Here is a 288,358-nt window from a genome sequence, read left to right as displayed (position 1 = left end):
ATACCCACTGCACTATCTACACCAAGACCCCGATAAGGCTTCTTTACTGCACATAATTATGAGACTCAGCCTCGTTATTGTGTGTATTAGTTTATTTTGTTTATTGCTGAATAGTGTTTCATGGGTGAATATACCAGAGTTTTTCTTTTGTTTTATTGATGATACCTGGATTGTCTCCAGTTTAGGCTATTATAAGGAAATATGTACTATTTTAGCATTCTTGTCGTGTTGTGAAACATAACATTCAAAGCACAGCTGTCCAAGTCCATTTGAATCCAAAACTCACAAGCTTTCTCCCATACCCCATTGCTTCTCAGCAGTGCTCCTATTGCTCTCTGTTTACATGGAATGTGCTTCTGGAGTTTTCATCCCAAAATGGCTCATTGCAGTATAAACACAAATGGGGAACTTTGATTTTCAGATCAAAAAAAAAAAAACAAATCCAGAGACAAATTCAGCTCTTTTATTAGCTACATTCTAAGAAAATACTAATCATAGAATGATTTTTAAGAACATTTTTTATTATTTTCACCTATGTATACCATCTGTAAAAACACTTAATCACACTTAATCACTTAACTTCCCGTTAGTCGTCGATTTGCTCGAGCGGGCGCCAGTAACGTCTCCATTTGTCCCTGTCGCGTGCTAGTGTAGCCCAATGGCATCTCTTCGCTCCGGGAACATGGAGGGCCTCAAACCGATCGTTCATGACCTTGACAAAGAAGTCTGACCATCTGGTAGGTGGGCGGCCACGCGGTCTCTTGACATCCCGTGGAATCCAATCAGTAACAGCTCTAGTCCAACGGTCGTCTTTAAATCTCATTACGTGACCAGCCCATCTGATTTTCGACACCTTGGCAAATGAGACAGCGTCCCTGATCCTTGATCGTCGACGGATGTCAGAACTCCGGATTCGTTCTCTCATTTGAGTGAAACGTGATATTCCAAGCATAGCTCTTTCTATTCTTCTTTGGGAGACCTGAATGGCGTTCTCATCTTGTTTGCGTAGGGCCCAGGTCTCTGAGGCATATGTTAATGCAGGAAGAACAGTGGAATCAAAGAGATGTGCCCGGAGCCGGAGGTTCTTCGTCCTCTTAGCTATTTCTTCGACGTTCTTGAAGGCGTTCCAAGCCGCTCTCTTCCTCCTGCGCAGCTCGGGTGCCAGGTCATTTGTCATGTTGACCTCTCGACCTAGGTACACATAGCTGTTGCATTCGGAGATGGTCGTTCCATTGAGAGCGAATGGGGCGTCAGGAACAAGGCTGTTTCTCATAAACATTGTCTTCGTAAGATTCAGCTGTAGTCCTACCTTTCCACACTCACGGTCAAAGTCGGCCAGCATTTGTGCCGCTTGGCTGATGTTTGGTGTTATTAAAACAATGTCATCAGCAAAGCGGAGGTGGTGTAGTTGCCGACCATCTATCTTCACTCCCATTCCTTCCCATTCCAGTCGTCGCATGATGTTCTCGAGGGTGGCACTGAAGAGTTTCGGTGAAATGGTATCACCCTGCCGCACCCCTCTCTTGACATCAACGATCACTTCTTTGTAGAATGGTGAGATCCTGGTAGTGAATCCGCAATACAGCTCACGGAGGATCCTGATGTATTGGGCTTGAATGCCCTGATTGGCTAGGGCTTCAATGACCGCTTCCGTCTCAACAGAATCAAAGGCCTTCTTTAAATCAATGAACGTTAAGCAGAGCGGCATCTTGAACTCCCGAGAAACCTCAATGAGTTTGATTATCGTGTGGATATGGTCGATGGTGCTGAATCCTTTGCGGAACCCTGCTTGCTCACATGGTTGTCCTTCATCTAGTGTTCTGCCAATCCTATTCAGGATGACTCGAGTGAACAACTTGTAGATGACAGACAATAGGCAGATCGGGCGATAGTTGCCAATGTCATGGATGTCTCCCTTCTTGAACAGTAGTACGGTCCTGCTGGTTTTCCATTGAGATGGAACCTTGCATTCAGACAGGTAGCGAGTGAAGAGCCAAGCCAGTGTATTGATGAGTACTGACGGCAGGTTCTTCAGGTGTTCAGGTCTGACCTTGTCTAGGCCGGGTGCTGTTTGCTTCTTTACTGACGAAATGGAGTGTCGGATTTCGGAAGGGAGAACGTTGGGAACGACATACCCATCCTGTGGAATTTGGTATGTCGGCAAGTGGACATGGCTATCGAAGAGATTTGAGTAGAAGTCATGGATAATCTTCTCCATTGCCGTTCTGGAGGATGTAATGGATCCATCAGGACGTCGGAGGGCAGTCATCTTGGTCTTATAGTTGGCGAAGGACAGGCGGGCGTTACGAATACTTTTCCCGGCTTCTGCCGCATCTACCAGTACTTCTGCTCTTCTCTCTTTGAGGTCTTCCTTGATCGCATCTCTGCACTGCTTTGCGAGCTCGGACGTTAGCTTGCAGTTGCCTGAGGCATGCGCCAAACCACGCTGGCGAATTAGCTCAAGAGTTTTCGAAGATAGGCGACTTTTTGTGGCTATCTCTCTCTTGGCGTTCCTCGCACATTCATGGAGGTGCTGAACCAGTCGATCGTATTCCTCGTCAATGTTGTCCACAATGGCATCTTCCCATGTTGCCGCAATAGTACCAAAGAGTTCCCAGTTGGTGGTCGTTCTGGGAGTTCTCTTTTTGAACTTTGCAGCCCTTTCTCCCCGCTCTGTGAAGTAGAATTTTGCAGTAACTACAACTGCAACTGCAATTTTGCAGTAACTACAACTACAACTGTTCTCATTCACCTGACCCAAATTCTGTAAAAACACTTTCTCTAAAATTTTATATAGTTTTCTTGAATATTAGTTGTCACGCAATTGATTAACATTACTCTAATTATAGAACATCATTAAATTCATTGTATGTTTTTCTGATATAAGTTACATAATTAAGGGGATCTGAGTACATTGGTGCTGTAAGCCACAGAGTTAATAACACTGAAAACGAAAGATCCAAACTTCCACAACCAAACTTAAAAACATGTTCGTCAAGGTGAAGGGTAGGGATAGGAGGATGGGCGGGAGGGGACCTAGGAACCCTGGTAGAGGGAAGATTTAGGTGGTGGGATTAGTGCTAGAACATAGTATGTCTAAAACTTAACTATGAAAAACTCTGTAAATCATGATTTTATTAAAATCACTGTCACTGTTCCTGTTATTCATCAATTTGTTCGAGTGGGCACCAGTTACGTCTCACAACAAATTGTGAGACTTATTGTTACTGTTATTGGCATATCGAATATGTCACGGGTAGCTTGCCAGGCTCTGCTGTGTGGGCAAGATACTCGGTAGCTTTCCAGGATCTCCGAGAAAGGCAGAGGAATCGAACCCAGGTCGGCTATGTGCAAGGCAAATGCCCTACCCGCTGTGCTATTGCTCCAGCCCTTTATTAAAATCATTAATTAAAAAATTTCAATTACATAATTGATTGGTAAAATAGTATAAAATACATAACAATGCAAGAGAATGTTTTTAAGTGGAAAAATCAAAGTAGACAATTACATGGCAATTACTATTATAATCACTTAATCACTTAACTTCCCATTAGTCGTCGATTTGCTTGAGAGGGCTCCAGTAATGTCTCCATTTGTCCCTGTCGCGTGCTAGTGTAGCCCAATGGCATCTGTTCGCTCTGGGAACATGAAGAGCCTCAAACCGATCCTTCATGATCTTGACGAAGAAGTCTGACCATGTGGTAGGTGGGCGGCCACGTGGTCTTTTGACATCCCGTGGAATCCAGTCGGTAACAGCTCTAGTCCAGCGGTCATCTTTAAATCTCATTACGTGACCAGCCCATCTGATTTTTGGCAAATGAGACAGCGTCCCTGATTCTTGATCGTCGACAGATGTCGGAACTCCGGATTCTTTCTCTCATTTGAGTGAAACGTGATATTCCAAGCATAGCTCTTTCTATTCTTCTTTGGGAGACCTGAATAGCGTTCTCATCCTGTTTGTGTAGGGCCCAGGTCTCTGAGGCATATGTTAATGCAGGAAGAACAGTGGAATCAAAGAGATGTGCCTGGAGCCGGAGGTTCTTCATCCTCTTGGCTATTTCTTCGACATTCTTTAAGGCGTTCCAAGCCGCTCTCTTCCTCCTGCGCAGCTCGGGTGCCAGGTCATTTGTCATGTTGACTTCTCGACCTAGGTACACATAGCTGTTGCATTCGGAGATGGTCGTTCCGTTGAGAGCGAATGGGGCGTCAGGAACAAGGCTGTTTCTCATAAACATTGTCTTCGTAAGATTCAGCTGTAGTCCTACCTTTCCACACTCACGGTCAAAGTCGGCCAGCATTTGTGCCGCTTGGCTGATGTTTGGTGTTATTAAAACAATGTCATCAGCAAAGCGGAGGTGGTGTAGTTGCCGACCATCTATCTTCACTCCCATTCCTTCCCATTCCAGTCTTCGCATGATGTTCTCGAGGGTGGCACTGAAGAGTTTCGGTGAAATGGTATCACCCTGCCGAACCCCTCTCCTGACATCGATGATCACTTCTTTGTAGAATGGTGAGATCCTGGTAGTGAATCCGCAATACAGCTCACGGAGGATCTTGATGTATTGGGCTTGAATGCCCTGATTGGCTAGGGCTTCAATGACCGCTTTCGTCTCAACAGAATCAAAGGCCTTCTTTAAATCAATGAACGTTAAACAGCGGCATCTTGAACTCCCGAGATACCTCAATGAGCTTGGTTATCGTGTGGATATGGTCGATGGTGCTGAATCCTTTGCAGAACCTGGCTTGCTTGCATGGTTGTCCTTCATCTAGGGTTCTGCCAATCCTATTTAGGATGACTCGAGTGAACAACTTGTAGATGACAGACAATAGGCAGATTGGGCGATAGTTGCCAATGTCATGGATGTCTCCCTTCTTGAACAGTAGTACAGTCCTGCTGGTTTTCCATTGGGACGGAACCTTGCATTCAGACAGGTAGCGAGTGAAGAGCCGAGCCAGTGTATTGATGAGTACTGACGGCAGGTTCTTCAGGTTTTCAGGTCTGACCTTGTCTGGTCCGGGTGCTGTTTGTTTCTTTACCGACGAAATGGCGTGTCGGATTTCGGAAGGGAGAACATTGGAAACGACATATCCATCCTGTGGAATTTGGTATGTCGGCAAGTGGACATGGCTATCGAAGAGATTTGAGTAGAAGTCATGGATAATCTTCTCCATTGCCGTTCTGGAGGATGTGATGGATCCATCAGGATGTCGGAGGGCAGTCATCTTGGTCTTGTAGTTGGCGAAGGACAGGCGGGTGTTACGAATACTTTTCCCAGCTTCCGCCGCATCCACCAGTATTTCTGCTCTTCTCTCTTTGAGGTCTTAAATCAAAGTAGAAAATTACATGGCAATTACTATTATAATAAGATTATATAAACTAAAGGTATTAAATAGAAAACATACTAAATATAAAGTAACTAATATTTTGGACTAGCAAATCCAAAGGGGTTTTAAATGGTTTTAAAATGATGGTATACTATTTATTAACTAATAAGTATCAATCTGGAAAATTTTTCTTCACAGTCAAGGCTGCTATATGCTGTTACGCAATTCCCATTGCACATAGACAGGCCATTTCCACTCGTAGACAGCAGAGAAGCATTTGCTTATTTATAAAACAAAGTTTTCAAATGCGATACTCAGAAGGTTAAAAAGGGGCAGCTGTTTTCTAACTTGCACAATAGTGTATGAAGAAAATAGTTGTGCATTTCAAATGCTAATCTTTCTTTAAGTTCTGTCACCTTCTGGTTTGACCTTTGCTTACTTTTGTAAAGCTTAGCACCTTTTTCTATTCTATGAATTGGCTTTCAAAATAAATTATTTCTGGGGGCAGGAGAAGAGTGGAAGACGACCCTAGATGATGGTAGAGAGAAGCAGATGGAAGGTATAGCCATGGAACATTATATGCAAGAAACCTTATCATTAATAGCATTGTAAATCATGATAAAGGTAAAGATAAAGGTCCTCCCATTGATCGTCGACTTGCTCGAGCGGGCCCAGTAACGTCTCCATTGGAGACTTTGTTGTTACTGTGTTTGGCATATCGAATACTCTCGGTAGCTTGCTGGGCTCTCCGAGAGGGGCGGAGGAATCGAACTCGGGTCGGCCATGTTGGCCGCTTGTAAGGCGAACGCCCTACTGCTGTGCTATCACTCCAAACTAAATACTTCTAATTTTTTATCTTCTCAGTACAACTAACATTCTCTTGAGTGGAGGACTCCACAAAAATTATTCAATAATTCAGGGTTTCCTTTAGTTGGCCCTTTCATATATATCTATGATGTCACAAAAGTGGGGCTGGAGCAATAGCACAGCGGTAGGGCATTTGCCTTGCATGCAGCCAACATGGCTGGCCTGAGTTCGATTCCTCCGCCCCTCTCAGAGAGCCCGGCAAGCTACCAAAAGTATCTCGCCCGCACGGCAAAACCTGGCAAGCTACCCGTGATGTATTAGATATGCTAAACACAATAACAACAAAGTCTCCAGCCTGCTCAAGCAAATCGATGAACAATAGGAGGACAGTGACTTGACAGTCACAAAAGTTGCTTGGTTTTATGTGACAACAATCTCTTTTGTTGCCTGGGAGTTCTGGTCTACGTTCATTACAGTGCTCAGATTCTTGAAGTCAACATATAGAATTTCAATACTGGTGGTCATCTCCAGGTTTGCTCTAGACAAGGTCATTCTGCACACACTGTGAAGAGTATGAGTTTAGCTCAGAACTAGACTCGGGAGACGTTCTTAGCTACAGAGCCTCCAAGCTGGAGCTGATTTTTGCACTCCTCTAGCTGAGTTTTTTGCTCTGTGTGCAGAAACAGAATCATCACAAAGCTAAAGAAGCTTAAACTGCATGTTGACCCACTCACCATGGCCCTTCTCAGACCTGGGAGGGGTTTAACAAAGCATTTATAAATTCATACATTTTTTAATATTTTTTTTCTTTTTGGGTCACACCCGGCAGTGCACAGGTGTTACTCCTGGCTCTGCATTCAGGAATTACTCCTGGCCGGTGCTCAGGGGACCATATGGGATGCTGAAAATTGAACCCGGGTCAGCTGTGTGCAAGGCAAACACCCTACCCACTGTATTATCATTCCAGTCCCTTTATAAAATTTTTTTAAAAAGTAACACTTAATAATAAATGCTAAAACATTTAAAATATTTATTTAAGATTCTCTTTTGGGGCTGGAGCAATAGCACAGCAGGTAGGGTATTTATTTGCCTTGCACATGGCCGACCCAGATTTGATTCCTAGCATCCCATATGGTCCCCTGAGCACTGCCATGGGTAATTCCTGAGTGCAGAGCCAGGTGTAAACCCTGTATTGCCGGTGTGACCCAAACCCCCCCCCAAATTCTCTTTTATCCTGACAAACATGTACTTTGTTATATTTCCCTTTTATCAGGTAACACTAGAGAAACTTGGGACATTTAGTATCTGGTTTAAGGACAGTTAAGTTGGAAAAAAAATATTGAGGGGCTGGAGCAATAGCACAGCGGGTAGGGCGTTTGCCTTGCACGCAGCTGACCTGAGTTCAATTTCCAGCATCCCATATGGTCCCCTGAGCACCGCCAGGAGTAATTTCTTAGTGCAGAGCCAGAAATAACCCCTGTGCATTGCCGGGTGTGACCTAAAAAGCCAAAAAAAAAAATTGAGTTCCTTTTCATTAAGAGGATTTACAGGAATGTCAGCATGTAATTTAGCTCTTGATAGTTCATTGCTAAAGAAGGAGTTTCAGAATCCTAAATGCTGCCCACTAGACCAATTCATATTCACATTATCTCTCCTGCAGCACAATGATGAAAAGGACTAGTCTTGAGTTTATCTTGGAGTGGAACCTGTCATCTGGTTCCTATTGGCAACAGAAGGTACCATGGACAAGAGTACCTGCTCTGGGAAGGACAAACTGGCTTCTTTGTAGTCTTTCTATTGAGATCAATCTCACAGAAAAACAGGTATTGTGAAGAGAAGGAAAAAATAGTAGAAAGCTACAGCAGGCCATTCCTGGATCGTGAATATGTTTTTATAATAATTTAATTTTTAGCATTTTAAATGTATCTAAATGCATTAAATTCACATTTATAATGAATCTTTTATTCTTAGTTTTAAAAATAGAATCCTCACAAATTCACTTTGGGCCTCACAAAACTTGGATCTTGTCACTGACTATGTTTGGGAAATAGAACTGTTTCCAGATAATAGTGGTCACATCCCCCAAGTTCTCTCAGTTCCAGCACTATATTATAATTTCAGGCCACCCCACCACCACCACATGGACAGCTGCAATAACCTCTCCTAGACTTCTCTGCCTGCATTCTAGCTCCCTGAAGTTCATTCTGTATATGGCAGCCAAGAAGGTTTTGTCTAAAACCAGACATGTCTTCCAGTTGATTTAAACCTTTCCCCAACTTCATTTTTTTTGTGAAGTAAAATTATTTTACTGAAGGAAATTCACTTAGAGAAATGTGAAAGGAGAGTAGAGGAGCTAGCTTAACGTTCAGAGAGAAAGAGGACTGCTCCAGCAGCCTGCGATGGCGTCGGTTTCTCACTTTCTAAAGATGTCGTACACGCTGTCATCTCCTACTGTTTCCTAACGTGAACCGCAAATCTAGCTTGATCTCCTCAGACTCTGCGGTGGTCTGGTCAATCTGCGCCTCCTGATCTGACCTGCTTAAACATGCTCATCTCACTCCTCACTGTGGCTGTCCCAACAGCACTCCTAGTACAACGAACTGAACCAGAGTAGGCTTCTCATGCTCAGGTCCAATGTCTGTGAGAGACTGAGTTACAAGAAAGGGAGCAGAGGAGATATGCAAAAGAAGAAAGAGCCAAGCACAAAGGGAACGGGGAAGGGCAACCTGGTGAAGCAGAGGAGGGAGGTGAAACTACCACCCTATGGAAGTCTTGGCTTTGGCCTTCTCTAAGGTTTGGCTGTGTGTTAGACTTGCTATTTAATACTTGAGGTATGGGTGGTATGTTCTTTGGTGTCTTCCCCTTTGCCCATCTCTCTTTGCCAGCTACTTCTATCTTCTCTGGCTCCTGTTACCCCTGCCTGGGCCAAGTGCCTCTCATCCCAGCTCCCAGGCCTGCACTGACTTAAGGTTAAGTACAGAGTGTAACTTATTCCCCAAACAGTTATCACGGCTGTGATTTATTAATCTGTTCTCCCTGCTTGTCTGTGGGCACTGTCACTGTGAGTGAATGACTACCACATTTAGGGCCATCCCTCCAGAGGCCTCAGTATTGAAAATCTGGGGTGGGGCATGTGGACAGAGGGAACCTGGAGACAATGGTGGAAGGAAGTTGACAACTCGTGGAAGGACTAGTGCTGGAACACTGTATGTTTGAAACTTAAGTATGAAAAACTTCAGGATGAGTAAGTTTAATCAAGCACAGTAACTTATTAAAAAATAAAAGAAATTCTCGAGTCAGTCACTGAATAGTTGATGAAAGAAATACAAAAGAAGAAGGATGGCTAAGAGTAAACCACAAAATTTTATATTTGAGCTTGTGTTTTTTTCACTGCAGAATAATTTTTGAAACTACCTTCTAGGCCTATATTTGGTTTTTGTGCTGGCTGTGCATCACTGACTAGTTCTGTAGCCCTTTCTAAGTCTTTTCCTTATCTTTAGCGTGGAATAATGACAGCACCCATTTCAAACTCCCAATCCTATGAAGATTCAGTGAATTAATTGTTTGAGAGCTTGTAGAGTGTGATTATCACTGATAGTGATAATAAATGAATGCTGCTATTTTAATGCATCTGAGGCACTTTGTAAAAGTATAGGTAATAATAATAAAATAGTAATAATAATAATAATAATAGAAGAAGAAGAAGGAGAAGAAGAAGAAGAAGAAGAAGAAGAAGAAGAAGAAGAAGAAGAAGAAGAAGAAGGAGGAGGAGGAGGAGGAGGAGGAGGAGGAGGAGGAGGAGGAGGAGGAGGAGGAGAAGGAGAAGTTTTGAGAGTAAGGAATTATAAATTCCAATGTTGAATTTTTTTGCTTATTATCCACATGACTTTGGGAAACTCAAATAATCCCTTCAGGTTCTGTTTTCTCATCTCTAAGGGAAACATACACTTGCTTTGTCTAAAGCTATTAAAGTTTTGCTGAGTAACCAAACTCTTTTCACTTGATAATATTCTTGTCATTTTCTTTTGGGAAAAATCACATGCTTTTTGTGCTGGGCCTGGCAACAAAAGTACATCACCCCATACCCCTTAGTTACAAGCCAGGGAATAGGTTGTAACTCTCTGCTCGGACAATTAGATGTTCTTTCCCTGGATTTTGAGTCTTGTAGGGTGACACAAGAACTAAAGTTGGGTACAACAATTATTCTCAAGGGAAGAATTCAGAAAAGATTATTATTGCTAGCTCTATTGTTTATGTCTTTAGAACTTTCCTTTTTTTCTTCCAAAACTTAATTCTTTCTATTTTTCCCTTTATTCCTGTAATTAACATCAAAATTAAATAGAAAGTTCATTGTTAGCTACTGTTGACTAGAGCCTAAAAGGTTTCTTACAAAAAAGACTCTCAGAAGATTTTAATCAAGATAAAATCAGATAAAGTATTCGAAAGTACCTCAAACACTGCTACAGTTCTGTATAAACATACCCTATTCTCCATACCACAGAAACAGAACATGTAGAAGAGAATCAATTTACTCCTCCACTTGTTTATCCATGCAAACCATACACTTTTTCTAAATGAGAGCAGGAAGCAGCATATTGACAGTGGAGTGGAAACCAATATAGTGGTGATACAGCAGAAAAATCTACAAATCTCCAGTCTTTAACAATAGTGTGCCCTGACTTTACATTTCACAGTCAAACACTCAAGTGAAGGGTTCTGATAAGAATGGGGAGGGGGGCATGGTTTGGGGCCACACCCAGAGGCACTCAGGACTTACTCCTGACTCTGCAGTCAGAGGTCACTTCCGGTAGAGTTGGACAAATGTGTGTGTGTGAGAGAGAGAGAGAGAGAGAGAGAGAGAGAGAGAGAGAGAGAGAGAGAGAAGAGAGGGAAGGGGATGGGGAGAGAAGAGGGAGGGGAAGGGGGGAGAGAGGTCACAATTTGTGAAATCTGCATTATTCGTGGGAGTGGGAGTGGGATAACCTCGAACCTGAATTTGTTCTTCTCTGGTGCCCCCTTTTGATAGATGGAGGGAAGAGCAGGCTTTTGTTTGCAGGGGTCTGTTAGTGCCTACTGGGAAGAGAGTACCTCATCAGTCCTGGGAGTTGTTTTTATCTGTTCTGTGCCATTTCAGGTGTCCTTTTGTCCAGGAGGCAAGGATACATAGGCATGTGTTCAAAAATACATTCATTTATCTATAGAGACATTTATGCACCCAGTTCAGGGTAAGGTGACAGGGACAGAAGGATGGATGAGGCATTCTCATGCAAGAACTGAAGGCTTTGCTGGTTATCTGACACCATTCACTGCCTGAATCCTGGTGCTTTTTGGCGTTTATATCTTTCCTTTCTCATTGTGAATCTGACTATTGACGTCTTAGATCTCAGTGTCATTTTTCTTGTTACAGCTGATAGCCATGTTGGCATTGATTTCCAGACTATAGGAGTCATCTGGGCTGGAGCGATAGCACTGCGGATAGGGAGTTTGCCTTGCACGCGGCCATCCCTCTCTGGGAGCCCAGCAAGCTACAGAGAGTATCCTGCCCACACGGCAGAGCCTGGCAAGATCCCCATGGTGTGTTTGATTATGCCAAAAACAATAACAAGTCTCACAATGGAGACTTTACTGGTGCTCGCTCGAGCAAATTGATGAACAATGGGAGGACAGTGCTACAGGAATCATTTGGTAAGAAGAGTTTCATTTTAGTCATACATTCTCTCATAATTTTAACTGGAGTGCTTATTTTATTGTTTTGCTTTAAGATTTGAAGCTGGATCTGCATCACAGAATTTACCACTTATCATAACCCTGGATGCAGAAAATCTTTGCTCTGGGAGGAATTCTGATAGAATTATAGAAACGTGAAGGCAACATGATCTGAGAGCATGGCACGAGAAATGTAACAATTTAGAATTTCTCCAGGATAAAAGGAACATTTCTTGAGGCATCCCTTGCTTTTCCATTCCTTTCATGCTTTAATCTTCACAGGAACTTCTAAGAGGTCACGAAGAACCTTCCAGAATCTGTCCCACTGCAGAGCAGTGGGGAGTAACTCTCAGGCTGAGCCACTTTGTCACTTCACTCAATTTAATTATATGGTATTTACTGATGAATAGAATCAAAGTGGTAGGGAAAAAATAACTCTTCTATAATCCCTGGCAAACAGAATTGAATGTACTTTCAATAATGTGCTCTCCAAACACCCTGCTGATTCTGAGGCGTTGGGAACTCAGTAGATGAACTTTCAAAATCCTACACTATGTGAGCTCTTATGCCATTTACTAGCTGGAATAAGCATTTTATGTTTTATTGCTTTACAAAATTTTGTGCATAAGCAAGAACAAGAAGTGCCTGCTTGCTGAGGAAGGAGGAAGTCGGTCGTAGGATTCATCAATTAATATGGCTAGGATAGCCATGCTGCTGACTTTTCCTGGACTTTGTGCCCAAAATTCTATCATTCAGTTTCCCAGCAACTGATTCTCTCCCCCAGTCTTCATCACAACAATTCTTAATTATATCTCAATTTAGAATTTTATAATAATGAAATTCTATGTAATTTAGTCTAGAGTCTTAAGGGGCTAATAATTTGGTTTTATGCAAACTGTTTTTTTATTACATTTTCTCAAGATGATCATTATGCTCCTAAACACTTTAAAATTAAAGAAAGGAAAACCAAGATTTGATGATCCTTATATGCGAAACCAAATTAAATAATTAACATGTATTAATTCAAGGAGTGAGTACCTTTCAAAAGAAGAGTAACGTCAGATGTCTTTATCAATTGGTTTCTAGAACACTAGAAGAGTTTTATTTTTCTAAAGCTTCCTGCCCACGCACTGCCCTTTCTAGGGCTCAGGAGAGATTTTCTTTGGTGCAGTTATTATTGAGCAAGTAAACAGATTCCTGATGAGATCATTCTTTTCTGTTCAATTTTGTAATAACATTCACCAAGACTCATGACTTGTATAGACTAAAAGTGGCCCTTAGAGACTATTGAGTTCAGTGCCTGTTTGTCAGGTAGAAAAATTTTGACATGAAGTAACTTAATAGTTGGTCAGATTATGACTGATTCAGTAATTTTTATAAGAAATACCTTTAGCTTTGTGTAGTGAAATTATCAACTTAATTTTGATCTTTAAAATTATCCAAAAAATAATAGTTCCAAATTACTCATGCTTCCAAGCGCTGGTATGAATTACTGTAACCAGAAGCAAGTACCACTTCCTCAACCCTGAAAAAGGCCTAAGGATGGAAGAGACTTGTTCAAGGTCAAGGAGTAGGTGAAAAGGAGGCTAAAGATCAACAACAAGTTCTAGCAAATGTGATTTTCTCCTCCCTTAGTTCTCAGGTACTTCTTTCCTATTTCCTTCTCTATAAAAATGTGCCTGGAAGAGCCTGGCAAGCTACCTGTGGTGTACTTGATATGCCAAAAATAGTAACAATGATTTTTTTCCTCATTTCCCTGACCCTGAAAGAGCCCGCAATATGCCACCAGGCTACACTAGCATGTGACAGGGATGAATGGAGACATTACTGGCACCTGCTCGAGCAAATCGATGAACAATGGGATGATAGTGATAGTGATAAAAATGTGACAGCAAATTAAGAAATATAGGGAAGTCTAGAGAGATAGTATAGCTACTAAGTCACTTGCCTTGCATGTGACCTACCCAGGATTGAACCTTGGTACTATCAGGAGTTATTCCTGAGCACAGATCCTGAGCATAGAGCCAGAAATAAGTCCTGAGTAAGAGAACAGTCAGAAGTGAACCTTGATCCCCAAACCACTATATGTGTGTACATATATTATATGTATATATATATATATATATATATATATATATATATATATCACACCAGTCAGATTTGTTATGGTCTGGAAATTAGAAGAATTGATTTTTTTGAGGAACATATGAAACAATGAGTTAATCCTCACCATAGTATGCATTATATTTTCCTTATCTTCTTTGACATAAACTAAAAGGTGGACTATTTGGGAGATTATTCTGGGTAATGACTATAATGCATTGTGATACAATGATCCCCTGAAGAGTAACTAATGTATTAACAACAAAGTTAACTTTGCCAGTCCACTCAATTGCTTCTAGCAGGTTCCCTTTAACTATTTATACTCAACCATATCACAAAACAAAGTGAAAAACTTGAAATACTCAATGCTTCACAATTCTTTTTTTTTTTTACAATTTCTTTTTTGTTTTCAATTACATATTTCTTTTTTTTTAATGCTTCACAATTCTTAAACTGGCATCTTGGTACTTTTGCTATAGGTAGATTATTTGCTTGTTTTGGGATTTAGTATTCAGGAGCTACTCTGGGCTCTGTGCTTGGGGGTCAGTCCTAGCAGTGCTCAGGGCACCAAATGCTCAGGAATCAAATGCAGGCTTCCTGCATGCAAAGCATGCACTCTGGTTTTTTGAGCGATCTCTCCAGCCCTTGCTCACAGTTAAGTTTAAATAGTATCGAATTTTGTATTTTTCAGGATACATTATAATGTCTATATTTTTAAGTATATTTATCACAAGCAAGCAACTAGAAAGTCAATCTGTGGATATGTCTGTTATATATCACAATAAGTCTCAGTATCAAACCTCACAGTCACTAATCTTTATTTTCCATTAAGAAATAGTTAAGCTCATTTTAAGTTCAAAGAACTACATGAATGAGCATGTTGAGAGTGGGAGTTTGTGGGAGTTTTTCAGCTCTGAATTCTTGCTGTAAATTAGGAGGACTATAGATGCAAGAAAGGCAGGGAACTGCTGTGAGCTAGAACTTGAGACCTGCAGTCTGCAGAAGCAGTAGACAGGCCCAACTCCTGTCTTATACAGGAAAAACTGTAAAAGAACAACAGTTCTCAAGTCATTTTGAAAAGGTTATCTGTGCTGTGTGATTACAGCTATATGGCGTCTGGATGAGGCAAAACTAAAGACAGTGGAAGGACAAGTGGTTGCCAGAGGTTATAGGGAGAGAGGAGCACATGGGTGGACAAATGGAGAGAATTTTTTTTTAATTTTTTTTTTTTATTAGTGAAACACCATGAGGTACAGTTGTAGATTTACAATTTTTTGTGCTTGGGTTTGATTATACAATGATCAGATACCCATCCCTCCACCAGTGCCCATTTTCCACCACCATGGATAATATCCCCCCCACCCCCATCCCTCCATCCCCCTCTGCCTCTGTGGCAGGGCAATCCCCTGTGTTCGGAGAGAATTTTTAGTGCAGGGGAAATACTCAGTTTGACACAGTAATAGAAAATACAGTTTTTATACATTTGTACAAATCCATAGCGTGTACAACAGCAAGATTTAATTAGGCAAACTTTGAACTCTGTGTGACAATGATGGGTCAGTGTAGGCCTAATAATTGTGACAAATGCATCACTCTAGTTGTATATTGATAATAGATAAGATACAGTTATGTATATGTGCATATATATATTCAGAGCTCTCTTTATAGCAATTGATAGGAAATCACTTTTAACTCCTGCTCACTTCTGCTATGAATGCAAATTTAAACTAAAACATAAATTTTGTTACAAAAATAAAGGCTAGGCTGTAGAAATAGCACCGTAGGTAAGGCATTTGCTCTGCACATAGTCAACCTCAGTTTGATTGCCAGCACCCTATAGGCTGCCCTGAGCATTGCTAGGAATGATCCCTGAGTACAGAGCCAAGAGGAAACCCCGAGCACCTCCAATTATGGCATGAAAATAAAAAACTAGAAAGTAGTAAAAAAGATGACTGAACTAAATTTGACCTAACACAGTATGAACAGGTCTGTGAATGTCTCAATGTCTCACAGGAGATGAGAAACTTAAGCCTTCATCTAACCTAAGTAGACACCCTGGCTTTCCAGGGGTTAAAGGTCAGCTTTTCTGGGCTGGGGACACAACTCTGGCAAATAAGTGAGAATTTCTACATTCATCCTGAAAAAGAGCAGATATAGAAACAAAAAAAAAACCCAAAAAATTCAAAAACTTCAAAGATGAGATTTGGTGGGGAAGGAAATATTCTCTCTCTCTCTCTCTCTCTCTCTCACACACACACACACACACACACACACACACACACACACACACTGGGAAAAAGGGTTGAGAAGTAGGGGACCAGCGTGTGCTCCGGGACCACCTGCTGAAGCCCATCTGTGAGGAGAGTCAGTTCCTGGAATCAAAAGCAGAGATGAGTGACAGTCAAAGTCACTTGAAGCCAGAGCTGAGTCCCTGAACTGAGAACTGTTAGAGGTAGTTCTTGGTGTTTACACTCTCTACAGATTTGTCAGAATGCTGTCTTGACAACACCTTGGGGTGTGGAAATTGTGGTCACGCATGCTCTTAGAACAAAGGCAAAGAAAGCTGCAGCTGCTGGAAGGGAGACAAGTTCATCTCTTCTCTCACTGCCTACCTTCTGACTGCTGGCCAGCCACTGAAGTCCATGAGAACTGGCAAGTTTTCTTCACTGTCTCTTCACAGCTTCATATGCTCCAATGTTCACCTCCCCATTTGGAACCTGCAAAGGAATTTCAAAGGAAAGGAAAATGGTGCCCCTTACCCTCTTTAACCAGTATCTTCATATGAAGCAGTCTGTGTCTGAGAAGTAGGTAGCTCTGCCTTCTCCTGCAGGAAACTCTTATAAGTGATGAAGACCATTTTTGGGAGCACTTATTCCTGAGTTTGGACCCTCATGGGGGTGGAAGGGAATAAAGATACCACATAAGCAGGGTCAAAATGTATTTGGAGATGGAACCATTGAAACCTAGAAATTCACTTAAGAACATTCCTTCCTCCATGAACTTTACAAATAATGTGTGCATTCCCCATAGATGTTTTGTAGCGATTCTAAGTGTACTCCACACCCTTGGTCCATTTCACCCTGAACTCATGGAGGAAAGCAGGGTGGGGAGTGCCCAGACTCGGGGCTGCCTAACCACAGACGGAAGCAGCAGTGATCTGGCTCTACTCCTTCTAGCCCTGGGTTTGCCAAAGTTCAGACTGATAGAGTGGAATTGGGTTGGACTGAACAGCAGATGGCAAAGTCGGTCAGACTTTGAGTCTTAGGGATAGTTTCCAAGAGCTGCCATACTAAGGTATAATAAACTAGGTGAGTGGATGCAACATGAATTTACTCTCTCACAGTTCTGGAGGTTCAAAGTCATAAATCAAGTTGTAGCGCCCTACCTACTGTACAATTGCTCTGGACCCTATTTTTTTTCTTGCTTTTTAGGTCACACCCAGCAGTGCTCAGGGGTTACTCCTGGTTCTGCACTTAGGAATTACTCCTGGCAGTGCTTGAGGGACCATATGGGATGCCAGGGATTGAACCCGGGCCAGCCGCATGCAAGGCAAACACCCTACCCCCTATACTATCGCTCCAGCCCCATTTCATCCACTTGTCTATCTTTGAACACTTGGGCTGTTTCCAAATCTTGAATATTGTAAGTAGTGCTACAGCAGGAATAGGAGCACATAGAATTTTTTTTAAAATTAGTGTTTTTGTGTTTTTTGAATTAATATTTTGGGACAAATGTCAAAAAGTGGAATTGCTGGATCATGTGAAAGTTCTATTTCTAATTTTTGAAAAGTCTCTATACCTTTTTTCCAAGGAGGCTGAACTTATTTCTGTTCCCACCAGCAGTAAAAGAGGGTTCCTTTTTCACCACCTTTCCACCAACAGTGGGTGTTAGATATAGGCCATTCTCACAAGTGTGAGGTGATAGATTACTGTTGTTTTGACTTCAAGGGAAGGGTGACATTTCTCAGCTCACATGATGCAGAATGAAATTCATCACAACTCTATTTGAGGAATAGTTCCAAGATTTGTTCAACTTCTTATACAATCCTTAGTTGATATTACAAGCCATAAAATTGGTTGTCACTAAAATTTTTTATAAGAATTGCTCCTTCTGGAAAGTCATTCAACAGGACTAAGTAAAAACTTTCATAAATCACCCCTGGTTTGGAAAATATCAGTGTACAGTAAAATAATATTCTAAAAAAATAACCCCTTATTTATTTTTTCTATACATAATACATTTCTCTTTATTTTTAAAAATGTTTTATTTTTTAATGAATCACCTTGAGATACAGTTACAGACTTACAAACTTTGGTGCTTATGTTTCAGTCATACAATGATCGAGTACCCATCCCTCCACCAGTGCCCATTCTCAACCACCAATGTTCCCAGTATCCACCCCCCAGAGCCCCCCTTACTCCGTTGCCTCTGTGACAGGCGAATTCCTTTTTACTCTCTCTCCTTTAGGGTGTTGTGGTCTGCAATACAGGTATTAAGTGGCCATCAAAACATGATCCTTTAAAGAGCTTTAAAAATCCTGGGGAGCTACAATTTAAGATGTTTAACAAAAATATCAGCACATAAACGTAAAGATAGCCTTGCTTGGGTGTATTGAAGAGATTTATTTTTTATATCCCAAGAGAACATGAATAGGAAGGACACAGATGGAGAGATTTAAGGCATATACATATATAATACACACATATATATTTATATATTTCTAAATTTATTTAAAGTAAAAAAAAAAACTTTCCAAGAATAAAAGAACAGTTACAGTTTCTTCTGACCTGGTTGGGTGACTTGAGTTTCAAGCTAAGCTATTGGAACTGGTGAGTGTGGGGAGGAGCATAGGAAAGGGACAGAGCCTAAGGTAGAATGAAACAGGAAGGTGTCAGACACAGGCAAGTTGACTGAGTAGATGGTGTCACAGTGATAGATACCAAAAATTAGAAACGGATGTCTACTGAAAATCTTAGGTGTGTTGGTTCACCCCAGTGGCCATAACAAAATATCTCTAAGTGGCTTAAACAACTCTAGTAAATGATTGTCTCAGGGTTCTGGAAGCTAGAAGTTTTAGATGAAGTTATCAGAAGGTATCTGGATTTCTGTATTGCTAGGGAAGAGTCTGTTCCACATATTTCTGCCAGCTTCTGGTAGTTTCTTGGCATATCAGAGCACAATTCCATTCTTCACATAGTGTTCTTCCTGTGACTGTCTCTTTTCTTAAAGGAACCGACTGGGGTCACCCTAATTCAATATGATTTTGCTCCTTCTCTTTCTGAAAGTTTGCCTGTGCTCCCCCCACCCCACCCCAACCCTGCTGTTGTCCTTCTTGCAGTGACCAGGGCTTGTGCATGCTTGCTTGTGATACCGCACTCTTGATTGTGCTGTTCAGAGAGCCAGTGACAGTGCTTGTGCAGAGTCTTATTCACAGTTGCTGTACTTGTGCCCACCTGGCCATGCTCCAGAGATCACACTTTGCTTCTGAGTTGAGGAAACTATGCTCGATACATGTGAGCTGAATTAGGGATCCAACTCAGGGTCTCACCCTTGCAAAAACGGTGCTTTAGCTGCCGAGAAGCCCTCAACATGACTTCTACTTAGCTAATTAGCTAATTACATGTCTCAGAGCTATTTCCAATAATTGTGCTGAGGTCCTGTGTGCTAGGACTTTAAATTAGAATTTTCAGGTGTGTGTGTGTGTGTGTGCGTGTGCGTGTGTGTGCACGTGCGCACACACACACTTGCAGGTTTCTGCTCAAAGTAGCATTTCTTCACACACTGTGTCTGAATATCTGTGAACTCTACAAAAAGATTTTAGTTCAAGTGTAAACTGGGCACTCATACACGCTCTCCAAAAGGATATTGAGAAGACAGGAGACTGGGTTTGTCTTGAGAATAGAGTTCCTGGTGTAAACAGAGCTGGCCCAGGAGATTTAGATTTATGTAGATTGCAACTTGCCCATTTATAAGAGGATGAGTGATGCACCAAACAGATTTGATCAGCCCAGACCCCAACCATTCCTGACCCACCCCACTCTTAGCCCTCAGGCTATGGAAGCAGATGATGGATGACAGGGGTGTGGAAGCCTCTGTTCTCTTCTGTTATCCTGGGCCCCTTCCCAGGATTTGTTCTGGTACCCCATCCAAGAGACAGTTTGTCTCTGACTTGGTCCCTGAGGGTCCCACCTGGAGCCCAAGTGAAAAGAGAATGGATCAAAGAGAAGGCTGTGTGTGTGTGTGTGTGTGTGTGTGTGTGTGTGTGTGTGTGCGTGTGATAATGGGGGCGGGGGGGTGTTGCAAGGGGAGGTCAGAGCACTGCTCAGCCCCATAGTGGACCTTCAGAGCAAGCCACTTCGGACTTTGGGGCACTCGGCAGCCTGTTTGCCTTTCTAACGGGAGCAGGTCCCCACAGTATAGCAGAGGCCATCTGGGTGTGTGATGGTGATCTCAGAAAACCTGGAGGGGAGCAGGAAAGACGCTGGGGACGGGGAGAGGTCCCGCTGAGCACCTGCCTGCAAAGGAGACAGCAGGTCCTGCTAGGGGATCCCATCTGCTTTGGTCAAGAATCAAAACAAGCTTCTATAAAGCTTCCTCCTGGGTGGTCTTGCAGCCACACACTTGCTCCACCAACTCGAAGGTTTACCAAAAGGTTAAGACAACTCGAAACGCAGCAGTTGGGAATTGAGTTGGGAATGGCCTCCCTGTTTCCCCTAGTCACAGACCCTGCCTTGTCCTGAGGACAGCGAGGAAACGATCCCTCTTAGACTGCTGAGCGCCTTGTCTGGGGGGTCTCCTAGCCGGGAAACCTGGTGTGTCCCTGGATTGGGAGCCCAGGGACGATTTGCTGAGGCCAGGCTGGGATTGGAAAGTGGCCCGGGGGAGAGGGATGGTGTCAAATCCTCCTCCGCAAACAGTCGCTTGTGTCTGGCCGGGACCTCCCCCACCCTCCCCCAGAAGGGCCGGGTCTTTGTGCCCAGCCCGCCAGCCAGCTGCTTTTGTGTGGCACCGCAGGAAGTGGCCGTTGCCAGGCACCCAGAAGACACCCCTCCTCCTGGCTTTTGTTTCTCCCAGGCCTGAGTGGGAGGAAGGAGGGAAATTAAGCTACTAAAGAGGGGCGGCCGCGGGAGTGAAAAGAACCCCAGCTTCGGAGCCCAGGGGAGGGACGGATGGTGCGGGGAGTCCTCCCCCACTGGGAAAATGAAGAAGGAGCTGTGACTGTGATTGCCACCTCCAGAGAAACCACACGCTCCTACCCCCGCCCCCGACACAAAAGCATTTAGGGTGGGATTGGCCGACTCCAGGGAGTCACCCAGAGAAGGTCCTACTCCTCTCCCCAGCAGCCCAGTGGAAACTTGGAAGAGAAGCTCTGCTTCCTCTCTTCTGGAAGGCTCTCCCAGCTCCAAGTGGTCCTTTTTTTTTATTATTTTATTTTTATTTTTTTAAATTTTTATTAGTGAGACTCCATGAGGTACAGTTGTGGACTTAAAAATTTTGTGCTTGGGTTTTAATTATACAATGATCAAATACCCATCCCTCCACCAGTGCCCATTTCCCATCACCACGATGGATCCCTCCCACCCCCCATCTCCCCCCATCCCACCCTGCCTCTGTGCATACCCTTTTGTTCTCTCTCTCCTCTTGGGTGTTGTGGTTTGCAAAAGAGGCATTGAGTGGCAATCATGTTTGGTCTATGGTCTACTTTCAGCATGCTTCTCCCATCCTGGGAGGATCCTCCCAACACCCTTTATTTGGTGCTCCCTTCTCTATCTGAGTTCCCTTTTCCCCTAGCATGTGTGGCTGGCCTTCAAGCCATGAAGCAAAATTCCTGGTACTAATCTTGGCCATTTTGGGGTGTTAGTCTCCTATTTCTTAACTTTATGTTCTCCAGATGATCTTACTTTTGTACATGGCGTTAGGCAGAGATCTGAGCCAAGTGGTCCTTCTTGACTCTTGGATTTTCCCACAAGCCTTCCTCTACACCTTCTCCCCATTTTATCCCCCACCCACAGCTTCTGCAAGTTGGCTTCAATTTTCCATTCTCAGGTGTATTAGCATTTAGGTGTTTAGCAACTTGAGTGCTAATCAGTTTATTCATCCTTTTTTTTTAAGGTGTTCCCCTCGCAGCATTACTAACAAGATGGTTAGGAATGTATTATTTTCAGTAGAACCAAATGAAGTCATAGGATGGGATCCATGGTGAAAGCTGTACTCACCAGTCACTAAAAGCTGTGAGACTACACAGGAAAATATGTCCAAGGGTTAAAATCAAATCCTCTTGCACTCTGTCAATGGCCCCAAATTATGCCACATTTTAGAATGCCCCAGGTTTCTTCTTTGCTTGTTTTTGTTCCACACCTTGAGGTGCCCAGAGCTTATTTCTGGATCTTGGCTCAGAAGTCTGGAGGTCCTCAGGGAACTATATATGTTGCCAAGCATTGCACCTGGGTTGACTATATGCAAGGCAAACACTTTAATTTCTCTAATATCTCTTCACCCTAATTACCACCGTGTATTTGAAGCTTACTTACAGATGTGTTTATTTTTCCCTTTGTTTCTAATTGCCTTTGTATTTTCCCATAAGAGGGCATATGACTTTACCTTTTTACTTTTTACTAAGGAGATCAAGTTTCTTAATACTTTTCAAAGTGGAAAGTCCTCTACTGACCTTCTTTGACTTCTTGTGTTAATTAGAAGAGCTTTCTTTCCAGGTCTGTTGCATAATCTTCATTCTGGTTTAGTCTCCTCTTTCTTGTCCAGAGCCTTTTTATTACTTTGGAGTTCATTTTAAATTTCTTTTATTGTTGTTTTGGGGGACAGAGCGATAGCACAGTGGGAAGGGCATTTGCCTTGCACATGACTGACCTGGGTTCGATTCCTCCATCCCTCTCGGAGAGCCTGGCAAGCTACCGAGAGTATCCTGCTTACAAGCTAACCGTGACATATTCGATATGCCAAAAACAGTAACAACAAGTCTCACAATGGAGGGGCTGGAGCCGTATCACAGCGGGTAGGGCATACCTTGCACGTGGCCGACCCAGGTTCGATTCCTAGCATCCCAGATGGTTCCCTGGGGACCTCCAGGAGTAATTCCTGAATGCAGAGCCAGGAGAAACCCCTGTATGATGCTGGGTGTGACCCAAAAAGAAAAAAAAAGTTTCAAAATGGAGACATTACTGGTGCCCACTCGAGCAAATCGATGAAGGAGGACAGTGCTACAGTGCTATTGTTTTGGGGCTAATTTAATTTTTTTAATCCTGATATTTTGAAATGTCGTACCTTAGGATGACTCTTAGTTCCTCTCAGCCTGTGTTGATAACATAAGCCTATTTATATCCTATTTCTTCCTCTTGATTTTTTTGTTTTCTATATCTGGAACTTCTATTGACCAGGTTTTGAAATAATACCCTCATGTGTTAGTTATATATTGCTAAGTGACAAATTACCATAAAAGCAGCTAGCTAAGTCAAAACACATTTATTATCTCATAGCTTCCTTGAGATAGAATTCTATGCCAGCACCAAAGAGTTTTCTGATTGGGGTCTTTCTCCCAAGACTATAATGAAAGTAGTAAGTGGGCTGCAAAATCCACTGAGAGTTTGCTTACAAATCCATTTTAAATCCATTTTCCCAAAGTTGTAGAACTCAGGGTCTCTGCTATTGGAGGGGGTTGCCCTTACATTCTGGAGGACACTCAGATACCTGTTACATGCCCACCCAACATGGTTATTTGTTCCTTCAAAACCAACTAGGGAGAAAGAGTCACTGGTACTAGTCTCTTTGTAAAAAGGGATCTTGTCAAGAGGGGAAAAAAGAGAAAAAGAAACAAGAAAGGGACTTGTATAATTTCATGTAATCACAGATGGTGGATCCATCATCTTTTTGTAGTCAATGCTATTAGAAATCTTTGACTGGTACATCGCATATTCAGAAACATTGGATGGAATGTGAATCAGGAGGTAGGGAATATGGAGGGGACATCCTAGAGCATGTCATTGAATCTTTTAATCATTGACTCCCTAACCCCATCTTAATCCCATTTTCATGGAAAAAAAATTGTTGACCTCTAATCTAGGCTCTGGAATTTTTCTTCTTCATTTGCTTGCTTTTTCTGAGAATAAAATTTCTCCGAGGGCACAGAGAGATAATATACAGATATGAGGTGCTTGCCTTGCATGTGGCTGACCCCTGTTCAATTCCCAGAATTAAATATGACTCCTCAGTGCCACCTGGTGTAATTCCTGAGCACAGAGCCAGGAGTAAACCCTGGGCAACCTCCACCCTCACTAGATCTTCTCATTTCCATGAAACAAGACAAAAATCCTATGATGTACTGGATGTAAAGTGTGTATTTATAAGAAGAAGGAATGGTTAGTGCCTGGAGTAGCCCCTGAACCCCTAATAGAAAAATGATGAAAAAAAAGAACTTTCCTTATTTGCTAGTGAGTCAAAGAAGAGGAAGCCTAATGATTCACCATTGACTTAGCAACACGAGATCATTGTGACCCTGCTAAGAAGACTGGAATGTTGGGGGTGGAAATCTATTTGGAGTGAGTGCATAAGTGACTGGGCAAAAAGAAACAGGAAGCAGAAAATAGACAATAGTAGTATTTTTTTATTTTCCACTGTATGTGTGTGTGTGTGTGTGTGTGTGTGTGTGTGCGCGCACTAGGGGTCGGTAGGACCTGGCAGTGCTCTGGGAGGTCAAGCTGTGCTGGGATTAAACCCAGGTACTGTGCATGCTCAGCAAGTGCTCGAGCTCTTTGTCCTAAATCCCTAGCCTGGAATAGTTTTTCGATTAAAAAAAATAGAGGAAATAGTGCAGGAGTTGTAAAGGATAAAGGAGAGAGAGAAAGAGAGAGAGAGAGAGAGAGACAGACAGACAGACAGACAGAGACAGAAAGAGAGAAAGACAGAAAGAGACAGAAGTTATTGTATGTTTGTGTGTCAACAGCAGTGATTAAGAAAGAAGAGCAAGAAATTAAAGTGTTAAAGTGATATAGAAAGAAAGGAGACAACAGCTAGAATAATGAGCTTCACTGTGAAATGTATAATAGAATCAATCTGAAGTAATAGTGGAAAGGTTGGCTTTAGAAAGAAGCACAGAGTTTATAATAAAAGGAAGATTCATATTTGGGAAGGGACAAAGTAATTGCAGGAATTTGGCTGACTGTCTACTGAGGGCACAATCCGGGGGTAGAGCAAACTTAACCAGACTATTCTTGTATTTATGTGAGTTGTAGTTTCTCTCTCTCTCTCTCTCTCTCTCTCTCTCTCTCTCTCTCTCTCTCTCTCTCTCTCTCTCTCTCTTTCTCTGTGTGTGTGTGTATGTGTGTGTAAGAGAGACAGACACAGAGAGAGACAAAGTCAGAGAGGTAGGAGTCAGAGATAGAGATGGTGAAACAGAGAGACAGAGGTATCAGGAGTCAAGGTGATCATTTAAGCCAAGTTGGTCATTTAAACATTGTATAGTTATACAGCAGGGCCAGAGATAGAATACAGGAGGTAGAGTGTTGCCTTGCATGGGGCTGACCCCACTTTAGTTCTGGCACTGCATGTAGTCCCCTAAGCACTGCCAGATCACTCTTGAGCACAGAACTAGGGAGACCCCCTTAATACTTCTTGGTGTGGCCCCCAAACAAAAGTCAAACAAAGAGTTATATAACAACTTGATCATTGCTCTAACATGAAGGCAAAATAAAGGCTGTTTCAAACTTGCATATCTCAGGCCTTCTGCCAGTTGCTCTTTTGAAAAAAAATTAGATATACTGCAGCGACATTCAACATGAATCACAGGAAGAAAAAGTTGTCAGGTCAAGATTGCTTACAAATTATTTCAACATTGTGGCATTATGCAGCATGACTGGTTGGGAGCAGTTGGCACATGACAGATTAAGTATATTGTTCAGAATTCAGTTGGTATCTGAAAAAAAATTCAGGTGATAAGGGACAAATAGACAATTTTTAAAAACCGAGTTTGATACATCTAGTTTCCTTCCCAAAGAAATTATATATCTTTACCTTTTTCTTACCTGCAATCTTTGAATTATTGGTGTGTGCTGGGTCACATCTATGACCCAAATGAGTCTTTTTTTGACAATTCAAATCTGAGGATAGGTAGGTGGGTGGGCAGGTGTTATTGTTGGTGAGGAGGGGGGCACAGATCTTATCTCTTTCTTTTCATGTTTTCTTTTAATTTTTAGGTTGTTTTGGTAAAAAGAAATTTGTGATTTCTTCAGAATTAACCGTTCTATGGATTTCTCTTGGTCCTTCTCTTTCAATGACTAATTTTGGGAAATTGCTTTTGGTTACCTGGCAACAAGCTAACTGAGAAGAATAGTTTATGCCTTTCAGGAGCAGAGTCTGAAATTTTCCATCTAGTTAAGAGGTCTGTCTGACTCTTTTGGGTGTGGAGGACTGGTGCTGAAATTTAACCCACCCCAGTAGCAGGCATCCTCAACTTCTTCAGATGTGAACATTTTCCAGGAGATTCCCAAGTAAATAGAAGTTTTACTCAGATTTTTTAGCACCCCAGTCCAGAACATTTATTTTTATCATCTAAGCCCACTGTCATATACACCTTAAATAAACAAAGCAAGAGCAGGAGGGATCAGGGTGTCCTGCTGGACCCCAGCTTCGTGTTGTTTTCAGCTCTTCCCAGGTCAAGCTTGCCTCACTAAAGGATTGGCTCATCCCAACTTCCACCCTGAGTAGCCTCTGTTGTTTACCCTCATCCTTTGGCAATCTGGTGACTCTTGGCTACACTGATTAATTGAAGGTGACTGGCATGGTTTCCAAAATCACTGTTTAGGTCAATTCTTTCAGGATGGCATTTTCCGAAATAAACATACTGACGGTGTGTGTGTGTCTGTGTGCGCGCGCACACAGACACACACACACACACACACACACACACACACACACACGGCACTTCAATGTGCCAGTGTTTGCTACTAGGAACCCCAGACCACCTTCCTTGACCTGTTCTCCACAGGGCTATTTACATTATGATGAGTTTGTTAATTAAGAGAGGTGAGGGACAGCAGCCTGGGGAAACAGTATGATTAAGGCACTTGCTTTGCATATAGCCAACATGCAGGCCTACTACTGTTGAACCTGTCAGTGTGATTTTTAGTATTTCCCTAAAACTTGCTGAACTGTTGCTTCTGCTTCTACTGTATCCTTCTTTGAATGGCCCTCAAATGGCTTGTTATTCAAACTCCCCAATTTTATTTCTTTATCTAAGCACCAATCAAAATCTCTAGTCCACTCATTAACTGTTATGCAGTTTTCCTCTCTGAATTTATTTCTTACTCTGTGTGTGTGGATGTGTGTGTAAATGGAAACCAAGGCCTCTTATGATTGGCGAAGCACATGCCACACCACAGAATCATATCTCTGGCTCTTGTCTCTGGATTTATTTACTTGTGACACTCATCCAGCATTTTTTTATTATTAGTGAAACACCATGAGGTACAGTTGTAGACTTACAAACTTTCGTGCTTGGGTTTCAGCTATACAATGATTGAGTACCCATCCCTCCACCAGTGCCCTCCAGCATTTTGAAGCAGAAACCTAACCACTTTGTTTTAAAATATATATATTATTGAAACAACAGACTATTCTAGATAAACATGGCCTTTTATATTTGACTGAAATTTGAAAATAGTACATCTTTGTTCTCAATTTTTATGATAGCCTCAAAAGGTTAACACTAATTGGTGTCAGAAGTTCCCACATTCTGCTGGAGGAGCTGCTCACTTCACATTCACAGCTAACAAAGATGTGACTCCAAACCATTTTCTAGTCTCTCCTATCCTAACATCCACTAGGAAATATTGAGTTGAGGTTGAAGAGGGATTTTTGGAAAAAAAAAGTAGTTTCTCTCCTTTGTCCCCATTCACTAGAAAAGGTAAAGGACTACTTTCTTATTACTTAAGTCTTATTACAAAGTTTTTTTTTCTCATAAAAAGTGGCTTCAGAGACAACTCAAAAAGTTTGATCAAGCCTTTTTAAGACTGGGGTATGTGTTTGAACTATATCCACAAAGCTAAAGTTAAAGGTCATGAACTATACCCATGAAGCCAAGCTGAAATCTCTTATGAATGTAGAAAAGGGAAGAGGACATGGCAAGAATAGGAAATAGAATCAAGAATGTTTGTGCAGATTATGGACCAAGTGGGCATGAAGGTGGAACTGGATCTCTGTATACAAGAGTAGCTAGCTGAGATAACCTCATCAAGATCAGAGTAAGAGAGCTCTAGTGAATTTGGTTCTGGGGCTGAGTTATCACCATAGCCACCTTGCTGGTATATCCTACTTGTCAGGTACCTAGGCAGTGGGAGGTCTAATAAGAAGTCTCTAAGGAACCCACAAAAGTACCCCTAAGGAACTCACCAGATAGTACAGCACATAGGATGCTTGCCTTGCCACCAGAAAACCCAGCAGCCCCTACCCACATCTGACATCTTTTGGCATAGAAATGGACCAGGGCCACAACTAATCTTGAAAAGAATGGGATGCAGCAGAGTTTTCCCAGGTAGACTAGTCTAGGCTAAAAACCTTCTCAGAATGATGGCAAGCAGGTTCCTCTTTCCACCTAAAGGCACAGCAATCCCTGACCACACCTAAAGCTCTCCTGCATAGTAGCGGTTCAGTTCCACAATTGAGCATCGTCAAGCCACCAAACCACCAAGCCACCAAATCGTTTCAAGTGCCATAACTCCCAGACTTTCAAAGGACCTCCAAATTTCATAGTACTTACAGCCCAGTAGTGAATCTACCAGGGACACTGGTGATGGAAAATGTATACTGGTGGATGGATGGGTGTTGAAACACTATCTAACTAAAACTCAATCATGAACAGCTTTGTAAGGGTCTATATCACAGTGATTCAATAAAAAAATTAAAGACAAAACTATAGCAAACCTGATGGGAAAGCTTGTAGAAATCCATCAAGGTAAATGAGTGAAAACAATAACACAGAAGGTTCAACTAGCATCCATCAGCCCAGAAAATCCTCATGACTTCAGTAGCACTGTTGTGAGAAATAATAATAATCACAAACTGATTTATTGACCTATGTAAAAAATAATTCCATTTACCTTTGCATTGTAACAAGCAGTATGAAATAAATTTGTGCCTTATAAGAGGACAGGATTGGAGGGGGTGGGGATGGGAAATGGGACATTGGGGAGGGAAGGTCATACTGGTGATAGGATTGGTGTTGGGACATTGAATGCCTGAAACAACTGTATTATGAACAACTTGGTAAATCACTGTTATAATTTAAAAAAATAAAAAGGAAAAAGAAAAACTTGGAGCTTCTATATCTCAGCCTCTGCTATCATTCTAGATTAGCTGGAATAGGAGGGAAACTTAAGGAAATAGAAAGGACCGTCCATTGCCCTTTTTCTAATAGCCTCTATGTGCTGAGCTGAGTGTAGAGGAAGCATCACTTCAAAATGTTTGGAGTATTTCCTACATGAAGAAATATAAATATTATTGTAATGAAGCTATCGCTGACTACAAATAACTGGAGGATTTAAATAGTTTTCTTTTCTGGGACTTAATGTAAGATTCTGGGAGGGCCTGACTTGAATTTTGTCCAACAAGCAGTGGAGTAATACTTCTACAGGGTAGGCTTGAAAAGGCAATAAAAGAAAAAATCACATTATTTTCTGCTTCCATCTAATGGAACTTACATTTCAATTCAGCTCACTGAGACCCAGTTTTCAAATGTACCTTCAGGGGAGAAATGAAATTAGAATTAAAGGTAGAAACTCAGATGAATGAATATAGTACATATGCTATCAAAGTAGCTAAATGTAAGAGCATTTATAATTTCATCAAAAAGCGATTCAATGGAATTCAAATAAATTCAGTAACTATCTGAGTTAGGCATAAGGGGTGTAAATAAAAATGGGATTGTAGGGGCTAGAGAGATGGCTTAGAGGGTAGTATGTTTGCCTTGCATGCAGTCGACCCAGGTTTGATTCCCAGCATCCCAGATGATCCCCAGAGCACTGCCAGGAGTAATTACTGAGTGCAGAGCCAGGAGTAACCCCTGTGCATTGCCAGGTGTGACCCAAAAAGCAAAATTTAAAAAAATGGGATTGTAGGGCCCAGAGATATAAATAGGTATTAAGGAATATGCATAGTTCCTGTTTGATCTCTGAAACTGCATAGTCCCTAAACTTTGTTGGGTGCAGCCCTATAGGGCTCCTGAAGTATATTAAGGTGTGGTTCTAGAGGCCCCTGAGCTCCACTGAAATGGCCCCAGTAATTCCTGGCACCTCAGAGCCTGCATGTGCAGAATTATATCTCTGGGCCCTAACATTAACTGCCTGTCAGATTTCCCAAGAATTTCTGAGGTATGTTAATGAAGGGAGCACCGGGACAGTGGGGGAGGGGAAAATTGCCTGCTACAGAGGCAGGCTGGGGGTGGGAGGGAAACTGGGGATATTGGTGGAGGGTAGTATACACTGGTGAAGGGATTAGTGTTGGCAAAATACACGCCTGAAACTCATAATCATAAATATATTTGTTATTTTTTAATTCATGGTGATTCAAGACTGGTTAAAGAAACTTTGGTACATCTACACAGTGGAATACTATGCAGCTGTTAGAAAAGATGAAGTCATGAAATTTGCTTATAAGTGGATGGTCATGGAGAGTATCATGCCAAGTGAAATGAGTCAGAAAGAGAGAGACAAATATAGAATGACTGCACTCATTTGTGGAAAATAAAATAACGTTATATGAGACCGAAACCCAAGTACAGTAGAGACAAGGGCCAGGAATGGCTGGAAGCCTGCCTCATAAGCTGGGGGAGAGGGTAACTGGAATAGAGAAGGGATCACTAAGTTAATGATGGTTGGAAGGATCAGGATGGGAGATATGTGCTGAAAGTAGATAAAGGACCAAATGTGGTAGCCTCTCAATATCTGTATTGCAAACCATAATTCCCAAAAGTAGAGAGAGAGAGTACAGGGGAAATTCTCTTCATAGAGGCAGAGGGAGGGGTGGGATAGGGGGGATACTGGGGAAATTGGTGGTGGAAAATGTGCACTGGTGGAGGGATGGGTGTTCGATCATTGTATGACTGAAATTCAAACATGAAAGCTTTTTAAGTGTTGCTCATGGTGGTTCAATTTTAAAAAAATTTCTGGGGTCCTAAGCATTCTTGAGTGGCTAAACTTCCCCCAAAAGGATAAGATTGTGCAGCAAAATTCTTAGTTTTTTGGGAGAGTCATGTATCTTTTAAAAAATAAGGCATACCGTGGCATGTCTATACAGACATTGATAGAATTATAAAGAAACCCTTTCAGAACAGATGACTGGTTAAAGAAACTTTGGTACATCTACACAATGGAGTACTATGTGGCTCTTAGAAAAGATGAAGTCATGAACTTTACATACAAGTGGTACAATATGGAAAGTATCATGCTAAGCGAAATGAGTCAGAAAGAGAGGGATAGACATAGAAAGATAGCATTCATCTGGGGGATATAAAATAATAAAATATGAGATTAATACCCAAGAATAGCTGAGAGCAACACCAGGAGAATTACTCCATAACTTAGAGGCCAGCTGGGTATTCTAGGGGAAAGGACAATTCAGATAGAAAGGGGAACACCAAGTGGAGGGTGTTTGGAGGATCCTCCCAGGAGGGGAGATGCAGGTTGAAAGTAGACTGGACTGAACATGTTCGCCACTCAATGCCTCTTTGGCTGATCACAGCGCCCAGGAGGAGAGAGAGAACAGGGGGGAATGCCCTGCCACAGTGGCAGGGGGGATGGGGGGAGGGGAGGATGGGGGGGAGGGATATTATCCTGGTGGTGGAAAATGGGCACTGGTGGAGGGATGGGTATTTGATCGTGGTATGACCGAGATCCAATCACAAAAATTTGTAAATCTACAACTGTACCTCATGTCGTTTCACTAATAAAAAAGAAAAAAAAAAGAAACTCTTTCATATTTAATTCTGCTCATTTTCATTTTTATCTGCAAGGTCTTAAAATTGAATTTTTACTTGGAAAGAACAACTCACCCCAAATTTGAAATTGCCTAGTGGAGAAATAGAAACTACAATGAAAGGAGGTGGAAAATGTCTGGGTCATAAGAAAGTTGAATTGAATGGGCCCAAAAGTGCTCACTTCAAAGAGTTGAGTCAGAGCACTTTGCCAAGGAAGAAGTTTTGTGACAAATATTACACAAAGTCCATGGTGGTAACTGGCATCAGGATATGTCTTTTCTTTCCCCACATAATTAAGGAAAAGTGTACCTAAACCTATTTCTTGAAGTCCGCTTTTGCCCTTGGCAAACAAATGGAGAATGAGGAGAAAATGGGACATTTTAAAATACTTTTGGCATTTGGCCATAGTCAAAGACCAGAACTGAAAGTGAAAATACTAATTTCTAATGTATTAAGGCCATCACTTTTTTCTTTGGAGATCCTAAAATGAACAAGGAACTGCTGATGTGTGTGTTAAAGTTCTCAAAGTAGGTAGCGCTTCTGATTGTTGCATGTCATATTCTTCAGTTATATGGTATTTTGATCGTAAGCTGTTTAGAATTAAATATGATAACCATGAGAAAGATGCCTCTAGACCAGAACACCAGAGATGCTGCCAGACCCCGCGCCAGACTGAGTCTCATTCAGGGCACCACGGGGGTAGGAGCAGGGGCAGTGGGTGGTGGATGAGCCTACCACTCACCCAAATAGAGGTTCGGTAGCCAAAAACCTTCATAACCCGATTGCCCCATGCTCACGCCCTGATCCTACAGGAATGAATCTGTTGATAAACTCAGGTATCGTGATCTAAATCTCCAGGCTCTCATAGAATCAGGGATGGGCAACCTCCCGCATCGCCCTGGTCTTCTGGGAGCCTGGCAGTCATGCCCATGAACTGCCTCTGGTCCCATATAAGCTCATTAACTGGCTATGGTCCAGAAACTCATAAATAAATCTTGAAAGAGATCAATAAGCTGCAGAGATGCCTGTGGAGTTCAAAGCCATCATCTGTTTAAAAATTTAACTCCAACTATATCACTCCATTCAAAAATTTAGAGTTCCTGGAGATATCTCATAGTCTACACCACTGATATATTAGGAGTAGCACACCACATTGGATGAGATGTAAATTAGAAGGCAACCAATCTTAATTAAGAAAATATTAACACACTGGGCTGGAGCAATAGTACAGCAGGTATGGCGTTTGCCTTGCATGAGGCCAACCAGAGTTTGACTCCCAGCATCCCATATGGACCCCTGAGCACCACCAGGAGTGATTCCTGAGTGCAAAGCCAGGAGTAACCCCTGAGCATCACTGGGTATGACCCAAAAAGGGGAAAAAGAAAAAAGAAAATATTAACACACAAGGCTTACTCTGCAACAACATGGTAGTAATCTCTTATACAAGGGCTTAATTGCTCCAGAATGAGATACAACAATCTTCACACATTTTCTTCTAAGGAAATCTATTTTTGATCATTTTTAGTAAATTATTCATAACAAGCAATACCAAATAAATTATTAAGATAAATAAATAAATATACTGACTATGAGATAAACATGTTTGGATTTATTTATTTTCAATAGCCATAACTTTTATATAGAGAAAAAAGACTATACTGAGTCTCTTATTTATTTTTATTGATCTTTCTTTTCTTGAACGCAATTTAACTTATATTCTATGAACCTATGTTGAGATTAGAATACTAGAATTTTTTCATCTAAGTAATAGAGTACCTTTACTCAAAGGGTAATCAATTGTCACACTATCCATATAACTGATATATTATTTAAGGGAAAGACTTATTTGTTTACCCAACAGCCTCCTCCACCAAATTTCTCAAAAGCAGCTAGACTTTAAAAATAATGTAAGAGCTGGGACAAAGTAGAATTGTTAGGAGGCATGTCTAGCATGTACCCAACCTGGATTAGATTCCAATACCACATGGTTCCCCCCCAATCATTTCCATATGTAGCCCCAGCTGGGTCCCAGCACTGCTGGGGTGCCCTGAGTATTTTCAGCTGCACATGGCAGAAAAGCATCACATCTTCTAGCCCTTGCACTAAAACCTCTGGCATGGTTAGCTGAAAATCACTGGTGTGCCCCCTTGACTTCCTGAACACTTCTTGGGAGGTCCTGCTGAAATAAACAGAGGCTCCTTCTCTATTAAGACACCCCATTCTGGAGTCACTGATATCCCAAGCAGGATATATCAGTTCTTTTTATATATGGAACTCTTCTCTCTCTGTCCAAATGAAACAAGTTAGAAAAGTTACTTCTCTAAAAATATTAAATGATTAGTAGGAGTATGAACTTGACCCACAGTATTTACATATGGAAAAGATTATATTATTTATTCTAAACTAGGGGGGATGTGAGTGAGGATCTGAAAACACATTTGGTGCCTCAAACATAGACAAGACTTCTAGTTTGCACTCTATCACTGCTTCCCATCTACCATATTCCTAACTGCTGAGGACTGTCCCTAGCATTATGTGGAAGTTAATTTATGTTGATTGAATGAATGATTGAAGGGTATTTGACTTGCATGCAGCCAACATGGCCGACCCCAGTTTGATTCCTTCACCCCTCTCGAAGAGCCTGGCAAGCTACTGAGAGTATCTCGCCCGCACGGCAGAGCCTGGCAAGCTACCCGTGATGTATTCGATATGCCAGACACAGTAACAACAAAAGGCTCCAATGGAGACGTTACTGGGCCTGCTTGAGCAAATCGATGAACAACGGGAGGACAGTGACAGTGATATATTTGTGTGTGTATAAAGGTGTGTGTGTGTGTATAAAGGTACACAAGTCTCAACTTTTAACAACATATTAGTGATCTCTTATATAAGGGCTTAACAGCCTCTGGGTGAAATACAACAATATTCACATTTTTTCCTCTAAGGATATATTTTGTTATCATTTTTAGTAGTTTTTCATAACAAACAATACAAAATATATTATTTTAGTTCTGCTTTGGGACAGGGATTGATGTTCAGGATAGAAACATCCAAAATATGGTGGTGAGAAGGTGTAATGGTGGTGGGATTGGTGTTTGAATATTAAATGTAATCAAATACTGTGAACTACTTTATAAAATTTTAAAAATTTTAAAAAAGAATATCTGTGGGACTGGAAGGCAAAATACAACATTAAATACTGATAAAACGATGATGGGAAGACTTGCAAAAGGTTTGCTAAAACTAGTCTCCAGCGAGACTGCCTCACCCACGTAGTTAGAGGGTTCCCTCCCCCACCTAAGAGAACTCTGAGAAACCATAGTCCTCCTCTACTGGGCAGAGCTTGGAACAACCAGAGCAGGACAGAGAAAAGGAAAATGGAAATGATGAAATGCAGTCCTGGATCTTTCTTCCAACTCATTCCTGGTTGTTCCTTCTCTTTTGTGGGGCAGATAGTTAAAGTTGGAGAGAGGTCATTTGTTGAACTTCTCCACATGGCTGGGAGCATAAAGGAAAAGAGTAAGTACTTCTCCTTGAAACCATACCTTAATTTCTTTATCAGTTATGAACTTCACCATAAGACGAGCCTTGTTGTTCTTTTGGGACACAAACTCCCCTTCATCATGAGCCCCAACTGCCCTTTTCTCCTCAGGCTCTGGGATGTATACTGCTGCATCCTTGTGGCATCACTCTTGGCCCCTCTATCCACAGCATGAGCTTCTCCATGAGCTCCACACCAGAACACTAGCTGAGCAGAAGGTTGGTAGAGCAGGGAAAGGTTTATTTTGTGTGTCTTTCACCTTCTGTTCTGTCATAAAAATATCCCTGATGTCACACAACATGCAGTCAGAATCCAGGGGGGTTTATTTTGGAAACGGAAGGGAGAAAAGACAACTCTCATCTTCTGCCTTCCTACAAAATACAGAATAAAATGCAAGTAAATATTACCCAAATTTATTCTGCTTCCCTTGCTCAAAGAGCATTTGCAATTTAAATGACAGGCATTTTTGGTGGATTGGTTTTAAAATTCACCACTGATTAAAAAAGAAGCAAAGAAAAAAAAAACCCTGAAGTTAGTTGAACTCTTCCTTCTCATTGTCATCGAAGACTACACAGTTCAGTTACTGTGCATCGATAAGACAGTTTTTATCTTTTTATTTGAAAGATGGACTCTGGCCAGTTATGGAATAGTCAGCTCTTCAGATTTCCCTTCAAAACATCTTTCTGATAACACAGCAGTTGCCTGTGGAAGACATACTTGGCCTAATAGTCTCAGAGCAGCTCTGCTGCCAAGAAAGTATCCTGAAAATATGCTACAAACCTGGCCAGGATTTCCCTCAGAAGGGGATGAGAAAACATGTTTCCCAGATTATCTTTTGCCACCATCATGAAATAGTTTCTTATTCGAGCCAATTAGTCAATAGAAGGAACATCTTTGAAAGAAACGGTAATCTTTCCATACTTCCTGCCATAAATTTGAATTTGTTAACTAATTCTGGACACTGTAAAGGCCTCCAAGAACATGATATAATGCAGTTATGCTTTGATAAAAGGAGAAGAAAAGAAAACAGAAGGAGGAAGATACAAAGAAGGAAGAAAATAAAAAAGGGAAGGAATAAAATGATATTAAAAAGTTTCTGGGGACTGGAGTACCAGTACAGACAGTCGGGCCCTTTCCTTGCATGTGGCCAACCCAGACAGGAGCCCCGCACTCCATCTGGTCTGGGAGCACATGAGAAGTGATCATTGAGTCCAGAGCCAGGAATAAATTCTGAACATCAATAGATGTGGTCCCAAACCAAAATTTTCATGAAGGCTAAAGTACTTGATTTAAAGCACTTTTCTTTATTTTGAGATTGTGTACTTCTATTTTTTTTGGTAATAAAATGTCTTTTTGAAAGCACAAGTGATGGTAACCATAGCTACTTGCTGTCTTTTCAAAAATCCCACTTGACTAATAGTTGTTTCACATTTTTTATTTGAATATATATATTTTTTGGTGTGGGGAGGGTGTCCCTCGGGGGGTGCTCAGGAGGCCTAGGCGTCCCCTGGGCATACATTGGCCAATAAGGCAGTAGGTTAGGGTGAGGGCTTGAGCATGACGTGTTTGGGGGTCTTTGGGGACACACCCAGCAGTGTGGGGGATTTTCCAGGGAAGAAGACTGGGACTACACACTGCTGGATCAGAACTGGATTAGGGAGTGCTAGACACGGGGATTAACCACCCATTATCTCCTGGACCATAATTGTTGCTTGGAAAAAGTCTTTCCCAGGAGGTCTGGAAAGATAGTACGGGACAGGAACTTACATAAGGGTGACCCAATTTCAACCCTTGGCACCACATATAGTCCCTGAGCATCCTCAGGAGTGATCCTTGAGCTCAGAGCTTAGAGTAAGCCTAAACTCCTCAAAAAAAAAAAATTCCATTTGAGGGACCGAAGAAATTGTACAGCTAATAGGGCACTTGCCTTGTACATGCAGACCAAGGTTCATTGCCCAACATCCAATATGATACCTAGAGAACTGCCAGCAGTAATTCCTGAGTCAGGAGAAACCTTTGAGCACTTCTGGTATGGTCCCAAAACAAAATTTTCCATTTGAGATAAAAACTGGATAGCTCTATTATGATCTATTATACATTAAAAATAAAAATGTCCATGTGTGCAAGATCTCAGATTTGACAACAGCTTCACTGAAGGATGAATGGAAGCCCAGAATGTGGATTGGACAGACCATTGCAGCTGGGACCAAGAAAGGCTTACGCTGAAAGGAGAGGACTGGAAAACCCAGGAATCTGAGGCAGGAAGTGGTGAGGCAAAAGATGAACTAATAAAAGCAAGAATTAAGGACCTTTCTATCCCCCTTTAAATATGCTTTTTAATATCTTTGCTATACAATTTCAATCTCCAGTGCAATGAGCACAATAAACACGTGTGTGTGTGTGTTTTCTGTTAGAGAATGAGTATAACTAATGTGTACATACGTAAACAAAGATGAAAATGATTATGTTCTTTTTGGTGGACACTGGTGGCAGGATTGGTAATGGAACATTGGATGTCAAAAACCTAACTATGAATAACCTTGTAAACTTTCTGCTTTATTAAAATAAAATTTGGAGAAATGATATTTGCTCTTTGGCTCCCATGCCCTCGGACCCTGACAACTAGCTTTTTACCCTCCCTTTGCTTGAACGCCTTTTGCAGCTGAAAAATTTATCTTATTTTGTAAATGGAATCCACAGAGGATGAAAATCTCATTTGATTAAGGATATGCTTTGTCAGAAATCTCCAGCTCCCTCAATACAGAGAGGATCCCACACATCGCAAGTACAAAACTGCTTTGTGAAGGTTTAGAATCTCTATGAATTGAAAATTTTACTTCAGAATATTAGTCATCCCTATTGATTCACACCAGTGGCAAAATGAGTCTATTCTGGGTCATATGCCACTTGCTTCTGATAAATGTATGCCCAGAAGAGACAAAGGAATTAAGGCTAAGACTTTCAGAAGATTGCTCTGTGCATGTGTGTATGTGTTTAATTTAAATTCATTAATCATAAAAGCACAGAGTTCCGTGGGATAGTTGGACCTTTGGTACCACCCACATGCACCAAGCAAAGTTCCCAGATTCTGTGGTCTGGAATTCCTGGTGCCACAACTGAAATGTGGAGCACCACAGCGACCCCTGGTGAGCTACAATCAGAATGTGCATGAGTCCCACAGCCTAGTGAAGGCATTGCTGTGAGCACCATAACCAAGCTTGTGCCCAAGATGGTCACGAATCAGCAACAACAAGAGAAAGGGAAGTGGGAAAATGGGGAAAGCAATTTGGTTTCTTTAAAATCCTTCAAAGGGACTGGAGCAATAGTACAGTGGGTAGGTGTTTCCCTTGCATGCGGCCAACCTCGGTTCGATCCCCAGCATCCCACACGGTCCCCTGAACACCACCAGAGGTAATTCCTGAGTGCAGAGCCAAGAGTAATCACTGAGCATCTCCAGGTGGATCAAGAAAAAAAGAAAAGCAAGCAAGCAAACAAACAAACAAAACAAAACAAAAAACTCACAACCAACCAACCGAACAAAAAACCTTGTTCAAAGATCTTAGAGGCATGGAGAAAAGAGAACAGAGGATGGAGGTGGAATTAGACAGACAAGCCTTCATTTCATGTCTTGCTATAGGGATACCTGGTTAGTTAGCACTAATGTAGAAGAAATACAACATGAGTGAAGAAGTTAGGGAACTGATTTTAATTTAATGCCGCTTACCTTATTTACATATTTAAGAAAATCCACTGTACCACTGTACCATTGTCCTCCCATTGTTCGTCAATTTGCTCAAGTGGGCCCAGTAACGTCTCCATTGTGAGACTTGTTACTGTGTTTGGCATATCGAATACGTCACAGGGAGCTTGCCAGGCTTTGCCGTGTAGGCAAGAAGATACTCTCGGTAGCTTCCAGGCTCTCCAAGCAGGGTCGGCTGCATGCAAGGCAAATGCTCTACCTGCTGTGCTGTTTAAGGAAATATTGAGTAAAATTCAACAAAAGAAATTTGTTCTAGAAAAAAAGTCTTCGTCATGTACATTTTTAAATACTAAAAGCATGCCATTGTTCAGAAATAAATGACTATGATAAAATCAGAGCATTCCTGTCCAGAATTATACTTTTTTGTCTCATCAATAGGTACAATATGTTGAAAAAGGTGATTTAGTACTTAATAATAACATAAAACTACCTAACATAAAAATACCCCATTCCCAATGTAGGATAGAGTTCTATTTCTTTTAGTTACAGATGAATCTGGAGATCTGCGCAGTTTTGATTTCAAAGTTTCTTCATTGTAAGGGAACTACAATTGGCCAAAGGCATCAGACCTGGACATTTTGTCATAAAACTGAGTTTACCTAGAGTAAGAGATGGGCAGGGTGCCTGAGACTTCGGTGGAGTGAGTCAGACACTCTGGTGGTGGGTGTGGGGTGTGGTGTTGGATCAATGTATGCATGAAAGTATCATTAACAGTACTGTGAATCACAGTATCTCATTACAAATAGAAAGAAAAAGAATAGAAGAGGTTGGTAAGAACTGAAAAAAATTTTTTTTTCCTCAACTATGACCAAAGCCAGTATCTATCTCTTTATGCTACTGGAAACACTAGAAACAATTTTCACTGTCACAAATTGTGTAATGAAACAAAATAAGTGGAGCCTCCACAAGCTCCATCATGGGAGTGCTGAGCACAGTCTCTGCCCCAGGCTCTCTGTGGAACAGGGCCAGCCTTTCTCTCTTCAGAAAGCACAGAAATGGACTACTTCGTATATCTTGAAATTACAGATTCTAGTTTGTCTTTCTACTTGCAATTCTTAAAGTAGGGTTAAGCTGACATTTAAAAAAATGTTGAGGTACAGAAAGAACTTCACACAGCTCAAAGGAGAGTTATGTAAGAACTCAATCTCAAGTCTTGAATAGTTCAAACAGAGAAATAAATTGGATAAGTGTTCAGGGGGGAAAAACACTTAATAAGCAAAATTTTGGCCATTTTAAGAATGTGGAAATCATAGGTTAATGTCCTGTGACCTACTTTTATTTATCCTTTGCCAAAATGAAAGACAGAATGAGAAAAGCAGTCCCGTGAAGCAGTGAGCTGGCCTGTTATTATCAATTAGGTCTTGGTTTTATTGGCACTTACTGCTGGCTCTCACTGCTAAGGTCTGTCCTTTCCTATTGGAAAAAACAATTTTAGAGGAATCCACAACTACATCAGGCCACCTGTGATGGGTCAGGAGGACAAAACCAAATTGCCTCAGTAATTATGCCTGGGCACAGACAGAGAGATAAACTTTCCAAACCGCAATGACCACATACCTCCTCCAGCCTGGCTCTTGTAAACGACTGCCGAGCTTCCTTCTTTCATTTTCTCTTTCCAGACAAGTCACTGAGACACACCTATGTAAGTACTCTCCTGTGAGAAGGCGCCCAGACCGGCTTCATTCATATGTAAACATCCTAGCTCTCAGTATCTCGGAATGCAGCATTCCTTAGAAGTGGATTTATGCACCATTTCTAAGACAGAAAGAGAGGGGGTAGCATGGGGGTAGACTCCTAATCCATTGTGACTGGTAACCTTTGAGGGAGGCGAAATTTGGGCACAGGCAATGAAAGAGAACACTATCTGTTGCATGATATTTCAGTACCACAGGCCAAGGAAAGACTCAGAATCCAGGAAAGAGTTTTGAGTTTTCCTGATGGCTTCAGACCCAGCCTGGCTCTGCTCCCTTCTTCTTGAACATTTAGTCTTCAGAAACATAGACAATAAAATAACCCCGTCATCTAAGTCACTGAGGGTGTGCTGCTATGATAGCCCTGGGGAACTGATAAATATCCAATCACTGAACACAAATTTTTTATGGCAATCTTAAGTTCCAAATCCTTTCTTCTTCAGACTCCCTGCAGTGACTTAACTGAAGCTCAAATCCTCAGTCTTTTGTCTTTTTTTTTTTTACCAGTTACCACCTCATGCATTCTCTCTTGTGGCTAACAAGTCATTAAAAAACCAATCCCTATTTTAGGGATGCTCTTGGGGGCTGTTGGCGAAGGGATATTGACACAACTCAGAAAACTTTGTTTTTCAATAGCATGTGTAACTATTGCTGGTTTCAATAGACTTATTTAGATTTTAGATATTTAAGAGATATCATGAATGTTTATAATATTCATCACATCCCTTAAATACATATCATGAATGTTTATTCTCTACTATCTTTTCTACATTAAAAAAATTTTTTAGACTCTCTCGTTAGTTGGATTTAATCTATATCAGTGTTCCTCAGCAAGGAATCACATGGGCTCCCAAGGGGGCTCCAGATGAAAATAATGTAAAAAGAGGGCCACAACATAATGCAAGGACACCGACTATTAGGACTGGGATGTCAGGGGACAGAGAAAGGAAATAAAGCCCCAAAGGGACATGGTCAGTAAAAGGTTGAGAAACACTGATAAATATCTCTTCATTAGTCAAATGCACATTTTATTTCTGCATTTTTAATCTCATTGAAAGTACTTTAACATTTTTCTCTTTTCTATGCCTTACCATATTTTTGAAAAATTGGTTTTGGAGCTAGAGAGATAGCACAAGGTTAAAACACTTGTTTGCCATGTGGTGATGGCTGTGTTTGAGGCCCTGGTTCAAGTCCCAAAGCCAAAAAAAAAAAAAAAGAAAAAAAGAAAATATTCACCTCTTTGGAGGATTACCCCTTACGGGGTTTACCTATCCAGTTTCTAGCTGATTTTCAGATCCCTTTGCAGAAATATTGTTTTTGTATACCAGGAAGATTTTGATTGTTACATATTCGTTGCTGATGGAGATGCCGTGTTTTCTCATTTGCTTATTTCCATAACCACAGTCTTTCTTTAGGGAGACTATGAATGGTAAATATACATATAGGGTAGATGCCAAATAGAGCAGATGGATGTCCCTAGGTTTCACTTTCTGAAAACTAGACACTAGCAAATTTCCTATTTAATCTTGTACCTAAATAGTTTAGTGTACTTTGTTCCCAGTCCAAATTCTTGCAGGTAACAAATGACAATCTTACTTTCTTCTGTGGAACCCATGGGATTGATTCTATTCCATGCCCTGAACCAGTTTCTGACACAGAATACAGAGAATATAAAGAAGTCATTCCCTCCACAGTTGACATGTTTTTACTATAGCACTTATCTTATGGAGATTGCATATCACCAATTCAGTGAATTTCCTTCTTGTCCAATTGTCTTCCTTGAATTGCAGTCCCTAGAAGGATGTAAGGAGAAAGGCACCAAAAGGAACACAGTAATCTAGCTAGATGAGAATGACATTTGGCAGTCTAAAAATGCAATAACCATAAGACGAGGGAGAGTTGGTGGGCGTTCTTTTCAGTCTCCAGTCTTACGTTTCTGGGTCAGGGAAGCTGATTTGGAGAGTATTAAAATTGTTCAATTTCCTGTGTCACAATACATGCTGGTCATTTTAACCCAGGTCATCCCTCAGAGTTAATAAAATGCTTTACAGATCTCTAGTTGGAGAAATTCAGAATATCTTTGGGTTTTCAATGTTATTCCTCTCTCTCGAGTAGTGTGAAGTTATTACAGCTATTTTATTTCACCTATTTGAACCATTTAATAAATTCAGTTGTATAAAACAAAAAAAAATGCTTTACAGTCTTGATTTTCAGAGTTGCTGGCATTTATATATTTCTTTTTTCCCTAAGCATTTTCTTTCTTTTTTTTTTCCATTTTTGGCCTTGATTTTAGAGAGCTATGATCAGCATATAGCACTGTACAAATTTAAGGTGTTGAACACAATGATGAATCTTGAATATATCAGGAAATGATTGCTAATACTCATCAAGTCTTTTCTTGAGTTTTTTTTATTAAGCAGAAAAAGATTTTTTTTATTTTTGTTTTTTAATAGTGAGGCTCCGGCAGCCGGAGACCTCCAGGACCAGCCACCACCATGCTGGGACCACTCTCCACACACATGAAGGTACTGGCAGAGGGACAAAGCCACACGGGTTCCGGGGCCGAGATCTCCAAGCCTACTCGGATTGAAGTCGAGCATCTTCCACCCAGATCCTCCAAATTCCAGTAGGCGGGGGTCACACCCACCACCTGGCCCCCTGGCGCCATGTAATCCCATCAACGGCCAAGACTCAGAGACTATAAAATCCAGCTCCCGGAACCGACATCTTATCAGGACATCTTTTTATGACATCTTATTATCTCATTCCTACTTTGGACAAACTTGCCGGCTATCGAATGTAGCCTGCCCACAGGGCAGAGTCTGGCAAACTCCCCGTTGCGTACCAAATATGCCAAATACCAGTAACAATGATGGGTCTCATTCTCCTAAAGAGCCTTGAATATAATCTCAGGGCTAGGATGAAAGAGACGTTACTGGGGCCTGCTCGAGGCAATCGACGAATAACAGGATGATGAAATGAAATGAAAATAGTGAGGCACCATGAGGTACAGTTGTAGACTTACACATTTTTGTGCTTGGGTTTCGATTATACAATGATCAAACACCCATCCCTCCACCAGTGCGCATTTCCCACCACCACGGATCCCAGCATCCCCTCCCCCCCCCCCAGCCCCCATCCCACCCTGCCTCTGTGGCAGGACATTTCTCTCTCTCTCCTTTTGAGTGCCATGGTCTGCAAAAGAGGCATTGAGTGGCAATCATGTTTGGTCGACAGTCTACCCTCAGCATGCTCTCCCATTGTGGGCGGATCCTCCCAACACCCTTTATTTGGTGTTCCCTTCTCTTTCTGAGCTCCCCCTTCCCCCAACATGTGTGGTTGTCCTCCGGGTCATTGAGTAAAATTCCTGGTACTAATCTCTGCCATACTTGGGTGTTAGTCTCCTATTTTGTTACTTTATGTTCCCTAGATGAATGCAATCTTTCTATGTCTATCCCTTTCTTTCTGAGTCATTTCGCTTAACATGATACTTTCTATGTAGTACCACTTGTATGTAAACTTCATGACTTTGTCTTTTCTAACAGCTACATAGTACTCCATTGTGTAAATATGCCAGAGTTTCTTCAACCAGTCATCTGTTCTCGGGCACTCAGGTTTTTTCCAGATTCTGGCTATTGTAAAGAGTGCTGCAATAAACAGACAATTGCGGATGTCACTTCGGCTATACTTTTTTGCCTCTCTAGGATATATTCCCAGGAGTGGTATTGCTGGGTCAAATGGGAGCTCAATTTCTAGTTTTTTGAGAATCATCTATACTGTTTTCCAGAAGGGCTGAACCAGTCGGCATTCCCACCAACAGTGAAGGAGTGTCCCTTTCTCACCACATCCACGCCAGCACCAGTTGCTTTTGTTCTTGTGGATATGGGCCAGTCTCTGTGGTGTGAGGTGATACCTCATTGTGGTTTTGATCTGCATCTCCCTGATGATTAATGATGTGGAACATTTTCTCATGTGACTTTTAGCCATTCGGATTTCTTCTTTGTCAAAGTTTCTATTCATTTCATCTCCCCATTTTTTGATGGGGTTGAATGTTTTCTTTTTGTGGAGTTGAACCAGTATTTTGTATATCCTTGAAATTAACCCCTTATCAGATGTGTAGTTGGCGAATATCCTTTCCCATTCAGTTGACTGTCTTTGTATTTTGGTCACTGTTTCTTTTTTTTTTTTTTTTTTTTTTTTCCCTTTATTTTATTTTATTTTTTTTAAAGTTGTAGATTTACAATTTTTTGTGCTTTGGTTTCAATTATACAATGATCAGATACCCATCCCTCCACCAGTGCCCATTTTCCACCACCATGGATAATATCCCTCCCACCCCCATCCCCCCATCCCCCCCGTCTCTGTGGCAGGGCAATCCCCTGTGTTCTCTCTCTCCTTTTGGGTGTTGTGGTCTGCAAAAGAGGCATTGAGTGGCAAACATGTTCAGTCCATAGTCTACTTTCGACATGCATCTCCCCTCCTGGGAGGATCCTCCAAACATCCTTTATTTGGTGCTCCCTTCTCTATCTGAATAGCCCTTTCCTCTAGGATACCCGGCTGGCCTCTAAGTTATGGAGTAATCCTCCTGGTGCTGATCTCAGCTATTCTTGGGTATTAATCTCATACTTTGTTACTTTATATCCCCCAGATGAATGCAATCTTTCTATGTCTATCCCTCTCTTTCTGACTCATTTCGCTTAGCATGATACTTTCCATATTGTACCACTTGTATGTAAATTTCATGACTTCATCTTTTCTAAGAGCTACATAGTACTCCATTGTGTAGATGTACCAAAGTTTCTTTAACCAGTCATCTGTTCTTGGGCATTCAGGTTTCTTCCAGTTTCTGGCTATTGTAAAGAGGGCTGCAATGAACAAACAAGTGCAGATGTCACTTCGACTATACATTTTTGCCTCTCTGGGATATATTCCCAGGAGTGGTATTGCTGGGTCAAATGGGAGCTCAATTTCTAATTTTTTGAGAATCGTCCATACTGTTTTCCAGAAGGGCTGAACCAGTCGGCATTCCCACCAACAGTGAAGGAGTGTCCCTTTCTCACCACATCCACGCCAGCACCAGTTGCTTTTGTTCTTGTGGATATGGGCCAGTCTCTGTGGTGTGAGGTGATACCTCATTGTGGTTTTGATCTGCATCTCCCTGATGATTAATGATGTGGAACATTTTCTCATGTGACTTTTAGCCATTCGGATTTCTTCTTTGTCAAAGTTTCTATTCATTTCATCTCCCCATTTTTTGATGGGGTTGAATGTTTTCTTTTTGTGGAGTTGAACCAGTATTTTGTATATCCTTGAAATTAACCCCTTATCAGATGTGTAGTTGGCGAATATCCTTTCCCATTCAGTTGACTGTCTTTGTATTTTGGTCACTGTTTCTTTTGAGGTGCAGAAGCTTCTTAGTTTAAGATAGTCCCATTTATCTATCTCTGTTTTCACTTGCTTGGCCAGCGGTGTGACATCTTTGAAGACACTATTAGCTTCTATGTCATGAAGGGTTTTGCCAACATTTTCCTCAATGTATCTTATAGATTCCGGTCTGATATTGAGGTCTTTAATCCACTTAGATCTTACTTTTGTACATGGAGTTAGGCAGAGATCTGAGCCCATTTTTTTTGCATATAGCCGTCCAGTTTTGCCAGCATAATTTGTTAAAGAGGCTTTCCCTGCTCCACTTCACTTTTCTTGCCCCCTTATCGAAGATTAGATGCTCGTATGCTTGGGGGGAGACGTCAGTATGTTCAACCCTGTTCCATTGGTCTACAGCTCTGCCTTTGTTCCAGTACCATGCTGTTTTAATTATTACTGCCTTGTAGTAGAGTTTGAAGTTAGGGAGGTTGATTCCTCCCATTTTCTTTTTACCAAGAATAAGCAGAAAAATATTTTTGTTTGTTTGTTTGTTTTGTTTTTTGGGCCATTCCTATTGGTGCTCAGGGCTTACTCCTGGCAGGCTGGGGGTAGGGGGTGGGGTGAGGCGGGGGCATATATGGTGCTAGTTATTGAATCTAGGTCGGCTGCATGCAAAGGCAAGCACCCTCTCTGCTGAACTCTTGTCTGGGCCCAAACAGATGGACCAAAGTCACATTTAGAAGTGGTGTTAGCCACAAGTTGCACATGAATTTACACACTCAGCTGTGGTGCTCAGTGAGATGTGTGTTCCCTCAATTTCAGTGCTTACACATGAGCTAGGCTCATATGCTTAGTCTTAGTTGAAGCATGCAAGTTATTTTTGTGGTGATTGCAGGGGGTCCTTATACTCAAATCCACGCTTGCCTTGAGATTATACTTCCTGGCTGTAGTCCTTACACATCTTTAGTTGTGGTCATACCTCCTTATTTTGTGGCCACTACTCATACCTGCCTGTGTTGCAGCAGGAAGTTGGCTACAGCACCCACATGGCTCGCTACCAGAAGCAGCAAGACTGCCAGGCATGAGCAGGAGAGCTGCCAGGATATCACTTGGCACATATGGGACTTCAAGGACTTGAACAGCCATAAGTTTGCAAAGTTGCAAAGCGGGGGCTTTAAACCACTGGATAATTTCTCCAGGCTCCAAAATACGTTTTTGTAACTAATTTATTGTGGAATATTAGCCCATGGTAGCTGTTTAGTGAAATTTCTTTGATGAATAAAATAACTTTGATCTAAATCAGTCAATCCCCATTTAATCAACTCTCATTTTTTCTTAACTGAGAAAGGAATTTCATGCTCATTTTCAAGATGAAAATATTCTGCTGTGGCAAAAGAGATATTACAGAAGTTCAGGTGCTTGCCTTGCATATAACTGACTCCAGTTTGATCCCCAGTACTCATGATCTCCTGAGCATTACCAGATACAGAACTGGAGGCCTGCTTAGCATCACTGTGTGTAGCCATGGAGACCACCCCCCCCAAGCAACACTGGGCTGGTCCAGGCAATCCTCAGCATCACAGGACCAAAGAAATATCCTTTGGTTTCACATTGAAGATCCTTCCCAATTGACCAAGAATCAGTGGGTCTCTTGAGCACTACTTAGGAGGGTCTCCTATGCACAAATATCCTGCTCCTAAGATACTTTTCACTTATTCCCTATTCATTTATTAACAGCAAATTCGCTCTTCATTTATTAATTCCAGCCTTATAAGTATTATCCAGATTAAAAGAGAGTAATGCTTAAGCACTCAGTACAATCAATATCACTATAACAACAAGCATGTCTAACAGTTAATTTAAATTTTAACCTTCAACTATAAACATTTGGAACGTATGTTTTTCAGTGTTAGGAATTTAACAGTTTCCTTCAATTGTCACCTAAACATTTAGGTCTTTGGCATGCACCGAACTGGCATATATTTGTTGGCATACAATAAATGGCATACTAATAGAATGAATAAATGAATTAGTGCATGAACAGATCAACCTCCCACTTCGGAAGATTAACCACTGGTTCCTAGTGATTCTGATAGAAATGGATGTCACTACTCAAATTTCCATTTGGTGGCTCAAATACAGATAAGAAAATTGCAGAATGATTAACTTCAAAATAGTACAACCTGCTCAAGAGAGATTGCTATTTAGTAGAGGGAAATTTCACTATCTAAACTTGCTCATAATTTTCAACAGTGTGACAGGCATTTACAGAAACTAATCCCATATAAATTAGTGCTTGAGTCTGAGAACTAAGCTGCTTAGAGAAGTTTTAATTAACTTTTGCACAGAGATTTCCTTTAAGATTTTTGTATAATTTGATGTGTTCAAAAGTGATTACCAATGTGACTTTAGATACAATTAGGTTAAATAATAAAACAAAAAACATTGGGAAAATCAGACAAATATTTGCAAACAATACATTGCATGAGAAAATATTTAAAGTATTTCCAAAGAAATTACCTTATTTTATAATGTGTGCTTTAATGAATGCAGTATAATGAAGGGATTTAAATTTTAAATATATTCTAATTTGTTTTTCTCTACTTTATAATCTTTTAGTCCTGGTGGGAAAAATGGTGTTTTGCTTCACTTTTCAAATAAATACGATCAAAATAAACATTTTTCGTGCCATTGATATGCCATTATTATACAACTTTCAATTTTATTGAGCTATAATTGGTCTATAATACTTATCATTTGTATCACAATAATTTAATATATGTATATATTGAGCAAACTATTACAATGTCAATCACTTCTCATACAACTCTCTTTCTGGTGATGAGGAGTTTTAAGATCTGTTAGCAACTTTCAAATATAAAATACAGTATTGTCAACCATAGTCCCCATGCTGTGCACTACATCCTAGGATTTGTCTATCTTGTCATTTGGAGTTTGTACCTTTAGACTACTTTCACTCATTTCCTCTACTCCCCTTCAAACCTTCACCATTTTGACAACTTCCAGTCTCCTGTAGAGATTTCACAGTTAGGTGAAGTCATAGTTTTCTTTGGCTTTTTTCCATTGTTTCTCCTCCTATCCTCTCCACTTCCTTCCCCTCGCTGTCCTCTGCTCTCCTCCCCCCCTCTTTTCCTCTCCCCTCCCCTCCCCACCCCTCCCCTCTCCCCTCTTCTCCTATTTCTCCCTTCTCCTCCTCCCATTTCTTCCTTCTCCTCTCCCCTCCTCTCTCCTTCCTTCCTTCCTTCCTTCCTTCCTTCCTTCCTTCCTTCCTTCCTTCCTTCCTTCCTTCCTTCCCCCTTCCCTTTCCCTGTCCTCTCCTCTCATCCAGTCTCCTCTCTGCTCCCTTATCAATCTCCCCTCCTCCCCCTACTCCTCTCTTCTCTTCTCTTCTCTTCTCTTCTCTTCTCTTCTCTTCTCTTCTCTTCTCTTCTCTTCTCTTCTCTTCTCTTCTCTTCTGTCCTCCCTTTTTCTCCTCTCTTTCTCTTTTTATATTTTCTGGGTAAAACTTGAAAATATGAATTTTTTAAAAAAATGGCTATAATACCCAATAAGCCTGTGTGCAAGCACCACAATGAAAGGGTGTGAACCTAGCAAGCACCACAACCAAGCTTGCGAGCACCATTTCAGACACGTGTGTGACCCCAAGTGACTGCAACAACACCAAGGTTATGGAACTGGAAATGAAATTAATTAAAATGAAAAAGCAATAGCATCAGTACAAACAAATCCAAAAATCCTTTGAGGGGAAAAAACCAACAACAGCAGCAAATTCCTCTGTCATGTAGAGCAGCTCTTGCTTCAGTGGCAGAATTTTCTGGAAGAACCACTTGCATTATGCTGATCAGATTTTTCCCAGCCAACACTGCCATCTATTGGTAAAGTTATGACATATCTTATAAAAGAATATTTTATAAGATAAATGAGAAATTTATTCAGAAAAATTGGAGATTTTTGCTTTTGCTTTCGTTTTGGTTCGTTTTATGACTTTTACTCAGTTGATATGGGACGAGAGAGTTCTGCTCCATCTCGAGAGAATTTCACCTGGCTTTCTTGACTGTGATCTTTCCTACCTTTATGACAGTGGCAAGCTTTCTGGGTCTTTTTCTCATCCATAATGTGAATGTACTTAGACCAATACCTGGCACTAATATGTGCGTATTATAAATCATATTAGTTATTATCCTAATTTCATTCTTTTTAAAATTAAAAAAATATTGTTTCTTGGGCTACACCTTAGTGGTGCTCAGGGCTTACTCCTGTTTCTGTGCTCAGGGTTCTCTCCACTCTTTCTGGTACTTGGGGGCGCTATATGGAGTGTCAGGGACTGGGTAAGGCCATATGCAAGGGAAGTACCCTACCTGATTTACTACCTCTCTGGCCAACTTATTTTCTTCTTAAGGCATTCCTGCATGAAATTTCAATTATTTCCAACAGCAGAACAGTTAGGAGACTCACAAATAAATCTTGAAAGAGGAAGAGAGCAACATGCCTCAGAGAGGCCACCAGAACCTGTGCCAGACTGTCTCATCCAGGGCAATCTAGAGGTGGGTGGGTGTGTCCCACCACCTGACCCAAAAATACCCCCATTGCAGAAAACCTCCAGAACTCAATCATAGCCTGCTCACAGCTGATCTCCACAGGCTCCACAAGCCTCATCCATGAGTGAATCTGCTGAAAAACCCAGGTATGTGAGACTTGTGACTGAAATCTTCAGGCTAGTCAGAGTTGGGAATGGGTGACCTTCTCCCAACTCCCTGCTCTTATGGGAGCTGGCAGTCATGCCCACAAACTGCCTCTGTTGCCATTTAAGCTCATTAATGGCCATGATCCAGAGACTCACAAATAAACCTCGGAAGAGGAAGAGAGCAGCACACCACAAAGATGCCTCTGGACCCCCAAATCACCATCCAGTTAAAAATTTAATTCTTGCTGTATCACTCTATTTAAAATCTTAGAATTTCTGGACTGTGCCACTGTGACATTTCATACTGTATATAAGGGTTTAATAGCCCCAAGGTGATAAAACAGTCTCCACACACTTTCCTCTAAGGAAACTTTTGGGAGCATCTTTAGTGGATTATTCATAACAGGTAAGTTAAAGTAAATTATTATGTTCTGCTTTGGGGGCAGGTGTTGGAAATCAGGGTGGAATGATTTGAAATGTGGTGGTGGGAAGGTGTAATGGTGGTGGAACTGGTGTTGGAATATTGAATGTATTGTGAACAACTTTATAAAAATTTGAAAAAAGAATAGTTAGAACTTTATACAGCTTTCGAGGTGAGAGCTGTAGCTCTTGGTAAAACATGCGCCTTGCATTTATGAGAACTGAGTTTGCTTCTTGGCATAAATTTTTTAAAATCCCTAAAGTTTTCTTCCTATCATTTGAAACTATTCAAGGTCTTAAATATACTTAACAGTGGAAGTCATTTCAGGTTAAAAGCTCTTTTAAAATAAATAGTATTCTTTCTTTCTTTTTTCCTTTCTTTCTTTTTTTTTATGGGGGGAGGGCACACGCCCAGCAATTCTCAGGGATTACTCCTGACTCTGCACTCAGGAATCACTCCTGGTGGTGCTCTGGGAACCATATGGGATTCCAGGGATCCAACCCAGGTCAGTTGTGTGTATGGCAAGAATTCTACCTGCTCTGCTATCTCTCTAGCCCATAAACAGTATTTTTACTATGAGTTTTCACATTTTTTTCCTAAAAATATGACTAATCAGAGTGGCATTTGCTAAACATAATTGTGAATTATACAAATAAATAATATTTTTAAAAATCAATATATACTTATTGAGAGCAGCTTCTGTTATATTTTATTAATGTTATTATTTTCTTGGTGTTTGGGCCATACCCTACTCAGAGATTACTCCTGGAGGCGTTCAGGGGACTCATTGGAAGTGCCAAAGATCAGACCCGGATTGGCTACATGCAGAGCAAACACTTTACCTGCTGTATTATCTCTCTGAACCCCCTAGAACATTAGTACTATAGCAGACAAACAACAAAGCATTGTTGTGTCTCAGTGTAAAAATTCACTAGGGTCACTGTGACATTGGTACAGTGATGCTCTTCTGTCTTTTTATATTTTTTAACTTGAAGATTTAGACTGTAGGCTCATGTCCTTTCCAATATAAATTTACCTCTTTGTTTTGGCTGCTGCCAAATCATCTTGTCATTGATTATTTTGTTCAATATCTAAAAGGTTCAGGAGTACAGAATTCTTAGCAGCCTTTTCAGAATGTTATGATGGAGGCTCAGAATTCTCCAATTTTGTATCTATGACTCAGACTCATGCATGTCCTATACACTGCAATGAACAAAGTCCACTTTATGGAATAACCACATTCCTCCTCACTAAAGCCACGATGTCTCTGCATCACTTCTGTTAGGATCCAACTCTGCCCCTCTTGGAGAGTCCGACGAGCTACCGAGAGTATCTCACCTACACGGCAAAGCGTGGCAAGCTACCTGTGGCATATTCAATATGCCAAACACAGTAACAACAAGTCTCACAATGGAAACGTCACTGGGCCCACTTGAGCAAATTGATGAACAATGGGAGGATAGTGGACAGTGGAATCTTTTTATGAACCCTATTCTTGTTAAATATGAAGGGTCACTTTTCTTGTATCAAGTCTTAAAAAAAACAACCAAACTTGGGGGAAGGTGCAATGATGGTGGGATTGGTGTTAGAATATCGAATAACTGTAATAAATCACTATGAGCAACTCTGTAAGCCACAGTGTTTATATAAAGTGTAAGGGGAAAATAAAATTTAAATTACAACAAAAGGAAACAACCAAACAAATTGGAAACTGTCCATGCTGCTAAAGTGAGAGGGTCTGGGAACTCTCCTGTCACATTGCTGAGTTCCAATAGTGCTCTATATCCTCCCAACTCTATCTGGTATTTCCAACTTTATTATGAGATGCCAAGGATTCAACTCAGGGCCTTGGACATGCAAGGCATGTTCTTCAACCCTTTGGGATATCTCCCCAGTCCATACTAAGACTTTGTTATTAATCACAGTTCAAATTCAAAATGAAGGTTGGGATTAGCACACACTACTCCAAGTAACCCCTACTCCATGGGACTCTATTTTATTCTTGTCTCATAAAATGTCACCACCTTTTAGCGCATAGCTAAGATCCCAAATCTCACAAGTATCTTTATTATATTTCTTAGTTTGAGGTTTCAAATTTATTCCATAGACAACTCATCAGTTCTACCATCTGGTTCCCTGAGAACTGCTTAGATCATCCCTCAAAGAAGGAAGAAAAAAATCTAACAGCTCTTGTTATAGTCCAGATGAAACTAGTTAAAGCCTATAAATGCAGCCTCTGGAATGAGGTCCCCTGATTAGATTGGTTCAATGCTGACTGCTTCTGGAGTGTTAAGAAAACTACACTTCAAATATCATGTATCTGCCCTCAAAAATTCATACTTCATATATCACAGCATCCAAACTGGAGTATTGAAAGGAAAACTACCTTGGGAATGCCTGTAGAACAGTCTCAGTGGGAGAGCCATGTGAAAATGTGGACTAAAAGCACAGAACATCTTCATGGTGCCTTTGGAGAAAGCAGTAGGAGGGATGAAGTTCTCCCAATTGCCAAAGAAGACTTCTTATGTGGAGGGTTTTCTGGAAACCACCAGGGGTAGAGGTACCTTTCTTTTTATATCCCTTTGGTCAATACTAAAATTGTATAATGACTTGGACTTTCTCTTATGTCTATGTCTTTTTTTTCTCTCTTTCTTTTTCTCTCTTTTCTGGATTATGCAAATTAACAAAGGTTAACCAAACTGGGGGGAAAGAACCACAAAAACAAAGACTATTACTAAATCTGCAAGGGAGGCAGCTCAGGTGAGGAGTATTTTCGGAGAGAATGAAAAGCAGGCAGAGCAGTGGGACCACTTTATAATGAGCAATAAGAAGCTTCCTTTCAAGTGTGCCCTGATGGGAAGCTTGTTCTGGAGAAGCTATAAGGTGGGTTAGCAAGAAGTGGGCATGCTACGTGATTGGTTAGAGGTATCTATTTGTCTTTTTTGTTGTTGTTGGTCTGAAATAGCTACTACTTTTCTTTCTCTGATTGGTTAAAAAAAATAAGGATGCTGTCAGTTAATCTTAAATATTCATGCTTTTGGTGTCAATTGTTATAGAAATGACTGTTTAGCATCCCAAATATTTATTAGAGATAGCAGTTCAGATATTTATTAGAGATAGCAGTTTGACTTCCCCAAGCCCTATTTCTAACAAGTCGACTTCTTGGACTGGTTGCCATAGTTGTAGCACTATAGCACTCCTGTTGTTCATCAATGTTCATCAATTTGCTCGAGTGGGCACCAGTAACGTCTCCATTTTGAGACTGTTGCTGTTTTTGGCATATCGAATCCGCCACAAAGCTTGCCAGGCTCTGTCATGCGGGTGGGATACTCTCAGTAGCATGCCAGGCTCTCGGAGAGGGACAGAGGAATTGAACCCCGGTCAGCCGCGTGCAAGGCAAATACTCTATCTGCTGTGCTATCACTCCAGTACTAGCTTTTTTTTTTTTAACGGCAAAAACCCTTTTGCCGTAGCTAAAAGGATTGAATTTCTTTCCAGGTTGGTAGGGGTTATGGGTCAAAGTTCTATTAAAAATACGGTCTGGTCATTTGCACTCTCTATTTCTTGTAATGTTGGGAGTGTCAATTGAGGTGACTGTCCAGTGCCAGACTCTTTCATGACCATGGTGGCAGTTAGGCCTGTTCTTAGAGCTGGGAACAAGTAATCCCAAGGCCTTCTTAGGAGAAAGCAATCCCATTTCTGTATCTATTTTCTCTCAGCTGTGTCTGTTTCATTTCCACTCAATCTTTCATCTATCTAAGCCCATCTGAGATTCATTTCAAGGTTTTCTCAAAATGTCTCTTCCCTTGGTAATACCCATCTTCATTGGCTGTATTCTTAAATCCCTTCTGTCATTTTGGTGTTATTTTTGTAAAGAGAAGAGCTAAACATTTTTGCTGCAGACTAATCTGTGGAGTAAAAGCTCCTATATCAGAATAGAAAGATGAAAGCACAGTCTATTGCCACTCTTGGGACAGATGTTGAGGCTCAGGGCCAAAGAGACCATAGGGCAGGTAAAGTGCTTGCCTTACATGTTGCTGACCTGGGTTCAATCCTCAGCACTCATATAGACCCCAAGCCCATCAGGAGTTTGTTCTTTCTTTTTTTTGCTTTAAATTATTTATTATTTTATGTATCATTTGTCACATCGGTTTCAATGTAATGTTTTCACCTTAAGATAATTATTATTTTTTTTATGTAGGAGTACCACTGATTAGGCTGAGGAGTTATTCCTGTGCTCAGAATCAGGAGTATGCCTTGAGCACTGTCAAGTGTGTCCCCAAAATAAACAAATAAACAAAAAATGAAATGGTGTCCAGCTCAGATTCCTAGGGGAATCTTCTATGCTACCTCCCAGCTCTCAACAAACATAGTAACTCTTAAGTTTCTGTATTTTCTTAAATTTTTTTGATGACCCTACAATGTTTTATTTGGAAAACTGTCTCATGAAGGAACTAAATTGGATTTGCCACAAGTATGGACAAGGGGGGTGGGGATGGAAGAAAAGATGATAAATGTTTTTAAAATGAGCAAAAATTCCATATATTTTGTGAAAATAAATAGAAAATCCTAGCTTTTATTTGCCATAGCAAATGATTCAAAGTAACTGGAATATGACTTGTTTTCAAATTATTACACATATTCTTCTCTTACAAAGGAAATTCTTCTTGGTAGTTTTAATGCTTACTTGTGCCAATATCTTTTTTTTCTACAGAAATAGGTACTAGATTAGGCATTTATATGACATTGTAGACGTTATGTCATTTTTGATAAATTTTAATTTGAGGAGTTACATTCTCTACCACTGACCCATTTTGGCAAAGTTACATATATTCTGAAATATTTAAAAAAGAGTCTTTAGAAATATATTCAGGAAACTATCCTAGAAACATTTGAAGTATTTGGCAATATAAATGCTTCAAATAAAAAATGGTATGCACTTTAAACTACACAATGTTGAACGTCAAATATAATTCATCTAACACATTTTTCGTATAGCAATGGAGTTTAAAATAAATTGTGAATAAATCGAAAATCAATTTGTATTGCTTACCCATAAACATCACATTTATTAGGAACAGCATTCAACTTAAATATTAATGTAGTTAAAGTTCAGAGAAATAATACAGGGATTAAGAGCTTTGCCTTGTATGCAGTCAATCCCAGTTCAATTCTTGGTGCCACATAAGATCCATGAGCAGTGCCAGAAATGATTCCTGAGCACAGAGCCAAGAGCAGCCCCTGAGCACTGCTGGGTGTGGTCCCAAAGCAACCCCTTCTATAACAACTAGTGGTTTATCTAAAAAGCATTAGTTTTAGGGGCTGGAGCAATAGCACAGCAGATAGGGCATTGGTCTTGCAAGATGCCAACCTGGGTTTGATTCCCAGCATCCCATATGGTCCCCTGAGAACTGCCAGGAGTGATTCCTGAGTACAAGGCAAGGATTAATCCCCAGGTGTGACCCAAAAAGCAAAAAAAAAGAACAAAAAAAACCCCATTGGTTTTAAATTGGTTTTTTCTGACAGATGGTGACTTATAGTTGAGATAAATCTTAATATTTCTAGTGTTTCCTGTGTAAGACTATTGACACTGATGTAATGACTGCCATTTACTTATCATCAATTACACTTTTTTTTGCTACATCTGGCTTTGCTTAGGGCTTACTCATGGTTCTGTGATCTGGGATCATTCTTGGCAGATTCCAAAGACCATATAGGGTGCTGGGGATTGAACCCAGGTTGGCCGTGTTCAAGACAAGTGCTTTACCTGCTATACTAACTCTGATTCCTACATTTTCTATAAATAGAACCTATTTGTTAATTTTAAAGTTTCCTTAGTAACTTTAATAATTTTAAATGCTTTATTACTTTGAATATTATTTTCTGACTTATTTTATTTATAACTAATTTTATTTAAAATGATATGATAAATTAAGGCAGACAAAATTAATTTAATAGCACTTATATTTTTTAAAGTATGCTTTTGCTTCTATTCTATAACCTGATAATGCATTAATAATTTCTTAAAGATCACTGCAAAGTGCCATTTCTTTGGTTTTTGTGTTGCCAATCAAACTGTGTTTTAGTTAAAGTTTCAAATGTATATTTGTAAAAAAAAAATTACGTAAGCTCCATTATTTCATTGTGGCCTAAAAATAGTAATTAAAAATATTCTATTAAAAACTCTTTTAAAAAAATCACATTTCCATCATTGTAAAATTAACATGGATCCAGTTACTTTCTCTTTACATGGCTTTGAGAGAACCTGGAACCATGACTGACCCTTGGCCAACCTCTGGGAATGTGGTCCTCGGAATGTTCTTTATGCTAGTGATGGATGGTTTTGTTGCTTACATCTGGAGCAATGGATCATGCTGTACTAGCATGTCAGGTTGCTGTGCAAAAACATCAAGATTGATAAGGTGCACCTAGTCTCATTGTTGTGGCTCTGAGTTTTGGTAACCATGGCTGGTTGACTAGCAAGATGTACCTACTTGAACAGCACCCCATAAAAATCTCAAATCCTGCGACTGGAATGAGTTTTCATGGGCACAGATACTCCCTGCATGTCACTGTAGTTTTCTGCCAGAAAGAAAGCACATCCTGTGTGGCCTCAAATGAGAGAAGACTCGAAGCTCTTCCCGGACTAAGTGTATTCTGCCAATGCTTCTTGATCTTGTTTTCACTCTGTATTGACATAACAAAACTTAGTCATAACTATAACTTGCTAGGGAGACTTGTGGAATTTTATTTTCCCCCTTTTTTATTTTTCTTTTCTTTTTCCTTTACTCTTTCTTCCTTTCTTTTCTTTCTTTCTTTCCTCCCTCCCACCCTTTTTCCCTTCCTTCTTTTCTTTCTTCATTTTTCTGTCCTTTTTCCTTTAGGGCTGGGCCATAGCCAGTGATGTTCAGGAGTTACTCCTAGATCTGCACTCAGGAATCAATCCTGTTTGTGCCGGGGGAACACATGAGATGTCAAGGATGGAATCTTGGTCCGCCACATGCACAACAAGTGCCTTACCCTCTGTACTCTCTCTCTCCGGCCCCACTCTTGTGAAATTTTCTAGTGAATCCTTGAATATGACATAGTTAGGGAAAATATCACATTAAAATATCACATTACTAACTTTATTATTTATTCCCATGTTGAAATATTTTTGTACTGGGGCTGGAGTGATAGCACAGTGGGTAGGGCATTTGCCTTGCACACGGCAGATCCGGATTCGATTCCCAGCATTCCATATGGTCCCCTGAGCACCATCAGGAGTAATTCCTGAGTGCATGAGCCAGGAGTAACCCCTGTGCATAGCCGGGTGTGACCCAAAAAGCAAAAAAAAAAAAAAAATTTTGTACTTTGGAAATATAGAAATACAAACATGATAATCTGAATTATAAGCTCTTTTGACAACAATATTTTATCTTAAAAATTAAGCAATGTCAAACTTTTTTAATTTATTTTTTATTAGTGAAACACCATGAGGTTCAGTTGTAGATTTACAAATTTTTGTGCTCGGATTTCAGTCATACCATGATCAAATACCCATCCCTCCACCAGTGCCCATTTTCCACCACCACGGATAATATCCCTCCCCCCACCCCCCCCTGCCCCCCTGCCACTGTGGCAGGGCATTCCCTTTTGTTCTCTCTCCCCTTTTGGGTGTTGTGATCAGCAAAAGAGGCATTGAGTGGCAAACATGTTCAGTCCAGTCTACTTTCAACCTGCATCTCCCCTCCTGGGAGGATCCTCCAAACACCCTCCATTTGGCACTCCCTTCTCTATCTGAACTGTCCTTTCCCCTAGAATACCCGGCTGGCCTCTAAGCTATGGAGTAATCCTCCTGGTGTTGATCTCAGCTATTCTTGGGTATTAATCTCATATTTTGTTACTTTATATCCCCCAGATGAATGCAATCTTTCTATGTCTATCCCTCTCTTTCTGACTCATTTCGCTTAGCATGATACTTTCCATATTGTACCACTTGTATGTAAATTTCATGACTTCATCTTTTCTAAGAGCTACATAGTACTCCATTGTGTAGATGTACCAAAGTTTCTTTAACCAGTCATCTGTTCTTGGGCACTCAGGTTTCTTCCAGTTTCTGGCTACTGTAAAGAGTGCTGCAATGGACCACAACACCCAAAAGGAGAGAGAGAACACAGGGGATTGCCCTGCCACAGAGACGGGGGGGATGGGGGGATGGGGGTGGGGGAATATTATCCATGGTGGTGGAAAATGGGCACTGGTGGAGGGATGGGTATCTGATAATTGTATAACCGAAACCCAAGCACAAAAAATTGTAAATCTACAACTGTAAAAAAATAAAATAAAAAAAAAAAGGGAAAAAAAAGAGTGCTGCAATGAACAAACAAGTGCAGATGTCACTTCGACTACACATTTTTGCCTCTCTGGGATATATTCCCAGGAGTGGTATCGCTGGGTCAAATGGGAGCTCAATTTCTAATTTTTTGAGCATCATCCATACTGTTTTCCAGAAGGGCTGAACCAGTCGGCATTCCCACCAATAGTGAAGGAGTGTCCCTTTCTCGCCACATTCGCGTCAGCTACGGTTGCTTTTGTTCTTTTGAATGTGGGCCAGTCTCTGAGGTGTGAGATGGTATCTCATTTTGGTTTTGATCTGCATCTCCCTGATGATTAATGATGTAGAGCATTTTCTCATGTGCTCTTTTGCCATTTGGATTTCTTCTTTGAGAAAGTTTCTGTTCATTTCATTGCCCCATTTTTTGATGGGGTTGGATGTTTTCTTCTTGTGGAGTTCAACCAGCATTTTGTATATTCTTGATATCAACCCCTTGTCAGATGTGTATTCAGCGAATATTCTTTCCCATTCTGTAGACTGTCTTTGTATTTTGGTCACTGTTTCTTTGGAGGTGCAGAAGCTTCTTAGTTTAAGATAGTCCCATTTATCTATCTCTATTTTCACTTGCTCGGCCAGTAGCGTGGCATCGTTGAAAATACCGTTAGCCTCAATGTCATGGAGGGTTTTGCCAACTTTGTCTTCAATGTACCTTATGGTTTCTGGTCTGATGTTGAGGTCTTTAATCTATTTTGATCTTACCTTTGTACATGGTGTTAGACAGAGTTCTGAGCCCATTTTTTTGCAGGTAGCCATCCAGTGATGCCAGCACAATTTGTTAAAGAGGCTTTCCTTACTCTACTTCACATTACTTGCACCTTTATCAAAGATTAGATGATCATATAATTGAGGGGAGATGTCAATGTATTCAACTCTGTTCCATTGGTCTGCAGTTCTGCCTTTGTTTCGGTACCATGCTGTTTTGATTATTACCACTTTGTAGTAAAGTTTGAAGTTCGGGAGGTTGATTCCTCCCATTTTTCTCCCCAAGAATTGCTTTAGCTATTCGTGGGGGCTTATTGTTTCATATAAATTTCAGGAGTTTTTGCTCCATTTCTTTGAAGAATGTCATGGATATCCTTATAGGGATTGCATTGAATTTATACAATGCTTTCGGTAGTATTGCCATTTTGACAATGTTAAGTCTCCCGACCCATGAGCAGGGGATATCTTTCCTTTTCCTCATGTCATCTTTTATTTCCTGAAGTAGGGTTTTGTAGTTTTCTTTGTACAGGTCCTTTACTTCCTTAGTTAAGCTGATTCCTAGGTACTTGATTTTCTGGGGCACAATTGCGAACGGGATTGATTTTTTCATGCAGCTTTCCTCTCTCTCACTGTTTGCGTATAGGAAAGCCATGGACTTTTGGGTATTGATTTTATAGCCTGCAACTTTACTATACAAGTCTATTGTTTCTAGGAGTTTTTTGGTGGAGGTTATTGGGTTCTCTAAGTATAGTATCATATCATCTACGAATAGTGAGAGCTTGATTTCTTCCTTTCCTACCTGAATGCCCTTAATATCTTTTTCTTGCCTAATTGCTATTGCAAGTACTTCAAGTACTATATTGAACAGCAGTGGAGAGAGTGGGCATCCTTGTCTAGTCCCTGATCTTAGAGGGAAGGCTCTCAGTTTTTCCCCATTGAGGATGATACTTGCTGTAGGCTTGTGGTAGATGGCTTTAACGATGTTGAGGAAAGTCCCCTCTATACCCATTTTGGCTAGGGTTTTCATCATAAAGGGGTGCTGGATCTTGTCAAATGCTTTCTCTGCATCTATTGATATGATCATATGCTTTTTATCTTTTCTTTTGTTGATATGATGGATTATGTTGATTGATTTCCGAATGTTGAACCATCCTTGCATCCCTGAGATGAATCCTACTTAGTCATGGTGTATGATCTTTTTGATGAGTAGTTGGATTCTATTTGCTAGTAGTTTGTTGAGGATCTTTGCATCTGTGTTCATCAGGGACATTGGCCTGTAGTTCTCTTTCTTTGTGTTATCTCCGTCGGCTTTTGGTATCAGTGTGATATTTGCTTCATAGAAACTGTTCGGAAGTGTATTTGATATTTCAATTTCGTGGAAATCTTAAAGAGGATTGGGAGTAAGTCTTCTTTAAAGATTTGGAAGAATTCACTAGTGAATCCATCCGGGCCAGGGCTTTTGTGCTTGGGGAGGCTTTTTATTACCATTTCAATTTCCTTGATGGTGATAGGTCTGTTCAGGTATTCCAAGTCTTCTTGGTTCAGCCTTGGGAGTCTGTAGGAGTCTAGGAATTTATCCATTTCCTTGAGGTTTTGATGTTCTGTGGCATAAAGCTTCTCAAACTACTTCCTGAGGATCCTTTGAATTTCTGTAGTTTCTGTTGTAATGACCCCCTTTTCATTTCTGATTCGGTTTATTAGGGTTTTCTCTCTCCCTTTCTTTGTGAGTTTTGCTAGGGGCTTATCGATCTTGTTAATTTTCTCGAAGAACCAGCTCTTGGTTTCATTGATCTTTCGGATTGTTTTTTGGGTTTCCATCTCGTTAATCTCTGCTCTGAGTTTTATTATTTCCTTCCTCCTGTTAGGGTTGTGCTCCTTTTGTTGGTCCTTCTCAAGCTCTTAAGCTGTGAGGTTAGTTTATTTATGTGGGCTCGCTCCTCCTTTCTGAGGAATGCTTGTAGAGCTATAAACTTTCCTCTTAAGATAGTTTTTGCTGTGTCCCATAAGTTTTGGTAACTCGTGTCCTCATTTTCATTCGTTTCTAGGAATCTTTTAATTTCCTCTTTAATTTCCTGTCTAAGCCACTCGTTGTTCAATAGCGCACTGTTTAATTTTCAGGTGTTTGATTTAGTTTTCTGTTTTTGTGTGTGATTTACTTCTAATTTCAGTGCATTATGGTCTGAGGAGATTGTTGATATAATCTCTATCTTCTTAATTTTATGGAGGCATGTTTTGTGGCTCAGCATGTGGTCTATCTTGGAGAATGTTCCATGTACGCTTGAGAAGAATGTGTATTCAGCTTTTTGTGGATGAAGTGTCCTGTATATATCTACTAAGTCCCTTTCTTCCATTGTTTCCCTCAGATGAAGTATGTCCTTGCTAAGCTTGAGTCTGGTTGATCTATCAAGAGGTGACAAAGTGGTGTTGAAGTCTCCCACTAGTATTGTGTTGCTATTGATGTCTTTTTCCAAATCTATGAGTAGTTGTTTTAAGTACTTTGCTGGTCTCTCATTAGGTGCATATACATTTATTATTGTAAGTTCTTCCTGTTGTACAGATCCTTTGATCACTAAGAAATGACCTTCACTCTCTCTTATGACCTTCTTCACTCTGAAATCGATGTGGTCTGATAGTAAGGTGGCTACCCCAGCTTTTTTATGGGAGCTGTTTGCCTGTAGGATTGTTTTCCAGCCGTTGACTCTGAGTCTGTGTTTGCTGTGACTATTGAGATGTGTTTCTTGCAGGCAGCAGAATGTTGGGTTCAATTTTCTAATCCATCCTGCCACTCTATGTCTTTTAATTGGTGCGTTTAGCCCATTGACATTGAGAGAGATTATTGTTATGGGATTTTTGTCCCATTGTTCTGTTGAAATTTGGTGTATTTGAGGGGCCTTTCTTGCCTTAAAGTAGCCCATTTAGTTGTTCTTGTAACCACGGTTTTGAGTCTATGAAGTTCCTGAGCTGTTGTTTGTCTGTGAAACTGTGTGTTGTTCCTTCTATTGTGAATGAGAGTCCCGCTGGATAAAGTATTTTTGGGGAGGCATTTATTTCATTGAGTTTTTTCACTATGTCCCACCACTGTTTTCGGGCCATGAGGGTTTCATCAGAAAAATCAGCTGTGAATTTTAAGGATACTCCTTTGTAAGAGATTTCTTTCCTCGATCTTGCTGCTTTCAGAATTTTGTCTCTGTCTAAGGTTTTGGTCATTTTGATCAGGATGTGTCTTGGGGTATTTTTATTCGGATTTCTTCTAGCTGGTACCCTTCGGGCCTCCTGGATGTGGTCACAAGTTTTCTTCAGCTCTGGAAACGTTGTAGCAATGATTTCTTTGACAGTTTCCTCTTCATCAAGGTTTTCTTCCTGTCCCTCTGGGACTCCAATAATTCTTATATTACCCCTCTTGGCTTCGTCACAATCTTCTCTTGTCATCTGTTCTCGAACTGTGAGTCTCTTTTCCATTTTCTGCTCTTTCCTGGCAAGTCTTTGAACTTCATCTTCGAGCTCACTGATTCTGTTCTCAGCCGCTATTACTCTGCTGCTGAGGCCTTCCACTGAGGTTTTCAATTTGGCTACCAGGTTTTTCAGGTCCGACATTTCTGATTGCATTTTCCTCGTTTCTGCCTTCAAATCCTCTTGTCTTTTATTGGCATTGCTTTCCATTGTTTCTTTTAGTTCCCTAAGCATCCTAAGTAGCTCCCTTCTGAATTCCTTGTCAGAGAGGTTGTCTAACGCTACAGTACTGTTGGTGTCTTCTGGGCTAGCCTCGTGAATAAGAAAGTTTGGTGGGCTTTTGCGTTGCTTTACCATTGTGACCAGTGTGGTTTGTTCTTTCATGTTCACTGTTACTATTCTGGTTGAGTCAGGAGAGACTGCCAGGAGACGTTCAGCTTTGTTGCTGCTAGATGGGCCTCTTCTACCTTTCTGAGTCTGACCTTCTTCTCAGTCATGTGTTATTCTTTGTTTTATAACTGACATTGAGTGAAACTTTTGGAGGAGGTGCTATTTACTACTGAGCTTGTACAGCTATTTTCAAACAGGACTTTTGTTGGAAATGGAGTAGGTGAGTGGGATGTTGTTGAGTTGTAGTAGAAGAGGTGAGAAATTTTTGGTTGGTATTGGGTGATAAGTTGATGAAAAGGAGGAAAGGATGAAAGTCCAAATTGCTTGGAGGTAGTGATAGACCTGTGGCCGTGTAAGCGGCCGCCCGCCAGGAAGAAGGCCACGCCCACTTTTGGGAGGCCACGCCCCTTCTTAGAGGCCACGCCCCTAGCCACTCCCAGGCCACTCCCTCCCAGGATCCTGGAGGGGGGGGTGCCGATGGACTGTTGGGCCGGTCCTGGAGCTGGACATGCCGCGGGGCCTCCGCGCTGTCCTTCCTCAATGTCAAACTTTTATTATCTTTTCAAAATGTTATTAATTTTATCTACCATAACTTTTATCACATACTTTTTCTATATAATCCTCTGAATAATGTGTAATAATATTTATATTAATGTATATTTACAGTGTAAGTGTTCTGCTATAATGTTAGCAAATTTTGCTGTTGTTTTTAAAGTTTAAAGGAAATATAAAATTCCCACCCACACATTCAAAATGTCTCTCAGATGTTGAGAAATTTTAAGGTGACAAGTGGTATATATGACTGCATGAGTGTTGCACCACAAGGCAATAGATTCTCCAAAGATAATCTCCATTCCCTCTCCTATAGATGCATTTCACATCTAGTCTCCTTCTATCCCATCAAAAGATGGTGTTTTCCACATTTCTTGTAACTGGGCAGACACTAGAGGCTATTTTGGCCTATTAAATATGGTTTAAAAACTAGTCAAAGACTCCCAAGTCCAGACTTTAAGAAAAACAGCAAATTCTTTCCTTTAAAAAAATACTCAAGAAGAAAGCATCCAATCCTATCAAAAAATGGGGAGAAGAGATGAGTAGAATCTTCTTCAAAGAAGAAATATGAATGACCTATGAAAAATTGTTCTATACCACTAATAATCAGGGAAATGCAAATCAAAACAATAATGAGATATCACCTCACACCACGGAGACTGGCGCTCACCAAAAAGAATAACAACCAGTATTGTTAGGGATGTGGGGAAAAAGGGACCCTTATTCACTGCTGATGAGAATGTCAACTGGTTCAGTCTTTTTGGAAGACAATATGGACTTTTCTCAAAAAACTAGGAGTTAAATGACGCCCACCATAGCCGTGCCACCAGACTCCACGCCAGGCTATTTCACTTGGGCACCCCAGAGGGAGGTGAGTGAGAGCCCTCTCAGCCTCAAGGTATCCAGCCCCAGGAGCCAAAAACCTCCGGAACCCAACCACCACCATCCTCAAGGCCGCTCCTCACACACTCAGGACAAGCCTCACACATGCGTGAAGTTCGACAAAACCCAGGTAATGCAGAACTTTGTGACCTTGGACCTGGGTTCAACGGAACTGGGAGCGAAGATCCTCTGCCCACTTTCCCCAGTCTCCAGAGACCCAGGGGTCATGCCCATAAGCCACCTCCTGTCAGCCCCAGATAATCTTGTCATCAGCCACCATACAGATCAAATGGCTTTTTCTCCCAGAAGGGAACAACATGACGCCTGCTGTAGCCAGGACACCAAACTCCTTGCCAGCCTGTTTCGCTCAGGGAGCCCCAGAGGGGGCGGGTAAGACCCCTCTCTACCCCAAGGGATCCAGTCCCAGCAGCCGAAAACCTCCAGAACCCAACTGCTGCCATGCTCAAGGCCACTCCCCACACACTTGGGCGGAGCCTCACATGCCAGTGAACGTATTCCTGGACGAGTGGCTGCAAATGTGGCTGTGTGGCATGTCATAAGACACTCCCTACCCATTCTCCATAAGTACCACACCACATATGATAGGGTTCAAATAGTAGGCAACAAATCATAGAGGGAAATATATCTATATATGCATACATACATATTTTCATATATATATATGAAAGCTCACTCAACCTTTAACAACATGTTACTGATCACTGTCACTGTCACTATCCTCCCGTTGTTCATCGATTTGCTCAAGCAGGCCCAGTAACATCTCCATTGTGACAATTGTTACTGTGTTTGGCATATTGAATATGTCACGGGGAGTTTGCCAGGCTTGGCCGTGTGGGCGAGATACTCTTGGTAGCTTGCCAGTCACTCCGAGAGGGGCAGAGGAATCGAACTCGGGTCAGCCATGTTGGCCACTTGCAAGGCAAATGCCCTACCCACTGTGCCATCACTGCAGCCCATGTTAGTGACATCCTAAAGAATGTCTTAATAGCCCCTGCCAAAATAGAACAATCTTCACACTGTTTCCTCTATGGACATTTTTTGTAGCATTTTCAGAGGTTTTTCATAACAGACAAACAAAATATATTATTTTGGTTGTGCTTTGGGACAGGGATTGGGGCTTGGAATGGAATCATCTCAAATTTGGTGGTGGGAAGGTGTAATGGTGATAGAATTGGTGTTTGAATATTAAATGTAATCAAATATTGTGAACTGCCTTATAAAATAAAAAAGAAATCAAAAAACAAAAAACTAGGAGTTGAGCTCCCATATGACCCAGCAATTCACTTCTTGGAATATACCCCAAGGGCCCAAAAGAACAATGCAGAAAATACATGTGCACTTCTGTGTTCATTGCAGTGCTATATACAATAGACAAATTATAGAAACAATCCAAATGTCCACATACAAGGGGATAAAAAAACACAATGGAATACTACTCAGCCATAAAAAGATCACTTGATCACTTGACTTCCCATTAATCATCGATTTGCTCGAGCGGGCGCCAGTAACGTCTCCATTTGTCCCTGTCACGTGCTAGTGTAGCCCAATGGCATCTGTTCGCTCTAGGAACATGAAGAGCCTCAAACCGATCCTTCATGATCTTGATGAAGAAGTCTGACCATCTAGTAGGTGGGCAGCCACGCAGTCTTTTGACATCCCGTGGAATCCAGTCGGTAACAGCTCTAGTCCAGTGGTCATCTTTAAATCTCATTACGTGACCAGCCCATCTGATTTTTGACACCTTGGCAAACGAGACAGCATCCCTGATTCTTGATCGTCGACTCAGGAACTCAGGAATTCTTTCTCTCATTTGAGTGAAAAGTGATATTCCAAGCATATCTCTTTCAATTCCTCTTTGGGAGACCCGAAAAATTCGCGTTCTCATCCTTTTTGCGTAGGGCCCAGGTCTCTGAGGCATATGTTAATGCAGGAAGAACAGTGGAATCAAAGAGATGTGTCTGGAGCTGGAGGTTCTTCGTCCTCTTAGCTATTTCTTCGATGCTCTTGAAGGCATTCCGAGCTGCTCTCTTCCTCCTGTGCAGCTTGGGTGTCAGGTCATTTGTCATGTTGGCTTCTCGACCTAGGTACATATAGCTGTTGCATTCGGAGATGATTGTTCCGTTGAGAGCGAATGGGGCATCAGGAACGAGGCTGTTTCTCATAAACATTGTCTTCGTAAGATTCAGCTGTAGTCCTACCTTTCCACACTCATGGTCAAAGTCGGCCAGCATTTGTGCCGCTTGGCTGATGTTTGGTGTTATTAAAACAATGTCATCAGCAAAGTGGAGGTGGTGTAGTTGCCAACCATCTATCTTCACTCCCATTCCTTCCCATTCCAGTTGTCGCATGATGTTCTCAAGGGTGGCACTGAAGAGTTTCAGTGAAAAGGCATCACCCAGCCGAACCCCTCCCTTGACATCGATGATTACTTCTTTGTAGAATGGTGAGATCCTGGTAGTGAATCAGCAATACAGCTCACAGAGGATCTTGATGTATTGGGCTTGAATGCCCTGATTAGCTAGGGCTTCAATGACCGCTTCCATCTCAACAGTATCAAAGGCCTTCTTTAAATCAATGAACGTTAGACAGAGTGGCATCTTGAACTTCTGAGATACCTCAATGAGCTTGGTTATTGTGTGGAACCCGGCTTGCTCGCATGGTTGTCCTTCATCTAGTGTACTGCCAATCCTATTTAGGATGACTCGAGTGAACAACTTGTAGATGACAGACAATAGGCAGATCGGGCTATAGTTGCCAATGTCATGGATGTCTCCCTTCTTGAACAGTAGTACGGTCCTGCTGGTTTTCCATTGGGACGGAACCTTGCATTCAGACAGGTAGCGAGTGAAGAGCCGAACCAGTATATTGATGAGTACTGACGGCAGGTTCTTCAGGTGTTCAGGTCTGACCTTGTCTGGGCTGGGTGCTGTTCGTTTCTTTACTGATGAAATGGTGTGTCAGATTTTGGAAGGGAGAACATTGGGAATGACATATCCATTCTGTGGTTTGGTATGTTGGCAGGTGGACATGGCTATCAAAGAGATTTGAGTAGAAGTCATGGATAATCTTCTCCATTGCCATTCTGGAGGATGTGATAGATCCATTAGGATGTCGGAGGGCAGTCATGTTGGTCTTGTAGTTGGCGAAGGACAGGTGGGTGTTACGAATACTTTTCCTGGCTTCTGCCGCATCTACCAGCACTTCTGCTCTTCTCTCTTTGAGGTCTTCCTTGATTGCATCTCTGTACTGCTTTGCAAGTTCGGACGTTCACTTGCGGTTGCCTGAGGCATGCGCCAAACCACGTTGGCGAATAAACTCAGGAGTTTTCGAAGACAGGCGTTTTTTTTTTGTGGCTATCTCTCTCTTGGCGTTCCTTGCACAATCATGGAGGTGCTGAACCAGTCGATCGTATTCCTCGTCAATGTTGTCAACAATGGCATCTTCCCATGTTGCCACAATAGTGCCAAAGAGCTCCCAGTTGGTGGTCGTTCTGGGAGTTCTCTTTTTAAACTTTGCAGCCCTTTCTCCCCACTCTGCGAAGTAAAATTTTGCACGAAGGAGACGGTGGTCCGATCCCATTTGGAATTTTGGTACAACAGCGATATCGGTCAGGCAAAATCGTCGATTGAATATGATGTGGTCTATTTCATTGTGGAATCGTCCACTGGGAGACTCCCATGTCCAACGTTTAGATTCAGCCTTCTGGACACTACCTCCACTACCCAGCCGCCGCCACACTCCAGGACGCTTTCCGGACCTGCATGGCAGCTCCGGCTGAGACTCACGTATGACTGAAGACCCACAGAACAAGATAAGCGGAACTCTCTGAGACCTTGGACTCCAGGCTCAACGGATCCAGGGACAGAGATTCTCTGCTTGCTCCCACCAACCATAGGTGACAAAGGGATTCTAATCAGGAGCCCCACCCTACCCTGCCCTGTCTGCTTCCACCAACCACCAGAGACCCAGGGATCGGATTGCGTATAGAAGACCCACCCTACCCCTACCGGGACCAGATAAATACCCCACTGGCAGACCTCTACTACCGACACTACCTCCACTACCCAGCCGTCGCCACACTCCAGGACGCTTTCTGGACCCACACATCATAAGACACTAAATACCCATCTTCCAGAATTGCTGTACCATATTTGATAGGGTTCAAATATGGTAACACCTACGGGGGCGATTAGAGGTTGCCCCAAAAGCCTCTATCCCTTTCGGAAAGACTGGCAAGCTACCAAGAGTATTCCACCCGCACGGCAGAACCTGGCAAGCTATCCGTTGTGTATTCGATATGCCAAAACCAGTAATTACAATGGGTCTCATTCACCTGACCCTGAAGGCTTTACCAATATGGTGAAGAATGAGAAAGGAGAGGCTGATAAAATCTCAAGGCCGAACTAGGCTGCCACAACGAAGGAAGACAAAAATGATCGTCTGTACTTTCAATGCATGTACGCTAGCATCAGATGCATCCATCGAGGACCTGATGGTACAAGCGCAAAAGATCAAGTTCGACATCATTGGTCTGACGGAGACAAGAAGGCACCAATCTCATCATGCCGTTTTTGACACTGGAGAATTGTTCCTTGGAACATGTGATAAAAGAGGTGTCAGAGGCGACGGTGTCCTTGTCAACACAAACTTGGCCATGAGCATTGATTCATTCGAATGCCTAACAACCCGAATCGGACATTTACATTTGAATAGATGTGGCTCACTGCCGGCAGTTTCTATCTTCGTTGTCTGTACCAACATCTAATTATGATAAAGGAGAAATTGAGAAGTTCTACATGGAGCTGGAGAAGTTCTATAAAGAAGACCACACCTTCTACAAGATCATTGTGGGTGATTTTAATGCAAGATAGGACCGAGAAGATCAGCTGAAGAATTTCACATCGGGACCCATGGCCTAGAATGGAACGAACAGGGTGAGAGACTGAGTTCATCATGTCGACCAAGACCATCCATGGTAACTCACAGTTCCAGAAGGCTGAATCTAAACGTTGGACATAAAAAGATAAAGGCACACAATTTGCTTCAACGTGAATGGATCAGAGAGTATCCTGTTGAGTGAAATAGGAAGAAGAAAGAGATACAGATTTAGAATGATTTCTCTCACAGGTGGGTTATAAAGAACTTTTGTAGGGGAATATCAAATGACCAATAGCAAGAGAAATGAAGAACAGGAGAACTGTTCTTCAGTAGGAGCTTGGCACTGATGCAGGAATGAGGAAGATAAGTTAGGGAAGAAAACACTGGACAATGGGGGAGGGGAAAAGTGCCTGCCACAGGGACAGGGGACATTGGTGGAGGGTCACAGGCACAGGTGAAGTTATTGGTGTTGTAACAATATATGTCTGAAATGAAAAAAAATCAAACCAAAAACCTCACCTGATGGGGCTGGAGCAATAGTACAGCATGTAGGGTGCTTGTCTTGCATGTAGCCAACCTAGGTTCACACCCCAGCATTTCTTTTTTTTTTTTTATTAGTGAAACACCATGAGGTATCACTTAATCACTTATCACTTAACTTCCCGTTAGTCGTCGATTTGCTCGAGCGGGCGCCAGTAACATCTCCATTTGTCCCTGTCGCGTGCTAGTGTAGCCCAATGGCATCTCTTCGCTCCGGGAACATGGAGGGCCTCAAACCGATCGTTCATGATCTTGACAAAGAAGTCTGACCATCTGGTAGGTGGGCGGCCACGCGGTCTCTTGACATCCCGTGGAATCCAATCAGTAACAGCTCTAGTCCAACGGTCGTCTTTAAATCTCATTACGTGACCAGCCCATCTGATTTTCGACACCTTGGCATATGAGACAGCGTCCCTGATCCTTGATCGTCGACAGATGTCAGAACTCCGGATTCGTTCTCTCATTTGAGTGAAACGTGATATTCCAAGCATAGCTCTTTCTATTCTTCTTTGGGAGACCTGAATGGCGTTCTCATCTTGTTTGCGTAGGGCCCAGGTCTCTGAGGCATATGTTAATGCAGGAAGAACAGTGGAATCAAAGAGATGTGCCCGGAGCCGGAGGTTCTTCGTCCTCTTAGCTATTTCTTCGACGTTCTTGAAGGCGTTCCAAGCCGCTCTCTTCCTCCTGTGCAGCTCGGGTGCCAGGTCATTTGTCATGTTGACCTCTCGACCTAGGTACACATAGCTGTTGCATTCGGAGATGGTCGTTCCATTGAGAGCGAATGGGGCGTCAGGAACAAGGCTGTTTCTCATAAACATTGTCTACAACTATACCATGAGGTATAGTTGTAGATTTACAATTTTTTGTGCTTGGGTTTCGATTATACAATGATCAGATACCCATCCCTCCACCAGTGCCCATTTTCCACCACCATGGATAATATTCCCCCCACCCCCATCCCCCCATCCCCCCCTGCCTCTGTGGCAGGGCAATCCCCTGTGTTCTCTCTCTCCTTTTGACACCCCAGCATTTCATATGATTCCCTGAGCCCCACCAGGAGTGATTCCTGACTGCAGAGCCAGGAGTATCCCCTGAGTATCTCCAAGTGTGGCCCCTGAATCAAAATAAATAAATATATTGAGAACACAGAGGTCAAAGAGACAGTACAGGGTTTTAAAGAACTTGCCCTTCATACTGCTGACTCTGGTTTGATTTTTGGCACAGCTAGGAGTGATTCCTGAGTATAGAATCAGGAATATTCTCTGAGCACTGGAGGGTGTGTCTGTCTGCACCAGCCAAAAATATAGCACAGTGATACAATTATGGTATTGTAAATAAGCATACCAGATCCTATGAATTGCATATGAAATGTCAGATTTAGCTTATGCATTAGTATTGATAAAATATTGGAGGGGGATATGTGAGCCATACCTGACACAGAGCTTACTCCTGGATGTGTGCTCAGGGATCAGTCCTGGAGTGCTTGATAGACTGTATGCAAGACCAGGGGCAAAACCAGGGTCAGCCGCAGGCAAGGCAAGCACCTTAACCCTTTACTATCTCTCTTGCCCCTAGAAAGAGGCTCATGTGTGAGGTTCTGGGTTTGATCCCCAGTTTGCATGGCCTCTGAGCACCACAGGATATAAGCCCACAAACAGCAATAACAATAAGAGCAAAAAAAAAGACTTTATCAATTGGAAAAGCATCAACTTACTTAGTTGCACAAGGTTGTTTTTAACTTTTTTTAAAATTTTTTTAATAGTTTATTTCTTTATTGAATCACTGTGGGAAAAGTTACAGAGCTTTCGGGTTTAGGTCTCAGTCATGTAAGTATCAAACACATTTCCCTTTACCAATACTTATTTTTAACCGTGAACCCCAATAGAACCCCACCTCCCACCCCTCCCAATTCCTGTGAGGCAGATGAGTTCTAGTTAATACTCTATCTACTTTGACTAGATACATTGTTTCGATAGAAGATACACAATTATTGTTTAGAGTTTACGACCCCCCCCCACAATCAGATATGCTGAAACAGTGTTGTGAAATGATTTGCTTTCTACAGCTTGGTTTAAGAATAAAATGATGTTGCGCGGCCGCGATAGTTTTGGATTTCTGCTGTTTCACTTATTAACCCTGGAAGTATTTCTATTAAAAGTTAGATAGTTAAGAGATTGGTTTCTGTGCTCTGGAGTCGTGGCCGTGCCGGAGAGCCGCTCATGGGGGACAGCTGGTGACCTCGGTCAGGTGTGAAGGACAGCCCAGAACGCCCCCCTTCCCATGAGGCCCCCGCTGCCCCCCGCCCCCGGCTCAAACCTGCTGTCCACAAGGCTCCCGTGCGGCCGCCATCTTTCTTTCCAGAGAGGAGCGGGCGAGCGAGCCTGTTTTTAACCTTTTAATGATCAAAACATTTTCTCTCTGAAATGAGTTTACTGGTTCTGTTATTTCTACATCTGTATTTCCAGCTGTATGTATCTTCTTCTTCTACCCTCATTTTCTAACGTTATTCTTTTGCTTTGTTTTCCTCTGTGGATTTTCCTTGCAACTTCTTTGGGTTTCAATTCACCCTTATATATTGTCGCCAAATTAATTTCCCTAAAGCCAAGTTCTGATCTTGTCAACAATAACTGAAAAATGCTTAATGAATTTTCATGGCTTAGAATAGCAATTCTCAAGTGTTGCTGAGAATTCCAATCAACTGGAGAGCTTTTAAGAATTCTGATGCCCAAGCCATCCTCCAATTTAATTAAGTCACAATCTTGAGCAGTAGTTGAGTGGGTAGAAATGAGACCCAAGCATCAGTAGTCGTTATACTCCCCAGGTGTTTCCAATACACAGTTGAGGTTTGGATATGAGACTTAGAAAATGATAAATAGGGGGAAATTAGTCCCATCCATGAAGCTTTAAACAACCACAAATAGCTGAGATGTGGCTCAGAGGCAAAGCATATGTCATGAAATGTGAGACCCTGGGTTCAATCCTGGGGCTGGAAAAGAACCAAACAACTACAGATTTCTATGTTTTCTCTTGCCTTAACTAGAATTGTAAAAATCTGTAGAGTGAACCTGAGCATATTATCTTTGGAAAAGGACCACACAGGAGTGCTACTTCTTATTTAGAACTTCTATCCTAGATTTGGTTAATGATAGCCTAATCAGATAATAATTAAAAATATATTATGGTAATATATGTTGGTGAAAACCAGGAATTAAAACTCTGTCATGAAAAACTATACATGAGAAGCAGCAAACATTATAGTTAATGTTGACGGGTGTTTATATTTAGAAACCAAGAGGAAAATTTATATCAGAATTGCTTTCTAGATTATCTTACTTTCCTTGTTCCATCATCTATGTGGAATTGGAGAGAGCACGTAGCCTCATGCAATCAGTACTACTTCACATACTCTGGGAAAACAGGGTTCCAGCTTATTTTTTTTTTCTTTTTGGATCACACCCAGCGATGCTCAGGGGTTATTCCTGGCTCATGCACTCAGAAATTACTCCTGGCTGTGCTCGGGGGACTATATGGGATGCTAGGAATCAAACCCAAGTCGGCCATGTGCAAGGCAAACACTCTACCCGCTGTGCTATTGCTCAGCACCAGGTTCCAGCTTTTATGCTCCATTGAGCCAAAGCCTGATCCTATCTGTGCTATATTCTCAGAATTGAAAACAGGATTTGGTTCCTCTCAGATATTCAAAGGTTATTTGATCAATAAGAAGATGAAAAAAATTGAATTAGTTATGTAATCCTACATAATCACCTCATCTCCTTTCCTCTGTAATTATAGAAGAAGTTATCGATCTTTCAAGAACCAGTGGAAGGAAGTAGGATAATTGGCACTATATATTCTTTTACATTGCCTGCCCTAAGTACCAATTATGCATGGATCACAGCACCCGATGCCCCAGGCCCGGTAATGCCCAGTGATTATAAATCTGTCTCTCATAAGTCAGAGAAGTGCCCTCAGCTTTGTCCTCTGTGTTTGTTTCCTAGGACTGTGGCAATAAAGTAACACAAACTGGATGGCTTTGAGCAACAGAAATTTATTACCCACAGTTCTGGAATTCAGAAGTTTGAATTTAAGATGTTGGCAGGGCTATTCTCCTGTGAAGACCAGAAGGAAGAATCTGTCCTAAGCCTGATGTTTCCTTGACTTGTCATATCTTTATAATGAATATATATATGTATATATATCTTTATAATGAAGTTAAAATTCCTTCTTCTTACAAAGGTAAGAATAATATTGGATTACTCTTTTACTCCAGTATGATCTTATCTTAACTAAGTATGTCTGCAATGAATTTGATACCAGACAAGGCCACATTTTAAGGTACTAGGACTGGAGCATAAATTTTATGGGGGACATATGTCACTCCACTGACTGTCCAGTCACTGACTGACCAGAGAATCCTGACATTTAGAGAAACTTCCAAAGCTAAGCCACAAACATCTGAGTCCTACTGTTGAGCTCTTTTCTTTAAGATTTGCTCCTTTGCAGGGACTCTCGTTAACCTTTCTATAGGAAGCACTTGGGTTCACCCTGAAAAAGACCTTAAAATCTTGGAGAGGAGCTTGTGGCACTCATTTCCTTCTTTTAGAACGCCGCTAGGTTCCTTATGCAGTCTTGCTCCTCTTTTTACAAAACCAAAACATGGCACATAGAGAAGTTCAGCAGCAAATTCTCCCAACACTGGGCTGTAGTAATGTGCTCATAACTGATTCAGAATCAGAAGCAAACTTTTGATTGAATTCAAAGTTTTTTCTTTAAGAGCTCAGTATGTTAAACCTGATTTCCCATCATACCTTCAAAAGTACTTTAGTCAAGAGTAAAATCTAAGAATAAACCTGAGAAAGAGAAAGAGACACACACAGAAAGGAACAAAAAGAGCGAGGAACAGGAGAAGGAGACTCTATGAAGGTGCAGGTGGACCCACCCACAGTTGCTGTCATGTAAATGGTCCAGTTTCACAGCTTCATGACTAATCTTGGAAGAGATGCCAAGCAAACTGATGAAACTCATGGGTACACTGGTTTTCAGGCTGAAAACTCGGGCCCTTTTGAGAATCATCTCAGTTCTGCAGCACCTGGAGCTAGCGTGACACCACCAAATTCCATGATACTGACAACTCAATCAATAGAAGCACAGCAGTTAGATGGGAAAGTAGCATAGAAGCCAACTAAGCTCAATTAAAAAACAAAACAAAAAAAAAACATTAAGACAGAAGGCTCAACTGCAACATACAGCTCAGTAAATCTTCAACCACTTTAATGACCTCATTGTGAGATAAAACAATTTTCACAAACGTACTTTTACTAAACTTTTTTTTTGGATAATTCCACTTACCATTTTGTTGTAACAAACAATATATAATAAATTATTTTGTGTCTACCATGGGAGCAGGCCTGGGGGATATGGGGAATTGGGGACTGGGAACAATGGTGAAAAGAATGTCACACTGGTGATGGGATTGTTGTTGGAATATTGAATGCCTGAAACAACCATATTTCAAACGACTTAATAAACCAGTGTTCAAATAAATGTTAAAAAAATTGTATGACTAATGTTATGAATGCAGGTTATTTGAAAGCATTTATTACTATCTATCATTCCTTGATAACACTATGTGAGTGTTTTTAATAAAATTTATATTTATTTAATGCAAAAAATTGTATGACCAAATTATTATCAAAATAGTTCTTGTTTGTTTTTTGTTTTTTGGGCCACACCCAGCGGTGCTCAGGAGTTACACCTGGCTCTGCACTCAGGGATCACTCCTGGAAGTGATCAGGGACCCTATGGGATGGCAAGGCTCAATCCCTCATCAGCTATGTGCAAGACAAAGGCCTTATCTGCTGTACTACTTCTCCGAAGCTTAGGATATCTTTTAATTTTCTGGTTCAGGTCTATTTGATGACTTTTTTCACTTATATAAGCTATATATTTTCTTGGATTAAAGCAGTTTGCGTTAGATTCTGAAAAAGATTGAAATGGATAATCAGCAGTGTGTGCTTCTCATCTGGAGAGCCCACCTTTCCACTTAAAGTCTTTCTGATCCTTCTACCTAAGAACTGATGTAAGGGACGATAAAATGATAAATGACTTAATGTTAGGATGACCTTCCTGTGGCAAAATTAACACCCTTTCATTATCTCTTAGTAAGGCCTATGAATGTAGCTATCTGCGGAGATTATGGTAAAGGCTTTATGCTTCTCTCCACACTAATCCACTTTGACGCTGGGTCTGAAAGGAGTTATATGTCTCATCACATGGGTGAGTTCATCAGTGTGATTCTCCATGTGTGTTTTCAGGATCCAGGAAAGCAGCAGGACCTCGGGAACAGACCTTGAGGGCAGGGCAGAGGCAAAGAGTCAGGCCTTGAGTCTTGTCTGTGGGTTTGCAGGAAGACCTGGGCATGGTGCTGACTTTATTCCCCTCTGTCTCAGTGAGTGCTCTAAGATGGTAAGAGCAGCAGCTATTGGCAGTGAGCATAGCTGCCACGGGTGTCACTGCTAGATGAGCCAGAGAGGCTAGGGAGAGGCAGGATGAAGCCCAGAGACTCCTGATTGACCCAGAAGAACCCAGGAGGGTGGAGGATTAGCTGGTGCTTCCAATTGCTGGGAGCACAGAGCTTCCATAACTGCTGGAGATCAAAAAGCTGCTGGAATGTGCAGCTCAAATAAAGTGTTTGGTTACCCCCTAAGCCCCTCTCATCCCAGTCGCCTGCTGGACTCCCGACTCAGACTCCCAGGACAGGCCAGCTGCTCTGCTGACTGAGAAGGCTGAACCTACCAGCCCAACACCACTGCCTGCAGATTTGGAGAATATGCCTGAGTCCCAGAGACTCTTACATCGTGAGACACTGAGAATCCACTTGAGACCCACTTAGTAAAATTTAGAGCCTGCCTTGGTTATAGAAATGTCACCTGTAGGATTCAAACTGACCCTTAAGATTAAAAGGAAGTCAATTTGCATGAAAAAGGAAAAAGCATGCAATAGAATTTTAATTGCAAAATTAAACACCCCTAACAGATAGGCAGCATTGGGAAAGAAGTAAGGAAAGGGTGCTAAAATCTCAGGTCTGGGACGAATGGAGATGTTACTGGTGCCCACTCAAGTAAATTGATGAACAATGAGATGACAGTGATACAGTGATATAGTGAACAGGCATTGCCCATATTAAACTGAGTCAAAAAGTTTTGTTTTTTTGTTGCTGTGGTGGTACTGTAGGGGCTACACACTTATACTTGGAGGCCAGCACTTCACCCTGGCAACATTCATGACCATGCAGTACGAGGGACTCACACATGTTAGATATGTGTTCTATGCCATGAACCACATCCCCAGCCCAGGTACTTCCAGCAAATTATATTGCTGCATGTGATCTAATAAAATAATACAAACAAAACAACCACACCCCATATTTCAGGAGAAATTAGATTTAAAAACAAGATAAATAAATTAAGCTGTAAACTTGAAAGTCATTCTGGTGAAAAAGAAATTCCATAAGCTTTGGAAATAGAGCTGTGTTGAAATACTAGTTCTGTGATTACAAATACGTTATTTAATCTTTTTAAGAGTCACTTTCTTAATATGCATAATGAGGTTTGTCATCCTAAATACAAGAGTGGTATGACAAATCTCATTATGCATATTAAGAAATTAGATTTAAAAACAAGATAAATAAATTAAGGGAAAAAACTGAAAGTTGTTTTTTTAAAACCCATATGAACTCATCACCTTTTTAGATTCCTTATTTCCTTATGCCAGGACCCAGTATCTGAGAGAGAGAGTGAGGAGAGAGACAGAGAGAGAAGAGAGAAGACTCTGTTATCTATTTTTTATTGTCTATTATCTGACTAGTCATCTCAAAATCTCTTGGCACCAGAACTCTACCAAAACACGCATACACTATGATAAACTGTGGCACCCTCTGCCAATCAGCGTTCTTCCTTTGAGGCATCTGAATAGGAGATATTCAGAAAAGTACACAGTAAGTGACCCTGAGTTTGAGAAGCACACAAAGAATTTCTGTGAACAGAAACCAAGACATGCAGATTTCATGAATACACTAGACTCATGGTGTGTCAGGGAAGGCCGGGCCAGTCACTGGAGGAGGGAAAGCGAGCAGGGGAGGGGCCACTCAAGCCACACAGGCACTGGGGCAGAAAACAACTGACACCAGCTTCTGAAGGGCTGTGCCTGGCGCTGGGAGTCGTGTTGTGTTAAACCAGTTGGCTATGCAGCTGCGCAGAGAACGCCCCCCCCACCCCTCCCTTTCATATGCATCCTTACAAAGAGCATCCCAAACTGAGTTATCCTGAAAGGGCCTGTGTCTCTGGCAAATTGGAAATGTGTAATTAATACCCTTTTCTAATTGCGTCCCCCAAGAACTCTAACTTGAGTTGTACAGGGATGTTTCTTCTTATCACCTGACAGACTGAACCTGCCTCACCCACATAGCAGTTCCAGAAAGCCTTATCTGACATGTGTTTTCTCTGAGTGGTATTTCTTTTAAAAAAAATTTATTTAGACACTGTGGTTTGCAAAGTTCATAATACAGTTGTTTTGGCCATTCAGTGTTCCAACATAACTTGTACCACCAGTGTGACATTCCTTCCATCTTAGTCTCCAGTTTTCCACCCCCCAAGTCTCATTTTTTAAATATTTTATATAGCATATAAAATAATTTATTTGATATTGCTTGTTACAACAAAATGACAAATGGAATTATTAAATATACCTCAGTTACAGAAAATCAGTGAAATTTATTTTACCTCACCATCGGGTTATTAAAGTCATTGAGGATTTACTGAGCTGTTTGGTGCTAGCTGAGCATTCTGTCTTACTGTTTTTGATTGCTGAGCTTAGTTGTCTTCTATGTTACTTTCCTGTCTAATTTGCTGGACTCCTTCTGGGGTGTTGGTGTTGTGAAATTTGGAGGTGTCACAGGAGTGCACTCCAGGAGCTCCAGAATCTGTAGAACTGGAATGATTCTCAGCTTGCCCTCTTCTTTAAGGGGCCCCAAAAATTTCAGCCCAAAGACCAGTGTTGCATGTACCCATAAGTTGCAACGACGTGGCATCTCTTCTAAGATTAGTTTTGAAGCTATGATGCTGGGCTGCTGATTACACTATGGCAACTCTGAGAAGTGAGTGTGTCTGCTGGGGTTTCCAGCAGTACATGTATGTGGGGGGAGGCTGACCACTCCCACTACAAGAAGACCCCACTGTTTTCACCCAGAAAGCTGGTGTAACTGAGAGTTTTGTCAGCTTGGAATCTGAGCTGTACTTGTTATTACTCTTTACAAGTGTTTCCAAACACTACTTTTGGGGGCTTGGAGCAATAGCACAGTGAAGGTGCTTGCCTTGTATGTGATTGGCCCAGGTTTGGTCCCATATGGTACCCTGAGCTTCTCAGGGAATGATCCCTGAGCACAGAGCCAGGTGTAAGTCCTGAGCACTGCTGGGTGTGACACCACTCCCCTTCTCCCCCCAAAAAAACCCAAATCCAACAACAACAATATCAAAACACTCTATTTCTAAGCTCATTTGATTTGTATGATTTTATTTTTTAGGCAGCTGAGTAATGAGTAGACTGCATGTGCACTGTTGAGATAGACTTAAATCATGATGCACACAAGGTCGAGGTTTCCTAAGGTTAGGAGGCTGCTTAATCCCTCAAGCCTCCAAAGGCAGGACACTGAACCAGACTCAACTAGGGACAAACCAACGGAGAATGGGACAAGTATGAGGCACTTGTTGGTGAGTGTGACCAAAGAACTTATAGGCAAGTCCACTCCAAATGGTGACAAATGGACATCCTTTGTCCACAGGCCTGAAGACTTCCACTTTCCATCCAATTCATCCTTTTTCCCACCACCTTTTACTCTCAGAATTGTCCCACAATAGACCCTGGAATTCACTTTGTTCTGAACCTGAGACATCACTCATTAATCAGTCAAGAAAAGATAAAAATATATTCAACTAGGACAGAAAACATTTAGAATAAAAGTGTTTTTGAGAAATGTCAGTGGTGCATATTTCAATGGGAAAACACTTTATCCTTTTTTGAGCGGATACTTAAATCAGTCAGAAAAACTCCCATCTTGGGTATTTCAATTCATGCTCCTACAGACTGAGTAAATGTTCAAGTGACACAAAGGAGCTTCTTTATTTGTAAAATATTTGATTGTGGTGTCTGTACTTATTCAATACTCAGGTAATTTTTTTAATAGATGGAAAGAAAGTACATAAAAGTGCTATTTTAGAGCTGCCTAGGCAATACAGAAAGGAGAGACTAAGAGAGACATAGTACAGCATGTAGCACATTTGCCTTGCATGTGCTGTGACCCTGGGTCTTGGCCATTGATGGGATTGGCCGTTGATCCAGAGACTATAAAACCCAGCTCCCGGAAGAGAACAGCGCAGTCTCCTACCCCCCTCCCCCACACCTGGCTGTCCTCGCCGGGGCCCCTTGGAGGGGGGCAGGTTGAGTTTCCTTCCCCCACCCTGAGCAGAGCCCCAGCAGCCAAAGACCTCCAGAACCAGCCACAACCATGCTGAGAACACTCTCCACACGCATGAAGGAACTGGCAGAGGAACCCAGGCATGCAGGTCCTGGAGCTGACATCTCCAAGCCTGCTCGGATTGGGGCTGAGCATCCTCCACCCAGATCCTCCATCTTCCAGTAGGCAGGGGTCACACCCACCAACTGCCCCCGGCGCCAGGTAATTCCATCAATGGCCAAGACCCAGAGACTATAAAACCCAGCTCCCAGAAGCGTGCGGCTGCATTTGCGGCCATGCAACATCTTATTATCTCATTCTTACTTTGGACAACCTGGCAGGCTACCAAATGTAACCTGCCCACATGACAGAGTCTGGCAAACTCCCCCGTGGCGTACCCAATATGCCAAACACCAGTAACAATAATGGGTCTCATTCTCCTAACCCTGAAAGAGCCTTGAGTATGGCACTTTTTAAAATCTCAGGGCTAGGGCGGAGGAGACGTTACTGGTGCCTGATCGAAGCAATCGATGAACAACAGGATGATTGTGATTGTGATTGTGATCTATCTGGGACACTAATATGTGGAAGTGGTATTTAGATCATAATCCAGATGAGATCATCTAGCCAAGACCAGAGAGAAGGGAATAAGGTACAAGACCAAGCTCTACATCCTGCCAATTTTACGGAATCAAACCAATGGAATATCAGAAGGGGCTGCAAAAGAGTCAATTGGAAGCAAGTCAAGTGAATAAGGTATCACTGAATCCAAAAGAAGTATTCTATAAAGACAGTTAAACACGGCAGAGTGTGGCTGGGAGGCCACATTCAAAGAGAAGTCAACACAGCATGTCAGGCACATACATTCTCAGGGAGTGTGAGGTAGAAGCTGACTGAGGAGGATTGATGAGGGAACTGAAATTCGCAAAGGCATAGGCTTCAGTAACTATGCTGACTTCTGGTTTGATTATTATCTCGTTCTTACTTTGGACAACCTGGCAGGCTACCAAATGTAACCTGCCCACACAGCAGAGTCTGGCAAACTCCCCGTGGCGTACTCTATATGCCAAATACCAGTAACAATGATGGGTCTCATTCTCCTAACCCTGAAAGAGCCTTGAATATGGCACTTTTTAAAATCTCAGGACTAGGATGAAGGAGAAGTTACTGGGGCCTGCTCAAGGCAATCGATGAACAAAACGATGATCGTGATCGTGATTGCGTCTGTGACCCAGATTTGATCCCCAGAATTCCATATGGTTCCTTGAACCTTCCAGGAGTAATCACTGAGCACAGAGTCAGGAGTAAGACCTGAGCACAGTTGGGTGTGCCTGCAAAAAAAATATCCCAAATGGAAGAAAGAAAGAAGTGATTAAAGTTGCCTGAGGGAGGACCACAGGTTGTTCATACCTGATCCACTCTGGGAATTTTTATAGAAATACATATTTTCTTCATGTGTCTCTAAAGAATAGATATCTGATGGAATCAATTCTGTCAGGTTGACTGTTGACTCTGCCCAGTGTGGAATCAAGTGAGTCTTACATTCCAGGTCCCCAATAACTCCAACATCTCAGTTATATTTTCTTCTTTCATCCATCCTCTAACCAATTTATACTCTACATTGTCAGAAGGGTGATTTTCTTATAATATTGACTTTATCATCATTTCTCTATTCAAAAATCACTCAACGCTTCCTCTGTAAAATGGTTTTGAAATCTATTCCTTTTAACTCACCCTTTCATTGACTTTCCATTAGTCTCATCCTTTTTCTCCCAAAACTCTGACAGCTCTACAATTATTAATAGCTTTAATTCTTACATCTGATCATGTATCAGCCTTGTATTGCAGCTTAATTTGTTTTCTTGGTAACAATCTCATTTTCTGAACAGAATTAAAATAAAGTCATTTTTTTTCTGCCCAGACACAGGTGGTTTATAGTTTAGTTGCTTGACTCTAAACTTCTTGATGAAAGAAATTGATCTATATCCTTGTTTATAAAATCTATAGCAAAGCACCTGATTCATGCTCAATTAATTGCTGCACTGAATGTATTGTGATTGGTGCCTAATTTGGTGAGTGGAATGATTCACTTTCTCCCAGCAGATGTCGCTCAACTTAAGACATTTTAAACTTGGTATAAATATTAAAGAGGGATCTGGGACTACGAAGTGAGCTCTCTGATGGTGTGGTATAGGAGTCATCTACCCATAAAAACCTATTGATCCCATAAAAAAACTGTTAATCATTGCCCTTAAAATAAAATACACAGCAATAACTCTGATACTTACGTTTTCAGACTTAAAGCTATAGCCCTTATATTGTAAATTTCTGGAATTTCTTTTTTTTTCTTTTTGGTTTTTAGGTTTGTCACCTAAATGGTGCATTTTCTTTTTTTAGGTTTTTTTTTTATCAATTGTGTTTTTGGTTTGCAGTCCTAACAGTCATAATAATTATTATCAAAAGCTGGCACTGAATATTTATTAAATGCCAGGGCCTGTTTGAGTGAAAAAAAAAAAACCAAATGTGCAAAACCACAGCTTTGCCACAGGGTTTCTTGCTGGAATACAACACAAAAGAATAATACATTATAGGCTGGAGCAATAGCACAGCGGGTAGGGCATTTGCCTTCCGTTCGGAGGACCTGGGTTCGATTCTCAGCATCCCATATGTCCCCTGAACACTACCAGGAGTAATTGCTGAGTGTAGAGCCAGGAGTAACTCCTGTACATTGCCGGGTGTGACTCAAAAAGAAAAAAAAAGAGAATAGTGCATTAGTCTCCTCTCATTTTGAAAGGGATAATTTGAATATCTAGAATCTGAAGCATAATAATGGTGTCAGATCATCTGTGCAACTTTAGATAAAGAATCTTATTTGAATTGGTACAACTAATTGAAACTGGCATTATATATCAAAATAAACAAATACACACCCCATGTTCCTGTAATTTGTCAACCAACATTAGCCTGTAATTATATATATGTATATATTTACATATATACATATATATTTATATATGCATGGGCAGAACTGGCAAGCTCCCCGTGGTGTATTCGATATGCCAAAACCAGTAACTATAACAGATCTCATTCCCCTGACCCTGAAAGAGCCTCCAGTCATTGGAAAAGATGAGTAAGAAGAGGCTGCTAAAATTTCAGTACTGGGATGAATAGAGACATTACTGGCATTACTCGAGTAAATCTATAAACAACGGAATGACAGTGATACAGTGATATAGCCTACATATATAGTGAAGTGATTTCACTCTTCAGGATATATCCAAGAAAAATGAGTACATATGTACAAGAAAGGAATAGTATTCAGAAAATGTTGTTAAACTGAAAAACATGCAAAGATCAATCAACATTATAATTGATACATAATGACAGAGGTATGCAGTAAATAATATTCAGCAGTAAAAGATAAATTTATATTATGTATAACATTGGGTGACTCTCACAGAAATAATATCAAATAAATCCAGACTGCGAAATGTTCCAATTGTGTGATTCCATACATAAGAAGACCAAGAGCGGACAAAATCAAATTTCTAGTAGTTCATGTGATTGCAGTGATTATCTTTGGTAAATGAAAGAAGCTGAAGGAAGTTGAAAATACTGTATATCCTGATCTTTGCTAAGGTTTTAAACATGGATTTGTTTATGTGCTCACTAATCTATTCTCTTATGACTTAGACAATTTTCTGCATGTTAATTAATATAATTTGGGAGGGGAAGGTGAGGCCACGCCCAGTGGTACTCAGGTCTTACTCTTGGCTCTGTGCTCAGGGATCACATCTGGTACATAGGAGTACAGAGGACCATATAGGAAGCAAGGGATAGAACCTGCGTTGACTGCCTACAATGCAAGTACTCTATCTCCTATACTATGGTTCCTGCCCCATGAATTTAAGCAATTTTTAAAAATAAGCTGGGATGGGGCTGGAGTGATAGCATAGTGGGTAGCGTGTTTGCCTCGCATGCAGCTGACCCAGTTTCGATTCCCAGCATCCCATATTGGTTCCCCGAGCACCACCAGGAGTAATTTCTGAGTACATGAGTCAAACTAACCCCTGTGCATCGCTGGGTGTGACCCAAAAACCAGAAACCAAAAAACAAAAACAAAAATCTGATATTTGGGACCAGAGTGATAGTAGCTGCTGACCCAGAGTTGATCCCTGGCACCACCCCAAACACTGTCCAGAGTGATATCTGATGTCCAGAGTGATACCTAAGCACAGAGCCAGGCATAAACCTTGAGTACAGCCAGATCTGGTTCAATTTTTCCCCCAATTAAATATAGAAATTTTAAAAAATAAGATAAAAACAATAGAAAATTCCACACAACTAGCATCTTGCCTTAAGGAACTGGCCTTAAGAATAAAGTTGTGATTGCATATTTTCCTTGATATGTGAAAAAGGAAATAGATTTATAGATATACACAGACCCAGGAGACTCTTCAAAATGTTTGAGGCAAAACCCCAAAACTAGCTCTGTAACATAGCAAACAAATGGGCACCTAAAGTATCACAATTTTGGGGGGCTGGAGTGATAGCACAGCGGGTAGGGCGTTTGCCTTGCAGGCGGCCGACCCAGGTTCGATTCTCAGCATCCCATATGGTCCCCTGAGCACCGCCAGGAGTAATTCCTGAGTGCAAAGCCAGGAGTAACTCCTGAGCATCGCCAAGTGTGACCCAAAAAAAGGAAAAAAAAAGTATCAAGATTTTCTCTAAGTGTTACTGTAAAGTAATCTCATTTTAAACATTAGACTAAAGAGAATCTCTTGGAGTCAACTAAAAATTAGCACCCTATTTGGCCCTACCCAATTTAGCTGTAAAGCTAGTTCAGCACATGTCATATATTTTTAAAAGCATTACTGAGATGATGATGATTCAATCAAATGCTTTCACAGGAATGAACAACTGATTCAGAAAAATTGCTTGGCTGGTAGATACTTATTCATGGGTAGATTCCTTAACGTTACCCTTTCTCTCAACTGCTTCATTTCTTTCTTTAATATTTTTTCTTTCACAGGTACATCATATTGCTGTTGTGTCTGTTGTGTCTGATAGTTATTAGCAGAAATGAGATTTGAAGTCGACGAACCCAAAGAGAAAGTTTATTCTGTAATCCATCATAGTTTATTTTGATACAGATTTCTGCACCTTCCAATAACTTGCTTTGTTTAGAGCCACCAGAGATATTTTTAAAAACATGTAAAAGCAGAGCAATTGATTTATCCAGCATTCTTTAGTGTAGACATTCAAATAACAACAACAATAACAATAATAACAATAATAATATAACAGCAACATCAATCACAACAAGAGTGGCAGCAAATTTTGTAGTGATGGCATCATTTAAGGAGGAGAGAGTTGCTTGGAACTTTTTGTTCAGGAGGTGTACAATTTCTTAATTAAAAGTTTATGAGTTTTGAGTCTGAATCAGTAATGTGTTTATTAGTTATAAGACCCACATTATTTAACTTCACTGATCCTGATTATTTCCTTTACAAAGGTGAGGAATCAGTATGCTTCGAGGTTTGTTTTTCATCTGAAATGTCTTAACATTATAGTGTATCTAGCAAATAAAAATATGGCAGAACTATGTTTCTTTATGCTTGTTCCGTAGACTGACAGCTTTCCCTTTTCTTTCCTCCTGCTTGGTGTTGCCAGGTCTGGGGGCTATGCAATGCTTGTCGCAGTGCTCACACATGCTTGTTTGTAAAGCCAGCACACTTGTTGTGGTGTTGACACACTTGATTGCAGCATCAGAGATCACAAGGTATGATCAGTCATCTCACCCCACTTGAGGGTGCTGAGATGTTGGGGATTGAATTGATGCATTAAAACCAAGAACTCTGCCACTGAGCCACAGCACCAGTCCCCTGACAACCCTTAATATAATAGGTGATATCAAATTCTTCCCAAACCACTAAGGGCAATGCTGTTTAAATTTGGCAGACTGTTTTAGATTCATCAGGGTAACATTTTGAACTCTTACATGGAGTCACTTCCTACCAAACAATGGGTAGGTTTGGTCCCCTTTTGATGTGTATTTGTAGCAGTGTAGACAAAAAAGGTCAGTGTTGTCTTATCTTTAATAATTAATTGCAAATAAAAAATTTTCATGAGATACTGCTTTATAAACCAAATATATTATAAATAATACTGCCACTGTCCTCCCATTTTTCATTGATTTGCTCGAGCAGGACCAGTAACATTGTGAGACTTGTTACTGTGTTTGGCATATTGAATACATCACGGATAGCTTGCCAGGTTTTGCCGTGCGGGCGAGATACTCTCGGTAGCTTGCTGGGCTCTCCAAGAGGAGCAGAGGAATAGACCTCAGGTCAGCCATATGCAAGGAAAATGCCCTACCACTGTGCTATAGCTCGTAATCAGTAGGAATTTTGATGAGTATTCATTGGCTTATGACAGTTCATTTCTGAATCAAAAGAAAATCAAAGAACAAAGATGGCACACTGGAATTGCATCTTGTGTCTAAAGCTAAGGTTTTGGTAGTATTTTTATAAGATGTTTGGTTTTGGAGAAACTGCTCTCTCTTCTTCACATTAAAGGACTGACTATATGGGGGTATGGTGCTGCCAGCAGGTCAACCAGTATCTGCAGGGAGAGTGCATCAGCAGCCTGATGGTAACTTCAGACTTCCAGATACCCCCAAATTGCCACCGTGCCTTCAGCCAGATCCCAACAACTTGGGACCAAGTTTACCAAGAAATTAAAGGGCCAAAAGTTAGGCATGTGGGAACCATGCCTACAAATCATCTCAGGCTCAGCTATACAAGCTCATTTATTGGCCTTATTTCTGAGACCCATAAATCTCAAAAAAGATCAAAAGCCGCAGTTAGGGCTGCCACTGCAGTACATTGTGGGCAAGAGGGCATGCCCTGCAGGGCATATGCCAACAGTTTATTTCTGTAGAAAAGATGGAAACAAGGGCCATGACCCAAAGACTCACAAAAGAATCTCTGAACCTAGCAGCTTGCTGCAGAGATACCTCTGGACTTTAAGCCAGGCTGACTTCAACGAGGTGCCTCAGACAGGGGCAGGCGCCATCCCACCATGTGCCCCCTAAAAACCCTGGTGGCCACCAACTTCCAGAACCCAATGAGAAATGCAGGTATGTGGGTTCAATGATGACAAACTCCAGGACTCAAGGGACAGGGGATGGGCTGATCCTTCTCATTCCCCGCACCGGTCTCCATGGGACCCTGGAGTTCATGGTCACAAACTGCCTCTGGCTGCTACTTAAGCTCCTTAATGGCCATGATCCAGAGACACACAAAGGAATCTCCGAACTGAACAGCTCGCTGTAGAGATTTCTCCAGATCCTTATTATCTAAAATTTTAGAATTCCAGGAGAGCCTGGCCATGATGTCTTATGCTATTCATAATAAGCAATACGAAAGAGAGTATGGGGGAGATTGTTTGCCATAGAGCCAAGGGGAGGGGTGGGATGGTGGGGGGATACTGCGAACCTTGGTGGTGGAAGATGTGCACTGGTGGATGGTTGGGTGATTGATCATTGTATGAAAAACTCAAATAGGAAGGCTTTGTAACTGTACCTTATGGTGATTAAAAAATAAAATAATAAAAAAGTAAGTAAAATAAAAAATAAAATAAAACTGGCTATAATAACGTATGTGTTATAGGTATATATATATGTACATGTACATATATATCTGTGTGAGTGTGCCTATAAATAATTATGTGAGGTTATAGGTTTCTGTTTCAACTTAGGTTCCATGGACCTGAAAAGTTTGGCTTTTAAAAAAAAACGTTATTTCTTGATTTGTTTTGGGGAGGGTTGCTATCTGAGATTAAACCGAGGCCTCATATATGTGAAACATGTTCTACCTCTGAGCTTATCCAGAAGACTCTAACTTCCTTTTACAGATAGGACTCCTCAATAAATAAGTTAGAGGTCTCTTCTAAAGATTATCCATGTATAATATGTTTCAGGGACTGGAGTACCGCAGGTAGGGTGTTTGCCTTGTAGGTGGCCAACACGGCTTGAGCACTGCCAAGAGTGATTTATGAGTGCAGAACCAGGAGTAACCCCTGAGTACTGCTAGGTATGACCCAAAAAAAACTAAAAAAAAAAAAAAAGAAGCAAATACCATGAAGTGCTTGGTTGCAGAATGATGTTTCACTTCAGTCTTGGGCTTCTCTTTGTCTGCAGACAGCAGCTGAGTCTTTTCCTGGCTGGCAGCAGTCATGGTCTAAAAGGGAAATCTAAGGATTTGCATGAATTATATGGACCTCTCAAAATGTAAACAGCTAAATCTCCTTTACCCTGGGATTTATATCTCACAGGAAATTTGTTCCCTATTTTGTCACTGCAGTGAGAACAAAAACTTCTCAAAGAGAATGAAGAAAAGTTCTTAGAAGCTGTAAGCAGACGGATGAATCACAAAAATAGCTAGGCTATTCTAGAAGGAGGCCCTGGGAACACTAAATGGGCTCTTAAGGCCTCCCATGGGGAACAGGTACTCAGGAAGCCCTGGAAGATTGAATGTAATTGAAGTCCCTTGGCGGTGAAGAGGTCACCTTCAAGTAAGAGCAGTAATTTTAGCTCACAGGACTGGTGACTGTTCTAACAAGGTGACACTAAAGGACCCTCAGCCTTCCCTGAGGGCCAGACATGAGTCACCCTGTGGAGTCAGCACCTTTATCTTGCCCTTAGACTGGGGTGGTTCTCTCCCTCCTACTGTTCTGTCTTCTTCCTCCCTCTAAACACAGGAATTGACACTTGTTCATAGAGAAAGTGACCGCATATCTGAACAAATGCTTAGAAAGAACATCTGATATGGTGTGTGTCTCTCCTGAGCAAGCACAAATGCCCAGTGACCCTTTCTAGCTTTCTCCACTAGTCTCCTACAGAAAATTTATCACTGTGCACCACACATTCTTTGCATCCAAAAGATAACTAACTTGTTTTGTCTGTTCTGGTTATTTTCATTTGAATCATTCTTTCAAGCATTTGGCATTTAAAGAGAGCTAATGTGCAAGTTACTACAAAATATATGTGATTCTGTCCCATTTATTGTACCCCTGTGAAGAGAGACAAAGGCAAAGAAAGAGAGAGAAACAGAGACAGAGACAGAGAGAAACAGAGATAGAGAGATAGAGAGACAGAGACAGAGAAAACTATCTCCATTAAGGGAGAATGTTAACTTACATGTGCTCCAGAAACTGGTTATCATGATTATTAGCATGAGATTCCAAGTGATCATCCATGTAACTCAAATAAATGCTGAATCTTTCCATGCAGAACGTTCAGTTCCTAGAGAAGGCTGTAACAATTCCACTCTAATTTATTTTAATAGACATGGCATAAACTCAAATTATTTGATCTTCCTGATTGGATTTATTTTACCTCTCACCATTGGAAAGTGATGAAGATCTTAGGGAATAGGAATTTGCCCATCATAGTGTTCACTGGAATGCAGTTCCACCCCAGAAACCAGGAGTACATTGCATTTGAGCTAAGAATATAACTTCTCTTATGAGGAACAAAAGGGCAACCAACATGTAACACTGTCTTTCTAGCTTATAAAAAGTGAATTATTGACTTCTCCAGTGAATCATGAAACTAAGGGACCTATATTTCCTAGACACACTATAAGCTGGTGAAACTATATTTTATGAACTGCATGGCTTGACAAGAATGCTCATGCAGTGGAACACAAAAAGCAGAATTCTGAAAGCCAACTGGACCTAACACTCAGAAATATTTTGACAGGAATGCAGTCTGAGAAATGTTGTAAGCAGAGGAATATAAAGGGAGATAGAGTTACCTTTGTGGAAAAATAAAATTGCTTTGGGTTAAGGCCTTTGCGAGCAAGATTCTGAAAAACCTACAGAGATGCAGGAGATTGAACTCTAATTTTCTAAATTGTCTAGCACCATTGTTACTATTACTGTTAGGGAAAATCACAACTTTATGATTTGTAGGCAAACTAACTCCATGTACAAAAGTAAGATCAAAGTGGATTAAAGACCTCAATATCAGACTGGAATCCATAAGGTACATTGAGGAAAAAGTTGGCAAAACCCTCCATGACATAGAAGCTAATGGTATCTTCAAAGATTTCACGCCATTGGCTAAGCAAGTAAAAACAGAGATAAACAAATGGGACTATCTTAAACTAAGAAGCTTCTGCACCTCAAAAGAAACAGTGACCAAAATACAAAGACAATCTACAGAATGGGAAAGGGTATTCACCAAATACACATCCAATAAGGGGTTGATATCAAGGATATACAAAGTACTGGTTGAACTCCACAAGAAGAAAACTTCCAACCCCATCAAAAAATGGGGAGATGAAATGAATAGAAACTTTCATAAAGAAGAAATCCTAATGGCTAAAAGGCACATGAGAAAATGCTCCACATCATTAATCATCAGGGAGATGCAGATCAAAACCACAATGAGATATCATTTCACACCACAGAGACTGGCCCATATCCTCAAGGACAAGAGCAACCAATGTTGGCGCGGATGGGGAGAGAAAGGGACCCTTCTTCACTGCTGGTGGGAATGCCGACTGGTTCAACCCTTTTGGAAAACAGTATGGACGATTCTCAAAAAATTAGAAATTGAGCTCCCATTTGACCCAGCAATACCACTCCTGGGAATATATCCCAGAGAGGCAAAAAAGTATAGTTGAAGTGACATTTGCACTTGTTTGTTCATTGCAGCACTCTTTACAATAGCCAGAATCTGAAAAAAAACTGAGTGCCCAAGAACAGATGAATGGTCAAAGAAACTTTGGTACATTTACACAATGGAGTACTATGTAGCTGTTAGAAAAGACGAAGTCATGAAATTTACATACAAGTGGTCATAGTCATAGTCATAGTCATAGTCCTCCCATTGTTCATCGATTTGCTGGAGCGGGCCCAGTAACGTCTCCATCGTGAGACATGTTGTTACTGCGTTTGGCATTTGAATACATCACGGGTAGCTTGACAGGCTTTGCTGTGCGGGCTCTCTCGGTAGCTTGCCAGGCTCTCCGAGAGGGGAGGAGGAATCAAACTCGGGTCGGCCATGTTGACTGCGTGCAGGCAAACGCCCTACCGCTGTGCCATTGCTCCAGCCCATACAAGTGGTACTACATGGAAAGTATCATGTTAAGTGAAATGAGTCAGAAAGAAAGGGATAGACATAGAAAGATTGCATTCATCTGGGGAACATAAAGTAACAAAATAGGAGACTAACACCCAAGAATGGCTGAGATTAGTACCAGGAATTTTGCTCCATGACTTGAAGGTCAGCCACACATGCTAGGGGAAAAAGGAGCTCAGATAGAGAAGGGAACACCAAATAAAGGTGTTGGAAGGATCCTCCTAGGATGGGAGAAGCATGCTGAAAGTAGACTATAGACCAAACATGATTGTCACCCATTGCCTCTTTTGCAAACCACAATACCCAATAAGAGAGAGAGAACAAAAGGGAATGCCCTGCCACAGAGGCAGGGTGGGATGGGGGGATGGGGGGTGGGAGGGATACTGGGATGCGTGGTGGTGGGAAATGGGCACTGGTGGAGGGATGGGTATTTGATCATTGTATAATTGAAACCCAAGCACAAAAATTTTTAAGTCTACAACTGTACCTCACGATGTCTCACGAATAAAAATTGAAAAAAAAAAGGAAAGGTAATTAACTGAATTCAGATGTCAAAATGTCAAAAAGTTAGAACCATAGTTTATTAATATTTGCATATTTCTTTTGTTTTAAGGATACACTCAGTGGTGGTTGGGGTTACTCTCCTCTGTGTGGTCAGGGGTGGCTCCACATGATGTTCAGGAAACTGGGAAGTGCCAAGGATTAAACCCAGATTTCCCACCTGCAATGCATGCATGTAGCCTATATGCGCTATCTTTTCAGCCCTGTAGTTAACTTAAGTTGTTTCCCCACCCACCCTGCAAAAAATATAACCAAAATTTAGATAGGCAGATTGAAAGTTATTCTGAAAATGTCATACTCCTCTCTCTCTCTCTCTCTCTCTCTCTCTCTCTCTCACTCTCTCTCTGCCTCTAGCTGAACAAATTGGCTTAAAGCCATTGAGTGAAGGTAGGTGCCCACGCAGGTCAGGCAGAGGACAATAAGTGTCAGAGTTGTCTATCTGAGCCCGTGGGCAAGTGTCATACGGGAGTGGCCCTGTGGAGTGTTAGAACCAGCATGAGTTCTAGTCCAAAGAGGGTTCCTGGAGGAGGGTAACCTGATTCTGGAAGTTAGAGCTGAGCAAGAAGAGGTGTACCCACTTGCAGGAGTGGGTCACAAAACAACAGAAAAAGCTCATCTAAGGGAACTAATCAAATGAATAAGTACATTTAGATTAGAGAGTTTTCTCACTCAATTTAAGAACTTCAAGTTAGAATAGAGAAGAGGAGAATGGGCTTAATTGCAATTAGGACTATCTGAGTACATTTGTTTCTTAATCTGAATAGAAGAGATGGAGACAGAGTTGGAAGGAAGGATAGAATGAATGAAACAGACACTTTCTAGCTCTGTCCCCTGAGAGACCCTTGGGGTAGTGTCATCCCAGAACCTAGGAAAGCAATGAGCATATCTCTCATGCAGTCTCGGTCTCCAAAGACTGTTTTCCACTCAAAGAAAACTTGGCTTCTTAGATGAATGACTGACTTTAGGGTTAGATCCACAGTTTATTTTTTTTCCAGGAAAAAAATTGCTCAAGTAATAAAGAACCTGTCAAATGGCATAGAAGTCTGATCAAAAAAGCTCTCACTTACCAACTGTGGGACAGTTTGACCACCAGTATAAATGATAGTGATATTAGATCCTATTTTTGAAAAAAGAGAAGGAATAAATATGTACTAAAATAGAGGGATGAGTCTATTGAGAACTTAATAAGGAACTGTATATTTTTAGTCTATCTTGTCCCATCTGCATCCTCCACACAAAATAGTCAACCATTACAGGGGATCAAGTGTCACTTTATAGTGGAAAAGTCTGGCATGTTCACCTTAACAAATACTCAACGTTGGAAGACTGTACCATTCCACGTGCCCAAGTTGACTCTTAATAGCATCGCTGTCTGGAATCTTTGGCACAAGGCAAATGTGTGATCCCAGTGAGCACTGTGACTCACCTCTGCAGGCACTATAACCAAGTGCATGGCCCCTGGTTATCACAGCAACAATGATACCAAGAAAATGAGAGGTAAAGGGAAAATTCTTTTTCAAGTGAGGGCTGGAGTGATAGTACAGCAGGTAGGGCATTTACCTTGCATGCTGCTGACCTGAGTTCAATCTCTAGCAAGCCATATGGTCCCCCGAGCACCGCTAGGAGTAATTCCTGAGTGCAGAGCCAGGGGTAATCCCTGAGTGTCATCAGATGCGACCCAAAAAAGAAAAAAAAAAGGAAAAGAGAGATTACAGATTACAACTTTACAAACTAGGGATCATGAGGTCAAAGTGATAGTACAACAGGGAGGGTATTTGCCTTGCATGTGGCTGACCTGTGTTCAATCCTCAGCATTCCATATGTTCCCCTACACACCACCAGAAGTAACTTCTGAGTGCAGAGACAGGAGTAACCTCTAAGCTTCAATGGGTGTGATCCAAAAAGTCAAAACAAAAAAGTGAAAACTAGGGATCACATTCTCCAGATTATCATCTGATTTGATGAGTCCTTGGATCCCCCATGCCAGTTTCTTACTCTTTCTAGTGAAGCAAGGTAGTTTTTACAGAACAAAAATTACTTAGAGAGATGTGAAAGAAAAGAAAGAAAGGAAATACAAGGTCAAGAGAGAACATGAGCTTCAGCAGAGTGGAAAAAGCCACAGAGACATAAAAATGAGCAAGTAAGATAAGTGTCCAGGGGAAAACAAGGCCTTGAACAAGAACAAGCCCTGACTGGCTTTCGGGAGGAGGTTTTTATACAATTTCTCCAAATGGGTTTTTCCTAGAATTCTCTGCTTACATAGAAGGTAATCTGGGCATTGTCACAGGAAAGCTTTGCACTGTTGATGTCTTGTCAAGATCTCAATAGCTTGCACTGTTGATGGTCTTTTTATAATCTCAGACTCATGATACTACTCTTCCTCTGAGAGTTTCACCCTCCTGTAGGTGGGGCCTTAGATTTTTGCATCTGTACCTCAGTTTCTCATCTCCAAAGAGCTCAGGAATTACAAGTCAAAGGGATGTGGTCTTCATGCCTTTGAGGTTTCTTCAGTGCCAGGCAATCTCTTCTTAAATTCTATTATTCCCCTCAAAATACATTGGCAGGGTGGCGGGGTAGGGGGTGGTGGTGGAGGGGTGGACCTGTCTGCCTGCTCTAAAAGGAATACATGTTCCAGAGAGAACACAAGCTTGGAAGAAGGCAGTCATGCACCCACTCACCCCCAAATATGCCAGTTTCTAGCTTCAATTCACTTCATCTCCTTACATCATTCAAGGTCACACAGGTGGTAATGGGACAGTGGTTCTTTCCATTATTTTGCCAAATTACCAAACCTGCTTTGCCAAAGTCAGGTTCTAATCAGACATTACTATGGAGATAACTTTTCAACCTAAAATCAAAAAACACCAAAAAAAAAAAAAACCTGCAACTTAATAAAATTGGCAAAGTCAAACCAAGTGAATAGATTTCCGCCTTTTTCTTTTTGTTTTGGGGACCACACCCAGTGGTGCTCAGAGTCAGCCCTTCAGGGTTGAGTACTAAAAAATCCTCAAAATCAAAATTGTTTTCATTTTCTAGTCATGCTAATGACAATTTCCAGCCCAGTTGGGAAGGGACACTCATCTGGAAGGTAGGTAGTATACCATGCTGTCCAGTGCTAGTGAAAAGATGACCATTTCTTCCATTGCTCCTTTCTGCTGTTTCTATTTTTGCAGTCAGAGCATGGGACTGACTAATGTGACAATACTGTTCAAAGACTCTTGGGAATGGATGGATTTTTCTTTCTGCGAAGCTTTTTGTTGTCTATGTGCTTTGTCACTCATAGTGCATGGTAAGCATGGAAGCAGAGTTGCAGTCATAAAGGATGAACATTCAGACCTTATCATATTTATAGGGTGTCACCTGCCCCACCAGCTTTCCTTCTACAGATTTTCACAACAACAGCAGGAGTTCACTTGTAACCAGGAAGAGAATGACCTTGTTGATAAAACATATATGGAGTGTCCATAGAGAAGACTTTCAATCTTGGCCTGGAAGGGTATTTGTACATTAGCTTTTCAGATATTTAACCTTCACTTCATTTCCCACTTGTAAAATAGAAATGATAATTGCCCCAACAAGTGTAACCCAATACCACATTCACATCACACTTAAAATGCTTGGATTAGAAAAAAAATAACCTCAGAAGATGCCTCTGCATTATTCATTGAGATAATGGACAAGGAATACGATTCCTTTGAAAAAGTTAGCTAATAACATTTTTAGTGGTTATTTGATCTCAGAACATTTGCCAAAAGCAATGGAGAGAATACAATTTTTATGCTGCTTACATTTTTACTTCTCAGTCATTCAGAGTCCAAAATCAAAACTCTATCTATTTTGGAAAGTGGAGAACAAAAAATAAAGCAATAATCCATATATCCAAATTAAGTTAAAAGCTTTGCCTTCAAAGAAAATATAATACTTTAATCCATTTAATCAAGTGTTTCAAATATGACTGATTTATTGGGTATGACATTAAGAACTTGGCTAAAATTAGAGACAACTGAGGTGCCAGATGTGTGTGTGTGTGTGTGTGTGTGTGTGTGTGTGTGTGTGTGTGTGTTAGAGATCCTAATGGAATCCAAGGAGAAAATGACATAGAAGAGGCCAGAAAATGAAAGGCCTCAGTATGAAGCAGAATGAACTCAACAACAGTTAGATCTGAGAACAGCTGAGCTGGAGGGACAATAACCCATTTCTTTAGTGGTCTGGATCCTATAACCTGTTCAAGATCTGCTCACTTTCTTTTTCCCAAACCTAAAGACTTAACCTTGAATTCTGAGGAGTTTGCTTTTAGAAAATTAGTTGCAGGTTTAGATTTGAAAGCCGGTTCTCATGAGTTAAGGGTAATTCACAGCTCATTTTATTTTTCCTAGCTGGAATTTGGACATAGTTCAGTGCAATTGGCCTTTAATTTTAGGAAAGCATAAGGATTGGCAGGAACTTCCTCCAGGAAGAATGTTTTGACACCATGTCTCAAATGCTGTTAAATGAGGAGACAGATTCATTACATGAGTCTAGTGGCAGGGCACATCCACACTAGGACAACTCCAAAGATTTGTTCTCACCTAGACACTCAGGATTTGTTTAAAGAGCCTGATTTGAGGAACTTTTCTATCCTCCTCATATGTATCTGATGGGACTCTTCAGATATTCCACCAGAGGAACTGGAGAGATAGTCCAGTGGGTAGGGCTTTTGCATTGCATGTGGCCAACCCAGGATCAACCCCCAGCTTCCCATACAGTCCCCTGCTGGAAGTAATTTCTGAGTGCAGATACAGTTTTGAACACTGCTAGGTGTTCAGAAACATTTGACCAGAAATCAAACTGTCCTCTCGTACTGCCTCATTAATTAGCTCATCTATTAAAAAAGAAAGGGAAAGAGAACTTTTATCTTTGGGGCAGTTTTGCTATTAATCTAGCTGAGAGCAAATTAGACTTTTAGAAGCTGTATTTTTACTTGACTCATACTGGGATCGCAATCATTTATAGGGTCTAGTTGTCACCTATACTGTGAAGTTTAACTATTGATTTTATAGCTGTGAAGTTGATTTTTAATTTTTTTTGAAACATCAACTTATTACACATTTTTATCTTGTTTGATATTTCAACCATCTTTTGGAATACCGACTATAACATCTTATATAGAGCTCATTATTTTGGTCTTAGATATAAGTTCAAGTTTGCTCATCAAAATCAACATTTTGTTCAGTTTATTTGTTGCATTGTGTTTTGGTTTCTGTTTTTTACTAACTGGTTGACATTGTTTCAGCTACTATTATCCTTGCTTCTGCAGCACAGAGATATTTATAAAACTCCTGGAAAGAAATAGATAAATGACTATTCATGCACCCATTCGTTTCACAAAACTTTATGTGCCAGTTATGTGGGTGGTAGGGAAGGAACAGAGATCACTGGATAAAGTTCCTGTCCTCAGGGCATTTCCCTTCCAAGAAGAGACCAGTGAACAATTGCAGAGTGATATGTGATGAAGCATATGAATATGCTGCAGAGACAGAATAATTGACAGGGATCTCTTTTAGGTCTATAGATAGATCAAAAAAGAGTACATTTTCACCAAAGAGATCAACTAGGAGAAAGTAACCTCTCAAAGAGTAAATGGAAAGTGCTGAGATGGGTAAGATCTTGAGCCATTTTTCAGGTGCTTCTGTCCTTCTGTCCTTCTGACTCTGACCTTGGCCCCCACTTACAGGACTTCTAGGGTTTGTGCCTGGTTTCCTACTCCACGGTGCAATGGGAAATGTTTCCAGAGCATGGCTACCCAATGCAGTAGCTCCGCAGCTACCACCAGCCCTGCAGATGGATGTAGGACCCATCACGCAGAGACTATCGTCTAAAATAAGAAGTTTGAGTTGTTTCCATATCCCAGTTATTATACTAAGTGTAGCAACGAACAAAGGCATGCATCCTTTGTTCTAATATCCTTTAGAATTATTTTTTTTCTATCTTGGGAATTATATACATGAGAAAATAGTATTAATGATAAAAACAACAGAATCACAATAAAAATTAATGAAAATATAAATAAACTGGTTTAAAGAAGGAGAATAATTCTGGGAAATCATGCATTACCATCTATGGGAGGAAAAATGAGCAACCCCACCTTGTTTGTTTTGGAGACCACACCAGCTGTGCCCAGAGCTTACTCTTGCTTACTCTGGTCTAGGATCACTCCTGACAGTGCTTCAGGTACTAAACTCTGGCCAGTCATTATAAGGCAGGCATTTTACCCACCATATTTCTTGAACATTTTCTCTTTTACCTGGTAGCACACTGAATGGGTCTACATGTGACCAAATCCATGCACCTGATTCCTATTTGACACTGAGCTGTGCTCTCTGGGGTGTCATCCTTTCACTCATTTCCCCCCCTAACTTTCAGTGTCCTAATGTCATGGAAGAGAGCCAGCTCTGTCGCAAAGTCATCTGGAAAATTAACATCAAGGTCTAGTGACAGCAGCCTTTTGCCAGATTAGTTTTGGCTTTCACTTTTCTTTTTTATTTTTTGGATCCCAGTCAATGATGCTGACAGGGAGCAAGGGGGAACCCACACAGATGGCCTTTGCTGAAGCCCCCGAGACAAAGAGAAAAATGATTTAAAAAAAATTAGGAGCTGGAGCAATAGCATAGCAGGCAGGGCATTTGCCTTGCATGCGGCTGACCCAGGTTCGATTCCCAGCATCCCATATGATCCCCTGAGCACCACCAGGAGTATTTCCTGAGTGCAGAGCCAGAAGTCACCCCTGAGTATCACTGGGTGTGACCCAAGAAAGAAAATAAATAAATAAATAATTCCTGGAGTCTGAGTGACTATATAGAGGGAAGGGTGCTTGCCTTACATATAGTCAGCTTGGGTTTGATCCCTGGTACAACATATGATCTTCCAGCCCCCAGCAGGAGTGATCCCTGAGAACAGAGATAGGAGGAAGCCCTAAACACTGCCAGGTGGGTTCCAAAACTAAAACAAGAACAAACAATTATTCCAAATAAACTTTAGAGTAAAAAAATACTAATGAAATATGAGTAAACCTGTGTTTCCCCAAAGCAAACTATATAAAATAGTGTGCCCTTAATTTAATCAAGTTGTTTTTAATTCTGATAATGTTCTGAGAAACACTGTAACCTCCCTAACTTCCTCTGTGAAAATGAAAGGATTGATGTCAGCAGCCTTCAATTATCTGATGTCATGGAGAGTAAAGGTTTATGACTGTGATTTGTCTGGGTATCATAAAGCATAAAATATATCCAGACCAGAGAGAAGCATGTTCCTTTTTTATCAGTCACTCTTCTGCCTGAGAAGTAATGGAAATACGAGGCCCTCTGGAGTCAGAGAGTGCTGACTGGAATTCATCTCTGCCAGTCACTTGCTCTCTATAAAAGTTATTTATCCTTGCTAGCTCCGTGTATCCTCTGTAACTCAAGGACAACAGTTCTGACTGGAGTAAATGATACAGTGCATCTACAAGACCTAAATGACTATTTTTAGCAAATATTAGCTCTATGACCAGAGCAACAGTACAGGGGGTAAGTGCTTGCCTTGCTTCAACAGACTAAGGTTCAGTTCCCAGCATCACATATGATCCTCCAAGCCCTACCAGGAGTCATCCTTGAGCACAGTGCCAGGGGTAAAATCTGAGCACCATCAGGTGTGGCCTCCCCCCACAAAAAAAAGCAAACAAAAATTTTAGCTCTTTATTGAAAAATATTTTTTCAATATAATTTTGAAAATATTAATAAAAATTCAGTATGATGTTATGGAAGCAATGATGTATGTATGAATGAGTAAGCCACAACCAGAAAAGATTCAAGTGTGCACTCAGCAATTTCAAGTACAAACTTAGAGGCCCATCAAATATATAAATGGATATATATATATATACATTATATATATATATATAGAGAGAGAGAGAGAGAGAGAGAAAGTGAGAGATATTTTCTTTTTTTTTTTCTTTTGGTTTTATGGCTACTTGAGTGCAAGGCAACCTCCTGAATCTGCTATATTAGCTCTTTGGCCAAGTGTTAGCTTTATAATCATTTTTCCCCAGTGAGAAATTTTGAGTTGTGCATACAATTGTGCCTGTGCTTAAGAGAACACAAAACTCCTTTGTTGTTGTTGTTGCTGTACTTGGGAGCCAGAGTCACTCCTGGCAATGGTTGGGAGCCACGTGTTGCTGGGAAAAGACACATGTTCTAACATGTAGCCACATCTCAAAACTCTAAAAACCAGAACATTTCCTTTGCTCATAAGTTCAATGGAGGGATTTCTGGGAGGTAAGAAAGTGGTCGAGGCAAGACTGCCAACAGCATTTGGAAGGCATTTCTATAATATTGCTTAGATTGTTATAAGTACCAATCCTTTTTTGATGGTGTCTAAAGAGATACCACCCAGGGTTTGGAGACAGAAAGTTTCATTTCATTACTTCTTTTAAGTGGTAGCAGAGATTTAGGCAGCTAAGTCACTGTCACTGTCACTGTCCTCCCGTTGTTCATTCATTTGCTTGAGCGGGCCCAGTAATGTCTCCATTGTGACAATTGTTACTGTGTTTGGCATACCAAATACGTCACGGGTAGCTTGCCAGGCTTTGCCGTGCAGGCGAGATACTCTTGGTACCTTGCTGGGCTCTCTGAGAGTGTCGGAGGAATCGAACTCGGGTCGGCCTTGTAGGCCACCTCCCTACCTACTATGCTATCGCTCAGGCAGCTAAGTATTAAGCATATTTTCTTTTTCGTCTGAACAACTGGACTCATAACACCTACTTTATCCCTTTTCTTAGCTAAAAAATGTGCATTTAGAGGCCAGAAAGAAAAGGAGGTAAGGTGTTTGCCTTGTTTGTGGCCAACCCAACTTTGATTCTGGCACCACATTTAGTCTCCACAGCACCACTGGGGTCATTCCTGAGCCCAGAGCCTGGTATAGTTTCCTTAGCACTGGTGGGTGTGGCCCCCCGGTTCGATCCCCATCACCACATATGGCGCCTGAGCACCACCAGGAGTGATGCTAAGTGAACAGTCAGGGATAAGCCCTGAGCACCAACAGGTGTGGCCTAACAACAACACAACAAAATCATGTGACCTTTACTCATTTAAGCAAAGTATTTATTAGTTGTCTAACACATACCATGCACTGTGATAATTAAAGCCTTCAAGGTAGTAATGCCTTAACAGTAGACATTATTATTTATACATTTATTGTTTTATATATTATCTGTATGTTACAATAGTATCAGAAAACTAAAATTACTGAAGGTCACAAGAACACTAAGACACCATGGGACTCAGTTTTGATGTTTCAGACACCAAATTCTGCTACTTCACAAAGTTATGTGACAACAGGGAGGAAACGTTTTCTCCTTCCTACTGACTATCAGGTTTAAACAGCAGCTTCCAACCCTTCCATTGCAAACCCACTGCCCCCAAACACTGAGATAAACAGGAGAACAAGTTTGACTCTTACTATTTTAAAAAACCCACAGTGAAATAAACATTCTTATTTCCCCCAAGCTAAATGAGGCAACAGTATTTTTGGTGGTTACTAAATGACTGCGTGTCTTTGACTAAATTGCAAACACCATGATGTCAGGAAAGACATTCCAGACTTTTGGGGTCATTATTGTACCCTTAACACTAAGCATGAGGCCTGCCATTAAAAATTTTCAATATGATGTCATGGAAGCAATGCAAAATATTCAATATGATGTTTTGGAAGCAATGCTGCGTGTATGAATAAGTAAGTCACAACCAGAGAAAATTCAAGTGTGCATTCATCAATTTTATGCACAACTTAAGTCAAATCCTAAAGGAAACAGATCTTGATAGTGCCATCATTTCACTGCATATTACTTCAGGAGTAGTTTAGAAAGCAGGTACCTGAGTTGCAGTTCTGACAACTATACAGAGTAAAACAGGAAACTGCACAGGTAATAAACCTTGTGACTTGGAATGTGATCTTAATTTTTGGTGATGATTCATGACCAATAAAATTTACTGGTAAAAGCCTATGTAACCATTTTTAATCAATGAAAATTCTAGCATCAGGAATGTGGCTCAGTGATGAGAGCCTGCCTGGCATATGTGAGGCTCTGGGTTTTGTCCCTGGCATCACACACACACACACACACACACACACACCCTTAAAAGAAATAGATTTAATAGGAGTCTGCGTAACATTCATGTATTTATGTATTTCAGGTAATATTTTCCACCTAAAAGCAAAGGCCCAGTGAAATGCCAAAACTAATATTATATCCACTGGGTGGCACTGCAGACTGATGTTGATGTTACTCTCAAATTGAAAGTATATCAGGAAATAAGACAATGTTAGGACAGTAATTTCTTTTAAGTAAAAACTCCTTTCATTTTATTCCCACAGCAGCTCCATGAGAAATGCAGAACGTGCATTATTGGTCTTAAACACAGCCTTGAGAAACCATTAAACACAAGAAACTGTGTCTCTGGAGATTTAAAACACACTTGAATAGAGTTATCTGCTTGAAAATGGCCCATTCATACTGAAGCAGCACATTGCAAAATTATTTACTAATGACCTCTGAATCCTTTCTCCATGTTCAAGTATCTGTCTTTTAAAAAGGCAGTCTCTAAGGAAGGGAGACTAAAATAGCTGCCCTATGTATTCCTGATGATGCCTCCTTAGCCCCCTGCTCAGTAAATATTCAACTTCCAAAGAGGTTGTGAAAAGAAGTAAGTCTCTGGAGTCAAAAGTGGATTATGTTCTGGTCCTTCTATATACTCCACAGCTGTCAATTTACTGCAACTTTCAGAGCCACAATTTTGCATAGGTAAAAAAGGAAATAGGTCAAAGAGAGAGTATAGGGATTAAGGCATTTGCCTTGTGTGTGGTATCTGATTTGAACCACACATGGGCCCCTCCAAACATTGCCAACATTGACCCCAGAGCACAGAGTTAGGAGTAATCCCTGAGCACCATTGAGTGTTGCCCCCAAACCAAAACAAATAAAATTAAGTTGTCTTCCTATTCCAAGACGAAGTTAAGATGAATTAGCTCAGGGAAACATCATTTTCTGCAAATGTAGGTTATTGTTACTATTGGAAAAGTTTGTTCCATGTTTGCTCAAGTCCTCTCATTTGTTCAATTCTGCTCAAACTATAATTTCCATTTAGGAGACTCTGTTAGCATTTCAGGCCATAAAGATTTTCTCAACTGGCTGTATCTGTCATTACTTATCTAATCAAAAACTTAATAACTTTTAGCATTATCATCTATGAGCTTTATAGACTCATATTTTATACTTAGGTCTTTGATACATCTGATGTTTATTTACTTATTAATAAATTGAGTTGATATATTGAGGATCAAACTCAAATCTTCCCCATTGCAATCATGTTCCAGCCCTTTGAGCTATCTGCCTGGCCCAAATCTTACTTTTGTTTTTGTTTCGTTTTGGGGCCACACCCGGCAAAGCTCAGGACTTAGTATTGATTCTATGCTAAGGGATCATTCCTTACAGTGTTTGGGGGACCCTATGGGCAGCTAGGAATAGAACTGAGCTTGGCAGTATGCAAGGCAAACACCCCACCCTCTGTACTAATGCTCCAGTCCCAATTCTTTTAAATGGGAAGAATTTTCAAAAGCACATCACATAAGCATATGCATTGAGATGTACTTAAAAATTTCCTTTAGTAAGTAACCAAATTCTGAATGGAGTGATCTGTTAAGAAAGTCTTTTTCATTGCCTTTGTTGTTTATAGGTCACACCTGGTGGTGCTCAGGGATTACTACCAGCTCTGTATTCAGGAATCAGTCCTGGTGGAGCTCAAGGGAACATGTGGGATGCTGGGACTGAACCCAGGTTGGCCACATGCAAAGCAACGGCCTTGCCAGTTATATATCTCTTCAGCCCCTGCTAGAAAAGTCTCTTTCAAGGCCCAGTCTCCTAGTATAAAGGACTATATTCTTGGTGGAATTGGAGGTCTGGTGTTTCTTAGGAAGCAGGTGACCACTTCCTAGTCAGTGAAGCCATTCTCAGATGTTCTCATCGAAACTGCTTTGGCTTGCAAGGAGACTGGAACAGTGACTTATATGGAAAAGACAACTTATTAAAACAGCAGAGGTGGAATCAGAATCCATTTTTTTTTAAATCAGAAGAGAGTACAAACAAAACTTTTACTATCACTCATTATGCAACTGTTTTCCTTGTATTTGGGGAAACTGCTGGGGTCAACACATACAAGCTCAACTAATGCGATGGGGAAGCTTTACCTTGAGAAAATCACTTTCAGGATCCTGGCATCTCCCCTGTCAGGTTAATTGCTGAATCCTCATCTTTTGGATTGTATTCAGTATGGACACAGCTACTGTAGATTTTCTTCTACAGAATTGATGTAGATTTTCTTCTACAGAATTGACTATACTCATAATCAGCAAATTGACTACACTGATAATGAGCAACGACAAAGTAAAGAACACTTCTTGTGAGACTCTTGTTTTTGTTTTTTTTTTTTTTTTTTTTTTTTTTTGCTTTTTGGGTCATACCCGGCAATGCACAGAGGTTACTCCTGGCTCTGCACTCAGGAGTTGCTCCTGGCGGTACTCAGGGGACCATATGGGATGCTGGGAATCGAACCTGGGTCGGCCGCGTGCAAGGCAAACACCCTACCCGCTGTCCTATCTCTCCAGTCCCCTTGTGAGACTCTTAAACATTGAATTTTTCTCTTCTCTGTCTCTGTCCCTGTTTTGGGGTCCACACCTGGTGATGCTCATGGAATACTCCTGGCTTTGCACTCAGATTTCTCCTAACAGTACTCAGAGGACTATATGAGATACTGGGGATCAAACCTGGGTTGGCCACATGTAAGGCAAATGCTCTACCTGAAGTATTATTGCTCTGTCCACCTCACTCCCTACCCCTCCACCCTCCGCCATGCTCTTTTTAAAGAAAAGGAGGTTGACATAGTGCAGTGAGAGACTCTTGTAAGCCAGACAGCAGCTTTGGTTGAAATAGAGCTAGAAATATATATATATATGTATATATATATATATATATAATATTTTCAGCTCTTTTCCTAATTTTCTCCATTGTCTTCCAACACTGTGTCTGCTTCTGGCTTCTAGTCATTATAAATTTAGACAACTTGACTCATCTGGAAGATAGTTCAGGCCTTAAGATGATTGCCTTGTGAGCAGCCAACTCTGCTTTGATCCCTGGCTCCTGTTGCAATGGGCTCAGTCTGCCATATGGAATTGCTCTTTGCAGAAAAGAAAAGTCAGTACTAACTCACCAAAGGCATTCTGGACCTTCCCTCTCAGAGAAGAACTTCAGGAGGAGGAAACTAGTGAAGTGAAGTAGTTTTTATTGAAGACAATCAGAAAGAGTTGTGCAGTGGCTGCTAGGATGGGGGCCAGGGGCAGGGGAGGGTGGAGAGAGAAGGAAAGGAGTACATGTTCGAGAGACAATATGGCCTTGACGAGCAAGCAAAGAGACAAACCAGTGAAATATGTGCTCAAGGGTAACACAGGCTTGAACAAGAACAAGTCCTGAGTGGCTTTGACGGGGAGGTTTTATACAATTCCTCTGAATGGTTTTTCTCCTGGAGTTCTCTACACATAGAAGTTAATCAGGGCGTTGTCACAGGCCTTGTACTGTTGATAGTCTTCTCATAATCTCATTCTTTGCACAGTTAATGGTCTTAGGTTCATGTTTTGTACCACACCCACAGTACTCAGAACTAACTCCTGGCTCTGCCCTCAGGGAACACTCCTAGTGAGCTGGAGGTCTTATGGGATGATGGAGATCAACCTGGGTTGGCCACCGAGCAGGGCAAATGCCTCACCCACCATACTATTGCTCCAACTCCCTCAGAGATTTTCTGTAGCTTCTCTTTTCCTGAAGTTCCACCCTTTTCTGGGTGGGGCATTGGATTTCTGCATCTGGGAGGTGCAGTTTCTCCTCCCACAAGAGATCAGGATTTGCAGGTCAAAGGGATGTTTTCTTCTGGCCTCTGGGCTATTTCAGCGATAGGTAATCTCTTCTTAAGTTTGATTATTCCTCAAAAGCTTCCCCCCTCCCCCCCCCCACACACACACATACCTATTTGCTTGTATATACACTTACGGACTGGAGCTACAGCACAGCAATGGGCGCTTGCCCTGTGCAGCGAGGCCAGTGTGGTCGAACTGGGTTCAATTCCTCGGCCCTAGAGTATCTGGGCCAGCTCGAGCAAATCCATGAATAATGGCTACAGTGGAATCTTGAGGGCAGATCAGAGCCAGGAGTAAGCACTGAGCCAGAGTCACTCAAGGTGTGATCTCCCAAACCAAAAACAAGAAAAAAGATAACTTGACTAAATAACTAAGCTTATTTCCTTCCTTGTTTTTCTTTTATTATGGAAGACAGAAAAAGAAAACTAACATAAGCAAACAACTAGCATAAGCATTGTGAATTGTTTTCCCTTGTGAGTGAATGATCTGCTAAAGTGTGAAGCTTCTTTACAAAACAATTTGTGTGTGTGTGTGTGCCCAGGATCAAACTCAGGGTCTCACACATACATGGTATGCACTCCATACTTCCATATTGAGTCACTTCCCAGAAGAAAACAAACACTCTTCAGTGATTCTGGATGATATGCTAAAGAGAATGCCAGCTTATTTTCTAAGAATAACTTAGGAACTCTATGGAAATTGTGACTCCCAGGTTTGAAAATATGATTAGAAACTGGTGGTGGTGAGGTCTATTTACTTGGTTAGAGTTGGCTAGAGTTGGGTTGTGGCTAGAGCCATAGCATAGCGGGTAGGGTATTTGCCTTGCATGCGGCTGACCCGGGTTCGATTTCTTCTGTCTCTCTCAGAGAGCCCAGCAAGCTACTGAGAGTATCTTGCCCACACGGCAGAGCCTGGCAAGCTCCCCGTGACATATTCGATATGCCAAAAACAGTAACAACAAGTCTCACAATGGAGACATTACTGGTGTCCGCATGAGTGAATCTATGAACAAGGAAACGACTGTGCTACAGTGGTACAGAGTTGGGTTGCAGGGTTAGAACTGATTTCTAAAACCATGCTGAACTGGTGTCCTTGTAAAATCATTCCTTCCTCATTGTTGCATACTTTGAGAAGCTGAGTTCTCAATTCAATGTTTAAAGGTTTGTTTTGGTTATGTTGCTCATAGATAAGGAACAAGAATGCAAAATTCAGGATGGCTTATTGAATCTTCCATAATTTCATACCTGATTACACTAGAATATTTACCTATGTTTCTGGCCATAGACTCATTTTATTTGGCCAACAGAGTGTCTTTGTTTTTATTTTAATTATTCTTAAAATTAAAAATGCACTGTCTGATATTCCTTCCTTCTCATTCTATTATGGCTTACAAGTCTGATCCCTGAAGGTGCTGACTAGCTGATCCCTGGACCCATCAATCTTTATCACCCTCATGGTTTTATGATTCCATGATATTGGAAAGGACTGGGACAATTGGTTGGGAGAGTGACTTCAAGGAATGTAGGTATGGTTGGAGGGGAAAGCATTATTTACTTATCAGGGAATTTTTATAAAAAACATAAGGTATGCCTCAGGAAAGAAGCAGCTATTTAGTGACTAGATGGTTTCTAGTGGTTTTAGATATCCTGTGACCAGAGTGGAATTAATAAGCTGTTTGGTTCTAAAGACTGTGGACAAGATTAAAAATAATACAGATCTACAAAGGGCAAAGGGAATGCTTATGTCTCAGTGAAATTACTACTGGGTGTGTCTTCAAAACAAAATAAAAACTAAGTCCTAGAATCATGCAAGTGAGACTAAACTTAATATGTGTACAAGTAAGATCACTGTCACTGTCACTGTCCATTGTCCTCCCGTTGTTCATCGATTTGCTCAAGTGGGCCCAGTAATGTCTCCATTGTGAGACTTGTTGTTACTGTGTTTGGCATATCGAATACGTCACGGGTAGCTTGCCAGGCTTTGCTGTGCAGGCAAGATACTCTAGGTAGCTTGCTGAGCTTTCTGAGAGGGGCCGAGCAATTGAACCTGGTCAGCTGTGTCGGCTACGTGCAAGGAAAACACCTGACCCGCTGTGCTATGGGACTGGAGTGATTAGCGCAGCTGGTAGGGCGTTTGACTTGTATGCGGCCAACTCCGGTTCAATTCCCAGCATCCCATAAGGTCCCCTGACCACTGCCAGGAGTGATTTCTGAGTGAAAAGCCAGAAGTAACCCCTGAGTATCGCCAGGTGTGACCCCAAAAGCAAAGAATAAAAATAAAATAAAATAATAAAATAAAAAATTAAAAAATTGACAAGCGATCAAGGCACCTCCTTTGTTCTTCCTTTTAAATTCTAGCTCAGGACCTGAGAAATGGTACAGGGGTCAAAGTGCTTGCCTTGCCAGCACAGGATCCTGTTTGACCTCCTATACCACATGATCGCCTGTGTACCACTGCACAGCCACATAGCTAGGAGGGACTTTCACACACTGAGTCAAGAGTAAAGTCCTCAGCACTGCTGGGTGTGGCCCCCAAGAAATACCAGAAGATTCTAATTTTAGTTTTTGTTTGTTTGTTTTTTTGTTTTGGGGCCCACACCTGACTTTGCTCAAGGCTTGTTTCTGGGTCTACACCCAGGAACCACTCCTAGAGGCCTTTGGAGACCATATGGATTGAACCTGGGTTGGTTGAGTGCCAGGCAAACACCTTTCCCATTGAGCTATCTCTCTGGCCTATCTAATTTAGTGTTGTTGATAATTTTCATGCTTGTACACACACACCAAATTTCTAAAATGATATCCCCCAAACTTGATGTTGGTTATCTTCAGTGAGGGGAAATTGGGTTGAGAGTAACTGAGAGATAATTGTAAAATTACTGCTGATTTTCAACTTTTCCTGTTTTGATTTATTTTTTTTTTCTATGAACATGCTCATCTATAACTTGGTGAGGAAGGGGGAGTATGGCCTTTCTCAGGGCCTATTTCTGCCAGGGATTAAATCAGGGTAGGAACTGGTTTGATTGTATGCAAGGAAAGTGTCTCCCTGGCCCCATTCATTTATAAGGATTTATTAAAAGAAAGGAATCACTGGGGCTAGAGCAATAGGACAGAGGGTAGGGCATTTTCCTTGCATGTGTCTGCCCTGGATTCGATCCTTACCACATATGGTGTGATCCCTGAGTGCAGAACCAGGAGTAAGTCCTGAGCACTGTTAGATGTGGCCCCAAATCCTCAAACAAACAATCAAAAAAGTAAAGAAGCACTATTTTATTCGCATTCTTTCTTCCTATCAGGTTGTTTCAACTTTTGTTTGCTACCTATTAATTGGGTTGTCACTTATATTTTGATCTGAAAAATTATATGTTCTCTAAGTTTATACCTAGGTGTTCATTAATATTAAGCAGTATGTAGTTTAATTCAAGCATTTGATAATTTCTGTATTATCTTTGTTGCAGGATTTTTCAAAGCAAACTACTACATTGTTTTAAAATTAAACCCTTCAATCATTTCCCACTTAATTTAATTTAATTAAATATGCCTTAATTCAATTATTCGTTGCCAAGAGAAGTAGATCTCTGCTTAGCTTTGCTAACAATTACTGCAATGTGCTTGAAGTTAAATTACCTAGATCTGGTTAGGGAGGGTGATGATGACTTTGGTCTCTGGAATACCAGATTTTGAGTTTCTATTAGGGACATTGGTACTGGGTAACAAAAAATGGTGGAAGGATAGATGTTGGAACACGGTATGACTAAAACCTAATCATGAACAGTCTTGTAAGGGATTATCTTATAGTGTTTCAATTCAAAAAAAAATAATAGAGTTCCTGACTCTTCAGATTCATAATAAAATGAGAATGGACAGAATTGTGCTAGAGTCATTTGACTGTCACAAATTGGCAGCCATCATCTGTTTTATATTTGTGGAGCTAAAGGGACACTATGTTTGTGCTTTTGACCCTTGTCTGCATGTATCTCTTCTTGTGAACAGTCTGTACCTGTGTATTGTTCCAAACAGCCAAGTCATCATGTCTGTCGTGATACAGTAGGTGGAGCACAGAACAGATGACACATGAGAAAAGAAATCAAGAACCCTGCCCACTGAGAGTTCACAGTTGCTGAGATATCTGAATACACAAACATCTTTCTGAACACAATGTTATAGGTAAACACTCCATAAGCAATAGCTCCTGGTCCTGCTGCAAGAAACATTCACAGAAAATATGTAAAAATCAGAGAAGACATATCTGAAGTAAACATAATTTTATATAGCAATTGTTGAAAAACACTGAAGTGGATCAGAAAAGAGCATACGTAAGCTACAAGTGAAGTTTGAGCAACAATAATTTCATTTTTGTTTTCATTGATTGGATGACAAGTTTTCATGCACTATGGGAAAAAGAGCTAAATTCTCATATAGGACTTAATTTAGATGAGTATGTTTTCCTTAATAGACATGTTGTTCTGATTAACACTGGATTTTGACCTGAGTCATTATGCTCTTACAAAGCATGTGTATAGAATTGTAGAATCATTTCTATAAAGAAGATGAGAAATTACTTAGTAATGGGCCAAATAGATAGCTCTTTCTTTGCATGTAGAAACAGTCCCATCCAAAAAGCCCAGAGTAGCCCTTAAAATCTTCTGGGTGCGACCCAAAACCAACAACAGCAGATGTGAGGGCGATCTGGCTGCGACATCTGTCACCCCATTGATCGCCACGGTTGATTCGGCTGATCTGGCTGGCTAGGTGGGTGTCCCCTTCCTCCCTCACCGCTCCATGTGCATCCCTCCCGAAGCTGCACGCTCGGTCGAAGAGGACGGCCTTCCCCGAATAGAGCCGGACGGGTCTTGGGTCTTCGGTCGAGGGTATACAAGTAGCTGCGCTCCCCTGCTAGAACCTCCAAACAAGCTCTCAAAACCAACAACAGCAAAATTAATAGAAACAGGATAGAGATTAAGTATAGGTCGTAACATCTTGAGATTGATGGTGATTCACTATTGATTGGCTGATTCATTATGTCCTGTTGATCTCAAAGAAACTGGTAGATGGCCTTTGTCCTCAGTGCTATTACTGCAATTGTAACAAAACCTTTAATAAGTCAAGTCAATTACATTAAAGAAATGAGGAACATTAAATGTGCTTTCTTTCCCAGTAACTCACTAAGCTCCACTGACTTGAGAGCGACCCTGTGACGATCCTCAGGAGTTTTCCAAATGGCTTCCTGGTTGGTTTGTTTTTTTCAGCTTTAAATCCCAGTGCTCTCCCCAGGTGGCATTGGAGGAATATTGGGGAGCATAACTGGCTCCCAATGCTCTCCCCACACTTACAACTCTTGTTGAGAATCACTGGAACATTTTTTGATGACTTTCCTTGTGGAAAATCTCCCAAAATGTTTGCTACCTCATACAATCTAAACTTCTAAGATATAAGAATATCAAAGACATGATGTATTTCTTGATTCAAAATTGTCTTCTCACTGCTTTTTACTCTCATTTTGCCTCCAATAATCTAATAAAGAGGAAGGGAAATGATAAAAGTAATAAAAGGGTTAAAATATATTAGAATATTTTTAATTTCAACTATATGGAGGCTGGGAGGGACTTGACCAATTCTTTTTTTTTTTTTTTTAATTTTATTGAATCACCGTGAAATAGTTACAAGCTTTCATGTTTGGGTTACAATCACACAATGATCAAACACCCATCCCTCCACCAGTGCACATTCCCCACCACCAATATCCCCGATATACTCCCCTGCCCCACCCTCCCCCTGCCTCCATGGCAGACATGATTCCCCATAATCTCTCTCTACTTTTGGGCATTATGATTTGCAATACAGACACTGAGAGGTTATCATGTTTGGTCCTTTATCCACTTTCTTCACACATCTCCCATCCCAACCAATTCCTCCAGCCATCTTTTTCTTAGTGATCCCTTCTCTATTCCAGCTCTATCCCTTTGCTCATGAGGCAGGCTTCCAGCTATGGAGCAATCTATCTGGACTTGACCAATTCTTAAAAAAGTAGTCCTTGGGGAGCCTTCGGCAATTCGAGAAAAATTTAGCTAATCTGGACAGACAGTTCTATGTTCTGACCCAGCTGGTGTCAACCAGGGCCATTCTAGTGATGACCATGTGTGCCAGGGATCAAACCTGGGACCATGGGCAAGTAGGTTTTGTGCTCCAGTTCTTGAATTCTCTCTCCAGGAATCCCAACTCCTGAGAAAAGATAGCCTTCAGCTACATTTCCTAACAGCCCAGAGGAAACTGAAGTAAGGAAAGACTTGACTGAATTGCTACTACTTGTTTGAAACTGAGAGCAGAACATGACTCTTTAATAAGGCAGTCAAGACCTTCCTTCTTGCTAATCTAATATCCCAGGCATTGTGCTTATCCAAGTTGCACTCCTTAGAAACAGAATTGGCAAATAATCTGCAGTCCCCCTTTGGGGAATTTGAAAATCTTGGCAACAGACATTTCAGGGAACCTCTGGATTTTTGTGTTTGTGGAGTTTCGTGTTTGGTATTGGGGAACACAACGGGCAGCGTTCATTGGTTACTCCTGGCTCTGCACTCAGTAAATAATTACTCCTGGCAAGTGCTCAAAGATGTCAGGGATTAACAAGTGCATGCAAGGCAAGCACCCTATCCACTGTCCTATCTCTCTGGCCCTGTCTCTGAATTTCTGGTTCTTTATCCCTCATCTTGACTACACATTATTACCAAAAGGAAGGTGTCATGTCCCGAATAGCTTAAAAATTGTTTAAGCATTAACTTATTCCTGATGCTGGCAGTGGTTTCTGATACGCATTTTAATTTGTGAGGTCGTAGCAGAATAAATTCTCACAAACCTATTTTTAAAAAGCAGACCATGACCATAAAATGTGTTGTGCCCTTTTCCAGCCGTCAGGCTTGGAAGGCTGAGCACAACCAGGGATGTGCCCAAGTCTCATAGATAAAAGATTCCTCGGCACATATACCACTTGATATCCCAGTGCTTTGTAAATATTTGCCTTTTAAAGTTGATTCCTTGTTCTTTCTGGACTTCCCTGTTCTTGTCTTGTTCCCTTCCCACCCACATGTATTTGATTGAATCTCCTCCCATTTGTGACAATACATGGGGCTCCTCTAGTATTTTCAGTTATAAAGCAATGCAGGCTGGATCTTATTTAGTGATTGACTGTAACCCAATAAACCATCATCCTTACCCGTTGAAAGTTGGAAAGCTTTGCCATATATAACTCTTATCTATGATTTGATTGGCAGTTCCCAGGATGCAAGAACTGTGTTCAGATCTTAACGTGATTCTAGTAGGCTGTGTCCAAATAGAGTTTCCTATGTGTTATTCATAGTGAGAATGATGAGAAGTAAAAAGAAGTCTCTACTATCAGTAGTTGCATCGGTTTTTAGGAGGAAAGACAGATTTTAGATTCTTTTGGTCATGACAGTCTTATTTTGGCATTTGACTTTGTTAGGAGATTCAATTTAATTCCATCCAAGGATGGAAGATGACCAAAGTGGAAGGACGTGGGGAGGGCAGTTAAGATAAAGAAGGGACTAGTAAGACCATTCTTATTGGAAATGATCACTCTGGACAAGAACTGAGTGTTAAAAGTAGGTAAAGGAACAAACATGATAACCTCTTAGTACCTATAGTATAAGCAAAATGTTGAGAAGGAAGGAGAAAGAGAGAGAGAGAGAAGAAAAGTGCTTGTCATAGAGGCAGGCTGGGGGCAGGGAAGGGTTACTGGGGACATTGGTGGTGAGAAATGTACACTGGTGAAGGGATGGGTATTGGAATATTGTATGATTGAAACCCAAGCATGAACAACCTTGTAACTGTGTATCTCATGGCAATTCAATTAAAAAAAAAAAAAAGAATTTCTTGTGAGGTACACCAGAATTAAAAAAAAAAAATCAGGCAGACTCCATGTGAGCAATTCCTAACTCAGTTCATCAGTAGATCAAAGGAAAAGTAAGTGCAATTATTTTATTGACATCTAGAATATTTAACACAATTTCAAATCAATTCCTTATTAAAACATTCTATAAACTAGAAATAGTTTAACATAAAAAAGCAAATCATACTCAAGATTCAAAAATACAAAATATTCCCATCAACATCAGTCCTTTCATTTGACATTGGACACAGTAATCCTACAATTCACAATTTATGTGAGAAAAGTCACTGAAAGTGATTAGAATAATTAGAATAAATAAAATAAGGTAGAAGTCATTTATATCATCATAATGTGATTGTTGATTACATTTGTATATGTAAATGCACATTTGAATTATTTTTTTACTTATATGAAATGAAAAAAGGTTTAAGTCTGAAAAAATATCTAATTAATGCCTCTGCAGTAGTTGCAACTCAGCTTCTGTAAGTAGTCATTGACTTAACTTGACCCTTTGCGTTATTAGATTGTGAAGGGGCAAGAACTCAATATCCTGTTCATTCCTTGTAATGTATGGTTAGGTGGGGTGAGATGAGTTCTAAGAACCTTGATCCATGATGAAAGGGAGCAAGATCACAACTTTCCCTGGGGGAAAATTGCTGTGCAAGCAGAGAGGAGGGTATGCAGGAGATAGAGATGCTAAACACAGCAGCAAGCTCAACTTTAAGGGATCCTAGAAATAAGTGTAAAAAAACTCTTAATTGGACACATGATCTACTATTCTTCCAACATAGCACAGCGGGTAGGGCGTCTGCCTTGCACGCAGCCAACATGGCCGACCCGAGTTCGATTCCTCTGCCCCTCTCGGAGAGCCCGGCAAGCTACCGAGAGTATCTCGCCCGCACGGCAGGGCCTGGCAAGCTCCCCGTGACGTATTCGATATGCCAGACACAGTAACAACAAAGTCTCTAATGGAGACGTTACTGGGCCCGCTCGAGCAAATCGATGATCAACGGGAGGGCCCTTCTGGCATAATAAATATTCCAATGAGTTGTAAGAACCCCCTTTGCTTGTCAGGTCCTTTGCTGAGCTCATGCAACCCTTGAGGGGACGCACCTTGGCTGAAAAGTTTCCCTCTGGTTTTTCTGTGGGCTAGCACTGGACTCAAAACAGCCTTGGGTATTCTCCGAAATGTAAAGTTCTATACCAGATGTTTCTTATTAATGACATCTTCTTATGATAAATATTCTAAGTCTCCATTGGTGGTATTTTCCACCACTTGCACTGCTATGTCAAAGAGCTTTATTGAAAAAGCTTGCTTTTTCCATTAGACTCTTTTAGAGACACAGAACTGCATTCGTCACAGCTCAACCCCCAGAACTTAGAATAGACACTGGCCCAGTGTATGCATTCCACTATTTGTTGAACTGCCTGTTAGTCAGACAAGCCTGATGTCAGAAGAGTCAACTTCACAGGGTGGGGAATAAAAATAAGGAACATCACTTCAAGTCTGTCCTTGCAAGACAGGTACATTGAATAAGGTTTGTTTAGATGCATGTATGAATGACACTACAAAATGCTGCCAACAAGACCTGGAATATAAACTGCTTTGATATCCTTAAATTCCCCTTGTGTAAGAAGCAACTGCTATTGGGAATATTTGTTGGAAAATACTGTGGTGTTTCTTGGTTTTCAATTTTAAAGGGGCTCATAATTATCCCCTTAACTGACATAAACACAACACACATGACACAATTTATGTAAATATTTTTCAAGGTTTTATTGCAAACCAAAATTGGTTTATCGCACACAAAAAAAGTTGTGTGGTAGGAAGGGGGTATTGTACATATTATATCTATGTTAATTACAGTACATTAAATTGGTGGTTTACATTACAAATTTAGCCTGTAAGTTTAAATATACTAGTGTTATAACCCAATGTACAGACTTCCTTTATATCATACATATAATTATCAGGAATGCAAAAAAAAAAAAAAAACAACCCCATAAATAATGCCCATTTACAGGTGACATTTTAAACAATGAAAACACCAGACTTTGACTGACAACTGGGGCATTGGTCCATAAAAACCCTTTCTAAAAATAGAAATATTTGTAGCAGCAATGCTTTCTTTAAGCATCTGGATACTAGTCATTGCAAGACCATTTCAATAAATTTTAGTTAACTATATCTTACAAAAAAACAGAAAACAGTCTACACATAAATTTATCTTCCAAATATGGAAGAAACAAACAATGTCGCACATTGTAGTGTCCCCGCAAGCGTCACATTGATGCTCATATGGAAATCCATCAGTGATCAGGCCACTGCACTCATACCGCTGTTTACACACCAAGTTCACAAGGGAAAATAAAGAACTGAAACAAACACTCTGCAATAGAGGATAAAGCTTTGGAGCTAACATGATCTCATCAGAAAAGGCACATTTCATAAGATTCTTTATCACGGCCCAGACAGACCTTTCAGAAGATCTTTCTCCAAGCAGCATCTCCTAACAAGACCACTGCATCTGTCTAAGGCGGCCCTCGGATGGATGCTCATTCCAGAGATAGCACCACGTTGGAAGGAAGAAGAAAAATGAAAACCTCGTGAGCTCACTGAGGAAGATGTGCTCTTCGAAAAAGCTTCCAGCAAACAGTGCGCAATTAAGATTGCCAAAATGTGCAAGCTTCCAGAGATGTGCAAATTCTCTCGTAAGATGTCCTGTCAGCTGGCAGCTCCGCCATGAACGCTAACTCAAATATCTGAACACACACACAAAATCCTTTGCAACCATGCCCCAGACTGTTCAGAGGAAGGAGTCCACAGGCGGGGCGTAGGAGAAGCCCAGGAAGGCCTCCGCGGCTTCCTTGACACTGGCGGTGAGGAGGATGCTGTCGGGGGACCGGCCGATGGAGTTGGGGACTGGCTCCTCGGTAAACTCTGGGTCAAAGTGCCGCAGGTCGCTGGGGCCGCTCTACAGTGCAGGAAAAGAAAACAACACTGGTATCAAGAATCCCTATTGGGCACAGGGCAGGGAAATTCTCCTTCAGGCTCTAAATCCTAGCACTCAACTTTATCCCCAGCCGTACTATGGAAACTACCATAATAACTGTCCATTATAAGCACAAGCCTGAGGCTAGACAAAGTTTAAGTGAGGACAATGTTTTGCATTGCCCTCTGGTCCTGTGGAACCAAGAACTCAAAACAACGAGTGAATTAAGTTGGACTTAGGTGAAACCAATAAATAACACCTCTACCAATTCATATTGGGAGGTAGTCCTCACACAGCCACGGCAACTGTAACTTAAAAGTCCCTTGGGCCTCCCTATACTTAGAACGGTTAACTTACCACATTTGGGTTAAAGGGAGGAGTAATCTTCTTATTAATGAGATCGTCCCAGTTAATTAGGGAAAAGAAGACGTGACTCTTAATCTCCATCTGTTGAGAAGAAACCGGAGATGAATTTAGACAAGTGGGATTTGAAGGGCAGTGAGTGAGGTTCAACTCTGTGTTCCCGACAGCCCAGAAGAGCGGAAAAGATGACTTACAAAGTCGTCCTTGGCACCCAGTCTCTTTGTCCTGTCCTTCTGCAGGAGGCCCTCCAGGAGGTGTCTTGCAGAGTTTGTAATATTTGGCTTCAACTGGAGAGGCTTGTTTAAAATGTTGTCATACATTTCAGCAGTATTTCGACTGTAAAATGGAGGCTGGAAGAAAGGAGGAAACGGTAGAGCACATATTACCATCAGAAAAAAGATTCAAACTGCAATTTATCTGGCTGCATTTGAAATTTGATAGTTTTTTCCTTAATATTCTCTTTGCCCTTGTCATTTTTTAGGGGGGGGCCACAGCCAATGGTGTTTGAGATTGTTTTTTCAAATTGCTGTGGTAGTTCTACCTATGACCTTGCACACTCAAAGTCTCAATGCTAGACCCATATTCCTAGCCCCAAGTTCTTCATTTTTTGGTCTACCTTCAACCTTTATTAGGAGGTTGATGCACCTTTTTTTTTTTTGCTTTTCAGGTCACACTCTGCGATGCTCAGGGGCTACTCCTGTCTCACGCACCCAGGAATTACTCCTGGCACTGTTCGGGGGACCATATGGGATGCTGGAAATTGAACCTGGGTCAGCTACCTGCAAGGCAAATGCCCTACCAACTATGCTATCACTCCAGCACCTGATGCTGATACTTGTTTTTCACTCATACTATGTAAAATCTGCACAGATCTAGTCAGATGTGAATTTGCAAAAAGAAAATCTGGGAAAGTTAAAAAAAAAACCAAAAAAAAAAACAAACCCTAATTTGTTTTCCTCATCAACGTCTGATGAGGTACTCTATGGGCAAGATAATGGCCAGTTCTACCATGGGGCATAAGTGCACAGATATGTCTTGGTTATAAGACTAATTAATGTTCTACATGTTTCAGGGCAATATTCTCTAATTCTCAATCAGCTACTCACCAGGCCGTAGAGCATCTCATATAAAACGGCACCCAGGCACCACCAGTCCACGGTCCTGTCATAAGGCTGCTTATGAAGCACCTCAGGTGCAAGGTACTGAAAGAGAGACAAGGTAAAGTGTTAGTCGTAGAGTTCGTAAGTAGGCCATCCCAGGCATAGCTATGTTTTCAGAAGGGCTGTAACATCCCAGGTCCACTGATAAGGAGTGATGCTTAGGAAGCTAAGGGGCACCCAAGAGGCATCTACTACTTGGAGATCAGACACCTTTATGACATGGATCTTGCCAAAAACAAAACAAAAACAAAACACAACTGCCACTCATTTTAATGAAAGCAAAATAAGGTCTTGGGATTTTTCATGCTGTATTAAGCAGATGTATTGACTGGTACTAAATTTGGGCTAAGAAATCTCTGGCACAGTTCACTGATTCTGTAGTTGAAAGGATCTCTGGGGAGGGGGCACCTACCTCAGGCGTGCCGCAGAAGGTGGATGTTGTGCCGTTGTGTTCGATGTTTTCCTTACAGAGTCCGAAGTCAGTCAGGACAATGTGTCCCTGGGAATCCAGCAAAATATTCTCTGGCTTTAAGTCTCTGGGAAAAAAAAATGAATAGGAAATTAGTTGCATAATTTAATTTCACTTTGTAAAAAATCCTTTGGAAAGGTAATTTGCTAGGGTTATTAGAAGCAACTTAAACTCATAGGAGTTGTACAGTGAATATGGGAATCCTTGTTCTGGTATTCTACTCTGAATCTGGTACAGGCCTAGCCATCTCATTCCCTAGTGGCCTCGCGTTTATAAGGCAGCTCACATGCTAGGGATTTGGCTTTAGGTGACTGAGTTAGAGAAAGATCCAAATTATTTTTAGGCCCCAGTAAAGGCTATCCAGGAGGGTAACTTTCAGCACGTGCAAGCTCACCTATAAACAATGTTCAGGGAGTGCAGGTAACCCAAGGCACTGGCTATTTCAGCAGCATAGAAGCGGGCCCGTGGTTCCAGGAAGCAGCGCTCCCTCTGGAGATGGTAGAACAACTGCAGGAGAGACAGAACCAATGTTAGTCTGGGCTGCCAAAGGCAGCTAACAATACATTTGATTAATCTTGACATATATAGCTAAAGAGAACAATCGCAGGAAAAGGCCCTAAATAGTCTTTTTAACTATTTGAAATCTGGCAAATGACAGGAAAAGCTAATCCTGGTAACTTTTCCTCCCTGAGCAGCATTTAAAATTTTTCTTCTCAAAAACAAAGAGGTTGAGCACAGAGATGCAAAGGTTAGAGGTTAGGCCCGCTCCTGTTGCCGTGCTCACCTCGCCACCATTAATGTAGTCGAGGACAAAATACAATTTGTCAGCAGTCTGGAAAGAGAAGTGAAGTCCCACCAGGAAAGGGTGTTTCACATTCTTCAGCAGAACATTCCGCTCCGACATAATATGCTTTTCCTAGAAAATGGACAATTAAGCATTAGTGGCAAATTTCAACTTGGCACCAAAAAAAAAAAAAAAAGGATATTATTCAATGAAGGGCTAGCTCCACCCCAACCCATGAAGTACAACTCATACCTCTTTCTTTTTTAGGATAGCTTTCTTCTGCAAAACTTTAACAGCATAGAATGCTTCTTCTGCTTTGTGTCTTGCCAGAAGAACCTGAAGTTTCAAGGGAAAAAAAAATCATCAGTTACCCACATTCAAGGATATGAGCAAGTGCACCACAAAAATGAGGTTTTTGAGATTTGCAATTTACCTTTCCAAAACTGCCTTTCCCAATCACTTTCAAGAAGTGAAAGTCGGATGGTTTAGCATGAGGATTGGATGATGGGCCAAGGTTGATTTGTTGAGAAGGACTCGGCTAGGGAAGAGAAAAAAAAAACAAACAAACCCTTAATATCATAGCTTCTCAAAGGAAAAGAAAAATAAGAAGATTCAGAAAACGTAAAAAGAGATGACACCCTTAAAATTATTTGTCATCACACATGTCAATATTTGAAAAAAGGGTAATGAAAACATACACAATCATGTTGTAAACAGATAAAAATTTATGCAATATGTTTTCAAAAATACTCCACTGACTCAATACTTAAGTGCTTATGTCACTTATTATGCCATGTCGCAGGCATTCCTGCCTTGACACTAACCTCTAGAAATGCTCTTTCAATTAATCAATGCAGGAATACTGACTAATCATTTACAAGATTCCTCCACATATGTCAAAACAAAGAGAGACTACTTACTGGAGGAGAAGGGTTGGCATTCATAAGCTCAGGCTCCTGCGGTGGGGAGATTTTCAAAATGGACTGAACTTCAGGGCTGCGGAGAAGGAACGGAGAATTTAGCGCTTCCCAACTCACCACCAGAGGGCACACCCGCACCGACGGTAGCGTTTCTGGCTCAACTTCCCGAGAATTGAAAGACTACCCCAGTGTTTAACATAGGAACAACCGCTCAAGGAGTCAAAGAAAATAACAGCTACATGAAAAGACGAACCCGGTTCAAACACAGACTGAGAGTTACTCTTGGAAAAAAAAAAAAAGAGTGAATCGGGCAAACGCAAAAAAGTGTCCTTGCACCTTCTTGCACCTTTAAAACAAGCCAAACTGACTTGTTCTTTAAAAATTCTAAGAACATAAATTACAATTTATGTTTTAAGAACATAATTGAATTTAAGAACATAAATTACAATGTAAAGAGAAAAAGGGTCCTTGCTCCCGGGGAGGTCATCAGCATCTCAACCAACAAGGACAGTGTCTTCCCTGGCAGGTAAAATTCCAACTAAATTGCTGATTTTTCTCCTCCGCATTCTTCCCCCCCCCCCCCCCCCCCCCCCGGCCAAACTTACTGTTTGCAGGCATAGGAGTTGTTGGCAATCTTCTGAATAAAGTCGTTCAGCCCCATCCTCCTCTGTTTCATGAAAGCTGTGTATTAGAAGAGGAAAAAAAAAAACCATTTAGACGGCTGCATAATATTGGACCGATGCCACAAAACACACCACTACGCGCATATACGACGCCAGACCTTCGGAGCACCAAGTCAATCACGCCGGGAGTACGCTAAAGGAGAAGCCGTTTCACTCCTGCACTCACCGATGAGGATTGCTACCATTCCCCTCATTCTGGAGTAAGTGAGGGTGCCTCTAGCAGCCTCGGTTTTCACCGTCATAGCCAGAGCGCGCGCGCGCGGGGAAGCAGACAGGCTCGAGAGACTCAACTCAGCCCACTCTGGAGCTCGGGCCGCGCCGCCCGCTTTATATAAGCGCGGCGCCGGCGCCGGGGGCGGGGCCGAGGGCGGGGCTCACGCGACGGGGCGGAAACGGCGCTGCCAGGCCCCGCCCCCGCCCCCCGCGCCGCCGGGGTTGGTAGCTGCGGGCGGGCGGGCGGGCGGTTCCCGGGAGGTGGGGTGGGGGCAGGAGAGAGCGCGGGGAGGGCCGGGCGCTCCGGGCTGTTATCAGCCTCCCTCGGCTTCCCGGCGGGAGAGCGGGGGGGACCGCGGGCGGCGGGGGCGGGGAGGGAGGGAGAACCCGGGTAATTTTCCACCTTTTTTTTTTTTTCTCATTGATTCCACCCTGCAAAGGAAATCAGAGTCGCGGCGCTCCGGCGGCGCCGGGGGAAACGGCTCTGGGGCCGGGTTTCTCCCAAGTCTCACTTTGTCCAACTCACGCCGGGGGGTCCCGACGCCCACCGCTTGCCGGGAATCCCGGGAGCAGCTTCCCCCTGCTCCCGCGCGGCGCACCGCCCCCCCAAGCCCCCCAGACGCTCCCCCGCGCCCCCCGCCCGCGGCCCGGGTCATCGGGAGCTCGCGGAGAGCGGCCCCGCCAGCTGTGGTCCTCGGGGTCAGCCTACGGCCAGGCCCCCCGGGTTGCTCCCCCAGCTCCCTCCGGCGTCCACCCCTGCTTGGAGCCCCTCTGCGCCTGCCCAGGCCCCTGGAGACCCCCCCCACGGCGGAGCCGGGGGCTGGGTGCGGGCCCCGCGCGCTTACCCAGTCCCGTGAGCAGGAAGGACTCGCTGCGTTTCTGCGCCTCCACCCGCTTTTTGTGGCGCGGCCGGAGCAGGGACTCGAGCCGGGCCCGGGCCAGCGCTCCCTGCATCTCCCCCATGGGCGGCCAGCGGTCCGAGGGGCGCGCGGCGAGCAAGGGCGACCAGAGAACAACTGACGTTTCCTTGAAGGAGCCGCCGTGACTCAGGCCGGGCAAGATTTCCTGCCCCGGGTCCCAAAACAAACAAATGGCTCTTGTGCGCGGCCAAGCCGCTTCCGAAAACGCCTTTTTTGTGCTTTTGGCCCCAGCCGAGCGAGGCTTGAAAAATCCCAGAACTTGGAAGGGGCAGGAAGGCAAGAAAGAGGGAAGGGGGGGGGGGGGGAGAGGTCAGGAATGTGGAGGGGAGGGGGCGGAAATAAAGTTCGTCTCTGCGCTCAAGGAGGGGAAAAAACCCACAATCTGCATGTCAGGGCCCCCCCACCGCCCCCAGCAATCGCCCAGAACACTCTGTCCGTTCCGCATGTAAGTTTTTCCCCTACAATTTTAATCCCCTCGGTGCCAAGAACACGTGAGGAGGAGGCGAGCTAGGTGAGCGGTGGCTCCGCGCAGGGGGCGACCTGGAGTGACCCGGGGCGAGCAAAGGATGACGCGGGATCTGCACCCCCAGGTGCTCCTTGGACTTCCCGGAGCCCCTCTCAGACTGTCCCACCTGAAAACCCCGCGAGCCTCATCCATTGCATTGTCTTAAAAACTCGTTTCTTAGTCCTGGTATCCCCTCTCCCGCTCCGGGATTATTTCGGTGGCGATGCTGGAGATGTTTTACAAAGTTAATCTCTTTCTCCCGTGCCACCCTCCCTCTCCGCCCCACGACAAACAACAATACAACAACTGTGACTCGTTAACGCTGAGACTTCAGCTCTGAGGCTTTGCAGCTCTGGAAGGGAGAGGCGAGAGGGAAGCCCTGCAGAGCAGAGGTGTGCTGCAAGCCAGCCGCTTGCGAGATGCCCGGTTGCAGCAGACAGACCCGGGGGCGCGAGGAGTCGCGCCAGCGCTGATAGGGAAGCCACATGCAACTTCGACTGCGCGCGAGCGAGAAAAGGGTTGCAGCGAGTTATCACGACGTGCACGGCCAACTACCTGGCTCTTACTGCTGCAGTCTGCTGTGGACAGCCTGCCATGACCCCTTGCTGCCCAGAGCTCTGCCATTTTGGGGTTTGCCTGCTTGGTCTGAGACACTTGGAAATAACAGCTGTCACGCCAAGAATAGCCGGTGAAGCGGGTTTTCTTTGGTCTTGGGCAGGGATTTGTTTTGCAGGCACAACCACCTCATTTGCCCCAATGAGATTGGTAGCTTAAACTGCTCCTTGGTTTGCTCTCAAACCGGCAGAAAGAAACATACTTCTCTCTCCTTGGAGACTGGCTGAGAAATTCCCTTCAGTTTATTTTTTAAATTTTTGTTTTGTTTTTTCATTTTGGGTCACACCCGGCGATGCACAGGGGTTACTCCAGGTTCATGCACTCAGGAATTACTCCTGGCAGTGCTCTGGGGATCATATGGGTTGCTGGGAATAAAACGCAGTCGGCTGCGTGCAAGGCAAATGTTCTACCCCCTGTGCTATGGCTCCAACCCTAATTCCCCTCAGTTTAAAGCAGCACTTGTTACTAGGGCCAGAGAGATAGTACAGTGGGTAGAGCGCTAGCCTTGCACGTGGCCAATCCGGAGTCCAGCTGAACCCCTCTAGGAGTGATCCCTAAATGCAGAGCCAGGAGTAAGCCCTAAGCACCTCTGGGTGTGGCTCCAAACCCAAAACAACACTTGATCCTACCTAAACTTGATATGCAGATCTAATGTCAGGTTCATGAACTCCCCAACCCCAGTAACTAGCCCATTTCTGCTTCCACTTACATGCATTTTTTCATATAATGACTTTGTTCATGTCAGCCCTCTTTCTCCAACTCCCCCATGTTCTACCATAACTCTGTTTCCGCAACATTTAGGAGAGAAAACTTTATGAAAACTGCCCAGAAATGCCTAGTTACATCAAGATTTCTGCTCATGTATTTCTGTAAACATCAAGAACTCTTGCTTATCTTGAGAACATTAACTTGATAATTCTATATGCCATCTCCCTGTGCCTCCCTCCCCTCCCCCCACACACACAAGTCAAGCAGCCCCCACTCCTAAAACATCTTTGTTTAGCCGCTTTTTTTTTTTATTTATTTTTTTTATAATTTATTTATTTATTGAATCAATGTGGGAAAAGTTACAGAGCTTTCGGGTTTAGGTCTCAGTCATGTAGATACCGAACACATTTCCCTTTACCAATACTCATTTTTAACCCCGAACCCCAATAGACCCCCACCTCCCACCCCTCCCAATTCTTGTGAGGCAGATGAGTTCTAGTTAATACTCTATCTACTTTGACTAGATAGATTATTTCGATAGAAGATGCACAATTATTGTTTAGCCGCTTTATCCAAATGATAGTAACAAAAGCCTACTAACCTCTCAGCGGGGATTTTAGAGTCTCGTCTTTCATTCTTCCTCACCTAAGAGGCAGGCTGGAGGCAGAACCCAGTGAAGACTGGAGAGGCTTTCCTGCCAGGTGCTTGATAAGGCTGGAAGCTAATGACTAATGACGACAAGGGAGCATGAGCGACAGGCTGCAGTCTGGCGCTGTTGTGAACCCCACTTTATAAAGGCAATTTACATACAGGAAGGGAGCAAGCTGCAAAGTTCAACACTGGGCTGTTTATTCCCTCCATTGCAACATCACCCAGAAAATTATAGTCATCAGTGCCCTGTGTTTATTACACCCCCAGCAAGACACACAAGAAATGTAACTTGACTGATTATCATCACAAATCAGCCCAGAAAAAATTCAAAACACATGCACAGGGCTCATTTTTCTCAAAGAAGCTCCGCCGCCTGCATTCCAGGAGGAGCGTGGAATTTAAGTTACAGGGCTCTAAGTAGAATAGAAAAGAGGGACAACCATATGATTTGTGGTTGGAACAGAAAAAGGAACTTCTGATGCGCTCCCTCCCCTCCTTGCCTAATGATCCGCGGCTGGAGACGGATGGTCGGCTAAACCGATCATTTCACAGAGAGAATCAAGTTGTTGAGACTAGTTTTTCTTCCAACCGGATACCTGACGGGCGGAGCAGGCGCCCCTTTTCTGTCCCAGCAACCTACTAAGACTTCCGAACAGGAAGATGACACAAGGCGACGGGTGTATGGGGTAAGGGGGAGGTAGGGGGGAACGGCGGGGGACAGGCGCCTGTCAACTCGGCATACGCTTTAGTTTGTCGGCCGCCGCAAGTAGTTTTTCCTTCCTGTCGTCAGTCTCTTTCGTCCCATCCAGATCATCCTCCCTGGGGAGGAATCCGGCCCCTTCCCTGTGACTCTCTGGTGGCAGTGGTCACCTTTGCGTCATCACATTTGTAATGCAACCTAGAGGGCGCTCGCGCCCTCTGGAAGAACCACTCCTGAAAGAATGAAAGCGTTCCCCCATTCTTCTCCAGAGTTTTAATCAGTTCCAGATAATTTCTTTACAACACCTGGTGCAGTCATAGATCATATAGACGACTTGATAGGAGATAGGCAAATTGCATTCCTGCTCCTCCAAGCCAATCGTCTCATATTTGTGCCTCATCTTGGAAAAACTGCAATCAGAACTCAAATGGAAATGATTGTCCAAGACATAAAGTTTGTATTCAAACAAAGTATTTTTCCAGTGCACATTTATTTTGATTCCTAAGAAATTGTTTCCGATCTTCTACTTTGTTTCTCCTTAAAGATGAATTCGGATTACTAAAACCTAAGAGCTCTGATCCATTTAATTTAAAGACTCAAAAAACAAATTATGGATATTTCTCAACCTGTTAGAGAGACTACTTTGTAGGATATATTTATAAAGACTTTACTATACCCCACTGGGACTACTTGTTAAATGTGCCATTCATGCACAGTTTTTGTTTCCTAGCTGCATTATTTTCCACTGATAACAGGACGATGCAATTATTTTGTATTGCTCAAAATGCAATACAAAAACTTTGATAACAATTTTGAACAAGGTTTTGGTTCCCATAGTTATTATCCAGTGATTGGTAGTTATCGAATCCAGTCCCTGGAGAATCACCAAAGAAAGCACATACAAATTCCAGAAAACAATTATGATTTTAGAGAGCAATGGATGGATCAGTTTTTGTTGGAAGTTGTCACCAAGTTACATGTCTCTAATGTAGTATTCATCAAACTGAAATGATGGTGACAAACGAGTTTATTCAGGATTGCTATTATAGATAAGTAACTCACAATGGCAGTTAGATAAATGTCTATTTATGGAACACAGGCTTTATAGTGATGATTACCTTCTGTATTCATAATTGTCAAAATTGACATGCATAAGACAGGTATCTAAGAGAAGAACACATTATCTTGAATAATAGTGTTAAGGGTTGTTAAAACCCACAGAACTACAGGCTTTGTTTATGCAGGGTTTTCTTTTTTCTAAGACTGGTTAGAATCAACAAGATTTTTTATACCATCAAAACCATAGAATAATGCTTTCTTAAGTAATGCAGTTGTCTAGTATGCAGTACTTAGGTTGTTTTCTTAACATTTTTCCATTAATGATTAAGACATTATTGTTATTTTTCTTCTGAGTTGGGCATATTATAGGCAGGACTAACTAGCTTTTAGGTTAAGTACATCTCTCTCCCATATTCTTTCTTTGACATTATAATGTACTGTATTCTTCTTCTACTTCTTACCACATCAGTATGATGCTATGTGAGCCCCTAAACTCCAAAGTGTTGCCTCCCACTCTGCTTCTTGACAATGCCAATAGTCTCAAAGCCCTACTCTCAGTTCAGTGCCACAGGAAATTGATAAGATTTTTTTTTCCCGATAAGCTTCCCTTTGTCCATCTATGTATCTGTTGGTTCATTCATCTATTTATCCTAACACACCAGCCACATATATGCCTCCCTTCTTCCATCTTTTCTTAAAGGCATGCATTTAAGAAGAATGTATTAAGGAAATACAAATATTAAGAAATACTAAGATGTAGGAAAACATTGATTTGTCTTTTCTCCCTTGCCATAGGGAATTTAGGTTTATCGGGTTACACCATCACAGTGCTCCCGAGTCACTTCCATTTCTCTGTGTTTATCTGTAAACTCTTCTGTGCTTTCTTCCCCAACCAATTAATCACCTTTTCCCCCTAATCATATTCTATTAACCTGTAAGATCAGATCCTTCTAAGGACACTGAACTTGTAAGTTATGTCTTTCACATAGTTTACCTTAAAGCAATGTCCTTTCTGTATGGACGCAGGAAGACAGTTAATATCATACTTTTGTAACTTGGGAGTTGATTGACTACGAATAATATTTACTCTTAGGCATCTGCTTTCTTGACTCAGTTGCCCTTAGTTCCTAGCACCCCAAAAGCAGGGTCTCAACAAGGGACTGAATGGACCCAGGGCAAGCTCTGAGCTACCTTGGCATCGAAATGGGCCAGACCAAAGCACCACAATACTCAACTATAAGTTGAGGGCATGATCATGGACAAATGCTGTCATGATCCAAAAGTAACAACGAGATTAGGACCTTGCTGGGGTTAGGAAAGCTAACCTGGCCTGAGGACTGCAGTCTGGAATATATAGTGAGATTTCCTCAGGAAGAACCAAACTTTAAATTTGTTATATCTCTTACTATGCTCATACAGAATGACATTACTATAAATATTAGAAGTAGATTTACTACAAGTATTTAAGTGGATTATTAACTGAGGAAAGAAGAAAACAACACACCCTCATTGGGATCCCACCCTTGAGCAGATCTCCTAGTAATCTGGAGTAATATCCTTAGATGAGATTTTGTCCTTGAGTTACTCTCCTAGAGAAGTGACCCTCTTGGTTGATTTGTTAATGTTCAACCCACCTTTGTATCCCCACCCTATGTGATTGGCATATAGAGGGGGGTAGCCTCAGATCCAGAGGCCAAGGAAGGAGAATGAGGGGGAAGCAAGGAAAATGAAAGGGATTCAAGAGAGAGAAACAGAAGGGGAATCAGAGGAGATTGGAGAGGAGATAGGAATAAACTGTAGTTGATACTCAACCAGCCTGGACCTTATTCTTTCCTTCGTCTGCTCATCACCATCGGCCTCCCTGGGGTGGGGGAAGCGGTCGGAGATCACTGAACGCAAGCGGCAGGAGAGATAGAGCGTCACTGTCCTTCAGTAAATACACACTAAGATAAAGGGGCACACATGTGATGTTAAGTTATTTTATTGAAGCATTCATTCTAAATGAGGAAATAGAAGTAAATCATGACAGAACAGCGCAGAGTCTCCTGCCCCTGCGCTTAGCTGTCCTCGCAGGGGGCCCCTTGTAGTGGGGCGGGTTGAGTTTCCCTCCCTACCCCGAGCAGAGCCCCGGCAGCCGAAGACTTCCAGAACCAGCCACAACCATGCTGAGACCACTCTCCACACGCATGAAGGTACTGGCAGAGGAACAAAGGCATGCGGGTCCCGGGGCTGACATCTCCAAGCCTGCTTGGATCGGGGTTGAGCATCCTCCACCCAGGTCCTCCATCTTCCAGTAGGCAGAGGTCACACCCACCAACTGCCCCCCAGCAGTGTAATCCCATCAACAGCCAAGACCCAGAGACTATAAAACCCAGCTCCCGAAAGAGAACAGCCACATTTGTGGCCACACAACATCTTATTATCACATTCTAACTTTGGACAACCTGGCAGGCTCCCGAATGTAACCTGCCCACACGGCAGAGTCTGGCAAACTCCCCCGTGGCGTACCCTATATGCCAAATACCAGTAACAATGATGGGTCTCATTCTCCTAACCCTGAAAGAGCCTTGAATATGGCACTTTTTAAAATCTCAGGGCTAGGATGAAGGAGACATTACTGGTGCCTGCTCGAGGCAATCAATGAACAAAAGGATGATCATGATCGTGATGACAGAACACCAAGAGGTCTAGAATAGAGGTCTGAGCAAGATAGGCACATCTGTGTCTGGCATAGCACTAGACATGGCTTGAGTACATTCACCCGTTCATGAATAGATTTTTCTAAAACTATTTATCATGCACTGAGCCAGAAGCAAGAAATACAGCAGTAAATATGAGCTTCCCAATGAAGGACAGGTGGGGTATTATCTAGATGTAGATTGAGTCTTATAGTGAAAAAAACTAAAAGCTCCCCTACCCCATTCCCCAGAGATCCATCCTTTATGCTTTTAAAAAGTGCTACATTCCAAAGGCAGTTCAGGAAATTAACTTAATCCAAAATAGATGGATAACTCAGGTGTCACTTCTTTAAAATATATTTGAAGGCGAGAGAAAATGCAATGAACTGAGTACATGCACAGGCTACAGAGGCCCATGTTTGAGCCTTAGCACTCAGTGGTCCCCAGAGCACAGAGCACACAGTAGCCTCTGGGCAACACTGAATGTGGTCCAAACAAACAAACAAAAAAATCCAAGGGGGAAACATTGATTTTACTTATTTATTTACTTTACTACTTCTCTCTCACTAAAAACAATTTACCACACACAAATATAAGAGCAAGCTGGAATGGGATGATTTATGTCACTGAAAATGGAATAACAGTTCAGAAAATCATAATTATAGTCTAACATGAGAATTAGCAATCTTGACGGTTGGACTGATAGTATAGCAGTATGGTACTTGCCTTGCATGTGGCCAACATGGGTTTGATCCCAGGCACACGATATGGTTCCCCGAGCCTGCCAAGAGTAATCCCTGAGCATATAGCCAGGAGCAAACCCTGAGCACTATCAGGTGTGGCCCCAAAATCCAAACCAAACACAACAACGAAAGGATAGCTGTCTTTCAGAGGTTAGAACACCAATGTTCTATGTCTACTCCTTCTAGAGAGTTTCCTTCTAGAAAGTTAGGCTAAAGGAAAGTTGATGGAAGAGCAGAAGCCCACTTTTGTAGTAAATTCATTATTTTAATCAGGAGTTAATTAAAGAGGGAAAGAAAACTAATATTAGCTTTTGACATGGGGTGAATGGGAACCTATCTGGAAATCTATTGAGCAATAAGCTAATGGGTCTATGATGGGCTGAAAACATACTTATCCCCATCTTGGAACACTGTCAATATATGCTGTAGCATAATCCAATGAAGAATAAATAAATATTAAAAACCTGTCAACTAGAATATAAAATGAAGGTAAAGAGTGGCTCATATTTGATAGCATTATATTTAGCTCTTAGGAATGATCTGGAAAGTGATTTCCAGGAAACTTTCCATCTGATCATTAAAAAAAATTGCAACATTCATAAAGTATTACCACATTTATAAAGTCAAAATTCAGTTTTATCTGTAGTTTACTAATTTGATGGATCAGAGCAATAGTAGAGTGGGTAAGGTGTTTGACTTGCATGGGGTCAACCAGGATTCAATCTCCAGCACCCCCACATCTTCCACCAAGTCCCATCAAGTGATCCCTGAGTTAAGTTAAGCCAGAATTAAGCCCTGAGCATCACCAGTGTGGCTCCCAAATACAAAACCAATAAATTAACTAAAGAAGACTATGGTCTTATTGAAAGTGGTATATTATTCACAGATCTTTATAAACTCGGGCATTTATTGCTAAATACTTCTTGTTAGGCATTTGCATTTTGAAAGACCTTTAGCAATTAAAAAATTAATATGTAACAATAAATTGTTAGGCAATGTCTTCCTGTGGCAAGAAACAAGGTCAGAAACCTTTAGTCTGAGACCGAGGAGCAGAGTTAACCCACATCCACGACTATTTCCTCTCTTGTTCTTGAGCCCCACCAGATATCCAGGCAGCCCAGGGCTTGGGATTTCTTTGTAGGCCAAATCCTCAAATCCTTCTCGGATCAGATCTATTAAGGGTTGTGACCTGCACAAAGACCATATAAAAACGTTTGTGGTATTTTTTTTTAAAACTAGTCGCACTGTCGTATTGTCCTCCAGTTGTTCATCGATTTGCTCGAGTGGGCCCAGTAACGTCTCCATTGTGAGTCTTGTTAGTGTGTTTGGCATATCAAATACGTCATGGGTAGCTTGCCAGGCTCTGTCGTATTGGTGAGATACTCCTGGTAGCTTGCCGGGCTCTCGGAGAGGGGCGTAGGAATCGAACCTGGGTCGGCCGGGTGCAAGGCAAACGCCCAACATGCTGTGCTATCGCTCCAGCTCTGTTGTTAAATAAGGAGCCTGATTTCTGATAGACATCTTTTGTCACAGTGAAGTGAAACTTGAAATCTTTCCCCAATCAATCTCTTCCATATCTGACCCTCTCACCAATCTACCAAGAAGCAACGAAAGTCAGGCCACCTCTCAGGACTGTTTTCTGTAAATGCTGCCTACAGATTACAGCAGCAAAATAAGGTTAAGCATAGCACTGGGGAAACCCGGGACCAGGTGGCTGGCAGAAGGCTGATTGACATGTTAATGTAAAGCAGTTTAGTGAACTTCCTTTTGGTTTCAATCCTGAAAATAAGCTACATAAATGTTTGTCACCTCCCACAGCAAGCTTAGAAGTGTCAGTAACATGCCAAAGGTAGGCACTGTGCCTTACACATTAGTTGGCTAAGACTGAGACTTAGATAAATCTTTGAGATCTTAGACGAACCATTCTCTAAACCTTAATCACTTAATCTGTATAAGAGGTATACTAATACTTAACGTTCATTGCGGAAAAAAATATTCGAAATAAAGAATTTAGCAAGTTCCTTGCTCAAGCTGGATTTTGACATTGGAAATATGATCTGTCATCTGCCAGTGTTCTTGATCCCTACCCTACATGGATCACTACAAGCAGAACACATCATTCCACATGAAGGTTTCCAACAAATCAAAACAATTAATCCAGGGGCTATGCATTGTGTGTAAAGTGCTTGAAGGGTATAGATTACTAATTCTGCTGGGCCAAGGATAGGCCCAGGTAGTGAGAAGTTCATGAAAGCTATGAAAGTTTACTTTGTTCCTCAAACATTCCCTCCTCTCTTGATCTTCCCACAGACACCACTCCAGAATGGGCTCTATCAAAGACCTACTGCCATGACAACATAATAAATACTTGTTTACTAAGTAGTTGAGATTAAGGCTAAAGTATTGGAGAAAAAGTAGAGGATAAGCCACAAGATAACCCAAAGGAGCTTTTAATTGCTCAAGGAGGATGGGAAAAATGTAATGTAAATATGGGTCTATTGAGAAGGTGAACTTATTGAAAGCAGGCCAAACAAGTCCAGCAAGCACACAAATTGCTTTTTCTAGGTCATTCAGCTAATCCTCCAGTTATGGAAAGAGGAATAAGCTGTAAATGACCATGGATTGTGTGTGTGTGTGTGTGTGTGTGTGTGTGTGTGTGTGTGTGTGGGTGTATGTGTTTTCTGGCTATACTTGGCAGTGCTTAGGGCTAACTCCTGCACTCCTGCATCTGTGCTCAAGGATTACTCCTGGAGGTTCTTGGGGGGATTACATGGGGTGTTGCAGATAGATTCTGGGTCAGCTGGGTTTTTTTTTCCTTTTTGGGTCACACCCAGCAATGGTCAGGGGTTACTCCTCGCTCTGCTGCACTCAGGAATTATTTGTGGAGGTGCTTGGGGGACCATATGGGATGCTGGGGATTGAACCCGGGTGGGCTGTGTGCGAGGCAAGCACCTTACCCACTGTATGATCTTGCCATTCCTGTGGTTTATTGTTTTTAATCATTCAGACCTCTATTGAGTACCTTCTTTACACCAAGCCTTGCTTTACAGCCTGATTAAAATAAGAATGCCCAAGATAGCCTGTTGAGCTGGAGAGATGGTATAGTGGGTAGGGTACTTGCTTTATATGCAACTGACTTGGGTTGAATTCCCAGCACGGAGCGATAGCACAGCGGGTAGGGCGTTCGCCTTACAAGCGGCCAACATGGCCGACCCGAGTTCGATTCCTCCGCCCCTCTCGGAGAGCCCGGCAAGCTACCGAGAGTATTCGATATGCCAGACACAGTAACAACAAAGTCTCCAATGGAGACGTTACTGGGCCCGCTCGAGCAAATCGACGATCAACGGGAGGGCCTTTACCTTTACCTTTACCATATGGTTTCCTGAGCACTACCAGGAGTGTCCCTTATCACTCCTGGGTGTGGCCAGAAACAAACAAACAAAAGATGGTAGTTTGCTGTATTTATGAAAGCTTGGTCTATAAATTTTTCAAAATAAACACACAAAAAGTTCATTTTGATAAATTGAACATCATTTCCCTAAAAGCAAAGGTAAATTTACATTTGTTTCTGTTCTTCCCAAGGTCCAACTGTGTCTTAATGTCATTAAAATATAGCAGTGGACATATATAATTAATTAAAATATTCCAAATGATTGTCTTTTTCAAGTGAGGAATGAACTGGAAATTTTCCTGCAGTTTAATGTTGTAAAAGTCTGTAATGTCTGGGGAAAGATATATCTAAAAGGAACCTCTCAATGTCCTGAAACACCTTTAAAAGTTTCCTATAATCATGCCCAGACTCAAATAATTCACTGGAACCCCAACTCCCTCCTCTCCACCACTGTAGAATTTAGTTAGGGATTGGTGTTCTTAAATATTGTGAGTCATATTTATTGTTCCTTAGTTAATCTCTTACTAAGTTACCATTATATACAAAGTTCTTCATAATTGAGTTTCAGGCATATAATGTTCCAACAACAATCCCACTTCTAGTATCAATTTATCTCCAAAAGTATCCCCAGGTTCCTTCCCACCCCACAGCCTGCCTCCTCGACAGGTACATTTTTAAGTATGGTTGTTGTAGTTTGGATCCCATGCTTTCAATATTGTTGACCTTGTGGTTTAGATGTATAGATATACCACACCTCTATAACACTGATATGCTTGAGACTCCTGACTTCTGCCCTTACTAGTTCTTGTTCATCTCTTCTAGTTCCCCCACTCGATTTCTTTACTTCCCAATATTTCTCATTTTTATAATCTAGGGTTCAGGGCAATCTAGGTATGCCCACTTTAATACCCTGCATTAACTTGTCCTATTATTTTACATAGGGCTGGAGCGATAGCACAGCGGTAGGGCGTTTGCCTTACAAGCGGCCAACATGGCCGACCCGAGTTCGATTCCTCCGCCCCTCTCGGAGAGCCCGGCAAGCTACCGAGAGTATTCGATATGCCAGACACAGTAACAACAAAGTCTCCAATGGAGACGTTACTGGGCCCGCTCGAGCAAATCGACGATCAACGGGAGGGCCTTTACATTTTACATTTACATTATTTTACATACCAGAGAAAAATGAGATCGTGTCCTTTTTCTTCTGTGTTACTTCACTTATCATGACATCCTTCAGTTCCAACCAAGTTGTAGTGAATTGCATAATTCATTTTTCCTTGCAGCTGCATAGTAATCCATTGCATATGTATATGTCTATCTATCTATCTTAGATAGATAAATACACATATATCATACCCTCATCATCCATTTATTTGTCATTGGTCACCTCGTTTTATTGCATAGTCATCTATTGTGGTTAGTGCCACCATGAATAATTGCATATATTCTTTTGAATGAATGTTTTTGTGTACTGGAAGTTGATATCAAGAAGTAGAATTGCTGGGCATACAGCAGTTCTATTCTGACTTTTCTGAGAAATCTCCAAACTATTTACCATAGAGTTGAACCAGACAACATTCTCACCAGCAATGGATGAGAATTCCTTTTTCACCTCATCCCTGCCAACACTGATTGTTGCCAGTTCTATGTTGTGCCTGATGTTCATGTGATTGGATCCTTTTTGCCATTCAGATCTCTGAGTAAATATTACCCACACAATAGATCTAAAGTAACCAGCTAGTGAAGAAGGTTCCATCACTCATTCTATTTCAACATTCTGCATATAATATTTTTTGTATCTGATATTTTCCTTGAGTTTATTTGTCTCCTCCCACTAGGGAATTATCTTTGTGAGACAAGGGTATTGTTTTTTGTTTTCTGTCTAGTGTCCTTGGTATCCATTATTATTTTAGAGCAATAGAAAGGTCTTAAATGATATTGTTTGAAAAAATAATGTATTTTGTTGGATATATGATTAATTTCTAACCAAATTTGGTTGTTATTATCCCCTGACCTATTAACCAGTAGTACATTTTCTAGGTATTCACTGCAGAACTCACTATAAAGAGCATAACATCAAAAATCAAAAAGCAGCATTAGATCTAGCAGTTTTAATATATACATTATTTGATATGATTGTTTAGTCATTCCATTGAACAAAAAAATCTTGATTTCAAAATATTCATTGTAAATCACTCATAAAGTCCAGTTACTCTGTGCATATTATGTTAGTCAATTGTTTTGGAAAAGAGAGGAAGTAAGTTTTATGAATGATACACAATGAATATTTTGAAAACAGTTCTTTTAGCTCAATGGGGTCATTAAACAATCATATCAAATGACCGTTTTTCAAAAAAAGACTAAAGTAGATGCTTTTTTTCTAAAGACAACATTCAATGAATTCTTTGTTAAGTTTAGAGAATCAGACCATTGGGAGAGTAACCATCTTTTTCTGCCCAGTTTGAGAAAATGATAATTTATACCCTTGTCCCAAGAACCACAGAAAATCGAATAAGCTAGAAAAAGTATTCTCTTTTCCACTATTTTCCCCCACTATTTTTTAAATGTATTCATTCAACTTATTCTTAGTTTGCACACATTCTTGCAACCTATAGAAGGAGATTGAGAAAATGTGAATCCATTTGGTTTCATGATACTTTATTTTTGTTTCCAACTAAAGGCCCTTTAGCATTTATGAATCTACCATTTTTTTTATGAGCTGCACTGACTACATGAAATACAGTTTTCTAAGAATAATTGTCTTTTCTTTGGAGTTTGAATCAAGAAACAGCAAACAATCTTTCCAAGAGTGGCAGAGTTTAGTCAGAAAGGCAACTTGGTAATTTTAAGATCTCTTCCTGTTCTATGATTCCCCTGCATAATCTGAATAGTACCTGCACCCTCCGTAGCTGTTGGTAGCAGTATTTCACATGCTTTTGCAGATGTGTAAAAAGAGAGGAAATTCATTTTTGTTAGTCATATGTAGATTTAGTCTAAAGAAAAGAATGAATGATGATATACTTGACATTTGTCATTCAGTTCATTTTACTCAAGAACTTTAGAACCTCTCACCCAGTTTAGGACACTGCCATCTCACAGAATATTTTCTCTGCATCTTGTGATTGTTTAGTTCTTCCATAATTTTCATTTTACCAGGAAGCCTGAGTCAATATTTAGTTTAAACATTTTTTTTTTAATTTGGTTTTTGGGCCACATCAGGCAATGCTCAGGAATCACTTCTGGCTATGCTTGGGGACCTCATGAGATGCAGAGAGGATTAAACCCAAGTTGGCTGCATGCAAGGCAAATGCCCTACCTGCTGAATTATTGCTCTAACCTTTTAGTATAAAAATTTTTGCCTTATAGTCTCAAAAATATTTCTCTCTTTATGAAAGAAAGACCTTAATAAAAGGAGTCTATGGATTTCCTAGTGTGTAGTTTCAAATCTCTAGAAGAATGACCATTAGGTCATCAGAAGTAACAAAAGCCATGACATGTATAAGTGCTGTAAATGCCTAATACCAAGATGGTGGCCAACAGTATCAAACACACACACACACACACACACACACACAGACTCACACACTGACTTACACATATACTACAATTTCTATCTCTTGATTCCTGAACCTGTGAGTTCCAGTTATACAGTTATGAGAGAAGAGTACTGTATGCTGATTCAGAGCATATATAGTATTCTGGAGAGTCTTGCTCTGGCATTCCAAAGAATTGCCTCTTTAGTCAATGACTTAACCTTTCAAAGATGATGACACTATTCTCTTAAGAGAGTTGCTTCTGGGTAATGGGAAGCATGATAACATCCATGAATTCTATGTTCATGGGTCCCATAGCCACACTTCATTTGCTGTGAAGTCAGTTCCTTGATCAGATGCAATGCCATATAGAAAAAAAAACCTTAGTGATCGATAACATTTTAAGCCACAGATATTAAGTTTGGAAGAAACATGTATATGCCAGAAAGAAAAAATCAGGTAAGAGAATGTTTTAATAAGAAGCAAATAGGATCTCTTTTGTGACGAGAAAGGTAAGGCAATAAATCTACTACTAGGCTTAAATACTGGGTAGGATGCTGCATTGGGAACTCAGTGTTGGTCATACTTAGTGACAGATTGGACAGTTAGCAGAGATCATAGCCAGGTAATGTATGGATGAGGAGAAGTCCATGTCGCTGAGTTCAGAAGCTCCATTGCTACCACTAAGACTACACTACTTATGAAACACTTTGATAAATACAGAGTTGAGCAGGAAGAGGCTAATGCTCATAGGAGAGATCATCAGATTGATTTGATTATTAAAATTCCCCTCTGCTGAGGTCATTCTTTGGTAAGCATATACATGGAACACACATTTCTTTTTTTCTTTCCTGTTCAGAGAAACTTATCCACATACCCCTTCTCTAGATTTCCTTGTCACCAAATTTCTAATTATCTTTTTTCTACTTCAAATTACCTGATCACTTGGCCAAACTATTTACCATTGTCAAGGAAAAGGCATAAAGTCATATGTCCATTTAAGCAAAATGAACACTCAGGTGTATTGTTCTTGGTTCTGCCAACAGAAAGGAAGTTCCTTCACTACTTTTTCAGAAACATAATTTAAAGAGCTAAAGTGTGGCAGCTGACTCTCTCTCTCTCTCTCTGTCTGTCTCTCTCTTTCTGACTCTCTCTCTCTATATATATCTCTCTCTGTGGTATGTGTGTGAGAGAGAAATTCTATATGATGATATCATTTATTCAGTGATGCTATTTACAATATAAGTATTGTCTCATACAAGGCTAGGACTTTATATTTAACACTTAATTTTTAAATTTCTTAGGCATTCTATATTTTTACTTACAAGTCTTTTAGTAGAGAATAAATTTTAGAGAACATTTGACTACTTTTATAATATCTCAGGCTGCTTTTATATTTGGGGTTTGTTGTTTTCTTTGCCCTCTCACTCATCTGTTTGCTAGTAATATAACATATTCTTTGTAAAACTATGAATATTTGATACGATAGAAAAATTTCAAGTGAAGATTATTACAATGCCCTCCATATACTACCATACCATTTGCTTAGTTTTTAGATGATGTTGAGTCAAATATGCACAACAGTCAGCACGAAATTTTTTAGAGACTGAAGAGGACCATATAAAACATGTTATTTATTTGTTTATTTTTTTGGTTTTAAGGCCATACCCAGAAGTGCTTACGGCTTACTCTTATCTGTGTTCTCAGGAATCATACCTTGCAGAATTGGGAGTGGGGGTTGGTGTGGGGGAAGGTTTGCAGTATTCAGTGCTGAGAATGTGAGAATGGAACCCAGGTTGGCCCATGCAAAGAAAGTGCCTGATGCTCTCACTCTGGCCCCTAAAAGACATTTTATATTTACAGAGAGACCACAACTTGCCAATGTAAAACTGTCAAACACTCCATACGCCGTGATATAATAACTCAGCCCTTTGGTCTAAATAGCACAGAAACAAAATGTGGAGTCTTGGTATCTCTATCTCGATGCAAACACTACTAGAGGTGTCTAGTACACTTACCTCTATTATTCGTTAACACAAGATTGGCGATATGAAAAGAACCCTTTTCTTTATAGCTTGTCTGAAAGTTTTAAAAAGATCTCAACTCTGAAGACCACCAATAACCTCAAAGGTTTTGTCATTACTGAAAACACCCTCCTAGGCTATGTAAAGACATTTGGAATCTAATTATAGCCCATGTTTCTTTAGCCTGGCAGAAACCTTTTAATTTGATGTTGTCCGTTTGTTTATTTTTGCTTTGTTGTCTTTGCCAGCAAAGTCATACCATCAAAAGCACCTTTGACATTCAATCTTAGGGCCTATATTTTCTTCAGTGTATTTTATGGATTCTGGTCTGTTCTCAAGATTTTTGATCTACTCTTTTTTTTTCAATTCTTTTTCTTCCTCTGTAGGTCACATTTTATTTTTCTCAAACACCAACGGGGTTCTAGCCAGATACTCTAAAATAATCAACATCTCATCATAAGAACAATTGGAGGAGAGAGAGGTGACTTGGGAAACTGAGGACTGTCCAGCTGTAGAATGTTATTTTGTTCAGAAGTCTCAATTTTCTGATCAAAAGAGTTGTTGATTTTCAGTTCCTCTAGTTTTTTTTTATTGTATACATTGGGTTAATGACATATTGGACCTGGGATGAGGAGTGGAGGGGAGGGGTGTTTAGGACATTGGGGAAGGGAAGTAGGCAGTCTGATGGTGTTTTGTTAGAATAACACATGCATGAAACTCATTAACAGTATCATAGATGATGGTGCTTTTTTGCTGTTGTTAAGTTTGAAGTTCTTTAGGAGAGAATAATCTACGTTCTCTTTGAAAATATTGCCAGCCTCTCGTTTCAGGAAGTAGGAAAAGAAGAAATCAATGACTTAAGAAGTAAGTCATTTAGAGAAAAGCCAAAGACCAGCATTGCTGCCAGGTCTTCTTGACTCTCTCAATGTCTTGCTCCACGTTGGTTCCAAGAGAGAGCAGCAAATCTTTATCTCCTCGGGGAATTCTTCCTGCCAGTTCAACAGGAAAGAAAGATGATCCGGACAATATTGAAAGAAAAAGTGTTGCCCCAGAGAGTGACAATGAGGGAAGTGTCGCAGCACTGTGCTCAGTGGACTCTGGATGGAGCCACTCTGCTGCCCGCCAGTGATGTTCCCCACGTGGGGAAGTAGAAGATGGATGGAGGTTGGCAGCGATCTCTTTCTGCTGCTCTAGAAGGTCTTGGGCTTTTCCACTACAGGTTCACCTCTGTGACCTTCTCCGAGACTTCATTTTTCACTTCGGGGATAGACAATTCAGGAGGGATGCAAGTGCTCGTGGTTTTAGTTAGGATTTTTTGATTGCACAGATGTCCATTAATCCATTTGTGCCCTTGGAGTTTCTTCCTGAGATGGTTCCACAGTGGTTTGAGAGTCCCCTAAAGGAACCCTCGGCTTTTCCTATCTCTGCTGAACTTTGAATTGACTTTTGTTTAAGGTGTGAGAGATGGGTCCCGCATCATTTTTATGCATGTGGTATATAAGATCATTTTTGTGTTTATTATTATGTCCTGGATTTCATAAACATCTGACTTCCCTATTTAACCTTCACGGCCTGCTTTTCTAGAACATATGGCAATATCATCAGTTTTGAGAGAACTCTGTTTATGAAGTGTGATGATATAGAGTTCTCCTAACAAATAAAATAACTTACTACAAAGTTGGTTGGTGGATGTTAAGAGTGGCATATATAGGACTGAGAATGTAGTTCAAGTGGTAGAGCATATTATTTCTTGCATATGTGAGATCCTGGGTCTGATTACTAACACAGTAGGGTCCCCTGAGCACTGCCAGATGTGGCCACATTTTTAAAAACAAAATTTTAGATATAACTTCTGCATTATATTATGACAGCAAGAAACAGTGTATTATGACAGCAATCCATTTTTTTTTTCTTTTTTGGGTCACACCTGGCGATGCACAGGGATTACTCCTGGCTCTGCACTCAGGAGTTACTCCTGGTGGTGCTCAGGGGACCATATGGGATGCTGGGAATCAAACCTGGGTTGGCGGCGTGCAAGGCAAACGCCCTACCTGCTGTGACAGCAATTTCTTTAATAATAATATCTTTAGAAGATTCATAAATAAAACAAGAATTCTAAAAATATTTTAAGGGAGAAACTAAACAGGCTTGAACAAAGGCTAGGAATCATAAATAGTAAACTTATTTTCTAAACTAAGTAAGTTGACTTAAAAATTTTACCATAATTTTTTAAAATAAAATTTTATGTCTTGAATTATATTGCACTCTCTACTCATTTAGAAATGGCCATTTCAAAGAGACAAGATGCTCACTACTATTAGGATCTATGATATTTCTATTTTACAATTTATAAAATATTGCTTAAAATTATTTTAAAAATCTAAAATATAACATAGCTCATTATGATAAAGCTATTTAAATTTCATTCTTTCATTTATGTTGTTTATATTTCCTTTTATATGCCAAATCAATCTAGTTTGGCAAGGAATTTTTTTATAAGCCTCAACTTTAAAAGCAAAGACATTTTCTTTTCTCTTTCCACATTGTAAATATTACACTTTTATTTCAACAGATTCGCTATAAAACTCTCTGATAGATTTTTAAAAAGGGAATAGCTTATCTGGGTGCTGTGAGGGCAAACTGATAACTAGAAATTAACATGTTCCCTTCTGTAAGATCCATAGTTCCATGCATCTATTAAAATAGCCAATAGAATGATTCATACAGAAGATACAATGTCTTAGTAATTCTTTATGCATTTTTTGACTTAATCTTCATAATGACCTTACTAAAAATGGTTATAATCACCTTATACATTCTTAAGATCGGAAGCTTATGGAGGTAAATGTTATTGTGCAACAAGGTAGAACAAAAAATGGCAAAACCAGAATGCATATTAGAGTTTTCTTACATCAAAGCTTTGCTTTTGATTATTAAAGTAACCTTCTTCCCTATCTGTTCCACATGACAGTCCTTCGCATACCTACTGGCAGCTCTTTACTTTACTTGGATTTACACTATTTTATTTATAGTTGACCTCTCTGTGTTCGGTTTATCTGCTTGAACTTTCAAGGGAGAACACTCTTGCTTCCTTCTTCATAGACCCTAGCAGAGCTCTGGGCAAAAATGAATACAGCGTATCTCATTGCTGTAAATACAAACCCCATCATTACCTTTAATTCCTTCTTTGTCCAGCTTTCCCGGGTCCCATTCAAGATTCTATCTCAGTTTCAATCTCATTCTTTGCCTATTGTACTTTCCCCAAATTGGGGTTTGCATTCCAGCTATTTTCGTTACAAAATCCTCTCATCTTTTTGAAGGAGTAGAAAGAGAACTGGAAGGGTTTTCCAGGGAATCTGACTTTAATTCTGAGTTAGCTACTATGACTTAATGTTTAGTTCTGGGCAAAGCACTTGACTTCCTCAAGTATCCTTAGCATGAACACCCATTTTGTTTGTTGTACTGGGTGATTGGAGAGATCAGAAGAGATTATGTATGGGAGAGCAATTTGAAAATTGGAGTGTGTTATGTAATTTAATAACTACAAGACCAAAATTGCTGGAATTATTAATATAAAAATTTCCACCAAGAGGCAACCTTTTATTTATTTTTATTTTTTATTATTTTTTGCTTTTTGGGTCACACCCGGTGATACACAGGGGTTATTCCTGGCTCATGCACTCAGGAATTACTCCTGGTGGTCCTCGGGGGGCCATATGGGATGCTGGGAATTGAACCTGGGTCGGCCACATGCAAGGCAAATGCCCTCCCCGCTGTGCTATTGCTCCAACTCCCAAGAGGCAACCTTTTAATTGGTGCTAAGAGCTGTCACCCATTTTGAGGAGTGTCAAGATCCCTAGAACTAACTGTACTGCTCAATAATGTATAATCAAGTCCATCCTTATTTAATGTTTTTCCCTAAACCTTTTGCACTTTCTTTCCCCCCCTTTAACATATATAACATATATATAATGTATATAACATATATATATTTTTTTCCTCTGAGTGAAAGAATTTCAGAGTAAGAAAGAATCTTTGAGTTGACTTATTTCAATAAGTTTTTAAATGAATTTGCAGTCTAATTCTAATTAGAGTCTACAGTCTGATTCTACCCTCATCTGTGTGTTGCACAGTACCATTTACACACTACCATCTTTCTCTGTTTCTCCCACCCTTATTCATCTTAACCCTCCATGGTGAAGAGGTAGTACAGGGGTTAAGGTGCTTACCTTGCATGTAACTGAATCTGCTTGGATTCCTGGCACCACATGTGGTCTTCTGAGCACCACATGAGTGATCCCTGAGCACAGCTGGGTGTGGCCCAGAAACTCCAAAACAGACTGACCAACCCATACCTAGCCCTACACTTCTAATCTCTCTATCCAGCACCTGAACCTCTCTAAAGGTCACGCTAAGATAGCCTACTTTCATGATTATCCTTTGGTTAAATCTCTTAACTATATCAAACTTTTTTTTCCTTCTTGTTTCAGTACTCAGGAGCAACACTTGGCAGTACTTAGTGGACCATTTTCAGTAACTGGATGAAAGAGATGCAAGGAAAATGTTTTAATCCTGTACTGTCTCTCTGGCCCTCATGTGTAACTTTTCACATTGTAAAATAATTTCTTTTCAAATTTCAAAAACTATATTTATATTTGATCAAATAAAGTATTGTTGATATGGACAAAAAGTCAAATTCCTCTTTTCATTTATCTTTCCTATGATAGATATATAACCTCCTGAAATATTATCTTAAGTATTATGTATCATGTATTATGAGCAAAAAAGAAATCTGTCTAAGGCTCAATTTTTTCAGCATGGGTTAAATAAGAAGATACACAAGGATATTTTGATGTTAGCTACATCTAAAATCTACTAGGTTAAAAAAAAGTTGTTGCCACATGAGTCTGATCTAAACCAGTGAAACGTGAAATAATTCATTCTAATAAGAGAAAAATAACACTAAAATTATAAAGTTGTGCTAAACTAATTATGTTCCTTATTTAAGAGATAAAATTTCCTAGTAACATTTCAGCTATACTAAAATAGTCTTTTAGACTATGTAAATAAAAAATGTTGGGGATGAAATGAATAACTTAGACAAAATAGACTCAGAAATACTTGAGAAAATAGTTTTAAAAAGAGTCTTGGAGAATCAAAAATATAATTCATTGTGAAATATTGTTGATTTAGTCTTGAGTAAAACAGCAGAAATAAGTGATTTTAACCAGAATAAAGAGGAAGAAAAATTGTGAGTCTGATAAAAGGAGAAAGAGACTTTGTTCCAACTGGGCAGTTTCAGAAAGCTACTCTTACTCTTTCCCTGGGAACAGGGGTGGTGGTGTTATTGGTACACACCACGGTGTACTTTGGACTTACTCCTGTCTATGCTCAGGGATGACTCCTGATCACTTCTGGCAGTGCTGTGGAAACATATATGTGGTGCTGGGAGTGGAACCAGGGTCAGCTCTGTGCAATGCAAGTGCCTTACTCCCGAACTATTTTTCTGGCCCCTAAATGTTTCCGAGATAGCAGGATAGTCATAAAGACTGGGTTTGACAAACTTTTGCTGTCAAACATAATTCAAATACTAGATAAACATGACTCAGCATAATAACACCAAGAAATTTTGAAATAACATTTTACTACAGTTTATTAGGAAACATTTTATTAGGAAAGACAATCTTCCTTGAATGTATAACTTCTTAAACCCTAAATAGGTGGTTAAAATTCAAAGCAAAACCTAAGTGTTTTTGCACTACTGACCCTTACTTAAGAGGGTATTATTTTATCTAAAGGTCTAGTTAAAGTCGAAGGGTTCTCTCCAGCTGAAGGATTTCTGTCCAGCCATCTGTCTATTTCCAAGAAGCTTATCAGTCTTGTGTCTGGCGACACAGATAATGAAATACAGTGTGATGAGCTTAGTGGTTACTGAGAATAACTAGCTAGAGGTGAACTAAGACTTGATACAGTAACAGTAATGTAAATATGATGCCTTCTTCCAACCTATAGCTTATAAAATACATAGTGAAAGGAGATTTGTCTTTGGATTTTTATAAATAATAATCCATTCTCCAAGTATGAAGAACTAACATAAATTGACTGTAACACAGTCCATAAATAATGTCCATAAAAATCTGGGCATTATTTTCTTTAGTCCTTACAAATCATTGCGATCTATTGTTAGTATTTTATTTTTGTAGGTAAAAGAAATGGTAGCACAAAAAGGGTGACATCACTTGGCCCCAGATGTGCAGTTAATTGATAGGCAATAAATTTGGTAGCAAACTAGGTGGCCTTAATCAATACTTCACAGCACTCACTACAACAGATACTAAGTAAACCCTGGGCTATTTCCTTTTATTTCATTCCTAGTCCATCAGGAGCCCTTGACTGGTCATCCAATTCTCTCTGATGTGAGATCAGTTGACAGAAACATACAAAACTAAGAAGGATTGTGGTTACTAAATCTAAAAAGGAAGGGATGAACAATAAGTTCAGTTTAGAAGAATCTGAGTGAAGTAGGGAAAGTCAAAAGCAGTCTACACAAGAATAAAGTTCTTAGAGCTGTGTCCCATGTTTTCCAAAGCTTAGCTCCATCTCTGCTCCCATTGGTGACATTATGTAATTCTGGGTGACTTTTATCACTGAGATGATCACCCTTTGTTATAATTAGGATCAGAGTAAATGAGCTCAATTCTCTACAGTAATTTTTTTTCCCATATCTGTTCCAGGTAGATAGGTAGGAAGCCCTGATAATGAGCCTTAGGGAAATAGCACTATAGCACTGCAGCACTGTCCTCCCGTTGTTCATCAATTTGCTCAAGCAGGCACCAGTAATGTCTCCATTGTGAAACTTGTTGTTACTGTGTTTGGCATATAGAATACCCCATGGGGAGCTTGCCAGGCTCTGCCGTGCAGCTGGGATACTCTCCGTAGCTTGCTGGGCTCTCCGAGAGGAATGGAGGGATCGAACCCAGGAGGGATGTGTGCAAGGCAAACTTAAAACTTAAGGAAGAGATTTCCTAGGCCCGAGTAGCACAGCGACAACATCCTTTGACATGCGAATCCTGAGGTCTTTGGCATAGAGAAACCCAGGGACCATCAAACGCAGAAATCCAAGGCCCCACACAGAGAAAGGTGGACTCCTCAGGAAAGAAGAAACTGCAGAAGAATCAAAGATTATGAAAAACCATCAACAGCACAAGGATGAGATTATGATGGAACCATCGCCAGTGCAAAGCTTTCCTGTGATCACACAGGGACTCATTTTTATGCGTGTAGAACTTCGGGGGGGGGGGGGGGGGGGGGGGAATTGGATACATTGTGTAAAACCTCCTCCAAAACTCATCTGTGGCTTGCTTTTCAAGCCAGTTTTCTCCCTTGAACATGTATCTCTCTTACTTGTCGTTGTCTCTTTGCTTGCTCTTTCAAGATCTCTTGAACACTTATTTCTTTCCTTCCCCATTCCCCCACGCCCCCACCCCACTCACAGCTTTCTAAATTTGTTCAATTAAATGCAACCTTGCTTCATTATTTTGCCTTCTTTTTTTTTTTTTTTTTCCCTGAAAGGCAAAGGCAACGGATCCAGAATACCTGTGCTGAGGTTAGGACTGATTTTCCTTTGCTGAAAAGAACTTGCTCCAGCCTGAGTCCATGGCTACCCTAGTCATAATATGGTGGCAGGGATCACTTCTTTGAGAACAACATTGACGAAGTTTGACTGCTGCCTTGGGGAGCGAGCTGTGGGGACATGGACATTTGCGCCGTGTAAGTACTTGCAGCATATTTTACTGTCCCTGAATGCTTGGTGGCTAAGGTGGGTTGAGCAGAAAAGTGGAAACTCTCTTTTCTCCAGTCTACCACCCTCGCTCTCCACTTTAATGAATCACTGGGAACATATTCTTAGATGTTTGCTAACTGGTATATCTCTAATGGTAAGAGGCAAAGTACACTGGACAAAGTATTTCCGACAGAAAGTTTCCGAGTAAGCCAATTGTGTTTACTTCTTATCATGATTTTCCTTTTGCTAGATAAGGGTGTACTTGAAGCAACTGTTTTCTAAATATAAATATCAGTCTTTTGCTTATTTTTGTTTGGGGGCCATACACAGTGGTGCTCAGGTCCTACTCTGGGTTCTTTGCTTCGGGGTCATTCCTGTCAGCGCTTGTGGGAACAGGCAGAGCTGGGGTAGAACTACAGCTTCCTGTTTACGAAGTATGCTTGCATGCACTCTGCATATTGAGTTATCTGTTTGATTCAAATTTTGTTGTATTAAAAAATTCTAAAATGGTTTTATTCACTTTTTATAAACTCCTCTCTCTCCTTATATTAATTCAGTAATCCAAATTTTATGTTTCTTAAAACATTGAAATGTGGAGTTGCAGTGATGTTATCGTATGTCATTTGCCTTTCATGCCGCTGAGTAGGGTTCAGTCCTTGGTATTCCTTATGGATCCTTGGCGCACCACCAGGAGCAATTTCTAAGTGGAGAGACAGGAATAACCCCTGAACATCTCCAGGTGTGAACCAAAAAGCAAAAATAAAAAAATAAAATAAAATATTGAAATATTTCTGAGTTCATTTTCAAACAATAAACTATTTTAGTTTAACATGGTTCATAAGCTATCATTGATCCCAAATAAATATAAATGTATCACTTCATAGTGATTTTTGGGCTAGAAATTTTAAAATGTGATGAGTCATTAGAAAAATGTACTGAAGCAATGCATAATCATGAAAATATTAATTGATGTCTCTGGGGAAAATTGGAACAAGAATGATTCTTGATAATTAATTTTTACTTATAAGAAATCTAGATGTTTTGAAAGTCCCAAAGGTACAATTCCACTTTTTACTGCTACAAAAGGGTTTTAAGTAAAATCCCAGGGAGAAATTATGGTTTTCTATTGAACAAAGAGTGCTCAGTTTAAAAAGAGTTCTCAGTTAAAACCATGACCTTTACAAAAAACAAAATAGAACAAAACCACCACCACCACCACCAAAACTTTTTTGTTTAATACAATTTCAGTATGAGCTTCCTCTAAGCATAGAATATTATCTGTTTTTGCCACTAGTAGTACTGGGAAAAACACACATTCTAAAATGTGGGGAACTCATGCTACCTTGAAATTCTAATTTAAGAGGATGTTACAAGACTCTGTAGGACTAACAATTGAAAAAGAAAGTTGTGCAAAAACAAACAACGTAAGTTTCAAACCCTAAAATCAAAGACAATAGCTTTAACAGGCTCTTAAAAGAGCCTGAACTTGTGTGGCCTGTTTTCTCACTGTCAGGACAAATGCTGGGAATGCATGAGTGAGAGGCAAGTTCAATAATTAAAAAGAAAGTGACTGATAGGATTATAGGTGATCAATTTTCTTTATGTTTCCCTTCCAGTTTATGGCTAGTATAAGCCACTTTTTCTTTCTCTTTTCTTTTTCAAGGGAGCTCCCTAGCAATGATCAGGGAAATCTGAGTTCACTCCCCACAGTGCTTAGTCTTGTTATGTGGGATTCAGTGTTGGGTCTAGCAGGCATGTGAGCTGCCTGAACTATATCTGACATTGTTCAAGTGACTATAGATGCTGTACTGAATGTGGGGTCTCCCTATTCAAGACGCATGCTCCAATACTCTAAACTATCTTCCCAGCCCTCATCTGCTAATTTTATATCATGTAAAAAAAATTGCTTTTATTTCTTTTTCTTTTTCTTTTTTTTTTTTGCTTTTTGGGTCACAACTGGCGATGCACAGGGGTTACTCCTGGCTCTGCACTCAGGAGTTACTCCTGGAGGAGCTCAGGGGACCATACGGGATGCTTGGAATAGAAGATGGGTCAGCCGCGTGCAAGGCAAATGCCCTACCCGTTGTGCTATCTCTCCAGCCCTGCTTTTATTTCTTTTAACTCCCAGTATCTGCATATGGCCTCTGAGAATACAGTCCTGATCTCTGGCAGCCACACAGAAACACAGAAAATACGATGAGTCAATAAAATTAAATTTGAAAAATAGAAAAATAAAAATGAAGGCGGGGGCATAGAAGAGTCAATACGGAAATCTAAGAGCAGATTTCAAGTTAAACTATGTTTCAGTAATTCCTTGTTTAAAATAAAACAATTTTTGAACTTCTTTTTCTACCAAGTAATGTGGACTAGGGAGCCTTAGTGTTTAATATCACTGAAATTGTATCAAGAAATTATATACTAGATTAAATAAGTAAACTACTGATTATGCCTGACTTTGTATGAAAATACTCTAGTTACTAAAATACATTTTTCAGAAATAAGCAGGAAATTGTTCTATCAAGGCTATTTTAAGTATCAACATTATTTTAGGTACCATTGCATCAAAGTTATTAAAGTGACAATAATAAATTTTACTCTATGGGCAGAATGTTATATTTTGTAAAGAATCTTTAACAGGCTCTTAAATGTCCATGTTGCTAAAGAACCACATTTGCTTAGTTTTGTTTTTATTAGAATTAAAGGCACACAGAGAAAGTTTTATAGTGCTTATATGCTGAAGAAGTAAAGTCATGCTGAGTATAGAAAATACAGGAGAAATGATTGCCTCCCTCAGATTCAAACTCCAAGTTAATGGATAGTAAGTGAAAAAGAAAAATGTACTTCTTAAAGGATGTACATCTTATAGTCCAAACACATCAGAGTCAAAAACCAAGTTGAAAAAGGCAATTAAAGCAGTTTATAAAGAAAACACACTACCTTCACTGGAGTAACAATTTAAATAATCACTGACTTCTCATCAGAAATGACATGAGCCAGGAGACCAGGGACCAAAATCTTAAATAATGAGAAAATCACTCACCCAGATTTATGTAGCTAGCAATAACAGCCTTCAAGAATTAAATAAAATATTTTCATCTACCCAGTGGGTAGGGTGTTTGCCTTGCACGTGGCCAACCCGGATTTGATTCTCCACCCCTCTTGGAGAGTCTGACAACCTACGGAGAGTATCTTACCTGCATGACAAAGCCTGGCAAGCTCCCCATGACAATTATGAGCATATATACTTTGTAGAAAAACATAGAAAGCAAAATAAAAACAAAAGACACAAAATGACCAATTTAACAGACTCAAAGGAGAACTAACTCCATCACCATAGTGGGCTTATTAGCATTCCAATCTCAGTAACTACTTACACAGCCAACACTGAACATAGATCCATACTTTGGAAATGAGTTCATGGGACTATTTTCATTAGACGGGATACTGTAAGAGGGACACCATATCTTTGAAACTCTGTCAATAACATAAAAATAATAAGTTTTAGGGAATCAAGAGATCATACAGGAGATAAGGCTGCCAGGCCATGACTGTGGTTCAAATCCCTGGTACCACTGATGGTCCCTTGAGAACCATCATGGACTATTTCAAAGCAGAGAGGCAGAAATAACCCTTGACCACTGCCAGGTATGGCCTCAAACCCCACCCCCGTCCCTGCTCACCATATTCAAATAATAATTACAAAAAGTGAGCAGATATGGGACATTTTTATTTCTCAATGTGTTCTAGTTTTTCATGTAACATAATTTCTTCTGCTCCTCAAAGCAACTTGAGCATTACCTTTTTGGCCTGTCATATTCACCCTTTTCTATCATTGCATTCTCTTTACAAAACAATATTAGCAAGTAAACTATGGTTAGCGCAGCGGGTAGGGCATTTGCCTTGCAAGCATCCAACATGGCCGACCCGAGTTCAATTCCTCCGCCCCTCTCGGAGAGCCCAGCAAGCTACCAAGAGCATCTCACCCGCAGCCTGGCAATCTCCCCGTGACGTATTTGATATGCCAAACACAGTAACAATTGCCACAATGGAGACATTACTGGGTCAGCTCGAGCAAATTGATGAACAACGGGAGGACAGTGACAGTAAAACTATGGTGTTTATCTTTTTTTTTTTTTTGCAGGACTGTAAAAATAATGAATGACCATGATGGCATATTGGATACCAATTTGCTTTGTGATTCTTACACACATTTCCAAATAATATGAAGCAGAAAAAGAATGATTTTTTTTGACAAATAGAATTGAAGAATAAATTTAGACCATAAACATTAGCAAGTTCTTTTTTCTTATTCTCAACCCTTCTCACTTTTGCTAACAATCACAATTTCTAGTTCTCTTTCATGAAGGAAGGATTAAAGCACAGATTTCATTCAAGATGTTTTCCAGAGGAACAGCGCTCTCTTCTTAGGAGGTGGCATAGGTTCTTCAACCTGCTCTGTGCATGGCTCTCTTGTGGTTATGAGTTTTGGATACTCAATTAACTTCTTTCAGTTCTGACTCCATCTCTCATTCAGGGAGAGTGAAAGGTTGCCTGCTTTTGGAGGTGCCAATGGCTCTAGATTCTTGTGAATGCACATTGTAAAGCTGTGAGACCTAATGCAGTTATTAGGTATCACCACTAGTTCCCTACTTAATTAGACCCTATCTAATTACAAAAGGTGAGAGCGCTAGTATCATTCTCTTAATAATTTTAGCTTTTTTTTTTTTTGCTTAACCTTTTATTTGCATTTCCAATGCCTTTTCTTTATGCAATTAGGGCTCATAGTGGACTGTGTTTATATATAAAAGAATGAAAAGATATCTGTCTAGAATACAGCTTTTGTTTGTCATTTTAGATTATACAACTAGAAGCCTATTTTGAGATCTTAGAAACTGATATTTCTTTTATTCTATTAGACTCATACTCCTGGATCAATAATGCAAGTCATGGACCAGAGACATAGCTTAATGGGTTGAGCACATACTTTGCATGTAGGAATTCTGGGGTTTGATCCTTAGCACTGCATGGTTTCTAGAGCACTGCTGGAAGTGATCTCTGAGCACAGAGACAGAAGCTCCTAAGCACCTTAAGGTATTGCCTCTACCCTCATTCAACAATGTGAGTTATACTTGCCCTTTGCTAAACATTTTGAAGTTATATTATAAATCATGAGAGATTTTAATCCCTCCTACTTGGAGAGGAATGGAACATTGTACTTGCTCAGTTTAGTCTATTCCTCTACCCATTTTTCTCTGCCCCAAGTTCATGCTGTAAGTAGACCTACTTTTCTGCCCCCTCATTACTTACAAAGCTGCTCCTGATAGTATCTATGCTTTAGTAACAGAGAAGAAAAAATGCAAGGTCAGACTGCATTTCATCCAAATATACCTGAATCATCAGTAGTCCAGTAGGTTCTTGGATCAGGCTTGGTCAGGATGCTGGCATGATTACATGGTTCTTTCACCTTGAAAACATAAGAAGAAAAGAAGTGTTGTGAAAAGTGATTTCATGAGTTTTGCTATTTCTGGCTTCCAGCTATAAAGGTAAGAGTCCAAGCTGAGGCTAGCATATATGACTTATCAGTGCCCTGATTAGGGATTTCAACCATTCTGGTTTGCAAGGACAGTGCTGGTTTCAGCACTGGTAGTCCAATATCTTGGATATCTTGGAAATCTTTTAATAGGAAAACTGAAAATACTGGTGACCTTAGGCTTGCTAGAGGTTCATGGCTGCTGCAGTACTTGGAGTATGAGACTCTCTCCTCTCTTCTTTACCTTATGCATAATATGTCACCGTTCTGAATAATTAGCAAACTTATTATTATAAAGACCCTCTTCACATAAAATGTGTTTTGGACTCCTCAATAACAGAATTGGAAGTTTTCTTACATAGTCTGGGAAAACAAAAAATAAGGAGGAGCTGTTTATTTTTCTTCCCCAAACCTCTGTGTTTATTGAGATCTTCCAGAAGTAACCTCACCAGATCTTTTCTTTTTTTCTTTCTTTTTGATTTTTGGACTACACTCATCAGTGTTTGGGGATTACTCCTGTGGGATCAGGGAACCATATGAAATGTTGGAAATGAAACCTGGGTTGGCCATGCGCGTGGCGAATCCCCTACCCACTGTACTCTCACTCTGGTCCCACACCAGAACTTTTCTGATGGGCCATTATTACTAACAAACTGAACTTTGAAAGGAAAATAATATTTCAAACATATCAGTCAGAGGAGCTAGAGAGATATTACACCAGGTAAGGGACCTGCCTTGTACTCAGCTGACGTAGATTTCATCCCTTGCACTGTATACGAACCTCTAAGTTCCACCAGCAGTGATCACTGAGCACAGAACCAGGAGAAAGCCCTACATGTTTCTGGGTGTGGCCCTAAAAATTAGCAATAATTCTAAGAAAAATATTATTTAATATGCAATAACACAAATTCCAGTGGCTAATAATATGTATTTATTCCTATGGATTTTTAGATTGGTCAGATTGGATCTCCAAACCATGGGTCTAGTTCAGTTTTAGTTCTCTGCTTTGGGACCAGCTTTATCTAAATGACAAAAGGGCAAGAAACCATGATTAGGTTCTAACTACCCTGAGAGCACATTTGGAACTTCAGTTCATGTAAAATCTACTAACATTGCAACCAGCCCCATCCCCCCCCAAAAGTCACATTTCCAAACCTAATGTCAGTGGTGTCTGAATATAGCCTACTTACTTTATTAGGATGTAATGTAAAGGCTGCCTGACACGCAGCGGGCACCGGGGCCCGTGGGACTGGGGGGGGTCCTTTCACATCGGGGCCACGGACGCCGGGCTGGACTCGGGCGCCTTAGGCCGGAGGTTGACAGCCACGGCTGAGACACTGCCCCCAGGTGCACGCGAGAACTGGCGCACAGGGCCCAGGCGGCCGGCTCGAGCGGTGGGAGGCCAGGGAGGAAGTCCTCAAGACAGGCCCTGACCATCCCACACGCACCCGGGGGAACGACGGTCCCGATCCTCATGGCAGAGAGCCACCAAGAGAGAGCGTGTCCACCAAGAGAGAGCGTGTCCGAGAGAGAGACGCCCTACCCACTGTGCTATCGCTCCAGCAATAGCACAGTGGGTAGGGCGTCTGCCTTGCACGCAGCCAACATGGCCGACCCGAGTTCGATTTCTCTGCCCCTCTCGGAGAGCCCGGCAAGCTACCGAGAGTATTCGATATGCCAGACACAGTAACAACAAAGTCTCCAATGGAGACGTTACTGGGCCCGCTCGAGCAAATCGATGATCAACGGGAGGGCCTTTACTTTACTTTACTTAATGTAAAGGCTATAAAACTATAATCTTATCAAAGAGGAAGTTGGAAGAAGGGATACAATCCATCAAGATGTGAATTGTGAGTAGCTTTAAAGAGAAGCTAATTTTAATTTAATGCTTTTAAGTAGCTCTTAAAAGCAAATTTTTAAAATAAACTTTCATCTTCTTATTTGTTTTGCTTCTTGAGGGGGGATATTTTTGGTGTTAAAACAGACACTGCATTTTGTAGTGTGATAATTTGATTACTGAAAAATTTTCTAGTCTTTACTACTTAATGGTGAAACTCCTTCTATTATGTATTATAGTGATAGTCGAAGTAATCAAGAGTGCCACTAAGTGTATTGTTTAGCGTCATTGACCTTTCTTTCCATGGAAAAAAAATCTATGGATGAAGAAAGCAGAGCATCAATTACAATCTGGCCCTAGCAGTTTCTCTTGTTATGAATCAATATCAAAGAACCTATAAAAATCAAACTGTTTTAAATCTGCATACCCATAGCATTATAGATACAGAAACAACTTAAATATCTATGAATGAGGGCTGGAGTTATAGTATAGTAGGTAGGACAAGGACACTGGTCTTATATGCAGCCCACCCGGGTTCAATTCTTGGCACATCAAAAGGTTGCCTACATATTGCCAGAACTGATCTCTGAGCACAGATCCAGGAGTAAGCCCTGACCACTGATAGGTGTGGCCCAACTCCCCCCAAATCTATAGATTGATACATGAATAAATAAAATTATATATACATATATATATATGAAGGAGAAGAAAACCATGCTATAAGCAGCAACTTGGATGAAATTTAGACTTGTTAAGTGAAATAAGTTAGACACAGTAGGACAAATATGCAGAAAACTACCTATAAGAGAATGCTATCTGACGTAGTCAAACTATAGAAGCAAGAATCTAATGCAGTTGCCAAGAAGTGGGAAAGCGGGGAATAGGCAGTGCTACCCAGTAAGTATAAAGTTTCAGTTTTGTGGATTCTTGAATCCTGAGCAACATTATGCCTGAGCTAATACTGTTTTATTGTATACTCAAAAAGAAGTCAAGAGGATAGATTTCATCTTGTTTTCTTAATAAGAAAAGAACTAGGAATGAATGACATCCAAACGTAATCAAAGTAGAGAGAGAGTATGGGGGAAATTGTCTCCCACACAGGCAGGGGAAAGGTTGCAGGGGGGTTGGAGATGGGGAATACTGGAAATTTTGGTGGTGGAAAATGTGCACTGGTGAGGGGATGGATGTTTGATGATTGTATGACCGAAGCTCAAACATGAAAGCTTTGTAACTGTACCTCATGGTGAATCAAAAAAAAAAAAAGTGGGAGAGGAAATAATAATAAAATAATAAAATAAAATTAACATTCAGAATAGAATAAAAAAATAATGTGGAGTTCATGCCCAATTCAATCAGCTTCATCAATGGCTGAATAAATAGCAGTACTACATTATAAAAAATAAAGAAATGAATGACATCCCATGACTTAGTAGATTAAATAAAATATCTGATGTATCTGGAACACAAAAGCACATTTCTTTTCAACACAAGTCTATGCAAATTCATTAATGTCATAATACACTGTGACAGTTTATAAACAAGGACCTATCACCAATAACTCCTGTAGTTTTAGTTTCAAGGAGCAGGCATTTCACAGAAGTGAAGAAATTCATTATCAGGTGTCAATCTTACAAGACTTCACAAGACCCCTGCAGTTTGGTAGAATGTTAGTGGCTGAAGTGTGGTGATACTTGGACTGATTCCTGACTATATCCACATTTAGCTCTCTGGTTCTCCTCCTCTCTCCTTGGGAAAGGACATACCATAAAACATGCATCTTGGAAAAGAGATTGAAAATCAATTAAAAGATGATAATAACTCTGGATAAGAACTGGTCCAAAAAGTAGGTAAAGGAACAAACATGATAACCTCTCAGTATCTGTATTGCAAACCATAATGCCAAAAGGGAGAGAGAGACAAAGAAGGAAAGTCCTTGCCATAGAGACAGGCTGAATGGGGGAGGGTGATGGGAGAGAAACTGGGAACATTGGTGATGGGAAATGTACACTGGTGGTGGGATGGTGCCAGAACGTTGTATGAGTGAAACCCATCATAAATAACCTTGTGATGGTTTATCTCACAGTGATTGAATTAAAAATAAATTTAAAAATAAAATAAAAAGTGATAATACTATAAGAACAACAAGGCCTCGGGACTTCTCTGGGGCCAGCAGCCTCCAGACCTGGGGCTCCGGGTCGCGGGCTCAGCCGACAACGATGGGCTCTGTGTCATACCAGCAGTTTGCAGGTGCCTGCGCCAAGGCGCCCGAAGAGCGGCAGGAGGATGCGGTCCGGCCGCTGAGGAGCCGCAGCTGCTGCACCAGCCGGCATCTGTAAGCGGTTCAATGTGCGCATGGGATTAGGCTTCCTGTTCAAGCCCGCCCCTGCTGGGTCGCGCTCAACCCCCAGTGGACCTCTTTGTGCATCAGAGTAAACTGCAATGGAGGGTTTCTGGAGCCTGAAGGAGGAGGAGGCTGTGGACTTCTCCTTTAAAAATTCCGCCAAGGGCCTGGAATCTATTGAGTCCTGGTGGGGTGTTCTGTATTGGAAGTGAGAGGCAGTCAGAAGGGAAGAACATGCAGAAGCGGAGATCTAAGGGAGACAGGTGCTACAGCGGTGGTGGTCTAGACCATCATGCCAAAGAATGCAAGCTGTCACCCCAGCCCAAGAAGTGCCACTTCTGCCAGAGCATCAACCACATGCTGGCCTCCTGTCCACTGAAGGTCCAGCAAGCCCCCAGCTCCCAAGGGAAGCCTGCCTACTTCCGGGAGGAAGAAGAGGAGATCCATTCCCCTGCCCTGCTGCCTGAGGCCCAGAATTAAGTCAGTGCATGGGGACTATCCTTTTGTGATCAGCAAGTTTCAAGGAGCAGGCATCAATCGGTAGAGAGGAGAAAGCGGGGACAGGATGGGGAAGGGTGCAGCTGGCACTGCCATGCGTGTATCTCAAGCCAGGGTCCGGAACTTCACACTCTCTTCCCTCTTGGCAGGGGGGAGGGGGGGAGGCAAAGGAACTCCAATCACGCTGTCTAAATGCACCTGAGGACTTTGGAGGCTGACGCCCTCTGCATGCTTTATCTGAGTCTCTAAGCCCAGGATCTCTTGCTTTTGAAATGTTCTGGACACGGAAATGGTTTTCCTTTTAAAGAAGGCTATGTAACTATTTTCCATGCCAGAGTGAAAAGATTGATCAGACAAGAGATCAGAGTAATGGGCCCAACCCACCCAACTCTGCATTCTGTGGGAGGGAATCTCAGGGCTAAGACAGGATTTTTCTACATCTTGTCTCCCAACACTTTTAGGTTAGAGTGTTGGGAGCTGTCCCAAGACAGGGATTGTGATGAAAGGCCTAAGGGGGGTTGGAACAGCACTGATCTATCTGCTCCTAAGCTCCTCCCCATTCTGGGCCAATATGATTTTATTTGCTGCCTTGGATTGCTGCACCACCATGGTTCCACCTTCTCCAGGATGCCAACTGCACTAGCAGTGTGCGAATGACGTATCTTGTGCATTTTAATTTTTTCTTAATATAAATATTCTGGTTTTGTATTTTTGTGTATTTTAATCCCATTCCTGTACTGTGTTCTCAAGTACATGAGCAATCTCAGGGATAAGTCAGCGACAGCTCCAGGTCTGCACAGCAGGAATACTTTTTGTTGTTTGATCAGCAGGGAAAAAAACTATTTGAAGTGGATTGAACTACCTCTTTTTTTTTTGGCCAATTGTTGGCTGACTTTTCTGCTGTTATGTAGTCTCGAAACCCCTACACCTTCAATGTTTTCATGGCGGGGCTAGGTTTTCCCTGGGTGCCCTGTGACTTGATTTCCTCCCCAAGATTGGAATTTGGTCTGAACAGGAAAGATGGTGCAGAGAGGTTAGGAGAAGCCAGGCCAGGCTAAAGGCACCAAGAGGAAGTCAAGATCAGGTGAAGTCTATGTATGAGATAGAGGATTCCTGTCACAGACCTCTAACCCTAGGGCATAGGACTCTTGACATCCCAGATCCTTCTTTGACTAGATTGGGCTAGGCCTACCATGCACAACAGGGTGAAAGTGTGCTTGACAACCCCCCCCCCCCAAATAGTTTGAGTTCATAAGGATAGTTTTCAGAGAATATCTATGTGTCCACTTTGAGATGCCCAGGTATGGACATGAAACAGGGACCAAATTCAGAACCTTTAACTCTTTGACTTCCTGATGTCTCTTTTTTGGGACCCAGAGCCAGTGTCCTGCCCTGCGGTATCAGTGATTCACATCATGGTAGTCAAAGGAGAAAAGGAGGTGGTGGGGGGGGGGGTTCATTTACATGCTGTGATGATACCTGCAAACCTCTACCTCACTGTGTTGAAACGCAAATGCAATAGACCACATTGGGTGATTTGTGTCTGATCCTGGGTTCTTGTCTCCTCCAACTTGTAGCCCCTTCTATTTATTGTATTTGTCTGGGCTTTGTAGAACTTATGAGTAGCTAATTTGGTGATTTCTAGGTGACCTCGTTGGTGTAAATATAATGTGTTGGTCTTCTCCATGTTATTTTGGGGTTTGATGTTTACAAAACTTTTGTATAAGAAAAATAGCCAGAGCATCTTTGACACAAGGTTCTGTACCAGGTAAAAGGATCTGAAGCAAGCTTGGGGACCTTTCTTGAAATGGGGGTCTTGAGCCACCCTTTCTCTTGTGTTCCCCTGCCCCTATTTCCAATTTTGAATTAGGTCTTCTGTCCCTCAAACTTCCACCATCTCCTGAATTTTCTTACCATCTCCTTGATCCCCCCTTTCCCCCACACTTCCCCCAAATCTCCCCCTACCCCCCCACCAATCCACACAACCTTGCAAGTTTGTGGTGTATCTCCACAAGTCTTAAAGAAAGTGATTTTTTACAAAAGTCCTTTAAAAGTTCAGAACACTCTATTCCTTGCACTCAGTTTTTGAAGAGAGGACTATCGCTTGCTATCTTTTATGCCAAACATGCGCTGTTGTATTACTTGAGTTTTGAATCTCAGGGTAGAGAAGCAATGAGGGGGTCTTCCATGTAAAGTGGGATCAGGAAACCAAGGAAAGAGAAGATGAATGTATATCCAAGTCACTCAGGAACTTTTATGCAGGTGCAAGAAACTTAGGTCAAAGTGGCCACAAGATTGTTTAATAGGAGACATATAACTCCATGTTTACTGCTAGAAACCAAAGCTTTGTGTGAAATCTTGAATTTATGGGGAGGAGAGTGGGAGAGTAGGGAAACATGTACCTGATCCCCTTCCCTCATCCCATGGGCTGAGACTGGAGCCCATGGGCTTTGGTGACCTCATCCTTGGGAAATGTTTATTTGATGGTTGATTTTGCTGTATGGGTTACTTCCTTTCCCTTTTACAATCATTTTGCTACATACGTGCTGATCCTTTTCCCAGTTCCCTTTCTGTACCCTGGGGAAATGCAATGAATAAATAAAAACTTATTGGTACTAAAAAAAAAAGAACAACAAAATTTACGGTTTTAAGTAATATAATTATGTAAATTTCAAGCACACACAAATAAACATAATAAATCTTTATGTACCTATAACTAAACTTTAACCCAGTTTTAACAATGATCAACATTTTACTAATTTTATTGGACTCGTTACCCCTATTTCCAGAAATATTTTAAAGAAAATTTTAGATACTTTATCTTATAATTTATTAGAATGTGTTTCTAACTCGAGGCCCTCCTGTTGATCATCGATTTGCTCTAGCGGGCCCAGTAACGTCTCCATTGGAGACTTTGTCGTTACTGTGTCTGGCATATCGAATACTCTTGGTAGCTTGCCGGGCTCTCCGAGAGGGGTGGAGGAATCGAACTCGGGTCGGCCATGTTGGCTGCGTGCAAGGCAGACGCCCTACCCGCTGTGCTATCGCTCCAGCCCTGTTTCTAACTAAAGACTTTGGAAGGGTGTAGGCTGGAACACTGCTGGAGGTGTTCAGACTTACTCCTCACTCTGTGCTCAGGGTTCACTTTTGGAGATGCTCTGGAGACTATATGTATGCGCAAGGGATTGAACCAAGACTGGCCAAATGTAAGGCAAGCACCTTGACCAAATGTTATATCTCTGATCCTGTAACTGATATATATATATATATATATATATGTTAACCACAGGCCAGTACCATAATGAGCAATTTCAATAATTGAATTTTATTAAAGTAAATAAAGTTTATTATCTTTATTTAAGAAATAGCTGGCATGGGTTCTGAAAATCAGAATGAGTAATAGCACTAGTTTGAATGCAGAGATATTTGATACTGAATTTAAAAATAGACTGTTTAAAAATTGTGAAAGTCGGTGGAAAGTACCCCCACTTATCTATAAATTATTCTTTGGAGGAAAGATCATGAAAAAATTTTTTCTCTGTTATGTGGTAATATTATTTTTTTTGTTTTGGAGCCACATCCAGAGGTACTTAGGCTTCAGTTCTAGCTCTGCACTTCAGGATCACTTCTGGTGGTACTTGGGGGACCCATAGGTGGTTCCAGGGATTGAACTAGGGTCACACATGTGCAAAGCAGGTGCCTTACCCACTGTATTACTCTCCAGCCTCAGTAGTGGTATTTTTTTGCATCTATTTCCAATAGGTTTCTGAAAGGAAATGACTGACAATTTCTTTCTGAATACAATTGAAAACATGAAGGGAAAAGACCATTGCAGAATACTTAATCATTATAATTTTGAAATTTAAATATACTTTTATTAATTACTATACCTGGGGTTGGAGTGAGAGTACAGTGGAAAGGATGCTTGCCTTACATGCAGCTGATCCTGGTTTGATCCCTGGCATCCCATATGGTTCCCTGAGCCTGTCAGGAATGATTCATGAGCACAAAGGCAGGAATAACTACTGAGCATCGCTGGGTGTGGCAAACACCAAAAATAAGCAAAAAAAAAGTTACCATATCATGAGAGCATTAGAAGGGTAGAGACCATTTTTTTTTTTTAATTCTTGATTTGGGAGACACACCTTGCTTACTCTGGGTTTACTCTTGTTCTGTGCTCAAAAATTACTCCTATTAGTGCTCAGGAGATTATATGCCAATGCTAGGCATCATATGTGGAAATGTTTGGGAAAACATGTGGTTCTGGGAATTAACTGGAGTCCCACACATATAGAACATGTACCCTGAGACCTGTGCTATCTCCCCTATGTGAAAGTGGGAATATTGACAGGATTTCTAGAAAGGAATGAATTAAAGTCCTTTTCATTTATTTTACCTCTTGCAATCTAAAAGTACACAGGTTAAAAATAATGCACATTCAAATATAAATTTAGAATCATCTATCATAATGTCATAAGAAAAATACATCAGAACAATTTTCTGACATACATTTATTATTATTATCCACTCTGGATTAGTTCTAAAAATTCATATATAATTTCCTACATTTCACCTTAGCAAGATATGCTAAAGTCATTGTTTCTTCCTGTAATGCAATAGAAACTTTCAAAACACTTGTCTTTAAATACTCAGAGAAGTTTTCTCCCATTTCAACTTACATATTCAAGTCTAAAGAAAGCAAGTTCACTTCATATCTAAGCAGATAAATTTGCTTCTCAGACTTCTTGAATGAGGGTTTTAGAAAGTGTCCCCTGAACTTTACACAGCATGAAAACGCATTCTGCAATATCTAATTTTGAATTCAGTTTTGTGTGTCCAAGAGGAAAAATCCTTTCTTGTATGTTTCTCTTGTATAGGATTACTATCAACAAGTATTTATTGAGCATTTTCTGAGACTGAGACATTCCCCTTGTTTAAACATTCAAAGAGAACTCATTGAGTACAAAGGACTTTATATTCTGAATGGGCATTGGCATATTCATAGAGCAACACAGACAGCTGAGAGTAAGGGCCTCTAATCAGAACACGAAGATTGTGGTAGTCTTTAAATTTTGTCAGAACTTATGAGGAAGCAATTGTGAGAAAAGTTGTTAGTCAAGGTACCTTAAAAAAAGGAGATGTGGACAAATTTTTAAATACTGGCAGCAAAGGGAATGGTGGGCAGGCAGAAGAAAGTTATCCCAGGCCAGCAGGACATGACACCCTGAGGTCTGGGAGTGAGACTTGACTAGCTCTGTTAGGCAACTGTTTGTGGAACAATTTCATGGGAAAAGAGGGCTAATGAGAGCAATGAAGAGAAACTAGTAGAAACAGAATGGTGGAACGATTTGAACGGTAATATCTCCTTACAGTTGAGAGACTTCAGGAGTCTTGGCAGTCAGTATGAAAGATGAGAGTCAGAAAAATATCAGTGCCAAGGAGATTAAGAGGTAGCTGCATTATCAGAGAAGAATTAAGGAGAGCATGATGAGGGTGCGAAATGGAAAGGAAGGGGTGGGTGTAAAACACAGGAAGATTTGAAAAATGACAAATGGAGGCAAGATGAAGGAGTGTAATATATTTCAGAGCTTTGCAAAATTGTGACAAATACGATGATGAACACTGTGCCAGTTGTCTATAGTCTCCTGCATCTAGAAGAACCACGATTCTGGACTAATGTTGGCGTGACAGACCTGAGGCAGATAAGGGTCTTATCTACTGCTGGGCACACACTCCTGGAAGTCCTTATGTTGCCTCTGTCTCTCTCAGACTATATGTCTCTTTTGGGTACTCATTAATAGTCCTGGGCATTTTCTCTAGACTGTTACCTCAGTGCTACATTCCTTCCTTTTACACAGGATGAGAATCTACCCACACAATTTCAGACAGCAATTATCACCAAAGTGTGAATATCTCCAATCCCCAACTTCCACCTTTTATAAAAATGCCACTTTGGACAGGATAGCAGGGTTAAAGGTTAGTCAGTATATCTCATTAGAGATCAAGTTTTGGTTTCTGCAACTAATGCTTTATTCTCATTCAGTTGCTTAACATTTATTATAAAATGGAGCAAAGAAAGTACTTTTGGCCTCTGAAAAGACTGTAATACCAAGCAATTCTTTCTTTTGCATCCTTATTTCACAGGCATTGTTTTGGCTTGGGGAGTTTTTAGTTTGGCCTTTACAGCCATGAATTGCTTAAGGCAATATACCACCAACTCACTTTGTTTATTTATGTTTCCTGCTTGGCTCAGCAGGAATTGTGTTTTAACTTCTGAGGTATTTAAATTTAGCAGCTGTAGGAATTTCCAGTTGATCAGATGTTTTTCTCATTTTATACTACTAGTAGAGTTTTGAGGAACAGGGACTTTGGGAGTAGGAAAAGAGCGCTACTTTCATCTCCTCCCGCCCCCCCCCCCCCCCCCCCCCCCCGCCCGCTCTTGGATAAAGTGAGGACTAAATTATAACAGAATTTACCTTGTGAGTGATTTGAGGTCTAGAACCTGAATCTGCTGAATCTGGACCATTTACGTTTCAAGATATCATTGTAGATCGATTCCATTAAACTTAAATTTATCCTCAATTTTGAAATTACCGACCGTTTGACCATTTCATGCAGTCAGTACTTGCTAACACTGTACCATAGTCACAATGTTTGGAGTCACCGAAATAGATGAAAACCAGGCAGTTATATCCTGCTCTCATGAAACTTCCTTTTTTGGAGTGGGGTGTGGGCACACCTGACTGGACTTGGGGCTTTCTCTTGGCCCTTCACTCAGGGATCACGCCTGGCAAGCTTGAGACCATGTGGAGTTCTGGGGATCAATCCCGGGTTGGCCACATGCAAGGAAAGTGCCTTACTGGATGTACTATCTCTCTGGCTGGGAACTTACTTTCTCACGCTGATGATTTAGTGAAGTGCTTTGGTGGCAGTACACAGAGTGATGTAACCAGAGTGAGGCAATTTGTAGCCATTCTAAATGAATTCATCTTACATATTTTATTTAGCAAGATCACCAGAATCACACTCCTGCATTTGTGAGTTAAAACACAATGCAAAGTAGGCATGTAAAATTAGTTTGACTTCAATACAGGCCACACCATTTTATAGCTTACCGAAAGAAAAGAATTAAATTCTTGAGTAAAAAGATATTTACGATTTGGTGTTTATAGGTGATATCTGACTCAAAAAAAAAAGGTAATCTATACATTTTAGTTAACTACACCATTGATTTGGGAGGACTTGAAAGATGTTAAAATGGCCAAAGTTGATATATCACAGGATAAAAGTATTTTATGGGTTGAAAAGATTTAGCAGATGACTTAGTTCAACCTTATTATCTAGTAGATGGGAAAATCAATTCTAAAGGAAAGAAAATGACTATTAGAATGTCACAGAAAGAGCCAGAAATAATGTTGTTTATAATACGTGCACTGTGGTTGAGAGGCTTTTTTGCATTAACTTGAGCATAAAGTTGCTACGCATAATTGGCTATTGCTGTATGAACTGAGGTATAATATTGACTTGGAATAAACTATGGGAGCCCTACATTTGGCTATCTGTGTTTGTGACTCTGGGAAAGTTACATAATCTCTCTTCAATTTAGCTTCCTAATGGAAAAATTGGCAGTGTTAGAATTAGGGATAGCAAATGTTAGCGTTAGAGTAAAGATTAAAGTTGGTTCCTTTGGGATTCAATTATTGTAGAGGTTCTTATTATCTATGATCATATAATCAAGCATACTAACAGGAGTGTTGTGATTTAAAATGGAGTCTGGAATCCACTCCTCAACCTAATAAGTCTGGGACCTAATCTGACACTTGACTTTTGGCATGGCTATTTAATCTCATCTATTTTTCATTGTATAGCAATGTAGAAACTTTTAAAGGCTATCCTCTGTTACTAATAATGTTCATTAGAAAAATATTATTGACTGTTTCTATCTTACAGACTCTTGTCTATGATTATAATATGTGTCTGGGGAGAATAATTTTCACAACTGCATAGATTCAGGCTCAATTCATAAATCATTCGAATTTGTCCATGATGAATTTAAGTCTAGTGCCTGGTAAGAAATTTCTTTTTCTTTCTTTTTTTTTCCTATTTCTCCAGCCCCAACATTTTATTTTTTAATGGTAGAGCCGCTGTACTGTCAGAACTTTCTTTTTATCCATATAAGGCATTTTGCTTTTCAGTGATTCTTAATCACAGCCTCACATTCTGATGAGAAACTTCAGTGCCAGTTCCCATACAAAGGCAGAGAGGACTGGGGTATCAGCAGATTTTAAGCCACTCTCTCCTCCTCTCCCCAATCTCTAAATTGTTTAAGCCTACTTCTGCTAAACCTAAAAAACTTAGAATTAAGTGGTATTCCCCTTCTGAATTCAGGGAAGATAAGTGTGACTATTTCAGGGTCATTGTACAGTATAATGGTAATATAAGGAATAATTTTTCCAGTCCTAAGTTAAGCAGTGAACAAATATCTATGCTTGTGGTTTAAAGAAAAAAAGAAAAATATTTGGAATATCTCTCATTTCAAATGACAATATGTTCCTTAGTATTTTTCTCCTTGCACTTATCTCCAATAAGTTCTTTAAGGGGGGAAGCTGGTTTTAAGTGAGGTTTGAGGAATAATGCTTCCTTACATAGCATCTGTACCAGATTCAAGATCAATATGGTTATAATTTGCTCTATAAAATAATTCTTAATGTTTAATTTTTAAATAAATTTAAGTCTGATATTTAATACATTAGACGTTGAATCTAATTTGCTAAATACACTTGACTGCTAATGTGTGGCTCCTATACTCCACTGTGAATAAATGCAGGTATTTCCAATAAAAATTCTGCTGTTTTTCTTATGCAGCATGCTAACTATACAGTATTTATTGGTCTGAAGGTATAAAATATTTCTTATATACCTTGGCTTACTTGCATAAGGTGCTTCTGCAAAACCAGTTAATAATCTAGCTATCCATCCCTAGAGTCAGGATGTTGAGTTAATTTTTTACAGAGGTTGCCAGATGTGCTGGAAGACTCACTCAGCAGATTGGGCCAACCTTTTTTTTGGGAAAGATTTTATTTGAGCTTTCTTGTATCTGATACAAAACACATGTTAAAAATAATACCCTACAAATATGAAATGAATTTTTTTGCATTAGCAAAAACGCCATGAATAGATCTTTTACAAAGTTTTGAATGGCAGAGATGGAAGGTTTTTGTTGCAAAACTGGGTTAGCATTTAGCCAAGTTAATCATGTGTCTTGTCAATGATTCTTTATCCAACATCTCTTTGGAATTCAGTGGGTTGGTCATTTGGCCCATGGAGAAAAAAGTGGGAGAATGTCCAGGGAATGAAAAATATTTAAATAGCATGGAAAAGTAGATAGTTTTACTCTGTACTGACTTTCAACTTTAAGAAGTATATTCTCATCTATCCAGATTGCCGGAGTTCTTAGCTTCCGGGAAATAAAGAGAACAGAGTAAGTCTATGGAGTGCTCCAGCCTTTCCATTTCTAGTTGTCTCCCTTTTCTTGTATTTTCCATATGCAGCTTCATCTTCACCTTGATTTTAGTGTATATCTCGTCTTCTTATTTTTCAGTGGGTTCTAGAAAATCCATATGAGAACTGGGTTTACATTTTCTCATGCCAACTCTACTCCCAGACCAGTATTGATATTTTTCTAGAACTAGAATATCAAGCATTTCAAGTCACAGTCTATTTCAGCACAATAATTACTTATAGCACTTTTATGGCATGTTTACAATGGGCCAGGCACATTTATTATGTCATTACTCAGAACACCTCTGGGCATGCCTTGTTCCTTTGAGTGGGGAGGTGGGAGCTAGGAGGTAAGAAAGTAAGGGCAAGTTAATCTCTAAAATCCTACCCAGAGAGGAGACTTCAGCAAAAGGGCTCCCTTTTCGCAGGGAAAACACCAGAAAGTTAACTAAAAGATTCAGAGCCAACTCTGTAGACTTTGAAAAACAGTTGAGAACAAACTAAACTTGGTGGGGTAGATAGGAGGAGTTTCCACTTGCTCTTACCTTACCCCTCCCAGCTCCTGACATTCTTAAGAATGTGTTAATTCCTGGTTCCTGCTTCTGGAATCCCAGTCTTAGTAACCATCTGGGAGCTACCAGGATGGACATGAGTAAGAGAGTCTCAGCTGCCCAGATCTGTAAAGCAGCGAGCATTTCTGGAAAACCTTGTAAGGTCCTAACAAGCTGCAGCCTGAGAAGGCAGAAAGCTGAGTCTAGAGCCCAGGGGGGGCATGAATACAGCTATATATTCACTTTCTTTATACTTACTCCATCCCTAAAACAGAGTATAAACATTGTTATTCCTATTTTAAACAATCATTATTTTTCCTTTAAAGATGAGAAAACTGAGGCAACTTGGAAAAGGCAAATGCAGTTAGCAAGCTGAGGCTTGGAGTCAAAGGATTTAGATGATAACTATTACACATGTAGTTAAAAAAAAGCATAGCAATGAAATTTTTTTAATGTCTCATGAAATCCTGTTTGAAATATTTATGTAAAGCTTATTGTTTTTAACCTAAGATTTTATTCAGCCTTAATAACCCATTTGTTTTGTTTTGCTTTGGAGGTTACACCCTGTGGTGCTCAGGCTTGCTCCTTGCTCTGGGCACAGGAATCACTCCTGGAGAGGCTTGAGGGGGACCATATGTGGTGCCGGGATCAAACCCAGATCGGCCATGTGTAAGGCCTTTCCTGCTGTACTATCTCTTCAGCCTCTTAATAGCCTATTTTAAAGAGAAAACCCAGTGGAATTCATTCTTGATAACTTCAGAGCTCACCTGATGACGTCAACTACATCATTGCCTTACTTGTTTGTTGTAAGAAAATTTAAAACTCTGTTTCCCAGAAAGGGATTGTTAGTTTTCTTGGGGGGGGGGGGGCATATCCAGCAATGCTCGGGGATTGCTCTTGCCAGTGCTCAGTGGGTTTTTGGTGTTGAGGTGAGGACTGAACCTGGACCACCTGTATGCAAAAGCATGCACTTGAGGCCATCCAGAAATTGATTTTTTTTTTTGGCTCTTTCTTTGGTCACACCTTGTGATACTCATGGGTTACTCCTGTCTTTGGGTTCAGGAATCACTCCTGACAGTGCTCATATGGAGACCATATGAGATGTCAGGCACAGAATCTGGGTCGACCACGTGCAAGGTAAACACCCTTTCCACTGTACTATCACTCCAGTCCTCCAGAAATGGATTTATTTTTAAAAAGAAGGGTACATAAATGGCCCCCCAAATTGATATTTTTCAAGCAAAGCAGTTTTCTCATTGGTTACTATAAGTAATTTGGATAATCTAGACTCAAAGTTCCATAGAAAGACCTTTGTCCTGAACTATACATCAATTTCCAGTATGTTAGCATATTGCATTAGCCACAGTAATTGGTCAATGGAAGTACATTGCTAAATAAATAACTGCTAAATCATTTGCATTTTATATATATCTTATAATTCAGTTCTGCTCAAAACTAGAAGTGTGACTGAAGCAAACAGATATAGGAGACTGTTGATGTTACCTTCATTTTAATGCGTCCCAGTGTCTCCCATGGGACTGACTTCTGAATGGTTACAAAAAGAACAAAAGTTCAGATTTTGTACCTGCTCTGGCTGGTTGTTACAGATCAGTGCAACTGCAGAAGAAATACAAGGGAGTAGATTATTGGGAAGGATTTATCTTCTTGCTCATTAGTTACCTTGACTTGATCCTCAAACCTCCCAGGCCCTTTATAGAAAGATTTTTTTCACCTAATAATAGTAAGCCTGTGGCACTCAAATGCAAGAAGAAAAATGAATCTGCAAGCCTATCTCTTAAATATCTGCTAGTCACTTAGTTATATTTATCCTATTTCCATTTCTGTTGGTTAAATACTTAAATTTCCTAAAAGAGATGAGGGAATATTTTCTTTGGTCATTCATGAAAATGCTACATTTTTAAAAATTAAATTAATTATTGAGGGGAAAGATAATTTCTGGTGGTCTGATAAAATATCTGCAGAAGAGAAAAATCTCTCCCTAGTCTCAAATTCCAGAAAATACTACCAATGGTTTCTCATAAGCTTGCCAGAAAATACCAATGCATACCACGCAGATACATGTCTGCAATCATTTTCTCTTTATATGTGTATGTGTGCATTTTTTTCTCTATAGAAATTAGCCAAGATCAGAAATGAGGGAATAAAACTAAAAAAAAAAAAGATTATCTTAGAACCACTGTGATTTCTTGATGTTCATTTGTTTTTTACAGGTTACATCTGGCAGCGTTAGGATGGGAATACTCTGCTCGCAGCCATGCTCAAGGACCATAAGATAATAGTTTCCACATACAAAGCACATGCTCACTCTAGCGCTTTTTGAGCTATTCCTAACCCCAAAATTTTTGTGTTTTTTTTCTCCCAAACTCAACATTTCTTTTGCCAATAATTTGTTACTCAATTTATGACATTAAAAACAAACAAACACCTATATGGGAAAAAGGCACTAAGTTTAGGGTATAAGAGCATGATATATGGTCCAGAGAGATGCAGAGTTTAAGGCATTGGACTTATTTCCTACCAACTCCTGGTAAACCAATGACACTACATATGATTTCCTTAGCACTGTCAAAAGTTATCCTTGAGCACAGAATCAAAGGAAAGTACTGAACACCAAGAGGTATGGTCCAGTCCTCTCTCCCTCTAAAAGAGAGTGTGTTTTCTGAATTAATATGTGTTAGTCCTGTAGTGTAGTTGTTGGGCAAAACTGGAGGAATAATGGCTGAGACTGTAATATTTTGTGTAACTTTCTGCAACATAACTTTAAACATTAGTCCTAAATATGATGCCTTAGCCTTAAATGAAATGGAAAAACAATTTCCAAGAATTTAAGGTAAATCTTAATAGAAGATAATGCAGTGCAGAATTGCTGCGCCCCTCAAAAATCTAGGCTAATTGTAGAAAACCTAAGTGGAAAATGCTTTTACTTACAATAAAAAAAGGAAAAAGTATTTGACTCTTTTCCCTATGTAAAAATACAGGGCAGCAATGATGGTCTTTGTTTAGAATAATCATGTCTGAAAAGAAAATTACCATAAAAATAATATGCAGAAGTGGCAATTTCTCATGCTTGCAAGAGTTTAGTAAAACTGGAATTCTTCTGGGTTGTTCATTACATTTTAATTTTTAAATCATTTTCTGAAAGCTATCATAATATATTCTAAGAGTTTTAAGATACTAAATGCATTTACCCCATTAATCTCATTTTAGGTAATTTTCCTTAAATAGGCAATTCAGAAAATTATATACACAAGGTAATCCTGACATTGTTCATAACTATAAAACAATAGAAGAAAACTTACATTTAATGGGGAATAATTGAGAAAAGAATGGCACAGACACTATTCTTTATGTGTTTTCTTGTAAGTGCTTTTAATGTGTGAACAAATGTCACAGATTTATGAAAAAAAATCACAGTATGAAATTTTATTGCAATTTTATTTAAAGACACAAAAGTCAATGTAATTGGCAGCACTTCTGTTTTAGTTTAGTAAATATTCTTTCCTATTTGTTTAGCCTTTGATAATATATTTAAAGTTAAAGTTAAAGGCCCTCCCGTTGATCGTCGATTTGCTCGAGTGGGCCCAGTAACGTCTCCATTGGAGACTTTGTTGTTACTGTGTCTGGCATATCGAATACTCTCGGTAGCTTTCCGGGCTCTCCGAGGTATTTGCACAGCGGGTAGGGCGTTCGCCTTACAAGCGGCCAACATGGCCGACCCGAGTTTGATTCCTCCGCCCCTCTCGGAGAGCCCGGCAAGCTACCGAGAGTATTTGATATGCCAGACACAGTAACAACAAAGTTTCCAATGGAGACGTTACTGGGCCTTCTCGAGCATATTTAAATTATTCTTTAAAATTTAAATATATTTAAATGATTTAAAAGTGATGACCATATCTATCTACAAATGAAACACCTTTGTCCATAGCTAGGAAATAGAATGAAGGGCTAGATATCCTAATGATTGGTACATTGTCAACTTAGTGATATAAAATGATATAAAATGTTACAATATAAAATTCTGTAAAATTTTAGAATATGATATAAAATATACAATAAAAACCAAATGAGAACTGGGGAGATTGTTCAAAGAGCTGACACATGCGCTTTGTATGTGCGAGGCCCATACTCCCTCCTGACACCTCATAATCTCTTGAGTACCTCTGGAAAGAAATTTCTTTTTTTTTTCTTTTTTTCATTTTTATTATTTCATTTATTTTAACTTATTAACTAATTTATTTTTTATTAGTGAGACCATGAGGTACAGTTATAGACTTACAAACTTTTGTGCTTGGGTTTCAGTTATACAATGATCGAGTACCCATCCCTCCATCAGTGCCCATTCTCCACCATCAATGATCCCAGTAGCCCTCTCACCCCCAACCCCATTGCCCCCACCCCACCTCACCTCTGTGGCAGGGGGCGTGGGGGGATGGGGTTGGGGGTTCCCTTTTGCTCACTCTTTCCTTTAGGGCGTTGTAGTTTGCAATAGAGGTTTTGAGTGGCCATTGTGTTCAGTCTCTATTCTACTTTCAGCAGGCATCTCGCATCCTGAGAGAGTCCTCCAAACATCCTTTACTTGGTGTTCCCTTCTCTATCTGAGCTGCCTTTTCCCCCAGCATGTAAAGCCTGCTGGAAAGAGATTTCTGAGCAAAGAACCAGGAGAAGCCCCTGAGAACAGCCAAATATGGTCTCCAGATCATGAAAAAGTAAATACATGATATGAATTGTTGGACTACAATACCATACTTCTTTCAGCATTGAATTATTAATGAATCTGAATACAGATGAATCCTTTCTCCAACCTCCAATTCAAATTTAGCGTTCTTGTGTCTATTGACTTGTGCAAAGATAAACTTTTCTAGTACTAATCCATAGCAAATTCATTATATGTTCAATAGAAAAGAAGTATAAAAGTTTTGCTCTGAAAGTTTTTTTAAGGTCATATCAACATCATTTTTTCCCCTTCTGTTGCTTACTTTCCTCACAAACCTGCACTCTCCCAAAGTACGTGTAAATTCACAGGTGAGGTCTGTACGTTGTTGAATTTCTCAAAGAACAACACTGGATTATGACAGATAAATTTACCATTTCTGAAGACCTGAAGTTTTAAATGGATTACTGAGCTACAAATTGTGTACTTACTCAGGTAATAATCATTTCAATCTACTTTAAAAAGAAATAAGAAAGAAAAACATAGAGACTCAGCTTCAAAGACAAGGGAAATTAAAGCAAAAATAAATGAAATCCTACCAAATTAAAAGGCTCTTACACAGTAAAAGAAACTATTGTAAAAACAAAAAGGCAACATATCAAGAGGATATCTGTACATTATAGAACTGACAAGGGGCTAATATAAAAAATATATAAAGAATGCACATAACTCCACAATAACAGAAAAATAAGTGACCCAGTTAAAAAGTGAGCCAACACTTTAAAAGATATTTCTCCAAATAAGAGAAGATGGTCCACAGACAGACCGAAAATCATTACCTATTACTGGAGAAGTGCAAAGCCACAATGACATTTACCTCATACTCGTGACCATGATTCATATCAGAAAAGCTGGAAAGGAGTGAAGTATGGGCACATACATAGAGCAAAAGCAATGCTGATACACTGTTGATGTAAATATAAATTGGTGCAGTTCTGATGGAAAATGGTAAAAGTTTCCTTAAAGAAATAAAAATGTAAGTTCTATGTTGCAGCAATATCAGACCTTGGCATTTATCCAGAGGATGCAAACTTTAATAGATAGTGGAACTCTCTGTTTACAGCAGAATTATTTGCAGTGGCCAAAACACGGAATTAACCTAAAACACCTATCAACAGATGGTTACACAAAGAATCTGTGAAATATATATATAAATATTATGCATATGAATAATGGAATACCAGTGTGCCTTAAAAAATGAAATGTCAGCTCTTTGGGACAAAATAGATCTTGTGGAGATCATCATAAAATAATTGAATTGAGTATAAGACAAGAGAAAATAGACTATGTTTGAAGTATGAGGGTTTCACTGAGAGTACTTAAGGTCAAACTGAGATGCAAGTGGAGAAAGTATAATCTTTTCCAGATCCATGAAAAATAACTTTTCTGTGGCATAATATTTGGATGGCTCTTCCTGGAGGTAAAGAATATGCTATGTCAACTGTCTGATCTTTCAGTTTTAAGATTCAAGTTGCAGAAGAGAATCTTCTTCAAGTTGGGGAGTAAATATACATTCTGAAGCCAAAGTAGGTGTTCCAGTAAGCAAAAGAGAGAGAAAGCAACTAAGATGATGATGAAAATGTAACTCAAATTCTTTTCAGAAAAGCAATTAAGGGATTACTTAACCCCAAAATTCACTATAGAAAATTTTTAGAGAACTTTTATCAGAAAGCTGAAGAAAAAAAGGGAATTTAAAATAAAGTATAAGATCAGTGTTTTATTATGAACCAGTTCAACTAATTTCCCCTCTAAACACTACATTAGGAAATAAAACTTCAAAGTAGAGAAAGTTTATATCAGGTTCAACTTTGATACCAAAGCTCACTATTGGCTTATGCAGTTTAGGGGTGCGTGTATGTGAGGCTCCTTGGTCAGTATTATCAGATTGTTTTCTTTGTCTCTGATCTTTCTGTATGAGTTTCAGTGTACAGTGAAAAGGTAGTAGTACTAGCAGGTTTGTCCGAAAATACGCCGTGAGTCACTTATGAAAGAGAGATTCCAGGAACTAGAATTTTAAAGTGAATATGTTAAAAAAAATTTACATCTGACTCATTTCCATATTTTACATAATAGTGGGTACTTTCTCTTCCTCAAAGTACTTCTACAAGGAGTTCTCCTTAGAGTTTGTTATTTCCATCAATAGCCTAGAGAAGTGATTTTTAAAAAATCATTAACAGATGAATGACTATTTGGATGTAATTTGCTAGCAACTCAGTTATCGAAAATAGCTTTATTCTAAGTATGAATGTTAAAAGCTTTCGAGATAATTATACTAATTGCAGGATGCAATGGTTTGCTACTTGTTGAATTCTGATTCTCTTGGTTTCAAAAATCAGGGGACTATTAACAACCAAGTGCTAATGAGATTCAGGTGGGAGCCCTTGCTTCTATTTTCAGCTTCCCAGTACCTCCCACCAACATTACAGTTGAACAACAAAGAACCCAGAGCAAGTATCTTCAAGATTGCAGCTATATTATTTATAAATAGCAATCATTGTTAGTGATTCCGTTTATGGAGAGTAGTTTCACTGGCCTTATTTTTATAAAATGGACCCAGCTTCCTTTATGTGACCACTTATTAGGGAGGTGTTTTCCTATTGTTTGTATTGCTACTAGGTTTGTTCCCTCTCCTGCCCCTGCTTCCTAACCTATAGAATAGTTGAACTCCATTGGAATTGGCTGCCACCAATATAGTTTCTCAAGTATCTCAAGTAAAGGTAAAAGAGTAAAGGCCCTCCCGTTGATCGTCGATTTGCTCGAGCGGGCCCAGTAACGTCTCCATTGGAGACTTTGTTGTTACTGTGTCTGGCATATCGAATACTCTCGGTAGCTTGCCGGGGTCTCCGAGAGGGGCGGAGGAATCGAACTCGGGTCGGCCATGTTGGCTGCTTGTAAGGCGAACGCCCTACCCGCTTGCCTTCCCAGATCGTCAAAATTGGAATAAATTTACCATTGATAATAATATACTTTTAATAATTCAATAAATCACAAAATTTTCCATTAATATAATTCTGAGTTGAAGTCTTACTTTCCTTTATAATGGATGATTGTGCCCTGGGTTTATATGACTTAATTCTTTTTTTAGATCATAATTGTTCTGTTGTCTAAAAATTTTGGAAGAGATTATCTATAATGTTAGGGAAAAAATTGTACTCCAGATGGTAAAATAATTTTTCTTCCATTTTTCCCAGTTTTTGCATAGAAAAGAAAATAAGTCACTTCCTGCCTCAACACACCTGCATTATTCTCATGAGAGCAAGAAATGCATTGAAATATGAATGAAGGAAAGTGACCACAAGGTTATAGAAAATCATTGACTTTAGATATAGGAAAACTGGTGAAACTCTGATTAACTCTTTCATAAATGACAAGATTTCTATACAAAAACTGCTTCTGAGAAAATTATTAAAACCAGGACTGAGTAAGTCCCTTTTTAGCACTAATTACACTAACTTCTATTTTTAAAAAGGAGATTCTGATATTACTTTAGACAGAAATGACAGAAATCCAGAAGAGACCTGAAACCAAGTAGGAATTAAAGTTATGTAACCTGGCAATAAAGAACATTATTTTTATTTTTTTATTTTTTAAAAGAATCTTAATTGAGACAAAATAACATTACTTTTCTTATGTGATTCCCAAAGTCATTCATTCAGTTTCATAAAGTTTCCTTACAACTTTCAAACATCAAAAAATCATCCTGAGATACTAGCATGAAAATAATTAGTGCTTTTAATTAATATAAATAAAAAGTATAAGATAAATCAGACTGATCTACAAGGTTTCCCAATCTGGAGCACATAAAATAAAAACATTTTTTCCAATATCAAAGTACATCTGACTAATAGACAAAATTAACTATTTTGTAACATGAAAAAAGCTTAACTACATTCAGAATTTAAAGAAAAGATAGGCCTAGAAACTGTGGGTCCCAAAATGAGATTGTTTCAGATGTTCACTAACATAGTTCTAGAACACATTATTTGTATCACATAGGTTTTAAACTACTTAAACTCTAAATATCTTAAGTACTGTATAGTGTTTATTTTGAGGACCAAAATTGATAGTGTAAATGATCAAATGTATTCAAAGCTTACCAAACAACTCTCCTAATGCAATCTAACAGCTGAAACACAGTTGGCAAGTGTGAAGGGAACTGCAGTCACATTAGCCCAGAGTTACAGTAGCAAGCACATCTGGAATCTTAATGACCTCAGAAACTTGGGGGCCTTTAGGGAACAACCATCTGGCACAAAGGAAATCTGAACCAAGTGTCCCACCCAACAGAAAGGAGCTCATTGTGCAGCTATGAAAAGTAGTCAGCTCTACTTCCCACTGATAACACATACAGTTCAACCAGCATGCATATCTGTGCATGGTGTTCACTATTATACTTGGATCTCTAACCAGGACAACATGGAAGATTAGAAATAGTCATGAAATTCATCCTTTTTTAAGTGTCCCTTGGTGAATTCTGTTAACTTTTATCTAATCTTTCAGTTATTTCTATTGATAACATAAATTTGTGGTCTCATTAGAGCCTCAGTTACCTGAGTCTGAAATGACTGGACTACTTGTTCCATTTTATGTCCCTTTAATCTGAACAAATCATTAGTTTGTGAATTTACAGAAAATACATTGGGCCCTGAGAGAAAGGACTATAGAGGAACAAGCACTCGAAGTTGACTCTCAGGGAGAGAACCTGCCCCTCAAGGATATTAGATCTTTAGAGATAAAGGCTGCTTTCAAAGCTGACCTCTCTAATAACTGCAACTTTGATAACCCCCTGTTGATAACCCCGGCAGCAAATTCAGTTGGTATCATTTTTTTCTTCAAACTGTCTACAAACAATGTTCAGCTTGTTGGGTGTACCCACATCACGTTCAACACACTGCAGAAATCTCTGGTAATAAAAGGGGGACATACAACTCCATCAACTGATGATAATGGCAATTACAGTAGGAAGTGTAGCAGTGGAAAAAAAACTGGAGGATATGACAAAGGAGTGGGCAAGGCTGTGAAGTGAGGGGCAAAAATCAAGGGCACAGTGCCTTAGTAAAAAAGGGAACTACACAGATAAATATGAAGAAGGAGCAGTGTAGAATAATGATGATTCAATAAAAGGCCATACCTGTAGGTTGGTGAAGCATTGTGAAATGTTTGAGTAACTGAGAAGCAGGGAAAGATACTTTGGATCAGAGAAAATATGGTCCATTACTGCCACCTAATATTTTGAATATCTTTGTATTGTCAACCACTATAGTTTCCTCAAAGAAGTTGAAAATAAAGATCTCTCTCTTGCTGTCTTGCTCCTCTCTCTCCCTCTCCCTCCCTCCCTCCTCTCTCTCTCTCTCTCTTTCTCTCTCTCGCTCTCTCTCAATCTGCATCTTTCTGCAGTGCCAGTGATTAAACCCAGGGCCTCACACATGTAAAGTAAGTGCTTTACCACTGAAGAATGAGCTATATTCTCAGTCTCAGTGATACTTCTTTCTGATAGTGAATGTGCGAATTAAATGTGATAATGCACGTTAACTGTTAAAAGATATTTATGGCACAATGTAACCATTAAAAAATACTTATTAGTTATCAATACTGTTATTGTTATTATTGTCAGATGAGTCATGAATGCAAATTTTGAATTTTCCCAGAATGATTACTTGTAAAAGATCAGACAAGGAAATTATTACCCCAGGTACCAGAGAGATTAAAATAAAAGGAAGAAGTATCTTGGACCATGGCAGATGATGACAAAAGATTCTTTAGTTGAGTGAAATTCATGAAGACAAAGTTAGTTAAGTTTTTGGCTTCCAGTAAGAGATTGGATAAGAAGTCATTTTTGTATGAAAAAAAGTGCCTAGTCTCAACAAAGACAACATCTTCTTGAAAATTCTCCTTTAAAAGAGGTTTTTGGCCTAGTGTGTCTGAGTAATGCTTACTTTCTTTTCTCTTGGGGATTCAAAAAAAATGCATTACTCAAATGAAGGCTCTGAGACATCAAATCTGGTTCTTTCAAAACTTATTTGGCTAACAATCCTTGTTTAATTTATTACATATATCAAAACCTTTGTGTAACAAGATTAGATGATTTACAAAGATTTTTGAGAATTTAGCAGATTTGTTGTCATCAATTGCCAAAGATGAGGCAGAAATATAATTGCACAAGCATAAGACTCCATCTTGCTTTGTTCATAAACACTTCTTATAGCTCTTCTTCTCCCCTTGACCTTTGTCCTGTCCCTCAATCCTAAGTAATAGCCTCATGTCTATGTTTGATGCTCAACCTGGTTCAGTTACAGATGTAAGGGGAGTAAAAGAAAACAAAAACTCTCCTGAAAACTCTCCTGAGGCTGATCAGATCCTTTTTCCCTTGGAGAAGAGTCAAAAACAACCTCCCTAAAAGAACTCACCAGTGTTATTTGCAGACTCTGGAAAATGATGACTGCTTGAACGTGTCACAAAGAACAGACTACCATCCTCCGAGGACCCATTAACCACTCTAGCCTCTAGCCTCGACACAGAACTCCCTGCTCTGCCTACAGCCTTAAACTTCTAACTTACTTCACCAACTGTAGCAGTGAAGCACTGTCCTCCTGTTGTTCAACGATTTGCTCGAACAGGCAGAAGTAACGTCTCACAACTTCACCAACTAGTTATATATAATCCTTAAAGTTCTAATTTACTTCACCAATTAGTTCTATGTAATCCTTAAACTTCTAATTTACTTAACCAACTAGTTCTATGTAACCCTTTGCCTCAACCTGGCATGGAGATGGTTTCTAGATAGACATGAGCTCACCATCTCAACTTTCTAGCCTCTGAATAAACTCTTCTTTCTTCCATTAACTTTAATCTTTTGAGTAATTGGTCTTTGAGTGGGGAACATCTAAGTTTGAAAGAAAAATAAGGGGATTAAAATGATGTCCTTGGGGCTGGAGCGATTGGGGGGAGGGGGGTAGGGTGTTTGCCATGCACACGGCTGACCCAGGTTCGATTCCCAGCATCCCATATGGTCCCCCTAGCACTGCTAGGAGTAATTCATGAGTGCAGAGCCAGGAGTAACCCCTGTGCATTGCTAGGTGTGACCCCAAAACAAGCAAACAAAAAATAAAATAAAAAATAAATAAAATGATGCCCCTGAGTTAAAAAAATCAACTAGAGTTAATTGGTGAACTTAAACTATGAGAAAAATTGAGGCAGTCTAAGTGACTGCTTTGGTGGTGGGGTTGCTTAGGAAATCACAAAGATGAAGGAAGAGAGTAGCTTGAGGGACAGGATGGTAATAGGTGGACTGTTAATCTAGCTATTTCTTTGGCTCACTGTTAAAGTGAACTTTGAACTAAGCAATGAGACTGAAGCAATTTTGGCCTCCAATTTTGGTAAGGAAAAATTAAGTTTTGATGATGTTAAATCTTAATAAAATAAAGCTTAAGAAAATTTTAAATAACAGAAAACAAAATCTAAGAGCTTTGGGGTTTTTTTGGAGGGGGAGGGAGGAGTGCAGTGCTTTTTGGCTCGTACCTGGTAATGTTTAAGTATCATGTCCAGAAAGTTGATTTGCCAGTGTTCAGGGTCTCTTGTCCTTACTGCCCAGACCATACCCAGTGTTTGATCTCCCTTTTTCTCTACCTCCCAGTATGACCACCCATGACAGGACAAATTGCTCATTGCTTCTGAGAATATTTTCATGCTGTTGAATTGAGGAACAGGAAGGAAGTAATGTGTTTTGGAGCAGAAGGGGAAAATCCCTCCTTCGGTTAAACATCCTGTGTGGCAACAGTGAAATTTGGGCTTCCCCAAAGTGGGGTTAAGGTAGCATTTAGATTGTTTCATGGTCTTAGCTTAAAGCCACAGCAACTGGGAACTTTCGTAAAATTTACCTTGACATGGCTGATACAAAGCACAACACACAGAACAGCATTTGCCTCTGAGACATACAACAAAAAGAAACTGTCCTGAGTTTTACGAATTAAGTGCGTGATTGATGCTGAGAGGAGGAAATGAATTCCATTAGCTAAAATTTGCTCATCCTCTCAATACTAAATGATACATTTTTGTGTCCAATATGACTATTGGTGTTTGGACATGAATGTAGCTTGACTGATGGGAATAGCAGGTGTGAGACTGATGCAGTGGGTTTGAGAACCATGAGTCATGGCACAGATTTCTAAACCAGCCTCACCAAGAAAATGAATGTTAATGCCAACTTCATGTCATACAATTTATGTCATTCACTGACATTACAGATGATTTCATCCTAAGCTTTTGTGTACATCATTTCTTTTCTCTTTAAACATTTTTGTATTTGGTATTTCTGACCTATCATATAAATATTATCACCCATAATATCCATTACCAATTCATTATGTGACAATCTAAAATAATCACAGCTTTTAGGTTTGATCTGTTGAAACAGAAGCTTCTGCTTGCATTTCTGATAAATAGTCAAGTTCTCAGAGCTCTTAGGATCTCACTTAGGAAGATAATTGGGATTTTCACATTCTTTAGAGGTTAAAAATCTCTCAACCCCCACCCCACTTGTTTAAAATCTGTCATTTTTTAAACTTCTGTTGCATGGCAAATCCTGGGTCTATTTTAGAGTAGCTGATTTCAGCATTGTGTTAAAAAAAAGCCGAGGTACCTTGTTTAAGCACAAAGAAGGTCAGTTAGATTAACCCTCAAACCTATTAGAAATCCCTTCTGGTTAGTCTTCAGTGAGATTAGGCAAGAAAAATCGAAGCCAGTACCATCCTGGTCTTTAATGCTAAAGCACACTAGCTCTTGACAAGGGTTACTAATGTCTTTTTCTTATACAAAGACTGATGACATCATAGAAACATCTGCTCTCCTTCCTCTCATTGTTATTATCTTACTCTGACGGAGTTAAACCTGACAGAGAGATCTCCTAACTATGAGTGAGATAAATTCTGCCTCTCCAAGAGATTAGATTTCCCAAATCAAACACATAATGGAAACTGCCTATATTCATGTGTCACATCTGAAATGTTTCCACTCTTTTCTGTGTGTGTGTGTGTGTGTGTGTGTGTGTGTGTGTGTGTGTGTGTGTGTATCTTTCTCCCTCCAATGACTATCATCTTTGAGGCTTTTCAATTCCTCCCACATTTGGCCTTTTCTTTGCAGTCGCTAAAACTGAACAACTTGGCCAATGCTAGTTTGTGCATCATCTCAGACTCCTCATTGAAATCATATCTTCTCCATGTGAGTAATGAGAATTCTAGCTAATATTACCCTTCTTTTAATCTGGAATTCTTGTTTCCTTTGCAAAAAAACAATCAAGACTGCTATATAAAAATGTATGCACATGTATCCTTAACAGGTCTAGCGTTATAAATCTTGACCTGACGCTATAAATTTCTAGTGGAAGAATTTCTGAAGTTTTAATTACTCCTGTTCATTCTTACGTCCAACGATAACACTGTTGCTATCAAAATATTTGTCTTTGTTTTCTTAAGGATAACATATGAACTTTTCAAAAAATCCCTTGTGAAAAGTCTTAAAGCTCTGAGATCTAGTTTCTCTGCTCATTTTTATTATTCTTGTTCCAAATTTGCACTGTCATTTTAGTCCTCCTAGCTTATGAACATTTGTTCCATATGCTTGGGCTTTTCTTTCCTATATTCACCTATCTTACTAATTTATTCACCCTTCATTCCTAGTTTAGCTTTCTCTTCAATTGGGCAATCTTCCTTGACACACAAGTAGTGGGTTTATTAAATTTACCCTATGGTATGTCATGTATCATAATATATTATAACTACCTAGTTTCTTGAACTATTTCCTATCTCTCCTATGAGCACTGCATAGGGCACTTACTGCCTGGCCTAAAATAGAAACTTAATTAACACAGGCTTATAACAGACCAGGAGGAGATTAAGCATTCTGGTGTACCTGTTACTTACATAGGTGGCCACTACCCTAAAAAAGGCTTGTCCTCATGCTGGTATCAGATTGCTTTGTTTTAAAAATAGCTCTGTGCCACTGATAGGTGCAACTTAACCCAAGAAGAGAAGCACACTCATTATTAATTTCTTTCTTTCCTTTCTTCTTTTGGCCTCACTAAAATAACACATTCAGTGGTTTCTAATTTGCTGCATACAAAAACAATTTGACAAATTAGATAAACTAGGTTCTTCTGTACCTGCGTTGCTTAACAAGATAGTTACCTGTCTGGTGCTATCTAACTCAATAAGATGGGCTGAATTCTTATATTTTTCCCTCAAGATTGCTACTTATCTAACTCAATCAGGTGGGTTGAATTCTTATAGAAATCTAGATGACGCTTTTGAAATGATCATTTTAAAATTCAAATCAAAAATCAAGAGAGAAATGACCTATCAGCATCAGAGAAGAGGGAATTTATTTATTTATTTATTTTTTCTTTTTGGGTCACACCTGGCAATGCACAGGGGTTACTCCTGGCTTTGCACTCAGGAATTACTCCTGGTGGTGCTCAGGGGACCATGTGGGATGCTGGGAATCGAACATGGGTCAGTCGCATGCAAGACAAATGCCCTACCCACTGTACTGTCGCTCCAGCCCCAGAAGAGTGAATTTAAAATAAAATCTTGTAGACTTATCAAGGTTGATGGGCAATGGAAAAGTAAACTAAATTTTTAAATAGAAAGCTGTGGAGTTTGGCCTAACTTCAAAGGGACTTTTCATTTGTTCTTATATCAATGTTTGCTCTTCAAAGTTTATAAAAATGTAGACCTTTTGTGGAATATGGCTGTGTTGGGTCACATAAGTAGTATCAATATACTTCTACCCATAATGATGAGTTCTTTTTAAAAGAATTCAGTTTGAACTAAAATTTGCCAGAATCTTGCCTAGAAAAAGTTTAATTTATTTCCTTGCTTATAAAAGCTAGGTGCTCTGACATTCATGACAAGTGAAAATGGAATATTTATTTATCCTGAACGACATAGACAAATGTGCTTCTCAGCATATCTAGTTGTTTATCTAAGGCTCTCTCTCTGTGAACAGATTGAATGAGGACTAATTGTTTTATGTGAACAGGAAACATAAAGGTAATGCTAATCATTTTTCCTTTCTTGTTCTCAAAAATGTTTATAAGAAGAGTCTTTTCAGGTGTCCAGAGACAAATTTTAAAGGATACTAATTAACAAATTAAATGTGGTCATTTTAATAAAAAAATTCCAAGAAACAAATCTAATTATGAATCTGAAAATAAGAAAGAATGGCAAAAGATGTCAAGTAGCATACCATTAAATTTTGTTTTATCTTATAAGTCCTGTCCTTCTCATAGGTTTTTAGTCAACTGTGAAAAGTGATTTTTAAAAATTTCCAGTCTCAAAACTAGTAGGAAGGGATATTATCTTAGTGGAAAATAACCATATGGTTTCTGAGAAGAACTACACTAAAAGGAATAAGCATAATTGGAAGCAGTAAAGATTTGGTTAATGCAGATACTCAAACCTGAGGGGTAGAGTAACCACTGGCTAGCGGCTCCTAAGAGAGGACTGGCAGTAATTTCCTGCAGTATTTTACATACTGTCTCTTTTCAGACAAATTACCTAGGAACAGGACATACTGAGTGGGATGTAATTTATAGGAGAGCTTAAGAATGAAGAGAGTTATGAAGGCAGATGTCAACTTGTATTACCACAAGAAGTCCTGACACTAATATTTAATTCTTGTGATTTGAATTATATCTTAAAATACAACAGAAGTCTGTGGTATAAAACAGTCATGGTGGGGGGTGGGAGGGTACTGGGATCCGTGGTGGTGGAGAATGGGCACTGGTGGAGGGATGAGTATTTGATCATTGTATAACTGAAACCCAAGCACAAAAATTCGTAAATCTACAACTGTACCTCACGGTGGTTCACTAATAAAAATCTAAAAATAAAAAATAAAACAGTCATGGGTTGGTGGCTAAAGAGAAAAAGCTGATAAACTGGCATTTATGGTTACCACCTTACACGCCTTGGATCCTAGCAGAAGTGTCCTTCCTGGTCTTTGCTTGGAAGAGAAAGCAGCAATGAATCCGAAGGACGTGACCTCCCAAATCTAAGAGTCCTGAGAAATGGGAATGGATTCATGGAAGTTCTCCTGGAAGAGGTCCTGTGCCGGTAAACTGGCTAGACATGAAATGTGCATGTGGAATAGACAGAAAGCATGTCCGAGAAGGCATCTGAAGGAAACAATTTTCATCATAAATTGCAAGTGAAAAAAGAAATTCTTAAATTTTTGATAGTCAAAGAAATACCTCTCACATCATGGAAATATCAATTAACAAAAGCAACAGCTTGCCATGACCTTCAAGATGAAGTGTTAGTGAAGCAGGTGTTCTCATATTATGTTGGTGGCATTTTTATTGATTTGAATCTTTTTAATTTGATCTGGTCTCCAAAGTATTTTGACAATAATCATAGTTATTTTTAAATTCTAATACTGGAAATTTATGCTGACATTCAGCTTATGTTATTCAAATTGAGTGGAAAAACCATTTGTTGCTTATCAAAAATATAAATAAAAGGGTTAGCAATGTAAAATAGTATAAATTTGACTCAATGATAACCAGAATGATAACTATGTGAAAATTGTTGCAATATATAAACATTTCTAGCACATGTTGAAAAAAAACAATTTCACTATCATGTATATATTATAACAATCAACATGTATGAAGTAAGTACACATGGAGAATAGTGGGGAAGAAATGCAGCTGGTATGTAAAAAAGGAATGCTGTGGGGTTTTGGATTTTGTTTTTTTATTTTTGGTTTTGTTTTGTTTTTGGACCACACCTATGGTGTTTAGGGGTTATTCCTGGCTCTGTACTCTGGAATTTCTCCTCGCAGTGCTTGAGGGACCATATGGGATGCTGAGAATCAAACCTGGGTAAACCGCATATAAGGCAAGAGCCCTATCCATTGTACTATCTCCCTTGTGCCTAAATAAAGAAATATTTTCAACATTTCAACAACACTGTTACAATTCTAATTTAATTTAATTTCTGAAAATCCTGAGAAAAAGTCAGGAAGAAGGCAGATTCATATAAAAAAAAGACGTAAATCTGAAGATGGGAAATTTATCTTTGCTGAAGCTATGGAATAATAAGTTAATCTTTCTTCTGTCCTTTGACCAAAGAGAACTGCTGGACTAGAAAGTCAGGATATTAAGGTTTACTATCGAACAAAGAGAAAAAGTTATTGAGATTTTTAGAAAGAAATCATTAGTTTCCCCTATTTTACATACCCTTTTCTGGCTAAATTGAAAATGCTATTTTCAGTGGCTTGAGGAGATAGTACAGAAGTAAAGTGCTTGCCTTGCATCTACCAGATCTTGGTTCTACCCACTGTACCCAGCTGTCACCCAAATACACATTTTTTAAAATGCTGGCTTAAATAGAGAAAAGAATTCCAATTTTGCCTTGGGTTGAGCTGTCTTTTCAATTTTGCTTTAGTATTCCAATAATAATAATATTTGGATAGATGATGAGGGTAGTAATAATAAGGATGTTCATAATCTTAAGAAAGCCATTTACTAAATCATTTTTAGTGCTTCCCAAGTCATATTATTTTCCAGATAGTATTCTTTATCATTTTTATGATTTTTTAATTAGAGATAGCTCAGAAATGGGATCAGTGTTTTCTTCCAGGCTCATTTACTTGCTCTAAAGTCTTTTCAGCTTTTATCAGCCTGAGGTGTACTTGCCAACTAATAGTATCTCAAGAGCTAGTTATGGAAGTAAGAACTTCCACATGTGTTTCCTCATTTGGTTCCCATCTTCTCATCAACCCAGCACTGCTTGAGACTTGCTAGAGATGAGATGGTCTGTGTGATGTCACATGACCATCAACCACGGAATGAATGGAGAGACAGGTTTTCTGGTTTGTCATTCACTCCATAACATGACAGCGGATACAAAGCAAAAGAAAAGAGCGTTTTCTTATTCCTAAGTAGTTTAATCTTATACTTAAGGTGATAAGTGCTTTCACAAGGATTATTTGGCTTAAAATTGGTGCAGAATAAGGACTTTCATTACTGATAAGCATAGGAATCACCAAACATTATCACCCTGAATAGAACATGTCATTTCAAGAGCAGAAAGCTGGGGGAAGAGGGCAATTTGAAGCACTATTCTTTTATTTCCTATAAGCCTTCATAAAAAAAAATCAGTTTTACGGTGTCTACTGAAAGTATCCAGACAACTATAAAGCCTTCTGGCTGTTTCAAGTATGTTTTTATAGTTATTTCTTAAGAAAGATGAGAAAAACTCAAGCAATATGAAAAGTAAATCAGGAAAGAACTTTTCTCAGCTGACCACCTTTTAACTATAAATTTCCTGGGCTTCAAAGGAACAGTTCAATCACTTTGAGAAGACATATAAAGGTAACCAAGCACCTCCCTGGGCTTTGGTAACCAACAAATGCAGGTAAAGTGGTGGAAATGCTAAATGACCTTGTTGGTCAGACTCTCTCCTAAAAAGATCTATATGAAGTCACTTAATTAAAAGTGCCTCTGTTACTGTCCTTGGCGATTTGCTAAGGACGAAGCAGAGACACTGACCTTATATATAATCATGTCAACGGTTCAGTGGTAATTTTTCTGTTTGTAGTAATATGGCTAATCATTTCAAGTCCAAAGACTTCCATAGCACTGAATTCCATAGGCCTTATAAACAGCACTCAGTGGCCTGGCCTCAGCCTTTGGTCACTGACAAAGCATTTTTTGAGCTGCATTCCACTGAAAGACAGACATAGGAGTCTGAGGAAATCCTCACTCAGCCAAATCTGTCCCATATGAGAGGGGGAACTTAATGAGAATCAGTTGTGTGCCTGAGCAGGCAGCACTTTTGGAATTCATATGATTTACAGTCAGCCTAGGCTGAAGTTTTCTTAGTCTTGTCTTTATATGATATGTGTGTGAAAACAATTAAATTTCGGCTAATAAAAGTGAAGAGAAATAAGGAACACTGACATCATCATACCATTTAAGAAGATCCCAGATTTAGAAATAAATGAATATATTAGATTTACTGTTGGCAGGGAGCTTCAAGAATACATAGGTAAGTACACAAACATCACACAGGGCAAGGCAAAATAACTGACAGAAGAATAAGCAAGGTGTCATTGGGGTTAAACATTGCTATGTTTCCATTTTCTTGCATGTTCCTTTCTCTTAGTCGTGGAATGGTCTCATAGGGTGAAGCTATCCTTAGGTTGGTGCCTGACTTCCAAACAAAAAGAGTTGAATTATAACTATTCACTTTCTCCAAGTAAGTCTTTTGGTGCAAGTGTTATTTTCTCCAAACCTACAGGAAATAGATCATGTAGTCTTGAAAAATTCAACCAAAAAAAGATTCAAATCCATGAATATACCAGATTTGATAGTTTATTAAAAAATCTCTTTTCAGTGGTTTTGAGTTGGTAATTACTACAAGTACAATAATACTCTCCGAGGACACAAATTTGCTTTTTTTTTTCTCTGTATTCCTAATAGTTGTACTTTAAAATTTTTCATTGTATATTGTTAAAAGCCTAAAGGCTTGTGGGTGGTTTCACCTGGAAGTGCATAGGGATTATTCTTGGCTCTATTCAGGGATCACTCCTGGCAGGGCACAGGAGACCACATGGGGTGCTAGGGATCAAACCCAGATTGACTGTGTGCAGGGCAAGCGCCCTACCTGTGGTACTATAACTGCACCTTTCATCAATGTGTAAATTCCTATTACTTCCTTTCTAATTTTGTTTTGCCATACATACGATTTGTCTGAAATTTACAGTGATAAAAACGCTTTGTCTGGAACACCTTCAACTTAGCAAGTGTTCCAAGTGTTCTCTATACAACCTTGCAGGAAACTCAGTGCACTGTGTCAGTTCTTTGATGTGATCATGTAGGACTATGGTTCCTCTTCAGTCTTAAAATCATGTCTGCCTTCTGTTTTTCAATGATTCTTAGAGACCCATTCTCATACAATGGCATATCTTATTTACTAACACTATCATAAAGTGTGGGTGTTTTCTGTCATTAAGATTTACAGGGCTAGAGATAGTGCTGGGATTACAGTACTTGCTTTGCACTGATTGACCTTAGTTTGATTGCTAGCAAACATGTACAGTGCCCTGGATACTTCCAGGGGTGATCCCTGAGCACAGAACATGAGTTCTCAGTACTGCTGGGTGTAGTCCCAAGTCACAAAACAAAGAAAGATGTGGATGAGACATGCAATGTAAGTTCAGACTGCCATCTTCACTCATTTTTTAAGACCACATTGCTCTAGTACTAGAAGTGACCCTGAACACAGAGCGGGGCATAGTTTATCCCTCCCATCTTCCCCAAATGAAACAAAGAAATACCAGATTTTCCTCCCCATTCCCTCTTCAAACACATCTTTTCTTTACTGCAATAAAAACTCCTACAACTATTACTACTAACTACTATTATAAGGATCACATGCAGGGGTTTGACTTTGAGAAACTTCGCGGGGGGGGGGGGGCAGGAGGTGGACATGATTAAATACCAATAACCAGATGATTCTCAAGGAATGATAGAATAAAATATTCTACACGCTACTTTCAATGCTCAAAAGCCACTGTGTTTTGAAAGAAAGGGATAGACATAGAAAGATTGCATTCATCTGGGGAACATAAAGTAACAGAATAGGAAACTAACACCCAAGAATGGCCGAGATTAGTACCAGGAATTTTACTCCTTGACTTGGAGGCCAACCACACATATTAGGGGAAAAGGGAGCTCAGATAAAGAGGGGAACACCAAATAAAGATGTTGGGAGGATCCTCCCAGGATGGGAGAAGCATGCTGAAAATAGACTATAGACCAAACATGATTGCCACTCAATGTTTCTTTTGCAAACCACAACACCCAAAAGGAGAGAGAGAATAGAGAGGAATGCCCTGCCACAGAGACAGGGTGGGCTGGGGGGGACGGGGGTGGGAGGGATACTGGGATCCGTGGTGGTGGGAAATGGGCACTGGTGGAGGGATGGGTGTTTGATCATTGTATAAGTGAAACTCAAGCACAAAAATGTGTAAGTCTGCAACTGTACCTCATGATGTCTCACTATTAAAAAATTTTATAATAAAAAAATAAAAAAAAATAAATAAAAATATTTCTATAAGTTTAAAGAAAAAAAAGCCACTGTGTTTTTATACATAGTTTAAATCTGTAACTTTTGATTATTAAAAACAGAATTTAGAATAGTCTGGTTTTTATATACTCATTTTTTATTTAAAAATTAAATTTCTTAAATTAAGGCACCATGATTTACAAAACTGTTCATACTAGAATTGTTTCAGGCTTATGATGTTGCAACAGCAATTCCACCACCAGTGTTCCCAGGTGACAAGAATATTCTATTTTTAAAGTCAAGAAAAAAAAACACCACAATTATTCAAAAGAGGATTTGTATTTAATCTCTTATTTTATTTAAAACATTCTCACCTCATTTTCTCTGCTTTATCTTTCCACATCAAAGGAATTATTTTCATTTATAGGTCATCAAATTCTAGCCCCAGGATCCCAGACTAAGATGGGGTTTCCAGTTAATTACATTAGCCTTATCATATGATGCTGAGAGGATTTGTGACTGCCTAAGTTCATATACTGACTCTGTAGAAATATTGGCACAAGAATGTGAGTTTCCTGACTTTTATACATTATTTACACAGAAGTTTGCATTGACAATTTTTTTTTAAAATATCCTATTAAGAAAATTACTTGGAAAAAAAAAAGAGAAAAAGAAAATGACATCTGGGTAAAGCTCAATGTTGAGCTTGGATAATCTCAATTTCCACAGGAGACATTGAGTGACAAGTATGAATTAGTGACTTGGCTAAAATAATCCACATCAGGAATTGTCAGGGGAAACAATTTGGGATTCTTATTACCAGTCTTGTGTGCATTCTCCTCATCCTACACTGTACTTAAAAGAACAGAGGTGCTTTCTCAAGGTAGTTTTAAAACTTTTATCCTGATAAGAAGAAAAGAATAATTAAAAAAAAACAATTCAAATATAGGTGTCTTCTTGACTTGTGGTAACCTTAGGAAAAAACCCAGCAAGTCAAAACCAGATAATCCATTGTAAATGGGAAAATGATTCAGCTACTATCTCAGATAAAGTAAGACTAAAATCTCAATGTGCCCTTAAATTCCTTCAACTCTTTGTTTATTATTTCCTTTTGTATAGAGTCCCATTGACTCCTTAATCTCCAAACAAATAGGGCATATAGTAGGCCTTCAAATAAACATTTAGTCCAAGACATTTGTGTGCTGTATGGGGTTTCTGGAGCGCTCTCTGACTCTAAGTCATGAATGGTTCTTTAGACTCTAAGGAGTTGGCAAACTCTTTAAGATTCTGAGCCTAAGAGTCTGCGAACTATGGCTGGTGAACCCGCCACATGTTTTTGTAAATAAACGTCTTATTCAAACACAGTGAGGCCCATTCATTTGTATATTATCTATGGCTGCTTTCCCTATAATGGCAATGCTGAATAGAAGCAACAAAGACCGTATGGTCTGCAGAGCCAGAAATATTTACTGTCTACCCCTTAACAGAAACAGTTTGCCAATCCTGGCATCTTAGAATCTTTTTATTGCCCTTTATGAACAACCTGGATTTCAGCCAGTGTCTAACTAAACAATAAATGCCCATGACAAATGTTCATAGATCAGCAAAGTACAAATCTAGTCATGGAAGGTCAATCTAGTGTTACAGATTCACAGGCTTAACTAATATGCAGATCAGCAAACACAAAGCTCAGTGACTTCTATTTCATGGCACCCGATAGATCATGATAAATTTCATATGTGTCATCTCATTTGATTCTTCCAATAGCCCTAAGAAGTTAAACCAAAAGATAGGAATTTTTCATGAAAGAACAGATTCCAAGACAATATATCAGAAGATTGAAAAGAACTCATATTTCAGTCTTTGTGTTTATTTGTTTATTAATTTAGTTTTGGGGTCACACCTGGCAGTGCACAGGGATCACTCCTGGAAGGCTTGGGGAACCATGTGGAGTACCAAGTATTAAACTTGGGTGAACCGCATGCAAGGGAAATGCCCTACCCACTGTATTATAGTTCTGGCCCCTTATGTATTTATTATTTTTGTAGTGTCAGAAATCATATCCAGGGCCTCACATGCAAGGCAAGTGTTCTCACATTGAGCTACATCCCTGGTTTAACTCCTCTACTGTCTCTCTAGCCATGTTCTTCATCTTTAAACAGCAAAACTATTCTTTATCTCCAAAAAAACACTCTCAACTAAAATTAAAGGAAAGGGAGTTATTAACACTAATCATCTTATAATGCATTGATTAAAATAATATACTGGAATATAATTTACAACTATTTGCTCTTTGAAGACTCCATCTTCTTTACTGCTGTGTTTTTGTGCCATAAAGTGATATCAAAAAGAACATTAACATTTAATCTAATGGGCCGAAGTGATAGTAAAGCAGGTAGGACATTTGCCTTGAACACGGCCCATTTGAGTTAGATTTCCGGGACTCCATATGGCTCCCTGAGTCAGCCAGGAATGACCCCTGAGCTCCGAGCCAGGAGTCAGCCGCAGGCACAACTAGGAGTGGCTCAAGAAACCAAAACAAAACCAGACATAAAAGCATTTAACCTAATGGTTTTAAAAAGTCAAAATAAATGTGAACTTAATTAAATTACAAGTTAAAAAATGTTGAAAACTTAGTACCTTCAAGGTAAATCATTAATTTTCTTAAATTAAAATTTAAAACAAAAAAAATTTAAAGTAGCAAAAAAAAAAACCAAAAAACAATTCAGTATAAACATGAGACTATAAAGTAAAACTACTGTAAAGAAGATATAGTGCTCTTGTTTTTTCTCTATTTGTTTATGGGTCACACAATGCAGGCAGTGCTCAGAGTTTACTCCTGGCTTCATGCTCAGGTATCACTCCTGGTGGACTTGGGAACCAGGGATCAAACCTAGGTTGGTCTTGTGCAAGATAAACACAATTTTCTTTTTTTGTAGGAAAAATCTTATGTCTTTGTTTTTTGCCTTTTGGGTCCCACCCGGTGATGCTCAGGGTTTACTCCTGGCTCTGCCCTCAGGAATTACTCCTGTGGGTGCTTGGGGGATTATATGGGATGCAGGGAACCCAGCCTGGGTTGGTCGCATGCAACGCAAACGGCCTCCCCACTGTACTATCGCTCTAGTTCCGATTAAAAGAAGCAGGTCACTTTGTCTGTTTTAGTTTGTTTTGGGGATAGGGGGCCCACACCTGAGAATGTTCAGGGGTTACTCCCAGCTTTGCACTCAAGCAATCACTCCCAGCAGTGCTCAAGAGACCATATGGGATCAAACCTAGGTCTGCAGCGTAGGGCAGGAGTCTTATGTGTTGCATTATCTCTCCAGCTCCCCAAATCCCTGTCTTACTGCAGTGTAACTGCTATAGTGTTCTTAGTAATCAACTGCTAGCATTCCTTCGTCATGTGGATCAAACAACTTTGAGGAATTTATAGTTTATGGTATTATTGCTGTATCACTCTTAAAACAGCATTTAAAAAAGTAGACAGGGTTTGCGATATAGTATAGGAGATAAGTGTCTTGTTTGTGATTGACGCTGGTTTGAATGCTCAGTGTCACCTGATCCCTTAGCTCTGTCATGGGTAACTCCTGAGCAGAAGATGAAAATGAGCATTTTCATGAGGTGTGGCCCCCATCATCCTCTCTTCCCCAAATAGGTAATATATGTGTGACTCCCATTGTCACATTCAGAAAATGATAGCCCATGAAAATAGTAAAAATATCTGTGGTTGGGGTTAGAGGTTGAAATTAGAAGGAAAGAATAATTGGGGAAAAATAATTTTTAAGGCAGTGAATGTACTCTCATAATAGTCTAATGATGATTGCCTGCCATAAGAAATGTGTCCAAACCCACAGGATAGATAACACCAGAGTGAATGGTAAACTGTGGAGTTTGGGTAGTGGCACTGTAGCATTGTCCTCCCGTTGTTCATCGATGTGCTCAAGAGGGCACCAACAACGTCTCCATTGTGAGACCTGTTGTTACTGTTTTTGGCATATCAAATACGCCACAGGGAGCTTGCCAAGCTCTGCCATGTGAGCAGGATATTCTCGGTAGCTTGCCAGGCTCTCCGAGAGGGACAGAGGAATGAACCCAGATTGGCCACGGGCAAGGCAAATGCTCTACTGGCTGTGCTATCACTCCAGCCCATATATGAGTCATTTATTATAACAAATGTACTGCTGTGGTCAAGAAGTTGATATAGTGAGGAAGAGTAAGCACTTATCAGGCTAGGAAGTATACGGGAAAATCTCTCTTTCTACCACTCAAATATACTCTGAGTCCCAAACTGCTCTGACAAATAAAGTGTTTTAAAAGAAATAGTGTAAATAATGGTCTACTGAAGACCAGAATCTTATAAACTTCTCAGAAGCTTTATAAATGTGCATTAAAATTTTGAGGTGTTATACAATGGCATGCATAGAAGAAAAGCAAAGATCCAGAACCACTTTAGGAAAATGGATCCAGAACAAAACTGAACTTACTTCACACCCAGATTGAGTTTCCCATGAACAAGACTCCTTCTCCTGAGGGAGCATTCCTCTGTGGAAGTCATGGTCTCCCAAGCATGTCTGATATAGGGAAGGCTCAAAGTGGGACTCCCCAGGTGGGATATGCACCATGGAGGAGCCTGTGTACTTCAGGCCAGGACTTTGATGCTTGTCTACGCTGACCATTGGGCTCTTGATCCATCTTCGTACCTATGACATGCAAAAGAAGAGAAACAATTAACCTCCTTTTAATGTTTAATGGGCATACCATGGAAGTTTGGCAGAGATGATCATAAAAGAATAAAATTCAATTTAATTTTTCAGCATTTGTCTTTCTTAGAACAACTTCAATGTGGATCAATTAATTTCCAGAAATGTATTATTTTTGAGCTTGTGGTTTCATTTTTGGTTATCAAAGGCTGGGAATTGGAGGTTGGTGTGTGTATGTGTGAGTTTGTGTGTGTGTGTGTTTGTGTGTGTGTGTGTATGTAGTGAGGAATTAGTATTATTTTATTTTTTAATGCATTTTTTTGAATGGTCATTTCATCTCATCTCTCTCCTATCTCTAAGAATGAGGTTGCTGTGAAGATTTTATAATGTTTTCACTTGCTTATAAAATGTTGTTTTATTGGAAAAAATGTTTTGTGGAAAAGTTTTATTAGAAAAAGTTTTTATAAATGTTTTTAAGAAATATCTCTTTTGGGCTGGAGTTATGATAGTACAGTGGATAGGGCGTCTGCCTTGCAGGTGACTGACCTGAGGTGGTCCCCATGCACCACCAAGAATATATCTGTTCTGTTTTTGTTTTTATTTATTTTTATTATTATTTTAAAATTATTTTTATTATTATTTTCAAAATAATCATTGTCCACCAATGATTTTAGTTTCCCTCCCACCTCTCAGCTTGCCTCCTACATTTTTTGCCAGGGGTGCCCCAAATCAGAAACTGCTCAGGACTTACTCCTAACTCTGTGCTCAAGGATCACTCCTGGTGGTGCTTGGGGGACTATATGTATTGTCTGGGATCAAATCTGTGTTGACTGCATGCAAGACCAGCACCCTATCTAATGTGCTATTGCTCTGGCCCCAGCCTACTTCCTTGGTAGGCATATTTTTAAATTTGGATCACCTGCTTGCATAGTTGTTGGTTCTGTGGTTTAGACATGTACATATACTTCATCTCTACACCACTGACGTACTAAGGGTCTCTGGTCCTTGCTCTTGTTAGCTTCTGGCCACCTCTTTTTTCTTCTTGCCTTCATTGTTTTCTTTTTGTTCTCTTTTCTATAAACTAGGATGCAGAGTAATCTAGGTAATCTAGGTATACCCACTTTGATACCATGCATTCCCTTGTCCTGTTATTTTTCTATATACCAATGATAAGTATCATCTGGTGTTTGTTCTCCTGCTTTTGACTTACTTCAGTTAATATAATATTCCCCCACATCCATCCAAGTTGCAGCAAGTTGCATGATTTCATTGTTCCTTGCAGCTGTGTAGTGTTTCATTGTGTATTATATACAACACCTTTATTATCCATTCATCTGCCACTGAACATCTAGGTTTATTTCATATCCTAGCTATTGTGCTAAGGGCTATAGGAAGGCAATTTTGACAATGTTAGAGTACTGTTAGACCTATGGCGATCAAATGCTTGAAATTTATCTTGGCTTAATGTGTCGTTTACAAGCTTTTTGAAACTTCTGAGGATTCTTTCATAGCTATCCAATTAGTGTAAGCAGCATATGCCACAGGATGAAGAAATAAAACCACGGTACTTAATTTTAATTTGTAATGCTACAATTAATTTTTTAAATGTGCTAATAAGGTAAAATTGCAGTAGTAAAGAATGTTTAAGCAATTTGATGCAATGTTATGTCATCACTATATATATTGTATAAACAGTGACAAAATGGAAAATATTAAGAACAAAATTATATGAAAACAGCAAAATATAGAATTATTCAATAACCATAATTAAGGCATAAAATACACATAATAGCTACAGGGAAAAATCAATAGACAACATAAAAACTGCTTTATTCATTGGTAGAATTATGGGTGATTTTTTATTTCCTATTTTTCACAATTTCTTTAATTTTTAAATAATTATTTCTCCTAATGTTTATAAACATTTTAAGAAATTACAATCATATTTTTACTTTGAGTATATACATGTATTTTAATTATTTATATGTACTTTTTTCAAAAGCCATTAAAATATTTCTTCCTTTCCTTTTTATGTTTCTGGGCCATGCCTAATGATGGTTGGGGGATCATGCAGTTTCAGGGATCAAACATACAGCTCTCACATGTCCTTAGTTCTTTGAGCTCTCTGGATCTAAAATATTTTTTAATTAAAATTAGAAATTTCATATGATTCTGTTATTTGCCTTAAAAATACAAAAACATGAATTCAAAGAAACATGCCCACCCATGTTTATTGCAGCATTATTTACAATAGGCAAGAGCTGGGGGCTGGAGTGATAGCACAGCAGGTAGAGCGTTTGCCTTGCACGCGGCTGACCCGGGTTCAATTCTCTGCATCCCATATTGTCCCTCGAGCACCACTGGGAGTAATTTTTGAATGCATGAGCCAGACAAAAAACCAAACAAACAAAAAACAATAGGCAAGAGCTGGAAACACCTCACTGTGCATCAGCAGAAGATGAATGACTAGGTAAATTGGAGTACATATACACAATGGAATAGAAGAAATTAAAGCTCTGTCATTTATAACACTAATCAACCCTGGAAGATATTATACATGGTAAAAGAAGGTTATATAGAGACATAAATATCATATTATTTCAGTCAGAAATAGTTTAAGAAAAACACAAATTGATGAGCTAAAAGATGACCTAAATAAAACAAGAACAATCTGTTATCCTGCAAGACCTATTAGTAGACACCAGAAGGGAAGGGGAAAGTGGTGTCATTCAATCAGGTCAAAGTAGACATTTGCATGGTGAAGGAAAGAATTGGACTGCTCTCTTTTGCAAACCACAGCACTCAAAAGGAGAAAGATAACAAAAGGGAATGCCCTGCCACAGAGGTAGGGTGGGATGGGGGAAAGGAGGGTGGGAGGGATACTGGGACTGGTGGTGGTAGAGAATGGGCACTGGTGGAGGGATGGGTATTCGATCATTGTATAACTGAAACCCAAGCACAAAAGTTTGTGGGTTTACAATTGTACCTCCTGGTGTTTCACTAATAAAAATTTAAGGAAAAAAAAAAAGAATTGGACTGCTAGTGGTGAGCTTTTACTAGAGGTATATGCGTGTTCACAAACACATTGGTTTTTAAAAATACACACCAGAAACTTGTATTAGGTTATAGTGCAGTGATATTTTAATGATTTTTTTTAAATAAAAACATTTTTTTGAGTGGCGCCTGGTGATGTTTGGGCCTCTCTACCAGGGGTGTTGAGGGGACCACATTGTGTCAGGGATAGAATCTGGGCCTTCAGGAGGCAAAGCACGTGTTCAGCCCCTCGAGCTATCTCTCTAGCTCTAAAATATATCTTTTTAATGTAACCTAATGTTACATTTGGAATGTTTCCATCAATACCCTTTTGTATGCTAGGGATCAATAAATATATTGGTAGATGCATTCAAACTGTTTATTTGACTCATCAATGAAAATTTAAATGAAACTCTAAAAGTTCAAGACTGTAATAGAATCTCTTTTCCTAATATACTTAGTAATTAATGTCTTTTTGATCAACCTATAAACTATTCAGCTTCATTAGAGATGGAAATATTTTTTGTTATTCTTATTCATAGGATCTGGAACTTGAAGTTGGTAATCATTCCTGATTAGTTTCCAACGTTGTATTTTAAAAATCAGTCTTTTATTCTGGCTTACTTTCAATGTCTCATGCCAAATAGATTTAATTTGGGAATTACTATGAATAGAATTTTAAAAGAGATTTATCTTGGAATAAATTTGTATGGACTGACTGATTAGAAATCTTGGCATATTGAAATGAATCTTATACTTATGAGACACTATATTTAGAGTATTTTTGATGCAGTTTTGTCTTATAATTATTACATTTATAGAAGAAGAACAACTATGTGACTAAATTTAAATTTTATTAGCTAAAAGGAAAAACAAATGTGTTTATTAAAGGACAAGTATTTATATCTCACTTCAATGTATACCCAATTTATAAGTTTAATTAATCTACTGGTTATCAGAAATTAAACCATTAAAAATCACACAAGAAAATGTCATTTCATTTGATATCCACTCAAGAACTCTAAAACAGAATAACCTTGAGCAAAGGCTGTCATAAGTCCAAATACAATCAATGGATGTTTTCATAAAATTTCAGAGTTGGAAGAGATCCACAGACCTTAGTAATTCATCCAGAGTCACACTGAAAATTAGTATATGATCAGCACTACAACTATGGGTGTATGCAAAACATGAACCAGTTTCTACTAGCAAATACAATGTCTTCCGAGGCTGAAAGGAAAAGGAAGTATATGAAGCTTTATGATAAGAGTGGTGGGTGATTTGTGAGGTAGTAGGAAAGCAAGACACAAGACACTTGTCTGGCATAAGGTCAATCCCGGTTCTATGGTTTACATTGCCGGAGTAAGCCCTGAGCTCCAGTGCATAGCTGAAACCACACAACCCTCCCCATCCCCCACCCATTTAAATTAACTAGGAAGTGGTAGGAAGACTGTGGCAAATTGGGGGTTCATGCTTGCTCAAGGGCATATAGGGTTAAGTTTAAAATGCCAAATAAACAACAACAAAAAAAACACTACAAGCAAATTAGTGACATCAACCACAACAAAACTTGTGAACTCTACCCCGCATCTCTAAAAATCATCATTTGATCCTTGAAGTTATTCTAACTGTATAGAATAACTATGAAGTGGAAGTCCAGGAACTAAGACTAAAACTCTTTGGTATCTTCTAATCATTAAAGATAAACGGTTTATCTCTAAAACAAACCAACAAACGGCTTTCAGCATTTAAAATGTTATCATTCCTCACTCATGTTTGAAGACCACGGATGTGTCATATGGATAACTCAGCAATGACCAGGGGAATTCCACAAGCTTGCCCTTGCCCTTCTAGATCGCTGCCAGAACAAATTTATTGTTATTTGGGGGAGGGCCACACCTGATGGTGCTCAGGACTTACTCCTGGCTCTGTGCACAGGGATCACTCTTAGTGGGTTCAGGGAACCATATGGGCTGCCATGGATTGAACTCGGGTCTGCTGTATGCTGGGCAAGCACCCTACCTGTTATACTATCACTCTGGCTCCTGAGAACAAAGCTATTTTTAAGCAAATCAATTATTTAAGAAAGCAAAAACATGAACTTAATGTGAAAAGGAAAATAAAATAGAAACGACAGTTTAGGATCACAGTAGGGTGAGGTGTTTTGTTTTTTTTGTTTTTGTTTTTTTTTCAATGATGTGATAAAGTCAGGCTTTCCAGAACAGGGGTCTTATTTGGTTTGGGTTTTATTTTGCTTTGTCTTGTTGTTTACCAGGAGAAGATGGAGTTTGGTGTTAGTGTCTTTTTGTTTTGTTTCTGTTTTTGTTCTGCAGTGCCGGGGGCAAACTCATGGCCTCATGAGGTATCTCTATGATTGAACTATATTCGTAGGCTCTGAGACATTCAAGTAAGTGGTCAAAAGCAGCTAACGGTAAAAATTTTTTCAATTAATTTTTGGTTTGTAGGCTATACCTGGTGGTTCTTGGGGGTGGGGGGCGGGGATTCTGTGTGAGTTGGGAGAGCACCTTTTCCAGTGATGCTTACAGGAGCATGTAATGCTAGAATCCAATCAGTGTCAGCTACATGGGAGGCAAATTATTTTACCTCTGCACTATCTACATCTCTGTCCTCAGGTAGCTAAATTATAAAGTCTGGATTTCAGAATAAAGATTTAAGCTACAAATTGAAGAGATGAGGCAAACAGTGATATTCTACTTACTGAAGGGTTTCAGAAGAAAAACAAACCAAAAAACCCACAAAGCAAACAAAACCAATAATTTGTCTAGCTCTACTTGTGAAATTTGTGTTTAGGTGTTTAGCTCAGATTTCTATTCAGCTTCAGATTTGTGTTTAGCTCAGATATCTGAGGTTTTGGTAATTCAAATTCATTCTTTTTCACTTAAACTCCCTGATTGACTCAAATCTTCTGAAAGTTTGTGTTGTGTGCCTTAACACATTCCACTGGAGGCTGGAGGTTGATGGGGGAGGCATTTCATGAGAAAGGTTCACAGCTCCAAATAACCGTCAACAAATTAACAACCCCCAGAGATTTATGGACGTGGGGCTCTGATAATCTCCCTCTTTCTACAGAGTGTGTGGCCAAAGAAATACGGAAATCATCCATTTCTCCACAAGCACCATGGAGGTTGGAGTTACTTATTAAAAAAAAAAAATAGTGAGGGCTGGACAATAGCACAGAGGGTAGGGCATTTGCCTTGCACTCGGTCAACCAGGGTTCCATTCCCAGCATTCCATATGGCCCCCTGAGCACCGCCAGGAGTAATTCCTGAGTGCGGAGCCAGGAGTAACCCCTGTGCATTGCCGGGCATGACCCCAAAACAAAACAAAACAAAATAGAGCCAGCAAAACATTTTGTAACAGGACCATTGCTGAAATTATGTACTGATTTTCTCTTAACATTGCTTTGTCCCCTTTGGTTGAGTCTCCCTACTAGTGTCCATAGTGGGTCCCTTCTCTGCTACTCCTCAACTCCTTGACTCCCTTCCCTTTCTTTGTAACCTCTCAAGTAGTTTTCTCAGGTCAGAGGAATGACATGGTTTATGCTGTTTTCTCAATCAGAGTAATGACAGGGTTTGTGATGTTTACTTGGTCTCTGGAGAGTGACTGGTGTGTGAGTGAACGCACAGGAGCTCACAGGCCTCAGAGCCAGGCAGGCAAGGTGCCCTCTAAAATTGCTGAGTGGAGACACCCTCCCCGTCCGCCCCCACCCCCCCAGGGGTTACAAGCTACAACTGGCCTATTGTGTTCCTTCAGGCACTGAGTTGAACTGCTGGAGGGAGTAGATGACAGCCAGAGGCTTTGAGAGGCCCTCTGAGACCAGGCACAAGGACACGGGGAAAGCCAGAGCGGCTGTGTGTGTGAGAAACATGAATGCCCGGATACAAGCTGTAGCCCTGGTTCCGTGGCCACCTGGGCCACAGTTGTATTCAGCGCTACGCAACAGACTGGGAAGAGCACTAAATAAACACGGACTGAGAGGGAGGCCCTCCCACTCGGGGCAAATAAAAAAGTCCCTCACTGGGGATTCCCTCCCTCCCCCATTTTTAGTCATTACTTTGTGAAAAAAGAATTCACATGTCATATATTTTCCCACTTCACAGTGTACAGTTTCATAGTTTCTAGCATATTCACAAGAATAGTTGTGCAGTCATCGCTACTCTTTTCAACATCTTTTTTTCCTTTTTTTTTTTTTTTGTGAACCTCAAAAGAAACTCCTATCCATCACCAATCCCTGTTCATCTTTCCCCAGCCCTGTCAGACCCAGACAACCAGATGGCTGACATTCTGTCTCCACAGTTCTGCCTAATCTGGGCATTTCTTATTGGTGGAATTAGATAATAAATGATCTTTAGTTGCTGGCTACTTTCACTCAAGTGTTTTCAGTGTCCCTTCATGTTATCACAGGTACCCACATCTTATTTCTTTTTGTTTATTTCCCCCCCTCCCCTCACAGTAGAATTAATATTTTTGGTTTTGAGTACAGTCACTGCACCACACCACCACCAAAATGCTGAGACCCTCCACCTCTGTCCTGTGACTTTAAGAACGTGTTCTTCCTAGGGTGGGTTCTGTGCCCTTGTAGAAGCACTTACCTCTCCAGACACAAGGTGAGAGTGAGGGCCTTCTTTCAATCACACAACTCCTCTTACTCAACAAAGTGTATGCAAAATGCTAGTCCATTTCTTCGCTGAATCCGTTCTGCTATGCTTTGACTAATTTCTCTTTTTTTTGGGGGGGGTGTGGGGTGTGGTGGATGGAGAGATATCCCAAAGCAATAATCCCTCAGACAAGAAAAGTGCCAGATGTAGTTAAGGAGACTGGCCAGCTTGTAGAGATTTTCCACTTGTGGTTTTGCCTATTACGTAATGGCGAGCAGATACTGCTCTTAATTTAAATGGTTTAGCTGATAATAATATCAATTGAGGCAGAAAAATTACAGTGTTCAGGTACTTATTTGGAAACTCATAAAGCAGTGCCAGACCCTCTAATCATTCTTTTTTGTCTTAGGGTAGGGCAGAGCTATCTTTCTGTAAAAATCCAAGGATACTTAATGCTGCACACAACTTTTGTGACTTTTGGGGGGAGAGGACGCATCCTTATTGTAGAAAACTGGTTCAATTCATATGATATCACAGTAAGTTTCGATTTGGATGGAGTCAAGCAAGTTTTCTAATGAGATAATTTGGTTAATTCAATTAATTATAGCAAGAAATCAACCCACCTACCCTTTCTAGAGAATTCCTGCTACCAGGCTGCTTAGGGTGTTACATGCATTCCGGGAAGATTTCTGGAAGCAAATACCTCTCACCTTGGTGCCCTAGGGTGGCTTCAGAGCAGCAGCTGCTGAAATGAAATAGTACCCTCACACGTGGTTTGTGCTATCAGTCTGATTTCCTTTACTCCAGTTACCCTGGTCACATATAGTTTTCCTTTCTTTGCACATCTGTATGACTAAGTGCTCACACAGAATCACGGGGCTTTCATGCTCACGGGTTATTATTATGCCTATGTCATCTGAATCCTAAGAGTGAAAGAGCTCCTTAGACTAACAGATAGTCTTACAAATAGTGGGCAATAAAAATGGGAATGATTTGATTACTTTGGATGATAACTGTATTTACTCATTTATGGATCTTATCATGTTTTGCTACCATCCTTGCTGAAGGCAATAGGTCTGTTTCCACATCACTATTTTCTTTACACAGCAATATCTCCCCAGAACAGGCACCCTGCAAAGATAGACTGGTTCTGGAATTCTCCACCATGAGAATATTCCACTCCATCTGGAATTCTCCATGATGTTGTCTTGGTATTTGTGGGTCTTTTCCTCTCCACATTCATCAGGGTACATGCACCCTGTTCTAGATTCTCAGGGTCTAGTGGGGTTTTGCCAGGCTCAGTATGGGGGTGTGAAGTTGGCTGATAGGTGGCTGTGGGCTGAAGGAGAGTGCACAGCTGAGAGTTCTTCAGCTGCTCACACAGGCAGCAGCCTGGCTGGGCTCCATTTTCCCATCAAGCTGTGATCTCATCCTTCCACCCAGCATTTGTCAGGACAATTAAGTCACGAGTCAGCCCTTGCCCTGTACTTCCAGCTCCAGAAATTTTAACAAATCACCTTTCTCCTTCGCACTTTGGCAGTAATCACTCTATCCCAGTCCACAACTTTTTTTTTTTTCTCTAGTAAAAACAACTCAGGAATTCAACAAGATAAACCTTTCTTGTGAATTAGAGGTAACAATGCTTTAAATTGTAGGACTGATTCTCAATGCTTTAAGTTGTAGATTAATTCTTGTAGTTTGAATTAATCTCTCCTAGATTTGGGGAGAGATTATTATTATTATTATTATTATTATTATTTTTTGCTCAGATAACTAAGGAATAGTCGGGTGTTTCTTGCTTTTGGGATTAAAAATTCAGGCTGGCAAGGGTGAAGGAATATGTGAGGAAACCTGGGAACATTGGTGGAAGGTAGTTGATACTGGTAGTGGAATTTGTGCTGCAATGTTTCATATCTAAAACTCAACTATGAATGTCTTTGCAAATCACAGTGCTTTGATTTTTAAAATAAAGTGTCTTTTTTTTTTAAAAGTGTCTTGCTACCCTCCCTCTCCCCCCCTCATTCCTCCCCCCCCCCAAAAAAAAGTCAGGCTAAGGGAAATAATGGTACTGAGTTGATCTCTGAAAGGTCCTGGCCTACCTGATCATTACCTGACTGTAAGTGGATTAGAAACTTTCTCTTCTGTTATCTCCAAGAATCCCCCGTTCTAGGGCCACAATGAAGCCCAGTGGTTGAAGGATTGCGGTGTGTGTGAGAGACCCTGAGTTTAATTTCTAGCATCAAGAAATGGGGGGAGAAGCACTGTAGCACTGTCCTCCCATTGTTCATTGATTTGCTCAAGCGAGTCCAGTAACATCTCCGTTGTGAGACTTGTTATTACTGTGTTTGGCATACCGAATACGTCACGGGAAGCTTGTCGGGCTTTGCTGTGCTGGCGAGATACTCTCATTAGCTTGCCGGGCTCTCTGAGAGGGGCGGAGGAATCGAACTCATGTCGGCCAAGTTGGCTGCGCAAAAATAACAAAAAACAACAAAAAAACAAAAAAAACCCACAAAAAAAACCAAAAAACAAAAACAAACAAACAAAAAAACAAACAAACACCTAAAACTCCAAAAATAAAAGCAGGTGGAACAATAGTACAGTGGATAAGGCACTTGCCTTGCACCTGGCCAATGCGAGTCTGAGCCCAGGACCACCAGCAGTGATCCCTGAGCACAGGTGGGAGAAGAAATCCTTTTTTTTTTTTTTTTCTTAAAGTGTTTTTAGCATCTCCTTTTCTCCTGCTACTATCTCTGTTAGCACATTCCACACATTGCTGCACTATCTCTGGAAATGAGTCAACTAATTAAAAAAATGTAGCCGCCCCTAGTTAGTCCTCTCAAACTCTTCTCCCAGCTATCCTCTTTTTCATGAAAAGAAGAGCTCTGTTTGTTTGCCTTTGCCTCACATTCTCTCCTTAATTCTTTACAAATGATTTTTTAAAGCAATATGTATATATTCTCTAATATTTCAAAAATGAAAAAGATAACATAAGGGTCTTACTTCACTGAAATAAGTTTTTATCAATGATCTTCACTGTCAAATCCAATGCACTCCCCAGTACTTGCTTAGCTTGCAAACTTTATAGCATTTACATTTTTTTCAATGAAAGTACAACTATTTGCCTGGTATTGTTACGTTGGGTGATAGGGACACAAAAACTGTAATTGTTCGAGTGAACTTTGAGTGGAGGTACTTGCATTTAACTGATCCCCGAGCTTGTGGTTTTCCATTGCATAGCAAGTGCATAATGTAGCACACTGTTGAACTTATGAGCTCCATAATAATTTTGCCTGACTGAAAAGTCCAACAGTCCCGCCACGGGCAATTAACTGAGTCTGTCCAGAGCTCAGTTCCTGAACTTGCAAAGATAATAATATCTACTTCATCAGGGTTTTTGTGAGGATTAAGCAAGATGATTTAAGTAAGTTCCATTCTTGGCACTATTATAAGGTCTGATTTATTTTTGCCAATTAAAATGATGGAGCCATGCCACAAATCATGAGTTTAATATAAAGTATTTTGAGAAGAAATATGGTTGTAGGGGATATTTGTACCAGTTAGAAGAAATCAGGAAAGTCTTCCTGGAGGAAATGATAGTGAAACTGATTCTTGGTGACTAATTTGTAAAGAAGTTAAATTAAAATGAAAAAAAGATACTATCAGCAGGGAGGAAGCAGGAGTTAAGATACAGTACAAGAGCCTGCATGAGATGTGTAGAAAATGAGGTCAGGGAGAAAAGAAAAACACTTCAAGAAAGAAGTTGGATTGATGGAAAATCAGGGTGGTGGGCAGTGAGTGGTCACTGAATATCTCAAGCAGGAGAGGCGGAACTGTCAAAAATGTCTTTCTGTGTTCTAGGAAGAATGGATTTAAGATTGTCAAGAATACATTAGGAAGATGAGTCAGCAATCGATCATGAAAGGAACAACAAGCACCAAACTAGAATAACCGAAGTAGGAATGGGAAGGAAGCTTGGGTATCAAACTCCATAACTGAATCAAGTCTACATTCTTTTCCCTATCCAAGGAACACTAATATGTTTTTACTTCCGAACGATATTTTCCTTGCTGTGCTTATTTAGCTTTAGTTTTAAAATTTATTTATCATTATAAAATGATAAATGATTTCTTTCTCTGCATTCCTTAAGCTTTTCCCTAAGTGATGCAGTCCCTTAATCTGTTCTCACTGAAACCACAGCATCTTTCTAAAAGCAAATGCTGTTCTTAACCCTCCACTAAATTCTTCAATGGTTCTCCTGCCGGGGAGAATAAGTTTCAGACTTGATGGATAAAAGCTGATGTGCTGTTAGAGTCCATGTATATATACCCATATAATAAACATGGGAAGGTACAACAGAAACAATTGATTCCACACTAAATTCCTCCTTTTCATGGGAAATGTACTGACATTTTCTACTATAGTCTGTTCTTTTTCAGAGGGTGATAGCAGCTCCTCGATGGTGTGGGGTGTGACTCACTGACAGGTGTCTGGCCAGTGGAAGCACTCCCTCCCACTGGAATGGCAAAACTTGGTATGAGAATTTCACCAGAGCCTCAGGAAAATCCATTTGCGCATGTTTTCAAATGAGGGTTTGGAAGCTTTTCAGAAGTTAAAGTTCAGAGCTAAAGAGATAATATGGAAGGGTTAAGGACTTGTCTTACAGGACTTAACTGGATTCGATCACCAGAACCAAGTATGTCCCTTGAGCCCCACCAGAAATGAGTCCTGAGAGCAAGGCAGAGTCAAGAGTAAGCCTGACCAGAACTGGGTGTGGCCCCAAACAAAACAAACAAAAACTTGACCAGTGGCTTTTACTTGTTGTTGTTTTGGGGCCACACCTGGTGTGCTCAGGGGTTACTCCTGGCTTTGCACTCAAGAATGACTCCTGGTGGGTTTAGGAAACCATATGGGATGTGGAGATTGAGCCTGGGTCCACCGCCTGCAAGGCAAAAGCCCGACCCGCTGTAGTACTATGATCCCTGTGTTTTACATTCTTTAAATTTTATTTTCAAGATCTATGCGATCTGATCAAAGGTCAGGGAAAGCTGACTGACACAGAAGTGGGCAGGGCCTGAAAAGACTAGGTGGGATGAGCTGGAGCTCCCCGCACTCAACAGCGACCCTGGGTGTAGAATATCCTTGCAGGGAAAACTGGAGGATGCGGCACTTAACAGCCTCAGATGCAGCCCACAGCTCTGCCCATCCCAGGCCTCCTCCTTCATTTCCTTTCTCTCCCACACCCAGACCTACCATGTCAGGAATTTGTTATTTCACCTGGTTGCTAAAAGCTCTGATAATCAAAGTGTATTATGAATGTAGTCCCTTTGCATGGTTTAGAGTAAGAAATTGTTATTAAGCTACAAGTACTGTAATGTTTTTTTTAATGTGATTCTGAGATTAAACAGTTTACAACCAATTTGAATTTCCTCACAGTTGACTGAGGAAAAAGAAATTAAGATATAAATGGTTAAGTTTTCATCTTCCTTCCCCCTCCCCTCCTTTCTTTTTGAACGGGGAGCAATTTCAGGCACAGATGAATTTCAGGATCCCCTGGCTCTACCCTCAAGGGAACCCCACAATGCTTGGGGTACCATGGTGTGCTGGGAATTAAACTGGGATAGGCTGCATACTATGAAAGTGCCTTAAGCCCCTCAACATTCTCTCAGTGCTGAATGATTTCTTTTTCACAGAAATGAATACTGAACTAGGTTAAGAGAACTGAAATCTAGTTCCAGTTTTGTCTTGAGCTCAGCAAGTCCCTTAATTCACTGGAAAATTGTGTCCTCACATGTAAAATGAAGACTGGGAACAGTCAATCATTGCACTTTCTTCTATTCAGAGCTCAGAATCATTATGGAGTCATTGGAGTTTTGTGAATATGATTTGGGTATGTCTACCTCAATGGTGTGAAGCATTGAAAGAGGGAAATGACTGTTATTTTGAATCTGAGTAAGTGGACAAAGGAAAAAAAAAACAATTTTCAGTCAAAGACAACGGTTACATTGCTGCCGGCTCAGGTAATTGACCCAAGAGTAGTCATGTGACTCAAAGAGAGCCAATAAGTGGTCTCCATTATCTTTTGAATATTTTTTTTCAGGTAAAAGGTGGGAGTGAGAATTCTTCCTCTTTTTTTAAAAAAATTGCAATTCCTAGGCCTGGGTCCTGAGGAAATGGCCAGCAGCATGCCTTGTTGTTTTGAAAGCAGAAGTGAGTGGCAACCATTATCGAGAAAAAGTATATATTTTTAAAAAGAAAATGTAGAGCATGGTGTGGTTAGATATAGGAACTGATGTTATACAGATAAAGCTGCTTTTCGTAGGTGTAATAATTTGCAATATCTCAGAAGATAAATAGTAGGGCCACAGGGCACAGATCTTAACTGCAATACTGAGGAAGAGTCCTTTCCTTTGGAACTGTTGTGCCAACCTTCACGCTTAGCTTGCTTGATACTGGGGAGTTCTTGGTGTTCTTTGGGACAGAGCAGGCCTTAAATTCCTTATTAGCTTAAGGATATAATTGATTGTTCAAAGGAGCTTCTAGTCGTATCAAAGAGGCTCTGAGAATTCTTTTTTTTTTTTTTTGCTTTTGGGGTTATACCTGGCAATGCACAGGGGTTACTCCTGGCTCATGCACTTAGGAATTACTCCTGGCGGTGCTCAGGGGACCATATGGGATGCTGGGAATTGAACCAGGATCGGCCGTGTGCAAGGAGAACACCCTACCCGCTGTGCTATTGCTCCAGCCCCAAGAATTCTCAACAATGATTTACTCTGCCTTATAAAGATACTTTGATCCTTCAAACTCAGTCTGCTTATAACATACACCAAATGAACTTTGATCCTTGGTTTGGGGAAAAAGGAGAGGGAATTGAAGTGCTCATTGTGTAAACGACAGAGGTTACAGTACAGTGCACATTTCCTCTGGATATAAACATCCCAGTTCACCTGAACTTGGTCTACTCTTACAGCTCTGAGTCTTATGGTCTTTGTTTACATTCTAAATTAATTATGAGATTTTATCTCTTTCTGGGCTGGGCAATAGCACAATAGTGGGTAGGGCGTTTGCCTTGCACGTGGCCAATACGCCAACCCGGGTTCGATTCCTCTGCCCCTCTCAGAGAGCTCGGCAAGCTACTGAGAGTATCTCACCCGCACAGCAAAGCCTAGCAAGCTACCCATGGCATATTCAATATGCCAAACACAGTAACAAATCTCACAATGGAGACAATACTGGGCCCACTAGAGCAAATCGATGAACCAGGGGAGGACTGTGCTACAGTGCTCTCTATTTTCACAACTCTGATATCCCCAAGTACACCACCCAGTGCTAGAATTAATAAAGGATGTAAAAATTATCATTTGTCTATGTCCAGAACTAAATAAAATAAGTACCTATAACATTTCATACATAAACACAATGCAAATAATCAAAACAAGGAAAATAATCCTGATTGAAATGTAGGAAGTAATTTTCCAAAAACATGGAATAAAATTTCTTGAACGGATTTCTGTGGGTACTTTGGTCATGCATAAATTAAAACAAAACAAAAACTTAGAATATTAATGAAAACAAAGGATTTGAACACCAGGTGTGTCCCTGTAAATCAAGTATTCTCGAATGAAGTACCCTGATCAGCAGACCACTCAAACAGAAGCACATTTTTCCAGTTCTCTAAAGAATATAATAAAGGAACCCAAGAGTTCCAGGTTAAGTGCTTATTAAGCAACAATGCAACTGCCTTCCTACCCTTTTCCTTTTCTTTGAATCCCCCCTACATTTCACAGCTAGATCCATGTTCTCAAAAGACAGTTCGATTATAGTAATTCCTAGATCAGCACCTTCAATAACCCCTTAATATCTATTAAATGAAGGCCCTGTGGAGGAGAGAGGCATTGTACATACTAGGGGTGTTCAGAGGACCACACAATGCCAGGGATTAACTTGAGACTCTCTCATGCAAAGCATGGGCTCTAGCCCTTTGGGTCAGATTCTAGACCCCAAACCAATTTGTTTTGCGTTTTACCTAGACCTTCTTCATATTTTGCTTTTTTTTTTTTTTTTTTTTGGTCACACTTGGCGATACACAGGGGCTACTTCTGGCTCTGTGTTCAGGAATTATTCCTGGAGGTGCTCAGGGGACCATATGGGATGCTGGGAATCGAACCTGGGTTGGCTGCATGCAAGGCAAACGCCCTACCCTCTTTGCTATCACTCCAGCCCCCCTCTTCATATTTTGGTCCTACCACAATTAAGAGCTCATTCATGGCTCATTTGACTGTAAGCCATGCAACAACCAAAAGCATATTATTTGGTCTTACATAAGTCCTACTCCTTCCTTCCTTCCTTCCTTCCTTCCTTCCTTCCTTCCTTCCTTCCTTCCTTCCTTCCTCCCTCCTTCCCTCCCTCCCTCCCTCCTTCCTTCTTCCCTCCTTCCCTTCCTTTCTCCCTCCCTCCCTCCCTTCCTCCCTCCTCTTCCCTCCCTCCCTCCCTCCCTTCCTCCCTCCTCTTCCCTCCCTCCCTCCCTCCCTTCCTCCCTCCTCTTCCCTCCCTCCCTCCCTCCCTTCCTCCCTCCTCTTCCCTCCCTCCCTCCCTTCCTCCCTCCTCTTCCCTCCCTCCCTCCCTCCCTCCCTCCCTCCCTCCTTCTTCCCTCCCTCCTCCCTCCCTCCCTCCCTTCCTAGGGTCCAGGCAACTTCTGGTCTGCCTCCAGTGATGCTCCTGAAACTATGTGGTATCAGGGGTCAAACTGGAAGCAATCACATGAGAAACACAGACCCTAACCCCTGTACTATTTTTCTAGTCCTATCCATACTTTTTGACTTTTGGCTGCTCATGTGTTCTCGACAATAGAGTTGAAAAACTTAATTTTGGGGGGGCCAACCTGGTGGTGCTCAGGTCTTTCTCCTAGCTCTGCATTCAGGAATCAGTCCCGGTGGGTTTGAAGGACCATGTGAAATGCTGGCAATCAAACCTGGGTTGACTGTGAATATGACAGTTCCTTACCGGTTTTACTATTGCTTCAACCAAAAACAAACAAACAAACAAACAAACAAAAAACTTTAAAATTTCACTTCATCTCAGTTTTCTAGGCTGAATATTATCCAAACTTTAAAACTTGGCTTTAAATGTATCTTTGTGAAATTCATTACAACTCCATGAGGTATCTTCTCTTTGGTTCCAGTTACTTCTGGAACCAAGTGGGTAAATTTAATCTCCAGTTAGTTCTCAGTTTTCCACCCATTTCTATTAGTTTTGCCTCTCTTTTTCTACCAGCTTTTACTATTTTAATTTGAAATATTTCTGGAAATAACTCTTCTGTTTATATCTGTTACCTGCCTAGTCATTTTCCCCAGAAAATCAAAGGGCCAACATGTGAATCTTATGAAAGAATGCTGCTTGACTCACTTTACTGGAAATCCTCAATATTACTCTTCATAATTTTTTTTTCTGGAGTGAAGAATGAAGAATAATCCCCTTTAGTCTTCCAAGTGATCTTTCTCCACTGAAAAATGTTTTTACTCTCTAGTGTAAGCTTCCTATTACCACTTTATTACCTATATCTTATTGATGACTGTCTTGAGGGCACACAGAAATTCCTGTTTGTTGAATGAATAAGTGGGTAAAAGCACTTTCTATGCTCCTTGTTAGATTGTAAGTTCTTTATGGGTAAACATTTTACTTCGGGTGTCTTTATATCTTGTATCTCCCTAGAGTGGGCTGGAGCGATAGCACAGCAGGTAGTGCATTTGCCTTGCACGTGGCTGACCAGGCCAGCCCTAGTTCAATTCCTCCGCCCCTCTCGGAGAGCCTGGCAAGCTACCAAGAGTATCTTGCCCTCATGGCAAAGTCTGGCAAGCTACCCGTGACATATTCGATATGCCAAACACAGTAACAACAAGTCTCACTTGGGCCGGCTCGAGCAAATCGATGAACAACGGGAGGACAGTGACAGTAACGGTGATCTCCCTAAGAGTATCTTGTCTTACGTGGATCAAGATCAGCAAATATTTGTTGCATTAGTTGTTAAGTGTACATCTATTACCCTGTGGGGTTTGAGAGAAATATCAGACTTAATACTTGGAAATTTCACAGCCTTGTTTTTCTATACAATGTTGTCTAACTTACAAGCACATTTTAAGACTCTGACATACACATCAATACTTATAATTTTTGTCCATTTGCTATTTATATAAAATTTTATACTATTAGGAGATTTGATTTCTGGTGTTATTTCTACCAATTATTAGTTACATGACTTAGAGCAACTATTTTTACCTCTGAGTATTTTCTCATTTATTAATAGATACTGAACATAACTATTTAACAAGTAGTGAGGATTAGAGGATGAGTAACTGAATATATTATGGTAACAGGATATGGGCATATGAGCCTCTAAAAGTAAAAAAAAAATCAGTCAGTGGATTTAATATTGTAGTTATTTGACTAGTTTTACTTAGAAAACATGGCTATCAGAAAAGGTGGGAAGTTACAGATTTATTTGAGAGAAAGTTGCATGCATGTGACAAGTATGAGAAGAGGCAAGTTAAAATCTTGATAATCTTGTTCAAGTCTGACACATTATATATAACCTGTACCAGAAAGTCATGTATTCTAATAAGGATTAACTGTGTACCTGAGCTTTTTTGCACACTTGAACCATGACAGGTCAACCCCAAAATTATTTTCTTTCTAATTATGTAAATGAGACTAGCTTATAAGCAGTTCAAGTAGAAGATGTTCTAGGGATTATAGTCAATTTTGTCTTATACAAATAGCCTAACCTATTTTGAACTTGCAAACTTAGCTGTATCAGCAGAAATACTGAGGTCAGGGATATATGGGAACTAGTGAAGTGATATAATCTACTGTCATGTTAAATCAATTCAGAAGTACTATTCCTCGTGTTTTTTTTTTCAATTTTAATTGGTATATTGATGAACTTGAGAATGCCTAATTAAGAGCAAATAAAATGAAGAGGGAGATTGTGATGATTAATAGGTATCCACGGGACTAAGTTACTTCACCCGACTACTAATTAAACAATAATCTGTTATTGAAAATGAATTTTCTATATATAATCAATATCTACAGGAGCTAGAGCGATAGCACAGAGGGTCGGGCGTTTGCCTTGCACTCGGCCGACCCAGGTTCAATTCCCAGCATCTCATATGGTCCCTCGAGCACCGCCAGGAGTAATTCCTGAGTGCAAAGCCAGGAGTAAACCCTGTACATTGTCGAGTGTGACCCCCAAAGCAAACTATGTGTGTGTGTGTGTGTGTGTGTGTGTGTGTGTGTGTGTGTACAATCAGTTAACATAAAACGAGTTTTCATTTTTGGTAATTTTAGTGGTTTCAACCAATCATTTGGAAGAAAACTGAGATTTTTTTTTGGATTTGTTCTTTGGATAAACCAGGTTTTCTGAAAAATAAAAATTCTGTTTTAAGACTGCAGCATCAGCCTTCAAGCCTGTCCTATTTATTTCAGAGTTGCCACTTCCATAACTATACACCAATCCATTCAAATTACTCTCTTTTATGTTTCTCCAAATAGTTCTGTTTCTCTGGAGAATTCTGATACAGAAAGCAAACAAACAAAAATAAAGATGGCGATGAAAAGCTTGGACTTCTTGGACAGTTTTCCAGTGCTTAAATAACTAAGAAATATTTGGCTTCTCATCACCAAAATTACTTTTAAAGAAAACAACTGCCCTTCAGAGGGACATCAGAAAAGAAATCTGACTAAACTGTCACTTCATCAAATGCCAAAATAACACCATTTTTCTGCTCCAGGCATTAAGTGAATCCCTTAATGAAGCTCTTTGAAATTTTATTTGCTCTTTTTATATTTCTTCTTGGAACATTACTGTGACTCTATAAATGCTATTTCTAATTTGTGAACCATTGTAGTAAATCCAATGCATACTAATTCAATGAGAGAAGGTTTCCACATGGTTCTTATCTTGTAGATGATAAAACTGATGCTTTTCTGAAGCTATCCAACCATTCCTCAACTTACTAAGACTTGGATGAGGCTAGCAAATTTGTAAACTTTCCATCTGTTTTTTAAAACAAAACTATGCAACTAGACTCAGCCAAAGGATTTTGGTGAGGGGCTGGAGAGATAATGTGGCAGGTAGGGTATTTGCCTTCCGAAGGCTGACCTGGGTTGGCTTCCCAACTCCACAACCCCCTCCTACCACCATAGTCCCCCAAGTCTGCCAGGAATAAGAATGCAGACAGGGGGCTGGAGGAATAGCACAGCAGATAGGGCGTTTGCCTTGCATGTGGCCGACCTGGGTTTGATTCCCAGCATCCCATATGGTCCCCAGAGCACTGCTAGAAGTAATTCCTAAGTGCATGAGCCAGGAGTAACCCCTGTGTATTGCATGTTGGCCCAAAAGCAAAATGCAAAAAAAAAAATGCAAACATTTCATAAATTCTGAATACAGATGATTTTGACCCACTTCCCTCATCCTCACCTTAACAAAAAAAAAAGAATTTTTTTGAGATATAGTTTCTAAAATATTTTCTGTGTAATAGTAGCCAGAAAAATTACATTTGCATGCTAGATAAACAAAGACTATAGAGACAGTTTTTAAAAAAAGCTACCTTTAGAAAGAGTTACCTTTGAAGCATTATTATGTTGTAATGCTGAAGGTTATTTTTTGTATCTGGAAAACTAATGGTTCTTAGAGAAACAATTTAAAAGCTCAAAGATAACTTGGAAACTAACCATGTATGCTGTGGAATCTATATCCAATGTGCCTGTGAAGCCTATTTCTGTATCTGGATGCACCATCAGATATAACCTACATCATATAAAGTGAGAGATGTTATATAGTAGATTATATTATATTTTATATAGGTAATATCTTATGGGGCATCCATAAGCCATCACTCAAACTCTTACTGGTGGAGGGTTTCTCCCTTGAGTTTTATCTGATGTGCACCTTATGGAATTACTTACTATAATTATTTTTTCTACTCTTCAGCAACTTTGGCTAAAATATGAAATCAATGTAAAATATAATTGTGGTATCAAAAAAATCCCTTGCCCCAGGAGATGAATATAATGAATTTCCTCATTTCTTTAATGATTTCTGAGATACCTTTTAACTCTAATCACTAGTTCTTAGATGGATATCATATCTGTGTTAACTTTTTATGTCTCATTACCTAGAAGAATATTGTCTGTGTTCTGGAACATAATCTTATCTCTACCTTTTTTATTTAACTTCCATTAAACAACATATAATTATATTAATTTAGTAACTTTGGGCGGGGGGGTGGGGGGCGGCAATTGGTAGTGCTCAGGGGACTTTATAGTGCTGAAGCTTCTGGAAACAAAGCGTGCACTCCCTCTCTTTGAGTTATCTCCCAGGCCCCTACATTTTATTAATCCAACAAAAGTATTTAAAATCAATTTCTATAAGGGGTAATGTATTACTTAACTAGTAAGAAATATTAATTCAGAATTGTATATAATTTTCATAACTTTTCAGCTCTTACAATCTCTGTGGTGCTCTTAATTATTTGCTCTTCCCATTTGCTTGAAATGAAGAAATTTTAACAAAAATATTGAGCAATTTCTCGAACTGTTATGTGATGAAAAAAATTTAGTTCTTGAATAGAGGAGCTCATTGATTTAAAGTTTTTTGAAGTTCTTCTAAATTTCAAGATCATTTGTCATTAATTTTTTGGTTTGGATAAGTTTTCAAATCTTATTTCATAATGTTTTACCCAATAGACAGGTCAAGAAAGCATATCTTAAGATGATGATTAAATGATAGTTTTATGTAATAGACTATAAATGGGCAAGTGGAAATTTGTTCTTTCTAAAGTGTATGAAAGTTAATTTTCAGAGAATTTCTTGCATTCCTCTCAGAGAAAGAAAAAAATGTAGTAGATTTATTTCTCCTCAGTTAGTCAGTAATTTGAGCAGACTCGTTTGGCCTTAGGTAAAACCACAAGTAAGCAGTTTGCTTTAGATGCTCGTTTTCTTGTGACAATGCTTAAGGGCTCAACTGAGGTCTTGGACTCCACTGCCTGAGGCAAAATTCCAACCCCCAAGCCTAGTCACAAAAGTGCCTCATATAAGCCCTAGAAGGGAGGTAAAAGAGAAGTGACTATAGGCAGAAGAAAGTTGAGGGACGTTTGCACAGCGAAGTCCTGGTGGGTGCAGGGGCATGATCTACAAAGGGCAAAACTTCAATAAGTGTGGGACTGGAATCCATATACTCTGCTTTCTAAGGGACCAGGCCAAGGGCAGAGGCATTACCAAAACCAGGCCCAGAGGGTTCACCTTTACCTTGACATGATAGGTAATCCTGCTGCCAGGACTCTCTGTCACCTCCTGGACTACCACCCCTAATTCTCTCAGCTTCTGGTAGGCCATTGGTTTCCACACTGTATCAGAATCATAGGCAGAAGTTGGTTTCTTTAATAGATCTAGGTTGAGTACCAGAATTTGCACTCTTTGGTGGGGGATGCTGGGGCCACACCTAGTAATGCTCGGGGTTACTTATGGTTCTACACTTAGTAATTACTCCTTGCAGTGCTTGGGATCCGTTTTCCTTTGGCCTCATGCAAGGCAAGTGTCCTACCCCCTGTACTATCTCTCTGGCCCCCAGAATTTGTATTTCTGTCAAGCAACTTGGGGAAGTTGAGGCTGCTATTCCTGAAATCCCCATTAGAGAACCATTGCTTCAGAGGCCAGATCTTTTAGAATTCTTGCTCTTTCCCTTCAGTACCTCTCTTACCTCATAAAGAAAACGTATTCATCTCTTTCCCTCTGGACCCAGTGGTCAGTACTTTGTAAAGTGGCTATTTATTAATCTACTTAATGTATGTGATTATGTCACAGGCCTTGGGGTCCATGGGAGCGGAGGTCAATTTAAAGGTAATGCCAAATAAAATCTCCCTGCTACTCTGGGCCTGCATTCCTGCTAGTGTTTTCTTGGCTCCTAGTAGTTGCCTTTGTGGGTGACTGCCCAGCTGCTTCTTTACCATGCTTTAGCCACTCTCTGTCAATGATGGGAAGAGGGGGTAAGAATGGGAGAAGCCTTGCGGGGGTCTCGGTGAAATTGTGCCCTTCTGCCCCAACTCTCTGACTCAAAAAACCATCACCAGAAGCCCAAGTGGCACAATTCATGCTGAGTTCCTAAGTCACTGGAAAACACAGTTACTTTAGTATGATATCAAAATCTTTCCTGCTCTACCATTCTGCACATTCACCCCTTAATGGGGTAGAGACTCAGAAGTCTGGCTATGCTCCTCAGACTTCACCCTCTCCTTTCTCAAGGCTCAAAGGGCCCCCACTCTGTGTAGGCACCCTTTGTATAGCCTTCTCCCTTCAGTCAAAACACCAAAGCACACTTGCATGTACTCGGCCAATAAATAGATGCTTATTGGGCATTTCCTCAATTCTATAGATGGATCAAGATTTCCATTTTGGGGTGATTAGGAACATTCCTATATTATGAATGCAAATCTGTTCCTTCATATGTCCAAACATTTTTAAAGGCTATTATTTATTATGTGCTTATGGGGATCTAAAAACATATAGTTTAGGACAGAGCTATCACTGAAATGGAAGAGAATGACTTGTACTTAAGATGTCACTTGTAAAAGTAATAGGCACAAGTTTTTGATAAGTAAATATTAGGAACAACTATTTGAATTAGTTTAGAGGGAAGAGCAACAGAAGTAGCTGTTCTCAGAGTAGTTTCCTCCTGCCCTCCTTCGTTGCCAGTAATTTCACCAGTAGGTTGTCTCTTATTTTATTAATTCAGGATCTCCTCTAATGTATTTCTCAACTTGGGACCATATGATGTCCCATGGGCCTCCAAGGGAAAATCACACAAATGGAATTCATAGCACAAGACTAGGAAGCCAATGGGCAGGGCAGGGGGCCACAGAAGGAAATAAAGTCAGAAGGGGGTCTTGGTCAGTAAAAAGTTGAGAAACAGTGCTCTGATGGATAAAACGGTAAGGACAATATAGCTATGAAAAAGTCCTATGTGGTACCTTCGAGTAAATAGATTGAAAAAAAAACTGGCATGCATGGAAGAATATCTGATCCAGAACAGAAGATCAGTGGTAAACAGGGCCCAAGGGATAACCCCGACCTTTTGCATAGCTGGGGGAAATGAAGGCTAATTAAATAAAATAACCTGCCAAAATTAAAAACAGGACCACCTTGGTTACGGTCGAACAAACATGATCATTGGAATTTGGCAAGCTAGGATATGAATTCTGGCTAAAATATTAGCTGGAATGTTAATCATGTTACTAAACTTTCTGAGTCTCAGTGTGCTTGTTACAAACTAGAAAGGTCACCTGAGAGGATTACTGCAAGAACTTGGTAAAATATAAGTCACGTGATATATGTCTAATTAGTGTTATTTTTTATCTCCTTTAATCCAGCTAGGAGATTAGAACTCAAAAGTGGTTTTATGGCTTTTACTTCCTTACATATTAAACTTCTCCTCTGTCTAGTGATACAGCTATTGACTTTTTCTTAAATCATCATCATTAGATATATCTAAGACTAATTTTTCTAAGAATTAGTTATGTTAGTGCTTATGGTAACATTTTGAAAATTGTAAAGCCTGACTCAAATGTGTATTGTTATTTAAAAGTGAGGGGCCTTGAGCAATAGTACAATGAATAAGGTACTTGCTTATATTATTGGATACATAATATCACTGAATACAAATATTATTGAATATAATAATATTATGTATCCAATAAATTATGATGAAAATAAGGATTTTGTTTTATTTTTGGCAGTGCTCAGGAGTTACTCCTGGTTCTACTCTCAGGAATCACTCCTGACAGGCTCAGGGGACCACATGTAGTGCCAGGATTGATCCCGGGTTGGCTACATACAAGGTAAGTGTCCTACCCTCTATACTTTCTCTGTGGCTTTTAAGTCAAATTTCTACCAAAGATTCCAACAATCATGCTCCCATATGTTAAAGCAGCTTTCTAGTTTTGAAAATCTATACAATTTAAAGCTTTTTGCAATTATTGCCTCCAAATCATAAAATTCCATAAGTTCAAAATCATCTCCATTTTATAGGTGAAAGAATTTAGGCTCAGATAAGTCACTTGACTTGCCTAAAGTCATAAAGCAAGCAAACCAGAGTCTGAGTGTATCTCTATCATAGAGTCCAAGCTAATACCTCCTTACTGTCTTCCTCCAGAATAAATCGGACCTTAAAAGCAAATAAGAAGCACATTTCTTTCCTAACACTCATCATATACAGTGTGCTTGATATAATTAATAGTGCCTAACAACATTTTTTTGGATAAAAATAAACAGAAACTTCATTTACATACATCACTATAGTGCTATAACAAGAGGATCATGTTAGTTCAAGGTATCTGACAAGATTTTTCTCTTTATGAGGAAAAAATCGAAAATATGACCTCATCATCTTCACCAGAACCAACTGAACAAAACTAGGTATTTGACATGAGCACCACCTATATCTTCTATTGGCTTCTATTGACCTAGGAGAGGGGTCCATTTGAGAACTTTCCATATTTACTCCTCAATAACATTATGGCAGGCATTGAAGTGAGGGGTCGCCTATAAACTGTACAGAGAGAACCCTAGGTCAGAAGCAAGGTGAAGGTTGACATGAACAAAAATAAGAAGCAGACCAATACAGGCACACTAGGAGTGGACAAACATGGTTGAAGGAGGAGTAAGCTGGGAAACAAGTCATAAACTAAACATATTTTTCAGGTAAAAAATTTACTGTCTTCAAAATCTATTCATTTTCTTATTGGTAAAGAAATGTTCCTAGCCATTTTGTGATGAAAAATATCTCTGTTTAGCCTGGACATTTCCTTAAGAAAAAAGTGACTGTGCAAGCAGAGTCACCTTGGGGGAGTCTCTAAGGACCACAAGAATAGCTTTCAACCAGAAGTCAACCATGCAGAAGAAATCACGAATTTACGGCGAACTATAGAGAGCCTCTAAACACATTTTCTCCTATCAAAACTGATGGGTCTCCTCACCATTTTTGTTCTCTGAGTTGTTCTCTGTACTTTGAATAACAATCCTTGGTTTATGTGCCATCATTAAAGATGAGCAAGTCAACTTTAGAAAACGTCCATTAGCAAGAACCACATTTCGTTCCATCACTCGTAAACCATCAATCATAATAGTCAACATCCGTTTAGCTATAGCAACAGATGTTAAAACACACATACTAACTACAAAGACTCTTTGAATGTCAGTTTCATTTAAGCTCTAACCTCAGATTTTTTCCATTGACACAGCAAGAAACCACAAGGATCCTCTTGTCCTAATGCTCCTTCCATACGCTGCAATAAAAGTTCTTGTTTTGGAAACAGAAAAACCTTCTGAGTCAGCAGGCAAGGCCCACTGTGCTGTGCTTGGCCTAGTCACAACACATGTTCTTTATGTGAGTCTTTTTAGGGTCCAATATTTTTTTAAAAAGTGTCTCAATCGCCCATCCATTATTTTCCCTGTGAAGTTTTGTCTACATGTTTTCGATCGGAAGTATGTATGTACTAAAACTGCTAAATCCTTAAAAAAAAAAAAACCTTTAGAGAATGGGAATAAAATTAAACTATATATACCGAGCTGTATTATCGACAAGTTAATGTGTTTAATTATGGGGATAATCCAATGAATTAACTATTTGGGCAGTGCATAGTCTATAAAGAGTGCTGTCAAATAAAAACAAAATGTGAACCACATACAATACAGATTAGTAGTGCAAAGATGGAGAACAATAACGTAAGTTAATAGTAGACAGGGGGCTGGAGCAATAGCACAGCGGTGGGGCGTTTGCCTTGCGTGCAGCCAGCCTAGACGAGCCGGGTTCGATTCCTCCGCCCCTCTCAGAGAGCCTGGCAAGCTACCGAGAGTATCTCGCCAGCCTGGCAAGCTATCCATGACATATTCGATATGCCAAACACAGTAACAACAAGTCTCAAAATGGAGATGTTACTGGGCCCGCTCGAGCAAATCGATGAACAATGGGAGGACAGTGAACCACCTACATAATTTTATTCATTTATTTATTTTTGATTCTTTTTGGGGGGGTCACACTTGGTGATGCTCAGGGGTTACTCTCGGCTCTGCATACAGGAATTACTCTTGGAAGTGGTCAGGGACCACATGAGATGCCAGGGATCCAACCTGGTTCATTCTAGTGCAAGGATGTCCCTCCTCTAAGTAAATATATAAATAAAATGGAGAAGAAGTTGATACACCTCTTTGTGATGGTCCGTGTGGCCCTATTGGGTTCTTTTTCTAGTCACCCTCTGTACTTAATCCCTAGTTGTTGGCTTTCCACTCAAACTGTACTGTCCTACATAATACCTCTCATAAATTCATTTGCTCCCAGCCAGAGTCCTTAAGCTCACAGCGCCTTCCCTGCCTGAAACTCATGGAGCTTGATCCATAATTGCTTCTAGTACTGAACATAATCCTGAGCTGAGACCATTCCTCAGTAATTGTATCTGAACGGATACATCAAATGAATGACTTCAGGCACCATGTAGAAAGGAAGATATTAGTGAGGTGGGAAATATCTGATTTAAATCCTGTTTCTGAGGATGTTGATTTGCAATAAATTTTGTGTACCAGCCAATACTACCCCAGTCATTTGAGTATTAAATCTTCATCTACAGATCAGTTATTTGTTGAATTATATAGGGCAAGTAGAGAGAGATAGTAGAGAGTTTTGTCAGCAATCTTTGAAGGAGTTCAGATGAGAATTAGCAGAAAAGAGGTGGGTATATGTATTACATACAACTACAGCAGCATAATAAGAAATAATGTACTTGTGTATGGTCCAACACCCATCCCCTTCTGAAAAGCAAACCACATACTGCATTTATGTATGTATGTATGTATGTATGTATGTATGTTTCAGAGCCACACCTGGCAGTTCTTGGGATTTATTCCTGGCTCTGGTGGGGCTTTGGGGACTACATGTGGTGCCAGAGATCAAAGTCAGTTTGGCCTTATGCAAGGTAAGTATTCTACCCACTGTATTACAGTGCTAACTAGCCCCAATATACCGCTTATTTATATTCATTTTGCAGAAATTATATAGTTATAGAGGTGAAAAGAATTTTTGCCATTGTACAGGTGAAAAAAAGTGAGACACAGGTAAGCTAAATTATTTTACTTGAATTATTTTCATAAATAATTCATGACTGCTTTGAACACTTTATAACTAAATGACTTTTGTTAGGGAAACAAAATTTAGGACTAAGATACATCTTATAGAAGGAATCTCTTTCAAATAACAAATTAAGGAGATGAATATATAAAAGGTTGAGTTTTCCTCCCCGCCCCGACCAGGGCTCCGGCAGCCGAAGACCTCCAGAACCAGCCACCACCATGCTGAGACCACTCTCTGCACACATGAAGGTACTGGCAGAGGAACAAAGCCACGCGGGTCCCAGGGCCGAGATCCCCAAGCCTACTCGGATCGGGGCTGAGCATCCTCCACCTAGATCCTCTGAATTCCAGTAGGCGGGGGTCACACCCACCAATTGGCCCCCTGGTGCCATGTAATCCCATCAACGGCCAAGACTCAGAGACTATAAAAACCAGGTCCTGGAACCATGCGGCCGCATTTGCGGCGGCGCGACATCTTATTATGACATCTTATCATCTCATTCCTACTTTGGACAAACTGGCAGGCTACCGAATGTAACCTGCCCACATGGCAGAGTCTGGCAAACTCCCCGTGGCATACCCAATATGCCAAATACCAGTAACAATGAAGGGTCTCATTCTCCTAACTCTGAAAGAGCCTTGAATATGGCACTTTTTAAAAAAATCTCAAGGCTAGGACGAAGGAGACGTTACTGGGGCCTGCTCGAGGCAATCGATGAATAACAGGATGGTTGTGATTTGTGAATGAGAGGTATTGCTTTAAAAACTTTTGCGGGACCAGGGGCATAGTGCAAGTGGTAGAATATACCTAATATATGCAAAGACCTGAGTTTAAAACCCGATGGGCTGGAGCAATAGCACAGTGGGTAGAGTGTCTGCCTTGCACGCGGCTGACCCGGGTTTGATTCCCAGCATCCCATATGGTCCCCTGAGCACTGCCAGGAGTGATTCCTGAGTGCAGAGCCAGGAGTAATCCCTGTGCATCGCCGGGTGTGACCCCAAAAGCAAAATAAATAAATAAATAAATAAAATAAGTAAATAAAACCTGATAACACATAAATACCAAATCCCCTATACCACATAAATACCAAAGACCCCTGGAAGTGATCTTTACCCCCAGCACTACTGGGTTGGCTTTGGATATGACCTTGTGGTCCCTAAGTACTACACCAGAGGCCCAAACTTAGCGGAGTTCTGCTTGAAAGTACTGGATTCCTGAGCTTGGCCAGAAACAAAACCCTATTAATTTTTTGACACTATAAATACATATATAAATATATATATATATGTATATGACACTACAGGGCCTGAGCGATAGCACAGCGGTAGGGCGTTTGCCTTACAAGCGGCCATGTTGGCCGACCCGAGTTCGATTCCTCCGCCCCTCTCAGAGAGCCTGGCAAGCTACTGAGAGTATCTGGCCCGCGCGGCAGAGTCTGGCAAGCTACCTGTGATGTATTTGATATGCCAAACACAGTAACAAGTCTCATGATGGAGACGTTACTGGGCCCCCTCGAGCAAATCAATGAACAACGGGAGGATCGTGACCGTGATGACACTACAAGTACAAATACATATGCATACATATATATGTGTGTATATATGTATATACACATGTATATCTGTAGTGTACATATATATTTAATCACAGTAATGCTCAGTGCTTACTCCTGACTTTGTGTTAACTACTCCTCAAAGTACTTAGGGAACCATATATGGTCCTGGAGATTGAACTGGGGTTGGCCTTATCAAGCAAGCCTTATCCCCAGTTATAGCTATAGCTGGATTAAAACAATAAGCAGGTTGTGGATTCAGTAACTGTGGCTTCAGTAACGAGTTCTGATTTGGCTATCATTTAAATATTTCCCTTTTCTAAGGTATCCTAATAATATGCTTTCACAATGATCAAAATGTCAGAACTTTTAGTTGATAGAATTTCTAAAATAGGGGTGTGTGCAGAGAAATGACTTTTTGTGCTTACTGTCGAATAATAGAAACATAAACAAGGTATTACGATAGCACAGCTGGTAGGGCGTTAGCCTTACAAGCGGCCAACATGGCCAACCCGAGTTTGATTCCTCCGCCCCTCTCGGAGAGCCCGGCAAGCTACCGAGAGTATTCGATATGCCAGACACAGAAACTTAAATAGTGTCACAAACTAGTGGTAACTCAATAAAACTTCATACACAAGAATATTTTGCAGTTAAAATAAACAAGATTCAGAAAGATAGGCATTGGCCTTGCAATCAACTGTGTTGGCTGAAACTCTGGTTTGAATCTCCAGCACCATATGGATTCCTTGTGAATGTCAGAGGTCATATCTGAGCACTGAGCCAAGAAAAGCCCCTAAGCAACTCCTCTTCCCCCCCACCCTCCTGCAAATACATAAAAACAAATAAGAATAAGATAAATAGGGGGGTTTAATGACAGAAGTATAGACTAAAAACTTTATTCTCTAAATCGTTATTTTCATAATTAGATAACCTGCTTATTTTTAGGCAATATTCTCAGCTAAATTCATAACTTTTGTCTGAGTATTTAAATTAAAAGCAAGAAAACACAGAGAATATTGTTTTGTTATTTAAATTAAATCTGAATTAATTTTGGAAAATTTAAAATTTTTAAATCTTGTCAATCTATATACTTTAGGATCTAGGGAATGTAAGATGGCTTTGCAAGTTCTAATAAGCTATATAATCTCATGATTTTATCTAGAAGGATTTTTAAATTTAAAAAATATTAAATAGTTACAACTAAATTAATAAAGGAGTACTGATATGTTTCATGACATGTTATCATAGTGTATCTACAAGGTGAAATCTTTAGGTTAGAGATAAACAATAGCATCAGAGAGTCTATTTATTCATTGGTCATCCTATTAAAATTTTCTTAGCTAGATTACTCAGTTGATATCAGGACAGTCTTTGATTGGATAGAAGTTTCTCCCTTTAAAATCAGTTGTTCTGGGGGCTGGAGCAATAGCACAGTGGATAGGGCATTTGCCTTGCACAGAGCCGACCCGGATTCGATTCCCAGCATCCCATACGGTCCTCCAAGCACCGACAGGAGTGATTCCTGAGTGCAGAGCCAGGAGTAACCCCCTGAGCATCGGCTGGGTGTAACCCAAAAAGAAGAAAAAAATCAGTTGTTCTGATGCCACATACATGAATATTTATGTCAAGCCTTTTAATATCTCTTACTTTAATAAAAACTCATATTAAAATGTAAAAATGAATAGAAATCAGATTAGTTACTAAAATTTTTACAATTAGATTTGGTATCCACAGATTATTTTTATGAGCTAAGAAAAGTAAACAGCATAAAACAAAACTGACGGATGGCTATAAGGATGATTTACAGAGTCACATGAGACATAAGACAGATGTAATTATCTGTTTTAAAAAAATAAAAATCTTCCAATGGTCTCATAATTCCTCGGCGACATGCAAGTTGATGTCAACCAAAAATGTGGACAAGGAGAGAAAAATGATAGATCTAAGCAGCAATCTAAAATGCCAATAATTTGCCTGAGGATTTTACCCACTGACTCTATGCTCTTTATAGGAGGAACTGAGAGAATGAAAGGCAACTGAGTCTCAGGAATTTTGCTACAAATAGCACAGAAATTCTACTTTTTTACTTAGTGACAATCAAATAGAAGATGTAGGTCTTTCTGAATCTTCCTTCAAATATGTGGCTGTGTGTGTAGCTATTTATTTGAAAGGATGCTCCCAAGTAGTGCTCAGGAGGCCCGGCCTTGGCCTCTCCTGTCCCCTCTCCCTGTGACATTCAGCTATCCAAGCAGGAAATTCAGTTTAAGGGCCCAAGGCTGTAGTCCTGCTCCATCCTACAGTCCTGGGAATTCCAGGCAACCTCAGTGGCGCCTGGGAGTCTCCAAGGTCACAGCTGTTGATGGGGAACTCTACAGTGCTGGGAATTTAACCAGTATTGGCCAACTGCAAGGTCTGTACCTTAACCCTCTACTATCTCTCTGGCCTTGTAATTTTGCTTTGATTTTTCCCCCCTGAGGAGAGACAGGCAAGAAATACTCTAACAGTGAGGTCAATCCTAGCCTCTTATCTCTTAGTCCTCCTTAATTTTGTTTCCCAAACAAAGTGTTCCTTTGCACATTTATCATTCAGTATAAAATGCTTTAATATTTTTGTGATGAAATACAGATAACAAAATTTACCGCTGTGACCATTTTAAGCACTGTTAAGTACTTTGACTTTACTGTGTTTACCACCATCCACCCATCCATGCATCTCTAGAACATTTTTCATCTTCCCAAACTAAAATCTATGGAATAGTAAGTCTTCACACCTTCTTTCACCAAGTCCCTTCTACTTTCTCTTTTTGTTAATTGAACTACTCTTATGTCTTATGTGAGTGGGATCACACAGTATTTGTCCTTTTATGATGGGAATGGCTTATTTTGATTAGTAACTGACTCTATCCTTGAAAATGTAAGCATCTAATCTAGATGTGCATAAGCACCACAACCTAAAGACTGCAACCTTCCTCATCACACTCTAAGTACCATTTAAAGAACATGTTTGAGAACTATGTCCAGGAAAACAACCCCCAGTGAATACTGTGGCCAAGTGAGTGAGTATTGCAATCGGATGTGTATGAAACTCCTAATCATTGCAACAGAAAAGGAAAAAAAAGAAAGAAAAAGAGACAAGGAAAGAAAGAGAAAGAAAGAAAGAAAGAAAGAAAGAAAGAAAGAAAGATGAAGGGAGGGAGGGAGGGAGGAAGGAAGGAAGGAAGGAAGGAAGGAAGGAAGGAAGGAAGGAAGGAAGGAAGGAAGACAGGAAGGGAGGGAGGGAGGGAGGGAGGGAGGGAGGGGGGGAGGGAGGGAGGGAGGAAAGAAGAAAGGAAGGGAGGGAGGAAAGAAGGAAGGAAGGGAGGGAGGGAGGGAGGAAAGAAGAAAGAAAGGAAAGAGGAAAGGAGGGAGGGAGGAAGGGCGAAAAAGGAAGGGGGGAAGGAGAGGGAGAGAAAGAGAGAGGAAGAGAGAGAGAAAGATAAGTAAGTACCAAGGGCACTATTTCTCTTTGTATTGCTTTATGCTCTATTTCCGGTGCTTACTAAGTCATGGACACCTTTCGATTTTCAAAATTTACATAAATGAATGGTTCAAGAATGGGTCACCATCATCCAATGGGATAAGAAGACAAGTGAGCACTCACTGTGTGTTGGGAACTCTGTATATTACAGGGATAAAACCTCAGGGTGAGTTTGTGCTAGATCCTTTAGCCCTAGTACTGAACTACCAGTCCAATTGGTTGAGAATCTTTAGGAGGGGCCCTTTAGTTTCTTTGGCACCATTGGGAAAACCCTCCTCCCTTCCTCCCACCAAAATTAGTCAGTGCTTGAGTCAAGTTAGTTAAAGGTCATTATAGCGTAGAGAAATTAGTGAATAATCAAGTCACTGTTAAAGTTACTGTTAAACAGAGAAGACTGTTTCTAGTCTTGGAAGACCAACAAACAAAATTCTGAAAAGTGTATCTTTAAACAAATCCCTGAGAAATATATGAGTTTGTCAGTTCAAGAAAGTGAAGTTCACAGTGAGAACACCATCCTAAGGAAGGGAAAAGAGTATTTGAGGCTCTTGGTTTTCTTGGACTTTGAACCCTTCTGACAAATCCTAGAACAAGTTTTTGATGAATAATGTGAAATGAATAAACTTATAGGAGCACTCAATTATATTAAACTGCAATCAGCAAAATATTCTAAAAGATCCTTAGTACTCTAAAAATAATCTTAGTATGATAGGTAATTCTACACAAAAATATAATTACATATCACAGTCTAAGGGAGGGCTAATATTTCTCAATTAGCTCTCATATATGCATATATGATTTAATGTGTCACCTTGAGCAACTGTGACAGGATGTGAAAACATTTGTGCTTTCTCTAATGACAACATTACACAACCATGAGTACCACTATCTCTTTCATACATTCATAAATGGAGAGGTATAAAATTCATAAATTGGAGAAGATGCATTCATAATTGCATCTAGAAGTGAAAAAAAAAAACTTGTGACTTTTTCCATCAAAGATCCTGAATTTGATAATCCGTATCACTTTTTCCCCAAAGAGGTTTATGGTCCCCAGGTTAAGATCTCCTGGATTACTGGTAGGAAGTCATTGGGTAAGAATATGCTACTCAGCATGCTTAGAAACAAAAGTCATTGGTGGAGGAAAGGGAAGATAGAGAAAGAAAGAAAGATGATGTGCAGAAGACAGCAGCAATGGTTCCATCTTACCAAATTTTATACATAAGCATTGGAATTCGAATCTTATGTTGAGACCTCTGATGAGCTCATGTTTTAGAACGCACATTTAAACTGCAGTTTGGAAAATTCTGTAGGGGGTAAGACTGGCATCTGGAGGCCAGTGGGAGGTGGAAGCAGTTCTTAGGGAAGAATGAAGGCTGAGAGATAGGAAAATGGCTCTATTCTGTTCATCAATAAATGGGAATAGGAGCCCAAGGCAATTTAGAAGGCAGAATTGACCCATGTAGCTAACAGTTTGCTGGGTCCCTATGGTAATAGACGATAAGGATAAACTGCACAGGAAAAAAAACCACAATAGTTATAAAAGAAATAATGTGATATTATGGAAAGAAAATCTCAAAGATCATCATTGAACATGCTGAACATGCCTTTCTTATCTGTGTCATCTTTCTAAGGTTCAGCATGCTTGCCAAAAAAATAAGGCCAGGAAACTTAAAGCCCTTAGTAGATTGTCACATAGGAGAGAAAAAATAACAACAAAACATTGATAATGTTCTTAATTAAGTACTATGAAAACATTGCTTGTGCTGTTATGGTATAATCAGTCAATAATGGGTATTGTTATCATCAATCTGTATTTCCTAAAAGTAGAAAAGGCACTTGGAAAGAACAATCTTTGTGATTCTCAGTAGCTAGATAAGTATGTTTTAGGTCAAAGACAACCACAGCTGGTGTAGAATTTCACTGGGTGAGGAGTAAGCTAAAAGTGTCTTTCAGGCAAAAAAAAAAAAAAAGTAGAAAGAATGAAGGATAGATCCCTGGGTATGTTCTGAGGTCAAAAAAAAAAAAATAAAAGATAGAGTTGGGTTAAAGAGTGTAGGCGATAAGGGAAATGTAGGGAAATATGCAAAATATGTTCTCAATATGGAGGAATTTAAATACTATGTGAAGTAATCATTTGATAAACAATAGAACAAAACAAAATTATGGTCTGTTCCATATGGTCTGTATCCTGGCTTAAGTAAAGCACTCCCCGCAAATTCCCAGTCTGAAAAGAGTTTTGTTTTTTTTAAATTTGGAAATCTTCAATGTCTGACTATGGCAACTTTTCCTTCTGACAGAATTCCAGAATGTATAGAAGATTTCTGATCCCCGTGACTTTTTTTTTTTCTGCACTGAGGTTGGTGGAGATAAATAATATAACTTTAACCAAAGTATACTACCACCAACTATTCTTAAAAGGGTCCAAATATACCTCTTCAAAAAATACTTTGAACTTTAAAAAACAAAGTAAATAAAAAAAAAAAAAAGAACTGAAACAGAACACAGAAGTAACACTGCCTGCTAACGTCAAACTTGCCACTTCTCTGTGTGACTCTGAAGTTCTTTCTTCCCACCATGTCTGGTTCTTCAGGAAAACGTCACTCCTATGGGGAAGTTGTTCATTTGCCTTCAGTATTGTGATTTCTTTATGAAACAGTCAAAAGGGTTGAAAGCAGGGAGAAGAGTAAATGTGAAGAAAAGAGAGACCCTCCTGGAAAAAATCCAAAAAATGGTAATGACTGGTGCCAAGTCTCTGGTGATTAAAAGAAGGGGATTAACAAAGTATACAATCAGGGTAAACATAGTTGGACCTGCTGATAAAATTCACCGACACTGGAAGAAAAGAAAGAGGGAAAATCTAAGTTTTAGGCTTTAAAAAAATTAACTGATAGCATTTTTATTCACTGAGATGAAGAAAATTGGAAAAGAAATGAAATCGGGTAGGGAGGAAAACTAAGAGATCAGTTTGGACATGATTAGTTCAAGATATATCCATGAAGTTTTTTTTTTGGTTGTTTTTTTTGGGGGGGTTGTTTGTTTGTTTTTGATGGAAATGTGAAGGCAACTGGGAATAGGGAATCCAGGGAGCTGAAACATTTGGGGAAGATAAAAGTAGTGTAATTAAACCATGGAAATGGGTGAATGTGTGTACTTCTAAGAGATGGGGAAGGCAGAGGAGGCAGAATAGAGAAAGTAAAAGAGATGGTAAACCAGAATGAGAGGGAAAAGGATGAGAAGAGATGGGAGGAGGGAGAAGATCTTGTCTGAGTCACTTCTATATTAGTTTGGATGGAGCAGAAAGATCCAGAGAGATTAATAAATAAACTGAAGATCAAAGGAGAACCTGATTAATCCCTGTGCCATACAAACCTCATGGGGGGGAGGGGTGTGGCTAAGGGTGGCAGGCTGAAATTTAAGATGAGGATATATGTTCTTATGACAAAAGACACACAGAATAACAGGGCTTTATCTTAGAGTAAAAGCTAATAGGAGGATAAGATACCTTTCAATATAGATTTTGAGCATTTAAGTCAAAAGACGAGCAACTCAATGACTTCAAAGATAACTTCCATAGTGCCTATCAGTTGTTTGGGATTTTGAATTTCAAATGGGTTTCCAGTTTTTATTTGACAACTCAAGACAGATGAGAAAACAAAATGTGGTATAAAATTCAAAAAGACTCTCATCAATAACAGATCAGATGTTGGACATAAGGATTTGGAGAGCTAGTCTTCCCTCAGTCCCTTGTGCATAGAAAGCTGAAAAGAACAGAGTAATTTGGTGTTCTTTAATTTAATGAGGTTTTATGCAAATGGCATGCTATTTTGGCAATGAAGTAAGGCATTTATAGTTGCTCCTAGGGACAAGTACCTATAGAACAGAAATTATGTTCACTGGTTCCTAAGCTTATGGAAACAATAAAATAGCCCAAAGTGAACCTGCTGAAGGTGCAAAGGTTGGCTGGTTTGTTGTTTTGAAAAATAACCTTTCAATAATGAAATCCAAAAGCAAAAAGGTTTTATAACAGTATGTGTACAGGTCCACATATGAGTCAAATCACATTTTGTACCTCAACAAGAAGTGTGTAAAGGTTGACTAGAAAAAGCAGGTCATAATTTTAAAGGTCTATGTTTATAATATCTAATGTTTTTAGTGCATAGTTTGAACCAGCACTGGAACTGAATGATTAAGCAAAATACATCTTTCCACTTATTTCTCACAAGCATTCTATAAGGTGTATTATGTACTTTTAGTTATTTTATGTAACATAAAATAGTTTGCCCAATGTTACAAGGCTGGTCAAGAGAAAAATTTCACTCAAAGTCTCATCTCACCCAAAGTCAGGATTCCTTAAATATTTTCTTTCTCTAAAGGGCTGGAGCGATAGCACAGCGGGTAGGGCGTTCGCCTTACAAGCGACCAACATGGCCGACCCGAGTTCGATTCCTCCGCCCCTCTCGGAGAGCCCGGCAAGCTACCGAGAGTATTCAATATGCCAGACACAGTAACAACAAAGTCTCCAATGGAGACGTTACTGGGCCCGCTCGAGCAAATCGACGATCAACGGGAGGGCCTTTACCTTTACCTTAAAGATCTGAGAGTTGCTTCTACTTCTGGATTGTAGTTTCTGTTTTAAAAGGTTAAAGAAATTTTCATTATTGTTGGGTCTAAATTGGAAAATAGTACTATCTTTTAGAGGCAGAAATAGAACTATTCAATAGTTCCACTTAGTTACTCTTCTCAGTGATAAGTTTATTCTGTCCATGCTTAAATTTGACTTGGTCCTCTGACTTTCTTTTAATGAGTTAAATCAGTGACCATGGCTACCCTCCACAGCTGGACATTTCAAAATATAGAGCTTTCACTTATCTCTTGAATTTCATTCTATGAGAAGCTAGTGGCCTTCACGGCTTTAAGCAAGGTAAGTTTAAGATAATGATGCTGAGAGGCAATCCAACCTAGACAGTGAGAGAAAGAGAATATAGAAGCATCACAAAGCACCAGAAACACCAGACAACAGAGTGGAGTTTTTGTGTACTTCTGACCTAGCCTATCCACCTGCTGAATGTCGCCAAGAAATATGCTATAATAAACACCCTCCCAGCTATGCAGCCCCGGCCAACATCAAACAACAGAACCATCTGAATGAGTCAACCCAAATTCCTAATCCATGGGCTCATGAGCAAAACAACAACAAAAACAATAGTCGTTTTGATTACTAAGTTTTGAATATTTTGTTATGCACAATAGGATAAACATAAATTTAGTACAATTGTATACAATTTAGAAAATTAGACTGCAGTTTGGTGGAACAAGCGGCAAACATTGCTATAGTTTGACTCTGAGTACAAATGGCTTATGTTGTGTATCTGAGAAAATAAACCGATAGTTTAAAAATTATTACTGGTTCTTTGGCCAGGGATGTGCTCAGTGGTGGAGAACAGATCTTGCATGTGGAAGACTGGTGCTCAATTTATAGTATCACACACACACACACACACACACACACACACACACACACACACAGATTGGTCTTCACTGGTCTTTGTAATTTATTTCTCTGGCATGGGACAAAAATTTTCAAGAAGAAAATATTGTGTAGAAACAAATCATTTATTTGTGCAGGGAGCACCACATTCAGTGTGCTTAGAGGCTATTCCTGGGTCTGTGGTCTGGAGTGATCTCTGGCAGTGTCTAAGTGTCATGCTTGGTGACAGGGAATCAAACTGGGACTGCCATGCGCAAAACAAGTGCCTTACTTTGTGTACAACCTCTCTGGCCCAGAAAGCAGTTCAAATCTTCAAATTTCATTTGTCTCTGTGTGCATTTACCATCATAGTATTGCATTGGTATAATTATGTTTTCTGTCTTATATTTAAAAATATCAGTGGCAGTTTGCCACGAGCTACACATAACAAGAGAGCCCACAAAAAAAAACCCCCACCGGATCAAAACCAAATTCAGCAACTGAATTTCTAAGGATCTGTTTAATTTGCTCGCTGAAATTTACCTTTATATTTAGCTTTGAGTTTCCTGGCAACTGAGGCAAACTTGAGTGTTATATTATCATGTTGTGTGATTTCCTTCGGGGGGCGGGGGAAGAATCTCTAACCAGCTGTTCAACTATAAGAGCAATTTACTATGTGGGTCTTTATAAGTGATAGAATAGACATGCAGGTCAGAAGCTAGTACAAAGGGTTAGGTGCTCGCCTTGCATGTGGCTGCAGCAGTGACCCTAGTTTGAATACCCAGCATTGCACACAGTCTTCCGAGCACCAGTGGGCATTGCTCCTGAGCACAGCCAGGAGTGGCCTCTGTAAACCACCAACTGTACCCCTCCCCCAGAAAAAAGAACACAAATGTGTTTTATATGTGGGAGCTTTACATATACTCTTGTTAAAATAAAGCACAATGTTATTTCGAAGATTTAATTTCTATGTCGCTTTTCAAATGAACTCTTCTACCTTCTCCTTCAAAAACAACACAAAAACAAAAATTTCACAAATTTCTATCTTTCTATTTGTTACCAGAAGTATGTCGATAACTCCCAAAGTACCAGGCTGTGACAGAATAATTGTAAAGCAAAGAGAAATTTCCTGTCCTTGTAAAGGTCATAATCCAGGAGGATATTAATTAATGCTAAGGAAATTAGTAAAATAGCTTTGCCAATAGAGGATAACAGATTGAAAGATTAAAAAAAAAAGTGCAGGTGCTATAGCGAGCATATAACAGGGAGATTAGTCAGAGATTCTGAGCCTGGGGTATGATGATAAGAGTGAAGGAACCAAGTAATTTGTTATGTCCTCATTTAACACACATCATGTTGGCTGCTGCTGCTGAGAATACAGAGAAATGTTAACATGGATTCTATATCTATGGTTTTAAGATTTATGGCTTGAGGAAGGAAAAAAACTATCAGAAATTTTCATTGCTCTGATTTCTGGAAAAAATAAAAAGAACAACACAAGCACTGTGAAATTATCGGATGAAAAATAATTGCATTCTTAAATTCCTTATAATTGAGATCAGGTCTGAGGGATGGCTCACAGATACCTGCCTTAAAGCATTAATTTTGAAATAGGAATTATTAGCAATGGCTTTGCCATCTGTTAGCAGCAAGGTGGGGATGGTGTAAAAGTTGACAAATAGACAAATAAATTAGATATGACTACTTTATCAAAACTGATAACTAAGACTCTGTTTATAATACTTGCCAGGCGTTTGTTCTTACTATGTAATATTCAGTCTCTGAGGTCAATAGTTTGAAAGAGAGAACCAATGGCATTTATTTTCTTCAAAGAAATTCATTTAGAGTTCATTATAATTTAGTGTAGTTCTTCAATGCTACAATAAACACCCTACCAGCCATGTAGCTCCTAAAACTTAATTATACAAAATTTAGTAGGAATTTTCCAAATTACTACTCACTTTCCATATCTACCACATTGCCACATTTATTTTAAACATGTTATTAGCCTCCAAACCAATTTCACAGTATTATACAGAGTAATAGTTTTTTTGCATTTTGTTTGTTTTGCAGTATTTACCAAAATTTTGACACAAGAAAAATATTCCACGTTAGAGTCCATTCTAAGGGCTCTGAGTATGCTCCTTTCAGATCTAAATGACGCTTTAATGACTAAGGGTAAAATCTCTATTACAGTTGAATTGTGTGCCTTCAAGAATCATAAAGTTCTGTGAAGTCCGAAGAACTCTACATGTGAGTCTACCTGGAAGGAGTTTTTCTTTGTTTGTTTGTGTTTGATTTTGTTGGGGTTTTTTGGTGGGGGCAGGTGGAGAGGCAGGCATACTGAGATATGCTCAGGGTTTACTCCTGGCTAAGAGATGACTCCTGGCAGTGCTTAGGAGATAGTATGCAGTGAAGGGATTGAAATAGGATTAGCCATGTGCAAGAAAGTGCTTTATCTCCTGTATTTTGTCCCTGTCCCTAGAGCAAGAAATATTTAAGTTAAGAACAAGTGGTCCTGGATCCAAAGAGTGGTGTCCTCATAAAAGAGGGCAGTTTGGATGGATACAGACAAATAAATTACATACAGGGAGAAGATGGCCATCAATAAGCAAGGAAGAGTGGTGTGGAGCACATTCTCTCATGTCCTCAAAAGGAACCAGTTGGGCCAACATTTTATTCTTGGACTTTTGGCCTGACTGTATTGAGACAGTGCATTTCTTTCTTTTTATCTTTTGAGTAAGTAAGTATGCTGGAGCGGTAGCACAGCAGTAGGGCGTTTGCCTTGCATGCGGCTGGCCTGGCTGACCAGGGTTCATTTCCTCTGCCCCCTCTTGGAGAGCTCAGCAAGCTACCGAGAGTATCTTGCGCACATGGCAAAGCCTGGCAAGCTACCCGTGGCATATGCAATACACCAAACACAGTAACAACAAGTCTCAAAATGGAGACATTACTGGGCCCGCTCAAGCAAATCGATGAACAATGGGAGGACAGTGTTTGTTTGACACTGTTTTTGAGACAGTACATTTCTATGTTTTAAGCTACGACTTTGCAACAGTCAGAAACTAGAAATCCTCTAACAAATGAGTACAATCTTTATTTCCCTATGAAAATAGAAGATAGTTTTTGGAACCTTTCCTGACTTCTCACCCCAAAGATGGATTGACAATGATGTTGATTACTTCCTTGCATGAATAGATATTTTTCCTGTCTCTCAACTCTACAAGTTTTACATTTACATTGAACAGATTATTCAGGAAACTATAAATAAATATAGTTATTAATCTTTTCTGATTACTTACAGTGAAAATGACATAAAAGATAGGGGGATTCATAAATCAAGCACTCCAACTTGTCACAAGGATTTAGAAAGAATATTTACATCCAGTTTTCAGGGGACCACTTCCCAAATAACTCTACTATTTGTTGCGGTGGATCAGGGAACCAGCAACTGTGTGAGGAGTGACCAGCACAACTGTCCAAGCAGAGACTGAGCAACACGCACAGTAGGTCCTGTTAGAATTCTGTCCTCCCAGAATCCTCCTCCACCACTCTGCATTTCCCAGCAGAAAATTCATACTGACTGAGAGATGCCACCAAATGTGGATACAATAAAGCTGAGTGGGCCTGTGACACAGAGAAAGTTGATTCTCCTTAAAAAACTAGACTTCAGGGACCAGAGAGACAGCATAGCAGCCAGACTGCTTGCCTTGTTATGACTCACTCTTTCTTTCTCTCTCTCTTTCTTTCTCTCTATTTCTTCTTCCTTCCTTCCTTCCTTCCTTCCTTCCTTCCTTTCTTTCTTTCTTTCTTTCTTTCTTTCTTTCTTTCTTTCTTTCTTTCTTTCTACAAAGATGTTCATGATTAAGTTTCAGTCATATAATGTTGCAACACCCATTTTTCCACCAGTGTAATTTCCCAGCACCAATGCCCCCAGTTTCTCTCCCATGTCTCCAACTCCCCCCACCCCAGCCTATTTACATATTTACATGGCAAACACCTCTCTTCTCTCTCTCTCTCTCTTTCTCTCTCTCTCTCTCTCTCTCTCTCTCTCTCTCTCTCTCTCTCTCTCTCTCTCATTTTAGGCATTAAGCTGAAAGGTTATCACGAATATCCCTTTACCTACTTGCAACATTCAGTTCCTGTCCAGAGCGTTCATTTCCAGCTAATGTTGTCAGAATGTGCCCTCATCTATCTTCTGACTCAGGTTTGACCCACACTAACACAGAGGGTCCTCGGAGCCCGCCCACCAATAGTGATCCCTGAGTGCAGAGCTAGGCGCAAGCCTGAGCACATCTGAGTGTGGTCTCCAAACACAAGAGAATAACCAAAACCCTAACTGCAGGCCCTGAGGCAGAGCAGTCTTCTCTCCCTGCTCCCTGTCCCTGCCGCTCCCCTCAAACCACCTTGCCCAAGAAAGTCTCTTGCTTTGTTAGTAAGTGAGCTTCAGAAGATCCAGCTGAGCCTAGGGAGGGGCCCCCTTTAAATACAGATCCATAAAAACACCAACCCAATCATCAAAATAGAACCTAATTTAGATTTCAGTGCTCTATTTCCTACCAAGCTTATCCAAACAAAAACATCATTTCATTTCCTGGTTAAGAGCTTATTAGTACAGTAAGGAAAAAGTGCTAATTCTTTCCATTCTTCCTCAAATTTAATTTTATTCTATTTCTCTCTCTCTCTCTCTCTCTCTCTCTCTCTCTCTCTTTTTGCGAGAACAGATAGTTTGCCTTAGAAGCAGTAGAAATTCAAAGACTGGAATTCTTTCTTCCTCTCTTTATCAATACCCTTCCTTTTACCAAGTCATGGTAGCACAATCACATATGCTACCTCCTCCCCCAAATGCTGATTAAAGTCTTTTTATTGATTCATTAAACAGATATTATTGAGTTTCTGCTATGTACAAGGATCTCACAGCTGTGAACCAGACAGACAGGCTCCCTATTCTCAGGAAGTTTTTAATTATAACATTCAGAGATGCTATCTGGAGCTGCAGGAAGGGGTCATTTTATTTTGTGTTTTAATGGTGTAAAATAATTTTATTTAGAGAGAGAGACAGACAGACAGACAGGCAGGCAGGCAGGCAGGCAGACAGACACAGAGAGATTTAGAGAGGTATTCAAGAGAGAACATAGGCTTCTGGTGGGTAGGGGAGAGTGCTGAGATATGCGTCTCATGTTAAAATGCAGGTGACTGCAAGTTGAAGAATGTGCGGAGAGGTTCATTAAACATTTTTTTCCCCATTTTTAACGCTGTCTTTTTCTAAAGCACTCTTCACTGCTTTGCCTCTTAACCATGCATGATCTTTTGTTTATTTTGGGGGGCTACACCCAACTGTGTTCAGGGCTTCCTTCTGACTCTGTGCTCAGCAATCATCCCTGGTGGTGCCTTACCCTCTGGACTATGTCTCCAGCCCTACCATGAACTTTTAACCACTACGGGAACTATATCCTCACAGTCTGTCTTCTCATATTTTATTTCCAACAATACTAATCCAGAAAAGTTCATGTTTCAGTCAATATAGTAAATTATTAGAGCGTTCTTTTTATGGGAAGATGATATTTTTAATTAGCAACTATCAAAGTTAAGTACTATTACTTATTTTTAATTCTCAAGCTATAAGCTTTAGGGTTTTTCTTTTCTTCTGAGGAATATTTTGATGTTGGTCCTATAAGAACTTCATTCTGAAAATGTTTTAGCACCTTGAAATCAAAAGACCCAAATTTTAGCAGCCAAACTTAGAAAGGTGCCTGTCAAGAGGGCAGGTGGTGGTGGTGAGGTGGGGGATTGGGGTAGGGTGGGGGATATGGGAGGGAACTTGGAAACATTGGTAGAGGGAAGCTGACACTGGTGGTGGGATTGGTGTTGGTGCTGCAACATTGTATGTCTAAAACTTATCTGTGAATTACTTTGTAAATCACAGTGCACATTTTTTTTTTAAAAATAATATGTGGAAAGAAAAAAAATGTTTTAACATTTTGGAGACCTTGACCTGGTTATTTCTAGAAATCAAAATCTTAGATTCAGCAGAGTCTTCCATACTGGTTGATCTCAAACTCAGAATACAAAATATTCTTAATGACAGCAGGTTAAAAAACAAAACAAAGCTTGAGTTCTGCATTTTCTATGGAGCCTGAGTGTTTCACTATAGGCTTCTCTTCCTTTCCCTTGATGTGAAATTACCCTAAAAAGAAATGGGATGGGAGGCAAGAAGCACAGAAAGAGGAGAAAAAGGAGGACTGAGGTGAGGGAGAAAGAAATAGGAGGGAAGGGCCACATGATCAACCATTGCTATCAAATGGTATTTTGGGTGAGTACCCTGACCCAGGAAGAAAAAAGTGATCAAGGTGACCCCAATGAGACTAAAATAGTTAAGTGGATTTTTCCCAGAAAAAAAAATTGCCACATTGGAGGCCAGCCACACATGCTAGGGGAAAAGGGAGCTCAGATAGAGAAGGGAGCACCAAATAAAGGGTGTTGGGAGGATCTTCCCAGAATGGGAGAAGCATGCTGAAAGTGGACTATAGACCAAACATGGTTGCCACTCAATGCCTCTTTTGCAAACCACAACACCCAAAAGGAGACAGAGAACAAAAGGGAATGCCCTGCCACAGAGGCAGGGTGGGATGGGTGGGGTGGGAAAGGGGTGGGAGGGATACTGGGATCCACGGTGGTGGAGAATGGGCACTGGTGGAGGGATGGGTGTTTGATCATTGTATAATCATTGTATAATTGAAACCCAAGCACAAAATTTGTAAGTCTACAACTGTACGGGAGGACAGTGACAGTGACAGTGACAACTGTAGCTCATGGTGCTTCACTAATGAAAATTTAATAATAAAAAAAAAACCCTCAAAAAAAATTGCCACAGCACGCTCTGGAAAGCAACCAGAGTAATATTTTGGCATCTGGTACAACAATGGAGGGGAAGAGTCTCCTACTGCCCTGGATACAGACCTGATCTTTATTTCCCTTCGTTGTAAGACCTTACGAAATCATTTCAGAATGCAGCGAAGAAATAGGTGTGCTTGTAAACAAACTCTTAACAGTAATCCTTTCTCCAAGGCTGTGCAGCTGCAGAAGGCCGCCAGAGCAGCGCCTCACTTGCCTCACTATCTGTTTTTCCTTTCTTCCCACATCCTCCTCTTTATCCCACTCATCATCTTTTAAAACCTGCCACCCTCACTGTGAGACTGAAGGAAGCTGGTGTTTGCTGGTGGCTCTACCCTTGGACTCAAGACTGGGCAGGTCAACACAACTGCACTTCTAACTTCTGGGCCAGGAGGTAGCCCTGAAGCTCAGGGTCACACCACAGTTGACTTCTGTATCAGCAAGGACGGTAATCCCTTAGAGAGCTACCGTATACTCCTTCAGCTAAAGTCCCTGTGGAGTTTGTTTGCCCTGTGAGTTTAACCTTAAACGCTCTGGAAGGGAACAAAATTCTTATTTCCATTCGAGTAAGGAGCCAATACTTCTACACTCAGACAAGCTGACACATTAGGAATTACTGTCCTAGATACTGTCCTACCCATAAGTCTGGAGTCTTCTTAGCTGCCAGTGATCAGAATGTTGACACTGACTCTTTAACTTTTGGGACTTAACATTTCAGAAGTATACATTTAAACAAATCAGCCTTTAAAAATTTACCTTCACAGTAGTTCCTCTAATGAACTCTCTTTAACTTGACCTAAATTACTAATGAAGCTTTTCTATGAATTCCAATTCCTGCGTAATTCTTTTCTTATGTATTTATAATCTCAAATATTCAATTGGGGACTTGTGTTTCCATGGCTTCCCACTCCCCGCGTTAACTTGGCTTGCTCTTATTACGCATTCACAGAACGTAAACTATGGGTGAGCTCAGAATATTTCTTACTTCAGTGTTATATATGGCACTAACACTTCTGTACCAATTTTTCAAAAAATGGAACTTTCAAGGAACTCTGCGACACTTTCCATTCAAAATATTTCCCAAACACTGCAGCAGAGTGAGAGCCTAATTATCATAGGGACTTTCTTGAGAACTGCTGGGGCAACCACTTCTGTAGTAGCTGAGAACAGCTCATCACCTATATTCTGTGGGACTGAAGAATAATTCCTCAGTACAGCCAAACTTAACCAGCAAAGTTTGACCTTGCTCCAGTAGAAATGCTATAAGATTTATGGGTTAAAGTGAAAAAGCACCTTGAGTTCAAACCTTTGTTCACACTCAGTAACTCTTGAGACTACATTGAAAAATAAAGGGAAATAATTTTTGGATGTTTTTAGGATTTTTAGGTGGGAGAAAATGTAAAGCATAACTGTGTAGCATGATAGAGAGAGACAGACAGAGGGTGGTTACATTTTCACATCTATCTTGTTTAGCCTGACAGGAAAAACATTATAAAAAAGATGTATTGAAAACAACCACTCAAAAGGACATATGCACACCATTATTCATTGACGCACTTAGTACAATAGCTAAGATACGGAATCAACCTAGGTATCCAATGACATATTAGTGGATTACCAGCTTAATCAATGGCTTAATAAATAGCAGTACTCCTACATTTAAAAACAAAGAGTGGATTATGAAGATACGGTATATATATGTGTGTGTGTGTGTGTGTATATATATATATATAATGGAATACTATGCAGCTGCAAGGAAAGATAAAATAATGCAATTTGTTGCAACCTGGTTGCAACTGGAAGATATCATGTTGAGTGAAGTAAGATAGAAGACCGATAAACACAGGAAGATCTCACTTAACTATGGTATATAGAATGACTGGACAAGGAAATGTAGAAGTAAAGGGTAGATGTCTAGATCAGCCTTAACCCCAGAGAATGGGGAAGAGAAGAACAGAGAAGGAAAGAAATGAGAGTGGGAAGAAAGATGAAAAAAGTAGTGTTGGAAATAGGGGTCAGAGACCTTGAGTATATTGGTAATGTGGAGGAATGGTATAGCTATGTGTCAAAACCACAGACTCCACAAAATTAAAAACATGAGATCCAAACTAGAGCCACCAAACTTTAAAATGTGCCTGTCAAGGTGAGAGGCTAGAGAGGCTGAAGGGAACTTTGAAACACTGACAGAGGAAGTTGACACTGGTGCCAGGACATTGTAAGTCTAAAACTCATCTATCAGTAACTTTGTAAATCACAGTTCTTTAATTAAATGGATTTTTTTATTTTAAAGAAAAGAAATATTGTGTTGTGGGCACTGGATTTAGCTGAGTTCAAGTTTCTTTTAGTCCATGTCAGAAGGGGTAGTGATGATCTGCCTTTCAACTAGACTTGTTATTCTTCAGTGTGCCTTTGTATATATAATCCATATCCAAATATGTAGGGAATAAAATATATGCAATATCTAAAAGGAAGTGGGAGGAGGACAAGGTGACTTAGGGAAAAAGTGATAGAAAGACCATTCATCTGATTCATACTTTGATTCAACAAATAATAGTTTGGCAAGCAGAGGCTGTATTGAACAAGGCAATGACTTCTTCTGTCCTTGAAGATCTCCTTGGGAGCCACAGGCAACTAAAACCATCTTAATAATGTGAGAGTGTTGCAGCGGAAGCACAAACAAAAGGGCCCCAAAAAGCTTAGATAGAAGCTACTTCTGAAGAAGGAGTAGGTTGGAAGCTACTTTTGAAGCACAGAGGAAGCCTGCAGTCTCCGTGGTTCTGGGAAGTATGATTAAGTGTGCTGTAGGATAACACTGTTTTGTCCTTCCTGCATAGACTCAGGTAGTTTAGATTTATTGGGTTGCTCCCATCACAGTGCTCCCATTCCTCTACGTTTATTTTGTAACTTTCTTTGTGCTCTACTGACTTATAAATATTGTTTTTTTCTTCTTCCTAAGTCCTTTGCATTGGTTATTCAGAGCAATGTCCTTTTCATATGGACACAAGAAGACATGCTTTTGTAATGTGACTCTCAGTAATATTTCCCTCCTGGGCATCTGTTCTCTCACCTAAGCCTCAGCTGCCTTTACTTCCTAGCACCCCCAAAAGCAGGGTCCAGAAGAGGGACTGGATGGAACCAGGGCAAGCAGTAAGCTATGTGCTACCCTGGCATCGAGATGGGCCTGGCCAAAGCACCATGATGCTTAACTATAAGTTAAGAGCTTGGTCATGGGTAAATGCTGTCATGATCCAAAAAGTAATAACTAGATTTGGACCCTGCTAGGATTAGGAATGATTAATCTGGCCTGAGCGCTGTAGTCTGAGTCTGTGGCAAGATGTTCCCAGGAGAACTGCCCTACAAGCCTCAATGGTATCTCTTACTGTGTCCATACAAACATAACTAGTATTAAAATGTTGACAGTTCTTGGACCGAGAAAAGGAGAAAAACACCTTAGGAGGTATTTTGCCTGGGGCAGTCAGAAAGTGCTTTAGACTAGGTGGGCCCTAGGGCTTTAGACTAGATTAGGTGGGCCCTCAGAAAGGGCTTTCTTATGTTGATTTTGCTACCTGACTTGGGGAAGGGTCAGCCCAGACTGCAGGGGAGTTGGAGGCAAGAGAGCTGGAGAGAGGAGAGAGCTAGTGAGAGGGACAGAGAGAGAAGAAGGTAGAAGAATACAGACCCAAGCACGTGGAGAGAGAGAGAGAGAGAGAGAGAGAGAGAGAGAGAGAGAGAGAGAGAGAGAGAGAGAGAGAGAGAGAGCGCACAGGCTGTGAGATGGAGTGCGTGGAGAGATGAGCGGGAGAGACAGGAGGAGATGGGAATGAGGAGCAGTGTGAGAGGGAATGAGGAGCAGTGTGAGACCAGAATGGGAGGCTCAGAGAGACTGGGGCAGGCACGTGGGGAGAATGGGATAAATGGCAACTGATCAATCAACCTGCCTGTTCCTCGCCTCTTCCGCCATCTGCCCCATGGCCCTTCTGCCCCATGGCCCGGGCTGCCCCGGCTGGGTGAGCGGCCCGAGGCACCCCGAACACAAACATCTAGGTGAAGAGCCTTTGGGGCCTCCCCCAGCTGCCCCTTAAAGATTTTTTACAGTGTGACACCGGAAAACATATTTCAAACTTCTGACTTGTTGGAAAGCGTTCCAACTACATTCAGGAATCACTAGAGAAATAACTCTCCAACGTTTCTCCCTGTTTCTGCCGCTACATCATAATTCTCTCTAGAACCCTTTAGCCAAGCCTGTGGCACTGATCACTCCAGAGCAGTTAACGCCAGTGAGGGAACTGTAAGGACATTCGTGTTCAAGATCCCAGCCTGAGTGCCAGGGAGACACTGCAAGTGGTGGAGCATATGGCTAGCATGTGTGAGGTCCTACATTCCAACCAAGCATCACAGGGGCACTTTCAGGAGTGGGCACTGTCAGTTAATAAGTCAGTGATTATCCAAAGCTGTCTCTTGGAGGCTGAGTTTGTATTCTGACTCTGCCTCTTCCTAGCACTGTGACCTTGGGGGACGTTTCTTAACCTCTCTGAACCTCGGTTTCCTTGACTGTAAAATAGGAACATGGGGTGAGGTAAGAATTACATTAGTAAGGGGCTTTGCATGATGTTTGATCCTGATTACAAGTTTTATTATTTTTGATTCATTTATTTACTTTACTATTTTTCAACTACAAGTTTTATACTGAGAAGATGCAGAAGGCTTTAAGTAAGAAAAGGATCTTGGTTATCATCTAAATCAGAAGCATACATGATAGGAGAGTGAAGAAAATTAAAAAGTAAAGTGCTTATGGAACAGTTGTGAATAACTACTTCTAAGTAGTTTAGTTTCATTCTCAGCTTCTGCTAGAATAAATATCACACCTGGGCTGAAAATCTTTTTGTCTTTCTCTGTCAGTTTTAGAGAAAGGAGGAGCGAAAGGGCAGCGGTCCCTTTCGCTTCTCTGATCACCCAGGTTTATTTAACATCTAAAACCAAGCACGTCCATCCAAATGCTCCCTGTCATTAATGAGCTATGGAAATAAGAGCTTGAAACAAGCACTCAGTTTCCTCATCTGTGAAATGGGAATAACAGAGTTCTACCTTAGATTTTCTTTTGAGCAAAGTAAAGTATGAATATAGTATAACCTTTTAGAAGCATGCCCAGCCGTATTAACACTACATTTGATCTGAAATGTATATTCTTCTACTCTATTTGTTAAAAAGGGAAAAACGTGTGAACAAAAAGAAGAAAAAGCACAGGAGATCTGGAAATACCATACACAGGAGGGATAGTTTAAGCCCATTCTCATTCATAGGTGATTCACCTCTGCATTCTCAGTTGGTCTCCTCATCTTTAATCAAAGAGGTCAATGAGATAACATCTACGGTTCATTCCAAATTTGAAATTCTATTCAGGTAGATATCTTTGACTGTCTGCAAAGGCTAATGTTATTAGGGCTATATTGTCTATTTTATATGTCAAGAATATTTTTAAAAAGAATTATTCAGTTGAAGATAATGCTATTTGTTTTCTGAGTCAAGATGCAAACATTAGAACCGAGAACAAATGTTTAAATCTGTGGCAATCTGGAGCACAATAGAGAGCTTGATTTTTCGGGTTTCTTTTTAGGAGTAAGAGTTTTGTGCCATTCCTGCTAATGCTCAAAGTCACTGCAGATGGTGCTCAGGGAACACAAAGGTGCTGGGGATTGGTATAGGGTTGGTAGCATCCAAGGCAAAAGCATGAACGCTTGAACTATTTCTCTGACCAATAATTGAAAATGTTTAAAGGTCTTGGATTATGGGAATAAAACTAGCAAGGACATCTCCCCATTCACCTTCAATGACCTTTAGCACCTCTCGAAATAAAACATCATCATAGAGTTCTAAAGCTAATTTATCATTAGCGTAGAGAGCATGACCATAGGACACCAGTTAAGTTTGGCTCAGCAAATCTCAACTAAATGAAATGGAGCACATTGAACTGAGATTCTAAAATATGAGGACGGAAAGCAGAAATCTAAAGTGCTGATGACCACTCTGCTATGGTCCCAGAAGCTGGGTTCCCTGAGTTGCCTCCTTCACTGTCCCTGTCACTCCAGAGTGGGTATCTGCTGAGGCTTGGCTGCCTTTATAGATTTTATAAGCCAGGCCGACATTTAAAGATTCTTTCTTGTAAGGAAAAGATTTTGTGGTAACAAATGGGGTGGGGGAAGGCTCTTGCTTTGGGTCAAATATAGCTTAAATTTTCTGTTTCTTAGCTGTGTGACCTTGAGAGCTGGGCATTTAACAATCTCTCAAAGTTACATTGCACGTTTCATAGCTTTCTTACATTCAGTTGTTTTGAGGACTAAATGAGATAACAGATGCGAAAGAGTTGCCTATAATATTTAGAGCTCAGTAAACACTCAATAAAGGCATCCTTACTTGCCTTCCTAAGTGAATGACAGAACAGAATATCTATTTTCTTTTTTCTCACACTCTCTTTGAAATGTATGTCTCAGAGGCTAGGGAAGCACTAGTTCGGCATTTTATAATCATTGTTTGGGTGTCCAAACCTGGGTCTTTTAAATGAGCCCTAAAAAGTTATGCTTTTGTTCACTCCTCCCCAGATTTATTCATGTTTTTATGTGGGCACAAGACAAAGTTGCCTTTATAAGACTGTCTAGCTAGGTTAAAAATAAAATATGCAGAAATGTGTGGAACTTCAACCATAGAATATAGGAAAAAGGGATTATTCTTAGCAGAAAACAAAAGCACTGTAGTGTATGACTATGTATGTAAACTCATAGGAAAGATCTGGAAAGTCTAGACATAGATATGGTTAACAGTGACCTCTGAGGAAAGGAAGAAGGTTGGAGAGGGGTTGGAATTTGCCTCAGTACTGTGGTTTTACATATGTAGTTACGTATCTGCAGTGTAGTTAAAAACCATCACACACACACACACACACACACACACACACACACACACACTTGCTCCAAATAGTGCCATGGTTCAAACTTAAATAAAAACTTTTGAACAGAGACCTTGACGACTCTACCAGTAGACAAGAATCAAAGAATTTCTCCCTGGGGCTGTCCATGACTTGATCTAAAGCTGGATTCTGTTTATAACTTGCTGTCCTTGAGAAGGAGACCAAGACAGGGTGTTTGGGATCCCATCTCTAGCAGTTGATACACCCAGATTACAAAACCAACAACTGAGTTGCTTGCCAGGTACATTGGCAAACTTGCTCTCTGCAGGTACCCTGATAAGACATCAGTACTCTGGCTAATTCTTTGTAATAGTCAAGGTCTACAAGGTGACAATCGAAGGCAAGGCACTTGGTCAATTATGCTTTTAAGCAAAAATTAACCAGATGCTAAGGTAGTACATTAGTAAATTTCCATAGCAAGGGAAATGTGATGACTTTTTAAAAATCTATTTAAAATATTGAATGACTAAAGATACCCGAGTGATCCTTACAAATCATGCTTGTCCCACACACTCCTCCCCAGAACCAACAAATACATTGATTTAAAAGGCACAAAGCATTGAATTATAGGCTGTGACATTTGTTATTAGAAAAATATTTATTTACCATTGAAAATTAGTTTTCAAAGGAGGACCCCTCCTGGAGAAGAAATCTTCTGGCTAGGGAGAAAACATCTTGCAGCTCTGAGAAGTTGCACAGACTTGCTTTGATTTGGCATCAAGTCTCCCCTAGTGACAAGCCTGGCCTGGGGCACCTCAGGAGACCTACTAGGGTGGGTTCCTTTTGCTCCAATTTGAATGCGTAGATTTTGGCCACCAGATTGAGGGAAGATCTGGCTTTGCTGCTGTGAACTCAGAATCAGTGAAAGCCTTGTGGGAGTCTGTGACTGGCCCTCTGGCTGGCCCAGGCTTCTGAGCTTGGCTATTTGGTGCAGAGAAGGAGTTTGGTAATTCATTGCATGCTGCTGGTGGGTTTAGCGAAGTGCTGCATTTCAGACATTTCAGGAGCAACACAGAATGGAACCGAAGGAAGGGAAGGAAGAACGAATGGAGAGCCATTTTGATGGAATTGCCCTGGGGCAGTAAAGAGGATCCCTGACCCCTTCAGTTGCTTCAACTCTCCAGAACAGGGTCAGTCATTGGTAGCTTAATGATCAGTTGTTTCTTACCTCCACTAGTATATAAATTCGCAAATTTAAGCAGACCACCAGTGTGAGTATGACCATGAACTGGGATGGCAATGAACCACACACCCACAAAGCAATCCTCCCCTCCCTAATCCCCTCCCACCTCCTCTCACCCCCAACCATACACCCACAAAACAAAACAGTACCCCCCCCCCCTTTGTAGTTACAACAAACATACATTAAGACTACGGAAGAACAAGACATTTAAGAAATAAATGGACAGAGTCACTAACACCCCCCCCCCACACACACATGCACACAAAATCGTTCCAGTTTAGATTGCTCATTGCACTCCCAAAGAGGGTCCTTCCAAACAAAACTGAGGCAACTTGCAGAGGATTTAAAATGCTGGATCCTATCTTTTCTGTAAAAGGTCATTCTAGTCCTTTGCTAATTTTAGCGGAGAGAGAGAATCAGCAAGTTATAGGCAGAATGAATCTGGGAAGTCAGAAACAGCTGCTTCTGAGGCGAGAAGGTGGTAACACAGGACTCTAAAGGGACTGGATGATAGAGGAGGAAAAAGTTGCACCCTTCAAAGATAAGAGCCAGAGCTACTCACTCAATCCCTAACTACAGTTCTCCTAGGAATCCCCAGTAATCTTGCAGCTTTGAGGGAGGAATTCCCATTCCCACCTCAAGTCTCCTCAAGGCATCCCAGTCCAACGCCCTCTGGCCAAAGCAACTCTTCCCAAGGTGCCCCCACCCACAAATTAGCATCCAGGCAGGTGTAGACAGCCCCCTCTGGACCACTGTGGCCAGCAGCTGGTCCTTCTCCAGGGTGGGGCAAGAAAACCTGAAGCCTACCTCCGGAAAGCCTCCCCAAGAAGAGCAGAAAACAAAAGAAACCAACAAAACCTGTTCTTACCCGCTTCTTAAAAAATTGGAACGCTGAGCACTTCTTGACTGGAAATCCATTCATGTCTTTGTTTACCATTTTCCACGGGGGGGAGTTCACAGTTTTAGATCCAGGGTGCCACCCGCCTGGTTAGGGCATCTGGTTCGCCTGCTGGAGACAGTTAATGAAGACTGAGCGGGCTGGAGACTCCGGCGGGGCTCAGGGCTCCTTCACGCACACATTCTGCAGCACCGTCTACTGCAGCAACCTCTCTTTCCTCTCGGTTGCCACCGGCAGTGCCTTTTCTCTTTCCATTGCTCCGACACACTTGCAATCACCCGGCTAGCGGACCCCGTGGGGGGTGGGGGGTGCAGCGGAGTCGGGGGAGCGTTACCCCCCCGGCACGACCGACCTGGAGAAGGGCACCCTTGGAGGTGCGTCCCCCCACCGGCTACCTGGCGGCTGGGCGAGTCGCTCCGCTCCAGGTGATGCGCTTCTGGCGGCTGCTGGGGGAGGAAAGCTGTTTTTGATGGTGCAAGTTCCAGAGGGAGCTGTAGTTAAGCAGCAGAGAGGAGTAAGAAAGAGCAGAAGCCGGAGGGAGGGAGGGAGAGAGGGAGGGAGGGAGAGAGAGAGAGAGAGAGAGCCGCGCCAGAGAGGCAGAGAGAGAAAGCGAGGCTGGAAGACGCAGCGAGTCATGAATATCTGAGCAGCTGATGGAGTGAAGGCAGAAGGAAACACTGAAAAAGCAGTTGATTCCCCTGGGGTTTGGGGAAGCTACTTTCATAGCCCCTTCCCCCCATTCCCCCCCTCCACTCTCTTTTTGGTGTAGGACCATTGAAACCAGAGTTTCATGTGAAATGTAGATCGTTTTTATTTGATGCATCCTTGGAATTCTTCGGATACGTGTACCTTCTCTTCGGAAATGCCACTCCATTTATTTCTGATCTATCCAAATGCGCAGAGACACGGGAAAGAAAGTGTGAGCTGGGATGTAACAATGGATGAGCTCTCTCTGTGTGTATTGGACCCTTTTTCAGCGTCCTCTCCCTACTTGCCATCACTCAGGGGGCCACAGTGGAGAATTGTAACTGTGTCTCTTTCACCAGAGAAGCCTGTTAACAAGGAGCACAATGGACGCATCTGAAGTGTTTTACCCAAGATACAAAGAGCGTTACAAAAGTATTACTCAATCAGTTTAATGAAGAGGAAGGGCTGGTGAACAAGAAAGGACTGCATCCATCAAGAGCACCACCCAAATCATGACGGTTATTCTTTGTACAAATGAAGTCTCCCCTCACCCCCCTTTTTGGAAAAAGCAATCTAATTGGTGTGTGCAGTGTGTGACCCATTTTTTCCACTTTCATGCTTTAATGTTACTGTTTTATGGCAATTGGAGGTGGGGGGGTGGGGAAGAGAATAGAGCATATAGCTAAAGGGACAGAGCAAAGGAAGTAAACTAGGCAACTGATTGGACTTAGCTAGACAGCAGTGCTGCTTTCTGCCAGTCACCTGACCTCATGGTGCATCTTGGATGGTGCTTCATCTGTGAAAAAGCAACTGTTCATTCACCCCTTCACTCATTCATTCATTTAGTCATTCACTTGTTTGCTGTGTTAGCCCACTTATTCAGCAAATCTAATCTCCAAATAGCATTGCTGTCCAGAACCTTAAGTCTTTTCAGAGTAACCACAGCAAAACTGACACATAAGAGAAAAAGACAATATCTACTTGATAAAACTATGGCTGCTTCATTAAAAATGATGTGGCTAACATTGGAAAAGTGTTAAAGTGAATGATTTTTTTTTTTTTAAGAAAAGACTATATGAGAATCTCTGGTCAAAAGAGAAGCAGTATACAGGTTAACTGGAAAAAAGATCATTGATTTCCTTGTAGTCCAAATCTCTATAATTGGACTAGGTTTTTTTTTGGGGGGGGCGGGTTAAAAGGAGGGATAGCAAGGAAATAGTGTTTAACAAGTGATCTGAGGTTTCTAAAAGGCAATGAAATGGGATAATTGATCCATAAAATTGAGCTCCTGTGTGTGGGGGGGGGGGAGGGGGTCGGAGCATATTGGAAGGGAGGGCCATTGAGGACATTTGGGGAGGAAAGTGGGTATACTGGTTATAGGTGTGGTTTTATGATTATGTATATGTGAAACCATTATTAATAGTATAACAGATCACAGTACCTAAATCAATAATTTTTAAGTAAATAAAAGATAAATAAAAGAACTGTAAGACATCCAAATAATGGGATAATAACAAAGATGATGATCTACCTATTTGGGATAAATATGTTAAATTTTTCAAGATTCTGGGTTATATCACTTAATCTGCAACATTGATAGATTCTGTGACTCTTTTAAAGAGTTCATTTTAAATTCTGGTAGTTCAAAAAAATTTTGGAGGAATAATAGAAATGTTCTCTCTCATGATTATTATGGTGATTATATGACTACACATGTCAACGGTCATCAAATTGTTTATAAGAAAAGGGGAAATGAAAGCTGAAGATATAGATCAGTAGTAAGGCATTAGCCTTACGTAAGGCCAATCTGGGTTCTATTTCTGGTACCCTAACTGGTTGCCTGACTCCCACCAGTAGTGATCTTTGAGAGTTGAGCAAAGAGTAAGGCCCAAATACCTCCAGGTGTAGTTCACTGCATTCCCTCCCCAATTATATTATATACCCCCCCAATTATAGAGGAACAATACCACTGTATAAATTACAGTTCAAACTTGATTTAAAAGAAAATTCAATTTAAATTCTTGCTTCTGTATTTTAGTTCTTATTTTAGTATTATTAAGTTTGAATAATATATGCGGGATTTTCTAATCAACTAGAACAAAGACACGAGTCTTTGCCTTCATTCCATGTGTACTTAGCATGCTTAAGAACACCAATATGTATGTGAGGGTCATAGAGGGATGATAAATAGAGGTGAAGAAGAGAGAGACAAGATAAAGTTAAATCCTACCACTTCTCCCAAAAATATACTAACCCTTGGAGATACTATCACTATCATGGAGTTTATGCAATATCCAAAGCGATAGCACAGCGGTAGGGCGTTCGCCTTACAAGCGGCTAACATGGCCGACCCGAGTTCGATTCCTCCGCCCCTCTCGGAGAGCCCGGCAAGCTACCGAGAGTATTCGATATGCGAGACACAGTAACAACAAAGTCTCCAATGGAGACGTTACTGGGCCTGCTCGAGCAAATCGACGATCAACGGGAGGGCCTTTACCTTTTACCTTTTATGCAATATCCCACTGGATGGTTCTAGAAATAAAATATTAGTAGATTTCTGTCACTGGGGAAGTTTTCTGGAGAAAATACACTGGTAAGAATGACATTATATATATGTATATATATGTATATATACATATGTACATGCATATGTAATTAACTCCATTTTGGTTTGGGGTGACAGGATGGGTTAGAGTGAGATTTTGGGGGAGGCTTAGGAAGGTTTTACCATGGACATGATATTGGTAATATTCCTTATAGAATGAACTGAGTTTGACAGACAAAGGAGACACACAAGGCAGGGATTTTGACCAGATCAGGTAGCCCATAAATTTAGACAGTATTTGTCACTGAAATCAATAACAGAGAAATGGGAAATGTATTAATGGTTCTGTGCTTGACTGCCCAGGGTGAAAAAGCATGTTTCATCTTGTTTATTCCTCTATTTTCAGATATTAAGCAGCCTACATGTAAGTTCAGGGTGATTTATTAAGCACATCTTTTGAAGATTTGTTAGTATGAAGGAGCACAGACTTCTGGGAAAATAGGGGGCAAAAAGAACCTGGATTATTCACAAGTTTCTGTTTAAGAATTGTAGCACTGCACTGTCCTCCTGGTGTTCATTGATTTGCTCAAGTGGGCACCAGTAACGTCTCTATTATGAGACTTGTTGTTACTCTCTGAGAGGGGTGGAAGAATCGAACCTGGGTCGGCCACATGCAAGGCAAACACCCTAACTGCTATGCTATCTTTCTGGCCCATTTAAGAATTACACTTTGAAATTGTTTATTTACTACACCTTTTCTCATCTACCATGCTTATTTATTTTGTAGCTTTAGCACAAAGTACCTAGGCCACACTAGACACTCAATGAATAATTTTCAAACAAATTATTTTGAAATAAGTTAGAATAAACATCAGTGACCATGGCACCAGGTTGTTCATAGGAATCATTAAATAACTTTGACTTTTGTTTGTTTAGCCACACCTATTGGTACTCAGGGTTTTGTGCTTAGGGTTACTTCTGGAGGTACTGGGGGATCATATGAGGTTTCAAGTATCAAGAGTCAGTCAGATGGAAAGCAAGAACCTTACCATTATATATTTCTCTGGCTCCAACTTTGTGGTTCTCAAACCATTAAGTAAACTCATCATATTCAATGTGCTCATCTAGTTAGAGCAAATGACCCTGATTTATTACCATTTCTTTTTAAGCCATAGTGATAGTGATATCTGGAGACAAGACATCTTTTTCACACAGAAGATAATTTATTAAGAATCCCTAGGTAAAGGACATGGCTCAAGGAGAGAGCGCATGCCTAGCATATGCCAGTCCCTGAGTCTGATCCCTGGTACTAACTCCCCTCGCCCCTTCCAATTAGCAGGAGTTGCCTGAGAACTGTTATATGTGTCTCTTTTTTGCCATATACTCACTTTTCTCTAATAATACTGTACTGTAGATCACAGTACCTCAATCAATAATTTTTAAGTAAATAAAAGATAGATAAAAGAACTACAACACATGTAAATAATGGGATAATAACAGAGGGAAGATTATCTACCTATTTGGGATAGATATGTTAACCTTTTCAAGATTCTGTGATATATCATTTAATTGGCAACATTGATGAATTTTGTGACTCTTCTAAAGAGTTAATTTCAAATTCTGGTAGTTCAAAAGAATTTTGGAGGAATGATGGAAATTCCTAATTTCTAACCCACTCTACCCTACCCTGTCACCCTAAACCAAAATGGGATTAAATATATGTGTGTATACATGTACATATATATGCATGTACATGTGCATTCAATGTAATTTTCTCTACAAAACTGTTTAAATCACTATACAAGGAAAATATAATACAATAAAACAGTACATAAGACTGACTATCAATATATACTTGAAATGCAGAAAGTACTATGCTGATTTGGAAAATCTGGTTACTAGTACTCTCTGCTCTAATTGTATCATTGTGGAAAAGTCCTAGTAGCTCATTGAGTCTTAGTGTTTTTATCTGTAAAATATTACTAATAAAATGCACTCTATCTACTCTGTAGGAAATTGTCAGTACCAATTCAGCTATTAAAAAAATAACAAGTAACTATACGTTTTTGTTTTAGTAAAATAAGAATATAAACAGCTGTCATAGGAAATTTTTGAAACTTTTTATTCCTGGTACATTAAATTGTTGAAAGAAATGTAATATTTTTCAATTGCAACCTGGAAAAGATAAAAGATAATAAACAGCAAAGTATCTGTCTAGTGACAAATGTCCCTAAGGAGAAAGGGACATAAATAGACCATGTTATGAGAGACCTTTTACATTCCTGGAGCTTGAACCATGCTACAGTTGATAGATGCTTACATGTGGCCTACCTGTATTTAATCCCTAGCACCCCATCTGGTACCCCATGCCCTGGCAAGAGTGATCCTTGAGCACAGTTCCAGGAATAAGTCCTGAGCACCACTGGGTGTGATAGAGATATCCAAAGACAACAACAACAACAAAAATCAAGAGAAAAAAAATCCAATAAACAAATAATTAAAATTAAAAAAAATGTTTTACATTCCTCTTTGACCTGGGTTACTTAACTAGCTGCCTAAAATTCTTAACCACAGTTGTAGAGATGTATGTGTAATTCAGTATTTGGAATGTCCACTGGGAATCAGTGGGCTTACTTTTGTATGTGTGAAAGATTTAAAAAATTTTAATTAGAATCCTTTGATTTCACTAAATTATATTTCTTTCTATTTAGTTCATGCATATATCAAAGAGAAGTTGTAAAAAGTATGTTCAAAAGGCTAAGCCTGAAGAATCAGTTCATTGTAATTTTTCTTTGAAAGAAATAATTGCATACAAATGAGAATGAGTTCATATAATTTTGTAGAAAAAATGCAAGCAGCAATGAATTGTCCTCCCTTCTGTAGGTAAGAAACTAAATAAGGATAACTAAAGACTTCTCACTATGTTAAAAAAAACTCACACAATTTATAGATTATGCAGCTTTTTTATAAGCTGGTATTGATCATCTCTGTTCAAAATGGCAAAAATATGCTCAGTATTGGGACCAGAGAGATAATACAGCAGGTAGGGTATTCCCCTTCATGTAGCTAACCCAGTTTTGATCCCCGGGCCCCCATAGGGTTCCCCAATCCCAACCAAATATGACCCCAAATATGAGCGCAAAGCCAGGAATAAGTATAGGGCACTGGGTGTGGCAGAACAGAAAAAGAAATAATAATAATTTCTAATGTTAATTAAGTTGACATTATTTAATGAATGTCAAATAGTAGTCATTGCACTTGTGAGAAAATGAAGAAGATAATTAAAAGACTTGTCTTGGGGGCAAAGTGATAGTACAACATATAGGACATTTGCCTTGCATGTGGCTGACCCTGGTTTAATTCCCAGGACCTGGAAGGCCCTAAGAGTCTGCCAGAAGTGATCCCTGAGTACAGAGCAAAGAGTAAATCCTGAACTCCCACCAGGCGTGCCCCCCAAGCAAAACAAAAAAAAGTATTTGTCTTGGCAAGTCCTATATAATAACAGTTTATATTTGAGACCTTTGATGTTTTTCCTAAGAGATATAATTTTTTAAAGTTATCAAATTGGATATTTACTTATGTACATAACCCTAAACTATTTTAGGTAGAATTACAAAATTCAGTTGCTTTGCTCAAGAGAAACTGACTTAGGACACATGCCACCTTCTTAGATATTTCTGTTACTTGCTTTATTCCTGGCTGCTCTCACCCACAATGGCACCCACCACCCACACTTATCTTCGTTATTTTTTCCCTTATTGGTTCTATGTAAGAAAATGCTTACTTAACAAACTTATGGGATAGATTCTTCTGGCACAAAGGCATAAAAAGAAATCCTTTCTTGTGTCAATGTGATAACATGCAGCCTGAGGGGACACATCCATTTGTTGATAACTGCTCATTTGAATAGGAGTGATAATTCATTCATTATAAACAGTAAATTTTCAAGTTCTCCCAGATTTCACACTTGTGCATTTAGGTTCACATATGTGAACCTATTTACATATTTAAATCATGCAAAAGATTCAGGACCCGAATTGACCTAACTGCCTGTACAATACTTATCTCTTAACTCCTTAAGGTATTTTCAGTATTATACTGAAACTTTGCCTTTATGAAAATCTACTTTATGAAGACCTGGAAAAAATATAGATATACACTCCCACACAATGTCTACATATATGTACATGGTAAGAGGGAATGGGCAGAGCAGGTTGACCGGGATTTCTATTCTGCAAAGGTTATTATGATCTATGAATTAGATTGCCTTTAGAATGAATATCAGGTAGAAATATAGAATTACAGAAATACTTGGAAAGCATAATTTGGGTGGATACTTTTAGCAATTTTTTTTTATCTCTTTGAACATTTGACCTTTGAGATCAGGTTCAATCTAATTCCATGAGAGAAGCCAGACGATGATATTTTCAATGTGACTTGTCCAAATCTGTTAATTTTATATACACAGCACAAATGAACCATAGGATGGAAGTTGAGCCTGTCAGTTTTCTCACCATGTTGGGTATGTGATGGGCTAGGCTAGTGTGATTGGTATTGATTAAGAAGACCCTAGAAGGAAATTAGTAATCCGTACTAGAGTTCTGTTCTCTCTGCTTTATAGGCATGATCTTTCACGATATTTCTATGTACACCCTGAAATGAAAGGCTGAATCAGTTTCTCAGCTAATTCAAATTAGTTGAGGCTGCAGAGAAGCAAGGGTGAAATGTGTGGCTATGTCCAGTATGAGGAGGAGGCTCAGCAAAGAGACAAAGAACTAACTAGTGTCACATTCTAGTATTCTAGAAAACACTGTGACTTGTTCCGAATTGACTCCTGAAAATGTTTGGCTTCAAATTGAAAATCTCTTAGAGTTTACCTGCGGTGTATCTGCTTTGTAAATTATGTTTCTTTAAATTTAAGGCAATTTACTCTCATCAGACCTATTTTCTTTTCAAAGGAAATTAGTCACCATGACGATACTTGTCAATGCAAAATTACTAAAATGGCAATAGAAAGCACTGAAACTAATGGGGTCTCCCCTGAAGTTAATTTGGTTTAGTAGAATGAGTTTGATTTTGCTTTAGGAAGATAAAATTTTGCCTCTACAATTTCTAAGTTGTGTGATTTGGGGCAAGCTGAAATAGAAATAATTCTCCCTATCTAACCGATTTGTTTTAAGAATTAAACAGGAATTAACACATGGAACACACACACATTTAAATGTACATATTTTCATCTATATGTAACATTTTTAAAACATGACTACACATTCTTCAATCCTCTTTCCATTGATAAGTGGGATTCATTAATCCCTGGTCTTGAACCTGGGTGACTTGTTACTATGTTAACCAGTACAGTCAAGTGGAAATAGCAACATGTAATTTCTTTTTCCTTTTTGGGTCACACCCAGTGATGCACAGGGGTTCTCCTGGCTCTGCACTCAGGAATCACTCCTGGCGGTGCTCAGGGGACTATATGGGATGCTGGGAATCGAATCCGGGTCAGCCGCGTGCAAGGCAACCACTCTACCTGCTGTGCTATATCTCCAGCCCCAACATGTAATTTTTTTTTTTAATTTTTTTTAATAAATTTATTTTTTTTATTAGTGAAACACCATGAGGTGCAGTTGTAGACTTACAAATTTTTGTGCTTGGGTTTCCTTAGAATTTTTTTTTCCCTTTATTTTATTTTATTTTTTTTAAAGTTGTAGATTTACAATTTTTTGTGCTTTGGTTTCAATTATACAATGATCAGATACCCATCCCTCCACCAGTGCCCATTTTCCACCACCATGGATAATATCCCTCCCACCCCCATCCCCCCATCCCCCCTGTCTCTGTGGCAGGGCAATCCCCTGTGTTCTCTCTCTCCTTTTGGGTGTTGTGGTCTGCAAAAGAGGCATTGAGTGGCAAACACCAACATGTAATTTTTAAAGCCTAGGTCACATAAGGCCATGTTCATTGAAGTATTCTCACCTGGGGCCTTGAACAACCATGCAAGGAGTTGGACTTTGCAGACTCCACCGTGCTGTGTGGAAGCTCCAGCTCCATGAAGAAGCCAGGAATAAGTAGGTGTTTTGATTGGCAGCCTCAGCTGAACCCGGCCTTTGCGCAATCCCAGATCATCAGATATCTGAGAGGAAAAATCTTAAGGTAATTTCAATCCTTAACTTTTTGAATCACCTCAACTGTTTAAAGTTTTCAGCTGAAATTCCATACTTTGTTGAACAGAGATAGACTATATAGCACTGTAGCACTGTCCTCCCATTGTTCATCGGTTTGCTCTAGTGGGCACCAACAAAATCTCCATTGTGAGATTTGTTGTTACTGTTTTTGGCATATTGAATATGCAACAGGGAGCTTGCCAGGCTCTGCCGTGCGGGTGGGATACTCTCGGTAGCTTGCCGTGCTCTCCAAGAGGGACAGAGGAATTGAAGCCAGGTTGGCAAGGTCAACCCTAACAAGGCCTTAACTGCTGTGCTATAATTCCAGCTATTCTATATAGGTTATCATACAATGGTGTAGTTTTGTATTACTCAGCTTGAAGCAACTTGTTACATAACATAGACACATCATTCCTATACTCCATTGCTCCTCTGTGAGAATACAGTTCATACCCAATAGGTGAGAGCACAAAAAGATCTTAAATACCAAGAGAAACATTTAATTAACCATTTGGGTGGGGTATCTGAAAGTAGGTATCACCAATTGCTCAGAAATGAAAGGAACTGCACTCTATTTCAGGCTATATTATCTTTGAGTTTTATTTATTTATTTGTTTATTTATTGCTTTTGATTCACACTCAGAGATGCACAGGGGTTACTCCTGGCTCTGCACTCAGGAATTACTCCTGGCGATGCTTGGGGGGATGCTATGTAATGCTGGGAATTGAACCTGGGTCAGACATGTGCTAGGCAAATGCCCTACCCTCTGTGTTATTGCTCCAACCCTATCTTTGAGTTTTATATATATTACTTCTCTTAGTCAACTCAGACCATACACTGGGTGACATAAGAGAAGAAGAAATTTCTCTTTGCATAATTCTGGAGATAAAAATTACTAGATCCAGTTTCCAACATTTTCTGATGAGATTTCTCATCTTGTATTACTGCTAGCAGCTCTCTCACTCTGTCCTCATGTGGCAGGATGAGAGATAAAAGAGTTTCATGAAAGAAAAGATTAGACTTTATTGGATGAAATGGAAAAAAATAAGTGAGAATATAACAATGCATTTGGAAGAGGCACTTATTGCTTTAGAAATTCATGAGCAACCAGAAATCCTTTGAATTGAAAAAGACCAGATACTGTAAATGATTCAGCATATTTTAGTGTCTATGTTTCTCATTTGATTTCACTCTTCCTTCCACAGTATCTTGACGTAAGTACAGACTTGACATTTGGACAAAAGCCATTGAATGGGGCGGGGCCGGGGGTAGGAAGACCAATATGTTCTTTTAATATTTTTCTCTTTTTTATTTTAAAAATACTTATTTCTTATCTAGCCTATAATTTTATATTTCTATTTTTAATTTTTAATATAGGGTTCTAGTAGAGACTTCTAGCTAGAATTTCTTCTTAGCTTTGACTAAAGAGAGCAGCAAAATATTAACTTTTCTGAAAGGGTTTAAGTGTACTTACAGTGGAATCTTTAGTCAGTATGTGCTATTTTTATAACTAAATAGATCATTAAAATGGAAAAATGTAATTAAATTTGTTTCATTGCAAGAAATTCTAGAGAGTGCACAAACAGGAAATCTTAAAGAAAAAAAAATTCCAAGAGTCCCTCTATTTTCAAGGGTTTACATGCTAAGATGTATTTCTTTTGTCTATTGGATGTGTGTCACTATTGTTTGGATGAGAGAGGAGAGATCATTTTTTTCCCGATAAGCATCTTTAAGTCAATCCCAGAATAATAATGAAGCAAGGTTACTGTACTAGAGATACTATAGCCTGGGTTTGAATGTCTCCACACTTTCAATTTATGTGACTTCTGGCTCAACATTTCAATTTTCCAAGCTTGCTTCTTATTTTATTTTATTATTTTGGGAGGAGGAGCACACCCTGTGATGCTTGGGGCTTGTTCCTTCCTCTGTACTCAGGAATTACTCCTGGTAAACCAGGGATGGAATCCGGGTTGGCCACATGTAAGGCAAGCACCCTACCCAATGAGCTATTTTTCCAGCCCATGGTTCTAAGTTTTAAAGAGGAGGTAATGATTATACCATGTTTATGTGTTTTTAGAATAATTAGAATATGCAATGTAGTAAAGATATTTGACAAACGCAGGAGATCCATAAGGAAGGCTACTGTTGCTATTGTCACTGAGACCTTACATAGAGGTGGTTCACACTGAAAAAAAAGTGGTTACAAAATTGCTTGCAAAGCTGGAAGACTGGGAGTTTTCTCAGTGGATACTAAAGATGGGGATTTAAAAAACAATGAATTTATATTCCAGAAGGTTCTGGGAATATTAACCCAAAGCTACCACCTTCAAGATAAAGTTTTCTTTAAATCATACATTTCAAAATATTTATGCAAATGTTGTGGAATATTCTAGACTTTAAGCTTTTGGTATTAATGTGAATGTAATATGCCTCCACTTTGCTTCCCAAGTCCTCAAGTAACATTCTACTTCTGGATGTTGAGGCGGTCTTATTCTATGACCTTTATGGCAAATGCAGAAAAAAATGGAGAAGGGGAAGATGAGAAAAGAGTCATATGCAGAGCTAAAGGTGGGTGTTTAAGTTACGTTTGTGGTAACTGTGTGTGTAGGTATGTGCCCAGAATTTTGGTGATTGTCATTGCACTTCAATAGTCAGGAACAATTCACATTACCCAAATAAATGATCATTTTTAGTATCCCTTAGACTGCTATTACTTTAAGCTCAGATGCACTATATTGTATATAACAAACATAATTTCCTAAATGTAGAATTTTTTTACAAGGAAAAACCTATGAGGAATTATTATTTACATGTGTATATATAATTGTATACATATGTATATATACCATGTTGCAAAAAAACAATAACTATACTGGAGTATTTAATACTGCTTTCTTTAGCAATTTTTTTTATCCTTTTGAGTCCCATAACTCTATCCATTTGAATTTTCTGGAAAATAGACTAAAATTTAATAACCAATATCAGTGACAGCATTTTTCCTACAAAATTTTTCATCTTTAGTATTTTTTTGAGAACACACTTCATTTTACATTGTCCTATCATTACAAATTCAGCATTGCAATTGTCCTCCCATTGTTCATCGATTTGCTCGAGAAGGTGCCAGTAACATCTCAAAACAAATTGTGAGACAGCGGGTAAGGCGGTTGCCTTGCACATGGCCAACATGGCCGACAAATTCAGCGTAAGAATTTGATTTACATTTTTAGTAAGCAATGTAATAGCCAACGACCAATGGCAATTCAAGGACTAGAATACTCTAGACTCAGTTGACTACATTCTATTGGAGGTTTTATTCCACTGGAAATGAGTTGCACAATTTACAACAGCCACAGAAAGGAACACAGAAATGTTGTCACCTGCCTGCAGTCAAGGGATACTGCCACAGTGTTAACATATAGCATGTCCCTTCCTCTCTTCAGTTCATTTTCCCTAAAGCATGATTTGAAGTCTTTTATATCTTGGGATTCAAACTGCATAATCCTCTATTTTGTGATCTAATTGAGTGGAAATCCTTTTCTTTGGTAATGGAGAAGTTTAGAGCACTACAAAAATTACAAATGCCTTTAATGTTATGCAATAGGCTGTTTCCCTAGGGTAAGTATTAAAGATGTTTAATGGGAAAATAGCACTAAATGGAAAACTTAATCTCTTTCAAATTCTATTTTGTGATTCATATTGAATCAATTCTCTTATGTCATATACAGATGTCCTCTACATGAATGAAAATCATAGAATATTTATTGTAAGGATTAAGCTTACAATACATGTGAAAGACTAAAAGAATACCTGGTATAGAGTTAATAGTCAGTTTTTTTTCCATTTTCATTGTCATCATCAGTGTAAACTTGCCTCTGTGTGACTTTGCCACTCGGTTTCCTTAGCCTATACAATTCCTTCCTAGCATTTTTGGTAAGAAATATAGTGATAATATTGAGGATAGGAGAGTTTTATTATCACAAACTTTGGAATATAATTTATGCTGAATAATTATCCTTCTCTTTTACTGATTTAAGTTTATCCTATAGAGATTAGGACTCAATGCATCAGTTGATTTTGACTAAATTTCAACTGTGTGTAAAACATATGGACTATAATCAAATTTTCTTTGATTTGAAAGAGCAGATATCACTAAAGACAAAACATAAACTAAACTTGAAATAGATTGAAAGAAAACAGAGCAAAAACGATTGCAATGTTGTATGAGTCAGGAAAGATTAATGGCTAATATAGACAGTTATTTTGAAGTATGAATAAAACACACCTATTGGAATAAAGTAAGTAAATCACAAGAAAAAGGAAGGGTTCAGAGTAAGGAATGTGAATGGTTTCATCCTATCATCCATCTATCTATCTATCTATCTATCTATCTATCTATCTATCTATTTATCCATCCATCCATCCAACCATTTGTATACTCAACACACATTTGTGGAATGATTACTGTGTACTAGGAATTGATCCAGGAGCAAGAATTTAACAGTGAGCAAAAGAAAACTCCTCTCAAAATTCTTATATTTTACTGGGGACAAGTAGAGAAGGAACAAAACAAGTAGCTTAAAATGCAGTAAATCATGAAAAAAAATAAAAAGAGAAAGAAGCATGGAAAATTCCAGGGCTAATGGTGGGAATAATTGTGGATGACCTCTTTGGTAGGTGACTTTGAATAAAAGCTGAAGGATGCCATGGAGTGAGGCTTCCTTTAAATATTCAAGAGTGGAGGTCAACAAAGGAGAAGGCCCTTTGCTAATTTATGACACATAAATACTGCTATTTGAGCAGCAAAGAGAACTTTCAAGAATTTCAATAACTGGGGGCCAGAGCCATCAGATAGTACATCTGGTAGGGTGTTTACCTTGTGTGTGGCCAACTTGGGTTCAATCCTTGGCGTCTCATATGGTCCCCAGAACATCACCAGGAGTAATTTCTGGGTGCAGAACCAGGTGTGGCCCCCAAACAAAATAAATAACAAAACATAATTTCAATAACTGATAGATTTATAATGTGATACATGATCAACCTTTCATAAAGATAAACTTCGATTCACTCTACATTTAAAATTATTTACTGCCAGAAATGCTTAAGCTAACTAAATGAGTTTTAAAATGACCTAATTTTCCTGTATAGTATTATGTCCTGGGCTGGAGTGATAGCACAGCAGGCAGGGTGTTTGCCTTACATGCGACCAACCCGGGTTTGATTCCTATGTCCCTCTCGGAGAACCCGGCAAGCTATCGAGAGTATCCCTCCCGCCCAGCAGAACCTGGCAAGCTCCCCGTGGCATATTCGATATGCCAAAAATAGTAACAAGTTTCACAGTGGAGATGTTACTGGTGCTCACTCGAGCAGATGGATGAACAAAGGGAGGACAGTGATACAGTGCAGTGCTACAGTATTATGTCTTTGTTTGTAATTAGAGTGTCAAGCCACTGCAGCAGAATTGGCAGTTTCATTATTATTGAAAAGGGACATACCACTTGGCACCTAGGAAGTTGGTGATGTTGACTGTTAGTGATGAAAATCTGCGATTGTCTATTGACAGATTACAGCAGAAACTGTCATGGCCTGACTTCATTTTTTTTTAAAATTTTATTTTATTTTTTTTTTCTGACTTCATTTTTTAAAAAAATTTTTATTAGTGAAACACCATGAGGTATAGTTGTAGACTTACAAATTTTTGTGCTTGGGTTTTAATTATACAATGATCGAGTACCCATCCCTCCACCAGTGCCCATTTTCTACCACCACTAATCCCAGTATCCCTCCCGCCCCCCATCCCCCCAATCCCACCCTGCCTCTGTGGCAGGGCATTTCCTTATGTTCTCTCTCTCCTTTTGGGTGCTGTATTGTGAAAACTGATTTCATTTTATTTATTTATTTATTTAATTTATTTATTAAAAAATTTTTAAAAATTTTTATTGAAACATGAGTTATAATTTTTAATGAGTTACAATTTTTTAGTGAAACATAATGAGTTACAGTTGTAGACTTACAATTTTTTGTGCTTGGGTTTCAGTTATACAATGATTGAGTACCCATCCCTCCACCAGTGCCCATTCTCCACCTCCTGTGCTCCCAGTATTTCTCCCCCCCCCATCTCCCCATCCTACCCCACCCCTGTGGCAGAGCATTCCTTTTATTTTCTCTCTCCTTTTGGGTGCTGTGGTTTACAAAAGAGGCATTGAGTGGCAATCATGTTCGGCCTATAGTCTACTTTCAGCATGCATCTCTCATCCTCCCAACACCCTTTACTTGGCGCTCCCTTCTCTATCTGAGCTGCCTCTTCTCCTAGGATGTGCGGCTGGCCTCCAAGCCATAGAGTGAACCTCCTGGTACTTATCTAGGCTATTCTTGGGTGTTAGTCTCCTATTTTGTTACTTTATGTTCCCCAGATGAATGCAATCTTTCTTTGTCTGTCCCTCTCTTTCTGACTCATTTCACTTAGCATGATACTTTCCATGTAGTACCACTTGTATGTAAATTTCATGACTTCATCTTTTTTAACAGCTTCATAGTACTCCATTGTATAGATGTACCAAGTTTCTTTAACCAGTCATCTATTCTCGGGCACTCAGGTTTTTTCCAGATCTTGGCTATTGTGAATATTGCAGCAATGAGCATAGAAGTGCAAATGTCATTTCGACTGTACTTTTTTGCCTCTCTTGGATATATCCCCAGGAGTGGTATAGCTGGGTCAAATAAGATCTCAATTTCTAATTTTTTGAGAATCATCCATACTGTTTTCCAAAAGGGCTGAATCAGTCAGCATTCCCACCAGCAGTGAAGGGGAGTCCCTTTCTCACCACATCCACACCAACACAGGTTTCTTTTGTTCATTCTGATGTGGGTCAGTCTCTGTGTGTGAGATGATATCTCATTGTTGTTTTGATCTGCATCTCCCTGATGATTAGTGATGTAGAGCATTTTCTCATGTGTCTTTTAACCATTTGGATTTCTTCTTTGGAAAAGTTTCTGTTCATTTCATCACCCTATTTTTTGATGGGTTTAGATGTTTTCTTCTAGTAGAGTTCAACCAGTGTTTTGTATATCCTTGATATCAACCCCTTATCAGATGGGTATTGGGTAAATATCCTTTCCCTTTCTGTAGATTGTATTTGTATTCTGGTCACTGTATCTTTTGAGGTGCAGAAGCTTCTTAATTTGAGATAGTCCCATTTGTTTATCTCTGTTTCCACTTGGTTGGTCAGTGGAGTTCGTCTTTGAAGATACCGTTAGCCTCAGTATCGTGGAGGGATTTGCCAACCTTGTCTTCAATGTACCTTATGGATTTTAACCTGATGTTGAGATCTTTAATCCATTTTGATCTGACTTTTGTGCATGGTGTTAAGTTAAGGTCTAAGCTCATTTTTTTGCATGTGGTTGTCCAGTTATGCCAGCACCATTTGTTAAAGAGGTTTTCCTTGCCCCCCTTCAGATTTCTTGCTCCCTTATCAAAGATTTCATACATTTGGGGTTGTGTGTACGGATATTCCACCCTGTTCCATTGGTCTGTGGCCCTTGCCTTTGTTCCAGTATCATGCTGTTTTAATTATTACTGCTTTGTAGTAGAGTTTGATCATATCAATAGACGCAGAGAAAGCTTTTGACAAGATACAGCACCTGTTTATGATGAAAACTCTCACCAAAATGGGTTTTGAAGGAACTTTCCTCAAGATAGTCAAAGCCATATATGACAAACCCATGGCAAGCATTATCCTCAATGGGGAAACAATAGAGGCCTTTCCTCTAAGGTCAGGGTCAAGACAAGGATGCCCACTCTCATCACTTCTGTTTAACATAGTGCTGGAAGTACTTTCAAAAGCGATTAGGCAAGAAAAAGTCATTAAGAGCATACAGATAGGAAAGGAAGAAATCAAGCTCTCACTATTCACAGATGATCTGATACTATATCTTGAGAATCCTAAATCCTCTACCAAGAAACTCCTAGAAACAATAGACTTGTACAGTAAAGTCGCAGGCTATAAAATCAATTCCCCAAAATCCATGGTCTTCCTATACACAAATAATGAGAAAAAAGTGACATGAAAAAAATAATCCTGTTCACAATTGTGCCCCAGAAAAATGAAATACCTCGAAATCAGCCTAACTAAAGAGGTAATGGATCTGTACAATGAAAACTACAAAATGCTACTCCATGAAATAAAAGAGAACATGAGGAAATGGAAACATATCCCCTGCTCATGGATAGGAAGAATTAACATAATCAAAATGGCAATACTCCCAAAAGCATTATACAGATTCAAGGTGGTCCCTATAAGGATACCCATGAAATTCTTCAAAGAAATAGATCAAGCACCTGAAATTCACATGGAACAACAAATGCCCACGAATAGCTAAAGCAATTCTTGGTGAAAAAAACATGGGAAGACATCACCCTCCCCAACTTCAAACTCTACTGACTTCATTTTAATGTAAGTCCTTTTCTCTATCAGAAGAGCAAGAAAACTCTTTAGTGTCATGACCTCTTCCCAATATCCTCTGTTAGATCTACAGAACTTTGCAATCTTTCTGAAAGGTCAGTCCTTGGCATGCTTTGACTTTTAACTGACATCATTGATCAGTGTGTTGTGAATTTAGAGAAAATAACTATCACACTAGAGCAAATAATAGATGTCAACCTTGGTGTTTTGTGGACATAGGTGACACTTTTGATTGCAGAGTCTATTCTTTCCATGTGAGCTTCACTTCCTTGAGGGATCTCATGAGACCAATAGCTCATTTTCACAAGCATTCTCTCTTTACCCCCCATTTTCAGCCTCACTTCTGTTTTTATGATGTAGTAATGGTAGGTCTTCAGAGAAAGTGAACACTTGAGTTCTTCAGATATCAAGAGACTTTTATTTTGTAGAAAGAGATGATCAATTTTCATTGAAGCCATATTTCTGGTGCTATCAGAGACTTTAGTTTGAATGCTTTTATTTGTGAGCCAGAACTGCTAATGCCTTTGTCTTTTCAAAATTGTAGTCTAGATGTGATCCTCAGAGTGTTTGGTGCTCAGAGCACTGCTCTCCCCACAAACAAACAAACAAAAAAGTCCACTAAGATTTTAGTCTAGACTTGGAGCAAAGTAGGATGAGAACCAGGGTAGAACTTGTTTATCTTTACTGTGAAACACTTTTAGGATCTACCAGAACACTTCTATTTTTGCTAAATTATCAGTAAGTCATCTTATAATTAGCCTCTTTCTTATTGTGGCTGGCACATTTATAAAGAACCTGTATTATATAAATCTATACATTTATATCACACAGCTGGTGCCTCACAATCTATTTTCCCACTTTACTCTTTTCCCATACTAAAGTATTTCTCTCTCTCTCTCTCTCTCTGTATGTGTGTGTGTATAATAGAGCTGTGCATTGCTCTATCTTCTTAATAATTTAACTTCAATTTCTTGTTAGTAAATTAGGAAAAACAAACAACCTTTTACACAGACAAGCTGAGGAGTTCATAAGGATAAAATGAGCTAATGCATGTAAAAAATAGACTAAACATTATCACAATTTAAAAAATTAATTAAAAATGGCCTTAGCACAGCGGAAGTGTGTTTGCCTTGCATGCAACCGGCCTGGCCAACCCAAGTTTGATTTCCCCACCCCTCTCGGAGAACCCAGCAAGCTACCGAGAGTATCTCACCTGCACGGCAAAGCCTGGCAAGCTTCCCAAGATATATTCGATATGCCAAACACAGTAACAAAAAGTCTCACAATGGAGACGTTACTGGGTCCGCTCAAGCAAATCGATGAACAATGGGAGTTCAGTGCTACAGTGCAATTAAAAATGGCTGGAGAGATAGCTCAACAGGCTGGACACATGCTTTGCTTTTAGGGGGCTCATATTTGATTCTTAAAACTGCATGCTTCTCCCAAGAATCCCAGGATTAACCTTGAGTACTAAACCTGGAGTAGCCCCTGAACAATGCTAGGAGTTTCCCCTTGCACTAATGAATGAAGTAAATTTCTCTTTTTGCTGTTGCCACAATGATTGCAGATCAAACACATGCTTGGTTACTGTGAAAGCACAATGGTTATGTTTTCACACACTTTTAATTGTGTTACTCACATACTTGAATGCAGAGTATTAGAGATCACACACTTTTGTTGTGACTCAAGATCCTAGACAACAAAACTGCCCAGTGTGCATAATATGTAGCGCTGGATTGGCTATTAAACACAATACCAATGCTTGTAAAGCAGGCATGTTGCTGCTGAGTCTGTTACAGTTTTAACATGTAATGCAGGAGTGCAAAGGACCCCACCCCACTGCTACTGGGCAATGTGATACCCCACTGTGTGAAAAGCGTGGTTCTGAAGAAAATTGCAAGGTTTTTTTTTTTTTTTTCCAGATAACCCTCAATAAACTGTTATAATTTGCAGATGTTGAACAGAGGATGCCAAAGGTCTAAAAGCCAGAGCCACAAAAACTCAACTCAGGTATATTCCAGACTGTGTTAAGAGCCTGTGACAAATGGCCTATCCCCAGAGTCTGTGTATCTTGCAGTTGGGCTTCTGTGCTGGCAACCCCAGGCGGGGACACCATGAACTTACATTACTTTACATTGGGTGCTCTAGGACAAGTGTCAGGATGAAAGTGGAGCAAGTCTTCTCAGATAACCCCTTCCTTGGAAATGAATCCCAGTGCCCAAATACATATTTCATTCATCTTAAAGAACAACTACTCCCATTCAGTTTGATGAATATGAAAATGAAAACTTAAGGCATTACCAGAATAAAGGCATATTTGCCACACATTGGTATACCTGAGAAACCTGAAAAACAGCGAGTTATTATTTATAATTCAATGTCTGGAATGTGTTTCCTTTACCCCATTGTTTAGTCCAGCACTGGCATCTATGATCTTGGCACTCAAGACAAGGGATGTGTGCATGATGTAGAAATGTTTAAAAAAGAGATCAAGATATTTCCTGTTCCCAACCTGTATAAATTGTTGAATAAAATGTAAACTGTACATAGCAAGAAACTATAAATTATAGTTTAAGTTAGAGTTTTGTGAAAAAGAAATTGCTAGTAATTTATTTAAAGTGCACCTATTAGTGATCAGGCTAGAGTTAGAATACACATACACACCCCCACACTGGTATATCAGATTAAACCTTTTCTGTATGCTTTTTTAGCAAGAGACATTGAACTTTGTCATGAGGACACATGTCTCTTTTCCTCATAAAAGCTTATAATGTGATTGGTGAGGGATTTGAGTAGGTGAGAACACAGCTAACCAGTATGTTCAATATGAAAATGTGGTAGAAAAAAAAGCCAAAACTAGAGCTTTCAAATTGAAAATTTAGAGAAGGCTTGGGCCAAATATCAGAAGCTGAGAAGAAGTGATGAAAATCTATGGGAGAATGGAGAAGAGAAGGAGGAGTCTGTAGTTAGGTGGGAAGCACAGGCAATGGTTCAGAGATGCACAGTTATACCTGCAAGCAAATATACAATTATGTGTTGCTTAACACCAAGGATACATTCTGAGAAATCTGCCCTTGGGGAACTTTGTATTCCGATATCATAGTGTAATTACATAATCCTAGGTGGTATATCTACTGCACACTAAGTTATATGGTCCAATCTCTTGGGATCACGCCAGATTTATTGCCTATCATCTAATATATATATGTATACATATGTATACATTTTTTTCTGTATAGAATGTGTGAGTCAGAATATGGAGAAGAGGAGTAAGAGAGGAAGTTCACCATAGAAATTCTGAAAGATTTTCACATGTTAAAGAATTTGGACTTTGGGGCAGGTGGCAGATGGACAAGATTAGGAGTACCTCTTTGCACTTAGCCTTGTCCCTAGAAGAGCTACAGACTTTTGAATAAGTGTAAAGGATGTCACAAACATCCTCTTAGGAAGGTTACATTAAATCAACAGTTGATATGTACGGTGCCTTCTTCAAAGAATTACCCATGTTTATTGTTTACCGTAGCACTGTAGCACTCTCCTCCCATTCTTCATAGATTTGCTCCAGCCGGCACCAGCAATATCTCACAACAAATTGTGAGATTTGTTACTGTTTTTGGCAGATCGAATAAGTCATGGGATATCCTAAATTCAAACTTCATATCTTTATAAATTAACAGAGTATTTTTTTAAAATGGTGCTTTCCAACCTTTAAAACTTTAGGTTGGAATTACTTCACACTACTGAGATCAGCTTTTATCAAAAGGAAAGAAAACAATTGCGTCAAGGACATGGAGAAAGAGAATCTTGGTGCACATGTTGAGGAGATACACCGGTGTAACTTCATTGAAAAAAGGCAATGGAGATTCCTAAAAAATAAAAATGGACACTCCATGTGATCCAACAATGCCATTCCTAGGCATTGATGCAAAGGATCTAAAAACACTAATTCAGAGTTGGAGGGATAGAACAGTATTTAAAGGTATTTGGGACAACATGAATAGACCTTGAGATGATTATGCTAAGCAAAATAAGTCAGGATGCAAAATATAATACTATCAGGAAGTTTCACTCATATGAGGATTGTTAATAAACTAAAGAAAATACACTGAAAAAAAGTCAAAACTGGGGTCGAGGAGAAAACTCAAAGGGCTGAAGCACATGCCTTGTATGCAGATGCACCCAGCACATGTGATCACCCCCAGCTACCCCCCCTCCTCATAGCCCCCCCACCCGCAACCCCACACCACTAAGTAACTTTTCATTGCTGGACTGAACTACTAGATACTCATTGACTCACCAAGCAGCATCGAGTGGCTTCCAGGTCCCTAAGCACTGCAAAGGAGGCCATCTGTAAAACTAAATTATAAATAAATAAAAACCAAACTAATTCCTACCCTTGGTAAAAGCTGTAGATATTGCTAGAGAGAAAGGGGGATGGTAGAGGGAAAATGAGCAATTATTTTGTTGATAGAAAGACCCTGGAAATTCAGTGTTGGGTGAAGAACCACAGACACATAAAAATGAGTTAAGAGATACCCCTGATATTTTATAGTATGATAAATAAGTGACAAAGAACAACAAGAAAGAAATGAAAGTTCTGTGTTAGATATGATGATAGCTCACATTAAGAAAAAATTCTCTCCAGTCCATGAAATAGGAAGATAGATAGACGAAATTCTTAGTCTTTGATCATTTTCCAAGTTCTCTTACTTCCAGGCACTGCACTTCAGTAAACAAATATTCATTTATTGGACAATGATTTGTTAATTCTTTACCACGTGTGGGTTTTGGGCTAGGTATCAAGAATGAAACAGGGAGAAGACAAATTGGGTTTCTGTGCTCAGGAAAAATAAAGGCCAGTGGTGATAGTGATGGGAACACTCTATCTGGAAGCACAAAAAAGGAGCAGGTTCCTTCACCAGGCGCCAAACAAGTTTTCTGTACAGGAAGTGACATTTTGGCATAGAGCTGGAGGATGCATTGGAGTGAGCCAAAGAAGGAGAAAGAGTGTTCCAGGAGCATGACTAAGAGTTCCAGAGACATTGGCAAGAATTCCAAGGAACTTCCTGAGCCAGGAGAGGAATTGAGAGTTGGGGGCGTTGCATACTGAGACATGAGGGGGTGATGATGGGAAGGAGATGGGTAGCTCTGGGAAGGCTTTGGAAGCCACCTGAGGTAAACTTTTATCTTCTGTAATGACCAAGTGGGACTTCGGATGTTCGCCTTATTTTGTATACAAGAACAGTGACTTTTAGAGAAATAAATAGCCTCACTAAAATCAAAGAACTGTAAATTGATAAGGTTACTGTGAATTGTGATTTCTTTTGGTTCTTCCAGAATCAGACATTTACAGAGGATTTAATTATTTGTGGGATAAGCTAAGGAAACAACCAGAATAAAAATAGGAATGGAAGGATGTCAACGTATGCTAGAAAACCAGGTAACCACTGGGAAACTGGACTTAATCCACGGGTGAAACAATACAAACCTTAAAGTACAACTGGAAGAAGGGTGGAGACCAAAAATAGCTTTGGGGTAAAGACCACAATGGGGTTTGAGGGGAAGATTTTACATTCCTTGGTACTTCCTACTGATCAAGTAGGGTTTTTATCCAGGTAACACACTGGCGTGAAGGAAGCAGACATTTTGGGAGGCTGCTCAGTGTACGTATAATTTTCAAAAATCAGTGTACACTGATAAACTTAGACTTGGCATTACTCTATTTGCTGAACACTTTTATGTACTCCAATCCTGAGCCCTTCTACAATGTCACAGTAGCTGGGTTTTACTTGAATTCTAGTTTATTAGCAGGTGGAGATTGTATAACCGGCAGTGGGTAGAACCAGTAAAGTCCCAGAAAAGTCTAGAACTCTATATGGTGTCTCAGTGACTTACAGGCTCTAGGTCTATATTTCTCTAATTGCAGACAACCCATAACTCTTCTCTTCACTCCAGAGTCAGGAAAGCAGGCCATCTTAAGCTTCCTATTAATTGGTAAGTGTCAAGTTTAACTAGGGAAATAAATGAGACTGCGCAAAGTGAGAACTTAGTGAGGCATGGGATATTGAACAAGGTCAAGTGCTTAGCTCAAAGCAGCTGGATTAATTAGCACAGAAACATTTGGGTTGGGATTTGGGGGGCAATATGACTCACGAAATTTTTCTATGGATGAATGGATCAGATCTTTGGAGAAGCTGATATTTGATGACTTTATGAGTTAAAGATTTCATACAGAACTTTCCTTAGTTTTACAATTGCTTTAACTTTTTTTGGTACTGTGATTCATAACACTGCTAGTGATAAGATTTTATGCATAAAGTGCTCCAACACCAGAGTGTCCACTTCCCTCTACCATTGTCTCCGTGTCCACTCCCTCCAACCCCCTACCCAGTAGTTTATCTCAATAACACTTTTTCCTTAGTGAGAGGCTATGGGACTAAGGGAAGAAGTGCTGTGTTTTTTTTTTTTCAAATTTCCTTTCTAGTTTTCAGCCTGCATTGGACACTCATTGTGATGGGCACTGTGGATTTTACTGTTCATGTCAGAGTTAAGTGCTCAAGGATTTCGAAGTCTAAGGGCAAACAGGTTAAGGCATATGTGCTACAAATTTAAGAAAGCTTAGAGAAGCTCAAGAGTTTCTCTGAATCTCAGTGTCAACAGTACAGCCTTGGTGGATGACAGCAGTTCCTCAATCCTGGCTGTTCATCAGAAGCACTTTGGGGAGTTTTGGAAAGAGACCAGTGTCCTGGCTGAAATCATTCTCACAGATTCTATAGAATCGGTTGTGGAGTAGGGCTTTGCATTGGTAATTTTTAAGCCCCCAGATATCTCTGATGTATAGTGAGTATGAGAATACTAGAAGATAGCATTCGCGGTTTTGGTAACTATAATGCTCCTGCATTTTGAAATAGAATTTGCTCTGTACTTAATCCAGCAAAAAGCAGAAGGTAAGTAGATAGATAGAATATTCCTTAGTTTAGCTTGATAAAAACACTGAGAGGGATGTGGAGCTTTGGATTAAGTGACTACTTGTTGACAAGCTGACTCTAGTTGGCCATGTGAGACTCTAAGTCGGTAGCTTACTTAAATGCAACGTGTAGAACATTTATTTCAGAAATAACAGGTGCCCACATTTTTTTCTCAGAAGATATACTCATAATGTCAACAACTAATTATCATACCAAGAAAACAAAAACCGTGAGGCAGAGTGGAGGCGGGTTGGCAACACCTCTGAGTTGTACAAACCATGACTCATTCTTGTTCTAGGCTGAAGCGTCTTCATAGCGTCTCTCTGAGGAGTACCCAGTGATTGCTTTGCAAAGGAAAGAAGGCAACTTACTTGGCTGAGGGCTGAAAGGAAAGGATATATTTCTCCAATCTCCTGCATTCTCTGGCTGGAGATTCCTTACCTTCAATGAACTTGCCCTAGTAGGAATAGAGACAGTTGGCCTCCAGATCCTTGTTCTGACTTGTTCACTGCACTAACAGTCTCTCTTATTGCTTGTACAGCAATTAAATGATGAGCCTAGAAGTTGGCATCTTTCCTATAAATCAAAAGCCAAAAGTTTATGAGTTAAAAAACAAATTTCCTCTTAATGATGACATAAAACCATTGGAGAAATCTCAGCTCTTGGTAAGTTTGGAGCTTGCTCCATGTCCTGTGGAGTTCCTTTCTCTGATAAGAGAATGACAAAATTGCTCCTGGAGAATGCCAGTACTACTGTATTACCTCACTTTGCATGAGTCTAAGTCTATATTCTCTAAAGGAATTGTTTCTTCAGAGCATGTTTAGGTGATTATTGGGAGGGATGTATGAATTGTAATTTTCCTTTTTTTATTTGCTGAGAAGGCAATGTTGTTCTATTTAGTGGGATGCCTACAGAAAACCACAGGAATTCTATTAATTTATTTATTACTCATTTACTCATTCATTAATTGGCATATTCATTTCCTGTTTCATCTTTTGCATAATATTTTGAGGGAACTCTTTTTTTTTAAAAATTTTATTGATTTACCGTGAGATATACTTATAAGCTTTCATGTTTGAGTTACAGTCACATAGTGATCTAACACCCATCTTGAGGGAACTCTTAAATGTGTAGCAACTACTGGAATAATAGGATTTGAATTAGCCAATTGGTTATAAAGAAGCTCCTCATTTTATCCTAAAAGATGAAGACCCATCATGAATCAACAAAGACTTGGGTAGATTAATACTTGGAATTTTCCCACAGAGACTGGCACAAGAACAAGAACAACTGGTGGTGTTGTGGATGATTGGAGAAAGGGATTCTCATTCAGTGTTGATTCATTATTGGAGGGAATGCCAACTGGTCCAGCCTTTTTGGGAAAATAATATATATATTGTGACTATATATATATATGTATATATATATATTCCTCAAAAAACTAGAAATTGAGCTCCAGCAACACTACACATGGGAATATAACCTATGGGCTCAAAAAATAATGCAGAAAATATACCTGCACTCCTATGTTCATTCACAATAGCCAGAATCTGGAAACAACCCAAATGCCCCCAAATAGATCACTAGCTATAGGTATAGGTATCCCACTAAATAGAACAACATTGCCTTCTCAGCAAATAAAAAAAGGAAAATTATAATTCATACATCCCTCTCCCTGGATGGGCTGGAGTGATAGCACAGCGGGTAGGGCGTTCGCCTTACAAGCGGCCAACATGGCCGACCCGAGTTCGATTCCTCCGCCCCTCTCGGAGAGCCCGGCAAGCTACCGAGAGTATTCGATATGCCAGACACAGTAACAACAAAGTCTCCAATGGAGACGTTACTGGGCCCGCTCGAGCAAATCGATGATCAACGGGAGGGCCTTTACCTTTTTTACCTTTACATCCCTCCCAATAATCACCTAAACATGTTCTGAAGAAACAATTCCTTTAGAGAATATAGACTCATGCAAAGTGAGGTAATACAGTAGTACTGGCATTCTCCAGGAGCAATTTTGTCATTCTCTTATCAGAGAAAGGAACTCCACAGGACATGGAGCAAGCAAGAAACTATGGTACATCTACACAATGGAGTAATATGCAGCTGCTAGAAAAATAAAGTCTTGAAATTTGTCAGTAAATGTATGGACAAGGAGAGTATCATGCTGAGCAAAAATGAGTCAGAAGGAGAGGGATAGAAATACAATGATTGCACTTATTTGAGGGATATACATATATAAAAAAAAAGCCATAGTACTCCACTAATCCCCAAGGACAGTAGAAATGAGGGCCAGTAGGATTGGTTCATGGTCAGAATTTGCCACAAGCTAGGGGGTGGTAACTAGGACAGAGACAAAACCGCTATGACAATGATAATTAGAAATCATCACTGTGACCAAAAAGAGAGTGCTGAAAGGAGGTAAAGGTATACACATGATAACCTTTCAGTACTTGTATGCAAACCATAATGCCCAAAAGGAAAATGAGGTAATGAGGTATAGGAAAGAGAGAGAGAGAGAGAGAGAGAGAGAGAGAGAGAGAGAGAGAGACAGAGAGAGACAGAGAGACAGAGAGTGAAATAGAGAGAAATGACTGTCATAGAGTCAGGATCTGGGGGAGTGTAGTGACTGAAACTTGGTTGGGAGAAATGTACACTGGTAGAGGGATGGCTTTTCTGAACACTGTTTGACTAAAACTCAATCATGAACAAATTTGTAACTGTGTATCTCATGGTGCTTAAGTAGCACTGTCTGTAGCACTGTCCTCCTGTTCATCAATTTGTTCAAGTGGGCACCAGTAACATCTCCAATTGTGAGACTTGTTGTTACTGTTTTTGGCATATCGAATACGCCACTGTAGCATGCCAGGCTCTGCCGTGCGGGCAGGATACTCTCGGTAGCTCTCCGAGAGGGATGGAGGAATCGAACCTGGGTTGGTCGCGTGCAAGACAAATGCCCTACCTGCTGTGCTATCGCTCCGCCTATGGTGATTAAGTAAGATAGATAAATGGGGTCCTATCGAAAAAAGAAGAAGAAGATGAAGACTTGGAATTTTGTAACTTTTCCAAACTGGCTTTGCAATGTGCAACCTGGGCAGGAAATATATATATGGGGGTGGGGGGAGGGGGAAGCAGGTATATAGGGTTTTTTAGTGTTGTTGTTCATTTGTCAGGAGATAAAATTTTCTTTTGTGGGAAGTTTTAAAATTTAGTCTTTTCAAACTTATTATTGTAGTTTAGATAATATAATTACAACAGTGTTAACCACCTTGGTTTGCTGCGTACAGTTACTGTTACTATTTCCAAAGTGCAGGAGACAGTTCCCCATTGACCTTAATCTACTCATTCATTCCTCCCAAACCTTCTCCCTACTCTGCTTGGTAATCACAATATAATAGATTTTTTTTTTCTTTTTGGGTCACACCCAGCAATGCACAGGGGTTATTCCTGGCTCTCCACTCAGGAATTACTCCCGGCGGCGCTCAGGGGACCATATTGGATGCTGAGAATCGAACTCAGGTCGGCCGCGTGCAAGGCAAACGCCCTACCCGCTGTGCTATTGCTCCAGCCCCTATAATAGATTTTTAATCTAAATTTTATTATTATTTTATGTGAAAAGGAACATGTGTTCCTATAAAAGATATGGAGAATGCAGAAATACTCTAGTCTAACCCTCAATAATGAGCATTACGGCTGTTATCCTTTTCTTCATCTTCAAGACATTATCTTATTTATTTATCTTAAACATAATTTATTTTTAACTGATGTAACATTCATTTATACAACTGTATGCTTTAAGGTTTAGGTAAAGGTAAAGGTAAAGGCCCTCCCGTTGATCGCCGATTTGCTCGAGCGGGCCCAGTAACGTCTCCATTGGAGACTTTGTTGTTACTGTGTCTGGCATATCGAATACTCTCGGTAGCTTGCCGGGCTCTCCGAGAGGGGCGGAGGAATCAACTCGGGTCGGCCATGTTGGCCGCTTGTAAGGCGAACGTCCTACCCGCTGTGCTAGCTTTAAGGTTTAATTTGGGCAAATAAACCTTTTGGAGAGGTTCTTTTTCTTAAAAAAAATTCTTTACAGTACCTATTCCACTGAATTATGCATGTCAAACAACTTAATGCAACAGAGCAGTTAGTACATGTCTGTTATGTCATTAATATTCTGTAACGCCTATTATAATTTTTCTATTATGTAACTGTGCATTCTGTTCTTTTCCCTCAGACTATAAACATGCATTTTCCTATGGTAGGATGCATTTATCACAATATCTTTTTGCAATAGCTATATAATGCCCTAATGACATAAATTATTTTTTATTGAACAAAGTCATATTTCTCCATACTTTATTCTATAAAGTGGGGAGAATTTCCTCTCCCCATCCCCCGATTAAAGATCAAACCCCGGACTGCATACACACAAGGCAAGTGCTCTACTGCTGAGCTTTATTCCCAGGCCTAGAAGATTTTTTATGCTGGGTATTCAAGCAAAAAATATTAAAATAAAATTCGAAAGATTTTTGGTTTGCTGTCAGATAAAATTCTGAATTCTTAGTTAGATTTAAATTTCAGAAAAGTATTAAGAAATATTTTAGTATATGTATGCTCCAAATGTTTCATGATGTATTTATATGAAAGTATCATTTCGTTTATATTAAATTCAAGGGCTGGAGCAATAGCACAGCGGGTAAGGCGTTTGCCTTGCACGCAGCCAACATGGCCGACCCGAGTTCGATTCCTCCGCCCCTCTTAATCTTAACTATATTAATTCCTGTACTATCTTTCAATCCCCAGAGCATGACATATTTTTCATATCAAATTTAGAGGGTTTTTGTTTAAGACATTTGTTTTAAGTCCTTATGAAAATCTACTTTTTGGTAACAACCAAGCAGATAATAAAATTAAAATAGAAAAGGAGAGAAGGAAAGAGAAGGAAAAATACACAGTATTCATAAAGCCTCAAATTAAAACAGAAAAGAAAGGGAGTCATTATATTACTCATAAATGAAGTTATTTAAAATGTGTAAAGCAAAGGATGGTATTTATGAGTAGCTATTAGTTTTATGTTTTGGACACATGATAGGAAATTTATTCTGCTTTCCCAGATGATCCTTAACATTGATTGAACTTTATGGAGCTATTCTAGACTTAGGGTTTTCAAATAAAACCTGATTATGTGGTAACTTATGCCTGGAAAGATTCTCAGTAAAATTCCGCAATGGAACCAGAAACATATTTACAGTGGGTAAGGCTCTTGCTTTGCATGCAGCTGACCTGAATCAATCCCCTTCATTGCATATGGTCACTCCTCTGAGCACTAGAAGGCTTGATCATTGAGCACAGAATCAAGCGTAAACCTCTGCACAGCTAGATGTGGACACTTCCCTCACTCATGACCCGATTTATTGAATTTATGCATCCCTAAATTCATCCTGTGAATATAGCTAATAGTTAAGCCATCTGTTTCAGGAGCAATTGTGCTCATCTTTGAGGAATAGAGATCCTTTCTCTACACCTCACATTCAGAGCTCCTACCCATTCAGATTTGTACAATACGTCTAGAGCTCTCCCATAGAGTCTTGCACAGGAAAGCAATCAGGAACCCTCTAAGATTTGGAAGATCCATAGACTGATCTCTGAGCCATTTTATCTATTCAGCAGCCACTCCAGAGATTATATATTGTGAGGACTACAGGAGATGAAAAAGGAGTCCTAGAACCTTATCTCAAGGCTGCCTTATTGAAGCAATCACAGCATCATTAGTTAGACAAAAAAAAAAAGTTTATTTGGGTTAACTGAAGGCAAAGATGAAAGGGGAGTGAGAGTGACAACTTGCTTTCCCCCGTCACATATACACACTTCGTATTATTCAGCTGACATCATCAGCAGTTGGCACGGGGTTTAAGGATTAGAAGGCTACAAAAACAAGTGATGTAAACAAAACAGGATTAGGAAATTAGAAAGATATTTCTGAGAGATACCTTAATTTGACTGTACAAACTGACGGTGTTTCACCATTTATATTTGAGCAAGAGCACCTGTCTTAGAATTGGTCTTTAAAAACCATTGGTATAGATCACATGATGCCCTTAAGTTCTGTTATGTTGATTTCACCCAGAGGTCACTGTCACTGTCACTGTCCTCCCATTGTTCATCGATTTTCTCAAGCGGGCCCAGTAACGTCTCCATTGTGAGACTTTGTTGTTACTGTGTTTGGCATATCGAATACGTCACGGGGAGCTTGCTAGGCTCTGCCGAGCAGGCGAGATACTCTCAGTAGCTTGCCGGGCTCTCCGAGAGGGGTGGAGGAATCGAACTCGGGTCGGCCATGTTGGCTGCATGCAAGGCAAACGCCCTACCGCTGTGCTATCACCCAGAGGTATTGATCCAAAATGCAGTTCTGCAAATGTCTTTTCTGAAACGTTCTCCCTGGCATCTGACCTCCTATCATGGCTGGGAATAAGATGAGCATGGTATAGCTGACTGACCAACTGGTGACCTCTCATTGTATCTATTGCTCCTCATAGTTTTACCCATCTAAATTGACAGAAATATTGACACTGAGTTTTATAAGACACCATTTTATGCCTCCATTTGCACCATTTTTTCCTTTGCTTCATAGAAAAGTCTTCTTTTCTCACTGAATTCCCCTTCCTTACTGCTCTTTGGCAACTTCCTCTTCATTTTTCAGAACCACTTCCAGTGTTAGTTTCACAGGGTCCTGTCTTTGACATCTTCAGGGTTCAAAGCTTTTTCTCTAGACTGCTTTTGCATTCTTATCACCTTGATTTTATTTTGTTGGGACTTTGTCCAGCAGTACTCAGGTACTCCTTGGTAATGTTTGGGGGACAACATGCAGTGCTGTAATCAAACCAAGGTTAACTGCCTTGACCTGTCAACAAGTTTCTTCATTTCTTTCTTTGCTAGCTCTCTGGCCCCAAGACCCTCTAACATCATGTCAGACTGTAACTTTTGAATTACTTCATGTTCCTACTGTGAAATTCTAAGACAATCTAATCAGCGGAAGAGAGAAAGTAATCAGATGTCTGATCTAAAACTTAGTTTCTTTGGCTGCTAGTCATATTGAGAAAAAAGTTACAGAAAAGAATTAAAGAAGGGTATGAGATTCCCATAGACAGTGGTAGGACCAAATCAGTCATAAAACTCAAGGTCAGAGAAATCACTGTGCTCCTGTCTTAGAGAAGCTGCTATCACACTTGCTATCAGCTTAGGTCTTTGGTAGATTCTAAATCTCTGATTCAAGTCTCAATTTGATGTGAAGACACTACAGTCATCTTCGATCCTTCATGAACTCAGATGTAAATTAATCCTTCCTTGACACAAGGAAGCAGATTACTTGTCACTATCCCTTAGAGACTACTGAACCGGGTGTGATTCATTCCATGTAGTATCAAGCTTCTTTGACTAATCTCTCCTTGAAGTTCTGTAAGTGACTAATAGATAGAAAAATTCTATAGAGAAAGTAAGTTTGTTTTTAGTAAGTTTCCTAAGTCCTTATGAGGATTCCTTGAGATCAACTTTTGCATTTCTATACTTTTCACTTTGAATATATATTCATGATCACGATTCCGATCGTGATCATCCTGTTGTTCGTTGATTGCCTCAAGCAGGCACCAGTAATGTCTCCTTCGTCCTAGCCCTGAGATTCTAAAAAGTGCCACATTCAAGGCTCTTTCAGGGTTAGGAGAATGAGACCCATCATTGTTACTGTTTTTTGGCATATTGGGTACACCACGGGGAGTTTGCCAGACTCTGTCATGTGGGCAGGTTACATTCAGTAGCCTGCCAGGTTGTCCAAAGCAAGGACAATAAGATGATAATCACTTTATCACTTAATCACTTAACTTCCCGTTAGTCATCGATTTGCTCGAGCAGACGCCAGTAACGTCTCCATTTGTCCCTGTGATAAATAAGAGATAATAAGATGATAATAAGAGATAATAAGGTGTCGCACGGCCGCTAATGTGATTATATATTATACATTTAAAATGGCTTTTAAATGACCTGAAATGTTTTTTGCTCTTGCTCCACAAAATTAAGGCAGAATCTTCCTTTAAATATATCTTATTGATAAAGAGGGCATCTGAAATCAGTGGACTTCTCATTGTGATTATTTTCTGAGACTTGCAATGGAGTAAATGGAGTTTGTAGTGCCAAGATTCCTATACTGGAGTATCTTATCCCCAAGATCTCCCTATCACCAAGTGGTCCTTTTTAGCTATTACTGGTGCTTTCTTAATCCTCTTCCACATTACACAGTCCTACGCCAGTATATGCATAGAGCTAATAATGCTCTCACTGATTTTATTTGAAACGTAATTTTTCAAATGCTAGTTAACATATACTTAACTTAAAAGCACTGACAACATAGCTTTTCCTTCTTCAAGGACCCTAGTTGGTTGAATGTTGAAAATCAAGTTGTGGTTGAGGGAGAACTTATAGACCATAACAGCTAAAAGCAGTCCATCTATGTTGCAGGCAAAAACACTTTTAATTGCATGAATTTGAACTGACACTCATGTTTCTGATTTAAAACTATAGGATTCATTCTTACCTAGTCTTGCCCTTTAATTTGTATTTTCTTTCTGTGATAGTGAGGACTCCTGCTCTCATAATCCCAACATATTTACTTTTGCTCAACCCTAATATACACCTAAAATAGTTTCAGAATTGTTAATTTATGTGAGAAGCACATTTAATATAAATCATTGTGTCTGTCATTATTTAGTAGCATTGTAGCACTGTCCTACAATTTGTTCATTGATTTGCTCGAGTGGGCACCAGTAATGTCTCCAATGTAAGACTTGTTGTTACTGCTTTTGGTATATCAAATATGCCACGGGTAGCTTGCCAGGCTCTGCCATGTGGACAGGATTCTCTCGGTAGCTTGCCAGGCTCTCTAAGAGGGATGGAGGAATCGAACCTGGGTCAGCCATGTGAAAGGCAAATGCCCTACCTGCTGTGCTATTGCTCTAGCCCTAGACATAATATTATTTTCCAAAGTTTTTTGTATTTGTAATTGAGTTACTTTTTTATTACATATTTTATTTTGTTTCTTTTCATCTTCACCATTGTGGCCAAGTTAAGCATGAATGATGTGGGTAAACTCTAGGTTTATAAAAGAAGGTAATTCATTGAATTCTCCTGCTTTGCCTCTTCTATTCTCAATTAACCTAAATCCTAAAGAAAAGTTGTTCCATGGTGATCTTAAATTCATAGTCACATCAGAATTGCTTTTTAATCTCTTTACTATTCTCTCTACCCCTATTTCCTAGTCTCATTTTCATAATAGTTTCTAATTAAGAGACAAACTGGTTTGACTTCTGCCCTAATCTTTTAAATTTGTGAGAAGATTGGAATGAATAGTCAGAATATTAAAAGGTAGGTAGAAGGTGGGTGAAGAGCAGCAGCAAAAGACAAGAATACTTTATATAGTAGTGATGGGGAGTGAGCATGAGGATCAATAAAAGTATGGATTAGAGGTGACATAAAGATAGAAGAGTCTTGGGCACTTTGGTGGTAGGTGGACTAGGGTACCTTTGTACATCACTAATGCTTTAGTAACACTAATGCCTTGTTACTTAAACTACAATAAAATAATTTTTAAAAAATGATTCATAAATACATAAGAGATCTTTCAGTAGAATTGGTAGGATGTGGGATTCATATTAATTGAGCAGTAATATAATAAGAAAGGTATATATCTTCCTTACCTCTGTCCTGGGTTGTTTGGAGAAAGCTGGCTTAGTGCTTTTATGAGAAAGAATCATATCTAGATAGCATAGATTATATGTTCTTGTGTGAGTGAATCTCTGGAATTGGCAGGAATACGTTTCCCCCAAAGTTTTACTATAGTCCTTATTTCTGCTCATTGCTTTTTGTGTTCACTGATTTATTTAATGATTGATTAATAGACCTAAGTTCTTATTCAGTTTCAAGGAGTTTACAAGAGATGTAAAATTGCTGACTCTTTTTTGATCACTAAGAATTCTTCTATTTAGTCCCACGTCTCTGATTTGTGATCAACCTTGTCAGTTGATGTACCAACAACAACTAATTTGTGCTAAAAAATAAAGTCAGTGAGTTGTACTCAGAGTTAACTATTTATACATATATTAAAAATATACATTTATATATAATAGGAAATCCTTGTTTTCTGCAGAGGAAATTGTTTTGAAATCTTGTGCCTTACCCCCTAGGACCATCTAGAATTCAGGGAGAGAGTTATCACCTACAGGTCTTGCCTTGATGTTCTTCCCCGAAACAGTACAAAGGGCCCAGCCCAGACTTGCCTTTGGAGCAGTGTAAACAGTGTTCTCCAATTAATGTGGAAAAACATCCTCTGTCAGGACTGGGAATCCATGGGGTGGTTGACCGAGGGTGATTCATCAGGCAGGTCATAACAAGGCCAATACAAATTCTAAAGTGTGTGTTTCTCTCTAAAGCGATCACCAGCATAGTAAACTGAGCTATGAAGAACAATTGCATCAAACACTGTAAACAATAGAAATTTTGAAATTTCCTTAGGTGGGAGTAATTATAAGAGAAATTATAATTATCTGAGTCATGGGTTTAAGGTTATAGTGAAGACTAGGATCACATTTCAAACTTTATAATACAAAAAGTAACTTCATTTTATTAGTAACATGGCTTTTTGGAAGAACCATAACACTGTGGTATGTTGTATGTGTGTTAGGTGTTTATAAACTGGCATAGGGTCATTGTGATTGTGGTAGGATTATGTAGTTTGGAGCCTGATTCATGTGAACATAGTTGTGCAAAAAATTTAATGGCAGGCATATCTGGTAATCCTTTTTTTTTTTACTCAAAGAATAAGAACAAATTTTTGGTTTCTGCTGAAAATCTTATTTTTAGTATTTTTTCTACTTGTTTGACAGAGTTAGATTCGGAATACCATTTCCAATAGAATTGTTTTCTACTCCTCAGAGACTTGCATTTAAGATAGGAAATTTATTCTGGTTCCTTATTTCACCATTTCATTGTGAGGAATTTACACTTGATCTTAGCCAAAAGGCGATCATTGTGAGAAATTTAGACTTATCATTTCATTGTGAGGAATTCAGACTTGTAGGCCTGGCCTGCAGGATTAGAGAAAAGATGTTTGAATTTTATCTGACCATCATCTGAATTATGCAAGGTCTCCAAGTTTATGTATTTGGGTTAACTCTTCATTAGGGAATAACACCCATAAGGTTGTTGGTATTTCCTGCCTCTGCTAGGCCAAAATGACTATAATAACAGGTTTCCTGGCTGGATTCAGGTAGGTTTGCTTCAAGTTCAGACCAGAATCAGGAAATGAGAGGCAAGTGTGAAAAGGAAAACTACTGGGATGGAGAATTTGGTTTGTGGAAAATGGTATTTCTCATTTTTTTCATGCTATAAAAATGGTCAACACATATAATTAACCAGGGGAAAACATCTTAGTGGAAATGATTACTGGTCAGATTCTTTGTAAAATCTAATTAGGCATTAGAGAAATGGGTTGAATAATCTGAATGGCTGTAAGTTTTGTCAGACGGGAAATTACAAAGCTTAATTTCTTTTTTTAACTGTATTTTGGAGCTGATACAAGTTGGGGGAGGTCTTCTTTAGGAAAAAGGAGAAAAATTAGAATTACAAAATTAAGTATGAAAAAGTATAAGGAAGAAATAAGTATTAAGGATTACACATTTTAAAAAGCTTTCAGATGCCACATATATCACAAAACCCATAAAATAAAATGGTCTTTGTTAGCCTGACATGCTTTTTACAACTTTTTTTTGGCTCCATTCTCTTCATCCACCTCCTCAAAAGATAAAACTTTTGTAATATTTTCTATAGAGAATGGAAGTGGATTATCCTTCCATTCATTTATATGTGAAAACTTGTTCTCTCTTACAACTTGTATCCACATACCTTCGGTGCCAGATACTGTTAGACATCCGGTAGCTCTACAATATTTGTGTGCAAGTCATAATGTATGAATGTGCTTGCACATGCACCTGGGTGCAAGACAGAGAGACAAAGGGGAAAGACATGCCTTATACATAAATCTATGTCAGGAATATTTGCTGTAGTATAATTCTGTAGAAGAGTAATTTTAGGCTACATAAATGGACTCTACAAACTATTCATCACAACTCCTTCCTGAACTATATCCTAAAATTGATCAAGGTGCATGAAAATAAATCTGATGGAAGAGAAATTAGAGTTGATGTTTATTAAATATGAATTTATTACCGAGTATGATAAAATGTTTCCTCACAGGATCAGGGAGATATCTTAATCTTTGTGTGAAGACGGCCCACATTCAATCTTCAGCATTTTCTTGTCCCCCAAACTTGGCTAAAAATGACCCCTGAGAACCAAGACAGATGTAACCTCTGAGAACTGCTAGGTATGACTCACAAATTAAAAATAAATAAATAAAAATCTTCTTTTAAATATTATAGAAATTTATACCTATATGAGCACTATGGCGATCATATTTTCCTTAAGAGGACATCTCTGAGGTATTTGCCTTCATTAATTTCTTGCTAAATATTTCTTTGTAGTTCTATTTGATTTTGAACAAGTGATTTAATTTTTTGACATAAGTCTTCTCATCTGAGTATTTCACTGGATTCTTAAGAGGATAACATAAGATAAATTTACGTACTTTGAAAAGTAGAGAGTCATCTGTTTTACAGATTACTCAATATAAGTTTTTTTTGGGAGGAAAATAGTATATGGTAAAATACATAAACTGTTTGAAGTGTTCAGTATAAAGAACAGCAGTTACTATTTGGGGAGCATACTTTACTTTTCCCAAGTAATTACCCAATCCCAGCAATCTAGAAAAAGATTCTTTTTGTGCATTCCTTGTGACTCTTGTGAATCCCTCTCAAGTTAGGGCAGTTCTTCCTTGCCCTGTGCAACTCATTGGTTGAATGTAGACCAGCTGCTTCTTGATATGTGCAATTTTCCAATAATTTCCACTTTCTAGCAGGTAGGGCGTTTGCCTTGCACGCAGCCAACATGGCAGACCTGAGTTCAATTTCTCTGCCCCTCTTGGAGAGCCCAGCAAGTTACCGAGAGTATCTCACCCGCACGGCAAAGCCTGGCAAGCTATTCGATACTTGACGTATTCCATGACGTATTTGATATGCCAAACACAGTAACAACAAGTCTCACAACAAAGACATTACTGGGTCCGCTCGAGCAAATCCATGAACAACGGGAGGACAATGGACAGTGGACTTCTTTAAAACTTCAGTAATTTATTCTGTACACTCTCTAACTGCTTCTTTTTACTCTCAATCTTTTATTCATCCAGTGGTGATTTTTACTACCTGATTCACACTCTACCTCCAGTACTTTTTTTTTTCTAACATTCTTTTTAGCAGTATTGACATTCACAGAGATGACATAAAATATCTAATCCCTTGAATTCATTTCCTGTGATGTTCTTTTCCCGTCCTCACTATTTAGCTATCAAGAAGTATAGCAAACATAAAATTTTAATATCATGAATTTCTATATCATCACTACCTCTTTCTTTGGTTCAAGTCAAATTAAATACCAAAAGATCTTCCAAACTTTATCACTCTTATATCCTCCCTTCCTTCTATAGCTAAATTGAAATCCTAAGGGGGTATGGTGCCGTCAGCAGGTCAATCTGTACCTGTGAGGTGAGTGCATCAGCAGCCTGATTGCGTCTTCAGACTTCCAGATACCCCCAAATTGCTGCTGTGCCTTTGGCCAGATCTCAACAACTTGGGGCAAAGTTTACCAAGAAAGTAAATGGTCAGAAGTTAGGTATGTGGAGACACACCCACAAACCACCTCTGCCTCAGCTATATAATTGGAGGCATGGCCTCTCTGGTTCCTGATCGAACTGCTTAACGGCCATGATCCCAGAGACTCAGAAACAAATCTAGAAACTCAATGGCTTTTGGCAAAAATGTGTCTGGACCCCGCAGTAGGTTACTGTCGCTGGGCCACCCCAGTGGGGAAAGGGCGCTGTCCCTTTGCCTGCTCCCCCTTGGCCACCATCCACCAAAGGCCATTGGACAGTCAGGTTTGGGCCTGAAGTGATGAAACACGTAGGATTTCATGGGATGGGGGTGGAGCCGGCCCTTTCCTCCCTGTCCCAACGAGACCCCAAGTCGTTGCTCACGAACTGCCTCACTGGCTTCTGATCAAGCTGCTTAACGGTCATGATCCCAGAGCTCAGAAACAAATCTCGAAACCCAGCGGCTTTTGGAAGAAATGTGTCCAGTCCCTGCAGTAAGTT

The 288,358-nt window shown here is 40.0% G+C and overlaps 1 protein-coding gene and 1 pseudogene across 4 annotated transcripts; one reads left to right on the top strand and one right to left on the bottom strand.

The window, feature by feature from the left end:
- Nucleotides 1-117,053: 117,053 nt before the first annotated feature.
- SGK1 (serum/glucocorticoid regulated kinase 1) lies at nt 117,054-249,495 on the bottom strand. 4 transcript variants are annotated; one of them, XM_056126053.1, is made up of 14 exons: nt 249,215-249,495; nt 194,730-194,945; nt 153,575-153,650; nt 122,586-122,661; nt 121,981-122,056; nt 121,494-121,598; nt 121,313-121,396; nt 121,061-121,192; nt 120,671-120,783; nt 120,220-120,343; nt 119,754-119,849; nt 118,842-118,997; nt 118,642-118,731; nt 117,054-118,266 (listed from the first exon to the last, which is right to left on the bottom strand). In XM_056126053.1, exons 1-14 carry the CDS (start codon nt 249,281-249,283, stop codon nt 118,099-118,101), a joined length of 1,581 nt encoding a protein of 526 aa, XP_055982028.1. In that variant the 5' UTR covers nt 249,284-249,495; the 3' UTR covers nt 117,054-118,098. The 4 variants fall into 4 exon arrangements, with proteins under 4 accessions (XP_055982028.1, XP_055982032.1, XP_055982030.1 ...); XM_056126057.1 differs by lacking the exons at nt 153,575-153,650; nt 194,730-194,945; nt 249,215-249,495 and adding an exon at nt 126,226-126,340; XM_056126055.1 differs by lacking the exons at nt 153,575-153,650; nt 194,730-194,945; nt 249,215-249,495 and adding an exon at nt 123,722-123,973.
- On the top strand, nt 157,770-158,374 carry LOC130034496 (protein lin-28 homolog A-like; annotated as a pseudogene).
- Nucleotides 249,496-288,358: the final 38,863 nt, after the last annotated feature.

Source organism: Sorex fumeus, unplaced genomic scaffold (assembly GCF_029834395.1).
Source record: "Sorex fumeus unplaced genomic scaffold, SorFum_2.1 ptg000061l, whole genome shotgun sequence".
NCBI classification, from domain to species: Eukaryota; Metazoa; Chordata; class Mammalia; order Eulipotyphla; family Soricidae; genus Sorex; species Sorex fumeus.
Note: the sequence above shows the minus strand (reverse complement) of the source record. Positions and strands in the feature narration are given on the sequence as shown.

Bases quoted from the DNA above. Each gene is read 5' to 3' on its own strand.
- SGK1 (XM_056126053.1), bottom strand. From the start codon at position 249,283: ATGGTAAACAAAGACATGAATGGATTTCCAGTCAAGAAGTGCTCAGCG. The intron at 194,946-249,214 runs GTAAGAACAGGT...TGCATGTCATAG, and splicing joins TCCAATTTTTTAAGAAGCGG to GTACGAAGATGGATCAAGAG. The intron at 118,732-118,841 runs GTAAGTCATCTT...TCTTCTCAACAG, and splicing joins TGGGTGCCAAGGACGACTTT to ATGGAGATTAAGAGTCACGT.